This window comes from Triturus cristatus, chromosome 7 (assembly GCF_964204655.1).
Source record: "Triturus cristatus chromosome 7, aTriCri1.1, whole genome shotgun sequence".
NCBI lineage: Eukaryota > Metazoa > Chordata > Amphibia > Caudata > Salamandridae > Triturus > Triturus cristatus.
In genome coordinates, this window is record NC_140590.1 from 151,657,071 (window position 1) to 151,945,428 (window position 288,358).

The following is a 288,358-nucleotide window of genomic DNA, read 5'->3' on the forward strand; positions in this document are numbered from 1 at the left end:
CCTCGCAATGTGATGATTAGTATGTGATCTCTTCCCACGATTTTACAAAAGGAATATTAAACCACATGTTTATTATTATTGTTGAGAATTGCTTACTCTACCTTAAATATATTTCATAGTTGTGACCATAGGGGTATTGCCCTCATAGGGTAAGCAAACAAAACTGCCAAGGAGGCAATACTAGTCAGTGTAACGCCAGAACTATTATTCCCCTTCCTTGATAACCTCTCAATCTTGTTGAATGGTTGCATAGCCTGGAAGAATCAGTAGGTCATGTATGGTATTGAGGAGTCAGAGAGACATGTTGTCTCCACAAATAACAAATCCCGTCTAGTAGAAAGGATCAAGTCTGCAATTTTGATGTGGTTTCTGGCTGTCAATTTCAGTTGTAGAGAAAGCATCTGCGAGAGAATTTAGCTGTTCAAGTGATGTAAGTAAAGGCAATCAGGATTGTTATGAGGTTTTTAGTGTTAGCGTGGGTTCTTCAAGGGTGATCAGTGCAGCAGTAGCTCCCTTGAAACAAAGGCGGGAACAGGTGTGCAGCCTTCAGAGTTGTGAAAGATTTAGAGAACTGGTTTTATCCACTGAGAGATCTAGATAAGTATGGTTTTCATATATGAGAGTCAGATTATTTGTTTGTGATATATTGATGAGCTGGTCCAGGAAAAGCAAATATTTTTGAAAGAGGGGAGAGAACGGGGTTTCCATTAGAGGGATGGACAGTAATTAGTAAGTGTTTATTTGCATGATTAATTCAAACTGTTGCAATCATTTTCAAAAAAATAGAGGAAGATAAAGTCTAAACATTTTCTAATACAATGTTTTTAAAATAAATAAAGTGACCAGGTTCCTGCAAAGTTCACATAGAAAGAAATGTTAAAACGAATTGTACAACATTAAGGTTTGTGGAGTTGCTAAAATGTTTTGGCCCAAAATCCCTGTCAATAGAAATAGAAATGATGATATAATGTATGTGCAAAAATATCAGTAATTCGGTTTAAGGGTCCAGCTTGGGTACTTGAAAGACAATCTTGGAGTTAACAGCGATTTAATTTGGATTGGTGCTGGACTGGCTTGTTTTCCGCTTTTTTGGTTAAAGCACCCACCACGTCTGAGCTTCCTTGAGATTGCTTAGTCCTCCCACTATATTGTCAAATGTTATTTTGATTTGCCTTTAATCTTTGTTTCCACTATACTCAATAATTTAACCAGGTGGCAACTCAGCTGGACATCCTCTGCAGGGAAACTTGCTTTCACCGCTTATCTGCATGAGTGTTAGACCTGGCACCATTGGCGTGGGTCTCCCTTCCATTTTTTTCTGTTGCCTCCTGCGTTTTTGCTATGTTTTTGCTGGTATAGATGCTTTGGGCACTTTGCCACTGCTATTCAGTTCCAAAGTGCAGGTGCTCCCTATTGTAAATTGTTGTAACGGATTAGTGACTCCATGATTGGCTATTTGATTCAGTTATCAGACCCTAGTACCGTGCACCATGTGTGCCCAGGGCCTGTCAATCAAATGCTGCTGGTGGGCTTTCAGCACAGGTTGTGCCACCCACAGAAATAGATTGTAAAATATGGCTCAGGCCTGCCATTGCAGAACCTGTGTGCAATCTGGGACTGGCATGGCAACTTGGCAACACCCACTTGCCAGTCCCTAAACCTTCCCTTTTCTACATGTTAGCCACCCGTAAGGTAGGCCCGAGGTACCCACATGGGCAGGGTACATTGTGTGTAAAAGGTAGGACATGCCCTAATGTGTGTAGCATGTCCTGATAGTGAATTACAGCCAATTTCGTTTTTCACTATTGCAACTCTACCTGTTCCCATAGGCCAGAATGAGCAGTTTGATTATAACATCTTATAATCCTAACTGACCCAGGGAACAAGGTAGAAATTCGAGCATAGTATGCCTGAACTCAGAATATTAAAATACATCTGTATTTACATTCTGTGTTTGAAAATACCACTTTTGGAAAGTAGGTATTTTCTTGCCTAACCATCCAGTTGTCTCTGCTAGGTTTGTGTATTCCATGTCTGGTTTGTGAGTGACAGGGGGCTGGAGAGGGCCTTGGCTCCAGCAGTCTGTTGGGTCAGGGCTGGACTGAATAGGACCTGCATTGAATAGAGAGTAGGGGGAGGAGATTTCCTTTCACTGACCTGAGCCCTCATATAATAGAGAGTAGGGGGCGGAGATTTCCTTTCACTGACCTGAGCCCTCATATAATAGAGAGTAGGGGGCGGAGATTTCCTTTCACTGACCTGAGCCCTCATAGAATAGAGAGTAGGGGGAGGAGATTTCTTTTCAGCTACCTGGGCCAGGTCTGCTCTCAAACAATGCTGTCTCCAACTCCTACCAGGAAGCTGCACCCAGGAGGATAGAACTGTTTTTGACTAGGTACAGAAACCCTCTGCCTTCAGAGAACAAAGGATTTTGCAGTATAAATATTGGGTCCCAGACCCCAGAACTTTAGATCACTTCTGGGAATCAAGACAAACCTTTGTCAAGGAGAAGAACCAAGGAAGCTGAAGGAGGAGATAGCCCCTGCCATAGTGACGGTTTGGGGTTGGCCTGCAGTGCTTACGTTATTGCCAAGGAAAGGAGAAAAGGAACTTTGTGTGTACTTTAGTCTCCAAGGGCTTGAAGTTGAGCTTGCCTCTTGTTCTAAAGTCTCAGGGCCACAAAAACTTTACCACCAGCTCCCCCTGAACTTCCTTGCTGGGAAATCTACCTGCAGTGAGGTGCCTGCTGTTGTTTGGGCCCACTGAGAGACTGCGTGTGTCGCTGGGAGCTGGAAGTGCGATGCAATAAGGAGAAGCGTGTCGCCGCTGCAGCAGTTGCCGTTGAATTGGCGAAGAAGTGTGCCGCTACCGCAGCAGTTTGCTGTCTCATCACAGGCGATTCGTGTTGCATCACCGGAGAAGCGTGCCATAGAGTTTTCCGTCTCATCACCGGAGAAGTGTGTTGCAGGGCCTGTCGCGGCTCCAAATTTCATCTATTTTGCCGCACAGCCATCGGGCTTGCACGCATCGCATCCAATGTTGTTGTATCGCATCCAAGATGGCATTTTGTCGCATCGCACCTGATTATCGCATCGAGGCGCCATATTGTCGCATTGTAACCGGAACGCAGTAAGAAACCGACTCATCACTTCCTCTCCGGTAAGGAACCGACGCATCACCTCCCCTGCGCTGTACTAAGGAACTGACGCATCACCCCCCCCCCCCCGAAGCAAGCAACAGACGCATCACCTTCCCTGCGACCCTTTTGTTTGTTTTGCGTGACGCATCCACGGTACTTTAAGAGTAAAGTGTTGCATTTACCATCTACACTGAACTAAGCTATTTCTACCATTTCAAAGTCCTATTTTTGATTACTGTGTTGTGGATTTTTGTTGTTTAGTCTTGTGTTAAGTCTAGTAAAGATTACTTATTTTTCTAAACTGGAGTGGTGTCCATTTGTAGTGTTTTCACTGTATTACTGTATGTGTTCACAAATGCTTTACACACTGCCTCTGAGATAAGCCTGTCTGCTCGTGCCAAGCTACCAAGGGGGTGAGCAGGGGTTATTCAGGAGTCTATCCCCCTTTCCCTGACTAGAAGCAAGGGTCACTATTTGGACAAAGGTGTATACCATTGCCAGCTAGAGACCCCCATTTCTAACAATGAGCATATTTGGTTTGCTGTAATACTCACTTTCCCTTAGTAGCTCCCTGCACATACATAGCATGTGCGGAATGTCTTCATTCCTTCCCCAAAGAGTCTACAGGTTGTTGTAGTCAGGGATGTAGCCACAGCAGTAGATGGAGAGCTGCTGGCAGTATACCTAGGTGGAACTTCAGGAGCTTCCATTTGGTGACTTTGGAAATGCTGATTCAGAGGTACGTTTGAGGCATGGCCTTACTGTAGCTGTCTATGGTGAACCAGCCGTATGCTCTCTCTGAAAGGGTGGCTTTGTCCTCCATTAGGGAGACTCTTTTAATGGTTTTATTGACTAGCTTTTTAAAGCTCTCACCTGTTTCTGATTGGGCAGGCCAGTGAAGGAGTGGGTGTGAGTTGGGTTTCTATTCCATCTATGTCATGTTTTTCGTTGTATAAGTATTTCACTTCAGAAAGGAGAGCGTTAAGTCTGTTATTTAGGGAGTTCAGGCCTTGTTTGGACAGATATAATTTTGTACAGCACAGGGACTTGGAAAGACACTGTAGCATGCATCTGACTTTAAGAGAATTGTGAAGGCAGCCAATTGAGAGAGAGCATTTGAAATGAGATGGCATATTTTATCTGTTGGAGTTTTGAGGTTGAGATCTGGTTTATTGGGTCGGGGTAAGGTAGAGGCAGTGCTTAATTTGAGGTGGTGGTTGCAGGTTAGGGCCACCAGCACTAATTTGTGGGGACAAGCAGTTATTTTCCTGCATCCGATGTTTACCGACAGCAAGGGAGGGGAAAACAAGCAAAGCAGAAAGACAGAAAAAGAAAGACAGAAAAGCCACCATAAAGGAAGAAATCAGGAACTTGTAAGAGTGAGATAAAGGGACAGGTGGTGTCTGTCAGTGGAGTAAAAAGGCTTGAGGTATTTTCAAGACTAGTCAGCCTTGGTATTGGGCACGCTGGCATTTTACTGTACTGGCTCGAGTTTCTGAGCGGTGCTTTGGGCACCGGCACTCATTCTTTTACACATGATGCAGTGGGTGGAGGAGACGGTTGAGTCTCCAAGAGGATATAATTGCTCAACGATATAATTAAGATAAAGGATGGGGGAAGGGTTGACGATAGAGGGATCAGGAGTGGGATTATGTGATTGAGTAGGATGAGATTAGCAGGAGAAGGGGTGGAAGTAATCTGAGTAACCTCTCTGAAGAATAGATCTAGTGCTGGCCTCCTGGAGACAGAGGTGAGAGCGAGGGTGGTGGTGTGCAGGTGTCTGCTAGGAATGTGCATAATTACTTGAGGAACAGGGGTTGAGCTGGTGTGAGAGAGGGAGAGCTATTTCATTATACAGTCGCAAAGCTTTTTACAACATAATCAATAATGCTACTGCCTTAGGCCAGAATCTGTAAGATCCCTTCACCTATGGAGTTCTCCAGGGTACCATTTTGTCCCACATCATCTTCAGCCTTTACGTGGAGCCCCTTCGGGCTCAGCCCATTAATACCAGGATCAAAATTCACCCAGAATGCAATTTCATAACTTCTGTAGAACCCTCCTATTCTCTCGTCTGGAGCGTGGAAATGCCTAGACTGCACTCTGGCACCCCTGAAGGGCATCTTATAAACCACAGCATGTTGCATCCAGGATATAAAGAAACATCATCCTCAATCTGACGAATTAGCATTGGTTCCCTTTGCCAGCACTCACCTTCTTCAAAACCAGCTGCATAATTTACAATGCCATCATGCCTACCTGGCTGAGAAGCTCACCAAGCCCCATGTTCTTTCTGGCTGAAAAGCTCACGATCCCCATATCTATTAGGACTGCCCCAACCTTGCTGTAATTCTAGAATGAGCGCAAAATGCACCTCTTTCAAGAATACTACATCATGAGGCAGGACTAGTCCACAAACCAGCCACCTCTCCAATCACTTATTGACTGTATCCTTGTCTTTGACCCTGTACAACACACCAGTACCCGTTAGCTATGTTTGCCCTATTACAATAACACATATATACATGCAAACATACACAGAAGGCCATGTAAAAGTGCATACCCAGATTATTTGAACTTCATATAATAACTATGGCTTTCTAACTAATGTCCCCCCTGCAGAACCGTTCTCAAAAACGTATTGCTATTAGGTACTTTATGTAATATGTTGCTGCTCAATAAACAACTTGCCTCAGTTTTCTCAGGGAGACACATTCCCTGCACTAGATTAGCAAAGATGGGATTGCTGAAAACAAGTCAGAGCAGCTAGTTATAACCAGTGCTTTAAATGGGTCGATACTCACCAGTACTAAGTACCAGCACTTTTCAATTGTCACCCTTTGAATACCAGAACTTCTCCTTCTCCAATGAAAGTAGCGGTACTCGAGGAGCAAGACGGCAGGATCACAGGAGTGGTAAGCCGCCACTCTACAGCCGCCCACCCTGTTGCTCAAAGCTGAGCTGCTGATGAATCAACAGTAGCTCATTTGCATCATCAGGGCTACCCATGGGTTTGGACAGCTTGCATCACACGGTAGCTCATTTGCATCATCAGGGCTACCCATGGGTTTGGACAGCTTGCATCACACGGGAGCTCATTTGCATCATCAGGGCTACCCATGGGTTTGGACAGCTTGCATCACATGGGAGCTCATTTGCATCATCAGGGCTACCCATGGGTTTGGACAGCTTGCATAACACAGCAGCTCATTTGCATCATCAGGACTACCCATGGGTTTGGACAGCTTGCATCACGCGGTAGCTCATTTGCATTATCAGGGCTACCCATGGGTTTGGACAGCTTGCATCACACGGTAGCTCATTTGCATCATCAGGGCTACCCATGGGTTTGGACAGCTTGCATCACACGGTAGCTCATTTGCATCATCAGGGCTACCCATGGGTTTGGACAGCTTGCATCACACGGTAGCTCATTTGCATTATCAGGGCTACCCATGGGTTTAGACGGCTTGCATCACACGGCAGCTCATTTGCATCATCAGGGCTACCCATGGGTTTGGACAGCTTGCATCACACGGTAGCTCATTTGCATCATCAGGGCTACCCATGGGTTTGGACAGCTTGCATCACACGGTAGCTCATTTGCATCATCAGGGCTACCCATGGGTTTTGACAGCTTGCATCACACAGCAGCTCATTTGCATCATCAGGGCTACCCATGGGTTTGGACAGCTTGCATCACACGGTAGCTCATTTGCATCATCAGGGCTACCCATGGGTTTGGACAGCTTGCATCACACAGCAGCTCATTTGCATCATCAGGGCTACCCATGGGTTTGGACAGCTTGCATCACACAGCAGCTCATTTGCATCATCAGGGCTACCCATGGGTTTGGACAGCTTGCATCACACAGCAGCTCATTTGCATTATCAGGGCTACCCATAGGTTTGGACAGCTTGCTTAACACGGTTATTCATAGTGCGGGGTCCTTTGACCCTGTGCAGTTAATCCCACTATAGGTGTGCGATGCAAGGATGGCTGCCTGTCCCATGCGAAATGGGTCATTGAATCCAACTTGTGTAAAGGTATTAATATCATTTTTTTCAGCAAATCTCAAGTGTTTCGCGGTAAAGTAGAGTTTGGAAGGTAAGAGGCAGTGTGAAAAAACACTCGAGTTCTGTGGACACCATTTTGCAAGGGCAAATAATTATGCTGCATTCAATTTCCCACAGTGCCCCTAAGAGAGGGAGAGAAAGTGAAAGTAGAGAGAAACAGATGTGAGCAGACCTGCCAAACTACGACTAAACTTCACCGTGTAAGGAGGGAGCGTGGACTTGGAGGGGTGGGACCATGTGCCAAGAGCTACCTAAAAGGCCCTCTGCCCTCCACAAACCCACCTCAAGGCCCTCTCCCAAAATATAAAAGCCAACAGAAAAAGCCAAAGGGTCGCTGCGGCTGTTGCCGATGCGGCTTACAGCCTATGAAGACAGCTGGAAAGCTGCTTTGTGCAGTGGTTTCCACCTTGTGTTCCATGTCACTGTTTGAAGGGAGCCGAAATCATGTGACACAGTGGCACAGTGTGAGTTTGTAGGCCTGTGAGAGAGGAGAATGAGAGGACAAAGAGAAAGTAAGTGGAGATAGTGAAGAGAAGGATAGCGAGCAAGAGACATAAATATAACCGAAAAGAGCAAATATCGTAGTGATGGAATTTGTGAACACTTAATAAGATGCGATTCAAACAAAACAAAAAAACCTCTGCCAAATATCAACTGAGCCCTCTTCCAGCACCACTTTTATTTATTCTCAGTTATTTCGAACTTTATACATGTGATGCACTTATGCCCAAAGTAAGCGACACTCCTACTTTAAATTGGTTCTACTGCAGCACAGTTCACCTCATTCTGCGTGAGTGGTTTGATCGTATAAGCACTAGTGTTGTGTTTAAGGATTTTGTGCAATATAGGCAGGGCCATTGGAATTATGCGGCAGGGGAGACCAGATCAAGCAGCAGGGTTGAATGAATTATGCAGCAGAAAAGGCAAATTATGAGACCTCATGTGGCACATTTTATGATAGTATTACTTCATTATTTTGTCATTTTTAGGTCTCGCCTAGGCAGCGCTTGCGCTGTCTCGTTGAGACATGCAGTATATACTATAGCAGGGAAACTTCGTTTAAGCTCTGCCCACTCTCCGCCCATCTTTTGGATTGGCTTACATCCTAAATGCTGCATTCTGATTGATTTTTAAATTGTTAGTCCCTCCTCCTGGCAGCCATCTTGTTATTTGTATCCTTCCCCAGCTATTGGCCCCTTTACTCCAACACTATTTTCTGCCCTGTGTTCCCCCCCAGCCCCCTCCTGCAGTTCTGACTTTTCGCACCCCCTCCTCACGCCCTCCCACTCCCATTAGTGTCTTCTTAAAAGCTGCACTCACATTTGTAAGGCAATAGGTCTGACGTAAATGCGAGTTGTATTGCATTTCAAATGCTTGTTTTAAAGTAGTGCGCATTGTGTACGAAGACCGAAAGTCAGGCGTCTCGCGCCTCAGTGTGGGCGGGGCTCCCGTGCACCAAGGAGAGCCCCGTACATTGATCCTGTTCTCCTGCCCCTATTGCGCCTGTTTGCCCTCTGCTGCCCTAGAGCATTGAATGTCACGCACTCATAGTGCGCTAACATCATGTACAGGATGGCGGCGCCCATGCCATGCAGCCTGCCATTAGAGGTGCTGGGGAGGAAGAGCGCATGGACTCTCCTGTGGACGCCCGTCACTAAGGTAAGCTTTTATTGCACATGAACTGCACCACAGAAGCAATGGCGAGGATGGAAGAAACTAATTATACATTTCTTTCAAATTTCTTCAGAGACGTTTCTTTTCGGTTCAAAGCTCAACAGATTGATTACCAAGCTATGCGATGAATCAAAAGAAAGTCACGACTTGTTACCTAATTAGAAGTTCCCGCGCTCTTAGTGTGCAGTCATTTCTCTGCCATTTGATCTCTGAGTCACCGGCAATGTCTCTGACCTCAACGCTGTACTACGTAATGTCTAATCTCTACAAATGGGCCGATGTTTTCTTTTAAACTATTAACGTTGTTTAACTGGATAACCAACACGTTCACGTACAATAGCTTCCGAAGCCTCTTTACTTAAACACTCAGGCACTCGCCAGTAGGGGAAACAATTTGAAAAGATCGATAATTGTTCAAATCGATAGTTACACACTATGTGAAGTGTCTACCTTGTTTACCAATGCTCTCTTCTGGACTAACTGCACTGAAATGCTCTTCCTCGGATTCTGGGAGTATAGATGGCCTAATTGTGCCACAAAGCTCTCAAGAATTTCCTCCTGTGCAGTGACCACTTACATTGAAGTATTCTCGTGATATCCATTTGTGGTGGCCCTGGCATGACCCCTGGATCACGTTCTGAGATAATATATATGTACTTTCTGCCACTCGCTCCTACACTTTCTCATTTCCTCTCCTCGTCAATTATCTAACCACGTTCTAAACAATTTTTTTCTGCACCAGATGGCATTCCTTTTGTACGTTTCTTGGGAACATTTAGGTTTCATTTCAAACAAATGCTATATTTAATTTGCGAATAAAATTAATTTGATTTTCCCTCTTTGGTAATGGTACTATATTTGGAATACCCTTGTGCCTATTCTTGATTTGTAGACCTTTACCTTATTGACGAGTATAGTTTATTTAAGAACTCTTAACTGGCAGTGTTTTAACACAAGATTGCATTGTGGGTACCCAGTCTACAGCCAGGGTACCTCCTAAGAATTCGTGCCACTTCCAAACTTTTTAGTAAATATTTACAGCTTTTGTTTGATTGACCATATTTAAGTCCGGTGGGGAGACTACTTTACGTCTCTAATTACATATATTTTAATTCAGAAGTCTTTGTCATGTACAAGTTAAAGATTTTTCTTATAAGTTGTGAAAGTTTTGTTCTGGTTCGATTACCTGCTGCTGATTCTTTATTCAAGAGTAATGATTACAACTTGATTCATTTTGGTTTTGAAAATACTACAGTTTGCCTCCTGTCACTTGTCACCAGATACTCATCACTGCCAGTTTGAATTATTCCCTAAATACTTTCTCTCTCCTTTGGATTTGTTATGCATTAGGCACACCTCATGTCTCTACCCATAAAATATTTACTGTCCAATAAAGTGCAGCAAAAACATATCCTTGATTGAGTGCTGATATGAGAGATCTATCGGTTAGGCCTAAACATATACTGAGTAAACAGCACTGTTCTGTAGAGAATTGATTGTCCACGGCAGGTGGCAAGTGAGTGCCTTATGTGAAGAAAAAAACAATAGGCTGCTGGGCATGTTGGAAATTATTTGCAGGGAAAAAGCTCATTGGGAATGAAGCGAGGGGAATCTGATTGAGGAAAAGACGGCATGGGCATGAGAGAGTGATTAACAGGATCACACAAGGGGATTAAAGAAGAGCAAATGCACCCCTTCTTGGATGGCGCATGGTATCTTGTCTCCCAGTAGACTCTAGTTGAAGCCAACACGCTGGATTAGTCCTAATGTCTCTCACAAATTAAAAGTGACCCTTCTGGAACGCGGGGAGTGAGTTGTATAAATCAAGCAACAAAACGACTCACATATGCAAACAAACTTAAATAAAAATTAAATCCTATTTATTTTTCATTAAATAAAAAAAGTTATCAAAACAAACCTCTATTTTCCAAGAAAATAAAATCGTATACACTTAAATCTCTTTTGCATAATCTTTGGAAGTATCCACTTTCGCTCAAAACATATCTTCTCTTTGCTAGCAATATACTGTTTTCATCATTGCACAATTTGTAACTTGTTTCTCATCTAAACAATATATAATGTAAATCGTCGGTTTCAGTGGCTCTGATGTTTAACGCCATCGTCATCAGTACATAATAACTTTTCCGTCTTCCGATGACTTTGCAATTGTCATCTAATCATTCAATCTCCAGCTGGTTTATTATGGTTTCTAATCCCACAGAACATTGACCCTATCGCATTGTTTTCCAGATAAATAAACGCACTCTACTCATGATTGCAATATAAGTTAAAATCGCAAGTGTTGGAAAACATTTTTAAGAGAGGAGATGGTACACCCACTCTAAAAGCAAGTGACTAAAAATAGAAGCACTTTAATGTTGAACAGCATTAGAAGTATTAGTCTTGACTCCTATACCATTTTAGGAGATTTCAATTATCATTTGGAATCCTCTTCGACTGAATCAATACAGCTTATAGAGCTAATGAAAAGTGCCAATCTAGAACAATTGGTGAGTGAGGCAACTCACAAAGCAGGCCACACATTAGATGGCATTTTTTCGAATAATCGGAACCTAATCGTGCTAAATATTCTACCTTTGGCATGGTCAGACCACTCGGCAGTTATTAGTGAACTTAACCTGGCCACCCATGGGGCCCCAAAAACATTGAAAAAGACAAGCTCAGCAACTCGAGCCTGGAACAAGATAATTTCAAGTGATCTACAACAATATCTCACCTCAACTTTACCATCTGTGCCAAAAAATTTAGATGAGGCTACCAATATTTACACAAACTGACTCATAGCCGCTGGAAATAAACTGGCACCTTTGAAGCCTCTTCGCCTAAATATACAACAACCATCGGCCCCCTGGTATTCTTCCGAACTCAGAGACCAGAAATTGGTGTGCAAACACTTGGAAAGAAAATGGAGGGTGGGCTATAAGGAAAAGGACAAATCAATCTATAAAGCTAACTTATCAACATTTACTGCAAAAAACAAAACAAAACTATTTTACAGATAAAATTAATACAGCTAAAAACTCCTCTAAAGAGATTTTTAAAATAGTAAAAACCCTAGCCCAACCGCGCGCCCCACCAATTCAGGCCAGTCAAGAACTGTGTAACAAAATAGCCAAAAATTTCTTTGAAACGGTAAATAATATTTTTGTCTCTTTTTCTAACTCCATTAACCCCTTCAGTGCCCGCCCCTTTCCCCGCCCTGTGCCGGCCGTTGCATTAGCGGGCGGGGTCTATGACGAGCTGGACTCGTCATGGGCACAGCGCAACCGCGGCCCATGACGAGTCCAGCTCGTCATGGGCACTGAAGGGGTTAAGAAAAATACTCAGACTCCAGTACCTTCACATTCTGACTCCTTGGTTAACAGTCCTTCCCTACAGAATTTTGCCCCTCTAACAGAATCTGATATATCCAAGCTAATGCTGAAGATAAAGTCAGGCTCCCCCTATGACCCATGTCCAAATAGGGTCTTTTTATTAGCAGTAGAACCGATTTCAAAAATATTGACCCCCATTTTTAACAACATGTTTTTATACGGATATTTTCCAAAAAGTTGGAAACATGCGTCAATTCTGCCACTTTAAAAAAAAAACCAGTTTAGATGTCAATGATCCAAACAATTTTAGACCCATATCAAAAATCTCATTCCCAGCAAAGGTTGTAGAGAAGAATATTAATGCCCAACTAAACAAATTCTTTCAAGACCATCAAGTCCTGGATCCTACACAGTTCGGATTCAGAGGGGATTACAGTACCGAAACTGCGCTGCTAAAATCCACAGGTGAAATCAGAAACATCTTAGACCAGGGAGGGAATGCCGCCCTGATCTTGCTGGATCTCTCAGCGGCATTCGATACCGTGCATCACGGTTTTCTGATGAAACGCCTCTTTGAGATAGGAGTTAAGGGTTCAGCCTAACCCTGGGCGCGACACTACGCTTCGCCCACGTAGTGTACGTAGCGCTGCCTGCTTCGCAGTTTTCGAAGTAGGCGAAGCAGGCAGCGCCTACGCACACGCGAGGGCGAAGCGTAGCTGCCTGCCGCCCACCACCCGCCTCCCGCCCGCCCTACTTTTAAAAGCTAAAATAAGGAAGAGGGAGCCCCGGGAGACGCCGCGCGTCAGGTAAGTGCCTTTAATTTGCTTTATTACAAATTAATTTTATCTTTTAAAAGTAGGGTGGGTGGGTGGGTGGGTGGCGGGTGGCGCGTAGTGGGGCTACGCGAAGTGCGTAGTGTGCGTAGATTCGGGCACACTACGTGCTGCTTCACGTAGCCCCACTACGCCCACCCTTAGTTCAGCCTGGAATCTCCTCCACTCCTTTCTTATGGATAGAGTGCTGTTGGACCCGGCCCTTCTGGCAGGTTCACCCCCGAGACTTTTCGCTTTTCATTGATGACTTGGTTTAGTGATTTTTGGGTTTCTGCGCACTTTACCGCTGTGTCCCAGGGTAAAGTGCGTGCGTGTTGTGAGGTTGGCCTGCCCTCCCATAGGAATGCATGGGGGAATGTATGTGTCCTGGCAGTTCCTGATGCGTGGCGTGTGCAGGCCCGTGTTTGGTATGTGCGGACTCGTGTGAGTGAATGCTGCGCGATGATGTGTGCGGCGTGCATGTACCTAGTGTGGAAGTGCCACTTCTAGAAGTGGGCACTTCAGTGTGCAGTATGAAATGTGTGGCTTGTCTGGCGATTGGCTGGTGAGGTCATGTGACGGACTAGGGAAATCCCCAGGGTCAGGAGGAGTCACCCAGTGGTGAATAGGGAGTTAGCATATTGATGGCTGGGGAGGAGTACACCTGGGTCCTGAATAGGACAGGGCTTCCCCCACACAATGCTGGCGCCGGCCCCTGTGGTGCGTCTAATGACCCTAGCCCTGCCAGTGAATAGGGAGAGGGGCTGAGCAAAACAAAGTGCTCAGGAACCAGATGTAACTGGTTCGCCCCTTCCCTGCACCTTAGACAAAGCCTTGTACTGTATAAAAAGGGGCTGTGTCCCCTTACATTTGGTGTTCTCTTGCAGGATCATCTGAGGGGGGGCCTGCTGCTGCTGGGCGCCAGGAGAGACCGCCACTGGGGACTGCCTCCCTGCTGGAGGGCCCTGTGTGCTGGCTCTGGGCCCAGCCTTTGCCCCCTGTTCTTGAAGGACTTCTTACTGGACCTTTTTGTTGACTTACAGCGCCTGGGAGCGCTCCTCGAACTTTGTAGCGCTGTGCGCGCTGTTTTCCTGGGCTTGCTATCTTCATAGCGCTGGGAGCGCTGCTTTGCTTTATAGCGCTGTGTGCGCTTGGATTTCGCTGGCGGGTGCCCACCCCGCGATTTTGCCGTTATCTGGACCAGGTCGGCGGGTGCCCACCCCGCCGTTGTGTTCGTTACGAGGGAGCCTACCCCTCATTGCCGCTGTGAAGGAGAATCCCCGCTGCGGCCCGGTTCATAACCGGAAGTCAGGCAGGACTGGGGGCGGGCCTCCGGGACAACCAGAACTGAGAAGAGGAGGGCGGGAGCCTACCCCGCCTCCTACCGAAGCGTCGCGGCTGCTTAACCCCCGGAGCAGGCAGGAGCCTACCCTGCGCCCCGGGGCACTCTGCCCGAGAGAGAAGGACTGCTGAGGCGGCGGGGCCCCGAGGCACATTGTCGGTGCCTGCCCCGCCGCGAGAGAGAGCCGTCCCGACGCCGGAACCTCACCAGCAAAGGAGAAGAGCCCGTCGACCGCAGGAGTCCCCCGAGAGCAGCCCGGTAAGTGGTGAAGGGCTGGGGGACTCCGTACGTGTGGGGCAGCGGGGTGAGAGAGTCCCCCGTGTGGGACTCTGACATACTGAGGGCTTGAGTGTCCAGAGCGCGAGGCGCTCCAACGACCGGGGGCACTTCGAGAGAGCCCAGTGAGGCTCCAAAAGTTGGCACATTGTTTCGCGAGCCCAGTGGGGCTCCAACGTTATTGCTTTGCTTAAGTGTCCGAGTGGCCCCAGATGGCAGCGGGCCACTCCCACCTTGCCCCACATTAGTTACAGGGCCACGAAGGCTCTAGGGGGCATTTCTTAGTGAGTAGAGCGGCCCCGGAAGGCAGCGGGCCGCTCCTACGTGTCCCAGGACACCTTGGTGGTGTCCATGCTCAGTTTCCCAGCTGCCCAGCACTTAGTGGGCAGCTGCAACGTTTAGGTTGGGAATAATCAATTTTTAGCTTGCGCAGCTGGCGCAGCTTGACTGAGACAGAGTGTCCTAGCTTGGACAAGGCCAGTTGGCCTAGGGACTGCCACAGGTGGTGGCTCATGTGAGTTTTCACGCTAATGTTCCTACCTACACCTCTGAATGTATTTCTGATGCATCATGTGTTTTCCTTTATAACACCTCTGAATGTATTTCTGATGCATCATGTGTTTTCCCTTATAACACCGCTGAATGTCGTTTCTGCATCATGTGTTTTCTTTCAGAGCACCGCTGAATGTTTCATGCATCATGTGTTCACCATGTTCTGCACCTCTGAATGTTTTATGCATCATGTGTAATATGTGTTTTCCCATACAGGTATTGTGATACCTAGGTGGTAGTGTTCCCCTGGTACCGGTGGTACTAGGGAGGTTCTGAGTCCCTGCGTGATAGTCTCCTAAAGTGGTTAGGGTTGCGTAGGTGGTACTGTCTTGTTACCAGTAAGTACTGGTTTTGTGCTATATGAATATTATTTTTTGTGCTACAGTAATTTTATATTTGGTGCTAAGTGCTGAATATCAAAAAGTGCTAATTCTTGACAGTGGTCCATGTGGCCCTGTCCCCTGTATATATATAATCCCTTGTAAATTCTGCCCGTGCCTGTTGGCACATTGTAAAGTGTGTGTTCTTATCTAATGTGTTGTGTATAATACAAAGGTTATTTTTATAGAATACCTTGTGTGGAGTTTCCTTTGTGGTGGGCCTTGGGTGTTGTTGCTGGGTGCGCGCGCAAACGCTTTACACCTTGCCTCAGAGATAAGCCTGACTGCTCGTGCCAAGCTACCAAGGGGGTGAGCAGGGGTTATCTTTGGCGTGTAACTTCCTTGCCCTGACTAGAGTGGTGGTTTCTGCCTGGCTTTGGCGCAAGCCCTAGCCAACCAGAAATCGCCAGTTCTAACAAGTGCAAACTGTAACACTGGAGGAGTTCCAGGCAGAATCATTCTCCCTGCCATGTGGTGTGCCGCAGGGTTCTTCTCTGAGCCCGACCCTTTTTAGGTCTCGTGAGCCAAAGGCTCGAAGAGACATTTTATATGTGGGTTTTTCAAAGTGCTACCCAGTCTTTTGGCTGGCCTAAACCTTGAGTGCACGAGATCACATGCACGTGCACAGCTGCTCCTCTGCTCATTGCATTCCCCCCTCCCTTCTCACCCAGCCCTTTGATGCTCTGCTCGATTACTTTCACTTTCGCAGCTTGGACCCTTGCATTCCCCCCTCCCTTCTCACCCAGCCCTTTGATGCTTTGCTTGCATCTCCCTCCTCCCTGGGCGTGAAGGGAGACAGAGCCATCCTGCTTGATTAATGGCTTTGCATTCCCATGTGTTCCCGTGGCGCCAGCCGAGCACAAGGCTCACGGAGACATTCTATTTACCCTCATTAGTCCCTGTATCTCTATTTCCTTCAGAAGCTCCTGCTTTTCCTACCTTTCTGCCCAGCGATTTGCTTGTTCTACAATGTACTTGCTACATGTCTTCCTCCCCATTATATATTTGTTAATTCGTTTATTGGATTTTAAAACAAAACAGTGTGCATTCGTTCATTACAGGCTATAATGAATAATGTCCTGTTTCGCCAAGCACCCCTTCTCTGTATTTACCAGTAATTTTCCAAAAGCCCGCCTTTCTTCATCTCAATTCTTTCGTCTCTGTGCTCTTTCCTTTCTTCCTTCAATCCCTCTCCAATAGTCTTTAGCACTTTCACACTCCCTTCTCCTCTTCTACTCGTCCTTCATCCCTGTTTTTCTTTCTCACTCTCCCTTCCTCGCTCTTTCCGCCTCCCCCTAGGCGCTCTCCATCCTTTGGTACTTTGAGGACCCAGCTTCCAGTGCCATTAATGCCCAGTAATTGCTTAATCCCAGGGCAGAGTCTGGGCTCGCGGCTCTCGGATGTCATCCCAGCGTGCACGTGCAAAACTCCTTTAGAAATGGCATCTCTGCGCGAGGCCTGCCGTTGCCGTCGCCCTCGGCAGGGGGGCATTATTCAAGGCCTGACACACATTCAGAGGATTTCCTACTGTACTCCTTTCACGGGCGCATGTGCATGTGTGCCAACATGGGCGTAATACACCCTACTGCGCAAAAAAGTACCGACAGAGAAAGAAAGTGGAGCAAAACGTCTTTGCCATTTGCACCAAAATATGCACCGGTTGTCAAATTACAATGAACATTTGCATATACCTAAATATTGCAGCACCTGCACGTGTACAAATTAAGCAATCCAAGAATGTTCGGGCGACGTTATGCATTGTTATCCAGCCTTTACTAATGTTACCTCGTGCGTTCTTTTTATATAGCACACCTGTGTAATATGGCGCCTATGTAAAATAGCGCCTCATTAAAAAAATACCACCCAGGCAGCGCATGCAATTCGGGCCCAGAAACGCAAAGAAAACGTGTATGTATTGAGACAAGTCTACGTGTGTGTTTTGTTTGTTTCAGAAGGTATGCGAAAATGGGAAAGCGCTTTAAATATAGAACAAATAGTGCAAATGTGCGCTAGAGCGCCACAATAGAAATTGAATCAAACAGTAGTACAGGATTGTTTTTGCGATAGGACTTTACTTTCACAGAACATAAACATTCCTGGCCATCAGAGGTGTCTCGTATTGGAAGATAATTTGTTAATTCTATGCAGTCACCGGATCGCCCGAGGTTTGTTAAATGTATGAGTTGCTTTAAATGGGAGATGCGGACTAGTATCTTGAGCCAGAGTTTGCAACCTGGATATCTGCAGTTCAGTCGTGGCTTTGCCGCTTCGCGTGGTACATCATGTGATTCTGGACAGATCACTTCATCTCGATGTGCTTGAAACAGTAAAAATTGTGTGAACCAGCTGTGCAATTTGGTGTATTGCAAAGAGCCCAGGTAACGCCCCCCTCTCCCCCCCCAACACATCATAGTTTTAGTAATCCGGTTTAACCTAGTCCTGCATATCATTTCTCTTCTACGTACTGCACGCCCTTATCTTTAAGACGCCGCTGCTATGAAACTATACATTAAAAAAACCTCTCCCTCTCTCATTTAAAATGAATAAAAAGGGCACATGCCATTTCTCAGGATAGTGTTTCAACTGGATGTTTACGTTTATTGCTTCCAGAGTGAACATTTAAAAGACCTCCCCTGCCCTTCTCTCCTGAACTCCTCTTCAATAAGTAATCCGAGGTTTAAATAAATCCACCATTTATCAAAAGATGGGCAATAAAGAAGCTGCACATTTCGCATTCAGTGTTGGCTTCTGGGAATTGGTTCTGTGTAAATCACTGCTTTGACTGTAGGGCCCTGCTATAGAAAACACCCCCACCCCCTGGAAGGCATTGAGGTGAAGTCTAGTGAACCCCTCAGTCTGACAGAGGATGTGGCCTAACGGCCAGAGCTACCAACCTTGGAACTTGGGAACCACTTTCGAGCCTCGATGTCGGCTGAACATCCTGCGATTCGGGGCAAATCACTTAATCTCCCCGTGCCTACCAAAAAATGAATGTGTCCTTGTGTAACGTAACTGATTCTCATGTAAAACGCTTCGATACCTTCTAGTCGAGTTTGCGCTATATAAAACCGCTATATAAACCTCTCTTCATTCGTATACAGATGCCACCATTTGCATAATTGTGCACGTTATAGTTGGACGAGACAGTGAATTAACAGGCAGAGCCGAGGCATGGATTTAGCTTGCCTCCACCAACCATAACACGAGCCGAGCCCTCAGCATATGAGGCAGATACATCGAGCAAAAATGTCATGTTAAACATATGATAAATGGGCTTCAAAATAAAACAAGCATTGGCATAGCCAATAGGTCTCACCTTTGGGACATTAGAAGTGTTTAGCCATGCAGCAGTTCATGTTGCACCAAGGATATTGTGCTGCATAATTAAATACTTATAATGTCCCAAAGGCGAGACCTATTGGCTATGCCAATGCTTGTTAATATATATGTTTCCTCTTTGGCACCACTTGTGGAACTATTTGGGTTCACACTAACTTCCTATGCCGACGATACCCAAATAGTGGTCAACCTGCTTCCAGGTAACTCCGTACATACACCATTAAAACTACAAAATTGTATGTCCGCGGTGGGAGACTGGATGGCAAAAAATTGCCTAAAACTCAACTCCAATAAAACGGAGGTTATTCTTTTTGGTAATAACCCTAATTTATGGTCTCCAGGCTGTTGGCCGTCAGACCTTGGCCAACTCCCTACCCAGGTAAGGAAAGTAAAAAATCTTGGAGTATGGCTGGATGACAAACTGAGTGGCAGGGATCAAGTGAATAAAGTTGTTTCCACTACTTCTTATATACTTAAATCGTGCAAAACAATTATGCCACTACTCCCAAAAGCTGCACAGCAAACGGTGATCACTGCCCTCATTATGCCAAGATTGGATTATTGCAACAGTCTTTATTTGAGGATGCATGAAGAATCCCTAAATAAACTGCAGATCCTGCAGAATGCGGCTGCTAGACTGCTCACAGGCATACCCAGATCTGGTTCAATTACTATCCAAATTAAGACCCTTCACTGGCTGCCAGTGAGACAACGTATTCAATTTAAGGCTCTGACACTGGTCTTCAGGGCCCTTCACGGAATGGGACCTCAATTCTTAATACAACAACTCCATTGGTATTCTCCTACCAGAACCCTACGATCCTCGGATGCCAAACTGGCTATAGTCTCTAGGGCAGAGGTCTTCAAACTTTTGGATGCCGAGACTCCCCTGTCAACATTTTGAGGCGTAAGGACCCCCTCTTGACAAAATTTTTTAAACCTGTTGACTAAATTATGTGGGATGAAAATGTAAATGAGGTTATGTGATGCCGCGTATTTTGGGATAGCATTGCTTCATTATTTCTACATTATTTACACACAGTAACACCGAGGAAAGATTTCACCCAATCAGTACCCATTTATAACCAAAATACAGCAATTAACATCAGAAAGATTTCAAGTCAACCTTTGTGAAGGGCCTTCCACTCGCAGCAATACGTGCTGCCACATTAGAAGCTCACCTGGCCGTGACCGGGAGAAGCAGGTGTCCCTTAAAACCCTGGCGGTTTTGTGCAGAATTAAACAGTTTACCCATGCAGCTTTCCTCTCACCCCCTCCCTTCCATCCCTCTCTCCTCTCCTAACCCCGGATCTCTCTCTCCCTTTGCAGGCCATTTTCTTTCACCCCTTTTTACAACTTCTGAATTCTCCCCATTCAACCTCTCACTTCACCTTTAATCACCTCTTGCCATTCTGTCTTTTCACTGCCCTCATCTCTAACAGTCTCTCACATTTATCTCATGGCCTCTCGGGCCCTGTCACCTCCTGTGCCCCTCAGCACTTCTCATTCACCTCATCTCTCCATTCAAATTTTTGTCTATTTGTATCTTACACCTCTCCAGTCCCCCCATTCCTCTTTCACATCTCCCCTTTGTTCTAACAGAAGCCCTCGCCTTTGGATCACACTCACTTCTTGCGTGTCCACACTTCTCTTCGGCAATTCACATTTCTCCTCATCCCTGACCTCTTCAATCAAATTCTCTCACTCCCTTGCTGTCCTCTCTCATCCTCTCATCGCTCCTCACCAAGCATACAGGTCGGACCCGTATGCTCCTCTCGGCATGTGCCACTCTGCTTATTGTTACCTAATTCAAGAAGGCATGAATTGTCTGTCTCGCTGTTTTGATGCAAACCGCGCAGTTATGGAACTTGCACCCTCCTTTGCTTTGCTCCACCAAGAATCTAATATCCTTTAGGAAGATATAAAAACCTTTCTCTATGCTCTGTAGGTTACCCCATTTGGCTGGTTCTCCTTCTGTGTGTTTCTCATTTCCCTTCAGGCAGTAGATGGTTATTAGCCCCAGGACATCTTTTGGTAACAGTAGTGCATTACAGATGTAAATAATAATAGGCAGAAGCAGGGGAGCCACTAGACCAGAACTTCAGGGGGGGGCTAACACTCCCAGTCAGGGTTGGTCCTAACACTGGTCGCACCCGGTGCAACAGTCTTTTTTGATGCCCCACCCCCGTTTCCTCCTTCTCCATGAATTCCTTCACTGCCACTCACCAACAATGCACCACATCTCTCTATAGCACCTTTTGACAAACATTTCATTTTTTATAGCACTACTCATAGTTTACTCACACTCATTTCTGTGATCTGCATGGTACATATTCTTTGTAGCAGGCACATTAACCCTCTGCACTGTGTGGGTGACAAGAGTGCCCATGTGAGTGCACGGTGAGCGATGCAACAGTGTGAGAGTAGGGCAAGAGGAGTGACTGCAGGGTGAGTGAGGTGGCATATGAATTTGGGTGCGGATGCAAGTTCAGAATGGGATGAATGAATATATGATTACTGATGGGCTTGTTTGAGTGAGTTGCCTATTGAGCAGTGAGGGGGACAGGTGAGTGAAGTGTCACATGAGTGCAGGATGAGTAGTGTACTTGTGTGACTGCAGGGTGAGGTATAGGGTGAACACCGCTAGTGCATTGTGAGTGCAGGGTGAGCGGGTGAATGGTGTGAGTGCATGGTGATCGCTGTGAGTGCAGGTGAGCGTGAAAGTGCAGGGTGAGCGTGAAAGTGAAGGGCGAGAATGAGGAATGAGTTGTCTGAATACAGGGTGCATTCCCAGACCCATGAAGTAACTCAGCATGTTATTGACAGCGGCGTAGAGTTTAAGATCTAAGTTAAACTATTGCGGCATTAATCGGGGATCGAGGGTGAAGAAAATAAATAATGTGCTGATCCTGCAACAAACTTCCAGCTCTATGGTTAGGGTTGCCAGCAGATTATTTTGATGGCCCAGTCGGTACAAAAAAAGCAGTCACCTAAAGCTGTATTTTCAGTACTTATCTGTGCATACTTCGAACAGCAAATAGAAATAGAAAGCACTTTTAATTGTGTTCTAGGGCTGCCTCAATGATCCATGACTGATAATTAAAGAGAACAAAGACAGAAAAGTCATATAACGAATGCATACATACCTTTTAATTTCTAAGTCTATTTAGTGCCAAGAGGAGATCTTTGCAGGCTCTTTAAACAAAACACGGCAGGCATTTTTCTTTTGGCAAACCTACTTTAAATTCCATTCCATGAAATGCATTCTCATACTACAGCAATAAATGTAAAAGACAAATGTAAGGAATAGGCTGAGTGGGGACCCAGGGGGTACTGGAACCAGGGATAAAACCTAAGCCTCTGTAACCAGTTTGCAAAGGCATGTAAAAATTGCAAATGGTCTTTAAAGACCTGTGAAAAACAAGGGAGTGCTGCAGATAAGACTCCAGACACTGCCCAGCTGAGCCCCCAGCAGCTCGAGTTTCACTGCAGCAGCCCGGACTGAGACACAGGACGGGGGAAGACAGAGGGGGGGCTGAAGCCCTTGGGCCTGTGCAGAAGTGTGACTGGGAAGGCACTCCACCGCCCCCCTGGGGGTCACGCCCCACAGTTTGAAGACCCCTGCTCTAGGGTAAAGAAGGCCAATTGGGGTGGCAGAGGCTTTGTGGCTAATGCAGCCAAAGCCTGGAATGCTCTCCCTCTAGCTCTGAGAAGCATGACAGATCTCCTCCCTTTCCGAAAGTCATTAAAAACATTTCTGTTCAAATATTGATCTTTTTATTCCTCATCTTTCTCCCACCTGCCCTCCTGTAGGCCTCCTCTAAGCGCCAGGACACCTTTTTGGTAACAGTTGCGCTCTATAAGTACCTATAACATAACATAACATAACATCCTTGAGGCGGGCAGGGGTGTAATTCAATCGTAGCGTTAACACTGGCTTCAATGCGCGCTGCTTTGATCACGCGTGCGGCTGCAGCTTCATAGCTCTTCCGTGGAGAGACCTTCATCCCTTAAGAGACCGCCCTCGGAAGAACAGAGGACGCAAGAGATGCAATCAGATACTCTAATGCCCTAATGCATCTCGGTTCATCTCTTGCTTGGTTTTCCAGCATAACGCATATTTTGCTGTGTGTATTTGCATCTGATTATAACATTTTTCAATAATTATATGCTCTCAAGGACGATATTCCCGGCTGCATACTGCCTTCTGTCACAATGGTCACCTTCATCCATTTCCGGATTTACAGCAGCCTGCATTTATGTTCTTGTTTTTTTTATGGCCACGATTAGAAGAATGAAAGGAGGATTACAAGTCCCACCATCCAATGTGTTGGTGGGTAAAATACTACAACTGCAGGATGGAAACTCTTGTGAGACGGTGTCTGTTGCCACGTGACAGCTTACCTTCTGACCCCTAACATCTGGGCAGGGCATTTTCATACAACCTTGAATAGTAATCAGTTGTATTTGTCAATTTCCCTGGTTTATAGTTTATCGACAAGGAGTATGAATGCAACGTCAGAACCATAGCATAGACTATGGGTACTGGCCTTGTTCAGGGCCAACCAACTCAATGGAGCATGCTTTATGCCCTTGGTGTGGCACCCTTGTGAATAACATTTCAGTGCTTCCATAGCCCATTGTGTAGCCACACATTGTTTTTCAATAGTGGCATATGTCATCTCATGAGTCAACACTGTTGAACTCATGCAGAACACTTGGTGTTCCCCATCGTCAAACTCCTGAAGCAAGACTGTCCCAAGCCCAGTCCAAGAAGCATCTATTTGTAGCAAAAGTTAATTTATAATACAGTCATCTCAAGACTGGATCTACTGCTAATCTTTCAGGGGCGTGAGCTGTAGATAAAACCTAAATACCCAATTACAAGGATCCTGTCGTGAGGTCCATTAATTCATGCTAAGTGCTATTAGGATCGCCTGTGTCCTGCTTTCCACACATTGCCTGCCACCCATACTACCTACCTCCTACATGTCCTCCATGTCCTTCTGCCCACAAAGAGATTGCTCCATAGAAATTGTCTTCAAACCTTGTATTTTGAGTGATATGACCACCGAAGGCCCTGATTCTATTTTAAAAACACAGCTTTGGACTATACCATTTCCCTCTGTAAGGCAATATTTCTCTCCTTGTGTTTCCATACCTGGCGTGTCACGCAGTTTGGTGCTTACTTTCCCTCCATATTAAAGAACAGTAGATGTTTCAGCACCCAGGCTAATGTGCTGCATAGCCTAATACATAGAAGGTCCCACAGGCGAGACCGATGCATTGCAAATGCTTGTTATATATGGTAACACTGTCTGGTAAAAGATTTCCCCTTATTGGTACCAGTTTAATACCCATATTTAGCAATAGGAAACTCAAAGATGATCAGGCTACCTTTGCAAATGTTCTTCCACTGCACAGGAACATTTGTCCCCGTGTTTTATTAACTTTTGATCTATTTATGCTGGAAGCAATTTTTGGGGGGTAATATCTGAAGATTATGCGGCAGTTTATGTGGCAAATGCATCAATTCCATTATTATGCGGAAAAAGATGCAGCCACAGAATTGCATAATTCTAGTAGCCCTGCATATAGGGGTGCAAACCAGTGCCCTGAAATGCATGCACTACCTGTTTGACAATTGTGAAAAGGTTAATACTGTTTGCCACTGATTCTCTGGTAGATAGCTCTTTCTGGTATATGATCTGTATAAATATCAGTCTGTGAGGGTAACAATGATCGACTGGCAGTCTGGGTGAGTTGTCTAATCCTGAGTTTTGCATGTGCACATTTAGATCATTCCAAATGAGATGGAGATAGAAAGGACAAGAGAGAAAATCTGAGGATAGGGTGAAAAGGAGGATTAGGAATGAGTATAAGGGTTGGAGACAGTGAAGGGAAGGTACTAAAGAAAGAGAAGGAGACAACAAGATGATAAAGAGTGATAAAGAGAAGAATGAGGGGTGAAGAAAATAACAATATTAAGTAGAAGATCAGAGGATTCAGATAGGAGTCAGAGATATATAGTTAGAGAAAGGAGGACGGAAGGGGCTGATGGAAAGTATGAGAGAACTGAAGGGAGAATGAGGGAAAAGGAGATGGGAAAAGTGCAGTTTTTGATTATAAATTAACTGGACACCTGGGCTCCTCCTCACTAGCCCGAGTGCGCCCCCTGCATCCGTCGAAGTGGGAATGCACCTTCTTAATCGCCGCCAAGACCTGGAATGACTTGTTCTCCATCTCTGAAAATCACCCTCCCTGGCGGACTCCAGAAAGAAACGCACAACCTTGCTTTTCGACTGAGACGTCACACCCACAGCACCCAGTAACCCTCAGGGATGACAGTGCTGAGCTATACAAATGCTGATCGATTAAATTGTTGATAGATTGATTGAGCAATAAATTAATCATTTTAAGGGGGTTCCACTCCCTGAAGGAGTAGCTTGGCTCCAAAATTCATTGGAATTATATTTTTTCCTCATATAAAGCTACTTGCTAAAATGAGGAAAAAAATGAAACAATAATTATGCATACTCATAGTAAATATTTAAAAGAGGCTCTTGGGCCCTTTCAGTACAAATAAAATCACACAGGAGGAGCTATGCATTCAATTTCAACTTTGCCATGAAGTCAGGTGGCTTGCAACGAAATAGGATTAATAAATAAATCATCAATGCTTATTTAATTAGTCACCGCATGGAGTTCCATAACCTTTGTTTTTTTTCTTTCCAAATAGTTTACATCAATGCACCTAATTCATTATTTCGTAACTTTTAAATATACTAGTACCACGTTAGGCAAATAAACATTATTATTGAATTCAAGGGAATAACAAAAGGTACTTTAAAGTAAGCACCCCAGCTGAATAAACAGGATCAATATAAAGAAGTAGAGGCAGAATCTGTCAACAAGAACGGGATCATGGTATGTCCTTATCTACGATTCTTTCTCCGACTGCACACTGTATCCATTATTGTGGATAAGTGAAAATTCACAAATTTTGAATTTTAAAAACATTGCTAAATGTATCTTTTTGCACAAGCAAAATAATCATAATACATTTAGCAAAAATATGTATTTGTCATCATGCATAATTTTGCACTGAGAAAGTCTTAATCTTGTTAATAAATGCTTTCCTCTTAGCCCCTCCCCTGTCTCCACCCCCAAACTACACCCTTAGTCTACGCCTTAATTTGGTGACCACCTGCACTTATTTTTTCCCATTTAAAGCACTGGTTACGAACCACAACTTTGAAGGCTCATGAGCTACCACTGTGAGTCACAGTGATCAGCCAGTGGTCAGCCACTAGCCTCAATTCAGTCTAATGAATCAATTCCCACCCCTAGGTAACTTGACATTATTCTATTAACTGATGTGGCACAATCATCATGAGCTTCGCCTCTAGCCCTGAGCTTGTGTCATGTGAGGAGAGCTGCACATGGGTATGTGTATGAAAGTGCCCCGTTTTGGCATTGTCACCCCCACTTTTTGCTCACCGTTACTGGTGTTGTTGGTTGATAGTGCACTGGGTTCCGCTTACCAGGCCCCTGTGCCAGTGCTCTATCCCTAAAACAAGACAAATGCTCAATTGTAACCCAATTGGCAAGGACTTTAGCACCTCGGTAAGACCCCGTTAAATGGTACCCCTGGTACACAAGGCATGGGTACTAAAGAGGGTCCCTAAGGGACCCACACACAACCTGCAGGCAAGCTGCCATTCCAGGATGCATGAAATGGTGCAAGTCATTCCATAAACACAACATTACCCACTCCTTTTGTGCAATGCCCAAGTACACTGCATGCACTACATGTAAGTCACCCCTACGGCAGGCCTTAGAGCCCTAAGGCAGGGTGAATTTTACTTCATGTGTGGGTACATCTGCATGAGCAGATAAAACCCTGTGATGTCCAGTTACATTGCTAGACATTGCAAGTGGTCAGGAAGCCATTTTAAAGACATTTACTGGGCACTGGTCAATATGCGTTACCCAGCTACATAATGGCTTCACTGAAACCACTGGTTTGGTATCATGTCTCAATAAATCCTTACTGATGCCAGTACCAGATTTATGCAGCTATGCACTCAGAGGGCACCAGAGAGGCTCCCCCTGTATCCCTACTAATCACTTAGTGTGCTGGCTTACTGGTACCGTTCAGCCTGCCATCACAGACAAGTTTCAAACCCTGCCCTGAGGCCAATTTGGCACCGGAGCAGGCGGGAAATAAGATGTTCAGTAGGCATGTTTCACTTACAGGCTAATCACACCATAAGGCTGGGCAGCCAGAGAAGGGTTTCACCATCTTGGCTTTGGTGAAAATAGAGAATTGTGGTCAGGGTTATGCCCACTCCCCACAGGAAGTGGTAATATGGGGTGTTGTCGGCCCAGTAGTAAGAAGCCCACTGGCTACTATGAGGTACTCCCCTAAACATCCTTAAATTGAGCATTTAGGGGTTCCCCCAACACCAGAGTGACACATTTGACTACGTAGGAAGTGAAGAAGGACAAAGAAGAGTGTACACCATGAGAACAGAGGGCCTGCACTGAACTTGGGGCTAAACCATGCCTGGCTGCTTGTACCTCAACAAATGCAAAGACCCGACTTGTCCAGAAGCTGTGCATCCTCCCCAAAACTTGGAGGCCTGTCCAGCCCTTCACCAATCATCTCCCTTGGGGTAGAGGAGCCACTCCCCTGCATCTGCAGGCACAAACTGCATCTGGCCCACCAAGAAAGCAGCACATCAGGAGGAGGTCTTTGTGTCTCTAGGAGGTCAGCCTCATTCCTCCCCCAAGTTTTGAGATGCTAGACTCTCTAGGATTCCCCCTGCACCAATACGATGGGTACTGGAGTATCTGCAACAGTCAACGCTTGTTTGTGCCCAGACCAGACATCACAGCCAAGGAATACTGACCTGCACAATGAGGGACATCAGGACTGATAAGCTCCACACTGAGAGTGGCCCTGCTGTCTTGTTTTCCATCCCTCTGTAGAAACCGGCCGAGAACCGTGAGAGCCTCCAGTGTAAGTGGCCGCCCGGCCAAACACTGCTGCAACCGAGCCCCACAGCCCGGATTCACGACAGTCGACTGTGCCCTCTTGCTCCTAGAGTCGGACTGGCCATAGCGGGCACTGGGCATTTCCCCGGTGGGCTGCCACGGTGGGTGTAGGTTTTGGGCCCCTGGGGGCCATTTTAGTTACAGGGACGTTTTTGCAGCATAGCTGCATTATCGGCCCCTGTAACAAAATCGGCAGAAAACGGCCCTGGCAAACAGCTCGGCCGCACCCCCAACACCCCAGGGGGGCCAGACGAGCACTTTGACAGGGCTTGTTTTGGTCCCCAGTCCGGCCTACTTGCTCCAACGACCCTCATGAGCCGAGCTCCCCTTTGGGTTTTGCCAGACTTGTCCACCAAGTCCCCCCTTGCAGCTTTTGTTTTCTGGTGGCAATTGATTTCAGTGGTGTAGCGCTCAAGGCTACCAACCCGACTAGCACCTCTGCACCAGGACACACCAGGATAGGTATCTAAAACTGCTGGTGGTTCTTTGGACCTTAATTTCCAAAGGGCATCACCAAACTTCGACTACAAGTATATGTTTGTGGTATATATCTTTCCTCCCATAGGATAACATTACCACCTTTGAGGCTCATACCTCAAAAGCCACTATTCGTGAATTTTACTGTTATTTTATAAAAGCCATAGCTCCACAAGTACTTACCTGATTCCGATGATCTTGATGTCTAAAATTATATAAAATCTGTGATATTTTTCTAAATTGATCTTGGATTTCTTCTTGAGTGTGTGTCTCATTTATTGACTCTGTGTGTTCAACAAATGCTTAACACTCCTCTATGATAAACCTAAGCTGCTCAACCACACTACAACAAATAGAGCACTTGTGATTAATAAAGTAGGTCCTTTTAACCAATAAAGGTCATCTGCACTTTTTGCATAGTGTGACCTTACATTAGGACTATTACAGAAAAAGTCAGCTTCCTACAGCATAGTTGACTTATTTTTGTGATATTAAAACCCCCAAAAAGTTTGCATTTTAAATAAATATTTTCTAAAGCCTTATACCATTAAACTGTCCAGAGTGTGTTCTGCAAACGTACGGTAGGTTGCTACTGGACAAACTGGGGTGAAAGAGATGGGGAGTGTGTGTCCTGTTCTTAGAGGTGTCGGAGTTATCTGTGCATAAAACAAGTTTGGTCATGATGGTATAGAGGGTGTCTGACCAATGTCAGTCGGGTTCATCTAACCCTAGATATCTTAGCATGCTGTAAGGACATATTGATGTTCTGACTAGTGTCAGCCAACCTTTCACAGTGCAGGACTCTGTGTGTCCCCCTCAGACCAGTCTCTGTTTACACTGCAGTATTTTTCCCCGGAGAAGCATGGGCTCTGAACTGTGTCTTCCTACAAGAGGAGCTTTATGCTGCATGAACAACTTGTGTCTCATGTTCTCACCAGTGATGGGCTGTGTGTCTACCTCTGACTTGTGTCTAATCACCAGAGTAGCAGGGAGATATGTGTTTACCTGTGTAGTGCTTAATTTTTTTTTTTTAAGTAAGTGCCTAGGCCCTTCTTAGGAGGCCACTGAATCTGTACCACGTATTGCCTCTGCAAGCAATGCCAACAGCAGTACCAAACAGCTACTACAAGAAACAACAATTGATGGACAGAATGCAGAACAATTTCATACATTCAGCCCAGTACAGAGATCTGGGCCTAAATCCATCGTTTTTTGCTCCCCATGCCATTCCAGTTTGATATGCAAAGCAGTCTTGACCCTGCTCCCTATGGGAACAGTCCAGTACGAACTGCCAGGCTAGGTCCTCCCTGGTCTGACAACAAGCATCCTAGGACTGGTTTTGGGGTTTCACCCCTCATCAGCCAGGCTAGCTTGATTCCAGAGGTATGGAGAGCACGTGACCCACTTCTTGGCATACCTGTCCCACTCGGGGTGACAAAGGCAAAAAGAGGAATAGCAAAAAGAACAATAATTTAGCCTGGCTAATGAGGGATGATACCCTGAAACCGGTCCCAGGATTTAGTGTGGGTGCTGAGCACCGGAAACCAGATGCTCAAATTAAGCACTGGGTCATCTGTGTCCCGTCAGAGGAGCTTGGGGTTGTGTGTTTGAATCTGCCTTCTCTTCATCAAAAGAGCATAGGGCTGTGTGTCTATATCTTAACTTTGTCTACTCACCAGAGGTTACGTGTATATCATTGACATGTATCTTCCTACCAGAGGAGCATGGAGCAGTTTGTTTACCTTTATACGGTCTTTCTACCAGAGGAGAATGGAGATGCATGCCTACCTCTGACCTGTATCTTTCTACAAAAGAGCATGGGGCTATGTTTATACCTCTGGCCTGTGCCGTCTTACCAGAGGTGCATGGGGCTTTGTTTACCTTTTACCTGTGTTGCTTCACCAGAGGAGCATGGAGCTGTGTGTCTACCTCTGACCTGTGTCTTCCTATCAGAGAAGGATGGAGCTGTGTTCTACCTCGGACCTGTGTCTTCCTACTAGAGAAGGATGGAGCTATGTTCTACCTCTGACCTGTGTCTTCTCACCAGAGAGTGTAGGACTGCATGTCTACCTCTGACTCCTATCTACCTACTAGAGAAGCTTGAGTTGAGTGTTACTATTGAACTGCAGAGCATAGGTCTGTGTGTCAACCATTGACTTATCTCTCCTCACCAGAGGATCACGGGACTGTGTATCTACCTCTAATCTGTATCTTCTCACCACAGTAGCCAGGTGCTGTGTTTTTACCACAGACTTGTGTCTCCTCACCAGAGGACTATGGGGATGGTTGCCTACCTCTGATTTGTGTCTTCTCACCACAGGAGCAGGAGACTGTGTGTCTACCTCTGACCTGTGTCCTCTCACCAGAACAGTTTGCAGCTTTGTGTTTGCATCAGACCTGTCTCTTCTCACTAGAGCAGTGTAGGGCAATGTACCTACCTCTGATCTCTGTCCCTTTACCAGAGGAGCATGGGTCTACATGTCTTCCTCTGATGTCTGTTTCCACACCAGAGAAGCACAGAGCTGTGTGCTATCTCTGAACTGTATCCTCCTACCAGAGGAGCATTGAGCTATGTGCCTACGTCTGGCCTGTGTCACCCTAGTATAGAAGAGCCAGGACCTGTGATTTACCATTGACCTGTGCCTCCTCACCAGCAGAATGTAGAGCTGTAGGGCTTCATCTGACCAGTGTTTTCTCACTTGAGGAGTGTGGGTTTGCATGTTTACCTCTGACCTGTATCTCCTCACCAGAGGAGTATAGAGCTGTGTGTTTGATCCAGACCTGTATCTTCTCACCAGAGGATAATGTTGCTGTGTGTCTATCTCTGACTGCCTCCTTACCAGAGGATCACGAGGCTGTGTGTCTACCTCTGATCTGTGTTTTCTCACAAAAAGGAGCCGAAGGCTGTGTGTCTACCTCTGATCTATGTCTTCTGACAAAAGGATAGGTACCTCTGTGTCTACATATGCCTTGTGACTCCTTTCCAGAGGGATGTGTGGTTGTGAGTCTACCTCCTATTGGTATCTTCTCACTAGAGTAGCGTGAGCTTGCGTGTTTTCCTTTATCTCCGCACAAGATGATAATGAGGCTGCTGTGGGTCTACTACTGATATGTGTCTTCTCACAAAAAGAGGTAGGGGTTGTGTGTCTACCTCTGGCCTGTGACTCCTCACCAGAGGAGCGTGCTTCTGACCTCCTATTCTCACCCTATATAGCTTGGCACTGTGTATATATCCCTGACTTCTCTGTTCTCACCCTGTAGAATTAGGCACTATGTGCATATCTCAGACATGTCTAACCTCTCGCTTCTCACTATAGAGTGTGTTCCTATGGATGTATCTCCTTCTTGGCACTATGTGCGCATCTCGGATATGTCTAACCTCTCGCTTCTCATTATGAAGTGTGGCACTTCGGATATATCTCCTTGTTGGCACTATGTGCATATCTCGGATATATGTCTAACCTCTCGCTTCTCAGTATGGAGTGTTGCACCACGGATATATCACCCCTATTTCTTTTTGTGAGAAGACACATATCAGTAGTAGACCCACAGCCAGTGCTTAATTTGCGCCGGTGCTTTCCGGAACTCAGCACTGGCACTTATTTCACGGGGCCGGGTCTATGCGATCTTTCTCTTCCAGCAGATGGCCCTGTAATTATAAAACATTAATTCCTGCTCTTTCTCTGTTGCTGCCTGGTATGTCCTCATAGGAAGGCCCACCCCGGTCCAGGCATATTAAAAGAGTGACATCATCACGTTGGTGATGTCACGTCAGCAGATCGTGCCTGAGTTCCTAAGGAACATGCTTTCATTTCTGTTGGGGAACTGCTGAGGGCGGGCTTTTGGCTGAACAGGGGCAAGGCAGGCTGGAAGTGCGCAGTACTGCAGGTAAAATGTTTTACAGTAACATAAAACGTCCAGCAGACGTGATTTTAAACAAGCGCCCACAATCAGTACAGTTATGAGTTTTGTAGATTGGATTTACTTGCTTCATTCAAGCAACAAGAGCCGCACCGCCTGATTTATTGCCTTTTAAAATCTGACCGATGGTTGTCAGAGGCTGCGCTTGAGTCAGTTTGTTTGATAGCAGGATGCTTGGGGCTTTAGGGGCGATCTGCACGGAGATACAGCGTACTAAACGCTGCCCATCTTTACAATCTGGGAATCTCCCAGCACAGGGATGCATGTGACCTTGATTCAGCAGCATATTGTCCTAACCTTGGTGAACAGAACGGTGAATAAGTGGTTGATTTTGGCCCCTAGTAGAGAATATTCTCCAAGGGTAAATACCAGGCCTGTGGGGAGAGCCAGAAAAGCTAAATTAAAATCAAGCCAGTTAGCTAGACAGGAAAACCAAACAGCCAATGGGGGCCATATTAGCTCTGCACACACTTCTCGGTCTTCCCCCGGAGCACCTGTAACAGCTGAACCCATAGATCCCGGGAATCATGGGACAGCAGGAGTTCTCTAGAGGAAGTCCGTCCCAATGATAAAAGCCTGGGCTCTCTGGCCTCAAAGGCTACATCAACACAAGGCCTTTTAAATCGGGTCTGTGATCGGTTCGATACTGTACAGCTGTCCCGAGTTCCTCACCTGAGAGTAGACAGTATACTACCTAATAAATTAGGGAGCATGCCAGAAGGGAAGACCTATTTATCTACCCTGACCACATTTTTAAAGGAATAATGGGTTGGGCTTATGAATTACTGTATTACCCCAAGTTTTCCAGTACAGAGATGTATATTATGTTTGGTCATTAAATAATGATAGAATTAATTTAAGTATGGCTGTGTTGACGCAACAAATTTGATCATGCATGCTTGGGCGATATTTTAACTTTTGATTTTATAATTTTAAATGTTTTAGATTTTATATTTTTTATGTGCTTTCATGACCTAGTGGCAAAAAAGTATTTTCGAACTAACGATGACCCGGCTCTTTGTGCTCTGGTGCCTGGAGCTAGCTCTAGGGTTGAAAGTCCATGTTATGTTTCCTTGTGCAGAAGCACATGTAATGAATCTCCTCTGACAACTGCTTGACATATTATTCTCTAACTTTGTAGTACATTCTTTTCACTGATAAGGGTGCACTTCAAGTGGCATTTCTTTTAATGTGGTTTACTGTCCCCCCATGGCCACAACACCACTAACAGCTGGTGAAGCTTTATTCAGTAGTGTGGTGCAAGACTTTTTACCTGGACCCCAGTGGGGAGACTTCCCATTGGCTTGCTGTACCTAATTTTATGTGTGTGCATATGAGTACATGGGAGGTAGGGCAATCCAGGGCTGCGGTTCCTCCTAATGTGTGTAGCCACTGGTCGCCGTGACAGAGGATTGATGTTTCGCTTTCATTCTGTACAATTTTCTTCCTGTCTGGTTCCAGTGTCTCTCAGTGTCTATGTTGAGGGGGCAATGTTTTCAATGTGACTTGGTCTCAGTGAGTATGTGATTCATCATCTGTCTTCCAGAGCACACACAATCCATGTGTATGTTTCCTTTATTGAGAGGTTTCCCTTCTTAGTGTATGTAATTTAGGCATCACCACCACTAGAGATAAGAAAAGTGCCTGTTGGTATATTCGTGCCCCTGCAGATGTGACTTTGGGTTTCCTGAACGTGCAGTACATTTTCAGCTATTAATAACACCACCTTTCTGTGGATGGATGGCTTTATAATGCCTAAATCTAAGCGTGTAGTTTTAATCCTTCGTGGCCATTGACATGATGGTTCATCAAAATTGTTTTCCCTATTAAGAGCCTCATTGCGAGTTACCTGTTACTTGTTATGGGATTATTGGAGATCGAAACTCTGATGTTGGCTGGTATCCTGCACCAAGTAATGGGTATTCCAAGTATTCCAGTTACACCGGTAACAGCCTGCAGACCCACAAATACTGGATCGTTTTCCAGATGTCATTACCTGTTCTGGGACAGATAACTCTTTTCTGCTGACATTTACAGCCTGGTTTGAGAAGACAGCAAGTGGCAGCTTGGGACTGCTGCGGGTCAGGGGGCAGAGGACAGGTGGCAAGGGGCAGCGAGAGAGCTTAATGGGGCTGGCAATGAGCGCATAGTGTAGTCTGCTTTCCCGTACTGCAGCAGGGGCTGGGCCGGGGACCGAGCTACACCTCTGCTTGTAGTCTCTGCCAGTGGTTCACTGAGTGCAGAACCACGTCTGGGGAACCCATTGTTGCTGGACCAGGAATGCGAGGGCCTGGTAAATCCGGGTGCGAGACCACTAGGGATTGATTGGAGTTGTATGCGCCTGATTAAACTGCTCCAGCACACTAGTAATGAGGGCCTAAGTGGTATTAGGATCACTGCACTACAGTTATCGTGAGATGTGCATGATTAACTACCATGGGGCATATCAACAAGCGGCAGCGATAATTATCGCTGGCTGCTCTTAGCGTGAGGAATTTTATCGCCGGCTATCGCAGATAATTATCGCCAGTCTAGCGCTGTAGTAACAACGCATAGCGCAATGGCGATAATTATTCCAGTGATAGCGATGTTTTCCATTGAACATCGCTGGTTTTCCAGCGATGTTCCATGGAAAACGGCGATATACTTGACGATAGGACCTGTGGTCTTAGCCACACAATCCACCCCCCATGTTAGGTATGCCTTAGTCAGGAATTTAACAGACGTTAAATTCCTGCGTTAAGGCATACTTAACGTGATTTTAAATATCGCTAACCCTCGTTGTTAATATGAGGAAGCTGGGTTAGCGATATTTACCCAAGGGAGTCTGGTCAGGCACACCTCCTTTGCATCTCATTAGCGATGCGATGGGAGGCGTGCTGACAAGGGGCGCTAATGCAAGGATACACATGCTAGTGTGTCCTTGTTGATAATGCGATAATATTATCACCACTTTTCTCCCAAAAATGGGCTCTAAAGCGGCGATAATATTATCGCCGCACCTTGTTAATATGCCCCCGTGGGTTGTCAGCTGCAGTGTTGAATTGCTTGCTAGTGTAAGGATTGAGAAGGCTAAGAGGGTTGAAATCACTGTTCTCCAGTTACTAGCTGAGTAAACTTCATTCACTATTATGGTTTGAGGTCTCTGATGAGGAAGAGGAAGAGTCAATGTGATGGAATTTACAGGAATTAATACCATATCTTTGTAGGTTAAGATGCGTCTTTATAGTTCACATTGCACATTCTGATTTTTAGAAACCTCACCTTTGGGCAAAGCTTACACTCATCCAGCTGCTTAATTCCAGACATCGTCGGCATTGGCTGACAGCCAACCTATTGAAAGAACATCACAGCTACATTTCCTAGGACCTGAGTAACTATGCAAGACATGTTAAATTGCATGTAAACGGAGCCCGCTTTAACTTCTCCTAATAAGTATGTCTCATTTGGGGTTCAGAATTATTATCATAGAAACTCTCATGTTTCCCATGTAAATCAGATGTAGGCAGATCCTGCCAATACTTTACTTGCAGCTAATTGCTGTCTACGATCCCTATTTTTCACACATGTTCAAATCTCTATCCCCTAACTAGGGACTCAGAATCTTTCTTTATTCTTAAATCACAACATGATGGCCCTCACACAAACCTTCCTAGGAAGTGATTATCTATTTACGCTTCTTGCATGACAAAACATGGGTGGAACCAATAAATATTAAGTGCCTCCATCTGTCGGGCTGTGATCTATGTCTAGCAGTGTCTCTGAAAGGCTTTTTTATCCTTGAGCAATATTTAAACATCATATCTTAATTCGTTTTTTTAAAACAAGGCCCATGCTTCCTGGCGTCTTCCCCCCTCCCTAATCAAACATGCATTGGCATTGCCAATAGATCTCGCCTTTGGGACATTATAGGTGTTTAGCCATGTAACAGTTGATGTTGTTGCACGAAGGATATTGTACTGCATAACTAAACACTTATAAGGTTCCAAAGGCGAGACCTATTGGCTATGCCAATGCTTGTTTACTTTTAACTTTAGCACACATGCCTATACTACGTATCTCGTAGTAAAGGTATGCGTGGTAAAAGCTATTCGTTGTAACCACGCATGCGTTGTAATGCATGCGTGGTTATGGTTATGCATGGAAATGGCCGCGTTGTAGTGGCCGTTTCCCAAAGGACAATTGGTATGACCACGAATATTGCAAATTGTATAAACATGTTCTGTTTGAATGTAAATGTAAATTGATACTTGTATAGCGCACTACTCACCCGCAAGGGTCTCAAGGCGCTTGTACGAATACCGCTGTAGAACCCATCCTGGCTTTCCCTGTGAGGTGTCCACTCCTGGGTACCCCCAAGGTGGAGGCCAGGCATCCTTAGCGTTGTGGGGGCCGTTGTGGAGATTAAGCAAGCTATTGCCTAGAGTTGCACTCCATGATTGGAATAGGCACCTAGGCGAGAATTATCAGGTCCGTGGAATTTTGAGCCCAAAACCGGCGAGGCGGGGAATTGAACCCTGGTCCCGGGCCAGACCTCTGCATCAGGGTCTGCCGCTCTAACCATTGAGCCACACTTCTCCATAAACTGCGACCTTTTACGGCACCAAAGCACGTTGTCAGTGGTGCGACTTGAAGGTTTATATGGACACAGTTTGTAATAAGGGAGGGGGGGCAAGGACTGAAAAAACACGCTGAACAACGCAACCTGAAGTGACATCTGAGGGAGCCAACGAGGAGGAAACAAAAAGATGCGGGGTGAAGGTCATTGAATAAACTAGCACGAAAGCGGATAAGTGACGCAATGGGAAGTGTTGGCAGGGTAGTGCCATTGCCGGACTTGAATACTAGTCCTCCTCTGCTGACCTGGAAGACCCGCCCTCTGATCTTGAGGCTTCACCATATACCGAACCACTTAACCTTACTTTGTTCCATCTCCAAATGAAAGCTTCAGTTTTATAATAAACTTAAATTAGTCAGATTTAAGGTGAGAATATTCTGTACGGGAATTTCCAAGCTAATTCTAAAAAACATAACATTGTTTACTCCCTGCTCTTGTACCTTTGCTCCCTGCACACTCAGCACTAAATTCGGTTGGCCAAAAGACTGCATTTTGCACAGTGGGGTTCCAAACTTTGGTGCAAACATTAAAGGACAAAAATGTATTATTTTCGACGAAGTTCCATTTTTAAATATATATTTATGTATAAAAAATTGTTCTAAACTGTGATGTTTATTTGACTTTTCTCTTTTATTGTCTCTTAAGATATTTCCTGTTGAGTCATTTTTCTGACTGCATAATGTAATGGAGGAAAAATCTTTTTGCATGACTCGTTGTCCTGATTGTCACCCTCGCACACCGTCATCTCTTACGATGAGTTCAGTGTACCGATGCTTCTGACGTTTTGCAACATCGGGAAAACCTTTTTTAGTGACAGCCTCTTTCTTGGCATGTCGTCTCTGAAAGGCGTGTGTCTGCTACGAACGGCATATGGAATGTAATCACTCTTTAAGCTGCCTTACTTACCACATATCAAATCTGTCACTACTGTGGCGTGCTCCTCTGTTTGCCAAGATGCACTAGCTTCATCGCGGTTCTTTGATTGTAAATATGTATTGGTTCTCGGTGTTGTCGTGACCATGGATGTCCAAAGCAGATACTTGAGAGTGCGAGCCAAGACGTGTTCAGGGTCACTGTAGACTATGTAAATGAGGTACATTTAGTTTTATGGTATGTAAATCTATGCTTTGTGGATTTCCTTTACACTTTATGAACAACTAGAAAACAAATGGAAAAGGTCTTCCCTACAAGCTCAGTATTTTATTTCGCTGTAAGTCTTGCAGTTCAACTTGACACAAACATATTTCACCCTTAAATTTAAATCGTGGTATCAAATAATTATTTATTCTACACATGACATTTATATTCGGGTCCCACTCATATGTTTTTTACTGGTATAAAGTGCTTGTGGCACACACTGCTGCTACGCTCAAACGTGCAGCCACAAATGACTCGGTTAAATAAAGTGCCTTTTACAACAGATTTGACAGGTGGAGTTCAGCCTCTAGCGTTTCTGAAAAAGATTTATATTAGAAAATGCAGTATGGTTTTCATGCCCAGAACTGGCTCACGGAGAACATCAAAGCGGCCCTGCAGCCGCGAAAGTGAAAGTGATCAAACATCAAAGAGGCCGTGCGGCAGCGAAAGTGATCCGATCAAGCGTGGTGCGCGCGTCCGCGCACATGCACTGCAGCTCTAGGCTGGCCATGGTAGCACTTTTTGGAGCCCTCACAAAAAGTCTCGCCTGACGCAGCTCGTGCGCTGAGTCAGGCGAGACCTAAAAACTAGTGCACCACAAGCACATAGATTAAATGATCTAGTTGCCTAAGGATGTCTCCCCTTCACCTCAGATATCCTAACGGCAATTATTGGAACACGCTGAACAAGACAAGGGAAGCAGCCTGGGATTACAAAGTCACACTACCTGAAGTAGTCACAGATAGTATGCTCATGCATCACGTTGCCCACCTCAATAGTCAGGTGCTCATTGGCCAAACATAGACATAGAATATTTACAAATAGAGAGGCAACGACAATCAGTTGTCAGTGTTATATATACAAGAAACAAAATATAGATGATCAAAGGTCTTGGTTAGTGATACAATCACTTTACTGTGTTTTATTCAAAAGAACACAGCCAACGCGTTTCACCTAAAAAGGCTTCATCAGGGCGAGAGATCTTCACTACTCCACAAGATTAACATTGTTGTTTGCATTTGAAAGGACACACGTTAATCTTTTACTAGTTTTGATCATAGACCAATAATCTTGGCCCAGTGGTCAGTTGCATTATTCCAGTAATATGAAGGCATAAGTGGTTCATCACTAATGTGTGTGCTGTCACGTCCCGTGATAATCATAGTAGTAGTTCACTTTTCTTTAGAAAGTAAAACCAATGCAACTTGTGATCAGATTGTGCCAACTTGGGTAAATGACAGTCAGTCTTGGGGTTCCTATTCATACACTCTCTCGGTCCTTATGCGTGGGTCGTCTTCGACACCATTACACTCCTTATTTCTGTAGAGAAGATGCTGGTCGGGACTAATTGGAACACTTAACACTGTGCTGGCACACCAGGCCCATTCCACCCTGACAGCCCCACTGAATCAAATATACTGAACTGCCTAAGCCATGTGCAGTATGTCTATTACACTGAATGGATTGTACCTATATGTGGGGACTATAGTTGAATTACACGAATCAGACATGTGCAATCCAGCATCCACCTACAAAGTGCACCTCAGTCTCTCCTCTCCTGTCATTAGAAGCCTACATATGCCAGGAGAACTCACCTGTGCACTGGCAATGTTCATGAAAATACAAAAGTCTTGTTTTCATGAACACTGTTAAATTAAATATTTAGCAATCTGGGCATAGTCAAGAGATGTTATGTTGCAGTTTACAGGTGACAGCAGTGCTTAATTTGTGCCGGTGCTTTCCGGTGCTTAGCACCGGCTCTTATTTATCAGGGCCGGGTCTAGACCTGAGTGCCTGCCACTGCCAACTCACATCAATAATTGACTGACTCCACATGTGTCACTGTGACACATAAATATATTCAACTGTTGTTCACTCCCACTCTGTCTCCCCAGTGAATTATGCTTTGCCAAAAACAAATCCATGCCTTCAGTCAGTGTTGCCGGTGGGCTGGACACTGATTTGGGTGGATTTGGTCCTTTGGGGCTGCCGTGACAGTGTGCGTAAAGCCGCAACCAAACGTAACCTTTGAGAATCCACGCCGGCCCCCTGCCCGCCTTATCATCATGAGCACACTGCAGTTCGGAGCAAATGCACAATTGTTTGAAGCAGTGTGTCGTCGTGTAGTATGCAGTGTGCAGCAGAGCAGCAGGCCTCCAAATAAGGTAGTGACCAGTGTGTAACTGCAGTAACGTTATGCAACCGAGTCAGTAGTAATCTACGCCAGGAGCCTGGAAGGGCGGGAGCTGGGCTGGTTTTGAAATGGGCTGGGTTTGTTACTGGGGCCTATTTTCTTTTTTTTCCCCACAGTAACTAAATCAGACGACCAAAGTTAAAGTGCTGCTGCCTAATAGTATTCAAAATCTTGATGATTAAATCCCCCTAGGTCCTTGTATGATCAAAAATGTCAGTTTTCCAACTGAGATTCAATGTCTTCCTGCTCCTCGGTTCAGATATGCCAGCAAGTCATCTAAGTCATATATTTGTTCTGGCAAAGCACTCCAGCTGTTGCTGCCGTTCTTTTTTTCACTTGGTGCCCTTGTGCCCTATCCCCCCTGCCCCCTTTTGCCTTCTTTGTCACCCTCCCGCTCCCCCCTCGTGCTTTCCCACCACTGAGTCCCTTGCGACCCCGCCCCCCCTGGTGTCCCATTCGTCGCCCCACTCCCGCCTCCCAGCAGCTCCTCCCTCCCACAGCCCCTCATATGGAGGCCGCGCGGTGGTGAGGGAAGCGACCCTTGACCCAGTCACCAGGTAGGTCGCCCCCCTCAGCCACCACACGGTCCTCCTGTGCCGCTGTCCCGCTGCCCGCTGTGTCCTGACCGCCTCTCCAGCCTCCGCGGTCGGTCTTGCCTTGCCTGTGATTGTTTCTTGTGGTTTTTTTTCCTTAACTGTGTTTACGACCTTTTTCTCCCTTGTTGCCACTTATTGTTTACTGTTGCTGCCTTTCTTTTTTTCACTTGGTGCCCTTGTGCCCTATCCCCCCCTGCACCCTTTTGCCTTCTGTGTCACCCTCCCGCTCCCCCCTCGTGCTTTCCCGCCGCTGAGTCCCTTGCGGCCCTACCCCCCTGGTGTTCCATTCGCCGCCCCACTCCCGCCTCCCAGCAGCTCCTCCCTCCCACAGCCCCTCATATGGAGGCCGCGCGGTGGTGAGGGAAGCAACCCTTGACCCAGTCACCAGGTAGGTCGCCCCCCTCAGCCACCACACGGTCCTCCTGTGCCGCTGTCCCGCTGCCCGCTGTGTCCTGACCGCCTCTCCAGCCTCCGCGGTCGGTCTTGCCTTGCCTGTGATTGTTTCTTGTGGTTTTTTTTCCTTAACTGTGTTTACGACCTTTTTCTTCCTTGTTGCCACTTATTGTTTACTGTTGCTGCCTTTCTTTTTTTCACTTGGTGCCCTTGTGCCCTATCCCCCCCTGCACCCTTTTGCCTTCTGTGTCACCCTCCCGCTCCAACCTCGTGCTTTCCCGCCGCTGAGTCCCTTGCGGCCCCACCCCCCTGGTGTCCCATTCGCCGCCCCACTCCCGCCTCCCAGCTGCTCCTCCCTTCCACAGCCCCTCATATGGAGGCCGAGCAGCGGCTGCGCCGCTGGCGCGCTGAAGGCGCGCCAAAGGCAAGCCCGTCTGCGCCCGTCCGCGCCTGGACCACGCCCAACGCCAGAACCCCTGGCCCCCGCCGTAGCCAGGAAACCCGACTGAGCTACAACACCGCCACCCTCAAAGCACTCAACACCGGACGACCATCTCCTGCTACTGAGCCACCCCGAAGCGCACCCACGGACCCTTCTCCTGCCTAGGCTGCAAATTCACCTGCGTCCGAAACTGCACCCCACCATCCGGACCAGGCAACAACAACCACCTCAAGTGCATCCTGCTCAACACCCGCTCCATCCACAAGCACGCCGTCGAACTCTGGGACCTCCTTGACACAACAGCGCCAGACGTTGCCTTCCTCACGGAAACCTGGATGAACGCCTCCTCAGCCCCTGAGATTGCCATAGCCATCCCAGATGGCTATAAGATCATCCGAAAGGACAGCGTCAACCAAACCGGAGGAGGAATCGCCATCATCCTCAGGAGCACCATCAGCGTCTCGACCAACTCCGAAGATACCCTCACCAGCACCGAACACATACACTTCCAGATCCGCACCGACTCCAAGACCACCCTCAGAGGAACCCTCATATACAGACCCCCAGACCCACGCACACAATTCAGTGAAGCCATCGCCGACCTCATCAGCCCGCATGCCCTCGCCTCATCAGACTACATCCTCCTAGGAGAACTGAACTTCCACCTGGAGAACAACAACAACACCACCACCCAACAAGACAACCTCGCCAACCTCGTACTCAAGCAACTGGTGAACACCCCCACCCACTACCCTGGCCACACGCTCGACCCCATCTTCTCGGCCAGTGACCACGTTACCTTCAGCCACTCTACCGGACTACACTGGACCGACCACAGATGCATCCATTTCATCTACAAGAAGACCACATCCCACCACCACCCACAACAGATCCCCCACAGATGCTGGAGCAAAGTCACCACAGACCAGCTAACCACATCACTGAGCCAGAACCCACCAATCAACACCGTGGACACCAACGACGCAGCCCGCAACCTCACACAGTGGATCATCAACTGCGCCGACACCCTTGCACCACTGAAGAACCCTCCAGACAAGCCCAGCAACAGGAAAGCCACATGGTTCACCGACGACCTCAAAGAATCGAAGAAATCATGCCGAACCCTCGAGAAAACCTGGCGCCACGAACAGACGACAGAAAACCTGACAGCCCTCAAGAACGCCACTCGCAAACACCACCAGCTGATCCGCACCACCAAAAAGACATTGTTCAAAGAGCGGCTGGACAACAACATACACAACAGCAAGAAACTCTTCAGCATCGTAAAAGAGCTCTCCAACCCCAGCGCCAACAGCAACGACATCACACCGTCACAAGACCTTTGCAACTCCCTCGCCACGTTCTTTCACCGCAAGATCACCGACATACACTACAGCTTTGGTGATCAGACTCAGACTTCGCCCCCAGCCACAGAACCAACGCCCCCGACTACCACCCTCAGCGACTGGACTCCCATCAGCACTGAAGATGCCACCCACGTTATGAACACCATCCACTCCGGCTCTCCTTCCGACCCATGCCCTCACCACATCTTCAACAAAGCCGACACCATCATCGCACACCACCTCCGGAACGTCATAAACAACTCCCTCACGTCCGCCACCTTCCCAGAGAGCTGGAATCACGTGAAGATCACGCCATACTGAAGAAACCCACGGCGGACCCTAAAGACCTCAAGAACTTCCGCCCCATCTCTCTTCTTCCCTTCCCTGCAAAAGTCATCGAGAAGACCATCAATAAACAGCTGACCGCATTCCTCGAGGCAAATGGCTCCGTCGACCCATCCCAGTCTGGCTTACGAGCCAACCACAGCACCGAGACTGCCCTCATCGCAGCCACCGACGACATCAGGGCCCTGCTTGACAATGGGGAAACAACCTCTCTCATCCTCCTAGACCTCTCAGCCTCCTTTGATACTTTGATGCCATCGCACCCTAATAACCCGCCTCCACAATGCCGGGATCCAAGGTAATGCCCTGAACTGGATCACCTCGTTCCTCTCCGGCAAAACCCACAGAGTCCACCTTCCTCCCTTCCGCTCAGCGGCCACCGAGAACATCTGTGGCGTACCCCAAGGCTCTTCACTTAGCCCAACCCTCTTCAACATCTACATGAGCCCACTCGCCGCCATCGCTCGCAAACACAACCTCAACATCATCTCATACGCCGACGACACCCAGCTGATACTCTCCCTCACCAAAGACCCAGCCACCGCCAAATCCAACCTCCAGGAATGAATGAAAAACGTCGCGGAATAGATGAAACTCAGCCGTCTCAAACTGAACTCAGACAAGACGGAGGTCCTCGTCATCGGACTATCCCCATCCGCCTTGGATGACTCCTGGTGGCCCACAGCGCTAGGCACCGCACCGACACCCACAGACCACGCACGCAACCTGGGATTCATCCTGGACTCTTCCCTCACGATGACCAAGCAAGTCAACACCATCTCATCCTCATGCTTCAACACCCTGCGCATGGCCCGAAAGATCCTCTGGTGGATCCCTACCGAAACCAGAAAGACGGTCACCCAGGCCCTCGTCACCAGCCGACTGGACTACGGGAACGCCCTCTATGCAGGAACCACAGCCAAACTTCAGAAAAGGCTCCAGCGTACACAGACCGCATCCGCACAACTCGTCCTCGACATCCCTCGCCACAGCCACATATCTGCCCACCTAAGAGACCTGCACTGGCTTCCCGTCAGCAAAAGGATCACCTTCAGGCTCCTCACCCACGCACACAAAGCTCTCCACAACACGGGCCCCGAATACCTCAACAGCCGCCTCACGTTCCACACTCCAACCCGCCAGCTCCGCTCCGCCAGCCTCGCCCTCGCCAGCGTACCACGGATTCGCAGAACCACCTCCGGAGGAAGACCATTCTCTTACCTGGCTGCCAAGACGTGGAACTCCCTACCCACCCACCTATGACTGACCCAGGACCATCTCACCTTCAGGAAACACCTCAAGACCTGGCTCTTCGAGCAGTAGCAGCACCCCCCCTCCCCCTTCAGCGCCTTGAAACCCTCGCGGGTGAGTAGTGCACTTTATAAATGTTTTGATTGATTGATTGAGAAGTTGTGAATGTCACATCACCATTTCGCTTTGATCCAGCACTCCACACAGTCTTCCGGCGAGTGCAGTGTTGCTCCCAAATTCTCGGTTAGTACTCTTCGCTCAATGTTATGGTAAATGCGTACATACACACAGATACCTAAATGTGCGTCTTTCACAGTTAGTGCCTCAGTGGTTCATCATCATCAACAGCTGGGTGGATTGGGAAAATACTTGGTTTCTCATTTCTTCCAATAGACAAAGAGGTGTGACTGTTCCACGAAGAGAGTCAAACATTGAGACTAAGCCTGCTCGCATGTCTCCTAAAATAAATCATGTGATCTGTGTGACCCTCTGAGTATTGTAAACTTTTCACTGCCCCTTTGTTTCTCATCATGTAGACGAGGTTCCAGACAAGAGTGCGATTAGAATGGTTGATAGCTGGCATACCTGGTGGCTCAGTGGACTAATGCATCCACTGCAGGGGCCTGTGTTTGACCTCATGGTCACAGGTTCAAATCCTGGCGGGTCCACTCAGCCTTTCATCCATTTGAGGTTGATAAAATGAGTACCATTGGGTAACAATAAACATCTGTTATTCAGCACCAATATACCAATTGGTGATCGTGCGCTTTGCAAATGCACATGTTATATTGGTAGGGCCATGGGACACAACAAAGATGATGATATTATTTTATCTGTCTAAACTCTTGCTGATGGTACAGCATTAAATAGGGGGACCCTGTGACATATCGCCTCACCAAACGTATATGGCAAACTCAGAGGGTCAAATTCTTTCTGTTGGTCTACTGACTCGGCCAGGGCCTCCCGGTGCAGATGTGTATGCATAGATCCTTCAAGAACCCAGAAGCGGTGTCTGAGGCTCAGTGAGTGATTAAAACCGTTCTGATGTTGGTTTAACAATTGTAACGAAGTCTGCAATAATGGATATAGACATCTTGCTAACATTTTGCTCCTTAGCTTGTTTTCTGTATTTATCATTACAAGAGCATCTACGAGGCACCTTCCAAAAGGTTCTGCTGTGGTTCAAATTGAGATATAAGAACAGTTTCCCAGGTTGACTTTGGAAAGCCTTCCAAGTACAGCACTGTTCAGTGCATGATAACCTACCTGCAGGCAGGGCCACTGGAATTATGCAACTGTGCGGCAGCAGCATTTTTCTCACAAGTATTGATTTGCTGCTTTTGCCACATAATGCATTATCTGATTCATAATTTACCGTTTTCAACAAAAAAATGTCCCTTGCTCAATTGGTTTAAAAGATATTAAACAAGCAAGCAACACATGTTCCTGAGCAGTTGAAGGCGCTTTGCATAGGTTGACTGGCCACCTTTCTTTTGCTTATTGATATATTTGTGGGTTAAACTGGTACTAATAAGGTGCAGTCAATGCCCAGGAAGTGTTAACAAGTGTAAAACTGAAAAAATAATAAAGTATCATAAAATGCCCCTCATTATGCTGAATAATTTGCCTTTTTTCCTGCATAATTTACTCAACCCTGCTGCATATTTGTGCCCTTCGTTTACAGAAAATTCCAGTGGCCCAGAGGAAGTGGGTGGATCCAGTGGAGGAAGTGGGTGGAGCTGAGGAAAGTGGGTGTGGCTTTTGACAAACATTTGAGCACCTGTACTTCATTTTACAAATTAAGCACTGATCATACTCATCTCCGCCTTCGGGTCCAACAGGGCCTAACTTGAGAAAGTTTTCCCTACACTTTATTATTCCATACTTTGTTGCTACGAGGCCACCAACAAGTAGAACCAGAGCTCAAGAGGTTAGATCTGTTTAGAAAGAAGAAGACTTTCCGTTCCCATAACCTGCCACTCGCTGGCTCCTGAAATAGAGAGCAAGTCTACCCTCCTTCGCCTTTCCAACTGATCCTTCTTTGGGCTGCCACCTCTCTCCCGTCGTCAGGGTATTTGTTTTCGCCCCTAATCTTTTCTTTTAAAAATAACCGTTATCATGTATTGTTTTCATGACAGCAAATGAAGACTACAAATCCCAGAATGCATTGTGTTGTGGAACAAATGGTGCAAGGTGGCAAGCCTGGCCCCACCACAATCCCATTATCTGATCACCACGTGATTCCACATTTGATTTCCACCTGCTCCCATGAGTGGATTCCCACAAGGCCTCAGGAAGTGATCCCTGCCACTGATGGACTTACCCTCAGAGAGAAGATGAGTGCGGCTATCCCCAGAGGTAGGCAGCAGAAAACCATGGTCACTACGGAGTAGCCCAGGTACGAAGGCACCTTCTCTGGAGGCAGGGGCGGCCTCGGCAGCTCCAGGCCTCTCACCGCTGTTGGCCACTGACTGGGGTCTTCCAAGTAAGGCGGGTAGAGGAATCCAGGGTAGGGTGGAGGCAGGGCGTCCGCCCCATATCCTTCCGTCGGACGAGGGGGGGTGGGGTACACCCCTGGTTCAGTATTGGTATGCTCAGCAGGATCCACAAACCAGGCAGAGCGCCAGAAGTCGCCCTCCACGTAGGGGGGTGGGGGGAGGCTGTGTTTGTCAGCTTCAGTTTCAAACGCCATGTTGTTCATGGTTGGAGGTCTCTTCGCTCTGCCCGACTCTCGCTGTCTCTACTAAGTGCCAGTCAGCACTTCTGCTGAGCCGCTTATCAGACAGTGCCAGGCATGATTGTTAATCAATAGCTGAGCATGAATAGGGAAGTGAGGTCACGTGACGTTCTCCCACAATTTCCTTTTTGCAGGCCTCACGGCTCTGCACAAAGGTCCATTCCCAGGAGCAGTCAGCCTAGAGTGCCCTCACAGGCTCCGCCACCCTGCCCTTTTGACCCCGAGGAGGGTTCTACCAGACCCGATTAACGGAGCATGCCAGCTTCCACCATCCTGCCCACCTGTCCCAACCCGGGATCTGTCCAACAAGCCATACAATGCATGCCAGCTGCATCCCAAGCCAGGCTCTGCCAACCAAGCCATGAAGTACCACGTCACCCTATGCCAACCTGCTCTTCTGGTCACCAGTGGCCCTGCCATTGTACCCGGATCCAAAGTTATGCCAGTCTACTCCAATCATGCCCTTCCAGACAGTATTACTCGACCCAAGGACTTAGCTCCAAGGTACGGATAATTTGCTCCAAAAATCTTCCTAACAGGCTCTGTCATTTTGCCCTTAATATTGCCGCCCTGGCCATGATAGAAGGTTACACCCCAACCCCTGCCTCCTCTGTCACCGGTCCCAACACTTCCTCCCAGTTTTCTGCAAAGGCTTTCCATGGTGCTGCCATGGCTTTCTTCTGAAGATGCCACTCTTCACTGCCACAGCCTCCCAGGCAATGCCAGTCTTTTCCGGTAATGCATGGCAGACGTTGATGGTTGCCCGGCATTGCCAGTTTTCACAAATGCTGCCTATCCAGGCAATGCCAGTCTTCGCCGGTAATGCCTGGCAGACGCTGTGGCGTTCTTGAATGGTGCCTGCCTGGCATAGTCCGTTTTTGCAAATGCACGCATTAAGCCACGCCCGATATTCTACAGTGCTCCATGCCAGGCACTGCCAGGCCTCAACAGTGCCCACCCTCGACACTGCAGTGCTGCCCAGTGTCTTCTCCCAGGTACTTATATTCTTCACCAATTCCCAGGTGCTTTTCCCACGAAGCAAAGTAAACGGCAGTAATACAAACACAAAGGGCCTTCGACCTTTATTATGCCAACATTTCAGCCGGTGCCCGCCCCTCTAGGGTCCATTCTCAGGCTGCGTCGCCGGATCGGAGTGGATTTAAGGTGGTTTATTATCGTGCATAAGTTTGCTGGGCCAGTCCTCAGGAATTGCCTCACACACTCAAGAGTTTTTCTCCGCTACAACTGGGGGGGGGGTCGGGGGGAGCGGGGTGGGCTCTGAGGTGGGTGTGAGGGGTGGGGGCTTGAGGAGGGGGAGTGCGAAAGAGAGAGTGTGTGTGTATTTTTTTTTTTTTATAGTTGTGTCATAAACTGAATGTGACAGAGCAGGGTGGTTATGCTTTGCCTAGTGAGATGTCATTTCCTGGGAATGTTACTGGAATACAATAAAGACATGTATTGCATTGTATGGTAGCATTTCTGTAGAACACTTTTCTTTCCTTCTAGGAGAGGTTCAAAGGAGTCAGCGGGCACAGCAAGTTGAGGGCCAACTTTCCAAAGATGGCATGCGGGGGAGAGAGGGACTAAAGGTAGGTGGCAGGAAGGAGCAGGGGGAAATCCCAGGCTCGGTGGTCATGTCCACTTCCGCCCTCCGTGAGCGAGTCATCTAGGAAGTCTAGGCACCTGTAGTTGTAAAAGGAACTGCAGCACACAAGCCCACCCGCACTCGGGGTCAGGAGTCTCCAACCGTTTCAATAGTGAGAGCATTTTCTGAACTACGAAAACATCCTATGCTACTGCCTGATATGCAGATTAGATAACCGCACAAACAAGCATTGGCAATGCCAATATGTCTCGCATTTGCAAAAGTTAGAACTATTGGCGTTGTAAATGACGATGTCTTTTACTCATGTGTTATGGAGTGGAGTGTATGTATGTGATGTTGAGGGGAATTATATGGGTTGGATTGGAATTTCTAGTTATGGAATTGTGTGGCATGGAATTGTGTGGTGTGGATGTGTGTAGTGGAATCATGTGGCATGTTGTGCAGTGGAATTATGCGGATAGTAATTATGTGGTTTGGAGTGTACTGGAATTATGTGGAGTGGTATTGTGTTTCATGGAGCGTACTTATGTGAAATGGTATTTTGTGTTGTGTAGTGGTATGTTGTGGAGATTATTTATGGTGTGCTATTGAATTTTGTTTCATGATGTGGTATTCTGTGGTGTGGATTGGGTGTATGTGGTGTGTTATGTAACTGTGTTGTTGAGTTGATGTAGTTTGCTGGTGAATTATGTGGTGTGGTATGGCAATGTGTGGAGTGAAGTTGAGTTGCGTGGAACTGTGTGGGTTTGAGTGAAATTATGCTGGTTGGAATGATGTGGCATTGTCACATGGCCGATAGGGGCATTGTCGACATCATTAAGTTAGCATGAGCCCTGCTGCCATGATGCAGCTTTTGCACACGTTACTACATGGCTTTATTTTTGCAATAACTGTTTATGCCTTTCGCATGAGAACCATCTGCTGGGCTCGTTCTCTTCTGGTTCCTGATTTTTTGTCTGAACATTGTGAGCAAGGTCGATAAATAATGCCCCTTGATATTATGTTCTGGTCAGGTCCTAGCACCTAGACACAACATTCACATGTAGCTAGGTACTTGTACTTTGATATTATGGGAATGCATGTTTAGGAAGGACACAGACAGAGAGGGATTTTTCCAGAGAGAAGAGCAACACACACCTATGATGTAGAAATACCAACCAACAAGGTATGGGGTCTGCTGAAAAAACCCAGAGATCTTCTATTATGTAATAATACTTCTCCTTACCAAGGGGAGGAGTGGTTAGGCTTTATAGTCCTTTCGCCACTGTCTTTATAACACAACATCTCCCTTTATGATATATGGCCTAGCTGCAATGCTAACTGTATTAGTTGTATGCATTTTTATGCTGGTTGTGGCTCGTATACTGCATTTTAGAGCATGATAGTTAAAATAAGCATTTTAAACTATACTCATGTTTCATTCAGTTCTTATTGTGGACAGGTACGAGAGCGTGAGCAAAAAGGTGTGTACTGTTACCACAATTCCTGAGAGATCCGGTAGTGTTGTGTTCTGAGGTGTCTAATCATTTGCTTCTTCATGAGTGCGGAGGACAGCGAGTGAGCACTAAGGTGGTGGGAAGGCTTAGCCCCTATACACCAAAGTTCCATATTCCTGCGCATAGTTCTGTGTATGTGCAGAATCCCTGCAGCAGCATGATGTGGATTATTGACATGTGGAAGTTTCCAGTGTCCTAGAGTGGAGTGGGAGGTGCAGAATGTCATAGACTGTATGTGTTAGAGTAGAGTGTCATAGAGAGGAGTACAGGGAGTAGAATGTTGTATAGTTGAATAGAGGGGAGCAGAGTTCAGTGACAGATAGTGTTGTAGAGTGCATTGTCGGAGAGTGGCGTGGAGTGGGATTGAGTGGGTTGGAGTAGATTGAGCTAGTTGGTAGATTGGACTGGGGTGCATTGGCTTTAGGTAGAGTGGGTTGGATTGAAGTGGGTGGACTGGATGGGGTGGATTGGATTTGAGTGGATTGAAATGGGGTGAGGTGGATTAGAGTTGGGTGGATTGGAGTGGGGTGGATTAGATTGGTTTGGGGGGGATGTATTCGATTGGGGTGGGGTGGATTTGAGTGGGGTGGATTGTTTTGGATTGAAGTGGGACGGATTGAAGTGGGTCATATTGGAGTGGGACAGATTGGAGTGGGGCAAATTGAAGTGTGTTTTGAGTATTTTTGGAAGTTCTGAAAGATCAGTGCCAAATAGGAAGGTGGTTTTACATGGAACATAGAAAGGGTGACCAAATTAATGTTATTCTTTGGTGAACCAAAGGGTTTCTTGCGACTTACTGTTTATCAGGTCTGTGATGTAAGCCAAAGGGTTATCAATTGATGTTAACGTGATATGAAGGAGCTGTCTGTCAGCTCCTGGGCGCTTCTCTGCCTGTATGAGATGTGGGAGTGTACCCAATAAATGATTAATCCAACTTCTAAAATTTCAGAGTAACTTGAAGAACCTCTTCTTTCTGCCACAATTGCTGTAAGGCAGATTTATACCTATGTGATTCTCTTTGCAAAGATTTCTAATAAATGAAAATGTGATAGATTTTGGTTGTGGAAATTGTTGCCTCTCTGCAGCGCATGGGATGTATTATGAGCAACAACCACATCATTGTGTGGAAATCTCCAGTGCTGGGAAACTGGCTTGGTCTTGGTCCTCGATATCTCGTATCAGTGCGTCCATCAATTATAAAAGTGAGACCACATGGAGCCGGGCGGATACGGTGACTAATGAGAAGGAAGGTTGTAGATCTTTTAGCGTAAAAAATAACAGTAGATTATTGAGTAGAAAAACACTGGCCCATGCATAAGAAGCCTGTTTTGGGGGGGAAGGGAGGGGGATTGTGAAATCTTTTTGGCTTGTCATGCATATGGCACAATAGTTTCTTGATATTTTGTGACACTGCACCATTAGCCAGATCCATGCAAAATGCAATAAGCATACACAGATACGTCGTCAAGCACATGCACAAACAGACACACCCAAGCACACGCCAGACAGACACACACTCAAGAACATACACACAGACACACATACACACACAGACACACTCAAGCACTTGCAGACACACTCAAGCACTTGCAGACACAGACACACTTAAGCACACAAGCACACATACACACAAGCACACACATACACACACTCAAGCACACACAAACACAGACGCAATTGAGCCCACCAAGACATGCACACACAGACAAAACCCAAGTACACACGCACACACAGACATACAGTTGCAGTTTACAACTCTACAGAATCTATTTTATACACCTCAGACGTGAGAAAAGCGGAGCTGGCCAAAAGTTCCCTCATTAAGAGTATTAGCCCACAGAGATTAACACATCTATATGTGGCGGACAATAGTATCCACTGGTACTGGCATTTTAGTGGGTTACAGTGCTTGCTGCGGAGACACAGCAGCGCTCAGGTCCCAATACGTGTAAATACACCAGTTGCTTAGGATGCTTTCTGTAGCAATGAATAATCCAGGTCAAGGGTTTGAATGATGAAAGGGTTAATGGACCCCTCTGAAGCAGCCATTTAGACTCTTTTCCAGTGCCTGCCTGCGGCTGTGCTCTGAGTTTGCTTTGAGGAGGTCTAGGGTGTGGGAAAGAAAAGTCTCAACAAGCAGGAGGCAGGCAGCAGCCCAGAGCAGCCAGACCGTGGTACAGAAAGAGGTGGCATTCATTCCAGGCGAGGGGTGGGGGGGGGGGGGTTAGGGTGCGTTCAACAGTGTCCTGTAGAATCACACTGAAAGGAGACAAGTCACACTATAGCTAGACCGCATAAAACAAACTCATAGTGATGCAGATCGGGATGATAAAATGATATCCACTACCACAGATAGAGTAATCTTTACAGTTGCACGCACATACATTCATCATACACTAGGGCCCATTTCACTTACATATGCTCCGATACTCTACCAGCAGCAAACCTGTGGAAAGAAAACACCTAAACACCCTGCATCTGCATCTAGGCGATAGGACCAGTTTTAGTGGCTGTCCAACATAATATAAACAATCTATAAACAATAATCAATAATAATTCAATAAATGACAAGGAAAGAAACAACCAACACCATGTTCAAAAGTTATATTGCTTTATCTAAAATTAGTCAGAATGAAATCAGCATAAATCATTTCTCATAGTTACCTATTCTAACTAGTGTCAGAACGGGTCAGGACCAGTCTCTTGAAAAAGTCTTTTCAGGATAGAGTCCTCAGCATTGGTCATCTGCAACGCAAGTTCACGCAGCAAGGCGACGAAAGAAAGAGTGGGGAGAGCCCTCCCTAAGCTAACATTTTTATACCATAAAATACAATGAAAACCCACATATAAAATTTGTATCACCAAGTAAGACAAGAAGGATGGGATGTATCTTGACTACATCCTGAGAAACTCCACTCACGAAAAGTCTTAACTACAAAATCCTCGGAGAAAGAACTAATTTTGCAACAGTTCATATTTGTTTCCTCCGACAAGCCAGCTTTCGCACAGAGTTCTCTAAGACCCATTGTCTTCCAAGGACGAGCATTACTTTTGGAGATCCTCCAAGCTTGCTGATGTCCTCCCGGAAATTTCCTTATAAGGACTGCCGACAATTTCTCTGTTAGCTGAACACCGGCAGGGGTCTCTCTTGATACACCAAAATTTCTACGCCTGAATTACATCTCAGCCAGGCTTCAAATTATTCTCGAAAGGCCTCCATAGGCCACAATAGACCATCTTTAATTAAAGAGACAAAATAAAGATTACTACATCATAATGATTAAACAGTGTTAACCCCACTAATACCCTTATGTGTATGCATTTATCTAGCTTTGCGACATACAGAGCATTAATTTAGACAGCGTTTTGTGCTCAAAATAAATAGCACACAGCAACATTTAAACATGGAAAACTTGCACGTTATTGTAAGACAAATAAAGCACAGACACGCTAACCCATGTGTAACCTCCTTCTGTGTTAAAACAAACAGGTTGGTTAAAAGACACACTTGCACAAGACAAATAATTAGTCGTTAATTATTAATAATTAATAAAACGCATAGACATGCCAGAGCTTCAAAAGGCCCAGAATTTTCTAACAGAAAACTCTGCTCCAGCAATCCCCCCTTTGGTGATTTTATCACCAAATAAACCCCAAAAAAAAATTAGTGAAAATTTAGTCCCATTTTAGGAGAAATCAGAAATGTCTTTTCCCCTTACACAACATTAAACACCAGTCTCTCTTTCATCATCTCTCTTAGTCTCTAAATAAACACTTTCCCTCAATTCTTCTAATTCGATCTCTTCTGGTTCTCTTTTTGAATTCTTAAAAATCTTATTTTTCTTTTTATTTTTCAAAATTTTCTCTTTCCCTCCCCTGTTTTTATAACACGCACACACCAATCTCAGTATCAACACAGCAACAATTATACAAGACAAAGGAAACAGTACCCTACCTACAATAGTACTACCTATTTTAGTAATAAAATCCTTAACAGCTATCATCTTATTAGCTAGTTTAGTCCATAAACTCCCAGTTTCAAGTGGTACTAGATCTTCATGCAAATCAGTAATATTTTTGATATAGACCTTCAGGTCTCTGCTTTCATCAGGAATGTAAGTGCAACAATGTTGAACTTTCAAAATTCCACAAACTCCACCCTCCTTGGCCAAAAGAAGTCGATTTTGCATAGACATGGCACGTACGGCACTCAACTCCGTATTTACCAAAAGAAATCCTCCTGCGGTATTTGTCGATAAACGATCAACCACTGTGGACAATTTCCGAATTCCATAAGCATTTAAAGAAATTCCCACTGCTGGAATCAAAACCCCAAAAATGTCACCTACAATTTCAGACCAAGTTTCTCTTTTAAAGCGTTTTAGTACATTAATATCTTGTACATCACCTATTTTATCTGTATGAAAAATCTTAGGAAAAACTAAACCTACATAACATGTGCCATACCAATGATCAGGCAATCTGTAATAAGCTTTGTTCCCACACACATAGTACACTCCTGGAAAAATAGTATCTTCTCCACCTCTGAAACCCCAACCAGTCGCAACGAAGTATGTATCATGGCATTCACTAGTTCCCACAAAGTACGTATCATATTGGGATTTCCTTCTGGTAATGCATAGTTTACCTTTCTGCGGTGCATCCAAAGCTAAAGTTGGACTGACCCCATTCTTCAACTCCTTTCCCATCTCAATGTCCCAAATTGTCTCACTCACTTCATATTTTCCCGCTTTCTCCTGCATGTTCACTCTCCTTTCCTCTACCATATCCAGGAAAGCTTTCTCCTCTTCTTTCAAACTGCAAGTTAAATTATTCTTAAAAATGTAATCTAATGTTAGTCCTTTTTCTTCAATAAAAATCTCACCAAAAGTGTTAGCTTCTTTAGCTGGATTCAGCTCTTTGTTCATTGGCAAGTGCCCAAAAATACTATCTCTGTTAGACATCTTATAATCTACTTTCCCTAACAAATAAAATACACTACTTAATATACTGCAAGAAATACCATATGTAGCTGGTAAATGGTGATAAGTAACACCTTCTGAAACAGATGCAGGTAATTGCATGCAGACATAGCAATCCCTTACTTCCATTGTTTTCACATATTCATATAACAGTTTTGAAAAAACATTACTAGAAAAATTATTAATTGACCTATCTTTGTGTATGTAACTACCACTTCCAATAGGAACTACCTTTTGTGAATTCTTCTCTATATTAGTCATGTTTTCGTCCATCCCAAATTCAACCTTAAAAGTAACTAATAAAACTAAAACACCCCAAAGAAGCATTAATATTCCAGTACAACAGAAACACATCCTACACCACCTTTTCAGGAAGGCACATCTATTTGGGTTATTCTCTGTGTTAGCCATTCTGCTTTAACTTCTACTCCACTACAGTGATTAGTACTTTTCAAATCTCCAACGTCTTATTCCAAACTCTTCAGCTTTTCAAAGATCTTTCTGTTCACTCAGTCCAAGTGAATTCTTCTTTCACTCAGTTTGGATACTCATCATCTTTCACTCCAGTTTCTTCAACATCAAATTGTATCAGATCTCCAACACTCGATTCTTCAGTATCTGATTCTTCTTTGATGTCAGTCAACAATACTTTCAGAATTTCACCAGTTTCTTCCTCAACCACTTTTCTCAAGACCACTTCCGGATTATCTCGAGTCACTGTTTCTTCTTCTCCTCCTTCAGACAGTGTCACATAAGACCATTCCGGTGATCTGTACTTTTGGTTGGGTCTTTTAACTCTTTTTATTTCCACTGGTTCTTCTGTACTCTTTGATTCTCCTTCTTCAGCCTTTGAAGTTTGACTGGATACTTCATTCACTTGTTCAGCTTCCGGTGTATTTGCTCTTATTATCCTGTATCTCAGTCTTTTCACTCTGTTGTTAGGCCAACGATCTCCTCTCACAACCTTTTTAGGCTTCACTTCTTTGACACTTTTCTCTCCAATCGGAATTCTTTTCCTCAAAACTCGACCTTCTGTTTGTTCATTTTCATCATCCGATTCTGTCTCAATTGCCTTTTGCTTTCGTTTCTTAGCAGTTTTCTTTTCTTGCACAGATTCTTTCACCACTGTTTGAGACTTCCCTACTTCTGTCCCTCCTCGGGTCTCCGACACGCAATCTTCTTGCTGTCTATTTGTCCCTTTACCTAGCTCCTCATGAATGCACCCTACACCTCCTCGGGGGTCTTCCGCAATCTGTCCCTCTCTATCTTCTTCTGACCCTGTTTCTTCAAGAATAATCTCAAGTGGTTCTTCGATCTCTTCCTCCTCTTCTGATTCAGGAGTAGTTTCTATGTGCTTTCTCTTTTCTTTTCTTTTTCCTCCACTGCTACTCGAAACTTCAGGCTCTTTCACAGAATCAGAATCTGCTCTTCCTTCTGATACTCGCAGTGAATCTCTTGAAGCTCCCTCTGCTTCTTTTCTCACTGATTCTGTATCTTCTGATCTCCTTTCCGATACTCGCAGTGAATCTCTTGAAGCTCCCTCTGCTTCTTTTCTCACTGATTCTGTATCTTCAGGATCTTCACCATCACTGGAATCTGACTCTTCATAATATTCTTCACCAGTTCCCCATCTCGGGCTGGGAATTCTCAGAGTATGACTTGCGTGTATCCAGTGTCTCACTCCAGCACACTTTACAGCAGTCGTTGTAATCAGAATAACTTGTCTTGGCCTTCCCCACCTTGGAACCAAGCAATTTCTTCTTCTGTGCACCTTAATCCTCACCCAGTCTCCTGGACTTAGATCATGGGCTTGCTTCTTCTCAAGTGTGGTAGCTTCTTCTCCAATCTGGTGAAACACAGAATGAACTGCGTCAGCCAGGCCTTTACAGTAATCCAAAATCATGTCATCAGTTATTGCCATCAATTTATTCACAGGCACAAATGCATGGCGCATAGCACGTCCCATGATAATTTCATGTGGACTCAAACCTGTAGTTCTATCTGGAGTAGATCTCATAGTCATCAAGACTAGAGGAAGAACATCTGGCCATTTCATGCCAGTGGCTAAACACATCTTTCCAATTCTGTTTTTGATCGTGCCATTAATCTGTTCAACCACACCAGAAGCCTCTGGTCGGTATGCACAATGTAGCTTCTGTTGTATTTTCAATGCTTCACAAATTAAACTAATGAGTTCATTTTGAAAGTGTCTGCCTCTGTCAGATTCAACTGTGACTGGAAACCCGAACCTAGGAATCAACTCCCTCAACAGTAATTTTGCCACTGTTAATCCATCATTCCTCCTTGTCGGATAGGCCTCCACCCACCTTGAAAACAAACAGACTACCACTAGAACATACCTTAGTCTGTTCACCTGGGGCATTTCAATGAAATCAATTTGCATTCTTGTGAAAGGACCTCCTTCTCTGCCAATTGTCCCCAGACTCACCACTGTCTTTTTCCCAGTGTTAAATTGCTGACAAATTAAACATCTCTGACAGATGCTTTCCGCAATTGCTCTAAACTTTGCATTATACCAGGTTTGCTTAAAGGACCTAATCATCGCGTCCCTCCCCAGATGTCCCTGGCCATGATACATCCTTGCCATTGACGACAAAATTGAGTTTGGCATCACTGGTCTGCCATCTCTGTAGACCCAAACATGGTCTGTTTCCCTTGGAGCACATCCTGCTTTAATCCAATCTTGTTTTTCCTCTTCTCCTGCCTCATCTTGTAACTGTTTCACTTCATCCCATGTTTCTAAAACATTAGTAAACATCACAGAAAGAAAAGACATTTCCTCCATCCTGTCCCTGTTAATTGATAAATTCATTTTTGCACAATACTGCGCCACATCGTTTGAGTATCTGTTGCCAACAGTGATAAAATCTTCTCCTGAAACATGTGCTGCACATTTTACAACTGCTAACTCCTTAGGCAGCTGTATCGCCTCAAGCAATTTCCCAATCAGCTCAGCATTCTTTATTGGAGTTCCACCCGATGTCAAGAAACCCCTCTGTAGCCACAATTGGCCAAAATCATGCACCACTCCAAACCCATACTGACTATCAGTCAACACAGTTATTCTCAAATCTTTCCCAATCTCACAAGCTCTTGTCAATGCCACCAATTCAGCAACTTGTGCAGATTTCACTCCTTTCAACGGTGATGCTTCCATAACCTCTGAAACCTTGCACACTGCATATGCTGCACATAACACACCATTTTCATTTCTCAGGCATGATCCATCCACAAACAGCACATGATCATTCTCAGGCAAAGGAACATCCTTAATGTCTGGTCTTGGTTTCGTACAGTATTCCAGCACATCCAAACAATCGTGATCATCTTCCATTCTTATACCCACATTCTCAACATCTGGCAAAAGTGTTGCTGGATTCACATTTGTACATCTTTCAAGAGTCACATTCGATGCTCCCAGAATCACTTTCTCATACTTAGTCAGCCTACTGTTTGACATATGCTGAGTTCTGCTTCTTGTCAAAAGAATTGCCACATTGTGAGGTACGAATACCCTTACAGGATATCCCATTATGATCCCCTCACTTTGCTCCAGGCTTCTGCATGTTGCAGCCACAGATTTTAGACAACCTGGTAAACCCACAGCTACAGGGTCAAGTGTCGATGAGAAATATGCAATAGGCCTTCTCAATTGCCCATGTTTCTGGATTAACACTGAAAGTGCACATCCATTTCTCTCACTGCAGTACAGTTCAAACTCTTTTTCATAGTCTGGCATACCCAGAGCTGGAGCTTCACACATTTTTGTTTTAAGCTCTTCAAATGCTGCCAATTGTTCTGCATCTAGATCCAATGGATCTGTCATGTCACATTTTGTCAATTTAATCAATGGCTTTGCTATCAGGGAAAAATTAATTATCCACTGACGACAATATCCCACCATACCCAGGAACATTCTCACTTCTCTCTGAGTTTTTGGAGCTTTCATTTCTCTGATTATTTTAATCCTGTCAGTAGTCACTTTTCTCAGGCCTTTCTCAATATTATGTCCAAGATAATGCACCTCTTTTTTACAAAACTGCAATTTGGCTGGTGATACCTTTAACCCTCCATCTGCCAGATGATTCAGTAAAGCTATGGTATCCACTTCACAAGCTTCACGTGTCTTTGATGCCACAAGCAGGTCATCAATGTATTGCACTAGCACTGAGCTTTCAGGCATGATCAGACTTTCCAACGATCTTTTCAATAACTGATTAAATATCGAAGGACTCTCAGTATACCCCTGTGGGATACGACACCATGCTAAAATACGCTGGCCAAACCTAAATGCAAAAATCGGCTGGCTGTCATGATGCAATGGAATTGAAAAGAATGCATGACACAAATCAATCACTGTGTACCACTCAGCATCATGTGGAATTTGATACAGAATCACTGATGGATTTGGCACGATGGGACAACATGCTACCACAATCTGATTAACCTTTCTCAGGTCCTGTACGATCCTGAACTTGCCATTAGGCTTTTTCAGTCCCATTATCGGTGAATTACACGGACTACTCAATAGTTCTCTCAGGACTCCTTGCTGAATCATTTTCTCAATTATAGGAGTTATCCCTTCGATTATTTCTGGTGTCATTTTGTACTGAGGAATGTTAGGATATGCAATTCCCTCTTTCACTGCAATTTTTACTGGATCTACATTATTCATCAATCCTACATCCTCTCCTGTAAAATCCCAAACTACTCTTTTTACTGTGTCTCTCAGCACTTGAGGTAAATCCTCCGGATTGAACACTGGAAATGTACCAATTAACTCACTTTCTCTGGTTTCTAAAGTCATTCGGTAGAAAGCATCATCATCTGGTGTCTCAAAAGCTATTCCATCTGGTGTACAGAAAATCGTGCAGTTCATTTTGCACAATAAGTCCCTACCTAACAGGTTCACTGGACTCGTGTCACAGACTATAAATCTGTGCATGTCTGAAAATTTCCCTATCTGTACTTTCACTGGTTCAGTAAGACGTGTTCTGATCTGTGTATTGGCTACACCAACTACTTGGATTGCTTCATCCGAGAGAGGAAGATTTCTAACATCTGTTGACCTGACAGTTGATCTCGTCGCACCTGTGTCTACTAAAAAAGTAACACCCTCTTCATTTATTTTCGCATCCACAAATGGTCCTGCCTGGTCTATTTCTAGAGATGCACCAAGTATGCACTCTTCTTCCTCTCCTCGGCACCGTCAGTAATCACCTTCAGACTCACTCCCTTCACTCTTTAACAAGTACTGCTGTACCTTGTTAGTACGTCTTTGTTTGTTTACCTGCTCATCATTGAAGAATCCCGAATCCTGACTGTACTTTTGTACCCCTCTATTCTGCGGTAAAGGTGGTTTTGGCTCTTGGCTCTGCTGCTGTTTCACAACTTTCTGCTGTTGTTGTTGCTGATTATTCCCTTCATTCTGCACCTGTTGATTCAATAATTTACCCTCATTTAATGGTGGATTAGGACATTCCGATCTCCAGTGTCCCAGTTGGCCACAGTTGTGACATGGGAACTTTTTCTTTGCTTCCTCAAGACTTCCCCTTCCCTTACCTGTAAATCTTAGTCTATTCCCTGTATTATTTCCTGGATTATTTGCCTGTTCCACCAACTGTGCTTCCTGTCTCTCTGCAACTTTCACCTGTGCCCACATTGCTTTTTCCTTCAGCTTTCTTTGCTTCGCTTCAATTTCATCACTGAAATATTTTGCATGTCTCAGAATCTCATCTACTTTCTTACTCTGCCAATCCACTGTGTTTTCACGAATTCTCTCACCTATTTCAGGTCTAAGGCCATATACAAATCTGTACACAAAATGGCTCAGATCCTTGTCACCCAGGTGCTCATCTCCACTGAATTGTTTAAAAGCCAGTATCAGTCTTTCGTAAAAAGCATGAACTGATTCCTTTGGTTCCTGTTGTGTACGATCTATCTTAACCCAGTCTGTCTCTTTTGGGGGAACTTTACTCTTCAGGTATACCATCACCTGATCATATTTCCTCATCACTTCTGGATCTGGTGCCCCTGTTCTCGGATCTCTTGGATATTCCTCACTAGGCCAACTCACAACTATTTTACACTCAGTCCACAAGTCTCCTGGAACAATTATGTCAAACAAACTATTCAGGTCAACCCACAACACCTTTGACAATTTCACAAACCTGTCTACCTGCCTATACCACTCGACGGGCTTTTCTCTCAATCGAGGGAAATCATTCGTAAATGATAAAATATCCTGTCTGGTCCATGGCACATGTACATATCCTCCTCCAGGTATTTCTCTCATGGGAAACTGTTCCACTGGTTTCTCTTTTTCTCTCACTGGAAATGCTGAATAGGTTGTTCTATCTTCAGATTCCTCTCTCTTTTTATACCACCTATCCTTCCACTTTTCTACATCACCCCATCTACGCAATAATGCCACCATTTCCTTAATCTGTCCTGTTCTACCAGAAGTATTCAAATTCTCTATATCCTTCTCCGTAAAATCCATCCTGTACGTTTTCTGCAAAGCTTTCACCTTATCAATGTCAACTCCTTGGTCATTTGCTATTGCTCTCAGTCTATCATGTGTATGTCTGGCTCTCCATGTTATGTTCTTACACATAAATAACAATTCACCATCATTGTGACTTTTCAAAATTTCTGTCGGGATTGTTCCTGTCACTAACTCTTCTAATTCTACTCGTAATTTACTCACATCAACAATTTGTGGATCTTTGTCTTTCTTCTGAAGAACTCTCATCCAGTCGTTTAGGTCATCAACTGTTATTTCTGCTGTCTTTCCCACTGGAACCCCCTTTTTCTGTGGTTCTAATATTGGCATCCCTGAACTACTGGAATCACTGATTTCCATTAATTCGCTATCTCTGTCATGTCTTGTTTGTCTCAGGTCATTTCTCCCTGTTCTTTTCCCTGAATCTCCTGAAGGACCAGCTGTATTACCTGGAAAATATGGAATCACCAGTCCATTTTCACCTGACTTTTGTCTGTCAATCACAGGAATTATCGGACCTATAGTAACTGGTACTGTCACAGCTTCCATGTTCATCGTTAACTCTCTAATCTTTTCAGTCAGTTCTGTTGTCGTCTTTGCTAACTGTCTGGCATTTCTGGCATTTTCCTCTCTTATCGAATCACTATTTCTTGATTCAGGTGTCATTTTCCCTTTCTCAACTGTATCTCTTATTGGAGAAATAACTGGTGTACTATCTTCTGATTCTGATCTATATGGAGGTGGTCTCTTGTACATCATGTCATTTAAAATTTCATCTTCATACTCTCCATACCTCCTCCTTTCTGTCTCAGAACTTCTTTCTTCTGCAGGAGCAGAAGCTTCAACTGTTCTCATTGGGTATAATCCCTCTGTCATACAAGCTTCCCACCATCTTTTCATCCTTTCCTGATGTGACTCACTATCATGTCTCCTTCCAAACATGTACCTGTGGTACCCTCTAGACCTTTGCTTCTCTCTGTCATGAACCTCTTCTTCCCATTCCACTAAAGCCTCGAACTGTGTAGGTCTCGGTTTCGGGTCTAAGCACAGCATCTTTTCCCGTAAATTTCTCAACACAGCCATATTAAATGAACCATGTTCCGGGAATGCTAGAACACCATCTTCTTTAGTATACCTTACCCAATTCTGTAACCATACACAAGTATGTAATCCATATTTTGCAACCATGAAGGATGCAGGTGTTTTCGGTGGAGGTAACAACTCACCCTCTCTTGTCTTAACCTCTTTATCCTTACTAAACCATTTCTTAACTTTTCCAAAGAATGTCTTTTTCTTTTTCTCTTCTTGATAATACATTTTAGCTAATTCTTATTAAACTCTCTACTTTTAAAGATTTGCAAATTTAATTCTTGTTAACGCACCAGTCCTAGAACGTCTACGTCACTAAACAGCTCTACCAATCCTTGCGCGACTCACACTAACGCACCAATCCTAGCGCGAACCCTTCTCTGAGTCACTATCCAATCAGTGCGCGAACCTCCTGACGTCAGCAGCTGCTGCAGTCTCTGTCTCCTGTGTCTGTCACTCGTCTACCCCTCCTTTACAAAAACTCTCAGTAGACTTCGTGTGTCCAAATTTTACAAAATCTGTTAGTCACTACATAAAAAACATTTCCATTGTCTGCTTCGCTAACCACAGAATAGTAAAAGAGAGTCTATTTCTCAAGAGTCAACAATTTTACATACATCTCATAACTGTTTCCTCCTGAACGTATCCAAAAGAGTCTTACAATTAACAAATGTATATGCATTCACGCACAATCATACGAGTGAAAAAATAGTACATACACACAGAATTCTGCTTCTTGAGAACAGCGCACAATCTGCCTCTACACAGAATTATAACTCACAATAACCAAGCAGCTTACCTCTGCCCAGTTCTGCAAATAAGCTCAGAGAATACCTATTACTCCTCCCGCAATAAGCTTTAACGGCAATCCTTACGGATCCCTGGGACTTAAGACCAGAGTTTCACAGATAACCTTCACTACGATACACACTCCTTATATACCAGAAATTTCTAATAGTAACATACAATGTCACTGATTCCGAACCCAGACAATGAATGAACGCGCAACTTCTATTGTCACACGTAATTCCTTACAATTCCGTCTTTCCCGAGAGCAGCATATACACCTTTCTCTGCTCTACTACGGAACTGCTTCCAGCTTCCAAGTTCCAGAAGCACTACATTTAACTCAACATGACGACTCCAACATTTAGTATTAGTACATATACCAAAACATCAAAATAAATCAATAATCAATAAGCTAGTTTACAAGCAATCTTATCTTATCTTATCAGATCAAGACAACCATCTAAAACCATCCTCTGCTACCAGAGAATCTGATGCAGATCGGGATGATAAAATTATATCCACTACCACAGATAGAGTAATCTTTACAGTTGCACGCACATACATTCATCATACACTAGGGCCCATTTCACTTACATATGCTCCGATACTCTACCAGCAGCAAACCTGTGGAAAGAAAACACCTAAACACCCTGCATCTGCATCTAGGCGATAGGACCAGTTTTAGTGGCTGTCCAACATAATATAAACAATCTATAAACAATAATCAATAATAATTCAATAAATGACAAGGAAAGAAACAACCAACACCATGTTCAAAAGTTATATTGCTTTATCTAAAATTAGTCAGAATGAAATCAGCATAAATCATTTCTCATAGTTACCTATTCTAACTAGTGTCAGAACGGGTCAGGACCAGTCTCTTGAAAAAGTCTTTTCAGGATAGAGTCCTCAGCATTGGTCATCTGCAACGCAAGTTCACGCAGCAAGGCGACGAAAGAAAGAGTGGGGAGAGCCCTCCCTAAGCTAACATTTTTATACCATAAAATACAATGAAAACCCACATATAAAATTTGTATCACCAAGTAAGACAAGAAGGATGGGATGTATCTTGACTACATCCTGAGAAACTCCACTCACGAAAAGTCTTAACTACAAAATCCTCGGAGAAAGAACTAATTTTGCAACAGTTCATATTTGTTTCCTCCGACAAGCCAGCTTTCGCACAGAGTTCTCTAAGACCCATTGTCTTCCAAGGACGAGCATTACTTTTGGAGATCCTCCAAGCTTGCTGATGTCCTCCCGGAAATTTCCTTATAAGGACTGCCGACAATTTCTCTGTTAGCTGAACACCGGCAGGGGTCTCTCTTGATACACCAAAATTTCTACGCCTGAATTACATCTCAGCCAGGCTTCAAATTATTCTCGAAAGGCCTCCATAGGCCACAATAGACCATCTTTAATTAAAGAGACAAAATAAAGATTACTACATCATAATGATTAAACAGTGTTAACCCCACTAATACACTTATGTGTATGCATTTATCTAGCTTTGCGACATACAGAGCATTAATTTAGACAGCGTTTTGTGCTCAAAATAAATAGCACACAGCAACATTTAAACATGGAAAACTTGCACGTTATTGTAAGACAAATAAAGCACAGACACGCTAACCCATGTGTAACCTCCTTCTGTGTTAAAACAAACAGGTTGGTTAAAAGACACACTTGCACAAGACAAATAATTAGTCGTTAATTATTAATAATTAATAAAACGCATAGACATGCCAGAGCTTCAAAAGGCCCAGAATTTTCTAACAGAAAACTCTGCTCCAGCAATAGCAATCTGAGCGCCGTTGATTGTTTTTTATTTATTTGGTAATTCCAGACCCACGCAGCAGTATTCGTGAACAAAAGTCCTCTGCTGTGCCCTTTGTTTCTTTGTCTGTCACTCATTTGCCAAACACGTGTAGTAGCTGGCTCCCTGCACCGGCAGGTGGCACGTGGGGTGTGTACAGTACAAAAGGCAACACCAGCGCTCCCAAACCTGCGGCTCCTTCTGCAGCCCGGTTTATTCCGTAATCGTTGTTTTTGTTTAGTGCCTACAAATGTTGCTAATATGCACACAAGCACACGCACACACACACACAAGCACATGCACACACAGACACATACTAAAGCACACTAGCACAGGCACTCACAGAGACACACTCAAGCACACAAGGACAGGCACACACAGACACACACCCAAGCACACACAGACATACACTCGCAGTTTACAACTCTGAATAACTCATTTTATGGAAGAAAAGTGGCGCTGGCCCAAACTGCCCTCATTATGAGTATGAACTCACAGAGCTTATCACAACTATATGTGGCGGACAATATTATCCACTGGCGAGGCATCTCAGTGGGTTACAGTGCTTGCTGTGGAGACACAGAAGCTCTCAAATCCCAATAGGTGTAAACACACCAGTTGATAAGGGTGCTTTCTGTAGAGATCTGTGAGTAATCCAGGTTGAGGGTCTGAATGATGAAAGAGTTAATGGATCAGGTGCCTCAGAACCAGCCACTTAGATTTTTTTCCGAGGGCCTCCCTGAGGCCCTGCTCTGAGTTTGCTCTGAGGAGGTCTAGGGTGGGGGATACAGCAAAGTCACAAACAAGCCAGAGGCAGGCAGCAACAAAGAGCAGCCCGACTTTGCCCTGCTCTGTAACTCACAAATACTCAACCTTGAGCTGTTGTGAATGCGGGGTAAGGGAAGGGATGAGGAGCAGATCTGCCCTCTGGAGAGGTGGGTACACGGGGCTGGGACTGTATAGTCCTTCACAGGGAAAAATAAATAAATGGCACCCGAAACAACCACTGATAGCCCTCATGGTGGCCTCGGTGGTGATGCTGGTCCGGGGTGGGTTGCAGAAAGAAGTAGAAGATCAGCCGGCCTGACCACAAAAGTGGCACTCTTCAGTGACGTCAGTGGGCGGAACCTAGCCTGGAGTAGGGGTGCTCCAAGGCAGTGACTGAGGAGGACGCATGAGGTGATGCGCAAGTGACACACTTAAAGGCCGCGTGGCTCTCGGCGATGGATGGCCATACACATGCCAGTGATGAGTTGGAGTCCTTTTACACTGAAGTTGTGGAATAATCTTCTTACCAGCACTGAGACCATCTCTTTGCATCACAAGGGCCTTGCAGCTGTCTCAGTTCCGGGCGCTGAATCAATGTCCAGCTTTGCCCTGACCACCTCTAACTCAAATAATTAAAAACACAGGCATAATTCCCTTCAAAAGAAGCTCAAAAAGTAATATCCTACTAAAAGAAGCCTAACCATGAAAACAGAAAAAACGTCAACAATTATTTAATAACAAGGACGGGGTAGTGTGTGGTGCGAAGGGGACAGCACAAAGAGAGATGGTGGGAGGGGAAAACAGAAACACTGGTTGCAAACATCAGCTGCGCACATTTGCTTTGGAAAGCCAACAAACAAAATTCCGAGAAGATATCTACCTTCTATTCTTTACCAATTGTAAACTTGAAATGGGAAGGGAGAATTTTTGTACCAATTACAAGTCCTGAAAAAAGGATTTTTTTTTAAGTATAACGAAAACTGTGTATTTGACCAAAGACTCAATAGCAACTAAGTTGTTACATAAATATTATATCGCCATTTGAGAGTATTTAAGCACCTGTTAATCCAGATTGCCGATGTTTATTCATACATTGAAGGGTAACCACGTCCCATTGTAGTGGACCCTGAACACAATAAAACAAGCCTCCAGTATTGGGCAGATATTCCAGGAAGTTCGAATGGAAAGAAGAATAAGAGAAAACATAGATTTAAAAAGACTGTTTAGCTGAGAATGTTAATCCTATCCATCTAGAAACATTCTATACCTTGTATGTAGTTCGTTCCTTTTCTCAAAACAGCTAGCGAGGAAAGGTTTCCAAGGACAAATCCATAACATATAGGATGAGTAGAAAATTGCAACCCATTTCGAGTAAACACAAACGAAGGAAGTGAGTTTCCTCCTACGTAAAGCATCCTTTTAAAAAAACAGTTGAAGGTCTAAAAGAATATCATTAGAAATGTCATTCGAAAACAGCGGCCATTTTGGAATGATCGTGAAGTTCTAAATAGATGTAAAACGATTCCTAAATAAAAGCATATTGGCTTCCTGGACCAACAGGTGCACAGACTAATAAATCATAGTTTACTTCTTTTATAATATTTTTAAACTTAATAGCTTTCCAGTTTCTTCATTCATTTACATGGAACCCTTTGTTGGGTCCAACATTTTTCTTCTCTTCCATGCTCAGGCTCAGTGTATTCTACTCATCCTATATGTTATGGATTTGTCCTTGGAAACCTTTCCTCGCTAGCTGTTTTGAGAAAAGGAACAAACTACATACAAGGTATAGAATGTTTCTAGATGGATAGGATTAACATTCTCAGCTTAACAGTCTTTTTAAATCTATGTTTTTGCTTATTCTTCTTTCCATAAGAACTTCCTGGAATATCTGCCCAATACTGGAGGCTTGTTTTATTGTGTTCAGGGTCCACTGCAACGGGACGTGGTTACCCTTCAATGTATGAATAAACATTGGCAATCTGGATTAACAGGTGCTTAGATACTCACAAATGGAGATATAATATTTATGCAACATCTTAGTTGGTATTGAGTCTTTGGTCAAATACACAGTTTTCATTATACTTAATTTTTTTTCCTTTTTTCAGGACTTGTAATTGGTACAACAATTCTCCCTTCTCATTTCAAGTTTACAATTGGTAAAGAATAGAAGGTAGATATCTTTATCACATTCCTAGTGATTTTGTATGTATTGTGTATCAGCCCATCTGACTCATATGGGCTGCTAAACCATACACTTTGACTTGATTTGCACTTTTTGCTTATTCCGTTCTGTTTCTCACTCGTAAGACACTCTGTAAAATCACACCTTGTTAGGTATTCTTATTTTTGATAACTTCTACAATTACACGAGCACTTCCTTTTTTCGGGTGATGTTTCATAGGTCAATGATGTCACTTTTAATCTTGACTTGGTTTGGGAATTTAAGGTGATTTGTGAATTGTATCTATCAAAGATGTCCACGCTACTATGTAAAATCATTGCTATTGTGTTGTGATATTTATGTACATATTAAACCACTCTTGCAGCCTTGAAGAAGTTACATTAGTAACGAAACATGTGTCGGCTGCCATCCCTATATGTCAATCAAGAGGATTTGAAATTGAGATCTTCATGTATAAAATTGATTTATGTTGCATATTGTATCTTTGTTTTTCACCTTTTGGAGTGACAACATTTTCTGGATAGAAAATAAATGAAAATGTGTAGTTATTCTTCCTGTGAGTTGTAAAATTGATCAGAAATTGAAACATATGTTTTACTATACATGAATGTGAATATTTAAATCAAGAGTGCCGAGGTGCTATTGCGTTGTTTACAGTTTAACAGGGGATTTCTTTGAAACCCCATGTAGTGACATCCTTGGTAGTGGGGTGTTGGGTTCTTGTCACCTTGAGAGGCACCATTATTAATAATAAGCCATAGATTATTATCGATTTCTTTTACTTTGAATATGAATTGATGTGCTACCTGATATACCACCACTACCTCCCTCTTGTGTTTTTCTAAATTCTGAAATAGTGCACGAAAAGAACTGAAATGGAAAGAAGCGAAATGAGACATGTATCAGGGCCTGTCGCCATGGGAGGGAATGACACACCAAAAGGAGGCCACGATTCACCACTCAAAAGAAAGTAGTTTTGAAAGGCACACAAAAGAACCAATGAAAAGCGATGGGCTGGCTGGAAGCCCATATAGTGAATACAGCATGTCTCGAAGACAGCGCATGCATGCTGCCTAGGATCAACCTATAAGCTCAAGCCGCTCAAACACTGTCACTAGAACACCCAGTGCTGATGTAGTAAGCACACACCATTAATGGCAGAAGAGCGGTTGGGGAATGAGATATGTGGTCTGCAACACTCAGTGTTGTTTATATACTGTTCTTAGTGAATCATCGGTGAGAGGTGTCACAATAGTTTTGTTGTCTATTAGTTAATGGGATGACACTATCCTCATTATGAAATCTAGTCCTCAAAAGACTTCCATCTACAGGATAATTGTCCTAAAATCCATTCATTGATGTCCGTAAACTGGCACTATCTTAACGATTTAGATTAATTATAGGTACTCACACACTTCATAGTGCTCTACAAGTAAACATGTCTCTGCAGCCATCCCTATGAGTATTCCTCTGAGACACACATAAAAAAATGAAGAGGTTGTTTTAGGAAGAAAGGAAAGAAGAAAGGGGAGTGAAAGAAAGGAGAGAAGGCAGGAAAGAGAAACAACTTGAGGAATCAATCAATCAATCCATCAAAGCCATTTATGAAGTGGGCAGCTACCTCCGTTGAGGTGTCCCGGCGCTAAAACTGAGACTGAAGAAAAGACTGACCAGCTAAACTACGCCTGACTGAAAAGCCAAGTTTTTAGGGCCTTGCTGAATCCCTGTTCCATCTCGGCCAACCGTAGATGGATAGGTAGAGCATTCCAAAGCTTAGCCATCCTTACCGAGAAGGACCTGCCTCCTTGTCAAGTGTTAGCATATCTTGGAATGCGAAGGAGTTGCAGGTGATTAGATCTCAGAGTTCGGTCCTGGTGGTATAAGCTGAACCTGTCTGAGATAATGTGGCCCTGTGCCCCTTAAAGCTCTGAAGCAGGGCCGGACTGGCCGTAGCGGGCACCGGGCGTTTTCCTAGTGGGCCGCCAGGGTAGGGGCTGGTTTTGGACCCCTTGGGGCCATTTTTGTTACCAGGTGCCGTTTTTGAAGCTTAGCTGCAATATTGGCCCCCTGTAACAAAAGCAGACGAAACTGGCCCTGGTAAACAGCTTGTCCCCCACCGCAGGGGGGCAGCCAAGCTGTTTGCCAGGGCCGGTTTCGGTTTCCAGTCTGGCCGTGCTCTGAAGGCAAATGTCAGAGACTTGAACTCGATCCTCTTGGCCACTGGAAGCCAGTGGAGCTGCCTCAGATGAGGGAAAATACGGTGGCGGAATGGGACCCTTCGGATGATCCTAACTGCCGCATTCTGAATTTTCTCCAATCTGTGAATCAGATAAGCTTGGAGACCCAAGTATAGGCTGCTGGCATAATCCAAGTGCGAGGTCACCAATGATCTTGCGCCTCTCCTCTGGGAGAAAATGCAATACCTTCCTGATGGATATTAACTTCACAAAGAAAGATGAGGAACTCTGCCGAATTTGCGCTGTAAAGGAAAGATCGGTATCCAACCTGACTCCCTGGTTTCTGGCTAAGGCGGCCGGAGTTGGCGCAGAATCCAGTTGAATGAAGGAGGGATTAAAGATCAAGTCTTCTATCACTTCATTTGAGGGTGTTATGTTATGTTAGACTCCAATGGCTGTCACTGAAGTACAACGCAGCTGCAGCATGAAAACGACCTTTCACAGCGAGTTGCAAAAACTCCTTTTGTGAATCAATTCTGTGAAAGCAACGATGAACATCTGCAAGGGACAGTAAAACTCACTCTCTGAATTCCCATTGACTGAATGCTGGAACGTATTTAAGGATACAAAAAAAGTGATGGAAGCAAAAGCTTGAATTAATCTTAGCCATTGGTAATTACTTGGAGACGCACCCCAGTCTGCTATTATTTTGCACACTATGCCACCTTAGTTTGGACATAGCCATATTGAGTGGCGACTGGTGACTTTTGAAAGTGGTGCAGCAGGTAAAAGTTAAAAATGCTTATAACGGACGGTAAATGTCTTATAGATAGAATGCACCCCAATCACCTCCGCATTACGAATTCCATCGTGCAACGAAGAGGTGATCAGGGCACATTATATTTTTAAAGCATTTGTTACCGGTTATCCTGTAAAAAATAAACAACCTTCTTACCTTGGGCATCTGGAATCACCACACCTTTAGCTTGCAACTGCAAACCTCCGAGGTTCAATTCTCCTGCATTGCGCTGCCTGGTAAATATGTGCCTGCTGGTCCACAGAAAATTAGACTCAAGCATTTCAGCCAATCCAAGCACTGCTCGCATGTTGCTTACAATAGTACACAGCATAAATGCAATGCCAGGATTGGCTGGGCTAGCCAAACGCAATGCTTCGTTTGAAACCAATGGGGCTGTATCTCTTCTGTTCAAACTCCCTGGTTTATTACTTCTAGAAGCCTGATTTGTGCCTGTTAGGCTGACCACAGCAAAAATACCGGTTAATCTGACATGCGCAGTTCAGTTAGCACTGCTTCAGCTGAGCTCTGTCTCCACAAATGATCTGGAAGAGAGAATAATGCGGTAAATATGAAGGGCAGCACGGGGTAAGTATTTAGGGGAAAATAATGTGTCCCTTTCAGGAGTGGGGATTCACAGTAAGGGGTCAACGCCCCCACACCCCTATGGAGAAATCGCCCCAGGCCATATGCAAATCAGTCTTGGCCGTACTCAAACGGGAACAGTTCAGTCTGAACTGCAAGACCAGGTAATCCCCGAGCAGAAACGCAAGACTGTTTTCACCCTGCTCATCTGTCATGTATAGCTTGGTGTTAGGGGCGCTGTCTGGGCATTCCCATCCCCCTTAGGGCGTCACACTGATGTATATTAAATAGGAATTGAAGAAGTCTTGAATTAATCTCAGTAGCCCCTCTCCCTCATTTAGCGCACAAGGAGTGTGTGTCTATGTTTGCATATAACCTGGCCTGTATTGTTTGTAACATTAAAAGTACACATAAAAACCGTGCCACATATTCCACCCCCAACATTCATGCGGATTGAAGGTTCGTAATCAATGCTGGTTGCATATTCATGTTCTAATCGATTTCGTTTTTTTTACACTATATTTTTCACATAGCCAATAGGTAAGTAATGCATCAAAGGATATGGTCCTCAGAAATAGGAAATTGCTCATTGGGCTTTTAGTATTATATTGCTCAATGCCTCGGACACCATTTTCCACTTGAAGTTATTCTTTAGTGGATCATCAGAACTATGATTTATGTTCTCGGTGCACTATTGTTGAACATCAATTCTAGGGCAAGAAATGCGCAGGTGCATGACAATATGTTCATGGCACCAGTACTTTAGCTTAATTAATGCAAATTTCATGGATTGGCCTTTGAACATCTTCGAATCCACACATACAACAATCCTTTGGTCTACTTATTTGTTTATTATTCATAAGTCAATTAGCACTATTCCACCCACAAATGTTATTGGGGGATAATGTGAAGGAACTGCACAGTGAAGCCTAACCAGCCCTACTACATAATAACCCACTTTCCTACAACTGGGTCATCTAAAATGTTGTTGTTTGGACATCATGTATTGGTCGTAGGTCATGGAGGGGTGATATTGTGAGAGGGGAGAGAGAGTGATGGCTGCATGTTTAGAAATGGGAAACATCCTTTACCACGCAGTCATTACTGCGATCAGCCTTTACAACGCAGCCACTACCCAGACTGCGACATTACCTCGCTGTCCTTTACTACCAGGTGATTACAACGACCTGCTTTAGGGGCGTGTTGTTGGACTGGTGTCAGATTTTAGGTCCAACACCTTCCCTATTGTTGAGTAGTCTGGAGTTGGAATTGTAAGTTATAATATCTCAAAGTCCAGCACCCCCCTTAGGCAAGTCGTTGTAATGACTAGCGTGAAAAAGGAATGTATGGTAACGTCGCAGTTGGAGCAGGGATTGCATTGTAAAGGCATGCATGTTAAAAGCATGCTTTGTTCCATCAAACATCCTTCATAAATGCATATGGGATCAATTGATGTTGAAACAAGGTTTTGTAGGAAAAAGGGGTCAACTTAAAGGTAATCAATTCCAGAAAATCTCTCATGGGGATGGGAGAAAAAGGTAATGTCCCTCCCTGCTGAGCTCAGTAACCTCCAGAGCAGAGAACAATTCGTGCATTGCTTGGTGCCACTTAGAGAGAAGGAACTTAAAGGCCAAATCTCTGTCAATGAATGGGTCCACTGGTAAATTTAAATCATCACCACAAATAATATGAGCTGTCAGAGGAAGGGCCGCTAATGTAGTAATAAGGGATAACCGGATCACCGAAAGTATCACCGTTTGGGTCATAGATATTAACAGCATATATTTCAGAGTCACAACATTGTATTCTAGTAATAGACCACTTATCCTCATTATCCTGTCCGGCAGACAAAACTAATTTCTTTAGAAATTAACTTGATGACTCAGAACATGGCAGATTATTAACCCACTGGCAGCGCTTTGAGAGAGCCTGTTTATAACCTATTTTTGTTTCTTGTACGACTACAATATCACCAGCCACACTATGGAACGCGGTAATCACATTTGGATGAAGCGGAGAGAGGATCTGACTTGTGAAGATCCCTCATGGAAAAGACGTTGCAGGAAGTTTAGTTTACCAGCGGTGGTGCCCCAGTGGGTTTAGTAATTACAAAAGCTTATGTACTGGACTTATAGGTACTTCGGTCTTTCTATTTCTGAAGAGGCATGTAAACTAAGTTAACCAATACGCGCCAACAGTACCGGCAGAAGGAGTTGTTTGCAAAATAAAGAAAAGAATTGAATAATATGGACTTACAAATATGGATAGGACCTGAATGCCCATGATTGTGATTTTGATGACTACCTCTTTGGGGAATGCATGTTGAATGAATTGTGTAACCACTATTTTGAATATAAGTAAGGAAGAAGCCATCCTTAAAAGAATTTGATTTTGGTCTGATTTTGTGACATATATATGAAAAGGAGATGGGTTTTATAACATTTATGTATTTGTTTTTTATTTTGCTCCAGGGACTCAAACATTGAGTGGAGACACAATAAAGACAACTATATACAATTGTTTGATAACGGTTTGGGAATTTGAGTTCAAGGTTCAAGTGTTAAATTTAATGATATCACTGTGGCAAGAGTCAATAATATAGCCTATATAGCCCTCCTCAGTGGGCTATACTGGCCATTAAAGGCCTGCTCCAGCGTTAAAGCCCTGAGCCGAAGGCAAGGGCCTTTAACAAGGGAGCGGGTCTTAAATGCCGGTATAGCTCAGCTACAGAGGGCTAAAAGGAATTAGAACATTTGGCCACTAGAGGGAAGAATGTTCTAACAAATAAAACAAAGGCCTCATGGAGCCCGAGGAAACTGAAATCCCCACGGACTCCGTGAGGCCTTTATTCACAGCAACAGCTATGAAAGAAAACATTGGAAATTTGGAGCTCCAGGGTTCTACCCGCCATTAGAAGCCCGGAGCACTCCATTGTTTTCAATGGAGCTCCCAACCGTCCAATGTTCTAGAGTGATTTATCCTCACAGGATACCATATTTTTCTTTGAGGAAACTATGATAATAGTTGGAAATTGTGCGCCACTTAACCGAGCAGTTGAGACCTTTAGTATTCAAGCAAATAACTTTAATGGAAGCCATTTGTTTTTGGGGGACCTTGAAGAATATCATCCAAAGTGATGCCTGGACATAGGTTGGTTGTGTTTGGTACAATCTGCTAACTAAACCAAGAGATTAGTATAGTATAGGTGACCCAGGACCTGCATGATGAGAACTAAGTAGAGGCCATGTGGTTAAGAAAGGCCATTGTTCAGCGACCAGAAGAACCAAAAAGGGGTATGTGAGGCAGATAGGAGTAAAGAAAAGTAACGAAAAGAATACACTGAGATATATCTCCATGTCGTGGAGGATGTTTGTCTGTAAGGGCCGAAGAGATAAGCTGAGATGGTGGGGAGATACAAGTGCTAGGAGGAGGGAGGGAGTCTGCCACTATAGGGAGAATCCATCAAAAGTCTAGGTGCTGTGGTTTGTTTAGATTAATGGGGCATATGTGTGGACCAGTTATGATGAGGGAGTGTAATTCTTGTTAGTGAGCATATGTAAATAATTAGATCCCTTCTACCTTTCAGGAAGAAAACATCATAATGCTGTAACAGAAAGGTTAATGAGCAAACCCCCTAATGCGTGTAAAATGACAAAGTGACTATTGTCACAACAGTGGCTGTACAAGGCATATGTAACAATATGTTTCTATCAATGTACAGCAAAAAATAAATCAGTACACAGTAATGGTTTGGAGTGAAACAGAGCTATTGTACCTGAAGAGCCATATTAAGCTATCGGCTTATGTCCCTAGACATGGGTCACCAAAGTATTCTACTTACCACAAAATGACCGCTAACTTAACTATTACAACAAGAAAATGTTGACGGCATGAACCATTAGTGCGATAAACATATCTAAAGAAACAGGGCCGATGAGATAATATGTGTACATGTGAATAAGGAATCCTTCAAAGGGTTAACAATTCACAAGCTAGCACAATATATACGTTACAACAAACAATTGATGGACGGAATGCTGACAATGCAGACATTCTCCCCCAGTCAAGAGATCTGGGTTAAATCCATCGTTCTTTTGCCCACTACACCACCCCAGTTTAGACATGGCCATATGCAAATCAGTCTTGACCCTGTGCCTCATGGGAACAGTCCAGCCCGAACTGCCAAGCCATGTCTTTCCTGGACCGGAATCAAGCATCCTAGGACCGTCCATCAATTGTTGTTTTTGCATTTGTCACCCCGAGTGGGAAGGGTATGCTCAGACGTGAGTCCCTTGCTCTCCATGCCACTGGAATCAGGCTATCCTAGCTGACGAGGGCTGAAAGCCTGAAACTGGTCCTAGGATGCTTGTTTCCAGTCCAGGGAGGACCTGGCTTGGCAGTTCGGGCTGGACTGTTCCCATGGGGCACAGGGTCAAGACTGATTTGCATATGGCTGGGTTCAAACTGGAATGGCATGGTGAGCAAAAAAACGATGGATTTAGGCCCAGATCTCTGTACTGGGGTGAATGTATGACATTGTTCTGCATTCTGTCCATCAATTGTTGTTTTTGCATTTAGCACAATATATAGGCCTATCCCAAGTCTTTGGTCAGTTTGAGACATGTTTCTATTCCAACCAGACCCACATGAGGGATGTATTTATATAGTAGGTCAGGATATAGTCACTGTGTCCCTCCTGCAGAAGTGCGCCAACAGCAGGATATCTGGAGGAGAATGTTTAAGTTTCTAATTGGCAATGATGAACATAACTAGTAACAACACAATATAAACTACAGCAGTATGGTTAGGCACCAAGGCAACTAGGACCTACAGTAGTACTGGAACCATCTTTGCCCAACTTTGAGTCTAGGAGGAAGCCATCAACACATCAGACAAGGAGGAGGACTGTTGACCCAAAATGGGTATGATTGCAAGGAAGAGAAAAAACAGGACAGATTAAGGCATCATTTTGTAGGTGCAGTCGAAGATAGGTCTTCAGCAATGCGAGTTTCAGCTTTGGTATCAACGAAGATTTCCAAGTCAGCTAGTTCTACAAAACTGCAAGATTTCCCTCTGAATAAGATTTAAAATTTTGAAGGATCAACAGAGAAGCCTTAGATGGAGTTTTCAATTAGTCTTTTCCTCAGAGCAAGGAATCCCTTTCTGCGGATGACTGTATCTCTTGCGAAATCCTGGGTGATAGTGAATTTAGCGCTTTTTCAATGGATAGCTTTAACCTAACACATATGGGTTAAGATTTGCTCCATATATTTGTGTTTCAAGGGCTTCAATATGAAGAGGCTTTGAGTGGTAGCATTTTTCAGTTTAAAGGAGGATACCCTGTGTGGTTATATGATCTCAAAGTTTTTGACAAACAAGATGCCCGGGACTAAAGGAATTCATGATGTGATGAAATCCACTGGAGAGGGCACTTTGCTCTCAGTGTCTTCTGAAAGGTCAAACATTCTAAGGTTACCCCTCCTGTTCCTGTCTTCCAAGTCTGTGATCTTCCTCTAGCTTTATCAGCCAGGAGTCTGCTTTTTGAAGTCGCTTTGATTGCAGATTATCGTAATCCTCAAGTAAGATGATTCTGCCTTCAGCATTGGATAATCTAATTGTAAGGTCTTTTAAATCTTTCCTAATAGCTGTGATGTCAACTTGCAGGAGGTCGGTGTTAGTCTGGTACTTTGGGCAGACATGTACCAAGTTCAATTTTTGCAAAATGGTGTCAAGGGTCACTGAGTTGTATGCCTTGTCCTTAATCGGGAGTCCAGAATGGGCGGGATCTCTTTCGGCCTTTTGAGTAAATATGATTCATCCCACAGGCATGCTTGGGGTACTCGTGAACAACAACACAGGGTACAGCTTGAAATGTGAAGCATAGTGAGTACAAAGGAGAGGGTGACAGTAGGGAGCAGACATATATGTAGGCCTCACCAATATGAAGGCCTGAATAAGATCATGGGGACAGTTGTGTATTCAAGACAGGAACTCTGCCATGTTGCAGACAGGCTAATCATTGAGTCAGGTTGCCGTATGGTCTGCTATTTCACCTAAGCATTCCCCCACAAGCTTTTCACACAGAGCATTTATGGTCACCACTGCAAAACAAGGGAATGGCCACATGCAAAGAAGTCAGATCAGATTGCAGCAATTATTTGAAAACAGTGCGTCATGCCATGTTATGATCAGGCAGCGAATTGCATAGTGGTCTATGGAGGACTAAACAGGGGCTCCCACCAGTCCAAACCGATACTGTTTGTTGCTCCTCACACCATGGGAACATAGCCTTATGGAGTGGCAATAGGAGGGTTTGGTAAACATCTCCTGCAGTCAGTAGAAATGAGGGGCTTGTCAGAGCTCACAAAAGATCCACCATTACACTTGAGTTCCAGACCACACCCACAAAATGAAGCATCATTAATTCCATCCCAGATAGACCTCCCTTAGGTGTAGCAAGCATGTGTTGTGTGAAGCATTGACCCTATTCCATATACATCATGGTTAGCCTAGTTCACATTGATAATAAACCACAGATAAATGGGAAACCCTAATTGCACACAGTATTCAATATCTATATGTCGGGATACCCTGGGGAGTTGGTGCAGTATGATTAATCCGCCCCTTTTGACACAATGTCGGACACCTGGGTTGTCTTTTTTTTGGATAAGCTTTTATTTATAATTGGCAAATAAAAGAAAGTCTTGCACGTGGTTCCTGTTATGGCTCTCCCGTGGTCACTGAAGATCAGACTGGGTTGCTCAGAGCTCCGTATCCTCCCAGTAGATGCGGGACGTGTGGAAACAAAAAAATATAAACCACGGGTCAGTGGGGAAGTCCTGCAGATTCCAAACAGCAGGGAAGGGTTTGTGAGGTGATCACCGAGCGCTACCACCATGTGGAGAAAGAGAAAAACAAAACAGTGTCCACCCACAAAGTATTACCTGTTCCCTCCCCATGATGCAGAAACCCCCCGTATGCGGCGACGTACCTGCCCCAGCCATACTCCTCCTGGAGAGTGGCAGAGCGGCACGTAGTTTGCTGGCCTCCTGGCTCGCTCCTACTGCCCGGCTCCTCCGGCTGGTTTTCAGGACCTTCGGCGATGCAGCAGCCTTTCTCGTTTTCCTCCGTCGTCCTCCTCTCTCAGTCGCTTCCTCTCTCCGAGTTCCCAGCATGTGCGCTCTGGCACCCAATTCCTTCCGTCTTCTCTTCGACGTTCTCAGCTGATAGGACAGCAGGTGTTGATGTCACTCCCTCGGACTCCACCTTCCTCACTGTTCACTGTGAACTAAAGGGGCCGCTTATGTCCTGCATACAGAGCAGCAAAAAGTCAGTTCCTTGACAGCTCAGTGCCTCCTGGTCCCCAGGGGCTTTCTTACACATCCCTCCCCCAGGATTTCCTCAATTGGGGGAAAGAGGATAACGGGACAGATAGTCAGCATTTCCCTGCTCCGTGCCCTTACCGTGACGGACCTCGAACTGAAAAGGCTGGAGGGTCAAGAACCATCGGAGGGCCCGGTCGTTGCAACCTTTGTTCCGTTGGAGCCAAGTCAAGGGGGCGTGGTCAGTGTACAGCACAAAGGGTCTACCCTCAAGGTTATACCACAGTTTCTCGATGGCTAGGCACTCCTTTTCAATCATGGGATAGACCTTCTCCCTAGGAAACAATTTTCTGCTGATGTATGGGATAGGTCTTTCGACACCCCCGCTATCTTGCTGTGAAAAAACTGCTCCTATGCCCACCCCGGCATCTGTTTTGAGGATAAATTGCTTTTTGAAATCAGGTGTTACTAACACAGGGGAAGTGGTTAGGGCCATTTTGAGGTCCTGGAAGGCCATGTCCTCAGTGACCGAGGGGAATCAGAGTTTTGTCGGGGAGGTCGTTTTCTTTAGTAGGTTCGTGAGGGGGGCAGCAATTTCCGACAATTGCGGGATGAAACGCCGGTAGTAACCTACTAGTCCTAAGAAGGCTCTCAGCTCATGTTTAGTAGTGAGAAATGGTGTGTTCTGTATAGCCCTTACTTTTTCGATCTGTGGCTCTATTTGACCCTTGCCCAACATATATCCTAAGTATTTCACTTTCTGAAAAGCAAATCTGTATTTGTTTGCATTGATGTGCAAGTTAGCGTCTCTAAGCTCAGAAAAGATAGCGCTGAGATGGACCATATGTTCTTCCCATGTCTTACTATACACGGCAATATCGTCTAAGTAGGCTGAGGCCTAAGTCAGGTGAGGTGCTAGCAGCTTATCCATCAGCCTCTGGAAACTGGCTAGGGCCCCGTGTAACCCGAAGGGCAGCACCGAGAATTGGTAGAGACCACCAGGCGTGGAAAAAGCTGTCTTTTCTTGATTGTCGGGGTTCAGGGGAATTTGCCAATAGCCTTTGGTGAGGTCGATGGTAGATATGTAACAGGCCTCACAGAGGCGTTCTATCAACTCGTCAACCCTGGGAAGGGGGTAGCCGACCTGTTTCGATATCCGGATTACCGCCCTAAAATCGACACACAACCGGATACTCCCATCCGGTTTTGGCACCAGTACCACAGGAGAACACTTAGGGCCTCATGTAGGTAGCCAAATACCGGTCGGTAACGGCCGATTTTCGGTAATTATACCGTTACCGACCGGTATTTTGGCTATTGGTATGTAGGGGGTCAATTTCTGAAATCGGAATTTACCGATTCGGTAAAACTACCGAATCGGTAAAATTACCGAATCGGTAACGTTACCGATGTGGTAATTTTACCGATTCGGTAATTTTACCGAATCGGTAAATTCCGATTTCAGAAATGATATGTAGGGGGAGTGTGTGTGTGTGTTTAGGAGTCGGTATTTACCACCAACTTATAGTTGGTGGTAAATAATTAATGTATGTGTGTATGCATTTTGAAGCGCGTAGCAGTGTGCAATGTGGCATACATACATGCCCTTAGGGCATGTATGTGTACCACATGTGCACACATGGCTGAATCAGGGGTGCAACAGGGTGTCAATGTGACACCCTGCCACCCTTGCATTTTCTCCACCATTACCGAATCGGTATTTACCGATTCGGTAATGAGGCATACCTTCCCCTCAATGGGAAGGTATGCCTCATTACCGAATCGGTAAATACCGATTCGGTAATTACCGAATTGTAACGAATCGGTAAAAAATACCGACTCATTACCTACATACGAGTTACCACTTCTAAAATACCGATTCGGTAACGTTCGGTATTTTAGAAGTGGTAACTGGTATGCTACCTACATGAGGCCCCAGTTGCTATGGGATGGCACAATAACCCGTAACTCCAGCATTTGGGACATCTACTTTTGGAGGGCGATACGGCGTGCTTCAGGGACACCTGTATGGTCTTTGTTTCACTATCTTTCCCACTTGGGTTGGAATGGAATGCATGGTTAGAGGAGTCCTTCCCGGCTGGTCTGAAAATATATCCTTAAAGGAAAGGAGGAGGGTGTGTACTTCCTCTTTCTGGTTGTCTGTCAATTCAGAATTAATGACAGTAGCATCGACAGTATGTGACAGAGTTTCTACTGTGGAAACAGTATGGGTACCACCGAGTGAAGGACCTAGCCATTTAAAAAAAAAAAAGGTTTATATGGTACATCTTGGTCTTGGTGTCAGAAAGGGCTAGGATACACATGGTTTTTCCTATTGTCCTCTGGATTTGAAAGGGTCCTTGCCTTTCCTTCCTCAGCTAATGTGTGGTTGAGGGCAGCAAAATCAAGGCCCATAACCTATACTTAGTTCTCTCCACCTTTTCCCTTAATCGTAAAAATGTTTCTGTTTCTCTTGGGCTCTCTCTAAGGTCACATGGGCCAGAGTTCTCAACTTATGTAGCTGGGCTTTCATTTGATTGGCGTATTTTAACAAGGACTGGGCTTTCTGGGCCCCCTCCTTTTCCTAGCTTTCCTTGGTTATCTCCATAAGCGTATGGGGTCTTTGCCCAAAGAGGAGATCAAAAGGGGAACTCCAAGGCTACGTTGTACCTGGCTTCTGAGGACAAACAGGGCCGAATGGAGAAGTTGGTCCCAATTTCTCCCATTCCCAGTCAATATCTTCTTGAGTGTGAGCTTGAGACTGCCGTTGTAGCGTTCTACAAGGCTGTCAGTCTGGGCGTTGTACACAGACGTTTTGATATGTCTTATGTTCAGTTGTCTACAGACCTGTTTCATTAATCTGGACACAAACGGGGTCCCTTGATCAGTGATAATCTCCCTGGGAAACCCCATCCTTGAGAAGACCTTTATTAGCCGTTGGGCTATAGTGGAGGATAGGCCTGGGCGGTAAATTCCGTTCCGCTCGCGTAATTTGCGTAATTTCGCGTTCCGCGGAGAACGCGAAATTGCTCAGAAGTCTGCTTTCCGTGAGTTCGCGAAATTTTTGCTTGTTCGCGTTCTCAAAATGCGTGTTCGCGAGATATTTCTCTCCGAGCACGCAAACAGCAATTGTGAACAGGAAAAAAGCATCGCGAACAAGCAATTCCGCGTGTTCGCGGAATTTCTGCGTGTTCGCGGAGATTTTTTACCGTTTCGCGAAGATTTGCGTAACGCAATTACGCAAATTCCGCCCACCCCTAGTGGAGGACTTGGCAGAGCATAAGGAAAGGGCTTACGGAAATCTGGTAGAGTAGTCTACTATAACAAGAACATACTGATAGCCTCTGGTGGATTTAGGAAGAGGAACTATGAGGTCCATCCCAATGTGGTCAAAAGATTTGCCAATGATGGGAAGGGGGTTCAATGGCACTTTCGGAGGGGTGTAAGGGTACCCTTTTAGGGCAAATTGGGCACTCTTGGCAATATTTCTTTACCTGGGCATGGACCCCTGTCCAGAAGAAGCTCTGTAGTATGGACTGCACTGTTTTTTCTGCCCCACAATGTCCCACCAGGAGATGGGCATGGGCAAAGAAAAGGATCTGGTCTCGGAACCCAGTAGGTAACAACAACTGTGGTTCCTCACCTTCCTTGGCTACTCGACACAAAAGGCCGTTTTGCTCCCTGAAGCAAGGATATGTCTGTTGTGGGAAATTCTGTGTCTCTCTAGCGCTCTGCCATGCATTAATAAGACTACTGTCGTTTAGTTATGCGGTCCTGAAATGCGTGTCTATGGCCCAAGGTTTGGAAGTCAATAGACCATTATGGGGGCTTTCGGGGCTAGGTGCAATCTTCAGGTTCCTTAACAGAAGGCTAGAAAAGCAGGGGTTGTCTATGCCTATTAGGAGGGGTTCAGGCAGGTAAGATAGGACTCCTACTTCTATCTGGGTTTCTATTCCTAGCTCAGTTCGAAGACTGACTCGGGCTACTGGGTAGTCCCTTATATCGCCATGTACACATCTGATGCTAACAGACCTCCCAGTAAGTAGATACGATTGGCGAATTAACTCCTTTCTTACCACTAAATGCCTACAACCTGTGTTTAATAGGGCTGTTACTGGCTAGCCATTCATGCTCAGACTCGCATAGAAGACTGACCCGTTTCTTGAGCGTACAAGATGGATCGGGTCAAGTAGCTGATGTCCATTGGCTCTTCCTCGGTTTTCTCCTTTCTTTTCCTGCAGAATTTGGCTATGTGCCCCCACTTGCCGCATTTGAAACACTGGGGACCAGAAGAAGGGAAGGCTTCCGGTCTCCCATACCACGGTCTCATGGGTTCAACTGAGGTTCCGTGAAATCTGAATCTGCGCTATAAATATCATGGTTCCGTTACGATTTTGGTAACAGCGAACCGTAACTAGTGAGTTCGGCTAGTACGTGTGTTTTCGTCACATTACACCAATGGATTCACTGCATATTTAGGGTTTTCGTTCCGAACCCTGGGTTCCATTTTGCGCATGGTAGCCATTTTGCGGTTGCCCTCACATAGGCCGATGACTGTGGTTAAACGAGCTTTTTGGTCAGGCGCACCTTAGCTCGAGTTTGTGCTGACTCCCACATGACTTGAGTGAACTGACCTCGTTGCCTGAGGCCGACCCTGCCAAACCCGTTCCCGCCCGCTAGCTGATCTTGATTAAGGGTCAGAGCACGGGATCTCGTAAAGTTTTATTGCACACAAACATGCCCCATCCTACTTCTATCTGTTTCTGTTTCTTCTTTTATGGTCCATTTACGATATGGGTTGTGGTCTCTTTATCATGGGTCTGTCCGGCTTGTCTAAAGAAGAATGTTGGGATTGTTCGATGATTGATCATGGGCCGGACAACTGAAAAGTGGGTTTTACCGTCATGCGATACTTTTGGTGTGGTTACATGCGATTGGACAATTTGTAAAATAATGGGTGTCTGTCTGGAATGTGATGTTTTTGGCATAAAAAGGGATGACTTGCTTTGTAAATTTGAGCAGTCTCCTGAGAACTCATACCGTGATGACTTCTAGGACTTCTGTTACTGGCTGCAGCCAAAAAATTCGATCTCTGACGCCACCAAGAAGTATCCTGTGTCTCTGTATTCTAAGACAGGTGAACCCGAAGACTTTGGGCGTGCCCCTGACGCCGCTGGGTTCTAAATACCCGGTTCTTCAGTTGCCGCCCAACGTGGGGCGACATCAAGCGGTACCGGTCCAAGCCCGAGGATCGAGAGGAACTTCGTGAGGAAACTCTGGAGGAGGGCCCCCACTTCAGCGACCCCTGCATGTCGAAAACGTGGACCGAAGGTCTTTTCCACGAGGTTTCCCCCTTCTGACGGCTACGTAAGGACCGCTGCCCTGACTGTCGCCCTGTCTTGGACACCCCCCCTTTTTGTGAAACTTCGTAAGGCGAGACGATCGATGGATCTTCTGGGTGGCGTAGCAGACAACTTGGTTAAGTATAAGTGGGTCGCTCCCACTAATTTGTTTGGTTCTTAGTTTTACTTGGTCCTTAGTTTGATCGGTTATTGGTTTTGCTTGGTTCTTAGTTTGGTTCTTAGTTTGTTTGGTCCTTAGTTTTGATTTGAAAATTGCAATTTCCAAAGCCGAGGGTCTCGTATATTTACGAGTGTATCGGTAGAGATAGCCCCTTGAAGTTTGAAGCTCGATTAGTGAGCGAAGATGCCTAATCGTAGCAAATTTGGTCCTTGGTTTTGTTGGGGTTATAACAGGAAGTTCCGATTGGAGGACTCGTGTCCGATACCTCCAGTTGGAACTCCGACTTATGAGCTCTACTCTAAACACGGCATGGGCCCCATTACGTTCAATGATGTATGGGTCCGCTACACTAGGAAAGATGGTGTCTTACGATGGCCCCAACATGGTAGTTTTGAAACAGAGATTTTAGACAATTTGGAAGCGAAATTATTTAGGAAGAAAGCCCGTCCGGCAATGTTCGACTCCTTCCGCCTTTGGCGCAAAGAAGCCAGACAACGAGAGATAAAACAAGCTAAAAGAGATAAGAGAGAAAAGGGTGTATCGATAATGCAAGCTGCTAGGCAGTTTAAAGAAGATGAAGAAGATAAAGCGATTGAGGTGTCAAATAGGCAACATCATATGGCTATTGACAAATGTTATCCAGTTTTGACACCCCCTCCTGTGAATCCTGTTAAGGATGCCGAAAAGGATCCATTAATGTCTTATTTGTTAAAGTCACCTCCTCCTTACGTGCAAGGTGCTACTGCACCGATATTACCGCTTGTTGTACAACAGGTTGCTGGTCAGCCTTTAGTCCCTCCGCAACCCCTTTTCCTGTTCCACAGTTGGTTCAGGTTCCTCCGGCACCCCCTCTTCCTGGGTTGCCTACTTTACCTTTGCCTGCCTTGACTCAGACTGCTTTGCCTCCTGCTCCTGTCCCCTCGACTTCCTCCACTTCTGCGTCTTTTTCTTTGCCATCGCAAGGTACCTTTTCTCCTGTTCTTATGACTGCTTCCCCTTCTGTTCGTCGGCGAGTAGCTGACACTGTTACTAATTTCCTAACTCCTCTATTTGGGTCGCTAGTCACGACCCCTGTTTCTGATGACAGACAGAGACGTAGTCAGCTCCCTGGTTCTGTGGAGCGTGGAGTGTTGGATTTGTTGGCTCGTAGGTGGGTTACGAATGTTTCTAGGTATGATCCGGGAGCGGTTCTGAATACGTTCCTACAGTGGAAAGAGCCGACACAGCGGTATGTTTTTGATATGATGTGTACTTTGCTTCAGGAACAGTGGGAAGATGATGAATTGGAGTTGGCTCCTGTTGGACTGCTTGATATTCAGAGTGAGTTCGCCAAAGGGACGATAGTGGGAGCTGGTGTCGAGGATGCGGTAGTGACACTTCTTACATATAGGTCTGCACTTCCTCCCCAGCCATTGTTTGAGCCTGATGCCTCAGTTAGAAAGAAGGTACGACAATATCCAATGAGAGAGGTTCCTCCAGTTTGGAGAGAGGGAGACGCAAACGCTAATCCACCTATTTTGGCTCATTTCCAACGAGTTTGGATACATGTCCCTTGGAAGAGAGCTGAGGTTTTGGCTCTTAAGCAAACCTTACCTGACCCCCGTAAGAATCCCGCGGGGTATTATAAGGAGTTGTCCCAGACAGTCGACGCATGCATTATGAATCTAGCTGATGTGGCTATGTTATTGGGTAATGTAGTCCCTCAACCGTTGTGGGCGAAGACTCGCCATGAGGACCATACGGTAGAATTAGATGATACATGGTTGAATATGGTGGCTGCAGATGCTAGACAGGTAGGAAGAGCTAAACCTGAGCCTCTAATTGCGGATTTACCCGGTAGAATTATTAATATGATGAAAACGATGATGCCAGCGTTGCGAGTGAATTGGGACAAGTTGACAGCATGTAAGCAGAAGAAGGACGAAAGTGTGTCTGATTTCTTCACCAGGTTTGAAAAGACTTTTATAGATCATAGAGGTCAAGATATGAGTACGGAAGGTGGCCAGAGATTGTTTGTAGATAAGTTTGTCTTTAATTTACTTCCCGAACTGTGTAATAAGTTGAAAGATTCCGAGAGTTCTTGGGCTGTCTCTTTGTCGGCCCAGATATTGGCGACTGCACAGTACTACGAGAATAGGGATAAGGATGAGAAAGATAGATTAGAGAAAAAGACAAAAGACTTAAAAACTAAGGTTCTTATGCAGCAGGCGTATCCGCCTCGCTCAAATCAGCAAGAATCACAGCAACGTCTACAGTTGCAGCAACCTCCATCGTTTCAGAGACTGTCACTGAAACCTGAGTATTTTCTTCCAAGACCACCTTTGGGTCTGAATCAGTGCGCGTATTGTAGAGAGGAAGGTCATTATAAGAATGAGTGCCCTGTTTTACGACAACGTGCGAGCGGAATGTTGGCTCCAAGAGGTCGTGGTAGTTTCCAGCAGGTGTCTAGGGGTAGAGGACGTGGCGCGTTCCCTCAGAACGAACGTTCTTTTCCCCCACAGACGTCTATGAATTATTTTGATCAGCAGAACGTACAGACTGGCAGATCTCTGCAATATTATGTTGACGATTGCTACGTTGAGAGTGAGGGTATGGGCTATAATGATTGCTAGGACAGCCAAGGACAAAGAGAGGGAGTAGTGTCAGTTCCAGTAGACCAGGATGGACCTTATGTTGCAGTGGTTACATCGGGTGTGGTAGAGCCTTTTCTTTTGGATACTGGTGCAGCGAAGAATTCTATCATGCACTCTAAACTCCCTGGCGCACCTTTGTCTGGCTTAACAAATATTTCAGTGGGATTTTCTGGCGCCCCGGTTCGTAATCCAGTTTCTAGTCCCTTGTCTCTTTTTATTGGGCCTTGTGAATTGGAAGCACCCCTTATTCTAACGACAGGTTGTGGTGAGAATTTGTTGGGTCTGGATTTGTTAAAGAGACTGCACGCAACATTGTATTGTTCTCCTTTGGGAGTACACCTTACATTGGATAAGAGAGTGAGGGGAACAACCTTTACAACGCAACTTTTACAACGCACTACCATTACAACGAAACTCTTACAACGCAAGTGGATTTACAACGCATGCCATTACAACGCAAGTCTTTACATCGACTTGCGCTAGATGGCGTGCTAACATTACAAATAGTGTAGTTTACTATCCCAACACCTTCCCTACTGTTAAGTGGACTGGAGTTGGAATAGTAAATTACACTTTTCTAATGTTAGCACGCCATCTAGCGCAAGTCGATGTAAAGACTTGCGTTGTAATGGCATGCGTTGTAAATCCACTTGCGTTGTAACAGTTTCGTTGTAACAGCATGCGTTGTAACAGCACGCGTTGTAACGTCATACATCCAGAGAGTGACCTCTCCGATGTATCTGTCTAGAGATCAGCTTCCACTGGAATTGCGTTGTCTCCCTGATACTCTTTGGGCTACTGGTCCTAATGATGTGGGTCTTTTGGGGATTCCACCATATGTTGTGACGCTCAAATCGAATGTTAGATTGCCACGTATTCCCCAATATCGGATTTCGAGTGATGGTGAAAGAGCGCTTTTAGCGATCATCTATGATTTAATTGAGTAAGGTGTGATCGAAGAGACGAGAGGTAACGTGTGTAACAGTCCTGTTCTGCCTGTATTGTAGCGTACTGATTCTTCTCAGCAGCCTGAGTATCGGTTTGTGATTGACCTTCGAGAGGTTAATAAGATTGTTGTGCCCCAGTTTCCTGTTGTTCCGGACATTCCTGCTTTGTTGACTTTGATTCCAGCTTCAGCTGCCTGGTTCTCCGTCATAGACTTGAAGAACGCTTTCTTTAGTATTCCAATCGCCGAAGAAAGTAGAGATATTTTTGGCTTCTCTTTGGGAGGACGAAGCTTCTGGTTTAAGCGCGCTCCTCAAGGCTATTGCGAAAGTCCGTCCATCTATAGTCAGGCTTTGAAAACTCAGCTTGATACTTTTGTGTTGCCTGCGGGTGCTGCTCTTATTCAGTATGTTGACGATCTGTTAGTGGCTGTTGATGAAAAGGAAACTTGTAAAGAAACTACTCTTTCGTTGTTACAACATTTGTCTGATTTGCATCATAAAGTGTCACCTTCAAAGTTACAGTACTGTCGCCAAGAGGTGACCTACTTAGGTAATCTCTTGTCGAAGGAGGGAAGAAGGTTGACCCCAGAACGAATCCAAGCGATTGCTCAAATGACTATGCCTAGTACGCAGAGAGGTACGCACTTTCTTGGGTATCACGTCGTACTTTAGACAGTGGATTCCGAATTTTTCCTTGTTGGCAAAACCTTTGTTGGCTTTGACTTGTAAGGATACACCGAGTCCTCTTCCCTGTTCTGACGATTGTCATAAAAGTTTTTCTGAATTGCGTGACGGGTTGTGTTCTGCTCCGGTGTTGGGTACTCCTGACTACAGTAAGCATTTTACACTCTACGGTCATGAGAGAGAGGGTTGTGCATTGTCAGTTTTGACGCAGCAGTTTGGTGAGAAGCAGCGTCCATGTGCGTATTTCTCATCGACTTTGGATCCGGTAGCTAGAGCGTTGCCGAGTTGCTTGAGAGCTACAGGAGCAGCGGCTGTTTCCATCCGACAGTCTGCTGGGTTGGTGATGGATAATACGTTGGTGGTGATGGTTCCACATGCAGTGGATACTTTATTGAACAGAACAAAGACTCAGCATCTTACTAGTGCAAGGTTGTCGGGTTATGAGTTGACGCTTTTGGCCAGTCACGTGCACATTAAACGGTGTAACCTATTAAATCCAGTGACATACTTTTTACCAGGAATGTGTGATTTAGAAAGGAGGCAAGATGGCGGCCGCATCGCTGGTCGGCTGAGCGGGTTGCTCCTCACTCCCTTCGGTGTTAGCTGATTATATACTGTGCTCTATTCTACCAAGCGGATTAATCTAATGGAATTTGGGCGCGCAGTGAACTGATGTTGTGGCTGCCATCGTTGGTTATTGACCCCCTTTATTTGCTCACCTACCTGAGTTGCCGGCGTCTCAAACAAAGATTCCTGGGCTACGACGTAGTAGCAATGGCAGCGAAGTCGACGTCTCGCACAGCGAGAACAGCGAGACCGCGAGTAACCGCTGCACAGACCGGCACTCCGATCAAGACGCGCCTGGCTGCAAATGCCGCTAACCCCGTTAATGCTGCAGCCGTGGGACAAAGTAAGGGGGGCCCTATCCCAATCAATGTAGCGGGAGAGCAGGAAGATTCGGAAGGTCTGGGCAAGGGGCCTCGGAAGGATTTCACTGCTGAGCCTCTAGGCTCACCTCAAGCGCGGTGTCCACCTATATCGACTATACCTGTAATGTTCACGCAAAAAACAAGCAGGAAGAATCGAGGAAGTGACTCAGCACTTTGCGCGAAGCCAGCTCTGGGTGTGGACGATCGGGTGACTGATGTCTTGGTCCCGGTGAGTGTGGAGAGTGCAAAATCGGTGGGGGCCGAGGCAGCTGCAGTATCTACAACACCAGGGCCGGGCAATGATGTTTCTTCCTGCTGCATTGTGGGAAATGAAGTTCCCTTACTGGCAATGGAATTATGCATTGATAATGCTATTGCTAAAATTACGGATGATGGTGGAGGAGTAAGCCAGGGCTCGACTGAGATTCCTAGTCCTGATGGAAGAATTAGGATGGCATATGATGCACTTGACGCTCCAATGGGTACTTTAATCACCTCAAATATGGTAGACTTACATCGCGCTACAGAGTTAAGTGAGCCCCTTGATAAGTTGTCTAGTGCTGATGATTTCTTCTCCCTATCTGATCACTCTTCTGATGAGAGCATTGTAGATGAGGGGATGGAAGTACCTGGCCTAGGTATTGGCATCAGTGGGGGCAAAATGAAAGGCTCCCTGAAGCAAAGGAAACTCCAGAACCATGGGGAACAAGAGATGTCAGAGACCACAAGCGGCGTTATGGTCACAGCCGAAGGGGCCGAGAGCCCACCTGGGTCAGACGTGTCACATTCTTGGGACTATGAGGGCTCCCCAAACACAGCTATGCCTTCTTCAGAGATCCAGTTATTATCCCTGGCTGGGGCTGCTGGTACATGTGCAGAGAATGGTGAAGTAACACTGGCTACTATCTATGACTTGATTGTTGCGCATAGGGCGGAAACTCAGGCCGAAAGTATTCGCATGCAGAATTCGTCCAAGAAAATCCAGAACTCAATTCGGAGGGTAGTGAAGACATGCACAGATATGTCTAACAGAATCAGTGAGGCCGAGTCCCGCATATCTGTCTTGGAGGATGATCTTACAAAGCAGAGAGAAATCACCGGCTCTATAAAGGCTCACAGAGATGACGTTTTTTGGAAATTGACGGATTTGGAAAACCGTTTAAGACGCAACAATCTAAGAATTTTGGGGGTCCCCGAGGGCAAAGAGGGATTGGACGTGCGTAAATTTGTTGCCGAACTATTTGAGGAGGCTTTTCCAGGTCTCACACAGTGGGATTGGCGAGCGGAGATACAACGAGCCCATCGTTTCCCGGCTGTTCAGAGGAAAAAGTCGAGTGAGAGCTCTTATCCTCGAGCTATTCTTATATCGCTTAATAACTTTCTGGCTCGCGAAGCCCTTTATGATATTGCGCGTCCCAACAAGAAAGGTCATGCCAAGGATTGTGACTTTTTCGTGAGGCCTGATTTTTGCCAGCCTACTGTTGATCTCAGATGGAGGATGCGGCAGCTGATCCCGCAGTTTCAGGCTAAAGGTGTACAAGTATACCTGCAGAATCCTTCCAGGCTGAAGATTGTTGATAAAGGTCGGACAATGATGTTCTCTGATGAACTGTCTGCTAAGGAGTTTCTGCAGACCCTTAAGTAATCAATGGCGTGACTGTGTGTGGTTATTAGATTTTTTCTCTGGTTTTTGCTCAATAGAGCCAGTCTGGTTTGGAGATAGTAAGCGAGGGGAGTGGGAAGCCTGGAGCCCGACTCTACATCGCAAGGGACGAGATCCCTTATGCCTCATGGGGTTGGTAAGGCACTGGGGAGGGGGAGGGGGGGGGCGGAGTGGTGGGGTTGGTGGGGGGGGTTGCACAGGGTAGGGGGATGTAGGGGTAGTAGGTGTAGGTGTAGGGGGGGGTAAAAATTTCAGCAGTGGAGGCACAATCTTTTGCTTGGTTTGAAGGGAGCCCATTAACTTATTTGTTTAGGAATGTTAAGTTATTTGCTATATATGCAATGATCAGTTTGGCCAGAGAAGCGAAGATGTTTGTAAAGGGCGGGGAGTATTGGGGAGAGAGATGTGACTTGGAGGGCTTAGTATACAGTATCATAAAAGATTAAAATTCACAGTCTGTTCTCTTAATATATGTGGGTTAAATGACCCTAATAAGAGAAGGGTTTTGGCCAGTATAATCCAGGCTATGTCATGGGATGTTTTGTGTCTACAAGAGACGCATATAGCGTGGGTGAATAGAGGGTGGTTTAGGGGTCTGGGAATGGAATTGGTTACCTGCTCACGCCAGTCAACAAATCTTAGAGGGGTGGCTATTTTGTCTAAGAAGGGGATATTAATTGTTAGGAAACATAAAGAGGATAATTGGGGGCGCTGGGCAATGGCTGAAGTTGTTGTTAATAGTGTAAAGCTTACAATATGTACTGTGTATGGTCCAAATCTGGATGAATCTGAATTTTTTGATAAAATTAACCTAGAATTGTCTACCTGGGCTCAGCCGTTCATAATCTGTGGGGATCTGAACATACATTTAAATGAAAGATTTGATGCTATAGGTCGCCCGGCTTATTATGGCAGGAAACCTAGAGTGTTTAGAAGTTTGCGCGGCTTGGTTTTGGATCAAGGATTAGCCGATGCATGGATTGAATTAAATGCTAATCAACTGGGGTACACGTATTTCTCAGCCCCCCCATAAAAAACTGGTTCGGTTGGACTATTTTTTTGTCTCATATTCCCTGCTTGGAAATGCGAGGGTCTTTACACTGCCTAGGTTTATATCCGACCATAACCCTGTAGTCTTAAAAATTGAGTTTGATATAGGTACCCCGCGAAACTCTGAGTGGACGTTTGACAGGAAAGTTCTGCTGGATCCGGAGTATTGTAGCCATATTAAGGCCTGGATACCTAGTTTTTTTGAGATAAATAGGAACACAGCATCTGCAGGAACCGTTTGGGATGCATTTAAGGCGGGACTTAGGGGGGAGACCCTCAGTTTTGTCGCTCATAAGCGCAAGAATAATAAATCGGTTCTAGATAAACGTATAAAGGACCTAAACAATACTGAATGTGAGCTGGATAAATATATTAAAGAAGGACGGGATTTAACGGAGATATTACGAAAATTAGCTATTCATAGGTCAGTTGTATATCAACAGTTTGCTGAGGAGGTGGCAGCTAAGTTTCAGATTCACAAAAGGGAATGTTATGAGCATGGTGAGCAGTCTGGCAAGGTTTTAGCTAATCGACTGCGACAAAGGGAGGTTCAGAATAAAATCTTGAAGATTAAAGACATGCAGGGAATAACTCAGACAACCCCAATTGGTGTGAGGAAAGCCTTTCAAGTATTTTATGAGAATCTCTATCGCAATGAGGACACTGAGGGCACTGAAAAGGCGGAAAGCTTTTTAGCAGGGATTGATTCTACCTCTCTGTCAGAAGAACAGAGGAATAGTTTGGTGTCTCCAATAACGTTGGAAGAAGTTCAGACCGCTATTTTTTCACTCCCCTGTGGCAAGGCGATGGGTACGGATCGAATACCCTTGGAGATATATAGGAGGTTTTGGGGCGAGTTGGGGGCAGAGCTGTTGAAGCTGTTGCAATATGCTTTTAAGGGCTCTCCGCCAGAGTCTTGGTCCAAAACGATTATTATGGTTTTTAAGAAAAAAGGGAAAGACGGGCTCCAACTAGGCTCATATCGGCCTATTTCTTTAATTAATGCAGACAGCAAAATCTACTCAAAAATTCTTGCTGTGAGAATCTCGAAAATTATTGTGTCAATAGTCTCACCACGACAGCATGGTTTTATTGCAGGACGAGGCACCACAGATCATGTTAGTCGGGTTATATCTCTTCTGGATTGGGCGCAGGCGACTGGGTCACGGGTCGGGGTGGCCCTGTTAGATGCTGAGAAGGCATTTGACAGGGTCTCCTGGGCCTACCTGTGGGCAGTGCTTAGTTGGAAGGGGTTCCCTCCCGAATTTGTGAAGGCCATACAGACTATGTATATAAAGCCGGAGGCAGTGGTAAGGGTTTCTGGGCTGGTAACTGAGGAGTTTAAGGTGTGGAGGGGCACACGTCAAGGGTGTCCCTGCTCTCCTTTGCTCTTCGCTCTGTATATAGAGCCACTGATTTATAAGCTGGAATGCGACTTGCTAATTACTCCTGTCAAACCTCGGCTACATGAGGTTAAAGTGTTAGCTTATGCTGACGACATAGCAGTTCTGACTAGTGACGTTGTTCAAGCGCTAGATAGAATTGAGAGCTTGACAAGTGATTTTGGCAGGTATTCAGGATATAAATTAAATCTGACTAAGACTCAGGTCTTGCATTCAGAAAAGGGATGTCCAGCTGATCTTAATTTATTAGTTGATCAGGCTGTATATTTGGGTATTAGAATTTCAGCGAAAGTCGAGGAAGTCCCAGCCCTGAACGCTGACCCTATAATATTAGAGTCTGATAGGACTCTGGAGAGACTGGATCACCTGCACTTATCACTTTATGGAAGAAGCAATGTAATCAAAATGATGATCTTTCCGAAGTTTCTGTATATATTTAGGGCGATTCCGTTAATTTTTCCTAATTCCTTATTTGTGAAGATAGATAGACTCTGCTCTCGGTTCCTTTGGAGTTATAAAAGGTCAAGAAGAGCCATGAAATGGCTCTCTATGCCATTTAGTCGAGGTGGGTGGGCCATTCCAAATTTTCGTTTGTATTATTATGTTTCGATGCTTCAATACTGTCGTATTTTGATTTATGGTGAAAGGGCTCTTACGGATTCGGCAGTAACCCCTTCTATTTTTGAAATGATTCTCGGCATTGAAGCACGGTACTTACTAGTTAGAGTTATTGAACCTAGCTACTACAAAAAAACTAGATTTAAGGTCTTGGCCGCAGCTTTTTATGTTTGGAAAAAGATAGGCTTGCTGTGTGGGATAAATAAAGTTAATGTTTATACACCGATTGGGCTTCCTGGGGCTCTGTCCATAGTCCTTATGGACTCTGTTGCTCGGAAGTGGCGGCTGGCCGGTATCAGGACTCTGGGGGATATATGTGAACATGGCCAACTAATGCCCTATGCTTCAGTGAGTGAAAAATTTAATTTGGGAAGGGGGGATTTTTTTAAATACTTACAGCTGCGTAGCTATGTAGATAAAGCTATCGCAGACGGTATATGTTCACTAGAGGGGATCCCGATACTTAAAGTGTTAAGTTTTAAGATGAATCTATCTCAGCTATACAAAGAGGCTAGCCGTGGCCAGCATGATGACTTCCAAATCCAGGAACTTAAATGGAATAGGAAGATAGGGATTCAGAATTTAGACTTGCAGGAGTCGCTAGAAATGGCAAGCACTATCTTGTTTTCAGGGAGTTTAAAGAGCCAGTGCTTTATGTCAGTTTTCGATCTTTATTATACTCCAGCCAAGCTTGCAAAATGGAAAGTGGGAAGAGGGGACAAATGTGCGCGCTGTGGTGAGAGCGCAGCGGAGGCTGCACACATGTTCTTTTTTTGTCCCTCATTAACCCATTTTCTTGGCGAAGTGCAACTTTTCCTGAACTCTGCTTTAGAACTTTCGATAATACTCAATTCGGGTTTAGTGTTATTTGGAACTGAGCCTGAACTGGTAAATAATAGAAGGCTGGCACCACAGAGGGGCTTCTTATTTTTGAGTATGGCTGTAATTCGCCTCTGTGTCACCACGAAGTGGCTAAGTTCAGATCCACCCTCTTTTTCTGAATGGAGGTCTAGGATCCTTGCTCTATATCACATGGAAGTTGCTTTATATAAATTAAAGGGACATAGAAGAAAACAATTCGGGGAGCAACTGTGGGCTCCGATTACCAAGTGGCTGTCTGGTGGTGAACAGTTATAATATCTGTGAATGTCTTAAAATGATTTTTTTTGGTTTTGAGATGTATGAATCTTTGGCCTATATGAGATTTTTTTGTATTGCTGACACTGCTGAATAAAATTATTAAATAAATAAAAAAAAAAAAAAAATAAATAAATCCAGTGACATTGTTGCCGATTTCTGTGGATAAGAATGGTCAAGAAAAGCATGATTGCTTTCTTAGGACAGAAGAGGAAACGAAGGGTAGAGTTGATCTAAAAGATACTCCTCTTTCAAATCCAGATGGTACGCTATGGGTTGATGGGTCATGCTACAAGCTCCCGAATGGTGATACGACTGCGGCATATGCCGTGACGACATTGTGTACAATTGTTGAAACTGCACGAGTGAGCTATAATTCAGCACAAGCAGCGGAATTGATCGCATTAACAAGAGCGTGTGTCTTGTCTGAAGGAAAGAGTGAATGTATATACCGATAGTCAGTATGCGTTTGTTGTTGCACACAGTTTTGGACGCTTGTGGAGAGAGAGAGGATTTCTTACGTCGCATGGGACTAAAATCCAACATGGAAAGTTGGTGAATGAGCTTCTTGAGTCACTTACTCTGCCGAAGCAAGTCGCGATTGTGAAGTGTAGTGCTCACCGAAAGTTTACGGATGATGTTGGCCGTGGTAACGCATTTGCGGACGAAGTTGCGAAAGAAACAGCGAAAAATGTGATGGGTCGAATGTATGGTGCAGGCCCTGCGAGATGGATTGGTGCGGCTGGAATGTGTGAGGATACGATTGAGAGTGTAAAATCAATTCAGGCCGAAGCTACGGAGAGTGAGAAAAACGTGTGGAGAGAAACTACGGGTAGATTGGATTCGACTGGTTGTTGGGTTGAGTTGTCGGAACACCAAAGATGGATGTTACCCGATGCGTATGTGCTTGCGGTGGTTACGATGGCACATGGGATGTCTCACATCAGTGTGAAAGGGATTTGTAAGCTGTTGGCTCCAGTGTGGGAGAATGGAGGAATTCCCAAGTGTGCGGAGAATGTGGTCAAAAATTGTATGGTGTGTCTGATGTATAATCCTGGTAAGGGAACTCCAACTCCAGCTGGTCACTTCGCGCATCCGACGTATCCGTTCGAGGTTTTGCAATTGGATTTTATCCACATGGAAAGATGCAACGATTTGAAATACGTCCTTGTGGTTGTTTGTGCCTTTTCTAGATGGGTAGAGGCATACCCCCTAAAAGATAATACTGCCTTGTCCACAGCTAAAGTCTTGCTCAAAGAATATTTCCCTAGGTTCGGGTTGCCAAGGATGGTGTGGAGTGATAACGGAAGTGAGTTTGTGGGCAGGATCATGAAGAGAGTATGTGAGGGTTTGGGCATAAAGCAGAAATTCCACGCTGCAAATCATCCCCAATCAGCTGGTTTAGTGGAGTGCTATAATCGCACTCTGAAGCTGAAGTTAGCCAAGATTCAGGCGAGTTCTGGTCTCCAATGGCCCGATGCCTTGCCATTGGCACTTTTGTCAACTAGAACTACAGTGCATTCCCGAATTGGACTTAGTCCGTATGAAATTGTTTTTGGTCGACCGGCAAATGTGTGGGGAGTGCCGAGACCAACGAAATTTAGTGACATCGATTATCCTGTATTGGTGGACTATTTGTATGACCTGACGGCTAAATTGCGTGTCTTGCATCAACAGGTTTATGATAGCTTGCCACAAGCATCCGTGGACCCAGGTCATACTATCAATCCTGGTGATTGGATCCTGGTAAAGAATTTTCAGAGGACTAAGAACGATCAGCCCCGTTGGACGGGCCCTCACCAGGTGTTGTTGTCTACAAGGACATCTGTAAAAGTATTCGGAAAAAGAAATTGGATCCACGGCGTACACTGTAAGAGGGTACCCTTACCACTGCCGTACGACCAGTGGATCCGCGGAGGTATCGCAGACACCGAAACTGAGAGATTACCGAAATTCACACCGTTTAGCGACGCTGAATTGGTATGGACAAGGTCTGAGAAAGGAGATGACAATGTCTTGCAAGCAGCTGTGCCTTCACCTTTAAGATTGGACACCACTGAACCTGAACTGTTGTTTCAAAGTCAGACAGAGCCTGGTAAAAGTCGTTATAACCTACGGTCTAGAGACAATGGACTAATAAAGAACAAAGAATTCCTTTCATTTTGAGAACAGCACTCTTTCAGCTGTTTTGATCTTTTTTTCCTTTTTTTCGAACCACCGTCCGGGTTCAGCTGTAAGGTCGCGGTGTAAAGACTTGGGATTGCAGCCGTGTAGACACAAGGTCGATGGTTCTGGTTGGTCCTAGGGCGTTCCCTGGACTGACAGACGCACTCCTTAGCAGAAGAAAACCAACCGCCACGAACAGCACGGTGAGAGGATTGAATTTTTTAAGGTCAAGAGAGCTGTTGAGAAAACGAACTTTAAGACGAAACTATTCAGGATAATGCATCTCAAATGTTTTCCGATTACATGTATTATGATGTTTCTTAGCATGACGCTAGCTTTGGTGGTTTGGATTGTTTTTTCTACCCAATTGACTTCTGCACCCACTTACCAACCTACGTCTTTTCCTATTACTACTTCTTTGCATTCTTTTCATATCTTACCCGAACACAAGCAGATTAGAAGGTCAGAATTTGAAAATAACTCATTTGTACAGCTTCTGCATCAACATCAGTTGGTAGTAAACATCACTAATTGTTGGGTGTGTGGTCTTATGCCACATACTACGGATAGAGGTAATCCCTATCTGGTTCTGCCGTTTAGTCAGAATGGGTCTTTATGGGCTTTCCAGACGATGTTCATTTATGCTATCGAAGTCTATCCCCTGCGTTCCATAAGAGATAACTCGAATAATAAAGCCTTGGTGAAGGGAATTGCGAATATGAGTAGGGATATCGATACATATAGGACTATTCCCAAGAACGAGTTACTAGCTTATGTTGGCTGGAACACGACTGGATACAGTGTTAGCCTGAGTGAAAAGCAGAGACAAAAGAGGTCACCTCCGATTTGGATCGTACCCCACCGAGGTCATTTTTGTCTGCAAGGTATTGGCAGGAATCCGAAAGCTCAGTTAGGGAAGAGTGTATGTACTCAGACGTATGTTTTTACGTCTCAGTCTTCTCCGCCGTTTTTGGCAGCCAAGGGTACGTATTTTGTTTGCTACAACAGAGCATATACATGGTTGCCCCCTGAGTTTTTCGGGAACGTGTTATGTTGGTTATTTGTTGCCTCCTACGTATACTGCTGCTGCAGATTACCACAAGACGAGAGTTGTCAGGGGTGTCTTCGATCAGGAAGATACCGCTGGACAAGAAGTAGGAGACTTCTTTAAGGGTTTCCTACTGTTTTGGGGACCTATGCTTAACAGTAGGAGCTTGCGGCAATTGACGAGAGTGGTTGAATCCACCATAAACGAAACTGCCGGGGCCCTTAGAAATTTGACAGCTGAGCTTCAAGCGGATCGCGTTATGACATTGCAGAATTGTATGGTTTTAGATGTCATACTTGCAGATCGAGGTGGAGTATGTAAAGTGATCCAATCGAGTTGCTGTGTTTTCATTCCAGATAATGCTCCGACAGTATACGAGTCCATCTCCAGGCTACATAAGATCTCCGAGTCAATACATACGGACGGAGGAGATTGGTCGTTAACTGGATGGTTTTGGGGACTGTTATCCGCTTGGGGATGGAGGATTCTGACGATCATTGGTGTGGCTTTAGCGATTCTTTTCTTTTGTTGTCTCTGTGTACAGTGTGGTCCTGCCATATGTGGCCTTTGTGCTACTATCTGTGTTAGGAGACCGCCTGTCTTGAGAAAGGTACAGAGAGATAAGATGATGCTTCAACAGCACCTTGATGATTTGATGAATATCGACATCAATTCAGATGCAGACTGAGATTGCCTATGTAAGGGCAAAAGGAGGGTCTGAGGTTCCGTGAAATCTGAATCTGCGCTATAAATATCATGGTTCCGTTACGATTTTGGTAACAGCGAACCGTAACTAGTGAGTCCGGCTAGTACGTGTGTTTTCGTCACATTACACCAATGGATTCACTGCGTATTTAGGGTTTTCGTTCCGAACCCTGGGTTCCATTTTGCGCATGGTAGCCATTTTGTGGTTGCCCTCACATAGGCCGATGACTGTGGTTAAACGAGCTTTTTGGTCAGGCGCACCTTAGCTCGAGTTTGTGCTGACTCTGCCAAACCCGTTCCCGCCCGCTAGCTGATTTTGATTAAGGGTCAGAGCACGGGATCTCGTAAAGTTGTATTGCACACAAACATGCCCCATCCTACTTCTATCTGTTTCTGTTTCTTCTTTTATGGTCCATTTACGATATGGGTTGTGGTCTCTTTATCATGGGTCTGTCCGGCTTGTCTAAAGAAGAATGTTGGGATTGTTCGATCATTGATCATGGGCCGGACAACTGAAAAGTGGGTTTTACCATCATGCGATACTTTTGGTGTGGTTACATGCGATTGGACAATTTGTAAAATAATGGGTGTCTGTCTGGAATGTGATGTTTTTGGCATAAAAAGGGATGACTTGCTTTGTAAATTTGAGCAGTCTCCTGAGAACTCATACCGTGATGACTTCTAGGACTTCTGTTACTGGCTGCAGCCAATAAATTCGATCTCTGATGCCACCAAGAAGTATCCTGTGTCTCTGTATTCTAAGACAGGTGAACCCGAAGACTTTGGGCATGCCCCTGACGCCGCTGGGTTCTAAATACCCGGTTGTTCACAACCAGGGTCTTAATTGGTTTTCTTCGGCTTTTCCCTGTTGGGGTGGTCTTAGGTGTTTCTCAGGTTCTCGGATCATGTTACGGTTTTGTGCCCTGGCGTAAGAAGTGGCCATCTCTACAGCATGTTCAAGAGTCAGACCGGTATGATAGCGCAGCCATCTTTGTGTCCCATAAGTTAACGCCTCAAGATACTGTTCGAGGTAGATCTTATTCATGATCTCTTCCCGAGTAGAGTCCAAGGGCTTGAGCCACCGGTCGGCAGCATCCTTTAGTATCTAAAAAAGCATCTTTGGAGTGTCTCCTGGAGCACCCCTCTCTTGTCGGAATTCAAGACAATGAGCCTCATCATCGGCCCCCAAACAATCCAATATGAACTGCTTCACATGTCCATAGGCAGCAGTGCAATTCTGGTTAGCCATTTGACATGCGGCCTGGGCTTCACCCGTGAGCAGGATCGCCAGATAGAACGGCCACCGGTCCGCAGGCTAAGCACTGGCCCTAGCTGCCTATTCAAAATTTAGAAAAAAGGAAACCGGGTCATCCCCTGGGACATATTTCTGGAGAGAGATCACTGTTCCTGGTAGGGCAGCCCCTTTTCCTTGCTCCAACACCATCAGTAGCTAGAACTGACCTTTGGCCAGTTTGGTCAGGTTATCTCCCTGGGTTTGGATTGCGGATGTGAAGATATTTGTGCCGCACTAAGGTAGGGGCACCAGATGTGAAATAATACACAAAATATCCTATTGTAAAGGGTCCATGACTTGTGGTACACTGAGGTAGGGGCACCAGATGTGAAATTATACACAAAATATTGTATCATAAAGGGTCCATGAATTGTGCTGCACTGAGATAGGGGCAATAGAAGCATTCAGCGTGTGCGTAGCCAGCGATGATGCGTGGTCAGGGTAGGCCACACTGGGAGCAATGTCTCTTGCCTACTGGACTGCGTCATCTGCAATTGCGACTCGATGTGAATTGTGAGCCCTGCTATCCGCAATGTAGATGGAAGGCAGTAGTCAGCACAGACATCGAGGAATGCTTTTTGTCACTTCCTCTTGACAAAATCCGAGGACATAAAGTACAATTCTGTCTGCAATTAATAAACCATGTTTCAATGTAAATTGTGAGATCTGCTGACCGCAGTGTAGGTAACAAAAGATGAATTATGTATGGAATACATTGTCGAAATGTGTAGGTTTCGGAGACGTTATAGTTAGTTGCCTACTGGACTCTGAAATTCATGAATCAAGACAGAATTCAATCTGTGAGCTCTGCTGGACGCAGTGTGGACTGCCATTCAGTGTTCCTTTGGAATTGCAAGATGGATTTCGTGATTGTACTAAAGTTATAATTGATATCAAAAAAGTTCTTGAAGCAAGGATACTAAAAGGATATTATTTAGGTTTCGAAGATGTTGTAGTTAGTTGTCTACAGGACTCTGTAATTAATGAATAAGCACTCAATTTTAATTGTGAGCCATGCTGACAGCAGTGTAGGACAGAGGCAGCGGTCAGCAAGGGCCCACAGCCACGTGGCGTTCAGTAAAGCTGCAAAGTTATTGGAAATTCAGCATGTGTGCAGCCAGCGATGATAAGTGGTGCACTGAGTTAGTGACACCTGAAGCAACCAGCGTGTGCGCACCCTGCGATGATGCGTGGTCCGGGCGGGCCACACTGGTAGCAATGTCTTTTGTCGAATGAATTCTGCCTCAGTACGGCCACGTGACGGTGACTTGTGGTGCACTGAGTTAGTGGCACCTGAAGCACTCAGCTTGTGGGCACCCTGCGATGATGCGTGGTCCGGGCAGGCACCACTGGTAGCAATGTCTTTTGTCTAATAAATTCTGCCTTAGTAAGGCTAGGTGGCGATGACTTGTGGTGCAGTGCGTTAGTGGCACCTGAAGAACTCAGCATGCACGCACCACGCGATGATGCGTGGTCCAGGCGGGCCGCACTGGTAGCAATGTCTTTTGTCTAATTAATTCTGCCTCAGTAAGGCCACGTGGTGGTGACTTGTGGTGCACTGAGTTAGTGGCACCTGAAGCACTCAGCATGTGCGCACCCTGTGATGATGCATGGTCCGGGCGGGCCGCACTGGTAGCAATGACTTTTGTCTAATTCATTCTGCCTTAGTAAGGCCACGTGGCGGTGACTTGTGGTGCACTGAGTTAGTGGCACCTGAAGCACTCAGCATGTGCGCACCCTGCGATGATTCGTGGTCCGGGCGGGCCACACTGGTAGCAATGTCTTTTGTCTAAGTAATTCTACCTCAGTAAGGCCACGTGGCGGTGACTTGGGGTGCATTGAGTTAGTGGCACCTGAAGCACTAAGCGTGTGCGCACCCTGCGATGATGCATGGTCCAAACGGGCCGCATTTTAGATGACATCACTGATGACATCATCCACGTGATAATTTGATGCACCTCTTCACACCCTAATATAACCTCTGATACACCCACTCTAAAATACTGACTACCATTTTCTAAACCATAGAAAAATCAATAGCAGTTACTATGTACCCACTGACTACTTCCTAGTTATACGCACACATTCATTCATTCACCCATACAGTAACTCATACATGCAGTCACTCATCAATATACCACAGTTATATGTACTCATACACCTAGACAAACACTCATACGCCATCACTCATCCATAGAGTTATTACTACACGCAGCTAGTCATGTAAAGAATCGATAACACTGCTGTTTACTCAACTACACAGTTAGAGATTCAGTATCTAACCTATTCATACAAATAGTAACATATACTGACACAAGCACAAACTCATTTATACAGCCACTCCCACAATTACTCAATATCACATAGAGTCATTTATATACTCCAACACTCCCATATACTGCCTTTCACATATGTAGTTACTCACACATATACCAGTGAGATATACATTCACTCTCCAACACAGTGATACACACAGACTCACAAAACAGCTATTTCCACATGCACTATTTAACTCATACACCGAGTAAATTAGCCACTCATACATGTTGGCAGGAAGTTACATACCAACCACCTACACACACAAACACTGAGCCACCCATACTAATACTTATGCTACCAATAAGTAAGCCATATAGACAGCCATGTACCTTATCATCAACCAATGCAGCAGCTTATACAACAACTGATTCAGACATTCACACAGTTTAGTCACTAACCCATGCATTCAATAAGAGACATTTATTCACTAACTTATACAGTCAGTCACACACCTATTAAATCCTCCACCCAGACACTTATACACCAACTCATTCTTCAATACACCTTGGCATTAACATATATAAAATATATTTAAAGTTTACAAAAACACACCTTCACCTGATGATGTAATCAGTGATGTCATCAGTGATTTCATTTGAGATGTCGTCAGTGATGACATCAGTGATGTCACTGACCATGTCATGAGTGATGTAATATGTGACGTCATCAGCAGTGCATTGCAGGGGTGTGAGTTATAGTTAGCTCTACTAACTATAACGGCCAAATTTCTCTGGTTATGTATGAGTAAAATGTGCAACTAACTATAACGTCCCTGAAACCTATGGTTTTTCAGTGAATATATATACATATATTCACTTAAAAAAACCATAGGTTTCACACAAGTTATAGTTAGCTGTACATTTCACTCGTAAAAAACCAATGAAATTCCACGTTATAGTTAGATCAGGTAATTATACCTTGCGCGACCGCAATCCACTGCTGATGACGTCACATATTACATCACTCATGACATGATCAGTGACATCACTCATCACATAAATGATGACATCTCAAATGACACATTGTGGATTGCGGTCGCGCAAGTTATAGTTACCTGATCTAACTATAACGTGGAATATATATATATATATATTCACTGAAAAAACCATAGGTTTCAGGCACGTTATAGTTAGGAATTAGCATTTAAAAAACCTTAGAAATTCACTGAAAAAACCATAGGTTTCAGGGGCGTTATAGTTAGCTGGACTTTTCACTCGTACAAAACCAGTGAAATTCCCCCGTTATAGTTAGTTCAGCTAACTATAACTCGTGTGCCCGCAATGCACTGCTGATGACGTCATAAATTAAATCACTCATGACATGGTCAGTGACATCACTCATGACATCACTGATGACATCTAAAATGACATCACTGATGACATCATCCTTGTGATAGAGTGGCAGACCTCCTCTCACCCAAATATAACCTTTGATACACACATTCAAAAATAGAAACTAAAATTTTCAAAACAATGGACATACCAATACCAGTTACAACAACTTATTCAGTAATTCTAAGATCCACATACACATCCACTCATTCACCAACACTCCTATACAGTCACTCATACATGTACTCACTCATCATATGTACTCATACACCTGTACATCCTGCTACACACTGCCACTCATCCATAGAGTTACTCACACACATAGCCACTCATGCTAATAAAGAATCAAACATCCATTTACTTGCATATACAGTTATACACACACCACCACACTTACTTCTAAAGAAACTTACACATACTTAGTCTTTTAAACAATCACTTATAGAAACATACTTATTCATACAGGAACTCTTTCAATCTCTCACTCTCACATATACTCACTTATATAAACCAATAGTCACATATACTAGTTTAAAACATATGTAGTTACTCATAAAGACACTATTGAGACAGTCATTCACTTACTAACACACCCATACATACACTCATCTACCCATACAGTCCTGTACAAATGCTGTCTTCAACACATACAAACAGTGAGTCACTCATTCATGCACCTATGCACTACGTAATACCCCCCACCGAACCATACAGACACTCAGACACTCAAACGGATGTATGACATTACAACGCACACTTTTACAACGCATGCACTTCCAACGCATTTTTTCCAACGCATAATCCATTACAACGCACTACACTTACAACGCATGACACTACAACGCATTTTTAAAAAATACCTTTACAACGCATACCATTACAACGCATAATATTACATTGCATTTAAGGTAAGTATTAGATAGTATAGGGGTAAAAATTACTTTTCTAACTCCAGGGGGTGCAACAGTAGGGTAAATGTTGGATAGTATAGGGGTAAAAGTTACTATTCTAACTCCAGGGGGTGCAACAGTAGGGTAAGTGTTGGATAGTATAGGGGTAAAAATTACTAATCTAACTCCAGGGGGTGCAACAGTAGGGTAAGTGTTGGATAGTATAGGGGTAAAACTTGCTATTCTAACTCCAGGGGGTGCAACAGTAGGGTAAGTGTTGGATAGTATAGGGGTAAAAATTGCTATTCTAACTCCAGGGGGTGCAACAGTAGGGTAAGTGTTGGATAGTATAGGGGTAAAAATTACTATTCTAACTCCAGGGGGTGCAACAGTAGGGTAAGTGTTGGATAGTATAGGGGTAAAAATTACTATTCTAACTCCAGAGGGTGCAACAGTAGGGTAAGTGTTGGATAGTATAGGGGTAAAAATTACTATTCTAACTCCAGGGGGTGCAACAGTAGGGTAAGTGTTGGATAGTATAGGGGTAAAAATTACTATTCTAACTCCAGGGGGTGCAACAGTAGGGTAAGTGTTGGATAGTATAGGGGTAAAAATTACTATTCTAACTCCAGGGGGTGCAACAGTAGGGTAAGTGTTGGATAGTATAGGGGTAAAAATTACTATTCTAACTCCAGGGGGTGCAACAGTAGGGTAAGTGTTGGATAGTATAGGGGTAAAATTACTATTCTAACTCCAGGGGGTGCAACAGTAGGGTAAGTGTTGGATAGTATAGGGGTAAAAATTACTATTCTAACTCCAGGGGGTGCAACAGTAGGGTAAGTGTTGGAAAGTGTAGTGTAATATTATGCGTTTTAATGGTAGGCGTTGTAATGGAATGCGTTGTAAAGGTAGTTTAAAAAATGCGTTGTAGTGTCATGCGTTGTAAGTGTAGTGCGTTGTAATGGATTATGCGTTGTAAAAAATGCGTTGTAAGTGTAGTGCGTTGTAACAGTTGCGTTGTAAAGGTTGTTCCCCCACTCAAACTGATACTCAAAAAAACAACTAATAACCTATATAGACTCTCATGTAGCTACTCACCAACCCATGCAGCCACTTATACACAAAGTGAGAGACTGATACAGATATTTACATATTTAAACATTACTCACTAAGCCATGTATTCACTAAGATACACTTAATCAGTCAGTTATACAATCAATTTTTCAAAAACAAATCATCCATTTAGACACTTATATACCCATTTATTCTTCCATCGACCTTGAGATATACATATATAAAACATATTTAATTTTCAGAAAAACACACATTCACTGGATGATGTCATCAGTGATGTCATTTGAGATGTCATCAGTGATGTCAGGAGTGATGTCACTGACCATATCATGAGTGATGTAATGTGTGACGTCATCAGCAGTGCATTGCGGGCGCGCGAGTTATAGTTAGCTGAACTAACTATAACAGGGGAATTTCAATGGTTTTGTACGAGTGAAAAGTCCAGATAACTATAATGCCCCTGAAACCTATGTTTTTTTCAGTGAATATATATATATTTAAATATTTATATTCATGCAATAATAACACACTTGGTAAATGCAATAGTTAAATGCATGGATATGAAATATAAGCAGCAAATAATATGAGATAAGACTCAAGCAAATATACTGGACATCTTGCAAGGGATAAGCAACATATATATATATATGTATATATATATATATTCACTGAAAAAACCATAGGTTTCAGGGGTGTTATAGTTAGCTGGACTTTTCACTTGTACAAAACCATTGAAATTCCCCCGTTATAGTTAGTTCAGCTAACTATAACTCGCGCGCCCGCAATGCACTGCTGATGACGTCACATATTACATCACTCATGACATGGTCAGTGACATCACTCATGACATCACTGATGACATCTCAAATGACATCACTGATGACATCACTGATGACATCATCCAGTGAATGTGTGTTATTCTGAAAATTAAATATGTTTTATATATGTATATCTCAAGGTCGATGGAAGAATAAATGGGTATATAAGTGTCTAAATGGATGATTTGTTTTTGAAAAATTGATTGTGTAACTGACTGATTAAGTGTATCATAGTGAATACATGGCTTAGTGAGTAATGTTTAAATATGTAAATATCTGTATCAGTCTCTCACTTTGTGTATAAGTGGCTGCATGGGTTGGTGAGTAGCTACATGGGTGTCTATATAGGTTATTAGTTGGTTTTTTGAGTATCAGTCTGAGTGTCTGCATGGTTCGGTGGGGGTATTACGTAGTGCATAGGTGCATGAATGAGTGACTCACTGTTTGTATGTGTTGAACACAGTATGTGTGCAGGACTGTATGGGTGGATGAGTGTGTGTATGGGTGTGTTAGTGAGTGAATGACTGTCTCAATAGTGTCTTTATGAGTAACTACATATGTTTTAAACTAGTATATGTGACTATTGGTGTATATATGTGAGTATATGTGAGAGTGAGAGATTGAAAGAGTTCCTGTATGAATAAGTATGTGTTTCTATAAGTGATTGTTTAAAAGACTAAGTATGTGTAAGTTTCCGTAGAAGTAAGTGTGGTGGTGTGTGTATAACTGTATATGCAAGTAAATGTATGTTTGATTCTTTATTAGCATGAGTGACTATGTGTGTGAGTAACTCTATGGATGAGTGGCATTGTGTAACAGGATGTATAGGTGTATGAGTACATATGATGAGTGAGTACATGTATGAGTGACTGTATTGGACTGTTGGTGAATGAGTGGATGTGTATGTGGATCTTAGAATTACTGAAGAGGTTGTTGTAACTGGTATTGGTATGTCCTTTGTTTTGAAAATTGTAGTCTCTATTTTTGAATGTGTGTATCAAAGGTTATATTAGGGTGAGAGGAGGTCTGCCACTCTATCACAAGGATGATGTCATCAGTGATGTCATCAGTGATGTCATTTGAGATGTCATCAGTGATGTCATGAGTGATGTCACTGACCATGTCATGAGTGATGTAATATGTGACGTCATCAGCAGTGCATTGCGGGCGCGCGAGTTATAGTTAGCTGAACTAACTATAACGGGGGAATTTCAATGGTTTTGTACAAGTGAAAAGTCCAGCTAACTATAACACCCCTGAAACCTATGGTTTTTTCAGTGAATTTCTGAGGTTTTTTAAATGCTAATTCCTAACTATAACGTGCCTGAAACCTATGGTTTTTTCTGTTAATTTCAAAGGTTTTTTAAATGCTAATTTCTAACTATGCCTACAGAGATAGGACATGTGAAGAAAGAAGAAAAAATGCACAGAAAGAAACAAAAGAAGTGTAGAAAGAAGCAACAGAAGTCCTCAAATACGAAGATAAGTGCAGGAAGAAGGATAACGTGCAGAAAGAACAAAAAGAAGAGCAGAAAGAAGCCTTGTTGCAAAATCATCCTGTACCCTCAACTTTTTCAGACGGATACTGGTGGTAACTGAGTCTGACTAACCAGTCCTAGAGCCAGGGCTATGTTAAAAGACACTTCGAATACAGTGAAAACACCTACATACACTAGGGAACATTATGCGTTGGGGTCCCCCTGTGATTAGCCTTACCTCCTCTATAAGCCCCTAGTATATAATAGGGCATGGGGATTAAAACTACCTCTTAAAACAGGCCACAGGGCGTTTTTGCACACGTTAACTCAGGCCCCGTCCCCTCCTTTCACCATTGTGTAAACACGCCCTGTGTCCGTTTTTAGTTGGGAGATTAAGTTCATTTGAGTCCTGAGGGTCCCTAGGGTCCAACTAGCCCACTAGGTACCTCCAGTAAGTGCCACAGAGCTGCGTTGCAGAGAGCTGTAAAAAGTGGCACGGCCTGGACCACCTCTCTGCAATGCAGCTCAGTGGCGCTTACTGGAAGCACTTGGTGGGCTAGTTAGCCCCCAGGGGCCCTCAGTATTGAAGGGAAATTATATCCCCAATTTAAAACGTGCCATGGTGCGTGTTTGCACACGTCACCTCAGGCCCCGTCCCCTCCCTTCACCACTGTGTAAACGCGCCCTGTGGCTGTTCTAAGTTGAGAGATTAAGTCCCCTTGAATCCTAAGGGTCCCTAGGGTCACACTAGACCACTAGGTACCTCCAGTAAGCGCCACAGAGCTGCGTTGCAGAGAGGTGTAAAAAGGGGCTTGGCCTCAGAACACCTGTCTGCAGCGCAGCTCCCTGGCGCATACTGGAGATGCCTGTTGGGGGCGCGTTTGCAGAGTGCTGCATGGAGGGGGCATGGCCTCCGGCACGATGCCAGTCTTTTATTTATTTTATTTTTTTAAGAAGGGGGGCTGTGTGGTTCCCCTTCTTATTCTAATTTATTGGCCCTGATGACCCCATCCCCCAGGGCCTGTCTCCTAATTATATTTTTTTGACCCCAATCCCCAGGGCCGGCCACTGTTTTTTATTATTTTAAAAAAATATATATTTATAGACACACCTAGGACATGCTGGACAAACCGTACGTACCTATCACCATGACGATTTGCGTGATATTCATTAAAAGGCATGCAATTAATCCACGTGGAATGTATTTACACCACTAGTGAAGCTCTGACATGTCTGATGCTCTACCGTGCCTAATCCCGGTAGACACCCTTGTCGTTTATTTATACAAACATGGGTAGCTATTGACGGGCACATTTAATACACATGCACACCAAGCCATTCAAAGGGGATTCGACAAAAATTCGACCAAAACTATGCAAGAAACCCCCCTCACAGTTAATAAAACACACATCCACTGCCGGATGTGTAATACTTTTTATTTTACTCTCTGGAAAGGGGACGAACATCACTTGCGAGTCACAGCGCGCTCCTGACAGAGCCCAATGCTGTGTTACACCCACCATTGCCTGCCGAGTGCCACACACCTCTGTATTGTATTCCACTAGCTAGTGCATATGCTATGACACTCTCTAGCCCATGTGCACTGTAACACCACCCCGTGAAAATGTCATGCCACACTTGTCTTCGCACGGGTTATATTGCCCCATCTAACGTGCCTTCCGCGATGCCTATGTTATAACGCACAGTGCTATGCCATACATATTACAATTTGGGATCCATATCTTTGTCACAGTGCATATGCAACGTTACACTCCCCAGCACATATTTTATATTACAACTTTAGAGACTAGTTAGGTTACACAACACTGCCCTGTGCATATTACACTCCAAGGCGCATATCGCATAGCACGCGCTAGTGCCTGTGCTATCTCGCGCTCTCCAATGAATCTGTCATTGCGCACAATGTATTGCATATTATATTTCACGCCTGGTTCATCTTATATCTCACTTTTTGGTGCATAGTTTATACCATACACTATATCTAGTTTTCATTTTCAATCGTGCTCTCAGGACTATGTTCTATATAACACTGTGTTCACCTACCCTTTTCACGGGCATTACATTTTGCGATAGGGGGTGGAGGGTCAGGGGGTGTTTTTGCCAAGTGAGCCCGGAGTCACAGTCACTAACGTCTTCTTCTTCCTGAATAAAAGTGAGATTATGCTGCATACTTGTTCATATTTTAAGTAGTTTGCACAGACAAAATGTTTTAAAAACAATAAAGTTTCTAATACCCGCCTTCTCTGAACAGTTAGCTTGCTGCCCCATCCCCCTCCTCCCTATCCTCTGTTGTGTGAATCCATGGACTAGCCTCCTCCCTCCTGCCATGCATGGTCTGATGTGCTGCCACTGCCCTCAATTTAGTATGATGTACCAGTCCACTCCTCCTGCCCTCCATTGCCCAATTCTAAGCCCCATCATTGACCTCCTGCTTAAACTCTGTGCTTAGCTTGCTGCCCCTATTCTCCTTCCCCCTGCCCTCCGATGTCTTTGTGCATGCCCCTGCTCCATCCTTTTTGCCCACCATGTCCCATGGACCTGCCACTCCTATCTACTCTGAGTGTTCTGTTGAGCTGCCACTCCCCTCCCACCTGCCTAGCATTGTCAGATGACTGTAACCTGTCCCTGCCACCTCCACCCTGCCTGTCCACATGCCATGCCTCTATCCTCTTCCTCCTGTCCTACATGGTCCATTGTACTGCCACACCCTTCTGCCCTCCCTGGTCTGTTGTGCTGCAACTGCTCCTCCTGCCTGCCCCGTGTTGTCTGTTGTGAGGCCCCTTCCCCTGAACTTTCTTGTCTGTGCACAGGTCCTGACCCTCCCTTCTATCCTCCATCGTCCTTTGTGCATGCCCCTGCACCCTCCTGCTTGCCCATCATAGCCATTGTGCTGCCACTAACCCTCTCACTTGCCATGCATGGTCTTCTGTGCTGCCATGGCCCCTCCCACCTTCCCTGTGTGGTCAGTTAGCTGCCCCTGACCCCCTCCCACCTTCCCTCCATGGTCTGTGTGTATGCCATCACAGTCTCACTGTTGCTCTTCATGTTGTGTCTTGCTTCTAGTGCCCATCCTGCCTGACCTCCATGGCTATCTTGCTGCTCCTGCCCTGCCCCCTTGCCCCCAGCCCTCTGTTTACATGTGCAGACCCCTACTCCCTCCCTCCTGGCTTGTCTGTTCCATTGTAATGCCCCTGATCCGTCCCTCCTGCCCTTTATGGTCTGTTATGCTGCAGCCTTCTCTCCTGTCTGTCCATTATGGTCAGCTAGCTACCATTGCCTCTTGCCCCTCTGTTCTCTGTTGTCCATGTGCATGGTCCTGTCCCCTCCCTCTTGCTTTCTATGGATTGTTGTGCTGCACTCCCGTCCTGCATGCCCTGTGTGGTGTATTGTGCTGCTGCAAACCCTGATGCCTGCCCTGCAGGGTCAGTTTGGTGCACCTCTCCATGTCTCTCCTGTCCTCTGTTATCCAAGTCCATGTCCCTATCCCATTTCCTTCCACGATCCAATGTACCATACTTGCGAACATTTTGAACTTGGTAAGAGGGAGATTTTGAAAAAAAACTGGGGTATTGATTTTCCCCTTTGAGTTACATTGAAAAAGAGGATATTGTAGACAGGAGACAGATCAAATAAAGCCCATTTGAGCTTAAAAACATTGGACGTTTCCTGGCTGAATCGGGTCTGTTGGCATGTATGGTTATAATACCATTGCCTCTTCCTTCTGCCCACAATGGTCTATTACATTGCCACAGCCTTGAAGGAGGGTAGATTTTGTATCACAGGGGGCCCCTGGCCCGTTCTGTCCACACCTGAAGTATGAGACCCTTGTCCTTGCCCTGCCAGCCGCATTTGTAGGCCGTATTAAATTGACCAGCGGGTCCTGTGTTGCTATATAATTATCCTGAGACATCCTTACCACTCAGCCAGCATAAAACCCCTGTGTAGGCCCTTCTGTTCAATATGTAGGCCTCTTTGTTAAATTGACCATAGCTCTGCAATTTTAGTGTATAGCAGTCTGAAGGCAGGTCTGCGAGGCCTTCTGCTCCAAACTAGTAGCCCCCACCCTACCCGAGTGCTCCGTGCTCGGTATCAAAGTTCAACATCCCCCTGAAGCTGTCGACATACAGTAGGCTGCATCCTGGACTGGTACTTGCTTCCTGGGCAGGTTTCCCGCTTTTAAGGAAGTGGCAACCGCAGAGCGTCAAGTTAGGAGAACTGAGGAGATTTTATACATGAATATATTGAATTCCTGTACAATACCCATTATTTTCTGCTTGCTCTATGGAACTTACGATAAGCGATTGGCCTGAGAGACTGACCTTTTCACCCAGTCCATTGTCAGCATTAAGTGGGTAAATGACAAAATGTCTGGTAAAATCTGCAGACGAAGCTTTTGGGTAGCATACGTAGGTAGATGTAGCGTGCAAAGGAGCCCACAAAATGATATAAAAAGGGAGCACCCACAGATATCGACGGACAACCTCGCCGTCTGTATGTAGGTTAACAGGCTGTGCAGGTTTTCCCCAAGAACTGGGAGCTCTTGTCTTCCTTTGCTTAAAATGTCTTGCTCTGCTTTGCTTGAAGTATCTTATTCTATTTTACCTATATGAAATGTCATGTTATGTTTAACCATTGTTCTCTTTACTTTTGCATTTAAAAGATGTTGTATTGTAATTGCAGGAATGCTTGCTCTAAGAGTAAATGTGAGTGTCCCTAGGTAACATTTTCCTTGGTGTAACTTGTTTCTCATGATGCATTTATAGATGTGTTTTCTCTCTCTGTCAGTCCATTAATTGAGATACAGAGAATATCATGACAGCTGTATGATTATCTGGATTCTGTATTTTGTACTTTATGTCTCTATTCTGCGGTTTCTTTGAAGTTGCATCTTCTCATTAAACTGCCATTGTATTCTGCCTCCAATTCCATGTCTCATATGTCTGTTTTCTTCATTTTTGGAGCAAGCGTTCCTAGGCACCCCGGCTCAAATTAAGGTGCCCCTTTTGTCCCTGACTCACTCTCCTGCTCAGTTCTGTGGTGGCTCCCGGGGCTCTGGGGACCGCCCCTAGCTTCCTTGACCCGTAATAGATCTTCCCTCCAACAGCCTCTCTTGCAAGTCCTGTATTGTTGGTTTGTTGCCCCTGCCCCCCTTTCCACTGCCCTCCATAGTCTGTTGTGCTTCCACGGCCCTTCCTGCCTGCTCAGTGTGGTTAAATTGTTGCCTTTGCACCCTCCTACCTGCCTTCAATTTTCAGAGTCCGTGCCCCTGGCCTCTGCCTCTCAACAGTATCCTAATGAACAACTAGATTGCTAACATTCTATATTTATTACAAAAGTGTGGAACGCCTGACATCATCTTGATGTAATCAAAACTGTAATACCTAGAGCATTCCTTTAGAAATTACATATATGAGAGGGTCTTATTGGCATCAAAATTATGGTTAGTGCTCTAAAAGACTAAAATAAGGACATATTTTCTGAGTTTTCAAATAGCGACAAAGCACTTTTAAATTATTTGTTATCTTTATGTTTTTTTATCTAGTTGACAACTTGATTAAATGTTGCACTTAGGGGAGAGGATGTGGTGTTACTTCCAGAACTGCAGACTTTGCAACTGGGGAACCAGGTTGAAGTTTCTGCTTCAGCTCGACATTCTGTGATTCTGGTCAAATCACTTAGTCTCCCCATGTCTACAACCAAAATGAATTTGTTCTTGTGTGATGTAACCAATGCTCATGTAAAGCACTCCAATACCTGACAAGTCTGCACTATATAACACTGCAAAAACACAAAATAATAAGTGTTTTGCACACTTCTGTCATTGGGCTATATTTGGGCTATATCTGGGTGATTTTGGGCTACATTTGGGCTCTTTTGTCTCCGGTGGCCATCTTGGGAGATTTATTTGTTATGAAGTTTCCTAATTTCCTCATGTACTGCAGTCTCCTCAGTCGGAAATGCTTTCAGCTTTTTACTTTGATTCCATCATGAAGGTATTCAGATATGTCACACATTTGCCATGAATTCTGAATGTTAGCACTCTAGTTGCTCATTAGATCACTGTAGTAAAACTACTGTTCACCATGGAAGTCTGCTCCTGGTATTAAAAGTGCATGTTTCAGTCTGCATGTCAGAATTTTTTAATGAAATAGAAGAGGATTTGAGAAGTCACTCAAAATGTGCCCTCATTTTCTTTCTTCAGCATTAATCATAATTTCTATGGCAAAATGAACCCCCTCATTGTGTTCCTTTTTAAATTAAATGTTTTAAGTGTTACCAGTTTATTCCAATCAAGATGGCTTCAGGTGTGCCATACTTTTGTCATAATGAAGACAGTAAGTGCTCTAGTTGTTTTTAAGAACATTCTTGGACATTCTGTCATTGGGCTATACTTGGGCTACATCTGGGTGATATTTGGGCTACATTTGGGCTCTTTTGTCTCTGGTGGCCATCTTGGGAGACTTATTTGTTATGAAGTTTCCTAATTTCCTCATTTACTGCAGTCTCCTCAGTAGGAAATACTTTCAGTTTTTTACTTTGATTCCATCAAGAAGGCATTCAAATGTGTCACACATTTGCCATAAAATCAGAATGTTAGCACTCTTTTTGCTCATTAGATCACTGTAGTAAAGCTACTGCTCACCAGGGAAAACTGCTGCTGGTATTGAAAGTGCATGTTTCAGTCTGCATGTCAGGATTTGAGAAGTCACTCAAAATGTGCCCTAATTTTTCTTTCTGCAGCACTAATCATACTTTTTATGGAAAAATGAACCCCCTCATTTTGTTCCTTATTAAATTAAATGTTTTAAGAGTTACCACTTTAATCCAAGCAAGATGGCTTCAGGTGTGCCATACATTTATCATAAGTAGGACGGTTAGCGCTCTAGCAGTTCTTTGGAACACTCTGGAAAGCTGCAGTAGAACACAAAGGAATCAACTGACAGTCTCTGCCCTTGTTGGATGTACATGTTTTACTGAGAATGTCAGACTTCATTCTCACATGACTGAGAAAGATAATGTGAATTTACAGAAAATAAGCTCTCAGTTTAGCTTATAGATCACCTTCCAAACCTCTGTGGTAAAAGCATGAGAAAATATTTTTCTCTCAATCATGATATCCCAGCAGAAGGCTTTTTCACATGGTGAAATCACCTTAGAACATACCACAATTCCTAAAATGAGTATGGTACCATCAACAAATGATTTATAATGTAACTAAAGTCTTAAAATCTTCTATTAACTGCAATGCTTTTTAATGAGGTGCTATCATGTATATTGGTCCCAAGATGGCTGCCAACACTTCTTGGATGAAGCGCTGACAGCCAATCAGATCTCAGGATGAGATGTGTGGTTAGGCTCCGCCCACATATATATATTGATTTAAATGCTATTTTCTCAGGAACTACTGAACAGATTTACACCAGACCTACAAAAGGCACTTCCTTGACCTGAGGACTACCTCTCTGCCAAATTTCAAGTAACTCTGTTCAGCCGTTCGGGCTGTAGCTGTGTCTAAAGGTCCTATGGAAAAATGCATGGGAAAAACGCGTTTTGGGACCCCCCTTTTTTCTCAGCCCCCGCTTGACGAATCCCCCCGAGACTTTCAGGGTAGGAGCGGAGCGTAGCGCCCCACCTATTTTGAAAATTTCGCGAGGATTCATCGACCGGCGCCAAAGTTATTCCAAATAGAATGTTGCGGATTTCCTATGGAAACAGGGTCCTAACTATAACTATCTACTGGCGACCGCCAGTAGATAATATATGTATATATATATATATATTTAAAATTTGATCATTTAATAGATAACCATTCACAACGAAGTGCCTATTATGTCCTCCGTGTGTGGACGATGCGCGAAGCGCATCGTGCGTACATGGCCCACGGCATGGCTCACGGCACTAACTGCGTAAAGTGGGCGCGCGGTGCTCACTGTGCGCGCACGGTGCGCGAAGCGCACCATGCGCGCACGGCACGAACTGCGTGAAGTGGGCGCGCACGCCACGAACGGCGTAAAGTAACTTAGCATTTAAAAAACCGTACAAATTCACTGAAAAAACCATAGGTTTCACACACGTTATAGTTAGGAATTAGCATTTAAAAAACCTTGCAAATTCACTGAAAAAACCATAGGTTTCACACATGTTATAGTTAGCTGGACATTTCACTCGTAAAAAACCATTGAAATTCCCCCGTTATAGTTAGTGCAGGCAACTATAACTCACGCGACCGCAATCCTCTGCTGATGACATATGTGTCTTTATGAAAAAAAAATATTTGCAATATATGTATAGCTAAAATTTAATGGAAGAAGACATGGGCAAATAAGTGTCTAAATACAGTATTAGCATCAGCAGAGGATTACGGTCGCGTGAGTTATAGTTGCCTGCACTAACTATAACGGGGGTATTTCAATGGTTTTTTACGAGTGAAATTTCCAGCTAACTATAACATGTGTGAAACCTATGGTTTTATCAGTGAATATATATATATATATATATATATTCCACGTTATAGTTAGATCAGGTAACTATAACTTGCGCGACCGCAATCCACAATGTGTAATTTCAGATGTCATCATTTTTTTTTTTTTTTTTTTTTTTTTTAAAACCTTTATTTGTGCATAGTAAAAGTACAAATACGGGCCTACAACCATCCGGCCGGCCACAATACGGTTAAGCACTGAGTCAAACATTACATCCCTTGTGCATCAATGGTCAAGCGTGCAACGATTCAAGAGGTATACACTGGAGAAATCCTTGACACCAGGGGAAGGAGAAGTGAAGGTTAATTTTAAGGTTTTTAAAATGATTTTTGCGAGAAAAAAGTCAGTAGAGGATAGAACCAAGGAGATTCGAGTCCGCAAGATGGCTTCACCACACGGGAAAGCAGCAGCTTCATTAAAACGACCATAGAAAATCTCAGACAGTGAGGCGGTGCAGTTAGATAACAGGATAGTCACATGAGTAAATACGCACCCCTCCAAAGCCGCCCCCACTCAATCCACCCCACACCCGGACCCCGAATCGAAACAAGTATAGCACAGAGACATAGAAGGAAAAGGCCCATAGAACTAAAAAGAAACAGTGAATTACCCCCCCACCCTACACCAATGCGGAGGCTACGGCCTGCCCCCCCCCCAGCATAGTGCCTGTCGCCCCATGAACCCGAAATATAGACAAGAGAGAAAGTAGGAATAGAATAAAGAAAATAAGAAAACAAAGAAGAAAGAAAGCGGGGAGGAGCCCACGTAACCTCGGAGCGCCCGGAACCACCGGCCAGCCACGCCTCCACACACTGAAAACCCACTACACCCAAAAGCGGTCGTGTGAAGATAACGTGTCACAACAATTTAAATGAAGGCAGACAATTCGCGACGAGTGCGCACAACAAATGCAAACAGTTCCAGTCCGAGTCCAGTCCATCCGTGAAACCCTGGTGATAGAACTCAACCTAGCCCTGGCCCGATCGCGGGCTTAAGAATAGACCAGCCCCCACATGAAGGCCCCGCATCCCGTGCAGACAAAAACAATATGGCCGCTGGGGAGAAGATGGAGAAGTAGAGTCACAAAATGGCCGCCGATCATTTATTGAGGTCCCCTTGTGCACCATATAAAATCCAGACCTGGCCTGTAAAGTACAGGAGTTCCACATAAAAGAAGCCATAGTCCACCGTGAACGATTCCTCGAGGACGTCAGGTGTCGCTCAGCTGGATACTCTTGCGGGCGCGGTGGGGCAGGCAACAACAAAGCAGGCAGCGATGAACGGGGAAACAAAGTATCCGCAATTGAACAGGAGAGCGAGTGATCCTGGGTGCCGGGAAAGCCAGTTGCAGACACCAGTGTAGCACGGTTATACACAGTCGTTGCGTCCCCGCAAGAGGACAGAAGCACCGGTAGACCCGTGTCTTGTTGATAACAAACGGGGCGCTCACGACCCGCAGCCGACAGTATGGAGTCGAACCGCTCACTCAGCGTTTGCAAGCCAGCACACAATTGCAGACGAAAGTCCCGCAGGGCAGCCAGAACGGAGCCGCATGTCAGCGGAAGCTGCGCCCCCACATCGGCAGCAATCCGGGACGGCACTGTGGAGCTAGAGTCTGGTAGAGGGAGGGCGAAGCGGGCGGCGGGCGAGACCGGAGCATCACCCCCCAACAGCGAGCAGGCAATCAACGCCATGTTTTACCGCTGAACGGTGCAGTGGCCAGGGGGGGTCGGTACAAGGAGGCAATTCCCATCAGGTCTGCGCCGCAACGGGTGAAAGCCAACAGTCGCTTCCCCTCCCTCGGGCTCTCTTTGCCGCCGACTAGGCGATAGAAGAAGGGGGTCTGCAGCCTTCCACAGCGCGGTCCACAGAGCGGGCCAGGAGAGCCGCCACTCCGGGGCTTACCCTATAGCTCCAGCCCGTCAGGTGCAGTGTGCAGGAGGTGTCCGGGCGTCTCTCCCCCGGCTCATCCGGCGACAGTCCGTGGTGTGAGGCGGGATCGGGACCGCGGGGCTCAGGTTTGCGCCAGCGGGTCCGGTGACTGTGGAGCTTCCAGGGGGCCGGCCAAGGCCACAATAGAGCAGGGGTCCAGTGCGGAGAACAAAGGCACCAAGAACTCCGGCATCCGGGCGGGCTAAGACTCCGGGAAAGCGGCGGCGCGGTCAGCGCGTCGTCGAACACGGTGCACCTCGAAAATCGGCGAGGATAGGAATCAGGATGATAGTCCGAGGCCAAGGGCCGACGGAGCTGGGCGCTCAAGCGTCTGCTCCGGTCGCCATCTTGGCTCCTCCCCCTCAGATGTCATCATTGATGTCATGAGTGATGTCACTGACCATGTCATGAGTGATGTAATATGTGACGTCATCAGCAGTTTATTGTGGGCGCACAAGTTATAGTTACCTGATCTAACTATAACGTGGAATTTCATTGTTTTTTTACGAGTGAAATGTACAGCTAACTATAACATGTGTGAAACCTATGTTTTTTTTAAGTGAATATATATATACATACATACATACATACATATATATATATATATGTATATATATATATATATATATATATATATATATATATATATTCCACGTTATAGTTAGATCAGGTAACTATAACTTGCGCGACCGCAATCCACAATGTGTAATTTCAGATGTCATCATTGATGTCATGAGTGATGTCACTGACCATGTCATGAGTGATGTAATATGTGACGTCATCAGCAGTGGATTGCGGTCGCGCAAGTTATAGTTACCTGATCTAACTATAACGTGGAATTTCATTGGTTTTTTACGAGTGAAATGTACAGCTAACTATAACTTGTGTGAAACCTATGGTTTTTTAAGTGAATTTGCAAGGTTTTTTAAATGCTAATTCCTAGCTATAACGTGTGTGAAACCTATGGTTTTTTCAGTGAATTTGTACGGTTTTTTAAATGCTAAGTTATCTATTTATTGTTAATTTTTGCGCACCGAGCGCCCACCTTGCGCATTTCGTACCGTGCACGCCACGCCATTTTTTACAAAATATCGATTTTTTTTTTCTCCCTTGGGGGTCCTTAGATTTATATAATAAATGTGATTGTTAATTTTTTTTTTTGTTTTATTTTTTTTTACCGTACGCGTACGGTAAGCTTACCGTACGCGCACTCCGCGATTTTTAAAAAAAATTATTACATTTATTTTTCATACTTTTTGGTCCTTTGTGAAACCCCTGACGAATGCTAGGGGGTCTGCAACTCTCTTCGTTGCCCCCATTTCATGTTATCAACCTTTATTTTTCAGTGCGAGAGACAGAAAATGGCGGCCGATACTTCCTGGTTTCGACCGATTCGAATGTTTACTTTGATCTAACAACCAATCAGAATCGCGCTCGCGCACGTCACCGTACGCGTACGGTAAGCTTACCGTAAGCGCACGGAGCGCGCTTACAGATATATATTGATTTAAATGCTATTTTCTCAGAAACTACTGAACAGATTTACACCAGACCTACAAAAGGCACTTCCTTGACCTGCGGACTACCTCTCTGCCAAATTTCAAGTAATTCTGTTCAGCCGTTCGGGCTGTAGCTGTGTCTAAAGGTCCTATGGAAAAATGCATGGGAAAAACGTGTTTTGGGACCCCCCTTTTTTCTCAGCCCCCGCTTGACGAATCCCCCCGAGACTTCCCAGGGAAGGAGCGGAGTGTAGCGCCCCATTCGTTTTGAAAATTTCACGAGGATTCGTCGACCGGCGCCAAAGTTATTCCAAATAGAATGTTGCGGATTTCCTATGGAAACGTGGTCCTAACTATAACTATCTACTGGCGACCGCCAGTAGATAATATATATATATATATATATATATATATATATATATATATATATATATATATATATATATATAAATAATTCACTGAAAAAACCACAGGTTTCAGGGATATAATTGTAAGTTGGACATTTCACTCGTACAAAACCAGAGAAATTCGGCTGTTATAGTTAGTTCAGCTAACTATAACTCACATCCCCACAATGCACTGCTGATGACGTCACATATTACATCATTCATGACATGGTCAGTGACATCACTGATGAAATCACCGATGACATCTCAAATGACATCACTGATGACATCATCCAGTGACTGTGTGTTCCTGTAAAGTTTAAATAAGTTGTATATATATGCCAAGGAGTATTGAAGAAAGAGTGGGTGTATAAGTGTCTGGATGGATGATTTAGTAGGTGCGTGACTGACTGTATAAGTGAGTGATTAAATGTGTCTTACTGAATGCATGGGTTAGTGACTGATACAGGCATTCACACAGTTTAGTTTGTCAGTTGGTGTGTAAGCGGTTACATGGGTTGGTGAGTAGCTAAATGAGGATCTATATGGGTTATTGATTGGTTGTCTGAGTATCTGTATGGGTGCCTGAGTGTCTGTGTGGGTGGGTGGGGAGTGTGACTCTGTGCATAGATGTGTGAGTAGATGATTTACTGGGTGTATGGGTTCAAGAGTGCATCTGTGAAGGGCTGTATGGGTGAGTGAGTGTGTGTATGGGTGTGTTGGTGAGTGAATGGATGCCTCAGTGGTACATATATGAGTAACTGCATATATGAAAGGCAGTATATGTGAGTGTTGGAGTGTATAAATGACTATATGTGAGAGTGTGTGATTGTGAGAGTGGCTGTATGGATCAGTGGGTACTTGTAATAATTGTTGTATAAGAGTGTAAGTATGTGTTAGTATATGTTTGAATAAGTAAGATGGTGTATGTATAACTGTATAGGTGAGTAAATGGGGGTTTGATTGATTCTTTGCATGACTCATTAGGTGTGTGAGTATCTCTATGGATGAGTGGCGGTGTGTGAGTGTTTGTATAGATATGTGAGTGCATATGATAATGTCGTATTGATGGTTGACTGCATGTATGAGTGATGGTATGGGTGATTGAGTGGATGTGTGTGTAGACCTAGGAATTAATGAGTGGGTATGTACTAACTGCTATTGGTGTGTCTAAGGTTTCGAAAATGGTAATCTGTATTTTAGAGTGGGTGTATCAAAGGTTATATCAAGGTATGAGGATTTGCATCAGATTATCACATGGATGATGTCATCAGTGATGTCATCAGTCAGGTCATTGGAGATGTCATCAGTGATGTCATCAGTGATGTCACTGACTATGTCATGAATGATGTAATGTGTGACGTCATCAGCAGTGCATTGCCGGGGCGCACGTTATAGTTAGCTGAACTAACTATAACAGCCGCATTTCTCTGGTTTTGTATGAGTGAAATGTCCAACTAACTATAACGTCCCTGAAACCTGTGATTTTTTCAGTGAATTTCTAAGTTTTTTTCAAATGCTAATTTCTAACGATAACGTCCCTGAAACCTCTGTTTTTTTCAGTGAATTTCAAAGGTTTTCTAAATGCTAATTTCTAACTATAACGTCCCTGAAACCTATGTTTTTTTCAGTGAATTTCAAAGGTTTTTTAAATGCTAATCTCTAACTATGCCTACAAAGGTAGCACATGTGAAGAAAGAGGAAGAAGAGTGCAGAAACAAGCAAGACAAATGTAGAAAGAGGCAACAGAAGTCCAGAAAGATGAAGAAAAGTGCAGGAAGAAGCAAGAGATGTGCAGAAAGAACCAACAGAGGGCAGAAAGTCCTCCTGTGCCCCCAACATTTTGCTGACGGGTACTGGGTATAACTGACTCTGACTAACCAGTACTAGAGCCAATGCTATGCTAAAAGACACTTAGAATACAGTGTAAACACCTACATACACTAGGGAACACTATGCATTGGGGTACCCCTGTGATTAGAATGACCTCCTCTGTATTTGCCATGAGTTAGTGCCTGGGTCATTGCTTGAGTACATTGGTACTGACTGGATGATTAGAGTACTGTAAGGAGAGTGCATGGTGAATTTATTAGTGCTTGGGTTTTGGCGGAGTGATTGGATAAGTACATGGTGCTGGCTGGGTGATTGGAGGAGTGCATGGGTAGTGACAAGGAGATGGCTGGACTGCATCAGCAGTGCTCAGGGGATTGTAGCAGTGCATGTGTCAGTGCCTGGGCCATTGTATGAGTACATGGGTAGTGACTGGATGATTAGAGTGATGCTAGGACAGTGCATGGTGATTTTATAACTGCTTGGGTTTTGGCGGAGTGATTGGATAAGTACATGATGCTGGATGGGTGATTGGAGGAGTGCATGGGTAGTGACAAGGAGATGGCTGGACTGCATCAGTAGTGCTCAGGGGATTGTAGCAGTGCATGTGTTAATGCTTGGGTCATTGCATGGGTACATTGGTAGTGACTGGAATATTAGAGTAGTGCAAGGAGATTGCATGGTGAATTTATAAGTGCTTGTGTTTTGGCGCATGGATTAGATAAGGACAGGGAACTGGCTGGGTGATGGGAGGAGTGCATGGGTAGTGACAAGGAGATAGCTGGACTGCATCAGTAGTGCTCAGGGGATTGTAACAGTGCATGTGTTAGTGCCTGGGTCATTGCATGAGTACATGGGTACTGACTGGATGATTAGAGTACTGCAAGGAGAGTGCATAGTGAATTTATAAGTGATTGTGTTTAGGCACAGTGGTTAGATAAGAACATGGAACTGGCTGGGTGATTAGAGGAGTGCATGGGTAGTGACAAGGAGATGGCTGGACTGCATCAGTAGTGCTCAGGGGATTGTAACAGTGCATGTGTTAGTGCCTGGGTCATTGCATGAGTACATGGGTACTGACTGGATGATTAGAGTACTGCAAGGAGAGTGCATGGTGAATTTATTAGTGCTTGTGTTTTAGCACAGTGATTGGATAAGGACATGGAGCTGGCTGGGTGATTGGCGGAGTGCATGGGTAGTGACAAGAAGATGGCTGGACTGCATCAGTAGTACTCAGGGGATTGTAACAGTGCATGTGTTAGTGCCTGGGTCATTGCATGAGTACATGGGTACTGACTGGATGATTAGAGTACTGCAAGGAGAGTGCATGGTGAATTTATTAGTGCTTGTGTTTTGGTAGAGATATTGGATAAGTACATGGTGCTTCCTAGGTGATTGGAGGAGTGCATGGGTAGTGATAAGGAGATGGATGAACTGCATCAGTATTGCTCAGGGAATTGTAGCAGTGCATGTGTTATTGCCTGGGCCATTGCATAAGTACATTGGTAGTGACTGGATGATTACAGTACTGCAAGGAGAGTGCATGGTGAATTTATAGGTGCTTGTGTTTTGGCGGAGTGATTGGATAAGTACATAGTACTGGCTGGGAGATTGGACGAGTGCATGGGTAGTGGCACGGAGATGGCTGGACTGCATCAGTAGTACTCAGGGGATTGTAGCATTGCGTGTGTTAGCGCCTAGGTCATTGCATGAGTACATGGGTAGTGACTGGATGATTACAGTACTGCAATGAGAGTGCATGGTGAATTTATAAGTGCTTGTGTTTTGGCGAAGTGATTGGATAAGTACATAGTGCTGGCTGGGAGATTGGACGAGTGCATGGGTAGTGGCATTGAGATGGCTGGACTGCATCAGTAGTGCTCAGGGGATTGTAGCAGTGCGTGTGTTAGTGCCCGGGTCATTGCATGAGTACATGGGTAGTGACTGGATGATTAGAGTACTGCAAGGAGACTACATGGTGAATTTATAAGTGCTTGGGTTTTGGCGGAGTGATTGGATAAGTACACACATGTCACATCAGGCCCGCCCTCTCCCTTCACCACTGTGTAAATGCACCCCCTTGAATCCTTAAGGTCCCTGGGGGCCAACTAACCCACCAGGTACCTCTAGTAAGCGCCACAGAGCTGTGTTGCAGAGGTGGTTCAAGGCCATGCCCCTTTTTACACCTTTGTGCAACGCAGCTCTGTGGCTCTTACTGGAGGTACCTGGTGGCCTAGTTCGACCCAAGCGACCCTCATGATTCAAGGGGACTTAATCCCCCAACTTATAACGTGCCAGAGGGTCCGTTTGCACAGTGATGAAGGGAGGGGGTGGGGCCTAATGTGACAAGTGTGTAAACGCGCCCTGTGGTGTGATTTAAGTTGGGGGATTAAGTCCCCTTGAATTCTGAGGGTCCCTGGGGCCCAATTAGCCCACCAGTTACATCCAGTAAGCACCACAGAGCTGTGTTGCAGAGAGGTGCTCCGAGGCCATGCCCCTTTTCACTCCTCTCTGCAACGCAACTCAGTTGCGCTTACTGAAGATACCTGGTGGGCTAATTGGCCCCCAGGGACCCTCAGGATACAAGGTGACTTAATCCCCCGACTTAAAATGCGCCATGGAGCGCATTTGCACACTTGTCACATCAAGCCCCGCCCCCTGCCTTGACCACTGTGCAAATGCGCCATGTGGCTCGTTTTAAATTGGGCGATTCAGTCCCCTTAAATCCTGAAGGTCTCTGGGGTCCAACTAGCCCATCAGGTACCTCCAGTAAATGCCACAGAGCTGTGTTGCAGAGTGGTGTAAAAAGGGGGCGTGGCCTTGGACTACCTCTGCAACACGGCCCTTTGGTGCTTACTGGAGGTACCTGGTGGGCTAATTGGCCCCCAGGGACCCTCAGGATTCAAGGGGACTTAATACCCCAAGGCGCCACGGGGCGGGCGCGTTTGCACAGTGGTTAAGAGAGGGTCCGGAACTGACATGTGTGCAAACACATCCTATAGCGTGTTTTAAGTTGGGGGATTAAGTCCCTTTGAATCCTGAGGGTCCCTGGGAGCCAGCTAGCCCACCAGGTACCTCCAGTAAGCGCCACAGGGCTGCGTTGCAGAGAGGTGGTCTAAGGCCATGCCCCCTTTTTACACCACTCTGCAATGCAGCTCTGTGGTGCTTACTGGAGGTACCTGGTGGTCTAGTTGGGCCCCAGGGACCCTCAGAATTCAAGGGGACTTATTCCCCCAACTTAAAATGCGCCACGGGGCGCGTTTGCACACTTGTCACATCAGGCCATGCCCATTCCCTGCACCACTGTGCAAACGCACCTCCTGGTGCATTGTAAATTGGGGGATTAAGTCCCCTTGAGTCCTGAGGGTCCCTGAGGGCCAACTAGCCCACCAGCTACCTCCTGTAAGCGCCACAGAGCTGCATTGCAGAGTGGTGTAAAAAGGGGGCATGGCCTTGGACCACCTCTCTGCAATGCAGCTCCCTGGTGCTTACTGGAGGTACCTGGTGGGCTATTTAGCCCCCAGGGACCCTCAGTATTCAAGGGGAATTAATTCCCCAACTTACAACGCTGCAGGGGGGCGCGTTTGCAGAGTGCAGCAGGGAGGGGGTGGGGCCTCCGGCGCAATGCCATCTTTCTTTTTTTCAGAAGGCAGGCTGTGTGGCCACCCGTCTTTTTGCATTTTTGGGGCCCTGGGGTCCCCACCCCCAGGGCCTGACCTGCATGGCCCCCCTTCCCTGAGGCCAATTTCTGCCCCAGGGACCCCATCCCCTGGGGCATGGCTATATATATCTATATCTATATCTATATCTATATATATATATTACCTACTGGCGGTCGCCAGTAGGTAGTTATAGTTAGGACCACGTTTCCATAGGAAATCCGCAACATTCTATTTGGAATAACTTTTGCGCCGGTCGACGAATCCTCGCGAAATTTTCAAAATAGGTGGGGCGCTACACTCCGCTCCTTCCCTGGGAAGTCTCGGGGGGATTCGTCAAGCGGGGGCTGAGAAAAAAGGGGGGTCCCAAAACACGTTTTTCCCATGCATTTTTCCATAGGACCTTTAGACACAGCTACAGCCCGAACGGCTGAACAGAGTTACTTGAAATTTGGCAGAGAGGTAGTCCTCAGGTCAAGGAAGTGCCTTTTGTAGGTCTGGTGTAAATCTGTTCAGTAGTTCCTGAGAAAATAGCATTTAAATCAATATATATATCTGAGCCAGCTTACGGTGCGCTTACCGTGCGCTTACCGTACGCGTACGGTGCCGTGCGCGAGCGCGATTCTGATTGGCTGTTAGATCTTAGTAAACATTCGAATCGTTCGAAACCAGGAAGCGGCGGCCGCCATTTTCTCTCTCGCACTCTGAGGGGGGGAGTAAAAACAAAGTGAAAAAACATGTAAAAAGAGCGGTTAGACAAGTCATAACCACCTAGCCTTTGTGAATGTGTCCCCCAAGAACCCCCAAGGCCAAAAAGTCATTTTTAAATTTTTCCAAAAAAATGCCGATTACGCTTACCGTACGCGTACGGTAAAAATTTTTGTTAAAAAAAAAAGTATCCACAATCTCCCTACCCCATGCGCAAATGGATGCCCGTAGTGCACCATTTGTGCATGGCATCTAAATTATGTGCATTACAAAAAATAAAATGTCAAAGCTCACCTTTCACCACGAAGCGCATAATATGTCCTCCATGTGCGCACGGTGCGCGAAGCGCATCGTGCGTACATGGCCTATCCAGCGTAACATGGGCACGCGGTGTGCGTAGCGCACCGCGTGCCCACCGTGCGTGCACGCCACTAACTGCGTAAAGTGGGCGCGCGATGCGCGAAGCGCACCGCGTGCTCACTGTGCATGCACGGTGCGCGAAGCGCACCGTGCGCGCTTGGAATGAACAGCGTTAAGTGGGCGCGCATGCCACGAATGGCGTAAAGTAACTTAGCATTTAAAAAAACGTACAAATTCACTGAAAAAACCATAGGTTTCATACACGTTATAGTTAGGAATTAGCATTTAAAAAACCTTGCAAATTCTGTGAAAAAACCATAGGTTTCACACATGTTATAGTTAGCTGGACATTTTACTGATAAAAAACCAATGAAATTCCCCCGTTATAGTTAGTGCAGGCAACTATAACTCACGCGACCGCAATCCTCTGCTGATGACATATGTGTCTTTATGAAAAAAAAAATTTTGTAATATATGTATAGCTAAAATTTAATGGAAGAAGACATGGGCAAATAAGTGTCTAAATACAGTATTAGCATCAGCAGAGGATTGCGGTCGCGTGAGTTATAGTTGCCTGCACTAACATTAACGGGGGAATTTCATTGGTTTTTTATCAGTAAAATGTCCAGCTAACTATAACATGTGTGAAACCTATGGTTTTTTCACTGAATATATATATATATATATATATATATATAAATATATATATATCAGTTGAATTGTACCCCTGGCAGGGCTGCCTCCTCGTAGCCTCTGGTCAGAATACATAAACACGGACCAACTTCTTCGTGCAAAGATTTAATAGCTTAACTGCAAAAGTGTCGCCATAACGTTTTGGCTCTCCCTGAGCCTTGATTACATGACAACATGCAAATACAAAACACTTCCTTAAGTAGGAAGAACGGTACTCGGCACGTGATATGCTTTGACATGGATAAAGAAAGCAGACTCTCGGAATACAGTCAAAGATCCAAGACATTAACTTAGTTCCAAAAAATACCTTACAAAATTTGCAATATATTCTTAGTCGTGTCAAACGTACTTAACACATAATAATTGGTAAAATACCAACAGGAATTCAAATAAAAAACGTTATACAAAAATCAATTTAATGCTAACGTAAATAAACCAATTAGTTTTGGCCGACTCCTATTCTATTGTATCCCTTTCCCTGAACCGCATGAAAATGGGATAATTGCAGTTCCTGATAAACTCTAAATAGGAGACCCGTATGGCCAAATAGAATTCCTGTAAAGATGTAAAGACCTGCTAGAGTCTGCATAATTTTTCAAATAGCGGGATAAATCCCCCCAAAAATGGGGGAACTTCATGTGTCATGGTTTTGCAAACCTATCAAATTGCAGATCCCTGCAATTGTGCACGAATACGAGGAAGTGTACTAAGTGCAAATAAATGCCAATAAATTAACATATTATCTAATAATTTAACACTCAGTCATTTTACATAAATAGCTATTTCATAAAAAACCTAAAAAATATATAAATACATATGTAAACAACAAAGACGAAGTTGAATAAGATAAGTGCAATGAAAGTGCAAGTAGGGATGGAAATCTGCTACTGATCCCAGCTGCAGATACCATCTTCTTTGGCGTATACCTATCAATCCTAACAGATGCTCAAATACTGTTTAGTAGGTTCCTGCCAATATGATACCTAGTATAATGAACCCCTATAAAGGAATACAGATGAGGGGTATGCATGTACCGATGTTTGCCGATGTTAGAAGGTGATTTAATACTAGGAGTTATAGGTGCCTCATGGGGTTAATCAGTTAGAGCTACATTAGATTTGATGACTATAGGGTATTGTCGTGTATATGACTCAATGTCATCACCTATTATTGCCACGTGGATACAAGATAATAATGAAGTGTCCAATTCTCTTGAACATCCTCACGCTGACTTAATTATCTTTATGATTAGTAACTATTCATTATAATAAAACAATAAATAGAGTACAAAAAGGTTAAAATATTTTCCCACAATAATATAAAAACCCCTTGATAAAAACCACTAATAGGTTGGTTAGATACCAATAATTATGTCCAGACTTGATATGCATTGATCTCATAAGATGACCTCCATAGTGTATATATAAAGAATGAGAAGTATGATTTTAATGCAAAATAGTATGCAGGTCCTCTGTGACATTGAGCCCACCCGGGAATTTGGAGTCTAGCTGGAGTATATATTTAGTTTCCAACTGCCTTAATCTTGCTTCCCTATTCCCCCCGCGTCTGCTCGGTGGTACTGAGTCAATGACAAAAAAAGTTAAATCCTTATTGTTACTGCGGTGTGCATCCTTAAAATGTCGAGCCACAGGGTAAGTGCTATCTTGGTTCGTGATTGCCCTCAGGTGCTGAAGGATTCGTTTGTGTACCTCCAATTTGGTACTACCTACGTACCTGAGTGCACACGGACATTGGAGCACATATACTGCAAATTCAGTTTTACATGTTAAAAACTTCTCAATATTATGTTTTCTGTCGCTAAAACCATCCTTAAAATGTTTAGTATTGACCCCATGTGTGCACGCTTTGCACGTTTTGCATTTGAAAAACCCCCCATTCGATTGGAGCCAACTAGTCTTTTCCATGATTTCAGGATTAGTATCAACTATGTGATCTTTCATAGAAGATGCTCGACTGAATGTAACAGTCGCTCTACGAGGTAATGTTGGGCCTAATATGGGGTCACTCAGAAGAATGGGCCAATTACGATTAAAAATACGATAGAGATCAGAATGTTGTTTACTGAACCCCGTTATAATCCTGAAGTCATTTTGAGGTTCAGAAATTAATTGGCTTGTTGAATTACTGTTCATCGTAATGTCATACTTGTTAAGTAAATCCTGTCTAGATTTAGTTCGAGATCTACTAATGGCCCCCTCAATAGTCTTAACAGAGTAGCCCCGTTGAAGGAATCTGATCTTACTAGCTGCTTGGGCCGCCTCCAATTCCATTTCATTGCTGCAGACCCTACGGAGCCGAAGCATCTCACCATAGGGTATACTGTGATAAGATGCTGGGGGTGAGCACTTGCAGCATGCAGAATAGTATTTCCGGCTGTTTCCTTTCTATACAATTTGGTTTCAATGGCCCCATTGAGGATATAAACCTCCGTGTCCAAGAATGTAACATTAGTCTGACTCATGCTTACTGTAAAGCTGAGATTGAAATCATTTATATTGATGGACCTGACAAATTCCTCGGCTGCTTCTCTAGTTCCACCCCATACCACAAAAAGATCGTCTATGTAACGATACCATGCAATTACATTTGAGTCTATTGTGTCTTTATGCTCAGCTCTGAGGACCAGCTCCTCCCATGCTCCCATGTGCTAACATGCATAGCTTGGAGAGAAGCTGGCCACCATAGATACTCCTTGGAGCTGACGATACACCAGATTATTATACATGAATACGTTGTTATTGAGGCATATTTTTAACATTTCTAGAAGCATGGTACTGTGATCTGTGAATTGTTCATCCCTCTTGGATAAATAGTAGTCAACCGCTGCCATGCCATCTTTGTGTACTATGCTGGTATATAGGGACGACACATCAAGTGCAAGCATCCAGTACCCCATCCTCCATTCAATCTCTTGTAGTTTTAGTAAAAAGTCACCAGTGTCTTGAATGTATGAATCAAGTGATTTGACATATCCCTGTAGAAAATAATCAATATACACAGAAGTCTTTTCCAGAAGGCCCCCTCTGGCCGATATGATTGGCCTGCCAGGAGGATTGGCCATGTGCTTATGTACTTTCGGGATAAAATAGATGAATGGAACTTTAGGATAATCCGTTTTAAGAAATGCATACTCATCATTGGATAACATGGATTTGTTCTTCCATTTCAGCAATTTCTTATGATATTCCACTTGCAAGATTTTCAAAGTAGACATATTGCAACGTTCATAGTGTTGTTGATTGTTAAGCTGGGAGTAAGCTTCTTTGTCATATAGAGATCTGGTCATGAGCACAATGTTTCCTCCCTTGTCACTGCCTCGTATAATGATGCTCTTGTCTTTATTCAGTTTTTGAATGAGAGCATAGTATTTGGCATTCTTTGCATCAAAGGAGTGTTTCTTATTGCTGATTTTTTTATGTAAGTCTTTGATTTGAGTTGTAATAATCTCATTGTAGATGTCTATGGAGTCTCGTAAAAGTATTGGAACAAACGTGGAGATTGGTTTAAATGGTGTTATCGGAGAGATCTGTTTCCTGGCACTTTCCTTGCCAGTGGTATTACCCCCTTGTATTAGTGTGACATCCTGGGAGCCAGCTCCATTGTTGTGCCATAAGTCGAAAATTTCTTTGGGTATCTGGGATTCTATAACAGATCCTGTATCAACTGTTACACTGGTTTCAGGTGTTAGTTTATTCGTGTTTCTCATAGCATGGAATTTACGAAGTTTCAATTTGCGTATGGCTTTATAGGTATCAAATCTGGTGTCAATATAGTTAAAATTAGACTGAGCGGCGTAGGAGAGGCCAAGTTTCAGAATATGTTCCTCATCCTGGGTAAGAACGACGTTTGTTAGATTGATAATAGTGACGTCGTCAGCAGTTATTGATTCTTTGCTTTCCACTGGCCTCTGCCTCTCTTCTTGTAATAGGTGCCGCCTCCGTGTCCTGTACCTCTGCCTACGCTTGTAGTTGGCAAGTTTTCTTCGTACTTCTTTAGAGCACGGGGGCGTAGGGATAGCATCCTTTCCTGACATAAAAAATGCATCTCTTCCCCCGGATGTGGTTTGGCTGTAGTATTCGGAACTTTGGAACGTTGTTCCGATTCCGATTCGCTGCTAGTATATGTACTGATATCCGATCTGGTAGAGTCACCTTGTTCTCTATTGCTTGTTGTGGCTTTCGATATGTTGAGAGACCTGACTTTCGGGCCCCGATAGGAATCATACTTTCTGGAGAAGGTAAAAATTTGACCCAACTCGTAATCGTTACGATCCCTTTGGAATTTATAAGCTTTCCTATCCATTATTTTTGTTTGTTCCTTTCTCAGTCTCTCTTTCATGTCTGCCAATAGTTTTTTCTTCTCCTCGTTATCTTCCATAGTTTGTAATTCATCTTGTAGTACAGCAATATCTTTTAATAACTGTGCCCTGTCAATTTCTGCGTACTTAACCAGAATTTCTACCAGAGGTCGTGATGCCTCAAGGTTACTGTCCGCCCATTCCTTCATCATCTCAGGGTTGGGACTCTCATAATTCGGCGCCATCAGAATGCGCAATCCTCTGGGAATCCGGTTTACATCAAGGTAACTCTGTAGGGATTTGGCTTCCCACCACTTACTTTGTTCACTGCGCAACTTTTTTTCAAGTATTTTAATTTTTTCTTTAATAGTGCTGTTTTTCATCATAGGTTCGCTGCTACTCTTGTCCCGTGTGTTAGAGAGTGCTTGGGGACTGTCCGCAAACATTTTTAATGCTGCTTCCTCGCGTTCAATCATGTTGTCGGCCGACATCATACAAATGTGTAATTGCGTGTTATAGCTGAATTAATTAGTCAAGGGAATATACAGTTGGTAATCCTATTCGTCCCCAATCTGTGATTCCCTGCCTGCACTTGGACTCTCCTCCCCCGTTATTCGGATTGCTGCAGGATAGCGTAGTCACTGAGAGTGTTTACCTCCGGTGTGGCTTGTCCTCCAACTCGGCATCGCCCGAGGGTTGCTCCTGTGTAACTTCCGCCTACTGCTCGCTGCTCCGTTGCTCCTGGGGGGACAAACGCCGTTCCTCTTCCAAGGATTCCAAAATACCCAGTAAAACCGGGAAACGGCTCCGTAATTGGCGTTGTCCTTTTGTGGAAAGGGTCTTGTGTGCTGGCCGTACGTCACCACTCAGCCAAATATATCAGTTGAATTGTACCCCTGGCAGGGCTGCCTCCTCGTAGCCTCTGGTCAGAAAACACAAACACGGACCAACTTCTTCGTGCAAAGATTTAATAGCTTAACTGCAAAAGTGTCGGCATAACGTTTCGGCTCTCCCTGAGCCTTGATCACATGACAACATGCAAATACAAAACACTTCCTTAAGTAGGAAGAACGGTACTCGGCACGTGATATGCTTTGACATGGATAAAGAAAGCAGACTCTCGGAATACAGTCAAAGATCCAAGACATGAACTTTGTTCCAAAAAATACCTTACAAAATTTGCAATATATTCTTAGTCGTTTCAAACGTACTTAACACATAATAAATATATATATATACAGGAACTCTGGGATGATAACTCTAGCCCTGGACTGCCATCTACCCGGATTTCCAATTCAACGGATTTAAACTTGCAAACAAACAAATTTACCCACTTCAAGCCCAAATCCACCTTCACGCCTATTGCAGTACATGACGCTATTGATGCATTTCATGAAATCGTGACCACCAAAATCAAAAAACTCAACAAATCAGTCGGTATGGCTAAAAGACAATATCATGAACAAGATCTAAAATATCACAATCTAGTGACCAAATTAAAGACCAAGAAAGACCTGATCATCCGCAACAGCGACAAAGGGGGCAATGTTGTTTTGTGGTCTCAGCAGGATTATCAAACAGAGGCTATGAGTCAACTCAACGACCGTTCATGTTACATACGCACGAATGTGGCACATTTAAAATCGACATATCGGACATTCTACAACAAACTTTTAGTGTGGAGGAAAAAAGACCTTCATACCAAAGGTCCACAAGAACATCACAAAACCACCAGGGCGTCCCATAATCACAGCCAGGGACGTATTACTTGAAAATACCTCCATTTATGTTAATTTCTTTTTGCAAGAGTCTGTAAAATCGCTGCCTTTGTATGTGCGAGACACCAGTGACTTTGTCAGAAAAATCAAGAATTTCAATTGGAGTACAGATTGTCTATTAATAGCACTTGATGTTACTGCGCTTTACACTAGTATACAACACAATGATGGCATCAAGGCAGTGCAGTTTTACTTATCCCAAAGACCCGCAATATACAGATCACATAATGAGATGCTCATTTCCATGATAGAGTTTTGTTTACCTAATAACATCTTTATGTTTAACAACCTTCTATACCAACAAACAAGGGGCGTGGCGATGGGGGCCAGTTTCTCACCCAGGTACGCCTGCTTACATGTGGGCTGGTGGGAGGAACTGGTCCTCAAGATGGAGTTTATCGATATCATCAATCAAAATGTAAAAATCTGGCTCCGTTTTAAAGATGATCTGTTTCTGGTATGGCAAGGGACCGAACAACAGGCCTTACAATTTGTTGAACGTATCAATTGTAACTCCCTTAATCTCCACTTCACAGCCACGATCAGTGAGACTAGCGTCAATTTCCTTGATACACAGGTTTTTATACAGAACAACAAAATAGAAACCCGCCTGTACCGTAAAGAAACGGCTGGAAATTCTATGCTACATGCAACCAGCTCTCACCCACAGCATTTGATCAATAGCATCCCTTATGGTGAGATGCTTTGTCTCAAAAGGATATGTAGTACTCAAACTGACCTTAAGATAGCTCAGGGATTAAGTAGGCAACGGTTTCTAGAAAGAGGCTATTCACCTAAAATCATTAACCAGGCAATAGCCAAAAACCAGATGCTCAATAGGGATGACCTGCTCAGAGATAAGCGAGATACCAACATTTCTAATTTAGCCACAATTGATTCCAACCCCAATACCATACACAAATTTCGTCTTATCATGCGATACAGCAAGCAGCACAAAGAACTTAACAAGATTGTACAGTCAAGTTGGCCTATTGTTCTGAATGACCCGGTGTTAGGACCCCTGCTTCCGCAGAGGGTGTCCATCACCCACAGTAAAGCCCCCTCGATGAGGGATAGTCTTGTTATTACCAATCCGAAATCATGGAAAATACCTCCTGGCTTCAGACACACAAAGTTTTTTTTTCGATGCAAGACATGTAAAGCGTGTTTGCATGGTGTCAATACTGCCACATACACCACTCCTTTCTGTCCAAGAAAATATAGGATCATGAAATTACTCACATGCAAAACAGAGTACGCAGTGTATGTCTTCTCATGCCCTTGTGGCTTAAAATACATCGGGAGTACGAAAATTCAGGTACACAAATGTATTCTCCAGCATTTACACGCTATCACAAATCAGGATAACACCTATCTGGTAGCCAGACATTTTAGAGAAGTACATCAATCTAATAACAAGGAATTGAGCTACTATGTGATAGACGCAATCTCTCCTAGCAGAAGAGGTGGAGACAGAGATTACAAACAGACAAACAGGAACGCGTTTCGGCAGACAAGCTGCCTTTCTCAACCTGAAATGTGCCATATTGGTGCTTCTATTTAAAACAAATATTCATTAAAACAGAAGATGCACTACATTGTGTGAATTGAATGTATGCACAGGGCCATCAAGGGCTCCAGGAGGGGCGCTGTGCGGCCCCCCTCCCAACATGTTTAAAGCCCCATGGAGGTGGTGGTCCCCGGGGCCAGGGGTCTGTAACGGACCCCTGCATTTTTATACTTAGTGCCCCGGGGAGGTTGCGGTCCCCGGGGCGTGTGGGGGGCTCAAGCCCCCCACACAGGTTTTTTTTTTTCAAAAGAGCCCCGGTGGGTGGTGGTCCCCTGGGCAGCAGGGGGTGTGTGTGCCCCCCCAAATATTTTAGAAAAGTCCCAGGGGTGGTGGTCCCCGGGGCTTGGGTGGGCCTTGGAGGCCCCCCACACATTAAAACACAAGCCCCAGGGGGTGTTGGTCCCCGGGGCTGCAGTAGGGCTGTGTGGCCTCCCGCATATCATGTACATAGCCGTGGGGAGGTGGCGGTATATATAAATTGGTCAATGCCCCCGGGACCTGGCCCAACCTGAGGCCTCATTCAAATGAGGCGCGGGAGTCCGCACTTCATTTTTGTATATATTTTTGGCGAGATTCGCGACCCCAGTGCAAATTCAGCTGAAATAAAAAAAAAAATATATGCTTTATATGTTTCTACCCTGCCCCCTTTTCATGTTTTTCACCTTTGTTTCACTGTTTTCTTGTGACTCGGTTCTTCACAAATTGGCTGCCAACACTTCCTGGTTTGAAGTGTTGGCACCCAATCACAGTGAAGCTCATAGTCGGGAGGGTTCGCGAACACACTGCGCCCATAGATATTGAAGCTTTTATTTTTTTTACTTCACAGCAACTACTGAACGGATTTAAACAATTTAAAAAAAAGGTTGCTTTCTGAACCAAGCACTACCTTTTTGCCAAATTTGGTGTAATTCCATTCAGCAGTTTGGGCTGTAGCCTTGGCTAAAGTTTCCTATGGAAAATTGATTTTGAATCTTTTATTTTTTGAATTTCTCAGGAACTACTAAACGGATTTACATCATTTAACAACAAGCATTGGCATAGCCAATAGGTCTTACTTTTGGAACCTTATAAGTATTTAGTATGCAGCACAATTTCCTTGGTGCAAGAACATCAACTGTTGCATGGCTAAATACTTATAAGGTCCCAAAGGCGAGACCTATTGGCTATGTCAATGCTTGTTTACATTGTTAAAGCCTACGAGACACCTGTTAATTTTTTGTCTCCCCAGCTCTAGTGCGAACAGCAGATAGCCCAGGGAGTGTAAGAAGAGCAAATGTGCGTGCAGTTTGTGTAATCTCCAGCCTCCGTCCTGTACCCTCGCGCTCTGCTCCCCCGCTTCCTGCTCCGCAGCTCTAAGAAGCGTGAGCTGCTGTCAAACAGGCGCAGCAGACAGCCGAGTGTTGAAATCTACATTATCGACGCTCCTCCGTGGCGTCCCTATCCCACGTAGCCTTAACAATCGAGTGCTGAAAAGGACGAATTCAGTTGCGCAGGTCAAATTCGGAGACAAGTTAATAGAGACGCATGCTAGTGTGAGTAACGATGTCCCTAGCGGTGGCCATTTTCTTCCAGGCAGCGGGATATTGTTTCATTTTCAGTTTGAGCCGTCTGTGTCTACCCTTTTACACGACAATAATTAAATTGGTTATGCCTGTCTTTGAAATCGCCAAAGCCACGCATTACTGAACCAATAGACTTTTAGAAACTACGCTTGCTCGCAACCGACCTCATAGCCACTAGACCGCTGAAATTAAGAGCGACAGCATTACAAACTAAGAAATATGTAACTAACACACACGGTGGCCCTGGCTACAGTTATGACCTCAAATTGAAGTACTGGCAAAGCTTGATTACCCCAAATCCCTCCACCCTAGTCCCCGTCTTTGGTCCCACATCTCACATGAGAAAGAAACCAGCGCGTTCCTCGCGCTAAAAGGAGGCAGCAGGGGGAGGGGCGAGAGAAGGAGGCGAGTGAAAGCGTTTCACTTGCGAGAGCGAGCAGCGCCAGGAGCGATAATTGCTAGCATATGGCACCGTGTGCTCCCGCAAGTGAATCTCCACACATGCATACATTGCCATTGAAGGCAATGGAACGCGTGCACGTTTTTGACTGAAAAGCCAAAGCGATTACAAAAGGTCTTCTTGCCTTTGCAGCGCGTGCGCGCTACGTAGGCGAGACCTAAAAAGGGCTACCTTTTTGCCAAATTTGGTGTAATTCCGCTCAGCAGTTCGGGCTGTAGCTTTGTCTTAAGTTTCCTAAGGAAAATAACATAAGGGAAAACGTGTTTTGGGACCCCCCTTTTTTCTCCGCCGCTGCTGGGCGAATCACCCCGAAACTTTTAAGACAGGAGCTGACCGGAGCTGATCACTAGTTTTGAAAACTTCGAGAAGATTCGTTAACCGGCGCCAAAGCTATTGGGAAAACAAAAAACGCTTTTCCTATGGAAACTACGTCGTAACTCTATAACTACCTACTGGCGACCGCCAGCACACCTCTGCATCATTTGTCTCCCCAGCCTCTTTTGCCTCCCATCAGGCTCTTAAAGCCTTCTGTAGCTCCTCCTTCCTGGAGTTGCTCTTCATGGGACATTCAAAGCTCCTGCAGAACTGCTTGAGTTGACCTACTTTGTAACCACTTAACATTTCAATATCAAACTCCAGTCCTGCAACATCACTTGCTGGTTTACACTTTTGAGACATGGTGCGTGGATACTTAAAGGGTTACTCAAAAATAGAACCAAAAACAAAACACAGTATGTGGTTGCGTAGTGGTCTGCACTAAACTAGTGATGTATACCAATCACTGTGGGTCAAGTCCAGATACAAGTTCAAAACCTCACCGCTGACCACCAATGTTAGAACTGGAGGTCTCTAGTTGGCAGAGGTAGGTACCTTTGACCAAATAGGGAACCTTGCTTCTAGTCAGCGGAAGGGGGATACACTCTTTAGATAACCCCTGCTAACCCCCTTGGTAACTTGGCACGAGCAGACAGGCTTATCCCAAAGGCAATGTGTCAAGTATTTGTACCAAGACTCACAGTAACACAGTGAAAACACGACAAATGGATACCACACCAGTTTAAAAAAATAAAGTATCTTTATCTAAACGACACAAGACCAAAACGACAAAAATCCAACATACACAGTTTAAAAAGAAGTTGTACCATAGAAATCTATGGATGTGTGACTTTGCACCAAAGTAGCTGGCGATGCAACAAAATTTCCCAAGCCAAACAGCTGCAGCGTCGAAAAACAAAGAGATGAGACAATCCTGAGACCCTGAGGAGGCGATGCAACAGCCCCGCTGCACACAGCGAACGGGTTGCGTTGAATCCAGTCTGGAGGGGAAGCGATGCGTCGAGTCTTCGTGCCAGTTCCGGTTCGCAGGTGATGCGTTGGGAAAGCGTCTCGCACAGGTATGATGTGTAGACCTTCGGGATGCAACAGCGATCGATGCAGCGGCGTTGCGCGGCAGCGGTCATCTTCAGCTGCGATCCCTCGATGCGTCGGTTCATGCAGCAGCGACAGGCACTGTGACGATCTTCGCAGCGACACTGCGATGCAATGGAAATCTTCTTGCGCTGTTGAGATGCACCGGTGAAATGTGCCGCAAGAAGAGGGATGCAGTTCTTTTCACGCTTCTTCCAGCTCCCAAATAGCAGCAACAATCTCCAGAGGCCCCACATCTGGATCAAGCACTCCAGGCAGGTCAGAACTCACTGCAGAGATCAGGGGGAGCTGGGGGTGAATTCCTTTTGTTTCTGGGACTTCAAAACAGGCCAGCTCTCCTCAGGTCCTTGGAGATCTTCTTCAGGCAGGGGACACAGCACACAGCAAAGTCCTTCTCCGCTCCTTGGCAGAATAGCAACCACAGGTTAGCCCCAGATCACACAGCAAGGGCAGTCCTTCTCTTAAGTTTCTCCAGCTCTTCTCCTCTGCAAAGGTTCCTCTTGAATTCCAGGATGATCTAAAGTTCAGAGGTTTCAGCTCTCATATTTATACCTTAAAAGTCTTTGTGCTCTAGGTGTAAGGGGTCCTGGACCCAGTCCAAACCAGTTCTGGGTGAACTCTGCCAGTTCACAACTTCTTCCTTTGTTAGGGGGTGGAGCCAGCATTGTGGAAGGCAGGCACAGCCCTATTCAGGCCCAGGTGCTACTTCTCCCACCACTCCAAATGCAGATCGGCCTATTCAGCCAAGTGCTGACTCACCCAGACTCCTGGAGCCACCCCAGCCCCTGTCATTCTGAAGCCAGACAGTCAATCCACAAAGAGGCAGTGGCACACAGAAAGGTTGTACAAGAAAATAGCCACTTACTAAAAGTGCTATTTTCAAACACAGAATTTAACCCCTTGAGTGCTCATGATGAGCTGGACTCGTCATGGCACACAGTGGGCATGTGCTCATGACGAGTCCAGGTCGTAATGAATGAATAAAAACATTTATAGAGCGCATGGCTACCAAAGGCCTCCCAGAGCTAAAGACAATACCCCAAACTACATATGTAGGGGAAATCAAGAAAACAAGAAGGTTTTAAGAAGCTTGCAGAAAAGGAGATGATTAACCTCAAGACGAATAGCATTAGCTGTGATGACAAAGAAAAGACGACCCCACTCCGTGCTCAACTGAATTTGGGAACAATGGCGAGATGTTTCACCTCAGAGCGGAGAGATCTTCTAGGAACATACGGAGAGATAATATATTGAAGAATTGGAGGTATACTAGCCGCCAATGATTTATGGGCAATACACAGGGCCTTAAATTGAATTCTTTTATCAACTGGCAACCAGTGCAGAGCCTTAATGTACGGTTTAGCAGATTCCCTGTTGTAAGCCTACATAAGAAGTCGCGCTGTGCAATTTTGGACCGTTTGAAGTTTCTTTATCGTCGAACAGGGGGAGCCCAGATAGAGTACATTTGCGTAATCAAGCCTTGATAGGATCAGTGCTTGCACCAACAATTTCCTGGCGTCGAAAGGCAAAAGGGGCAAAATCCTCCTGATCATATTAAGAATGCCGTAGCAGGTGCCTGCTACTCTGGAGGCCTGCGTCTTAAAATTCAGATTATGATCAAGCCAAACTCCAAGGCTTTTTACTTGATCTTTGGTAGCAGGCATGTCTCCCATACATTTAGGCCAGAGAGTGCCGATCTCCAAATTAGTAGTCTTTTCCAAAAACATAAATTCTGCTTTTGCAGCATTCAGCTTTAGGAAAGAAGAGTCCATCCAGGCCGAAACTTTTTCCAAACAATTCGCTAAGATGGACTTATTGTCTAGAAGGTTAAGAGACACAATAAGCCGAGTATCGTCAGCGTACGTGATGATCTTGACCTTGAACGGCTCGACAAGTGTGGGGCTCAGCACCATGACACCCAGCACCGAAAATCCCTCTGGTGTGGGCACCAGAGGGATTCCCTTTTCTCCCCTAAAGCCTTGGGAGCTGGGGAAGAGCTTCCCCAGCTCCCGAGGCCCCGATCCTGGTTTCCCTGAAATGACGATCGTCGCGCACGTCGCGCTGATGTCATTTCAGTGAAACCAAAACTGAAATGAGCCAAGAGGCTCATTTCAGTGTCAGTTTCTACTTGCTCAGGGGGCTATCTCAGCCCCCTGAACATGTAGAAACTCTGGAGAGGTATCGTTGGAAAGGGGAGCATCTCCCTAGTGGATCCCTGCTTGGGGATCCACGCAAGCAGGGATCCACCCACTAGGCACCAGGTAGGGGGGAGCGGCCCCTTGGCAAGGGCCTTTGCTCCCCCCATAAAATCGTTGGCATAATTAGTCTTTCTGCCCCCCCCCTGGGGGGTAGATGGGGCAGTAGCCCCCAATCTACCCCCGAGGGGGTAGAAAGCCCATTAGACACCAGGGATTTTTCATGGGATATTTATTAGGGGTGGGGCTGCCCAAAAAGGGCATGCCGATGCCCCCACCCCCGGCCACAAAATTACAGTCTTTCTGCCCCCCCTGGTGGCCAGATGGGGCCCCCAATCTGACCCCCGGGGGGGCAGAAAGCCCACTAAATGCCAGGGATTTTTTTTGCATCATTTTTTTAGGGTGGGCTGCCCAAAACGGGCAAGCCAATGCCCCAACCCCCGCCACCATTACAGCCTTTCTGCCCCCCTATCTGCAGTAACCCCTAATCTGCCCCCCCCTGTGGGGCAAAAAGCCCACTAGACGCCAGGGATTTTTTGGGGCAAATTTTTATTAGGGTGGGGGCATTGGCATGCCCGTTTTTGGAAACACCCACCCTAATTAAAATTTGCTCAAAAAAATCCCTGATGTCGAGTAGGTTTTCTGCCCCCCCATGTGGGGGCAGATGGGGCATTAGCCCCCATCTGCACCCTCGGGGGGGCAAAAAGCCCACAAGTCGCCAGGGACTTTTTTGGGGCAAATTTGTATTAGGGTGGAGGCTGCCCAAAACAGGCATGCCCATACCCCCACCCCCTCCCCCGCAAAAAATGAAGCCTTTCTACCCACCCTGGGGAGCAGATGGGGTAGTAGCCCCCAATCTGCCCCCCCGGGGGGCAAGAAGCCCACTAGATGCCAGGGATTTTTTTTGGGAAATGTTTATTAGGGTGGGGGCATTGGCATGCTCATTTTTGGCTACCTCCACCCTAATAGAAATTTGCTCCAAAAAATTCTTGGCATCTAGTAGGCTTTCTGGCCCCACTGGGGGGCAGATGGGGGCATTAGCGCCCAATCTGCACCCCCGGGGGGGGCAAAAAGCCCACAAGTCGCCATGGTTTTTTGGGGGCAAATTTGAATTAGAGTGGGGCAGCCCAAAACGGGCATGCCAATGCCCCCACCCTAATTAAAATTTGCCCAAAAAATCCCTGGCCCCCACCCCCGCAAAAATGACAGCCTTACTGCCCCCGGGGGGGGGGGCAGATGGGGCAATAGCACCCAATCTGCCCCCGCTGTCAAAAATCCCACTAGACACCAGGGATTTTTTGGGGCACATAGGGAAACCTAGCACACCTGTACATTTTTACAAACTAGACACCCAGGGAAATCCAGGATGGGGTAACTTGACTGGCTGTCATCAGGTTCTGTTACCCAGAATCAGAATGCTTGCAAACCTAAAAATTGGTAAAAAAAACAAATTTTCCTCACATTTCTGTCGTGGAAAGTTCTGGAATCTGCGTGGATCCACAAAATTCCACTCACCTCACATTCCCCAAAGCCTCCGATAAAAACAGTGCCTCACTCGTGTGGGAGGCCCAAGTACCCGCGACAGGCAGGGGACCAAAACGTATTGAGGCGACATCACAACTGCCTATCACCAAACAACCTGGTTTTGCAAGGGGGGTCACCAGGGTTTTTGGCCCCGTGCTCGGCGGCAATCTAGGGAAACCTACCAAAGCCACAAGTTTCTGAAAACTAGACACCCGGAGGATTCCAGGGAGGTATGGCTTGCGTGGGTCCCCCAATGTTTCCATACCCAGAATCCCCTGCAAACCTCAATTTTAGCTGAAAAAATCACTTTTTTCACACGTTTTTGTGTGGGAAAGTTGTGGCATCACAGGGCTGACACAAATTTCCTACCACCCAGCGTTCCCCCGGATCTCCCGATAAAACGGTGCCTCCCAAATGTGGGAGGCCCAACTACCCGCGACAGGCAAGGGCACAAAACGTAGTGAGGCGACATCAAAATTGCCTATCACAAAACAACTTGGGGGCGTGGCTGACTGCTGAGCATGGCGGCCGCAGAATAAACGAGCTCTGCGCATGGACCTGCTGAATCCTACATAATCCTGGCAGTTTTGGCTCCTACCTGACACGCAACCTCCGGAGAAGCAACCCCTGTGGACCCAGTGGGCTCCTGCCCGGAGAAACCGTCTCTACACGCTGTTGGGCCCTTCTGAACACCGGTGTGGGCCGCGCTGCCGGACGCCTTGCCCGGGAGTGGGTAGCAGAGACGAGGGCCGGGGCTGGAGCTGCTGCGGACTTCTGTGCCTCCACTGCCACTGGGAGGGGTGAGTGCTGGGGGCCCGAGACTGGCCTGTGGGCTGCGACTGCCTGCTGTTCCCATGACTGCTCCGGGGAGGATTGAGGCCTGGTGCTGCTCCGGGGAGGATTGAGGCCCAGTGCTGCCGACATTGCCTTGGATACCAGAGATGGAACGGGCAGAGTGGGGCCACGACTGCCACCGCTGCTTGCTGCTTAGAACCCTGCGGTTCAGGGCTGACTCTGTCTGTGGCGCTCTGCGCCTGGGGCCCGCCCCGCCGCTGCCCTCCCAGACCGGTGCCTCTGAACGCATCTGCGGCCTGGGATTCCCTATGCGTCCGGGGCATGCCCCTGGTGCTTCCTGCTTACTCCCCTTGATTGGCTGCCGCCGCTAGAAGTTCAGGACTCTGCGGTGCCAGGTAGGAGTGATCTTGGCTTGTCTCTCTGCTGTGCCTAGCGCCTGCTCCTCTGACCCGGTGGCTTTGAATAAGCCTGCGGCCTCGGGACTCCGCGAGCGGGTGGGGCCTACTCCAAGCACATAACGCCGGTCCTAAAATCTCTAAATTGGCTCCCCTACGAAGCACGAATCCAGTTAAAGATTGCCGTTATGACGCACAAAGCCATCCACTTCAATACCCCCAGGTACCTGGCACAAAAACTTGAACTATCCTGTGGTGTAAGAGCCTCTAGAAGCGCCACTACTTTCCTCTTGAAACCACTTATCCTTAACAAAAAGAGAACTTGTCACAGAGCCTTCTCTGGCGCTGCTCCAAAGATATGGAACTCTCTCCCACCAGAAGTACACAGAATCTCCGTAACAACGGTGTTCAAACTGGAAGTCAAAAGATTCCTGATGAATAAATTCCTTCAGTAAGTTGGCTAGGCTCTTCTAGCCCAATGTCATTGTTCCTACTTCCATGGTCCCACCATTTACTACTACACTTCTTTAGGACATACTTTGTCCCTCCTTCGCTACCCTTGAACAATTGTTTAATATAACTTCCATGTGGCATTTTTCGTGTAATCTATGATCATTCGTGTTTTTATCCCTACCTGTTGTTGTTTTTGCATTATTGTCCTTCTAGTTCTAATGTAAAGCACTCTGATATCCTTTGGGATCTTGCTCGCGCTATATAAAACTTTATGAAATAAATAAATAAAAATAAAATGGCGCTTCTTCTTGCTCCTACTTGACTGTATGCAGCAGCGGCATCGTGGAGAGCGTCTAGGGGAGTGGTGCCTGCAGCCTCTCTGCTTGTTCACGATCACTGGCTGTCTGCTGTGAACTGCCCTCCCCCTCTGCCTCGCATCCTTGAGCGCTGGCCCTGACTTGGGACTTTGGGATCACTGGTGAGTTAGCATCCGCCTAGACCAGCTTGGGGATGACAGCCTGACATAAACTGTGACCTGTGTGCTGCCTGGTGTAACGTGCAAAAGGAGATACTCTGCCTAGGGCCTGAGGTACCCCTTCTCACTTGTCGTGGTTCATTGTGCACATCTTGATCGTGCGTAATACCTGCTCCCCCTGCCCCCCCCGCGGCGCTGAGTGGTGATTCCCCCGGACCGGTGGATAATGTGCTCTTAACGATTGTGGAGGATCGCGGCCATCTCCGTAGCTGTGTCTATCGGCCTGCCTGGGCCTGCAGCCAACACTAGCTCGCAATGGGCCGCCCCAGGGTCAAGGGGACAGAAGCTGGCGCTGTTGATAGTCAGCAGATTGATGACTCTACGCCCACTACGCAGCCACCTGCAGGCGATCTGCCCTCTGCCTTGGGCTCTCCCCCAGACAAACTTGACCTTATTCTAAAGGAGGTGCGTGATTCCCGACAGGCCATTGAGAAGCAACTTGGGACTTTGACTTCTGGGTTCACCCTCCTTAAAGCCGACCACGACAAGCTTGCTGTGGTTGTCAAAGAAAACAAACTCACTCTACTGCAGTTGGCGCCACAACACAAGGAACACGGTGCACAGATTGCACTGCTCCAGAAACAGGTTACGGATCTACGGGAGAGGGCGGACGATGTGGAAGGACGTGCCCGACGCAATAACATCCGCGTCATAGGTCTGCCAGAGCGATGCAAGGGATCTGACGCTACTAGATTTATGGAGCAATGGTTCATGGAACATGTGGCTCCAGAGGGCCTCTTGGATCTTTTCTGCGTGGAAAGGGCGCACAACGACTGGTAGACCAGTGGCGGGAGCACGACCTCGGCCCCTGATCGTCAAAATACTGAACTTCAGGGATCGGGACATCCTGCTACAAAAAGCGAGGGAGCTATCCCACATACAATATGAAAATCAGCGGATATCCCTGTACCCGGACTACACCACTCTGTCCAACGCCAACGATCCCACTACCAAGACGTGAAGGTCAAGCTCAGGACACTGAATGTTTAATACGCACTGCTAGTCTCTGCCAAGTTGAAAGTGATTCATGACCACAAGACACAATTCTTTGAGTCCCCGGACGAAGTGGCAGAATGGATCGAAATTATGTTCCCCTCTGGTGGATCTGGGCCCTCTTCACAAACGGTCCCTGCCTCCCCAAAACCACGGCGAGTTCGCAAATCCAAATGTCTCCTGGGGGGGGGGGGGAGGTGGCTCGCCTCTAAGTCCGGGCCTCCCGCCCTGGAACAGGCCTTGCAGGATCAAGCTGAGGCACTGGAGACGGCCGCCCGGTTCCGGGCCCATCCAATCCTATCAGACTCCTCTGATGAGGCATCAAACCACTCAGACTCAGGATCTAGTATTAATTTGTTTAGTAACGTTTACACCCCAGACTGCTGATGGTTATCTAGGGTGATGATGGCTTCCGCTCTCTGTAGAGGCGCGCTGTCTACTGACCCCGCCCCTTATGTCTTTCACCTAGCGGCATGATGCCATACCTCTAGTACCAAATCTGCAAAATGTGAAGGCAACAATAGCGGTCCGGGCTGCGTGAAGCTCGTAACGCTCTAACTCAGCTGACCTGGCTGTAGGCATACACCCCCCTATGGCGAAAGCAACATGCACAATGTTTTCAGTTTGCACCGTTGTGCACTGGGTTTGGGCCAGCAAAGTTCCGAGAGCTGGCCCGAGTATTGTAGATGGGAGTTCGGTCATTTTTAGGTTCTGGCCCGCCACCTGCTGCTACTGACACTCTGTTGCTCCTCCTTTACTGTGCAGGCGTTATATAGATACACATCTTAGATATCAATGCAGGATAGCTACAATGTGATTACCTGGAATGTCAGGGGACTGGGGTTGATCCATAAATGGCACAGAGTACATACACAGTTGAACAGGCGGGGTGCGCATATAGTGTTCCTAAAAGAGTCCCACCTGTCAGCAGCCGAAGCGGCTAAGCTTCGCAAAAAATAGAGAGGTCAGATTTTTTCCACGTCATATTCTGCATTTGATAGGGGTGCGTCCATATGGATCATGAATGGGGGTCCCCTTTGAGGCGCTGGAGCAGCAGGTGGATCCATTGGGCAGATATGTCTTAGTGAGGGGCACACTGGATGGTGCACAGCTTGTCCTTGGCAGCATATATTCGCCCAACTTTGACCAGGATGCATACCTCTTAAGCCTCAATCTGGTCCTGGCGCCTTGGGCTGAGTGTCCGTGGATACTGGGAGGGGACTATAACACTGTAATGGACCCATCTATTGATAGATCTCACCCCCCCTAGGAGGAGCAAACACTGTTCGACAAGCGGAGGCATTATGCATTTGGGCTGAGGGCTGGGGCATGGGTGATGTCTGGTGTTTGAAAACCCCCACCAGCAGGGAATGCTCATTCTTTTCCCACCCGCACCAACTTCATACCCGCATAGATAGGATACTTTGCTCCAACCACATTACAACCCAGGTAACACATGCAACATATTTGGGTAAGACCCTTTCTGACCACAACCCATTGGAGGTTTCCCTCAGCTGGGGCAGAATCCCCACTCCGGTTCGTACCTGGAAATTGTGGCCCCTGATGCTTGAGGACCCAGTCTTCTGGGAGGCACTGGCAACTGGCATAGACACTCTGGTACCGCATCCACACCCCAGGTGGAGTGGGATGCATTCAAGACAGTGAGCAGGGGGATAGCTATCAGCACCATGGCTGGGGCGTGACAGGAACTACATAATAACTTCAAAGCGGTAGAAAACTCTCTAAATAGTCTTGAACAGGCTGCAGCGACTGACCCCACAAAGGGAACGCTTCTACAAGACACCCGAATACAACATTCAGAGTTGCTGGATACGCTTAGGCAAATAGACTATACTGCCTATACACAAGCAAGACATGCTGACGCGGACAAGGCGGGCCCGCTATTAGCACGCATACTCAGGGATGACCCCCCACATTCCCCAATTCATGGGATTATCACTAGCAGCGGGGACACAGTACTCTGAGGTTCCGTGAAATCTGAATCTGCGCTATAAATATCATGGTTCCGTTACGATTTTGGTAACAGCGAACCGTAACTAGTGAGTTCGGCTAGTACGTGTGTTTTCGTCACATTACACCAATGGATTTACTGCGTATTTAGGGTTTTTGTTCCGAACCCTGGGTTCCATTTTGCGCATGGTAGCCATTTTGTGGTTGCCCTCACATAGGCCGATGACTGTGGTTAAACGAGCTTTTTGGTCAGGCGCACCTTAGCTCGAGTTTGTGCTGACTCCTACATGACTTGAGTGAACTGACCTCGTTGCCTGAGGCCGACCCTGCCAAACCCGCTCCCGCCCGCTAGCTGATCTTGATTAAGGGTCAGAGCACGGGATCTCGTAAAGTTTTATTGCACACAAACATGCCCCATCCTACTTCTATCTGTTTCTGTTTCTTCTTTTATGGTCCATTTACGATATGGGTTGTGGTCTCTTTATCATGGGTCTGTCCGGCTTGTCTAAAGAAGAATGTTGGGATTGTTCGATGATTGATCATGGGCCGGACAACTGAAAAGTGGGGTTTACCGTCATGCGATACTTTTGGTGTGGTTACATGCGATTGGACAATTTGTAAAATAATGGGTGTTTGTCTGGAATGTGAGGTTTTTGGCATAAAAAGGGATGACTTGCTTTGTAAATTTGAGCAGTCTCCTGAGAACTCATACCGTGATGACTTCTAGGACTTCTGTTACTGGCTGCAGCCAATAAATTCGATCTCTGACGCCACCAAGAAGTATCCTGTGTCTCTGTATTCTAAGACAGGTGAACCCGAAGACTTTGGGCGTGCCCCTGACGCCGCTGGGTTCTAAATACCCGGTTCTTCAGTTGGCGCCCGACGTGGGGCGACATCAAGCGGTACCGGTCCAAGCCCGAGGATCGAGAGGAACTTCGTGAGGAAACTCTGGAGGAGGGCCCCCACTTCAGCGTCCCCTGCATGTCAAAAACGTGGACCGAAGGTCTTTTCCACGAGGTTTCCCCCTTCTGACGGCTCCGTAAGGACCGCTGCCCTGACTGTCGCCCTTTCTGGGACACCCCCCCTTTTTGTGAAACTTCGTAAGGCGAGACGATCAACGGATCTTCTGGGTGGCGTAGCAGACAACTTGGTTAAGTATAAGTGGGTCGCTCCCACTAATTTGTTTGGTTCTTAGTTTTACTTGGTCCTTAGTTTGATCGGTTCTTGGTTTTGCTTGGTTCTTAGTTTGGTTCTTAGTTTGTTTGGTCCTTAGTTTTGATTTGAAAATTGCAATTTCCAAAGCCGAGGGTCTCGTATATTTACGAGTGTATCGGTAGAGATAGCCCCTTGAAGTTTGAAGCTCGATTAGTGAGCGAAGATGCCTAATCGTAGCAAATTTGGTACTTGGTTTTGTTGTGGTTATAACAGGAAGTTCCGATTGGAGGACTCGTGTCCGATACCTCCAGTTGGAACTCCGACTTATGAGCTCTACTCTAAGCACGGCATGGGCCCCATTACGTTCAATGAAGTATGGGTCCGCTACACTAGGAAAGATGGTGTCTTATGATGGCCCCAACATGGTAGTTTTGAAACAGAGATTTTAGACAATTTGGAAGCGAAATTATTTAGGAAGAAAGCCCGGCCGGCAATGTTCGACTCCTTCCGCCTTTGGCGCAAAGAAGCCAGACAACGACAGATAAAACAAGCTAATAGAGATAAGAGAGAAAAGGGTGTATCGATAATGCAAGCTGCTAGGTAGTTTAAAGAAGATGAAGAAGATAAAGCGATTGAGGTGTCAAATAGGCAACATCATATGGCTATTGACAAATGTTATCCAGTTTTGTCACCCCCTCCTGTGAATCCTGTTAAGGATGCCGAAAAGGATCCATTAATGTCTTATTTGTTAAAGTCACCTCCCCCTTACGTGCAAGGTGCTACTGCACCGATATTACCTCTTGTTGTGCAACAGGTTGCTGGTTAGCCTTTAGTCCCTCCGCAACCCCCTTTTCCTGTTCCACAGTTGGATCAGGTTCCTCCGGCACCCCCTCTTCCTGGGTTGCCTACTTTACCTTTGCCTGCCTTGACTCAGACTGCTTTGCCTCCTGCTCCTGTCCCTTCGACTTCCTCCACTTCTGCGTCTTTTTCTTTGCCATCGCAAGGTACCTTTTCTCCTGTTCTTATGACTGCTTCCCCTTCTGTTCGTCGGCGAGTAGCTGACACTGTTACTAATTTCCTAACTCCTCTATTTGGGTCGCTAGTCACGACCCCTGTTTCTGATGACAGACAGAGACGTAGTCAGCTCCCTGGTTCTGTGGAGCGTGGAGTGTTGGATTTGTTGGCTCGTAGGTGGGTTACGAATGTTTCTAGGTATGATCCGGGAGCGGTTCTGAATACGTTCCTACAGTGGAAAGAGCCGACACAGCGGTATGTTTTTGATATGATGTGTACTTTGCTTCAGGAACAGTGGGAAGATGATGAATTGGAGTTGGCTCCTGTTGGACTGCTTGATATTCAGAGTGAGTTCGCCAAAGGGACGATAGTGGGAGCTGGTGTCGAGGATGCGGTAGTGACACTTCCTACATATAGGTCTGCACTTCCTCCCCAGCCATTGCTTGAGCCTGATGCCTCAGTTAGAAAGAAGGTACGACAATATCCAATGAGAGAGGTTCCTCCAGTTTGGAGAGAGGGAGACGCAAACGCTAATCCACCTATTTTGGCTCATTTCCAACGAGTTTGGATACATGTCCCTTGGAAGAGAGCTGAGGTTTTGGCTCTTAAGCAAACCTTACCCGACCCCCGTAAGAATCCCGCGGGGTATTATAAGGAGTTGTCCCAGACAGTCGATGCATGTATTATGAATCTAGCTGATGTGGATATGTTATTGGGTAATGTAGTCCCTCAACCGTTGTGGGCGAAGATTCGCCATGAGGATCATACGGTAGAATTAGGTGATACATGGGTGAATATTTCGGCTGCAGATGCTAGACAGGTAGGAGGAGCTAAACCTGAGCCTCTAGTTGCGGATTTACCCGGTAGAATTATTAATATGATGAAAACGATGATGCCAGTGTTGCGAGTGAATTGGGACAAGTTGACAGCATGTAAGCAGAAGAAGGACGAAAGTGTGTCTGATTTCTTCACCAGGTTTGAAGAGACTTTTATAGATCATAGCGGTCAAGATATGAGTACGGAAGGTGGCCGGAGATTGTTTGTAGATAAGTTTGTCTTTAATTTACTTCCCGAACTGTGCAATAAGTTGAAAGATTCCGAGAGTTCTTGGGCTGTCTCTTCGTCGGCCCAGATATTGGCGACTGCACAGTACTACGAGAATAGGGATAAGGATGAGAAAGATAGATTAGAGAAAAAGACAAAAGACTTAAAAACGAAGGTTCTTCTGCAGCAGGCATATCCGCCTCGCTCGAATCAGCAAGGTTCACAGCAACGTCTACAGTTTCAGCAACCTCCATCGTTTCAGAGACTGTCACAGAAACCTGAGTATTTTCCTCCAAGACCACCTTTGGGTCTGAATCAGTGCGCGTATTGTAGAGAGGAAGGTCATTATAAGAATGAGTGCCCTGTTTTACGACAACGTGCGAGCGGTATGTTGGCTCCAAGAGGTCGTGGTAGTTTCCAGCAGGTGTCTAGGGGTAGAGGACGTGGCGCGTTCCCTCAGAACGAACGTTCTTTTCCCCCACAGAGGTCTATGAATTATTTTGATCAGCAGAACGTACGGACTGGCAGAGCTCCGCAATATTATGTTGACGATTGCTACGTTGAGAGTGAGGGTACGGGCTATAATGATTGCTAGGACAGCCAAGGACAAAGAGAGGGAGTAGTGTCAGTTCCAGTAGACCAGGATGGACCTTATGTTGCAGTGGTGACATCGGGTGTGGTAGAGCCTTTTCTTTTGGATACTGGTGCAGCGAAGAGTTCTATCATGCACTCTAAACTCCCTGGCGCACCTTTGTCTGGCTTAACGAATATTTCAGAGGGATTTTCTGGCGCCCCGGTTCGTAATCTAGTTTCTGGTCCCTTGTCTCTTTCTATTGGGCCTTGTGAATTGGAAGCACCCCTTATTCTAACGACAGGTTGTGGTGAGAATTTGTTGGGTCTGGATTTGTTAAAGAGACTGCACGCGACATTGCATTGTTCTCTTTCGGGAGTACACCTTACATTGGGTAAGAGAGTGACCTCTCCGATGTATCTGTCTAGAGATCAGCTTCCACTGGAATTGCGTTATCTCCCTGATACTCTTTGGGCTACTGGTCCTAATGATGTGGGTCTTTTGGGGATTCCACCATATGTTGTGACACTCAAATCGAATGTTAGATTGCCACGTATTCTCCAATATCGGATTTTGAGTGATGGTGAAAGAGCGCTTTTAGCGATCATCTATGATTTAATTGAGAAAGGTGTGATCGAAGAGACGAGAGGTAACGTGTGTAATAGTCCTGTTCTGCCTGTCTTGAAGCATACTGATTCTTCTCAGCAGCCTGAGTATAGGTTTGTGATTGACCTTCGAGAGGTTAATAAGATTGTTGTGCCCCAGTTTCCTGTTGTTCCGGACATTACTGCTTTGTTGACTTTGATTTCAGCTTCAGCTGCCTGGTTCTCCGTCATAGACTTGAAGAACGCTTTCTTTAGTATTCCAATCGCCGAAGAAAGTAGAGATATTTTTGGCTTCTCTTTGGGAGGACGAAGCTTCCGGTTTAAGTGCGCTCCTCAAGGCTATTGCGAAAGTCCATCCATCTATAGTCAGGCTTTGAAAACTCAGCTTGATACTTTTGTGTTGCCTGCGGGTGCTGCTCCTATTCAGTATGTTGACGATCTGTTAGTGGCTGCTGATGATAAGGAAACTTGTAAAGAAACTACTCTTTCATTGTTACAACATTTGTCTGATTTGCATCATAAAGTGTCACCTTCAAAGTTACAGTACTGTCGCCAAGAGGTGACCTACTTAGGTCATCTCTTGTCGAAGGAGGGAAGAAGGTTGACCCCAGAACGAATCCAAGCGATTGCTCAAATGACTGTGCCTAGTGCGCAGAGAGAGGTACGCGCTTTCTTGGGTATCACGTTGTACTGTAGACAGTGGATTCCGAATTTTTCCTTGTTGGCAAAACCTTTGTTGGCTTTGACTTGTAAGGATACACCGAGTCCTCTTCCCTGGTCTGACGATTGTCATAAAAGTTTTTCTGAATTGCGTGACGCGTTGTGTTCTGCTCCGGTGTTGAGTACTCCTGACTACAGTAAGCCTTTTACACTCTACGTTCATGAGAGAGAGGGTTGTGCATTGTCAGTTTTGACGCAGCAGTTTGGTGAGAAGCAGCGTCCATGTGCGTATTTCTCGTCGACTTTGGATCCGGTAGCTAGAGCGTTGCCGAGTTGCTTGAGAGATACAGCAGCAGCGGCTGTTTCCATCCGACAGTCTGCTGGGTTGGTGATGGATAATACGTTGGTGGTGATGGTTCCACAAGCAGTGGATACTTTATTGAACAGAACAAAGACTCAGCATCTTACTAGTGCAAGGTTGTCGGGTTATGAGTTGACGCTTTTGGCCAGTCACGTGCACATTAAACGGTGTAACGTATTAAATCCAGCGACATTGTTGCCGATTTCTGTGGATAAGAATGGTCAAGAACAGCATAATTGCTTTCTTAGGACAGAAGAGGAAACGAAGGGTAGAGTTGATCTAAAAGATACTCCTCTTTCAAATCCAGATGGTACGCTATGGGTTGATGGGTCATGCTACAAGCTCCCGAATGGTGATACGACTGCGGCATATGCCGTGACGACATTGTGTACAATTGTTGAAACTGCACGAATGAGCTATAATTCAGCACAAGCAGCGGAATTGATCGCATTAACAAGAGCGTGTGTCTTGTCTGAAGGAAAGAGAGTGAATGTATATACCGATAGTCAGCATGCATTTGGTGTAGCACACAGTTTTGGACGCTTGTGGAGAGAGAGAGGATTTCTTACGTCGCATGGGACTAAAATCCAACATGGACAGTTGGTGAATGAGCTTCTTGAGTCACTTACACTGCCGAAGCAAGTTGCGATTGTGAAGTGTAGTGCTCACCGAAAGGTTACGGATTATGTTGGCTGTGGTAACGCATTTGCGGATCAAGTTGCGAAAGAAACAGCGAAAAATGTGATGGGTCGAATGTATGTTGCAGGCCCTGCAAGATGGATTGGTGCGGCTGGAATGTGTGAGGATACGATTGAGAGTGTAAAATCGATTCAGTCCGAAGCTACGGAGAGTGAGAAAAACGTGTGGAGAGAAACTACGGGTAGATTGGATTCGACTGGTTGTTGGGATGAGTTGTCGGAACACCAAAGATGGATGTTACCCGATGCGTATGTGCTTGCGGTGGTTACGATGGCACATGGGATGTCTCACATCAGTGTGAAAGGGATTTGTAAGCTGTTGGCTCCAGTGTGGGAGAATGGAGGAATTCCCAAGTGTGCGGAGAATGTGGTCAAAAATTGTATGGTGTGTCTGATGTATAATCCTGGTAAGGGAACTCCAACTCCAGCTGGTCACTTCGCGCCTCCGACGTATCCGTTCGAGGTTTTGCAATTGGATTTTATCCACATAGAAAGATGCAACAATTTGAAATACGTCCTTGTAGTTGTTTGTGCCTTTTCTAGATGGGTAGAGGCATACCCCCTAAAAGATAATACTGCCTTGTCCACAGCTAAAGTCTTGCTCAAAGAATATTTCCTTAGGTTCGGGTTGCCAAGGATGGTGTGGAGTGATAACGGAAGTGAGTTTGTGGGCAGGATCATGAAGAGAGTATGTGAGGGTTTGGGCATAAAGCAGAAATTCCACGCTGCGAATCATCCCCAATCAGCTGTTTTAGTTGAGTGCTATAATGGCACTCTGAAGCTGAAGTTAGCCAAGATTCAGGTGAGTTCTGGTCTCCAATGGCCCGATGCCTTGCCATTGGCACTTTTGTCAACTAGAACTACAGTGCATTCCCGAATTGGACTTAGTCCGTATGAAATTGTTTTTGGTCGACCGGCAAATGTGTGGGGAGTGCCGAGACCAACGAAATTTAGTGACATCGATTATCCTGTATTGGTGGACTATTTGTATGACCTGACGGCTAAATTGCGTGTCTTGCATCAACAGGTTCATGATAGCTTGCCACCAGCATCCGTGGACCCAGGTCATACAATCAATCCTGGTGATTGGATCCTGGTAAAGAGTTTTCAGAGGACTAAGAACGATCAGCCCCATTGGACGGGCCCTCACCAGGTGTTGTTGTCTACAAGGACATCTGTAAAAGTCTTCGGAAAAAGAAATTGGATCCACGGCTTACACTGTAAGAGGGTACCCTTACCACTGCCGTACGACCAGTGGATCCGCGGAGGTATCGCAGACACCGAAACTGAGAGATTACCGAAATTCACACCGTTTAGCGACGCTGAATTGGTATGGGCAAGGTTTGAGAAAGGAGATGACGATGTCTTGCAAGCAGCTGTGCCTTCACCTTTAAGATTGGACACCACTGAACCTGAACTGTTGTTTCAAAGTCAGACAGAGCCTGGTAAAAGTCGTTATAACCTACGGTCTAGAGACAATGGACTAATAAAGAACCAATAATTCCTTTCATTTTGAGAACAGCACTCTTTCAGCCGAGGAACTGTTTTGATCTTTTTTTCTTTTTTTCGAACCACCATCAGGGTTCAGCTGTAAGGTCGCGGTGTAAAGACTTTGGATTGCAGCCATGTAGACACAAGGTCGATGGTTCTGGTTGGTCCTAGGGCGTTCCCTGGACTGACAGACGCACTCCTTAGCAGAAGAAAACCAACCGCCGCGAACAGCACGGTGAGAGGATGGAATTTTTTGAGGTCAAGAGAGCTGTTGAGAAAACGAACTTTAAGACGAAACTATGCAGGATAATGCATGACGCTAGCTTTGGTGGGTTGGATTGTTTTTTCTACCCAATTGACTTCTGCACCCACTTCCCAACCTAGGTCTTTTCCTATTACTACTTCTTTGCATTCTTTTCATATCTTACCCGAACACGAGCAGATTAGAAGGTCAGAATTTGCAAATAACTCATTTGTACAGCTTCTGCATCAACATCAGTTGGTAGTAAACATCACTAATTGTTGGGTGTGTCGTCTTATGCCACATACTCCGGATAGAGGTATTTCCTATCTGGTTCTGCCGTTTAGTCATAATGGGTCTTTATGGGCTTTCCAGACGATGTTCATTTATGCTCTCGAAGTCTATCCCCTGCGTTCCATAAGAGATAACTCGAGTAATAAAGCCTTGGTGAAGGGAATTGCGAATATGAGTAGGGATATCAATACGTATAGGACTATTCCCAAGGACGAGTTACTAGCTTATGTTTGCTGGAACGCGACTGGATACAGTGTTAGCCTGAGTGAAAAGCAGAGACAAAAGAGGTAACCTCCGATTTGGATCGTACCCCACCGAAGTCATTTTTGTCTGCAAGGTATTGGCAGGAATCCGAAAGCTCAGTTAGGGAAGAGTGTATGTACTCAGACGTATGTTTTTACGCCTCAGTCTTCCCCGCCGTTTTTGGCAGCCAAGGGTACGTATTTTGTTTGCTACAACAGAGCATATACATGGTTGCCCCCTGAGTTTTCGGGAACGTGTTATGTTGGATATTTGTTGCCTCCTACGTATACTGCTGCCGCAGATTACCACAAGACGAGAGTTGTCAGGGGTGTCTTCGATCAGGAAGATACTGCTGGACAAGAAGTAGGAGACTTCTTTAAGGGTTTCCTACCGTTTTGGGGACCTATGGTTAACAGTAGGAGCTTGCGGCAATTGACGAGAGTGGTTGAATCCACCATAAACGAAACTGCCGGTGCCCTTAGTAATTTGACAGCTGAGCTTCAAGCGGATCGCCTTATGACATTGCAGAATTGTATGGTTTTAGATGTCATACTTGCAGATCGAGGTGGAGTATGTAAAGTGATCCAATCGAGTTGCTGCGTTTTCATTCCAGATAATGCTCCGACAGTATACAAGGCCATCTCCAGGCTACATAAGATCTCCGAGTCAATACATACGGACGGAGGAGATTGGTCGTTAACTGGATGGTTTTGGGGACTGTTATCCGCTTGGGGATGGAGGATTCTGACGATCATTGGTGTGGCTTTAGCGATTCTTTTCTTGTGTTGTCTCTGTGTACAGTGTGGTCCTGCCATATGTGGCCTTTGTGCTACTACCTGTGTTAGGAGACCGCCTGTCTTGAGAAAGGTACAGAGAGATAAGATGATGCGTCAACAGCACCTTGATGATTTGATGAATATCAACATCAATTCAGATGCAGACTGAGATTGCCTATGTAAGGGCAAAAGGAGGGTCTGAGGTTCCGTGAAATCTGAATCTGCGCTATAAATATTATGGTTCCGTTACGATTTTGGTAACAGCGAACCGTAACTAGTGAGTTCGGCTAGTACGTGTGTTTTCGTCACATCACACCAATGGATTCACTGCGTATTTAGGGTTTTCGTTCCGAACCCTGGGTTCCAATTTGCGCATGGTAGCCATTTTGTGGTTGCCTTCACATAGGCCGATGACTGTGGTTAAACAAGCTTTTTGGTCAGGCGCACCTTAGCTCGAGTTTGTGCTGACTCCTACATGACTTGAGTGAACTGACCTCGTTGCCTGAGGCCGACCCTGCCAAACCCGTTCCCGCCCGCTAGCTGATCTTGATTAAGGGTCAGAGCACGGGATCTCGTAAAGTTTTATTGCACACACACAGATCCTACTTCTATCTGTTTCTGTTTCTTCTTTTATGGTCCATTTACGATTTGGGTTGTGGTCTCTTTATCATGGGTCTGTCCGGCTTGTCTAAAGAAGAATGTTGGGATTGTTCGATGATTGATCATGGGCCGGACAATTGAAAAGTGGGTTTTACCGTCATGCGATACTTTTGGTGTGGTTACATGCCATTGGACAATTTGTAAAATAATGGGTGTTTGTCGGGAATGTGATGTTTTTGGCATAAAAAGGGATGACTTGCTTTGTAAATTTGAGCAGTCTCCTGAGAACTCGTACTGTGATGACTTCTAGGACTTCTGTTACTAGCTGCTGCCAATAAATTCGATCTCTGACGCCACCAAGAAGTATCCTGTGTCTCTGTATTCTAAGACAGGTGAACCCGAAGACTTTGGGCGTGCCCCTGACGCCGCTGGGTTCTAAATACCCGGTTCTTCAACATACGCAACAGGACATTAATTCGGCCTTTTGCGACTACTACCAGGCTCTATAATGGGCACCCCCGCCTATGGTGGAAGAGGCTTTTGACACCTTTTTAGCTGATGTACAGTTTCCACAATTGGACAAATCAGGGCAGGATGCTCTCTCCGGCCCTAGTACAAGGACCGAAATTAAGGCGGCCATCAGGGCTTTACCCCGGCATAAGGCCCCAGGTTTGGACGGCCTACCGGCCGAATTCTTTGCCACTTTTTTGGACACTCTGGCACCGCAATTAGAGAGCTTGTACAAAGCCGCGCTGTCCTCGGTGTCCCTGCCCCACTCTTCTCGGCAGGCACTGGTAGTATCTCTCCCTAAACCAGAACGTCCGTCGACGGACCTGTCCGGATACAGACCACTGTCCCTACTCACTACCGAATATAAAATATTGAGTAAGGTGCTTGCTAGCCGCCTGCTCCCATATGTGCACAAGCTCATATACCCAGACCAATGCAGCTTCGTGCCGGCGCAGTGCACCTAGCTTAATATCAGGAGGCTGTATCATGTCATGGCAGCCACCCGAGGAGAGAGCCAACGCTGGATGTGTCACCCTAGATTTGAGACAAGCATTTGATACGCTCCGGTGGGATTACATGTTCGAGCGCTAGAACGCTTTGGTATACCCCCGGATTATTTAAAGTGGGTGAGGCTTTTATATACGGACCCCACAGCGTGGGCCCTCACGGGACGACATATCTTAAAGGAGTACCCGGTTGGTAAAAGCACCTGCCAGGGATGCCCCCTATCCCCCTTGCTTTTTGTGCTAGCCCTGGAGCCTTTGGCCCTTAGGGTGCGGCTATCGGCGGCGCAACAGGGGATCCGGCTGGGGCAGACGACACATGTAAATTCGGCAAATGCGGACGACATAATTCTGTGCACTGATAACCTCGCCTCTCTCTCATCCCTCCCGAGCATTTTTGATTCTTTTGCGTGGCTTTTGGACCTTAACATCAATGACAGTAAGTCTTATGCCTTCTTTTTCCCGGCAGGGGGATCGCCCAAAGACGGTTCAGTTTGGCTCTCATTCCCTAACTGTTGTAACTTTTAGATATTTAGGCATACAGATTTACCGATCAGCGCCAGACCTCATTGAGGATAATTTGGGCAAAGCTGTAAGATCACTCCGCTCCCAGGTCAATTTCCGGTCCTCCCTACCACTCTCGGTAATGGGCCGAGTAGCGATTTTGAAAATGGTAGTCCCGCCTCGGCTATATTTATTTTTTACCAATCTACCGGTTGTGATCCCAACCCCGATACTCAACTCCCTGAACACTACACTCTCCGCTTTGATCTGGGGTAATGGCCGCCGTAGGGTTGGGCTGACCAAGTTACAATTAGATACTGATAAGGGCTGGCTGGGTGCCCCAGACTTCCGAGCATATTGCTATGCGAGCCAATTGCAATGGCTATCGTATTGGCTGGCAGGGCGCAACTTACAGAAAATAGCTTTTCCCCTGCAGATGTAGACCGGGGGCTGCTCCACACACTGCTGCTCCCGCAGGCTAGGATACCGGCGGAGGCCCCGCTGCTCTTGCGCACGGCGCTCACCTATTGGAAAAAAGCCACTCATTACACGCGTAGCTGCCTTCCCTATTCCGACACTACACCATTTCTTGGGATCCCTACCCCCACTGGACTGCTCATTAAACAACGATTGCTTCCTTGGGCGGAGGGTGGAGTGACGACAGTGGGTGACCTATTTGACGGCGGCACACTAATGGACCATGGTAATTTTGCACGACATCATGGGGTCACGGATCCATTGTACCCCGTGCATGCTGCACTTGTGCAGTATGTGAAGAAACATTGGGCCCCACACAGGGAGGAACCCCCATGCCCCGAAATGGTCTTTATGACCTACCTGATGGGTAACGACCGCCATCTTACCAAATGGCTCTACAAAGGCATTACCACCCACACCAGAATCCCACTAATGGACCTATGCAATAAATGGTCTGCAGACCTGGGGACAGACCTGACAGATAGGGACTGGGACAAAGCTTTGGTATACTCCAGGAGACGCCAAATTCAAATTCATCCAATATATGGTTCTACACAGAACGTATCTTACCCTGCACCGCTTACAATGTGTTTTTCCGGCCACACAACATTGCTGTCCGAGATGCAAATTAGAGGATGCTGACTTACTACACATGCTATGGCAGTGCCCTGTGCTTACCCCTTATTGGTCCGAGGTACTGTCCTTACAACTGCGGTTGAGATCCCCGTCCCAGAAACGCCTGCAGTATGTCTTTTGGGACTGATACGACGCCCTAAGGCACAGAAAGTGCAACTTCGCTTTGTAGACCTGACTTTGCTTCTGGCTAAACGCTCCATTATGATGCAGTGGAAATCGACCACACCCCCCCAACTTTCACGGCCGGCATGGGGAAGTAGTGAGATGAGGTGGAGCGGAGAGCGCTGCCATCCGCCGGGAGGAAGCCCGGGGATTGCGCAAAAGAGTTATCTCTTTAGACTGGGACAGTATCCTGGAAGCATTCATGGCCTTGGCCCCGTCACCTGTGCCGATAGCTCGGACATAACAATTGTTTTATCACCTAGCCCCTTTTTTCCAGTTTCCATGTTTAGGGAATTCCATTGTTTGTGAATCCTGCACCATGGGGTGCATACATACCCCTTTGAATGCTTGCGTGCAGTCGGGAGTAGATGCGGGAACACCTTGACATATGCGCTAGGAATGGTTGGTGCCAGATGAAGTTAGGAGAGGGAGGGAGGGATGGGATAGTTGTATTCCTGTGCCGTACACTTACTGTTGATGATAATGCATGTACACTGTACGATGACTTCAATGTATTACGATATTGTGTATGACTTCAAAATGACGTGATAGATGGGTTGAAAACTAGAAAGATCTAATAAACTATGTTTAAAAAAAAAATCACAAAGCAACCTAGTTTTGCAAGGGGGTTTTTGGACCCGTGCTCAGCGGCCATCTTGGGAAACCTACCAAGCCCACAAATTTCTAAAAACTAGACACCCGGGGTATTCCAGAGGGGCATGGCTTGTGTGGATCCCCCAACGTTTCCTAAACAAGAATCCCCTACAAACCTCAATTTTAGTTGAAAAAAACATTTTTCCCACACATTTTTGTGTGAGAAAGTTGTGGCATCACCGGGCTGACACAAATTTCCTACCACCCAGCGTTCCCCCGGGTCTCCCAATAAAAATGGTGCCTCACTCGTGTGGGAGACCCAAGTACCCGCGACAGGCAGGGGCCCAAAACATATTGAGGCGATATCAAAATTGCCTATCATCAAACATCCTGGTTTTGCAAGGGGGGTCATCTGGGTTTTTGGCCCTGTGCTCGGCGGCCATCTAGGGAAACCTACCAAACCCACACATTCCTAAAAAACTAGACACCCGGGGGATTCTAGGGAGGTATGGCTTGCGTGGATCCCCCAACGTTTCCTTACCCTGAATCCCTTGCAAACCTCAATTTTAGCTGAAAAAAATCACTTTTTTCACACATTTCTGTGGGGGAAAGTTGTGGCATCACTGGGTTGACACAAATTTCCTACCACCCAGCGTTCCCCACGATCTCCCGATAAAAATGGTTTCTCATTTGTGTGGGAGACCCAAGTGCCCGTGACTGGCAAGGACCCAAAACATTTTGTGATAGGCAATTTTGATGTTGCCTCAATACGTTTTGGGCCCTTGCCTGTTGCCGGGACTTGGGCCTCCCACACGAGTGGACGCCCCCAGATTTATCTCCCTGAGCCGGAGGAGCGGTCTCCAGCTGGACGGGCAGCGGGTGCCATCGTGCCATGTCAAGGAAACTAGAATTGATGGAGGTTTCGCTCTGTGATTCCAAGAGAACCCGGTAGTCAGGCTGAGGGCACCTGGTTGTGGGCGGGACTCCCATAAGGAAGAGGAGAGCCCCGCATATGTTCTAAGCCTGGTCATGAGCAAGGGAGAAGAGAAGCAGACAGAGACCTCGCTCCGTGTCCCTTTACAGCAGCAGTCCAGAGAAAAGCCTTTGCAGCGAGGGGTTGCCGGGTGAGTGATCCGCCTCACGTGGTGTCCTGGCCAGGGAAGGCCGGTGCTGAATCCTCCCCCTCCCCCTCATTTTGCAGGCAGCGTTGCCTCATGATCACGGGCAGCTGCCTTGAGGGTGATTCCTGTTTCATTTTGTCCTCAGCACGGATACCCGGCCAGCCAGAGGAGGGCTGACCCTCCGTGTTGGGAGCCAGCCTTTGCTGGAATACTTGAGAAAGGGCCAAGTCTGACTTCCCTAAGAGGATTTACGTCGGCCTCCCTGCCTGCCTCAGTCCCGAGGGGCCGCCCTTTACAGGCTTTCGAGCGCCTGTGGGAATAACCGTATTCCCTGTTGTAGGTGGGCCCAGGAAACTACGCCGAAGGAACAGGGGAACCCACTTCCCGCATAGTCCCTAATAGGGGCACAGGGACCAATGCAATTTTTATGGGACACGTGCCTAGTGGCACCAGGAGGCGATGGTGGTATGTACAATATTATTAGGGTATTTCATGATGTGTGCACCCCTTACAAGTGTTTACTAGGGGGCACTGATGATTATATACATAATGTGCTCAGCTGAGTACCGTTATGATGTTTACGCCTAATGCATTGTGCTAAGTGCAATTCTGCCAGTAGTTACTGGTGACGCTAAATGTTTATAACAATGGCCCGATTGGCCTATTGGTATTTAATACCTACGAAGTCATGACAAGTGCCGGGTGGCACAGTGTAATGTATGTGATTGTGTTCTAATGTTACTATATGATCTTTATTGCTTGATTAATAAAAATCATTGTCAGCAAAGCATCTTCACATCACATAATATTTAAAACTGTACCACATATACTATTTAAAAATGTGCCAATACAATCATAATAACATCCACACAAAAAAAATAAAATCACCGTACATCAATAATTTCAACAAAATAATAATGCACATTTTACAGTTTAAAGTGACAGCCTGCACAACATACTAATTCCCTGTATCTACCAACAAGAATAAAATACATTAAAAAAATACTTCATTAGTTTCTACAGCAGAATATTACACATTTTAAAGTGCTAACGTGCAGTAATTGCAACGTCGTTCATATTAAAACAATGATAAAGTGCATCAAAAGTTACTGTAATGGTGAAACTTCTATTGTTACATTTCTAGCTATCACCCTAGCAGCATAATCACTAAGATATACAGGATGTAAACAGTATGTAAACTATTGGGTTCCAGAGCCCTTAGAGCCGCATCCTGGCACGGTGTTCAATTGTCAGATTATTTCTTTCTTTTTTATTTAATGCAATTTTATATAGCGCAAACTTTACCCAGCGCTTTACAAAAGAACCAGTTACATTACATAAGGAATTCGGAGTACATGAGTTACATGAGAGCTACAAACAGAAAAACTCTAAATTCACATAAGAATGGTAGTAAGTACATATGTCTACTACAGATACTAGTGGTTAGAGTTGCATATATACAAGTTGCAAATTCACTCAAGGAAAAGATACAAACAGAAAAACTCTAAATTCACATAAGAATGGTAGTAAGTACATACGTCTACTACAGATACTAGTGGTTAGAGTTATGTATATACAAGTTGCACATTCTTTCAAGATTACATTTTTAAAAGCGATTAGGGTTGGAAAATTATATATCAAATATTTACAGAGCATGAAATTCTTGTCATCGTTCAGCCAGGCATTCAGGTGGTGTTGCATTTATGGGCGGTGGTCTTGGGTCTGTTGGGATCCTCGAGGTGAAGGTGGAGATGGCTATACGGGTAGAACACCGGGGGGTGGTGGGCGGAATCAGCATGCTGGATCCCCGGGCTGATCTTGAGGTCATGCTAGGCTCCATCTTGTGAAAGGAGGAGGACGCTCAGGGCAGGCGGATCTGTGCCACTAAGTCAGGTCTCCCGTCTGGCTCAAGCACCCGCAGTGAGGCCCCGGCAGGCCCAGTGTGCCAACACCGCATTCAGTCCTCAGGGCTGCCGGTCGGACGCCAGGCTTGCTCCGACAAATCACGGCCCAGCTAGGCCCACTAAACTCCCCTCCCTCTCAGGCAAGAGGGTGATTGGACCAGGAAGCCCCGCCAGGCTCAGTGCCTTGCAGGTAGACAATCCGGCACCCGCATGGACGTAGGCACTTGCCTGCTCTCCGGGACTTTAGCATGTGCTGCCACGGCTGGGAAACACACCTCTGATTCAGCCCAGCTGCTGTCCTCGACGCCGCGGGTAAGATTCCCACGCCAGCAAACAGAATAAGGTGGCCCGATAGCATCCAGGAATGCAGGGTAATGTCTGCAGGAGGACAGGATGGTGACGGATTTCACTAGGTGGAGGCCGGAGCTCAGGTTGCGACATCTGCTCCGGCCTCCATGTGTGCGCTTGTGGTGTGAGAGGCGAGGGACAGAAATTACTTCACGGAGGTCCCCAGAACAATCCTTGGTGGTGCAGTCCGTTTATGGGGTATATTCACAAGAACGTGTGATAACTACCGCAAGAGTAGCGTAACGCAGCTTTCAATATCGCAGCCCATCGCGGGAAAATAACCCAGTGACAACGTGAGATTCACAACAAGGTGGTAGCATGCAATAGTCTGCCGAAAACACGGACAATGTCTGCGATAAAACCACCTCGACGGAGTTAAAAACACAAACCACAACACCAAAAAACCTGCGATGGGCCAAAGCGCGATGAGGAAATCAGCGATAAGCAGGGCCAGGCCTGCAACACACAGCTGGCAGGCCGAAAAAATCACCATAAAAGTAGAAAAAACACCCACACCCAAACTGACTTACACCCAAGCACCATGGAGGCAGTCGGAGCAGGCGCAGAGGACGAGCGCAACCCCACAAGTATCCTGTACGACCAGCCCTGGACAGGGAAGGGCAAGGACAAGAAGACGAAGTTCAGTCCGCAGGCGAACAGGATCATAGTGAGGGAGGTGATGGAACACCATCAACAACTCTTCGTCAACTCCAACGTGTCATTGGGCACTAAAACTGGAATATGGCGGGACATCGTCGACAAGGTGAATGCCGTCGGAGAGCACAAGCGGACAATGGACGAGGTCAAGAGGCGATGGATTGACATCAAGCGGAAGACCAAAGAGAAAGTCTCCGCCAACCAGTAGGCAGCAATGCAGACCAGAGGTGGGGGCCCAGCACCACAGCTTGTGCTGGATGACATGGAAGAGCTGTGGATACTGTGGCCGGAGTCGGGGGACCGGACACTGCTCAACAGGACACAACACAACCGCAACAGGGTGAGTGACCACCAGGTACTGGGGGGACAGGTGGAGATGGCCACAATGGCACACATGCGCAATCAAGCTGAGCACAGTGCTCACCCACAATGACTCTGGATCATCGCCCAGATCTACAGGACTCTGGATCATCGCCCAGATCTACAGACTGTCACAATGTACAATGCCATGCTGTCTGAATGTCAACCTGTACCATGCGTCTACACACATGTGGACACATTGTAATACACTATCTTCCCTTCACATCGCAGGGGCACCATCAACACCTCCTGCAGAGCAGTCCCAGCCACTCTTCATGGATGACGAGGAGGACAAAGCCAGCATCGACACCCAGACCATCCAAGACATCATTGACCTTATCTGCCACTCACCACCAGGCTCAGGGCAGCTCAGCTACATCAATGAGACCCCACCCACCACCCAAACCACCCACCAGAAGGCACCCACAGCCCTGGTACCCTCCCAAGACCTCCAGAAACAACACATGGCCTTCCAACGCCGTGTGTTGGAGTGCCAGATGGAGACGGCTGAGCAGTTACGGGTGGGCTTCGGCATCATGACTGCCAAACTGGACAATGAGCCCTGACTGACATTGCTGGAGTCATGATGCGGAAAGAAGAACAGCTGTCTGCTCAGAGTGGCTCCTGCGATGTCAGCAGTGAGCTGGCACTCATACGGAGGCTTACGGAGGACATGGTGCGGATGGAGGCAGAAAAGATGGCAGCCACCGCTGTACATCATCCAAATGTAGCTGGGAACTATCATGCCCTACAGACCTTCACCATGGCATTGCCGCCACAAGGCGTGGTGCTGATGAATGCTGCTGCCCCCACGCCATCCACATCCTTTCCCCATGGTGTGTCAGTGCATCACAGTGCTGCAGCCGGATCCACTCAGGCCCCTGATTTGTCAGTGGCACACAGTGCAGCACCCAGATCCACTCAGGCTCCTGATGTGTTCTGCAACACCCACAGGTGGGGCAGGACATGGATGGGACTGTGGTCAGAAGGACCAGGCACTAGCATTCAATACCGCCACCTGGCCTGTGTCTGCTTGGTCCCAGACATGGCCTCATGACCTTCCACTGACCCACGATACACTCCGATGCACTCACCTTGGACAGCGACAGGGACTGCCACTTCTGGATTGATGACCAATGACACGGCGACCAGGCTGCGGACGGTATCCTTCCCTTCAGCAGGAATTGTCATCCCCGGATGGACTCTGGCTGGCCCTCCATGGGCCCATATTGTGTAGTGTGCTGGGCATTGCCCTGAACCGCTCTAGCTGCATGACTGCACTGGATGTGAAAAAAACATCCATTGACGCACTGTTGTGTCATGTCTTTCATCAGTCATGTATGCATGTGTGGATGAATGTAGGGACAGTAATTTCCCTTGCGTCAATGATGCTCATCCTGTGGGATGCCAGTCAGTCAGAGGGTACTCAGCACCAACCTCTCCTAGGACACAAAGGGAGAGCCCTGCAAGAGGTAAAGAATCTCTAGCCACCAGGACAAATCCCTGACAACTTCCACACCCCCCGGGCCAACCGTCCACAACCTGAGACCGCGACACCAATGCCCCAGAACAGGAGTCACCAGGGGGCACAAGTACCACCGGGCCCAGGGAACAATCATCACGGCAGCAGATATCAACCCCTAAACCTGCAACCACTGTTGAACCGTGATAGACAGGGCTACCAACACCATACGTAGCCCTTGTACCAGAGGCAGTCTGTGAGGGCCTGACAGGAAAACTGTCCCCATCTCGGTGTGGAAGACCCCCACCCCAGTGCACAGCAGTTCCTGAGGGGGGCACATACGGGACTTCTGCAAGATCAGAAACCACCTGAACTGCTGAAGGAGCCGGCAAACCAAAAGGGTAAGTGCTCTAGCCTTAAGGAAAGAAGAGGAAGAGATCAACCAGTTTGCAAAGGAAGGAAACACACATAGTCCCTGAGCAGGCAACAACTTCACCAAGGGTGCCAACACCTTCGAAAACACCACAGGTGAGGCAGACAGCCCAATGGAAATACCCTGAACTGGCAATGAACGATGCCCCCACAGAACCGCAGAAACCTCAGGGAAGCCGTTGATGCACAGGCACCCATACCACAGTTCCTTTGGAAACCAAATCCCGAACCCCTCCTAACAGAGCCCGACACTGGACCCAGATCCGGGAACAGGGGAAGCCCAGAAGACATATGCCAGTGGAACCCATCATCAGATCTGAGAACCCCGCTTGACAAACCTCAGGACCCACTGATCCATAACAAACTTGTCCCAGACCGGAAAAAGCCGCGAGTCAACCCCAACCGATGGCCCAACCGAACCCCCACAGAGGCACGATCTGGAAGGCCCCGGAGAAGGGGAGGCACCTTGCCAAACCCTGTACTGGTTGAAGGAAGGGACCCCCTGGACACGTTCCCCACCACGAAAGGACTGGGCAGCCAATGTAGACTGAAATGCCAGCCCAAGGCCCGCCCATAACCTGCAAACCTCCCCGTCCAGGAAGAGTGGAGCGGAGTCAAAAACTCACTGCCCCCGCCGACTGTGTAATCAAGGACCCCTACAAAACTCCAAATAGTACAGAGCCTGTGAAAGGAATATCCACGAGGGCAGCTGTTGCGCAGCCTCTTCTTGCCAAGGCCACAACCGACTCCTAGCCGCCACCGCCGCCCCAGTCACTGCAGCACCAAGGGAACTGAAGGAGAAACCAACCAGGAAACGCAACGGCTGTTCCAACATAGCCAAAGACTCAGAGGGGTCCCCATCATGTAAGAGACGCACCAAATACCCTGACAGTCCCACCGAAGAGACCGAACCAGGAAGCAAGCGAAGGCCAGAGGCTGCAAAAGACCGCCACAAAGCCCTTAACCCTCCAGTCAACAAGAACAGAGGGAACCTTATCTCCGGAAACCACCAGGCACTGAGATGGAAGACCCGCCAGCAGGGAATCCACCAAAACCACAGGTGGAAACCCCTCCGAGAACCCCTGCAAAGGATTCATCAGAGCCAGCAAACCGGGGAAAAGCATGCCCGACAACATTCTCCTGGCCCCTCCCAACACTAACCACACAGAACGTAGAATGGAAAGGACCCCAGGCACCTGACTCAGATAAGAGGCCAAACACTGTCCCCCGACTCAACAACTTCTGATGGACCAGGAAACCCCAAATCATCCCGCACATGCAGCAGAATACAGTGTAGATCAGCCCCTTGTACAAACAGACCCCACACTGCCACAACTGACCCCTCAACAGGATACGGGACAGCCAGGGCATCCAAGTACTGCCTCGTAGGCCCCTGTGAACCCCCAGCTACAAAGGCCGCTGCCCCAGCGGCTTAAATTATATGCTGTACATCTGACAAGGAAGGCACCATGGAAGGTTCAGCAACCATCACTTCCTCCTCGAGCCCCCCCCCCCTCCGACCGCCTCCCATAATCAAGTCCCCTATCCATGAAGACCATTGGCCAGAGGAGCACACCCAGACAAATATACACCAATCAAACACGGTCCAGCAAGGGCCAATCTCAGGCAGTTCCCAGTGAAACCATCCGAACAAAATAAGGCACTTCACTTGGGACTCCAAACCAACGACCCGTCATTGTTCTAGAGAATGCGAGAAAGAGCCGAAAGGTCCTCAAGCCAAACCTAAACATACCAGGCAGTGAAACACCAGGATTTTAACCCAAAACCCATTGGGAATGAGCCTGTGACCCTAAACGCGAGGTAACTGTGACTCCACGGAAACCACAAACCCATGGACCCCTCCCAGAAATAGTCAAAGACCTCAACAACCAGGCGACAGGGCCACAGATCAAGGCAAGGCCCACCTGCTGCCCAGGACAGCGGGAACACTGAAAAGCTCAATTATGTTCTACCAGCGATTACCACCCCCTCCCGTGGACCAGCACAGCAACCAGCAGCAGTAAGGGAGCCATAGGCAACACGCCAGCACTGTGCTCCGCAGGCGCCAGCAATAAGCCAGCGCAAACCCGCTACTTCTGGGACAAGCACTCTGAAACCAAACCCCACCATCCCCAGAGGAGGAGCTGTCCCACCACACGCCAGGCATGCCAAGAAAGCACTGCAACGCACACCACAAATCACTCACATCCCCCACTCCCCCAGGCAGTCCCCGCTACAGCAGGGGATCAAACCCGGAAGAGGGGAACCATAACCAACTGGAAATCCCAGGAAATCCCAAAAAGAACTATGAGGGCAAGAGGCAGCAAGCCGCAAAAATTACAGCACAGTCCCGCTATAGCAGGGACTTGCCCCTAACACCCACACAACGGAGTCTACAGCAGACACCACACACTCACCAGTAAACAGCATGAAGTCTTGCAAGGAGTTGTTCACAGAAAAAAACAACAGGATGTGCTTCCTTGAGTCAAGGGTTACATGCCACTGGATGTGGAAGTGGCCTGGAGGGTAGGGATGGGCTAAGGAGTTTTGCTTGGAAGTTCTGGGGAGGAGCTATTGCTCATTGAGAAGGTAATGATTTGGAATTAAAATTAGGCAAACATACGAGCCCTCAAAATGAACATCTGCTGGGTTGCAGAAGATTTTGGTAAAGCTAGAAATGGCAAAAAGAAAACACATGCAAATAATCCACTTTTCAATATCAGCAGTTACCATGTGTACTTTACACATAGTAACTGCTGATATCTGAAGAAGTGGATTATTTCCAAATTTATGTTTTTACTTTTTTTGCAGTTTTATATAGTGCTAACATGACCTGATGGCATTGAAGCGCTTTACATGAGCACCAGTTACTTTATTCAAGGATACATTAATTATCTGTTGTAGGTAGAGTACAGAGAAGACCCACCCACTACCCGCCCATATTTGTCATTGGCTTGTGTGTTTGTCCTCCGTAAATGCTGGCTTCTGATTTATTAATAGGCTTGTTAGTCCCTCCTTTGTATGGCCCTGTCTTCATTTGTAACGTCCCATGGCTACTGGCCCCTTTACTTGGTTGTTACACTGTATGTGTTCTATTTTCTTTATTGAGTTCCTACATCCACCCCCTGCGCTCTCCACGCCAATCACTTTTCTTGGCAAAGTTTCCCTCCCTGCGCGCTGCTGCTTATGTCTTCCCTTCACACCTGTACCCCGGCCACAGTTAACTACTCTAGTTTATCGAGAGGCATTGAAGAGAGTGAGAAATCCGTAAATCTGACTACAGCTGAGTGATTGAACGCGAACATGTGTGCTGCACACATCTCAGCTTGCCACCGGCTGGGGTCCCAGAACCAAGTCTAGGAAAGTCTCTCTGCTTACCCTGAGTGCCTAGTTTCTTGAGCCTTTCAGTGTGGTGAGCATCACAGCTAGAGAAGATGGCACCAATCAGAGTCCCTAAGATGAAATCAAGCCTCCTGGGATCCAATAAGAATCTTGGACACTGATACTGGAGATGGGCCATTTTGTGTCCCAAATAGCACTCCCTATTGGCTGCTGGAAAGTAGCAGGAGGTGCAGGAGGAGCCCTGGCTGCTGCACAACCTTTCAATCTACAATCGGAACGGCGAATTAGAAACACATGCGATCAGCAGAGCTATTTGATTTGCGTGAGCATTCTGGAACATTGTGGTAAAATGTCGAAAAATCCCAGAAAGCGTTATTCCAGCCCCTAATGGGTAACAAACACTTGGCAGGAGGAGCAGGGGGTAGCAGGCGCTATGCACATTCAATAGAAACACATTATTGACAATACTTGCAATTCTTACGTGTCATTGCACATGGGAACACATTTACACTGGTGAATTATTTTCTTTTTAATATGGCGGATTTGTTTTTGTGCATAAGAAATTTGACATGAGGTCATTCACATAGTCCTTCGTTCATTTAGATGTCTTAAACGATCATTGGAAAGATGGAAAGGGCAGGGCTTAGTGTCCGGTAAAGTAGCTACTCCAGATTTCTACCGCAGACCAGATGATCAAGCCTCTGTTATGATCACGTCTATCACCGAATCCCCGTTCCTCACTCCCCACAGGATACCTATTGTGAAGGGGACAATAGCAGGTACCGGACGGGTCCCTGGGGTTGCGGTTGGGGGAGGTAACTGACTGCTAGTGGCCAGGATTGGGGACAGACCTAACTATAACGGCGGGAACAATGAATGGAGATCTGCACAGATGCTTCATCCGCGCCGTCAGCCACGTGCACTGACGTAGCCCTTTATTTATACTCCCTGGTCTGAGCCCGGCCCAGGGAGTTGAGGTGCAACATTGTTGTGCAGTGGCCAGGTGATTCACTACATCCCATCTAACCCACTGAAATTTTGCGGGTACCAACCAACATATCAAACATAAACAGTGTATAACAGTTTATTTCCTGAACCGTTTCTCTGGGGAAACAGGGTCTCTGCCAGTCTAGTTCAACACATGAAATCACGCAGTCTAGAGCTGGGCGTAGGGTTATCCCTCGGTCTGTAATGCTGACTGCTCTGGGTTTTCTCAGCTGTTTCTTCCCTTGGCTCTGCGGTCTCCATATTCCCCGCCGGCTGTTCCCTCCGGTTGCCTTCCCGTTCGTCCGTCTCCATGTCCTCGCTCCTCCATTTGTAGGTCTTTCCCTTCACTCCATCTGGCCACCCCCGACTCTCTCACCTTCTCCTCAGGACTCCGGGCTTTCTTGAACCACGATGCGTTGCGAGCTATCTGCTGTTCGCCCTTCCATGCTGTGATCAGTGTCCCTTTTACCTGCCCCACCTTCCACAGCCCCTGTTCAAACGGTGTGCAAAATTTGGACCCAGGATGCCGGTCTTTCACCACAACGTGGTCCCATTATCTGATGGCTGATGGGTGAGCCCCCCTTTTCTTGCTGGCTCGATCATTGTTACGTTGTCATCGTGCTTGAGTTTGCTCAGTGTCCAGTACCGCAGGAGTCCACTGTTCGCTCGTGGGTATGCTGTCCTGCACCGCCCGCTTCATGAGTAAATCACAGGGAGCACACCGGGTGGTGCAGTGTGGGGTGTGTCTGTAGGTTCTCAGGAATTGATGAAGACACGTTTCTAGATTGCCCCCTTGGTCTACTCCTATCCATAGTGCCTTATTTAGAGTCCTCATGAATCTTTCCACATCACCATTCGCCTGTGGCCACTGGGGGGTTACCCTGCGATGCTTGATGTTGTACTGAGACAGATATTATCTAAAGTCTTGGCCTTGAAATGGAGGCCTGTTATCTGTACGTATTTCTTCAGGCATTCTTCTTGTCTCGTGGCCTCCTGGATCTCACCCAGTGACAACGCCTGAGGGCACGCTTCTTCCACAATCTGCCGAACGAATGACTCGGTTCCTTCATCCATCTCGCCTTTGTCTCCGGCCTTGGGAACGAGGGGGTGCCTTGACAGATAGTCCGCTGGATTGCTCGCTCCAGGGCGATATACCACATCGAACTGGTAGTGTTATAGCTGGACTGCCCAGCGCTCTATCCGGGGCGGACCATCTGGGCCATTCCGATGAACAACGGTACCAGAGGTTTGTGGCCTGTGACCACTGTGAAGGTATGCCCGCATAGGTAATGTCAAAATGCTGGCACATCCATTGTAAGGCCAATGCTTCTCATTGCGCATATCGGGTCTCCACAGCCGTGAGCGCTCTGCTAGCGCAGGCAATCGGCACCCATTCCCCCTGGGCGTTCTTCTGTAGCAAGACCGCTCCCAGCCCCAACGGGCTGGCATCAACAATCAGTTTGGTGGCTATTCCTGGCCGGAAGTATGCCACGGTGGCTCCTTTCAGCAGCGCATTTTTGATGTTGTTGAAGGCCTGTGCTTCTCCGCCAGTCCACTGCCATGGCACATCCTTCTTTGTCAACCTCCAGAGTGGCTCCGATAACATTGCTAGATGTGAAATAAAGCAGCCACAGTAATTGGCCATGCCTAGAAAACTTTGGACCTCCAACTGTGTCTGTGGAATGGCCGCAGCTCCAATGGCCTCCACCTTCGCAGGATCGACCTGTAACCCTTTGGCTGAAAAACGGTATCCGAAGAATTAGACTTTGTTGGCGTAGAAGTCACATTTGGCTCTATGCAGCGTCAGGCCCTGCTCCACCAGTCTCTTGAGGGTGGCCCTTAAATGAACGTGGTGCTCCTCTAATGAATTGGAGAAGACGAGAATGTCATTGCTGACATTGATGACGCCGACCAGGCCTGACAGTGCTTCTCTCACTGCATCTTGGAATACTTCCGCAGCTGAGGATACACCACAACTCAACCATCTGAACCACCGCAGGCCCACATGTGTCGAGAATGTGGTGATGTAACGACTCCTTTCGGCTAACACCAACTGATGGTATCCTGAGTTTAAATCCACTTTCGAGAAACGTTTGCCCCCGTTAATGTCTGTCACAATCTCATCTATTGTGGGAGTAATATGCCTCTCTCTGCGAATCACCTTGTTGGGCAGTCTCATGTCCACACACAGCCTGATGGCTCCCGGCTCTTTCAGCTTCGGCGCTATCACCAATGGCGACACCCAGGGCGTCGGTCCCGACACTTTCTCAATCATCCCGTCCTTCTCAAGGTGCTCCAATTCGGCTTGCACCGGTGGACACAGCTGAAACAGCACTCAACAATGTCGTAGGGCAACAGGCTTGACAATTTCGTCAATGTGGAGTTGGACTTCCACCCCCTTCAAACAGCCCAACCCTCAGAATAGTTCAGGAAACTCCGCTAGCACCACCTCCGCTTGTGACTGATGGATATGCTTTGCGAACATTACTAGCCCCAGGTGCTTCACCATGTGGCAACTCAACAGCGGCCCTGTCTCATGGGCGTGGCTCTATCCCTGTACTGGACTTCAACATCGATGACCCCTTGGAGCAGGATCGGTGTATGCTCTCCATAGGTGAGTATTTTGACTGTCGTGGGCATTAACCGCGGCCTGGGACATAGCTCACTGTATTGTGTTGTGTCCAGAATGTTTACTGATGCCCTGTGTCAATGAGTGTCTGAATGCAATTGTCTCTAATCCATATTTGGCAGAGCGGAGGTGGTCTACAGCTGGTGTTGACCCTCCGAATGTTCGCCACCACAAAGACTTTATCATCATCCTCGTCATCGGCCACTGTTAACTTCTGACATCTGCTGTCTAGCTCCTCCACCTCTTGGACAGCTTTCGCACTCCTCTGAAATCTTGGTCCTTTGGGCCGGCTTGCTCTAGGCCACGCCGCACTCTGACACATCTTTGCAAAATGTCCATTCTTATTCCATTTGAGACACTGTCTCCCCTGCGCCGGGCAGCCCCTCTGAGCATGCGTCGATAGTCCGCAATTCCTGCACCCTGGCTTGGCCTGTCGATCTTTGGCACTTGTGCTGGGAGTGGCCCCTCTGCTGTATGTCTTCCGAATCGCATCCACCCTCTCCTCTTTGATGGGTGTTGGGTATAACGGTTGGGTATTGGTGGATTTCTTGGCCAAAGCCACCTCCATCTCTCCGGCCCTGACGTCCGCCAGCTCATGCGATCTCCCTAAGACCAGAAAGTAGTCCAGCGATATGCAGAGCTGTCACAGAATCAGTTTGCGCAGTTCCAGAGATTTGCACTCCACAATGAGCAGCGCCCTCGTCTCAAATTGCCGGTCCACCCCAACACACATGCTCGCCAGCTTCCTCAGACGCGCGAAGAACATATCAATCGACTCGTCCTCCCTCTGCTTGGCCTGGCGCAACTTGAAGTGTTCGAAATCCGGATTGACCTGCGGGTCAAAATGCTGGTTCAGGGCTCTGACAGCCTTCTCATAGTCGTTGCCATCACCCGTATCCGGTAGGTCCTGGAAGAGGTCGTAAAGCTCGTCACCCCCCATCAGGAGCATGGTGGATCGCTTCACAGCATTGTCCGTCTCCCTCGTGGCCACAAAATAATTCTAGAGCTGGCCTATCCATTTCTGCCACCGCGGCGCTGTTGTAGCCGGGTCTGCCAGCTGACTGAACTCCGGGATAGCCTTCACTGCCATGCACCCAGGTCTCACACCTGCCGCTCCTGCATCCTGGGGCGCAGCCGCGCTGCTGCCAGTGGATTGGACATGGTGGTCTTGCCATGCCATCTCACAGTATTTCTGGCTTGTCAGACAGTACTCTCCTTCTTCACTGTTGCACTCTTTCCACCAGCTTGTGTTTCTCTCTCTGTGCCTTCTGTGGCTGCCCTTGCCCCACTGCTGCCCCTAGTCTGTGTCTGCGTGTTGGGCTAGCAGCCTGCTTCCTTCTCACTTGGGCCTGTTGTGGCAGCCCACGCTTCACTGCCATCTTCAGCACGTGACTGGGGATCACACCATGCCCCTTCAGGCGCCTGCCACACCATTCTCAGTCTCCTGCGCCCCCTGCCGTGCACAATCCTCCCTTAGGCTCCTTGCTGGGCTCCCCACCCTTTGGCTCTGCAACACGCCTGCTGATCGTCCCCGAGCAGCCCGCAGACAACCACAGACTCCTGGGCCTCACACATGCCCCTTGCAGGCCGCGCTGCCGGGTGAAGACACACGCGGCTCTGGAAGTCTTCTCCGCCTTCCCTGCACACACACGCGGCACTCTTACCACGTATTCAGGCATCCATCTGCCATGGGACACCACTAGCTGCGACCGTTCAGCGGCAGCTGCCACACGCGAACTTGCGCCTCCGCGCCACCACCAATGCTGACCTGCGTTGCGATGGGTGGGCGCGAATGTGCACGTGCGGGTTCTTTTACATGACTCTCATCGCCAGTGTGATGGGGACAATAGCAGGTACAGGACTGGTCCCTGGGGTTGCGGTTGGGGGCGGTAACTGACTTCTAGTGGCCAGGATTGGGGACAGGCGTAACTATAACTGCGGGCACAATGAATGGAGATCTGCACAGATGCTTCATCCGCGCCATCAGCCACGTGCGCTGACGTCGCCATTTATTTATACTTCCTGGTCCGAACCCGGCCCAGGGAGTTGAGGTGCAACATTGTTGTGCATTGGCTGGGTAGCTCACTACACCTATGGCTGATTCTCTATGTAGAATAGTTCTAATGTGTATCCAGCCCTTCCATTCACCTCTTCATTCCTCTGCCTTGACCATCTTGCCATATCTGTGCCATTCACTCCAGCCCAGCACTACACCTCTGACATGAACCTGTGGCACAATCTATATTCCAAGATTCAGTGTTCCTATACTGTTTATTCGACTTTCACTTCTGCAAAGTACCGCTACAACGGGCTATTTCAAGTATTCCTACCTACGCACTTGCTACACTCGCCATATATCGTATCCATGCCAGGGACACCTGATTGTGCCCCGCCGCTTTGCATCTCGCCTTTTAGACACTCCGGCTCCATACATTTTGCCAGGTACCCACACTCTTTCACATCTTTGTCAGGAACTCTTTGGGGCATATTATCAAGAACTTATCACTGATCTATTGGCACTTTGGTGCCGCAAAAGTGGGAATAGATTTATCGCCCTATTCTCAAGCTGGTGCAAACTGCCGATTTCGCCAGTTTTCCAGTGATAACCGCCGCAAAAAACATCGCCAAGGATGAGAGCTATAACTAACGCTAATGATATACAGAGTAGGCGTTCCCGTGCAAAAACACACGAAAACACCACTTCGCGATATTCTCAACGACCAGCCAGATCTGCGATCTAAAAACAGGTGATCAGGTGCATTAGTAGCAGGGATTTAACACCTGCCCTATATTGGTGTAAAGCAAGATGACAACCTGCAGTATGAAAGGGAGCCCAGCCCAGAGCCACATCTAAAGACCAACACATGTCATGGAGCTGCTGATCATGCAGCTCGGAGACCCAAGAGGGCCACAACACCCACCGCCACCACCCTTAGGTCCCCCCCGGCCCCCTCCCCCCGGACTACCACCGAGGCAGCGCAGAACAAGACAGCTGACCTTCCAAAAATGGCATGGCCCCTCAGCCACAAAATTGGAGGGGAGAGGTGGGAACCAAGGGTGTGTGAAGGAGGTAAGTCACCCATGAATAAGAATGGGCACAATGTCAAGTGTGGCGGTGATGTACTGGACAGACTTCAGTATGCAGAACACAGACATGTCCATGTGGACATATACTTCTGGTGTCTGTAGTGTTGTGGACAGTGGACACAACCATGTTACCTCAGGCAGTGGGGAAGACCCCGGTCATGTAGCTTTGTCATCTCCCCTGAATGCATAAGTGAAGTGAGCTGGTCCGGCGTACGCCAGTCCAATGTAGGAGTGTGAATATATAGGATGGGGCTCTGGTCGTGGTTCACTGCCGGGATGGCCAACGCGTCTGCCAGGGCGGCACCCCTCACCCTGCCACGAGTCCAACACCGCGACCGCCAGCCTCCTCAGCTGATCGCTGGCTGCCTTCGGCCTACACTGCGGTCATCAGGTCTCCCCAATTCAAATCAAGTCTTGATTTATTGATGACGCAGTATGTAGGCAACAGACATTGCTTCGAGGGCGGCCTGCCCGGACGACGCATCATCGCCGGCTGCGCACCCGCTGAGCGCTTCAGGTGCCACTAACTCTGTGCAGCTCAAGTCAATGCCACGTGGCTGTGGGCCCTTGCTGACCACTGCCTCCGGCCTACACTGCGGTCAGCAGGGCTCACACATATCAAATCCAATCCTGATCTGCAAGGACACGACATCATTGCTGGCTGCGCACACGCTGAGCTCATCAGGTGCCACTAACTCTGTGCAGCTCAAGTCAATTCCATGTGGCTTGGGGCCCTTGCTAACTGCTGCCTCCAGCCTACACTGCGGTCAGTAGGGCTAACACATATCAAATCCAAACCTGACCTGCAAAGACACGCCATCATCGCTTGCTGCGCACACGCTGAGCTCATCAGGTGCCACTAATCTGTGCAGCTCAAGTCAACGCCACGTGGCTGTGAGCCCTTGCTGACCGCTGCCTCCAGCCTACACTGTGGTCAGCAGGGCTCACACATATCAAATCAAATCCTGACCTGCAAGGACACGCCATCATCGCTGGCTGCACAACCGCCACCACCACTAGGACCACCTCCAACTAACAACTGCCAGAGTCGGAGGAGTCTTACAGCCAGCCTATCAAAGTTGCTCACATCTGTCTTGGATGCCATCATCCGCTTGATACCCTTCTCAGCTCTTCAGGTGCCACTAACTCAGTGTCCCACAACTCATGGACCCTTTATGATTCAGTTTTGTGCTGTGAACAGCGGATGCAACAATGTCACCTCTAGCAGTGGGGAAGGGCTTGGGACGATGATGATGAAGATGAGGCAGGTGTACCACACCCCACTGCAGCTGCAGCAGTAATATCCAGAAGGGACACAATCATTAACAATTTCTTCACATGAGCACGCTCAGCTCTCTTGCCCCTCCCTCAGTGCACCACAAGTCATGGACCTTTAATGATTGAATCTTGTGTGTGTGATTTCAGATCTGGTGCCCCTACCTCAGTGCACCGCAACTCATGGACCCTATATGATTGAATCTGTATGTGTGATCCGATGATCACTGTTCTAGTTGTTGCCAGCACCAACCACTCCCTGAGGGCTGGCTTACACTCACCCCACACCCATCCAGCACAGGCATCACTGGACATGTGACCCTGGTAATAAAAAGGAGCCAGGTGCACGTGCCCGTAGCCAATTCCACCATCTATCTAAGTGTGTCCGTGTGGTAATTATGTATGCATGATGACCCCGGACCGTACCACATTACATTGTGCTGTGGACAGCGGACGCAATCATGTCACCTCAGGCAGTGGGTAAGACCTTGGACATTTAGCCTTGTCGTCCCCCCCTTTTAAGCGTAGTGGTCTGGGCCAGCGTACCCCAGTCCAGCATAGGGGTGTGATGAATTTGCCCGGGGTTCTGGGCGTGGTTCAGTTCTGGCCTGGACAAGGAAGTAACTAATGCGTGTGTTTCTGTTGTTGTGTCGGTGCCACCCATCCCGCAATCGACAATGTTGCAATGTAGCATGCACCTGGTGGGTGGGTTTGCACGAACGGAGAAATGAAGGAGCGCAAGACCTCTCGGGGTCTTGGCTCATTCATGCCAAGTGTTTTTGTGTATCTGTATTGCTGCAGCATGAGCCAAATGCCTATCCCTAATCGCAGCGCGAGTTTAGCCAGGCATGAACTCTACATCTGTGTCCGCCCTATCCATACTATAGGCTTACACTCACATGGCCACCCACCTTCAATGGCCAACATTACAGTATCGTTGTCAGGCTTGTGGACATACGCAGAAAGCATTACAATGGTATGCCGCAGGAGTGCAAGTGATGCAACCGCGCAGCGCACACAAGTAAATCGGCTCAGGGAGGGAGGAGCAGCTGTGAGGCTACGTAACACACAGTGATGCCGCTCATGTGCCACATGCAAGGCATGTCAAACATGAATCCCAAACTTGCACACATCCCACCCCACCCCAAACAAGCCACATCACATTTCTTAAATGCAAGCAGATGACAAACTAAAATTAGGGATGAAATCTCCTTTGTCTGAACTATCAGGCGGAAGCACATCTGCACCTCCGACCTCGGAATTGCATGTGCCTAGCACCCCTTGACAGATGCTATAGCAGCTGATGACGACTCCCACACTACGCACTGCCTGATGAAAGACCAACATATACACACCCCACAGACAGAAGTTCTTGTTCGAAGTTATCTTGCATGGATTGGCCTTCACACTTACTCCCACATCATCCCAGGCGTAGAACCGTTGCACACTTAAACAACTCATTGATCCGAGCGGTGGCATTTTATCCACAGAACTGGTGCAGGTCAGAACAGTGCCGCTTCAACGAGAGCCACTAAAACAATGGCAGAACATCCCGGACACATGCACAAACCTGGTCACGTGGAACTGTACCGTGCTTGTATGCTGCATTTACTGGGAGCACTGCCATTGGCAGTGCTGCGGATCAGTTACTAGCTAAGCTTCTGCCTTGCCAACTTTACCTGGGTTCAGCCTGTGTTGCATTGTCAATCGTACATATTCAAGTGGTCCATGGATGCCTGCCTATGCAACAGGACGGTATCTGGACTGAATTTTGACATGTGTGTGCCCCCCCTGTTGGCCCACGACCAGGAGGATCACCGTGATACCTGTTTATGGGATGCCTTGATACTTGGCATACATGCTGGCATATGGACCTGGGAGATTGCACAACTCATTGTGTGCAGTGATCACATTGAACTGCTCCCCTATTGGGCTGTAGTGCTAATTGGTGAAAGGGGGTGGATGCAGCACATCTGTCCGGACCTGCTAATGGATCGCCTCGCCGTCCTGTTTGATGAAGTCGACAACGACCTCATGTTGAAATTGATATCCTATGAAGCTGCAATCGCTTTCATGGACGAGTAACTACGTACTGCAGCCATAACTGATTGGAACCTATTGCACATTTCCCAACACCTTGTTGCATCTTGGAGATCTGGTCACATATCCCACGACAACAGCGGACATGGCTGCATTCGCCTGGACTCCGAATACATGAGCAGACAACAGCGCGGGTTAACACACCCCTGTGAAAGCTGAGGCCCTCCCCAGGAGTGGACAGCGGCGCTTCGCAACATTCCTCATTCTGACATACTGCTGCATTGGTCTGCATGTTGTGGCACTTATCTTGCCTGTACTGACACGCATATGCTAATAAAGTCTACGCACCTTCACTTGTATTCAACTGTGATGTGTGTTGATTTGAATGACAATGTGTGTCTCACTGCCTATCTGGGTCATGGCCATACATGTGCATTGATGGCATTACCCAGGGAGTACCTTTTTGTGGAATCACTGTCCCTACATTAATCCATACTTTCATACTTGATTGATCATAGCCATGACACATCTGTGTGAATTAGAATGTTTTATTCACATTCAGTGGTGTGTTGAAGCTGGACCAGTACAGGGTCATGCAAACCCCACTTTACATTGTTGCCTCGTGGAGGGCCAGCCAGAGTACTTTAGGGATTGACAAGTTCTCCGGAAGTGGAAGACTTCAGTCCGAAGTGTGATTGCTGTGTAATTGGTAACCAAACAAAACATGACAGTCCATGTCGAGGTCCAAGGTGAGTGTCATTGAGTGTATCGAGGGACAGTGGAAGGTGTTATTCCAGGGCATGATGCATAGGGCAGAACCAAGCTGAAACTGGCCATATGGCGGAGATTAATGCTACCACTTCATTCTTACCACAAAGCCAGATTCATCATCATCCTCTGATGTGTCAGGTGCTTCACATGTGGGTGGTAGTGTTTTGTCTGCATCACTGTGTGGCAGTGACACATCAGGGGCTGGAGGTGGAGAGTCTGCTGCACTGTGTGGCACTGACCCTTCAGGGGGCGGAGCTCTGGATGGAGTAGTAGCAGCAGCATTCAATCGCACCAGGCCTTGTGGTGGCAATGCCATGACGAGGATCTGAAGGGCATGGAGGATCACAGCTACATCTCGCTGGTGTGCAGTCGTGGTAAACATTTTTTCCACCTACATCCACTCCACGCTCTCCATCATTCTCCTCATGTGTCCCAACTCCCGGCTGACATAGCTGGAGCCACTCTCATTAGACAGTTGTTCTTGGCTCAGAGTGATGACTCCAGCGATGTCAGCCATGGATTGTTGGAGAGTATGGAGCGGACAGTGTGTGTCTGTTAGGGACTGTAAGTCATCCCTGATGGTATTTAGACACCCAAGTATGGCATCTAGTTTGTCTGCCATGAGGTCAAACCCCACCCACAGCTGATCAGCCATCTTCTCCTGGCACCCTAACACACGGCGTTGGAATGCCATGTGTTGGTTGTGGGGGTCCTGGGAGACAGCCAGGTGGTGGGTGTTTCCTGCTGTGTGGTCTGTGCAGGAGGTGGGGTCTCCTCGGTGCAGCTGGACTGCCCTGCTCCTGGTGGTGGGGTGCCGGAGCTGTCCAAAGCTGCTGGAGGGCGTCAGTGTCGAAGTTGGGGAGGTCCTCTTCACCATCAGTGCTGAGTTGTTGGGTCTGCTCTGCAGGAGATGTTGATTATCCCTCTGCACAGTGAAGGGGAGATGCAGATTGACATTGTGTTTGCATGTATGTTCACACATTGTACAAGTTTACTGACAGACTGCATGACAATGTACATTGTGACTGTTTGTAAGGAGATGCATATTTGATGCCGGACAGTTGACAATTCTACACCATCACAGATGTGAGGTAGTACTTGTACATTATCATCTCACAGTTTCCTGCTATGCCAAATGCGAATGGCCATTTTCTACACACAAGCGGCAGCAGTTGTGTCCTCTGCTCTGTTGTGAAAGTGTTGCAGTTTGTACCACATTATTGTCAATGTTGAGGTGCTCGGATTCTTATGTCTGTGTGCTGCATTGTGGGTGAGTTGCCCTTTCAGCTCTGATTTGGCTGGTCCTTATCCCTTTCACTTTTGTGCTAATACAGTGCTGAGATGTTGCAGACTTGGGTAAATTGGGCTCTTGGTCGGAGTTGTGACTCTTTGGCATGGTTTATCCGTAGATGTGCTATACTTAATTGTGCATGTGTGCCATTGTGCCCATCTCCCCCGTTCCCCCAGTCCCTGGTCATTACTCACCCTGTTGCTGTTGGCTCAGGTCATGTTGTGCAGTGTCCGGTCCCCATGCTCCTGCCACCGTCTGCCACTGATGACTGTGGACACCATTTCCTCCATCTCATCCAGCTCCTGGTGTGTCGCTGGACTCCCACCTCCAGTCTGCATTGCTGCTTTCAGGTTTGCTGCAAGTTTCAGCTTGGTTTTGCACTTCACATCAGTCCAGCGCTTCTTGCAGTCGTCCACTTCCTTTCTCTTCACTCGGACTGCAGCCACCTTGGCCAGGATGGACTTCCATATTGTATTTTTAGTTGCCAATGACACAGTGGAGGTGATGAACAGTTGGTGGTGGTGTTCTATCACCTCTGTAACGAGGATCCTGTTTTCCTGTAGACTGAAACGCGGGTTACTCTTCTTCTTCTCCTTGCCCTTCCCTGACCCCAAGGTCCCAGGCTGGTCCTCCCTGGGGCTTGTGGGGTTCTGCTTGTCCTCTGTACTTGCTCCGGCTACCTCCATGGTGCTTCGCAGTAGTTTGTGTTTTGTTTGGGTTTTTTGTTGCCGCTTTTATAGTGATTTTTCCTGCCTGACTTGTGGGACTTGCAGGCCTGGCACTGCTTATCGCAGAATTTTTTACCGCAGTTGGGCCCATTGCAACTTTTTTCCCGTTCAGGTTTAGATTTTTATCGCCGTCCAGGTAAATTTATCGTGGACATTTGACGCGTTATCCGGAAACTATCGCATGTTACCGCCGTGTTGTGAAGTTATTTCCCCTCAATAGACGGCGATATGAAAAATTGCATTAACCTGTTTTGGTGATGATTATTGCATGTTCTTGAGAATATCCCCCTTTATCTTTCAATGGCTACTAAAAGTCTATTATTTATTAATATCGTCTAGTTGGCCACATAAAAGCAATATTCGTTTAGGTGATAATGAATGTGGTGTGACAACGCACTGATGCCGAAGACTCATTGGGGCATATTCACAAGGAAGTGGCGAAGTGAGGCATTAGCCATCATGGCTTAACGCCTTACTTCGCCACTTCAGATACGCAAGGCTGCACCATATTCACAAGAATATGGTGTAGCCTAGCATTTCCCCCTGCGCTGGCGCTAAGTGTAGCAGCTTAGCGCCAACGTAGGCACCCTTGCACCATCACCAAAGTGCAAGGGTGTCTGTGTGCAAGGGAAGATTGTATATGTACAGGAAGGTCCCCCTTCCTGCTCATAAACAATCTTGAAATGCCGTTTTGTGACTTCCATTTGTGCTGCTTAATGCAGCACACACAGAAGTTGCAAAACGGCATTTTTAAAATATGATTGTTTATGTGTAGGGAGGGGGACCTTCCTGAACATACACAATCATTTGCCTTTGCACAACGCAGCACACATGAAAACAGAAAAAACGAGGAGAAATTAAACATTTCTCCTCGCTTCACCAGGTTAAGACCAGGTTTTCTTAATTATGGCACTGCGTCCTATTTATGCTGCTCTTGTGAATAACAGGCAGTGTCAGAAGCAATGGGTGTTGCGGTGGAATGTCCACAGCAACACCCATTGCCCTCCCCTTTCAGGCTAAGTATAGCGTGAAAGAGTGCCTTATTCACAAGGCAGCGTTAGCTACGTTAAGTGGCTTAACGCTGCCTTTTGAATAAGGTGAAGCCCCTATCGCCACAGGAAAGTCAGAAAAAATGACGTTCCTGTGGCAAAGAGGCTTGTGAATATGCCCCATTGTCTCCCTAGCTTGCCAAAAGGTTACTTGAACTCAAACATTACTTTTCTGAGAAAAATGTGTCTAGTTTATTTACAGATATTTTAATTTTGTTGTGTGTTGCAAAAAAAACATCCGTCTGCGTTTCCATTCACACCCCCTGTACTCAAACGAGATTCACTTTAAAAACTCTCACTTTGCAGTCAGATAAAGAAATATGAACACCAATCGACATGCTTAAAAAATAAGCAGCAATTTGCCAGAAGACATAGCCTGACATTTGACCTCTGTATTAAAAAAAACCATCCTACAGCCTTTCCTTTCACACTCTGTACCCCAGCAAGTTTGTCACATAGTTAAATGTACTTTTTTTCTCAAACTGCAAAGTGCAAGAAGTTTGAAAACACCAATCTTACATGTCAAAAAACATTAAATAATCAGCAATTTGTCAGAAGACATATATCCTGACATTTGACCTCTGTTATTGAAGCACTACAAATGTGACAAGATAAATACAGAATTTAAAGGCAAACTTATTTATAACTTAGACTTTCACAACGCGCCAAAAGTTGTCTTGGGATCCACTAGTGGGTGTTAACAAAAGGGTATGCAGTTCCTGATGATAACGCAATGTGTGTTAGAATCACTAGGTCCCAAGGTGATGGTGTGAAAACAGTCTGATTGAACGGAGTAGAAGGTACTCCTTCTGGAAAAGAAGACCCTCACACACCCAACACGCGGGTGTCTTGCTTCATCACCGGGTCTTTGCTCCTTATCGGGCCGGCAGTGCAATGCCCGATCAGGCACCCCGAGGGGGCCTTCCTGTCGGAGATCTTTATTTCCAAACGCCGGTGAGTGAGGTGTGTGGGGAGAACAGTTACTTATGATAAATGGTGTAGGTGCAAGTGAAGTGAAAGGTAAGTGTACTAAAACAGGGTAGGTGATCCACTTCAAACAATTTTAATAAAGTATGGTCAACACCCTGATTAAAAACAATCCGCACATCTCTCACCATTAGGTGTATGAGTAATATGTGCTAAAGAGATAAAAGAGGTCAACATGTTTCTTGCCTAGGGTTATATTAAATGGCAATTCTTCAGGACCAATATATACGGCTACCTGCACCTTTTTGGTGGTGGCCACAACCTCTAAGAGGTGTCAATGGTGGCCACACATACAGCACCCTAAAAACGTGTGGTGCCGTGTATACCAAGAACACACAACCTGTGAAAAAAACACACAATTAAAATCATTGTTATTGTAAACGATTCGAGGCATCTGGTTTACTTGAGACAACAAGTGATGTCAAACATAAAACCGTGGCATGCGTCGATTGTGAGCAGATATTATTAGGACTTTATAAAGGCAAACAGCAGAATCTCAATTGAAAACTTACTCTACATTTTTAACCAGCAAGGTTCCTTTGATTATCAAAAACAATCTAGGATAAACTCACCCCATTAGGCTGTGGAGACAATGTGGCCAGGGTAGGAATACACTAAATACTAGTGTCCTAAAGGGAGGAAGGTAGATAAAAACAAACAAACAACAGATGCGTCAGATCAATAAGCGTCAAGTGCACTCAAAATAAGTTGGAGAACCCATGTGGTGGGATGTCTCATGGTGAACATAAGTATTTAAAATGTAGAACTATCACCCAATCACACGAGGGCGGAAGTTTGCTACAGTGGTCAAACAAACTAGAAAATGCTTAAAACAAGGCCAGTCAAGTACTAATGGAGCAATAGATGACGCAGCCAGTATACCCTGTATAACAGCGCCAGTGCATGGCAATTAAAAATGTAGCAGGAGTAGTCTCAGCGTATATCAAGGAGGCAAACAGCGGTTGTGGCAACCGGTAATTCTGCAAATCAGCACAAGCATATGTCGATTGAGAACAAAGCTGGACTAGTCTCAGCGTGGGTCAAGAGAGCACTAATGGATCCGCCGTCAACAGTGCGTGCACATCCCGTATACGACCAGTCTCTCCTGTGCATAGCTTTGTCAACTGCGACTAAAAAACCCGCACGCTAACTCACTAAATGGTACAGCAACTGAAAAGTATACTCACGATTGCGTTGTAGTAACGTTACCGTAAACCTAAGACCCCGCCAGCCGCTCAAGTCTGGTGATGGTAGGGTCGACTGGCTCACAGAAATGGGAGCCAGTCGGCGTGCTACGTCGGTACGTCTAGGGCGGTCACAAGCGGTTGAGGCGTGGCCACGTCCCAACTACTAAACCGCCAACCGTGACGGCTGTACAGACGGGTGAGGACGCTAAAAGGGATACTATGGGAACCAGTGTGTAGGCAGGGCTCCCTCTCGCTCGCGTGCGTGTGACGCGATCGCAAACAAAGAGGGCGTGGACACCATTAACCAATAGGTTGCTCCCCTCGGAATGGTTTACCAAAATTGTTATTGGATACGAGGTTGCCATAGAAATATGTTGGTGACGCGTGCTACCATAAACGAACAGACAGTACACTCGTTTGTAACGTTTGTGTGGATTGAAATCTATGGCACCTAATTATATCTAACTGCGCGCTAAGTACTACGGAGCTAAGTAAGTACTAGGCGCGAAGTGATGAAATGAAACGCACAGCGGAGGTCCGCACTCAGGGTTAACAACCCTTTTGCTAGAGATGGAACTCAAGACCCAAAAGTATGGGTATTATTATCATTCTTGTATATATGACTAAACCCATACTCCAAAAAATGATGAACAACAGAATAATAGCCCAGGGCCAGCAGTGGTTGTTCTTAGTGTCGGAGTAACCTCAAAAAGTGTGCATGTATTGTGAAGAAATAAGGCTCATAGAATATTAAAAAATATTCAAAGGTCAAGGGGATACTAGCCTGAGTCAAGTTAGACTACTCCACGGAATGTCCTCGTTCAGGCCAGTGGTATCAGCAGTCAATCTCAGGACCCAACGTTGTTCGAGCCTAAAGAGGGCATTTTTAGACATGTGGGGGTGAGATTCCAAAACCACCCATTTAAATGAGGAGGGCGCATGACGTTCCAAGTTGTAGTGGGTCGTCATTTTAGTGTTGGTCTTTACGCATCTGAAATTACTTTTGTGTTCCAGCATGCGAGTTTTAACAGCACGCGTAGTCATACCTATATATGGTAAGCCACATGGGCACGTCATCAGATAAATGCAATTTGTTGAGTTGCAATTTGTATGTTTATGGATTTGCCATGTAACGTCATTAGGGAGTACCAGCTCTTTACTGATGTGTGTCTGTGGGCACATAGAGCACGACCCACAGGGGTAATGACCCTTAACTGGAGGTAAGTTCCATAGCAGTCTTTGAGACCCAGTGGCTGGTTTCTGAGGCCTAGTATGTATTAGTAGGTCCTTAAGGTTACTCGTGCGTTTGAACGCGAACCTGGGGACTTCCAGCTCTAGATCTCCAGTATTGAGAATACCCCAGTGTTTTTTGATGATCGCCTTAATTCTGTTCGAATCAGGGGTGAAGGTGGTAACACAGGTTAAGGATTGATCAGGTTCCTTAGTGTTGACGTCCAATAGACTCTCTCTGTTGTTATTTCTCGCTCGTTTGCGAGCACGAGACATGACCTGTGTGGGGTAGTCGCACTTAATCAAGTCATTCATAAGCGTTAAGGACTCTTTCTGATAGTCTACCACAGAACTACAATTCCTTCTGATACGTAAAAACTGACCGAAAGGTAGATTTTCTCTTAACGATTTCGGGTGGTAACTGCTGAATAAGAGGAGGCTGTTCCTATCTGTGGGCTTACGATACAGACTCGTGGAGATCTTACCCCCTTCAAGGCGGATGAGTAGATCCAAGAAAGGTACTTCTGTATCAGAGATGGTGTGGGTAAATCTCAAATAGGGATTTAGAGTATTTATCCACGTACAGAATTCTGTGCACTTCGTATAGTCTCCCTTCCACAGAATCAGGATGTCGTCGATGAACCTTTTCCAGAGCAGTACATTCGCCGAGTAGGGGTTGGTGGAATGATGTATCGCCCTACTTTCAAAGGCTGACATGTACATACATGCCAGACTCGGCGCGAATGTACTGCCCATGGAAGTACCCTGGATTTGGTGGTACAATTGTGTGTTAAACTCAAAGAAGTTTTGAGTCAAAGCAAGGCTCGCACATTCCATTATGAATGATACTGGTGTATTGGAAATAATCTCACTGCTGCTTAGTGCATCCTCGATAACTTGGAGGGTGGCTTGTTGGGGTATGTTGGTATATAACGCCTCAACATCTAATGTCAGCAAGAGGTTTATTTCCCGTGGGTGTTGAAACCCTTCCAGAAGTCGAAGAATATCAGAGGTATCCTGGATGTAAGAGGGGGTTGCTTTGACCAAGGGCTGGATGAAATGGTCAACAAACTGTGATAGTGGTTCCAGGACAGAACCTATACCAGATACAATCGGTCGTCCAGGCACAGGGGATATTCCTTTGTGAACTTTAGGCAGACAGTAGAAGAAGGGGATCACTGGTTCTTTAGCTATCAGAAAATTAGCTTCTTTTTTAGTAATCCACCCTTCTAGCTCGGCCATGGAGACCATTGAGCCTATGGTCCGAGTCAGGCGTGGGGTGGGGTCTTCTTTGATGGGCGTGTAATATCTAGTATTGGTAAGTTGCCTACGACATTCAATATCGTAGTCAACTGCAGACATGATAACCGTGGCCCCACCCTTATCAGCTTGTTTTATGATGATGGTGTTGTCGTTAGCCAGATCTATTATAGCCAACTTCTCACTCGTGGATAAGTTCTGAAAAGGTACAGGCACAGTATCCACATTGAGATCCTTCAAGACTGCCTTTTCAAAGGTCAGTACTTCCGGTGGAACCATACTCCTTGTAGGCGTGAAGGTTGAAGGTCTATGGAGGCCAGAATCTTCATGATTAGGTGGCGGACGATCTTGAAAGAACGCCTTTAACCTGATTTTGCGAAATAGGTTCTGGATCTCACACGTGTCACGGAATCTATCTGTTTTGGGCGTGGGGAAAAACCCCAGACCTTTCTGGAGCACACTTTCTTCCACGGGGGTGAGAGGTCTGGTGGACAGATTGAGCATCAGTCTCTCTTGTCCCTGGTTTGGCTCCTGGTTTCCACTGTCCTCGGCGGTTGTTCCTGCCATTGGACTCTTTTTTGCTGTCGCCCTCTTCTTCGCCCTCTTCCTCTGCCCCAGCCTCTGTCTAAAAAAGGTTGTTCATTCCTGGGTTGGAAAAAGGGCGGGGGAGGGCCTTGATGATACATAGGATATTGCCAGAAGGGGGGAGGTCCCTGAAAAGGAGGCATATTGAATGCTGGATAGCCTGATTGCTGGAAAGGTCTTGTCTTCCTATTGTTGTTATTCCAACTCCCTGTACTTGAGTCACTGTTGGTTGAGGAGCCTCGTCTAGAAGGTCCTGAATTCTCATCTGATGAGTAACTAGTGACTGTGGAGGTATAATCTGCTTTAAGGTAGGGATATACCTTTTCTGTCGAAAACTTTTTGATGTCTTTTTGAAGTTTAGTTATTTTCTGCTTCATCAGATATTCCCTATTTTCAGCAAGTTCAGCATTAATTTCAGCTAATTTAGTCTTATATGTGGTTGTTTGAATAATGACTTTAATAGCACCCTCTGCTGTTTGGATCTTAATTAACAAAGCATCCGCTATTCTTTTCGCGGTGTTAATAATAAGAATGAGCCAGTCCCTGGTGCATTTCCATGCTACCAGGGACCACTCCTTCTTAAATAGCGCATCTTCCAAAAACAGGCGAGGAAAATTATTTACAATGAGTCCATTGGGAGCTATATTTGCCCTTAAATATTCCGTCATCATGGCTCCATGGAGTGTTACTTTGAGCCATTCATGTTTGAGGTTAGATAATGATGTCCAATCTTCTGTATGGCTCCCAGAGGCAGCACTGCCATCGGCGGCCAACAGTGATGGTGTTCTAAGTATTGCTGCTGCTGCTTCATCATCGAAGCTCAGCCCTTGGAAGTCCTCCATCTGCAAACTGTGAAGTAAGGTCCAAAGAGACCAATATTATTAAAAAGTAGACAAGGTCAATTCTGAGCACTGCCTACTAATGAAATGGTCCACGCAGATACATTCGAACTGCTTGGTATCCTGAATTTCCCACGGGATCAGCCCGTGCATTAAATCTCAAACAAGAAAGGGGAAAGGGAGGGGCTTTAACAATAATAAACTAGCTTAATACTATTGTAGGTCCAGCATACATGCCCAACAATCAATGTTAACAAAAGGGTATGCAGTTCCTGATGATAACGCAATGTGTGTTAGAATCACTAGGTCCCAAGGTGATGGTGTGAAAACAGTCTGATTGAACGGAGTAGAAGGTACTCCTTCTGGAAAAGAAGACCCTCACACACCCAACAAGCGGGTGTCTTGCTTCATCACCGGGTCTTTGCTCCTTATCGGGCCGGCAGTGCAATGCCCGATCAGGCACCCTGAGGGGGCCTTCCTGTCGGAGATCTTTATTTCCAAACGCCGGTGAGTGAGGTGTGTGGGGAGAACAGTTAGTTATGATAAATGGTGTAGGTGCAAGTGAAGTGAAAGGTAAGTGTACTAAAACAGGGTAGGTGATCCACTTCAAACAATTTTAATAAAGTATGGTCAACACCCTGATTAAAAACAATCCGCACATCTCTCACCATTAGGTGTATGAGTAATATGTGCTAAAGAGATAAAAGAGGTCAACATGTTTCTTGCCTAGGGTTATATTAAATGGCAATTCTTCAGGACCAATATATACGGCTACCTGCACCTTTTTGGTGGTGGCCACAACCTCTAAGAGGTGTCAATGGTGGCCACACATACAGCACCCTAAAAACGTGTGGTGCCGTGTATACCAAGAACACACAACCTGTGAAAAAAACACACAATTAAAATCATTGTTATTGTAAACGATTCGAGGCATCTGGTTTACTTGAGACAACAAGTGATGTCAAACATAAAACCGTGGCATGCGTCGATTGTGAGCAGATATTATTAGGACTTTATAAAGGCAAACAGCAGAATCTCAATTGAAAACTTACTCTACATTTTTAACCAGCAAGGTTCCTTTGATTATCAAAAACAATCTAGGATAAACTCACCCCATTAGGCTGTGGAGACAATGTGGCCAGGGTAGGAATACACTAAATACTAGTGTCCTAAAGGGAGGAAGGTAGATAAAAACAAACAAACAACAGATGCGTCAGATCAATAAGCGTCAAGTGCACTCAAAATAAGTTGGAGAACCCATGTGGTGGGATGTCTCATGGTGAACATAAGCATTTAAAATGTAGAACTATCACCCAATCACACGAGGGCGGAAGTTTGCTACAGTGGTCAAACAAACTAGAAAATGCTTAAACCAAGGCCAGTCAAGTACTAATGGAGCAATAGATGACGCAGCCAGTAGACCCTGTATAACAGCGCCAGTGCATGGCAATTAAAAATGTAGCAGGACTAGTCTCAGCGTATATCAAGGAGGCAAACAGCGGTTGTGGCAACCGGTAATTCTGCAAATCAGCACAAGCATATGTCGATTGAGAACAAAGCTGGACTAGTCTCAGCGTGGGTCAAGAGAGCACTAATGGATCCGCCGTCAACAGTGCGTGCACATCCCGTATACGACCAGTCTCTCCTGTGCATAGCTTTGTCAACTGCGACTAAAAAACCCGCACGCTATCTCACTAAATGGTACAGCAACTGAAAAGTATACTCACGATTGCGTTGTAGTAACGTTACCGTAAACCTAAGACCCCGCCAGCCGCTCAAGTCTGGTGATGGTAGGGTCGACTGGCTCACAGAAATGGGAGCCGGTCGGCGTGCTACGTCGGTACGTCTAGGGCGGTCACAAGCGGTTGAGGCGTGGCCACGTCCCAACTACTAAACCGCCAACCGTGACGGCTGTACAGACGGGTGAGGACGCTAAAAGGGATACTATGGGAACCAGTGTGTAGGCAGGGCTCCCTCTCGCTCGCGTGCGTGTGACGCGATCGCAAACAAAGAGGGCGTGGACACCATTAACCAATAGGTTGCTCCCCTCGGAATGGTTTACCAAAATTGTTATTGGATACGAGGTTGCCATAGAAATATGTTGGTGACGCGTGCTACCATAAACGAACAGACAGTACACTCGTTTGTAACGTTTGTGTGGATTGAAATCTATGGCACCTAATTATATCTAACTGCGCGCTAAGTACTACGGAGCTAAGTAAGTACTAGGCGCGAAGTGATGAAATGAAACGCACAGCGGAGGTCCGCACTCAGGGTTAACAACCCTTTTGCTAGAGATGGAACTCAAGACCCAAAAGTATGGGTATTATTATCATTCTTGTATATATGACTAAACCCATACTCCAAAAAATGATGAACAACAGAATAATAGCCCAGGGCCAGCAGTGGTTGTTCTTAGTGTCGGAGTAACCTCAAAAAGTGTGCATGTATTGTGAAGAAATAAGGCTCATAGAATATTAAAAAATATTTAAAGGTCAAGGGGATACTAGCCTGAGTCAAGTTAGACTACTCCACGGAATGTCCTCGTTCAGGCCAGTGGTATCAGCAGTCAATCTCAGGACCCAACGTTGTTCGAGCCTAAAGAGGGCATTTTTAGACATGTGGGGGTGAGATTCCAAAACCACCCATTTAAATGAGGAGGGCGCATGATGTTCCAAGTTGTAGTGGGTCGTCATTTTAGTGTTGGTCTTTACGCATCTGAAATTACTTTTGTGTTCCAGCATGCGAGTTTTAACAGCACGCGTAGTCATACCTATATATGGTAAGCCACATGGGCACGTCATCAGATAAATGCAATTTGTTGAGTTGCAATTTGTATGTTTATGGATTTGCCATGTAACGTCATTAGGGAGTACCAGCTCTTTACTGATGTGTGTCTGTGGGCACATAGAGCACGACCCACAGGGGTAATGACCCTTAACTGGAGGTAAGTTCCATAGCAGTCTTTGAGACCCAGTGGCTGGTTTCTTAGGCCTAGTATGTATTAGTAGGTCCTTAAGGTTACTCGTGCGTTTGAACGCGAACCTGGGGACTTCCAGCTCTAGATCTCCAGTATTGAGAATACCCCAGTGTTTTTTGATGATCGCCTTAATTCTGTTCGAATCAGGGGTGAAGGTGGTAACACAGGTTAAGGATTGATCAGGTTCCTTAGTGTTGACGTCCAATAGACTCTCTCTGTTGTTATTTCTCGCTCGTTTGCGAGCACGAGACATGACCTGTGTGGGGTAGTCGCGCTTAATCAAGTCATTCATAAGCGTTAAGGACTCTTTCTGATAGTCTACCACAGAACTACAATTCCTTCTGATTCGTAAAAACTGACCGAAAGGTAGATTTTCTCTTAACGATTTCGGGTGGTAACTGCTGAATAAGAGGAGGCTGTTCCTATCTGTGGGCTTACGATACAGACTCGTGGAGATCTTACCCCCTTCAAGGCGGATGAGTAGATCCAAGAAAGGTACTTCTGTATCAGAGATGGTGTGGGTAAATCTCAAATAGGGATTTAGAGTATTTATCCACGTACAGAATTCTGTGCACTTCGTATAGTCTCCCTTCCACAGAATCAGGATGTCGTCGATGAACCTTTTCCAGAGCAGTACATTCGCCGAGTAGGGGTTGGTGGAATGATGTATCGCCCTACTTTCAAAGGCTGACATGTACATACATGCCAGACTCGGCGCGAATGTACTGCCCATGGAAGTACCCTGGATTTGGTGGTACAATTGTGTGTTAAACTCAAAGAAGTTTTGAGTCAAAGCAAGGCTCGCACATTCCATTATGAATGATACTGGTGTATTGGAAATAATCTCACTGCTGCTTAGTGCATCCTCGATAACTTGGAGGGTGGCTTGTTGGGGTATGTTGGTATATAACGCCTCAACATCTAATGTCAGCAAGAGGTTTATTTCCTGTGGGTGTTGAAACCCTTCCAGAAGTCGAAGAATATCAGAGGTATCCTGGATGTAAGAGGGGGTTGCTTTGACCAAGGGCTGGATGAAATGGTCAACAAACTGTGATAGTGGTTCCAGGACAGAACCTATACCAGATACAATCGGTCGTCCAGGCACAGGGGATATTCCTTTGTGAATTTTAGGCAGACAGTAGAAGAAGGGGATCACTGGTTCTTTAGCTATCAGAAAATTAGCTTCTTTTTTAGTAATCCACCCTTCTAGCTCGGCCATGGAGACCATTGAGCCTATGGTCCGAGTCAGGCGTGGGGTGGGGTCTTCTTTGATGGGCGTGTAATATCTAGTATTTGTAAGTTGCCTACGACATTCAATATCATAGTCAACTGCAGACATGATAACCGTGGCCCCACCCTTATCAGCTTGTTTTATGATGATGGTGTTGTCGTTAGCCAGATCTCTTATAGCCAACTTCTCACTCGTGGATAAGTTCTGAAAAGGTACAGGCACAGTATCCACATTGAGATCCTTCAAGACTGCCTTTTCAAAGGTCAGTACTTCCGGTGGAACCATACTCCTTGTAGGCGTGAAGGTTGAAGGTCTATGGAGGCCAGAATCTTCATGATTAGGTGGCGGACGATCTTGAAAGAACGCCTTTAACCTGATTTTGCGAAATAGGTTCTGGATCTCACACGTGTCACGGAATCTATCTGTTTTGGGCGTTGGGACAAACCCCAGACCTTTCTGGAGCACACTTTCTTCCACGGGGGTGAGAGGTCTGGTGGACAGATTGAGCATCTGTCTCTCTTGTCCCTGGTTTGGCTCCTGGTTTCCACTGTCCTCGGCGGTTGTTCCTGCCATTGGACTCTTTTTTGCTGTCGCCCTCTTCTTCGCCCTCTTCCTCTGCCACCATTGACACCTCTTAGAGGTTGTGGCCACCACCAAAAAGGTGCAGGTAGCCGTATATATTGGTCCTGAAGAATTGCCATTTAATATAACCCTAGGCAAGAAACATGTTGACCTCTTTTATCTCTTTAGCACATATTACTCATACACCTAATGGTGAGAGATGTGCGGATTGTTTTTAATCAGGGTGTTGACCATACTTTATTAAAATTGTTTGAAGTGGATCACCTACCCTGTTTTAGTACACTTACCTTTCACTTCACTTGCACCTACACCATTTATCATAACTAACTGTTCTCCCCACACACCTCACTCACCGGCGTTTGGAAATAAAGATCTCCGACAGGAAGGCCCCCTCGGGGTGCCTGATCGGGCATTGCACTGCCGGCCCGTTAAGGAGCAAAGACCCGGTGATGAAGCAAGACACCCGCTTGTTGGGTGTGTGAGGGTCTTCTTTTCCAGAAGGAGTACCTTCTACTCCGTTCAATCAGACTGTTTTCACACCATCACCTTGGGACCTAGTGATTCTAACACACATTGCGTTATCATCAGGAACTGCATACCCTTTTGTTAACATTGATTGTTGGGCATGTATGCTGGACCTACAATAGTATTAAGCTAGTTTATTATTGTTAAAGCCCCTCCCTTTCCCCTTTCTTGTTTGAGATTTAATGCACGGGCTGATCCCGTGGGAAATTCAGGATACCAAGCAGTTCGAATGTATCTGCGTGGACCATTTCATTAGTAGGCAGTGCTCAGAATTGACCTTGTCTACTTTTTAATAATATTGGTCTCTTTGGACCTTACTTCACAGTTTGCAGATGGAGGACTTCCAAGGGCTGAGCTTCGATGATGAAGCAGCAGCAGCAATACTTAGAACACCATCACTGTTGGCCGCCGATGGCAGTGCTGCCTCTGGGAGCCATACAGAAGATTGGACATCATTATCTAACCTCAAACATGAATGGCTCAAAGTAACACTCCATGGAGCCATGATGACGGAATATTTAAGGGCAAATATAGCTCCCAATGGACTCATTGTAAATAATTTTCCTCGACTGTTTTTGGAAGATGCGCTATTTAAGAAGGAGTGGTCCCTGGTAGCATGGAAATGCACCAGGGACTGGCTCATTCTTATTATTAACACCGCGAAAAGAATAGCGGATGCTTTGTTAATTAAGATCCAAACAGCAGAGGGTGCTATTAAAGTCATTATTCAAACAACCACATATAAGACTAAATTAGCTGAAATTAATGCTGAACTTGCTGAAAATAGGGAATATCTGATGAAGCAGAAAATAACTAAACTTCAAAAAGACATCAAGAAGTTTTCGACAGAAAAGGTATATCCCTACCTTAAAGCAGATTATACCTCCACAGTCACTAGTTAGTCATCAGATGAGAATTCAGGACCTTCTAGACGAGGCTCCTCAACCAACAGTGACTCAAGTACAGGGAGTTGGAATAACAACAATAGGAAGACAAGACCTTTCCAGCAATCAGGCTATCCAGCATTCAAAATGCCTCCTTTTCAGGGACCTCCCCCCTTCTGGCAATATCCTATGTATCATCAAGGCCCTCCCCCGCCCTTTTTCCAACCCAGGAATGAACAACCTTTTTTAGACAGAGGCTGGGGCAGAGGAAGAGGGCGAAGAAGAGGGCGACAGCAAAAAAGAGTCCAATGGCAGGAACAACCGCCGAGGACAGTGGAAACCAGGAGCCAAACCAGGGACAAGAGAGACTGATGCTCAATCTGTCCACCAGACCTCTCACCCCCGTGGATGAAAGTGTGCTCCAGAAAGGTCTGGGGTTTGTCCCCACGCCCAAAACAGATAGATTCCGTGACACGTGTGAGATCCAGAACCTATTTCGCAAAATCAGGTTAAAGGCGTTCTTTCAAGATCGTCCGCCACCTAATCATGAAGATTCTGGCCTCCATAGACCTTCAACCTTCACGCCTACAAGGAGTATGGTTCCACCGGAAGTACTGACCTTTGAAAAGGCAGTCTTGAAGGATCTCAATGTGGAAACTGTGCCTGTACCTTTTCAGAACTTATCCACGAGTGAGAAGTTGGCTATAAGAGATCTGGCTAACGACAACACCATCATCATAAAACAAGCTGATAAGGGTGGGGCCACGGTTATCATGTCTGCAGTTGACTACGATATTGAATGTCGTAGGCAACTTACCAATACTAGATATTACACGCCCATCAAAGAAGACCCCACCCCACGCCTGACTCGGACCATAGGCTCAATGGTCTCCATGGCCGAGCTAGAAGGGTGGATTACTAAAAAAGAAGCTAATTTTCTGATAGCTAAAGAACCAGTGATCCCCTTCTTCTACTGTCTGCCTAAAATTCACAAAGGAATATCCCCTGTGCCTGGACGACCGATTGTATCTGGTATAGGTTCTGTCCTGGAACCACTATCACAGTTTGTTGACCATTTCATCCAGCCCTTGGTCAAAGCAACCCCCTCTTACATCCAGGATACCTCTGATATTCTTCGACTTCTGGAAGGGTTTCAACACCCACAGGAAATAAACCTCTTGCTGACATTAGATGTTGAGGCGTTATATACCAACATACCCCAACAAGCCACCCTCCAAGTTATCGAGGATGCACTAAGCAGCAGTGAGATTATTTCCAATACACCAGTATCATTCATAATGGAATGTGCGAGCCTTGCTTTGACTCAAAACTTCTTTGAGTTTAACACACAATTGTACCACCAAATCCAGGGTACTTCCATGGGCAGTACATTCGCGCCGAGTCTGGCATGTATGTACATGTCAGCCTTTGAAAGTAGGGCGATACATCATTCCACCAACCCCTACTCGGCGAATGTACTGCTCTGGAAAAGGTTCATCGACGACATCCTGATTCTGTGGAAGGGAGACTATACGAAGTGCACAGAATTCTGTACGTGGATAAATACTCTAAATCCCTATTTGAGATTTACCCACAACATCTCTGATAAAGAAGTACCTTTCTTGGATCTACTCATCCGCCTTGAAGGGGGTAAGATCTCCACGAGTCTGTATCGTAAGCCCACAGATAGGAACAGCCTCCTCTTATTCAGCAGTTACCACCCGAAATCGTTAAGAGAAAATCTACCTTTCGGTCAGTTTTTACGTATCAGAAGGAATTGTAGTTCTGTGGTAGACTATCAGAAAGAGTCCTTAACGCTTATGAATGACTTGATTAAGCGCGACTACCCCACACAGGTCATGTCTCGTGCTCGCAAACGAGCGAGAAATAACAACAGAGAGAGTCTATTGGACGTCAACACTAAGGAACCTGATCAATCCTTAACCTGTGTTACCACCTTCACCCCTGATTCGAACAGAATTAAGGCGATCATCAAAAAACACTGGGGTATTCTCAATACTGGAGATCTAGAGCTGGAAGTCCCCAGGTTCGCGTTCAAACGCACGAGTAACCTTAAGGACCTACTAATACATACTAGGCCTAAGAAACCAGCCACTGGGTCTCAAAGACTGCTATGGAACTTACCTCCAGTTAAGGGTCATTACCCCTGTGGGTCGTGCTCTATGTGCCCACAGACACACATCAGTAAAGAGCTGGTACTCCCTAATGACGTTACATGGCAAATCCATAAACATACAAATTGCAACTCAACAAATTGCATTTATCTGATGACGTGCCCATGTGGCTTACCATATATAGGTATGACTACGCGTGCTGTTAAAACTCGCATGCTGGAACACAAAAGTAATTTCAGATGCGTAAAGACCAACACTAAAATGACGACCCACTACAACTTGGAACGTCATGCGCCCTCCTCATTTAAATGGGTGGTTTTGGAATCTCACCCCCACATGTCTAAAAATGCCCTCTTTAGGCTCGAACAACGTTGGGTCCTGAGATTGACTGCTGATACCACTGGCCTGAACGAGGACATTCCGTGGAGTAGTCTAACTTGACTCAGGCTAGTATCCCCTTGACCTTTGAATATTTTTTAATATTCTATGAGCCTTATTTCTTCACAATACATGCACACTTTTTGAGGTTACTCCGACACTAAGAACAACCACTGCTGGCCCTGGGCTATTATTCTGTTGTTCATCATTTTTTGGAGTATGGGTTTAGTCATATATACAAGAATGATAATAATACCCATACTTTTGGGTCTTGAGTTCCATCTCTAGCAAAAGGGTTGTTAACCCTGAGTGCGGACCTCCGCTGTGCGTTTCATTTCATCACTTCGCGCCTAGTACTTACTTAGCTCCGTAGTACTTAGCGCGCAGTTAGATATAATTAGGTGCCATAGATTTCAATCCACACAAACGTTACAAACGAGTGTACTGTCTGTTCGTTTATGGTAGCACGCGTCACCAACATATTTCTATGGCAACCTCATATCCAATAACAATTTTGGTAAACCATTCCGAGGGGAGCAACCTATTGGTTAATGGTGTCCACGCCCTCTTTGTTTGCGATCGCGTCACACGCACGCGAGCGAGAGGGAGCCCTGCCTACACACTGGTTCCCATAGTATCCCTTTTAGCGTCCTCACCCGTCTGTACAGCCGTCACGGTTGGCGGTTTAGTAGTTGGGACGTGGCCACGCCTCAACCGCTTGTGACCGCCCTAGACGTACCGACGTAGCACGCCGACCGGCTCCCATTTCTGTGAGCCAGTCGACCCTACCATCACCAGACTTGAGCGGCTGGCGGGGTCTTAGGTTTACGGTAACGTTACTACAACGCAATCGTGAGTATACTTTTCAGTTGCTGTACCATTTAGTGAGTTAGCGTGCGGGTTTTTTAGTCGCAGTTGACAAAGCTATGCACAGGAGAGACTGGTCGTATACGGGATGTGCACGCACTGTTGACGGCGGATCCATTAGTGCTCTCTTGACCCACGCTGAGACTAGTCCAGCTTTGTTCTCAATCGACATATGCTTGTGCTGATTTGCAGAATTACCGGTTGCCACAACCGCTGTTTGCCTCCTTGATATACGCTGAGACTAGTCCTGCTACATTTTTAATTGCCATGCACTGGCGCTGTTATACAGGGTATACTGGCTGCGTCATCTATTGCTCCATTAGTACTTGACTGGCCTTGGTTTAAGCATTTTCTAGTTTGTTTGACCACTGTAGCAAACTTCCGCCCTCGTGTGATTGGGTGATAGTTCTACATTTTAAATGCTTATGTTCACCATGAGACATCCCACCACATGGGTTCTCCAACTTATTTTGAGTGCACTTGACGCTTATTGATCTGACGCATCTGTTGTTTGTTTGTTTTTATCTACCTTCCTCCCTTTAGGACACTAGTATTTAGTGTATTCCTACCCTGGCCACATTGTCTCCACAGCCTAATGGGGTGAGATTATCCTAGATTGTTTTTGATAATTAAAGGAACCTTGCTGGTTAAAAATGTAGAGTAAGTTTTCAATTGAGATTCTGCTGTTTGCCTTTATAAAGTCCTAATAATATCTGCTCACAATCGACGCATGCCACGGTTTTATGTTTGACATCACTTGTTGTCTCAAGTAAACCAGTTGCCTCGAATCGTTTACAATAACAATGATTTTAATTGTGTGTTTTTTTCACAGGTTGTGTGTTCTTGGTATACACGGCACCACACGTTTTTAGGGTGCTGTATGTGTGGCCACCATTGACACCTCTTAGAGGTTGTGGCCACCACCAAAAAGGTGCAGGTAGCCGTATATATTGGTCCTGAAGAATTGCCATTTAATATAACCCTAGGCAAGAAACATGTTGACCTCTTTTATCTCTTTAGCACATATTACTCATACACCTAATGGTGAGAGATGTGCGGATTGTTTTTAATCAGGGTGTTGACCATACTTTATTAAAATTGTTTGAAGTGGATCACCTACCCTGTTTTAGTACACTTACCTTTCACTTCACTTGCACCTACACCATTTATCATAACTAACTGTTCTCCCCACACACCTCACTCACCGGCGTTTGGAAATAAAGATCTCCGACAGGAAGGCCCCCTCGGGGTGCCTGATCGGGCATTGCACTGCCGGCCCGTTAAGGAGCAAAGACACGGTGATGAAGCAAGACACCCGCTTGTTGGGTGTGTGAGGGTCTTCTTTTCCAGAAGGAGTACCTTCTACTCCGTTCAATCAGACTGTTTTCACACCATCACCTTGGGACCTAGTGATTCTAACACACATTGCGTTATCATCAGGAACTGCATACCCTTTTGTTAACATTGATTGTTGGGCATGTATGCTGGACCTACAATAGTATTAAGCTAGTTTATTATTGTTAAAGCCCCTCCCTTTCCCCTTTCTTGTTTGAGATTTAATGCACGGGCTGATCCCGTGGGAAATTCAGGATACCAAGCAGTTCGAATGTATCTGCGTGGACCATTTCATTAGTAGGCAGTGCTCAGAATTGACCTTGTCTACTTTTTAATAATATTGGTCTCTTTGGACCTTACTTCACAGTTTGCAGATGGAGGACTTCCAAGGGCTGAGCTTCGATGATGAAGCAGCAGCAGCAATACTTAGAACACCATCACTGTTGGCCGCCGATGGCAGTGCTGCCTCTGGGAGCCATACAGAAGATTGGACATCATTATCTAACCTCAAACATGAATGGCTCAAAGTAACACTCCATGGAGCCATGATGACGGAATATTTAAGGGCAAATATAGCTCCCAATGGACTCATTGTAAATAATTTTCCTCGCCTGTTTTTGGAAGATGCGCTATTTAAGAAGGAGTGGTCCCTGGTAGCATGGAAATGCACCAGGGACTGGCTCATTCTTATTATTAACACCGCGAAAAGAATAGCGGATGCTTTGTTAATTAAGATCCAAACAGCAGAGGGTGCTATTAAAGTCATTATTCAAACAACCACATATAAGACTAAATTAGCTGAAATTAATGCTGAACTTGCTGAAAATAGGGAATATCTGATGAAGCAGAAAATAACTAAACTTCAAAAAGACATCAAGAAGTTTTCGACAGAAAAGGTATATCCCTACCTTAAAGCAGATTATACCTCCACAGTCACTAGTTAGTCATCAGATGAGAATTCAGGACCTTCTAGACGAGGCTCCTCAACCAACAGTGACTCAAGTACAGGGAGTTGGAATAACAACAATAGGAAGACAAGACCTTTCCAGCAATCAGGCTATCCAGCATTCAAAATGCCTCCTTTTCAGGGACCTCCCCCCTTCTGGCAATATCCTATGTATCATCAAGGCCCTCCCCCGCCCTTTTTCCAACCCAGGAATGAACAACCTTTTTTAGACAGAGGCTGGGGCAGAGGAAGAGGGCGAAGAAGAGGGCGACAGCAAAAAAGAGTCCAATGGCAGGAACAACCGCCGAGGACAGTGGAAACCAGGAGCCAAACCAGGGACAAGAGAGACTGATGCTCAATCTGTCCACCAGACCTCTCACCCCCGTGGATGAAAGTGTGCTCCAGAAAGGTCTGGGGTTTGTCCCCACGCCCAAAACAGATAGATTCCGTGACACGTGTGAGATCCAGAACCTATTTCGCAAAATCAGGTTAAAGGCGTTCTTTCAAGATCGTCCGCCACCTAATCATGAAGATTCTGGCCTCCATAGACCTTCAACCTTCACGCCTACAAGGAGTATGGTTCCACCGGAAGTACTGACCTTTGAAAAGGCAGTCTTGAAGGATCTCAATGTGGAAACTGTGCCTGTACCTTTTCAGAACTTATCCACGAGTGAGAAGTTGGCTATAAGAGATCTGGCTAACGACAACACCATCATCATAAAACAAGCTGATAAGGGTGGGGCCACGGTTATCATGTCTGCAGTTGACTACGATATTGAATGTCGTAGGCAACTTACCAATACTAGATATTACACGCCCATCAAAGAAGACCCCACCCCACGCCTGACTCGGACCATAGGCTCAATGGTCTCCATGGCCGAGCTAGAAGGGTGGATTACTAAAAAAGAAGCTAATTTTCTGATAGCTAAAGAACCAGTGATCCCCTTCTTCTACTGTCTGCCTAAAATTCACAAAGGAATATCCCCTGTGCCTGGACGACCGATTGTATCTGGTATAGGTTCTGTCCTGGAACCACTATCACAGTTTGTTGACCATTTCATCCAGCCCTTGGTCAAAGCAACCCCCTCTTACATCCAGGATACCTCTGATATTCTTCGACTTCTGGAAGGGTTTCAACACCCACAGGAAATAAACCTCTTGCTGACATTAGATGTTGAGGCGTTATATACCAACATACCCCAACAAGCCACCCTCCAAGTTATCGAGGATGCACTAAGCAGCAGTGAGATTATTTCCAATACACCAGTATCATTCATAATGGAATGTGCGAGCCTTGCTTTGACTCAAAACTTCTTTGAGTTTAACACACAATTGTACCACCAAATCCAGGGTACTTCCATGGGCAGTACATTCGCGCCGAGTCTGGCATGTATGTACATGTCAGCCTTTGAAAGTAGGGCGATACATCATTCCACCAACCCCTACTCGGCGAATGTACTGCTCTGGAAAAGGTTCATCGACGACATCCTGATTCTGTGGAAGGGAGACTATACGAAGTGCACAGAATTCTGTACGTGGATAAATACTCTAAATCCCTATTTGAGATTTACCCACAACATCTCTGATAAAGAAGTACCTTTCTTGGATCTACTCATCCGCCTTGAAGGGGGTAAGATCTCCACGAGTCTGTATCGTAAGCCCACAGATAGGAACAGCCTCCTCTTATTCAGCAGTTACCACCCGAAATCGTTAAGAGAAAATCTACCTTTCGGTCAGTTTTTACGTATCAGAAGGAATTGTAGTTCTGTGGTAGACTATCAGAAAGAGTCCTTAACGCTTATGAATGACTTGATTAAGCGCGACTACCCCACACAGGTCATGTCTCGTGCTCGCAAACGAGCGAGAAATAACAACAGAGAGAGTCTATTGGACGTCAACACTAAGGAACCTGATCAATCCTTAACCTGTGTTACCACCTTCACCCCTGATTCGAACAGAATTAAGGCGATCATCAAAAAACACTGGGGTATTCTCAATACTGGAGATCTAGAGCTGGAAGTCCCCAGGTTCGCGTTCAAACGCACGAGTAACCTTAAGGACCTACTAATACATACTAGGCCTAAGAAACCAGCCACTGGGTCTCAAAGACTGCTATGGAACTTACCTCCAGTTAAGGGTCATTACCCCTGTGGGTCGTGCTCTATGTGCCCACAGACACACATCAGTAAAGAGCTGGTACTCCCTAATGACGTTACATGGCAAATCCATAAACATACAAATTGCAACTCAACAAATTGCATTTATCTGATGACGTGCCCATGTGGCTTACCATATATAGGTATGACTACGCGTGCTGTTAAAACTCGCATGCTGGAACACAAAAGTAATTTCAGATGCGTAAAGACCAACACTAAAATGACGACCCACTACAACTTGGAACGTCATGCGCCCTCCTCATTTAAATGGGTGGTTTTGGAATCTCACCCCCACATGTCTAAAAATGCCCTCTTTAGGCTCGAACAACGTTGGGTCCTGAGATTGACTGCTGATACCACTGGCCTGAACGAGGACATTCCGTGGAGTAGTCTAACTTGACTCAGGCTAGTATCCCCTTGACCTTTGAATATTTTTTAATATTCTATGAGCCTTATTTCTTCACAATACATGCACACTTTTTGAGGTTACTCCGACACTAAGAACAACCACTGCTGGCCCTGGGCTATTATTCTGTTGTTCATCATTTTTTGGAGTATGGGTTTAGTCATATATACAAGAATGATAATAATACCCATACTTTTGGGTCTTGAGTTCCATCTCTAGCAAAAGGGTTGTTAACCCTGAGTGCGGACCTCCGCTGTGCGTTTCATTTCATCACTTCGCGCCTAGTACTTACTTAGCTCCGTAGTACTTAGCGCGCAGTTAGATATATTTAGGTGCCATAGATTTCAATCCACACAAACGTTACAAACGAGTGTACTGTCTGTTCGTTTATGGTAGCACGCGTCACCAACATATTTCTATGGCAACCTCATATCCAATAACAATTTTGGTAAACCATTCCGAGGGGAGCAACCTATTGGTTAATGGTGTCCACGCCCTCTTTGTTTGCGATCGCGTCACATGCACGCGAGCGAGAGGGAGCCCTGCCTACACACTGGTTCCCATAGTATCCCTTTTAGCGTCCTCACCCGTCTGTACAGCCGTCACGGTTGGCGGTTTAGTAGTTGGGACGTGGCCACGCCTCAACCGCTTGTGACCGCCCTAGACGTACCGACGTAGCACGCCGACCGGCTCCCATTTCTGTGAGCCAGTCGACCCTACCATCACCAGACTTGAGCGGCTGGCGGGGTCTTAGGTTTACGGTAACGTTACTACAACGCAATCGTGAGTATACTTTTCAGTTGCTGTACCATTTAGTGAGTTAGCGTGCGGGTTTTTTAGTCGCAGTTGACAAAGCTATGCACAGGAGAGACTGGTCGTATACGGGATGTGCACGCACTGTTGACGGCGGATCCATTAGTGCTCTCTTGACCCACGCTGAGACTAGTCCAGCTTTGTTCTCAATCGACATATGCTTGTGCTGATTTGCAGAATTACCGGTTGCCACAACCGCTGTTTGCCTCCTTGATATACGCTGAGACTAGTCCTGCTACATTTTTAATTGCCATGCACTGGCGCTGTTATACAGGGTATACTGGCTGCGTCATCTATTGCTCCATTAGTACTTGACTGGCCTTGGTTTAAGCATTTTCTAGTTTGTTTGACCACTGTAGCAAACTTCCGCCCTCGTGTGATTGGGTGATAGTTCTACATTTTAAATGCTTATGTTCACCATGAGACATCCCACCACATGGGTTCTCCAACTTATTTTGAGTGCACTTGACGCTTATTGATCTGACGCATCTGTTGTTTGTTTGTTTTTATCTACCTTCCTCCCTTTAGGACACTAGTATTTAGTGTATTCCTACCCTGGCCACATTGTCTCCACAGCCTAATGGGGTGAGATTATCCTAGATTGTTTTTGATAATTAAAGGAACCTTGCTGGTTAAAAATGTAGAGTAAGTTTTCAATTGAGATTCTGCTGTTTGCCTTTATAAAGTCCTAATAATATCTGCTCACAATCGACGCATGCCACGGTTTTATGTTTGACATCACTTGTTGTCTCAAGTAAACCAGTTACCTCGAATCGTTTACAATAACAATGATTTTAATTGTGTGTTTTTTTCACAGGTTGTGTGTTCTTGGTATACACGGCACCACACGTTTTTAGGGTGCTGTATGTGTGGCCACCATTGACACCTCTTAGAGGTTGTGGCCACCACCAAAAAGGTGCAGGTAGCCGTATATATTGGTCCTGAAGAATTGCCATTTAATATAACCCTAGGCAAGAAACATGTTGACCTCTTTTATCTCTTTAGCACATATTACTCATACACCTAATGGTGAGAGATGTGCGGATTGTTTTTAATCAGGGTGTTGACCATACTTTATTAAAATTGTTTGAAGTGGATCACCTACCCTGTTTTAGTACACTTACCTTTCACTTCACTTGCACCTACACCATTTATCATAACTAACTGTTCTCCCCACACACCTCACTCACCGGCGTTTGGAAATAAAGATCTCCGACAGGAAGGCCCCCTCGGGGTGCCTGATCAGGCATTGCACTGCCGGCCCGATAAGGAGCAAAGACTCGGTGATGAAGCAAGACACCCGCTTGTTGGGTGTGTGAGGGTCTTCTTTTCCAGAAGGAGTACCTTCTACTCCGTTCAATCAGACTGTTTTCACACCATCACCTTGGGACCTAGTGATTCTAACACACATTGCGTTATCATCAGGAACTGCATACCCTTTTGTTAACATTGATTGTTGGGCATGTATGCTGGACCTACAATAGTATTAAGCTAGTTTATTATTGTTAAAGCCCCTCCTTTTCCCCTTTCTTGTTTGAGATCCACTAGTGGGTCACAACCCACAGTTTGGGAAACACTGGTTTAGAACAGCTTCTAAATGCACCCTCCCCCACCCCGCAAATTGGGTCTTGCCTATATTGACTCTTGAAGTACTTTTTGGTTTAAGACTTTTTGTTTCCTTTCTGTCACGCTATTACTCTTGTGGTTGTCAATTATATGTCAATTATATGTCTAAGCATTTTTATCACCCTCTATTAAAAGGCCCGGATTGTAGGACTCAGATAATCATTTGTTTTTAGAGGCTCCATTCATTCGCACTCCAAGAGTCCATTGTTTTATCTCTGGAAACAAGAACTCTGCTGTTGGCAATGTCTGCCTGGAAATTTTGAGTGTACAGGCCTAGTGAAAAAATGTCAAATGAACTTGTTTTTCTCCGACCCCCCCCCCCCCATTGTTGCTCTTGAAATGATTTTAACATTTTGAAAGAATTGATGCCTCCTTTAATGAGGTTTAATCTTTTTTCTGTCAGAAATGCCTTCTGTTGCAAATGCACATGTGCAATGCAGTAGGTCTCACATGTGCGAGACTTAAAGCTATTGGCATTGTAATTGATAATGCCTTTTATTTACCTGTTTTAAAAACAACACATAAATAAAACGCGTTGACGTTTACAATGCCAATAGCTCAAACTCTCGTAAATGTAAGACCGATTGCATTGCAAATGCTTGATATTTGGTAGGCACAGGGAAATGAAGTGATTTGCTCAGATTCACAGGCTGTTAATTCCACCTCCAAGGCTCGAACACAGTTACCCTGTTACAAAGTCTACAGCGCTGACCCTTGTGTTACATCCACCAACATGGTCAAGCTTTGTGTGTGGATGGTTTGTGTTCTTCAGGCAGGAATTATTTAGGCCACCGGGTGGCACTGCTCTACTGTTTTAGTTGCTGATCATATGATTTGAAGGTTTTCTTCTGCAGCGATTTAAGTGAATGTCTTCCTCTGTAACGCAACTGGTGCTCATGTAAAGTGTTCTGATATCTTCGGGTCAAGTTTGCGCTATATAAAACTGCCAAATAAAACAAAGATTTGCAATGCAATGGGTCTCTCATTTGCGAGAGTTTAAGCTATTGGCATTGTAAATGACAATGCCTTTTATTAATCTGTTTTGATAATTAACACATAAGTAAAAGGCATTGTCATTTACAAAGCCAATAGCTCAAACTCTTGTAAATGCGAGACCTATTTCATTTCAAAGAAGCAGCCGCATTGTCCCGGGCTGCTTGGAAAGTGAAAGCGCGCATGGTACACTGAATGTTGCAGGAAAGCATGTCGTGCCTGCAGTAGAAGCGTCTCATTAAAGAAAATAGTGCTTACAGAATAAGAGATACTGTGTAACAACAGAAGTAAAAGGGACAGTCCTCATGCGAGATTACAAATGAATATTTACACACAAGGTGGGGGGATCCAAGAGAAAGTTCAAAGACCTGCAAGAGTCGCTTCCCCACACAATTAATCAAATCGCAATATGGGACCCTCTGGTCTGAGCAGAAAAAATAAAAAAGGTATAGATCATCCAGAATGCGCCTGATATATCACCCGGAAGGAATCCTTTCTTAGGACGAAATCCCCCACCCACCATAGGTGGCATGCTTCATCATTGGGATTCTCCTCGTAATAGGAAAAATTAGTCCCACCATGGGTTACAAACCATCTCTGAGAGGGAGGAGCTCAGGGATGTTTTTGTTTCCTAGTAGTAGGATAGTAGGTTGGGTGAGGTACACAGCGTGAAAAAGGATTGCAGTTCATATGACACTCTTTCATGTGCTGTGCTTCTCTTAAGCATGGACTGACCACTTTGGTCTCCCATTGATTCTCACATTGCCTAGTCAGATGAAGCAGGGTATCTATCACACATCTCAGTTCCGTCCGCTTCAGAAACTGAAATAAAGTTACTTCTGCATTCTGTAGTGCCTTTCGAAAAGCCCTTTTTGGCAATGATATGAGTGCATAAGTATGTCATTAACATGTGTATGGAATCAGCTCTTAATATTTCTGAAATGTGCCTGTCCTTCAAGGATCTCGCCTTCCTTCTTATAGGTTTCTGAAGAAATAGCAAAACATCAGTGATTTTGACCCACCCCTGGGACTTTGGACGAACTTCAGCCTATACTCAATGGTCTTTATGACTTTTTTTGCCCTTACAATTTAATTTGACTCCCCTCATATGCATGTCCTGCTTGTGCCCTGACGAGACGTCTAGACTTCAAAGCTCCTGCTCAACCTTTCTTGCATCAACCAGCATCACTTACTACAGAAGTACAAGAAGTATGTCCTCTGTTCAAAAACATTCAGTGGCCTCTCTGCATATAAACAACTTCATTCCTATCTCGTTGTTGCTTTTCCCTCTCAAATCCCTGAATACAAAGTCAGCTGCCAAATTTCCCTTTTCAGCAAAAGTAAATTACTTCCTTGCCATGCTTAAGCTGAATTCCTCCACTCCATGGAAAACAAGTCAAAAAACCCAGGCAGGCCTTTATTGCACTTTGTCGACAAGTAAACAGAACACAGGGGCATATTAACAAGGGCTTTATCTCCGTTTTAAAAGCCAAAGAAGCGGAGATAAAAATATCGCCCTATCAACAACAGGGTGCTAACATGCAAAATTGCATGTTAGCACCCTTTTCACTACGCTTCCCTTTGCATCTCTAATGAGATGCAAAGTGGGCGTTAAAGAGCAAAATAATAGGAGAAATGTCGCTAAGCGACATTTATCCTATTATCAAGCTTCACGCTAACCCTGTTAGAGACAAAAAAAGCAGCGCTGACCACGGTGAACGCTGCTTTTTTACATCTGTTAATTTTCAGATTTAGGCATGTAATCTAATGGGAGGTGGATTACATGGCAAAGTCCACCATGGGCTATCAGCAAGGATATCCCTATCCTTGTAGTTTTATCGCTGCATTACCAGCGATAACCTCCCTAAATGCCGCTTTCGCTGGATTTTTTATCGCCTAGGCGGTTAGCGTTGTTAATCACGTGATAACCAGGCGATATTATCCAGAGATAGCGGGTGTTGAAAAATTTAACGCTAAGCACCCTTAGCGATAATTTTCCCTGTTCCTTGTTAATATGCCCCACAGTGTGCCCGTATGCGCCAACCCGAATTAAAAAAAGCTTTTCTGGGAAACCGCCTTCATAAATCACTCAGAGTTTATTCATTTTCTAGCTATGAAATCTTCACTTAACTTATAATGCATATTTTCCCCATACCCTGGAGGTGTGCATTATGTACCTTATATTCAAACAGCAAAATCAATAAGCAATTTGATAATGCAGTACAAGTGATTCCAGCAGGTCTTGCAGTCAGCGCATGAGCACTGATGCTTGACCTAAAAAATGGTACCAGTAGGTTTGTCAGAAAAATATGAGCCATTACGCAAGATTGACAAAAGAGGGCTGCACCAGCCGGTCTGTAACCTCCTGCCGCATTCTGCCTTGGGGGTATTCATGCACATGACCAGAATTGCACTTGCATATATTCCTGGTTCTGTAAATTTAAAGGCTATGCCGCATACACGTGCATAACACAGCTAATAAGTGAAAACTTTCATGGGGAGGTTTAGCTTAACTTCACAGGGGTCAGTCGAACCCAGCGAACCACATGTCCATTAACCATTCTGCCACACGTTGTGGTCATGCATACTATTCGAAAAGGAGCGAGTTGGCTGGTCACTCATGGATAGGGTTGAATTTTCTGTTCAGCAAGTGCAGTTGTGACAGGCATTTGATAGTTTTAAGGTGGCTTGCTTCTGGGCACGTGGGTAAGTACAGATCGATCAACACCCTATATCAGAAATCATTTCTTCTAATATTCTATCCACATCAAAACATTGATGACATAGTGAACCTCGTTGCTTTGCAACTATCAGGCAAAAAAGCGCACCACCACTATTTCCTCATTATAAGAGGTATACGTTCCTGTTTACACCGCAGTTCATATTACACACACATGCTACTAGATGATTTGCATGTTCTGGGGGCACCCTAACACATTCATATTTGTCATATGTTGTCATGGGCATCCTTCAATTGTCATATTTTCCAGGGTATTATGTGGTATTCTGGCACAGTTCATCCATATCCGGTCTTTCCAGTATCAATGACTCCAGTAGGATGTACTGTTTCACAGGATGCGTCGAACCATAGCATTTGTGCACATTAGCCTCATCAGCCTAACATTTGCCTTGTACTCTATATCATAAGGTAATATGTCTTTGAAGGAAATTCGCTTTGAATCTGAGCCAGTTGGCATTTCAGATCACTAGGCACGTTGTCATGATACAATTTGCACATGCAAGCCAACAGCTGGGAGCTTTCAATGAATGTATTCCAAATATAAATTAAGTATCCAATTTACATACATTGAAGCAGAGGTGTCCCAAAATAACCTGCAATAATGTGGGCTGCATTAAAATACAAAACTGCAACTATCAGATTCCCACATTAATGTCATCAAACCGCTCACATTGTTGGCAGTTAAGAAGCCTGGTAAGATTGTGAGCAAAACATTGCAGTATTAAACTGCACGTGTGAAATTCGTTTAAGAAATGCTGGGCATATTGTAATTATATAAGAACATTCGTTAATTGAAGCCACATGCGTCCAATCTCGTCAGAAGTTGGGCTGTCACGTATCATAGTGCTGACAGTCACCAACGTATAACGGTCTTTTTAGTCCACTTTAGCAAGACATTTACACACATGAGCCTCTATATGGTCTAGGAGCTGTTAACAGGCACATTGTTTACTTGCAGCCGAATATGACCTATTTGTCTGCCTCAACGTGTCACTATACACAGATAACAGATAACCCTCCTTCACAGCCACCGAACTTCTCTCCACCATTAATCCCCGACGCAGTCCTACTTCACACTCTTTATGCCCTCATATCATCTCTATGCACATCCCCGAGTTCTCAAACCTCTTGTCCTCCATCATGCCACCACCCACGCCTAATTGCCTTTAGTCTACTCATTCCAACATCATTGACCTCACACGCCTTACACACAATTGCCGGATAATGTTGAACAGTTCTCAAGGTCTGTTTTTGGCCTGATCGAGTTGTGTACGGAAGAAGGATGCCTTTTTGTTAAAAATGTGTTTTTTGTATGTAGATCTAGCTGATCTGAGGAGTGTCAGGTTAGAATGGGAGGGATGTTGTCTCCAGGTTCTTTCCATTAGTCTTAATGAGTGTCTTTTGTTATTAAGTTCAAGGTTAAACCAAGATTTGGAAGGGATGTTTCTTAGAGTTTTAAGTTTAGGAGGGGCCAATTCGTCTAGGACATCCGTGACGGCTTTATTAAAGTGATCAGTCAGCTCATTTACGTTTGTGAGAGAGGAGTGGGGAACAGTTTAGCTTGTAGTATGGACTCAAGTTCGCCAGGAGAGATAAGTTTTAGATTTCTGGTCCATTTCATAGGTTTAATTTGTTTTGAGGAGAGGGGAGGTGGCGTGATGGAAATGGTGAACAGTATGAGGTGGTGGTCGGACCAGTCAATGGGGTTGATGTCGGTCAGGAAGGCTAAGTCATTGTTGGTAATGATGGCATCCAGGATGGCTCCTTTGGTGTGGGTGGGGGACTGACAAAGTTATTGAGGTCATTGATCTCAAGAAGGTTGGTGAAGAGGGTGGTAGTGGTATCATTGGTGTCATTCAAGTGGAGGTTGAGGTCTCCAAGGAAGAGATTTTTTGAGTGTGAAAATGAGGAGTGTGTAATCAAGTCAGAAAGTTCATCAATAAAGGGGTGTGGTAGATAGTATGTAAACGTATAGAGTGGGCACCTAGGATTTTAAGTTCAGCTTCAAGGTATTTGAAGGTGGAGTAGCCAGAGTTGTTAACAAGGGAGAGCTGAAGTTCGTTTCTGAAGATTATGGCCAGTCCACCTCCTATTATGTGAGGTCTGTCTATTCTAAGGATGGAGTATCCGGGGGGGGGGGTGGGTGAGTAGATCAAGCATGCTCGTTGAGTGTTCATTGAGCAAAGTTTCCATGAGGAACGCGATGTCAATGGATTCACTAAGGATACATTCGGAGATTTCAGTGGCGTGTTAGACAGCGGATCGGCAGTTAACAAGCATTCAGACGAGTGGATTGGGGTCATTTTGGGAGGGAGGGCAGGAGTGGATGGAGGTGAGTTGAGGAGGGGGATTGGGGTAGGCGGGTATGGAGGGAATACTGTTGGTCCCTAGATGACAGGGAAGTAGGAGTAGGGAGGAGGTGGGTTGTTGACTGAAGTACTAGAATGGTAGGAATTACATAGGTGGGAGAGGTCGGATGGGAAGAGGTGGCTCGAGGTGTGGCGAGGCCTAGACATATGGTTGTGGAGGGAGGAAGTTTTCCAATGATGACAATAGAAGTTGGTGGGGATTTTACGGTTGGAGTGGGGGGCATTTGCACGTGAGAGTCGGCTTCCTGAGCTGAGGGATTTAACATCTTCTCGAAGTCAGGAGAGTTCATTCGTCAATAAAGAGAGGTTGCGTTCGATGTTGTATAGGGTCAGGGTTATAGGGTAGAGGGGGATTTCTAAAGGGGAGGATGAGGGTGAGGGGGAGTGGATAGTGTTTGTTGTTAACCACTCTGCCCTATTTAATGTGCTCAAAGATCGCTTTGGCTTCAATGGTACTACCCACAAATCTTCCTCTTCTACCCCAAAAACAGCCCTCTCCCCATTCAAACTTGGATCTCTGACCTCAATGCCCTCAACTGCTCTCTGTCTCCTTGTCCAACTCAGTAAAATTTCTTGGTATCTCCATCAATAACAGTCTAAACCTCAATGTCCACATCAAAGTGTGGCTAAAGGAGCCCTCTTCACTCTCCGTCATCTCAAGAAAATCAAACCCTTTCTCCCAACTGAAGATATTAAATTAGTGGTTCAATCCCTGGTTCTTTCACAAATCGATTACGGGAATGCCAATCCCCAAGGTCCACCTAGCTCCACTCAAATCTGTACTCAACGTTGCAGCCAGGCTCATCACTGACTGCAAATGGTTGGACCACATTTCCCCAGCTCTCAAAACTCTAAAATGGCTCCCAGTCGAAGGCAGATCTGCCTACAAAAACGCATGCATCACACACAAAGTCCTCCATCAAAATGCACCACCTTACTTTGCCAATAAACTCTGCAAAGCGGGAAGCACACGACCCCTAAGAAGGACTAACGCTCTCCTCCTTGTCCCACCCCTGCTAAAAAAGAAATCCACTCAATCCCGCTCCTTCTACGGAAATGCCCCCTACATCTGGAATGCCCTCCCCAAAGACCTACGATGCAACCCTTCCTACACCAGCTTTAAAAAAGATCTCAAAATTCATCTCCTCAATAAATAATAGGGGTCTCTACCTGTGCCTTAAACTCGCTCTTCCATATCTTATAGGTATTTCAACTCTTTTCTCCAAGTATCTGTTTATATGATATGTATAACCTCAAACCTTTTGTTCTCTGTCTTAACTGCTGTTTATCCTATAATGATGCTGTAAATGTTGTAATTTTGTTTTACCCTATATATCTCAGTCTTGTAAAGCGCTCTGATGTTTTTGTTATTCTTTGATGCTGTAATTTGACTCTTACCGTAACTAGCTCTATCATGTAAAGTGCTCTGATACCTCTGGGTCCAGCCAGCGCTATATAACACTAGGGGTGGGCGACAATTTCCGTTCCGCTCCCGGAAATTGCGAGAATTCGACATTTCCGCGTTCCGACCGGAACGCGGAAATGCCGAATTGTCGCAATTTCCGGGAGGGAACGGAAATTGTTGCCTGGCCAAGCACTTACAGATATAAATAAAGCAGGGGCCCGAGTGGAAGCTCAAATTCAGTAACGCTTTAATCAGCACAAAACATTCGGGAGCTAGGTCGAGGCTGGGCAGGTGTGCTTTTCTCCCCATATCTACCGTCAAAAATTAGCTGTGGTCCTTACCTGTCCTTGATGAAGCTCTGTGCAGCCATGACTTTATCGAGCGCAATCCCCGTATAGTTCCTGACACCAGGAGGTTCTGTCTCCTCGTCTCCTTCTCTGATCGGTCTCTGGCCCACGGCATGTGAACATAACATAACATAACATAACATAACATAACATAACATAACATTGGAAGCCCCGCCCCACACACCAGCGGTGGGCAACGTCTTCCGCCCTTTCCCCCACTACGATGGACAGCTGACTCGAGGGACCCCAGGGACGTCGGCGCCGTGGCTGGCAACGTACACAAACTGTAGCAGGCGGCAGCGGCAGGCCGGAAGCACCAATTTCCGCGATCACGGAAATATCGCGTGATCGCGGAAATTGCGTGCATTCTCACGAGAATTGGCGGAAGTGCCTTCCGCCAATTCCGCCCACCCCTATATAACACCTCTAGAATGAAATAAAATAAAGGGAGGAAAGTAAGGCTGGTTGGATATAACTCTTGCTTCTTCTGCCGTCAGCTGCAAGATGTGACCAGCAGGATGCTCATAGGCACATGCATCAAACCTTTTTGCGATCGCAAACGGTGCGAATCGCAAAAATAGGCCGTTTGCGATCGCAAAAGTCAGTGTTGAAATGCATCAACTGTATATTTGCGAAAAACCATTTTTTCGCAAATATAAGGAATCGCAAAACATTCTGCGAATCAAATAGCGAATCGGTATTAGCGTGTCCCAATTAGCGAATCGCAAACAACGATTCGCTAAATGTATGCATGACAAATCGCAAATAGCGATTTCCATGAAAATCGCAAATTAGCGATCGCTAAATAAGAAGGATCACAACCAGGTGGTAATCATGAGTGCAAATCACAGACAGGTGAAAACCAACTGAAACCCATTTAAACACACCCAGAATGAGACAGCACTGTTCACAATGGCAGGGATTTACCTGATGGCGAGGAGGATGAGGCTGCAGGCTGCCGCACAGAGACGGAGGCGAATGAATGAGCGCATCTTCAGAGTCCGCATAACTTTGCTAGGCCAGCAAGAGGATGAGATATACGACAAGTATAGGCTCAATGCAGCAATGATCCATGACCTAATCAATGAATTGGACCCCATAATGCAACGACAGACACGTAGGACCAATGCCATCCCAACGCATGTGCAGGTCCTATGTTGCCTACACCTCCTGGCGTCAGGCAGTTTTCAGGGGGTCATTGCTGTTGCGGGAGGTGTGTCACAAAGCGCACTTTCAAGAATATTGAAAGGATTCCTTGATGCCATGATGGCCGTGATCGGGTCTCATATCAAGTTCCCTACCACCGCGCTTGACCTTGCAAAAACCAAACAGGAGTTCTACCAGATAGCTCGTTTCCCACATGTTTTGGGTTGTATTGATTGCACCCACGTTGCAATATGTCCCCCTGCAACACAGGAATATATATATAGAAATAGGAAATGTTACCATTCCCTCAATATTCAGGTTGTGTGCAATGCCAAAAACATTATCACTGACATTGTTGCGCAATTTCCAGGGAGTGCACATGACTCTTATATCTTCAGGCAAAGTGGCATACACACCCGTCTTGTCAGGGGAGAATTTGGAGAGGGACATCTGCTTGGTAAATATGTGTTATAGTTTATCACTGTCATTGTACGTATGTCAATGTGAAGCTGCCACTGACTCTTTGCTCCATTACATGTAGGTGACAGCGCATACGCCTTGCGTAATTACCTAATGACGCCTTACCTCAATCCCACAACTGCCAATCAACAGAGGTACAATGCAGCACATATTTCGACAAGGAACATCATAGAGCGCACATTTGGGCTGTTGAAGAGCCGATTCAGATGTCTACATAAGACCGGTGGAGCACTGAAGTACAACCCTGAACAATGCTGCAAGATAGTAGCGGCATGTGCCATGCTGCACAACATAGCGACAAGGGGAGGAATGGACATCGAGGTGTCTGACAGCGATTCGGAGGATGGGAACCAGCAAGTGCCACAACACCATGCAGCACAAGGGGCAAGCGCAGCAGAAGGGCGTAGGAGAAGATTTGACATCACACAAAATTATTTCTGAGGTGAGTAATGATGACACAGAAACTGACTATTGCTATCAAAGTATTCTTTAATTAAATAAAATTGCCATGAGTGTTCAAGCACACTTGTAATCTGACCAGTGCAATGAACATAAGTGGTTTGCAAATGTCAATTCACTTGTCACTCTGTGAAAAGTCAAATCCAAATAAATGGTTACGTCACCATAGTGGAATGCACTTGTACATGCCAGTCTAGCGCTTTTTCCCACGAACACCCAGACGCCTGTCAGACCCAGCATTGTCATCCGTTATGTTGGAAGCGGCGGGGGTACTGCTGCGTGTGTTGCGTCTTCCTGCAGTGCGGACTGGAACTGCCACACTACTTAGGCTTGAGCCACCCTCACTACCCTCTTCGGGCGTGGAATTGTTGACCGCAATTGTGGAAGCATTTAGCAAATCAACTGCATTGGTGACCTGGTCCAGTGCTTTAGCCACATCGCCGCTCCAATGGCACATTTCAGTTTGCATGGTCACAGACCTACGTGCAAGCAGTGCAGTTGTCGTGGCCAATCTATTGTTTGATTTAGCAAACATTTTCAATTGCAGCATTAGTTGACGATGCTGTCTCTTCTGGGATACATTTCCCTCATGCATCACCTTGCTCAGTTGCTGCACACTTTCTGACAGTACTGCTATGTTGCTAGCCATCTTGCCAACTTGCAATTGTACTAATCGTGTGTTTTTGGTCTGCAGGCGCTGCATACGGAGCATCTGTCCCTCAAGACCACCCCAGACATCACTTGGTTGCTCCTCCTGCTGTGTTCTGAGTGCTCTTCCTCTCCTACGCCGGGCTCTGTGATTATTTCTGGGGACCTGTGGTTGTGGTTGTGTGATGGAAGTTGTCTGGCCATGGCTGCCACCTGGTGTTGCATCAGCCTCATCATCTTCACACTCCATGGTGACTAGGGATGGAACAGTAGCCCTGCGTGACTTTGTTGGATGTGAGGGATTAATTTGCACCACAGGTGTGTCCATCTGTTCACCTGCGCTGGTGTCCTGCATGTCTGGGGAATCGCTATCCACATCTTCTACACGTTGCGCATCTGTGAGGTGAAACAGTGCAACACTGTATTATTTCATGTCTGTGATATTAATTGCACAGTAATAAATTTCTGCCTTTGTAAATGATTTTATACTCTATTAAGCTTTTTTGGGTTGTTACTCTGAGATTTGACATTTTAACTGCTTGACCTGACTACATCTCCCATAATGCCCCTCACCTACTGAATGCATTGTGTACTGGATGTTCAGGGTCTGCACTTGGGCTGTACTGTGGTCGAGTTCTACCTTTACATTTTGTAACACTAAGAAAACATACGTTCATCTTACCTTCAGATGTGTTTGCTGCTCCGGACGTGTCCAGCTGGGTCACACCAACAACAGCTTCTGGCTGGATGGTGGATTCAATCAAGTCCTCCATGGGAGTGTTCCCAGTGTCTGTTGGTGTTCCCCCTCCTGTCTTCTTTGCCTCCTTCAGGCGGTCAGCTATGCGCACCTTAGCCCGACTGCGCAAGTCGTACCATCGTTTTTTGAGTTCTTCAATGGTGCGGTGTGTCACCCCAATGGCATTGACCCTGTTTTGGATCCGGAGCCAGATTTTCCTTTTCTCCTGCTCTGCCACTTTCAATGATGCCTTTCCAAACAGCTTGTCATGGCTGTGGACTACTCCCTCAATGAGGGTGTCAATTTCTTTTTCTGCAAATTTAATTTTGCGTTTCCTGCCTGTTTGGCTCTCCTCTGCTGTTTGTGGGGCTTCCATTTGATATCACAAGTTGTTCTTCTGTCTCTGTCACACTCCTGTTCTGCTCCCAGAGCCAGCTCCCTCCTCTCCCTGACACTGTGCACTGGAAATGAGGCTGGTGCTGCTCACTTCCTGGTTGTGATGTCATCATGATGCATCAAAATGCGACTTCGGTATTTGCGATATCGCTAATTGCGAAATCGCTAATAGCGAGTTCGCAAATGCCGAAATCGCAATTTATTTAGCGATTTTTAGCGATTCGCAATTTTCTCGCAATGTTTTTGTTGCATCGTGTTTTGCGAGTCTTTATTTGCGATTCCTTAAAATTCGCAAATAACGACTCGCAAACTCTCTTTTTGATGCATGTGCCTGTCAGTGTACGAAGGCATCTGTAGCACTGAGTTTTTCTTGCCCTCAGTGCAGGTGGGATGATGGTTAAATAGCATTTTCAGGGCTCCCTGGCGTTTCAGCCATATGGTTGCTTGCATGAGCAGGTTAACTGGGGAATATTAAAAGGGCATAGGAAGGGTGACTAGTGATGACAAAGCAAGCCTGGTCAGTTTTTATGTTGAGTAATATGTCACGTATCATTAAAGACAATGGGGCCGATGCCCGCCACCGTAACGGAGCGCGGGACCGCCCGCCAATGCTCCCGCAGTCCCGCCATGCACATTAGGATGCGCCCGCCACACTGGAGGGCGCATTCCGTGCCTTTTCCGTTGCGGGTGGATCTGCTGGCTGCAGACCTGCTCGCAAGTGAAAAGGACTGTACTCGGCACTGCCATGCACTACATGGCAGGCACCACGTGGTGCCTGCCATGTAGTGCATGGCAATGAGGGGGGTACCATAGGTACCTCCATGTGCACCCCCCCCTTCACCCTGGGGGCCTGCAACGGGCCCCCAAAAGCAAAGACCGTATGCCTTTCGGAAACGCCATTGACCGCCAGCATTGTAATATGAATGGCGGTGTCTCTCAGACACCGCCACCATATGCAGGCACGACCGGCGGAAAAGCGGCGGACAGTCTTTCTGTCCGCCGTGGACCCCCCAGCCATCATAATATGGTGGGGGGTCTTTGCTGTGTGGACGGCGGGCAGATCGCCCCTGCCGGGCCGGCGGGGTCGATATGCCCGCCATCGTAATCGGCCCCTTAGTTACCAGAAAATAATCCAGGGACAAGGCAGGACTCTTTACCCTGGAGGAGCATAATTAATGCAGAGAATAAACAAATGAAACCAGGTCTAATTTCTAGATTAATCAGCCAGGTTCATAGCTGGGTGGCAGGTAGTGTGGAATGACCCCCATTGGGGGCAGATGGGGTTAAAGTTACATGCATGTGAATATTTTCACACAGTCCAGCAAAAGCCTCCACTGCTGACAACATCATTGATTTACTACAAATTACCACTGATAATGAGCTAATTAGTTATTCCAGCAAGCAGGCGAGTCACAAGAGGGAACTGTGTGCACATGATATGATTTTCATGCAGAATGGCCTGTTTCTTCATTGCCACATAGACATAGTAGTTCAGATGAGACCACTTTATCAACCAATCACATGGTCTTTCGGGTCACAATGCTAGAGGACTGGTAAAATGGGGTTTACAAAGCAATAGGCCTTAAAGGGGGTAGTGGAGCTAAGTCAACCCATTTATTCACCATGCAAAAGTCTAACAGTTAGTGCTCGAACTGGGCAATAGTTACTGCACCATGTATACTCAAGAAACCAAAGAAGTTGGCTTTATGTAAACAAAGCTTAATGTAGTATGTGTTCATTGGCATGTGACACATACTCTGTCCCAGGTGAGCAGTGCCACCAACAACAGACACATGGGTTCACATTCTTCTCCTGTGGATGGAAGGTGCTACTAATAAATGTTATCACTGTACAATATTGCCCACACGCCCTTTGGCACTAAGGACATATCCTTAGCAATATGTCTCTCTGATTCGGTTTGAGTTATTCAGTTATTAGCTTTGAATATATTTGGAAATTAAACCATTTTGTCTTATCAGCATATTTGTTTCTTAAATTAACATTTTTCATTCTAATACCTCTTCCATTCTGGCCTGCACTAAGTGATAACTCTGATTTGACTCCAGCCATGTGACTAACAGATAGAGTAAAGCCTTTAGCATGTTTAATCTCGTTGTGGATACATATGGCCACGTTACTGGCCATGCATTGTTGGTGTGTTAGCATGAGGGCTTTTCATTGGTTCGGCTGGCATCTACTTTGAGGGTCCCCTATATGAACAGTGCTGCCTCCTTTAATGTACATAAGCCCTCTGTAGGATGAGTAGCACTGGGATTCAATTTGGAGAGCCACTTCATGGGCGTTCACTAGCTGCCAGTATATTAATGTGCACTTCACAAAAGGTTGCTCATCACTGCCTGCCCTTGGATAACCTGTAAGCTAATCCATCATGTTGGCATATTTAATTTATAAATAAACCTGCAGCAAACTGCTTTCCATCAAACAAGGTAAGTATGTGGAAAAAGGCATGTGTTCCATACAGTTATTTAAGGTCGGTTTCCGGGGGTCTCCTTCTTGACTTGGGGTCATAGGCGGCCAAGGTCCAAAGTGCCACCAGCAGATACTCATTACCTACCCTAGGGCATCTGGGTGTAGAGTTGCTGGTCGGGTTGGTAGCTTTGCGCACTATGCTGGTGGAAAGATGGGGGCCACCTAGAAACAGGCTGCAGAGGGGGACTTGGGGACAAGTCCAGGAGTTCCCAAAAGGGAGCTCGGGTCACAGGGGTCCTGGGAACACGCCCCAATGTTCCTGATATGTTAATGATAGTTCTAAATGTTTTTATGGTCTGTATTGGCCTGGTGGGTAGGCCACTGTGTATGTATAAAATGTATTTGTGTTGACATCGCCTGCAGGAAAAGTGACCCAGGAGTAAAAAACTTCAGTTTTGTACGCATTGTGTGTTTCTCAATCATGAAGGTAACATTTCCACTGACGTTATCTAGCCCATTTTTCAGTAAATGTTGTGTAACAGCATGTCTGCAGTTGACAGGAATAAAAAAAATAAAGATTTGGAAGCGCTCCTAATCACCCAATGACTGGATTCGCCATTTTGATAATCTAATTCAGAGAAGGAAAGTACACATTTCAGGGATCCTTTTAAGGATCTAGCTTTTACAACCTACAGACAAATATAGGTGCCTCCTATAATGCTGAGGAGGATATAAGCCCTAACACCATGGATTTCTCCGTAATAAGGTGAATAGGGAACCTTGGGCACACAAGAGAAAAATACTTGGGAGAACTATTAAATAAGTACCTGACCTTTGTACGTTGGTGGTGCCATGATATACGGTTCCTTCTATGATAACAGGACTGCGTATTAGGATGATGGAACTTCAGAATATGGGGGACTGAGTCCTTCCACACATCAGAAACCACCGGCTCAATTCCTGGCTAGCTCACAGTGCGTCATCTACAACCCCAACCCTGCCGGGATGAAAGGTGCTTGTGGCAACCTGAACATAACACTCTAACTCCCCAGGGAATTGTGTAGATATCACCCTTTCGTTTATTACTCGTGAATGCCTGGTGAAACACAAGAGAAGTATGAAATACGTTTTCCACACATTTATTAAAATAATCATAATCTTTCAGTAGAGAGAATGAGCTGCGACAATGAGGCAGATGAAATAATGCAAAGGTACCAGCATGATGAACATGGTAAAGATAATGAACAGTCCAACCATGATATCTGAGTTCTGAATGTTCTAGAGATTCTAGAGGTTCCCACCTTACCCTGAGACAATACTGAGAGCATAGTGGGTGTACCCTCCTGCCTTCGTGATCTACAGGAATAACTTTAGCCCCATACCTGAAACAGAGTCAGGAGTCAGCCTGTAATGTAGATGTCAATTCTCTTGGGAAGCTGGTAAATTAGCGCCAGAGGAGCTGTATGATGAATATCACGTTCTTCCCAGGATGGCTGTGGCTGGAATGCCCCTCCTGTCCCTTCCGGGCCAGTGCATCATTTATGTAAGAAAAACTACACTGTATCAGAAGCACAGATCTGATGTAATGCTATGTCTAGATGTTAGAAGCGGTCTCCTGAACGGGCGAAGTAGGCACTATGACATTGTGTACTGTTTCTAGCCTTGAACAGAATGTACGGATGACATGTCGAGGAAAGGCTATCTAAAACAAGCAGCTCGTACAATATATTCCTGGAATAATATCATGCAACTGAAGCTAAATAAAATATGTAACATGTCATTGCTAAAAGCGATGTGGCTAATAGGTGTAAAATATAAAATGTACAATGAAGATGAGAAACGGGAGAACCAACTGGGGTCAAAGAGGTTCTCATGACAATACATGAAACCCAGTGAGCTATCTCATCAGGAGTCTTGAGGCTTCAATCCCATCACACACTGCTTATGATGTACATTTCCATCACCCACCTACCACAGTCACAGTGGAAGAAAAGACATTGGAGAGGTCATAGCTTGGCAGAAGCAGAGAAAAAGCGATGACAGTGCGGTATAAAGATCTGTAAGTTCATTACACATTGTCTACAATCCATTTTGGTGCTGATGTCAAGGCCAGTCTTGTCAGTGCTGGCATGATCACATTATGAGGAATATCATGAAGTCCAGGCACACTTTCCCTAATTTACATGTTGTAACCACATTTTCACAGAGTTTAAATGAGGGTGTTAGGAAGTGATGAATCAATACTTTGGTGATACCGAGTGACATCACAGCAATTGTTTCCACCACCCAAACATGGTGGAAACCAAACTCAAATAAAAGTGGAAAAACAGGCATTCAAAATAATACCACACTGTATTCAGCAGTTGCTTGTACTTAAGATGCTTCACGTCATTACCCGAATGACAGACTATTGAGTAGGCCAAATTTTTGTGGTGAGCTGCAAGTCACAGAATATTACTCCATCACTGTCTTTGTTTATTTAACTGCAGGGACTGCCATGTTGGAACAGAGATTTTCAGAGCTGGCAATCACTGATAAAGAATCTGCACAGAAAGAGCACTTAGGGGCCTATTAGGATGGTGGGCGGACTTGAGTCCGCCTGCCATCCTAACGGGAACGGGACCGCCCGCCTGTCCTGCACCCCTGATCATGATGTGACCGCCACAGCGGCGGTCGCATCTGGCATTTTAACATTGCAGCGTGCTGCTGGCTGCAGAACCCACCGCAATTGTGAAATGCCATGTTGTACATTTCCATGCACAAGGTGATAGGCACCGCACGGTGCCTGCCACCTTGTGCATGGACATGTAAGGAGGCACCATAGGTAACCCCCAAGTGCACCCTTCACCCCCACATCCCTCTGGGGCCCGCAACGGGCCCTTAAAGCAAGTCCCCGCCAGCCTTTCCATGGCAGCATCACCGCCATGTAAAGGCCTTGAAAGATCAACATCATATTATGGATGGTGATTCCTGCTAGGCACGCCAACATATATGAGCCCCAGCTCCGCCCAGCCGGCAATCGTAAAGATTGCCGACTGGCAGAAAAGCAGCGGACGGACTTTCCGTCCGCCATGATACCCACCGCCATCGTAATATGGCAGTGGGTAATGCACGTTACGATGGCGTGACAGTCGCCCACGGTGGTGGCGATCCTTACGCCATTATAATCACCCCCTTAGTTTGAAAAACAACCTATCAGATTACAGGGCCGTGCTTAAAAAAAATATCCCCCAATTTGGCTGCAACTTCTTCATCACTCTCATCCCCCTCTGGGGATGCTTTCCCTTGTAATATTCAGTGTTTACTATTGTTAGAGCTGACTGATGTTTCATTACCCTCATCTATTCCTGCTATTCATACTCCTATTGCTATAGTTATTCCTTTTACTCCTCCTAATGTTGAATGTACCTCCTTGATTATGGAGTTGAAGGGTGAGGTGGGAAAGCTTAAAGCCATTATTTGCCAGCTGTTCATTACAATAAAGCAACCCCAGTTGACCAGAGACACCAATGCGCCTATTACTCAGGTTAATGTTCAGCCATTGGCTAATAAGTTTCCTGCCCAGCTCAAACCCCGCCTGGATACTTCTCGCTTACGTGCTGTGACGAGTGCAGGCCATAGCTCTCTGGGGAACGTGACTCTTTTCCAGTCTAGACTCGGTTACCAAATCTAAATTTAAATAACCTAGCTAACAGCAATTGTGACATACAACTGCTGAGTATCCCTGGGAATGTTCATACTATTTGCGCTGCGGTGCTTGGGGGGTTGGAGTCAAAAGACTGCTGTCAATCTTAAGTATAGGTACAACCCACTAAAAAGCAGAATTGCAATGACTAAGGTCTCGAAACGTCCACCTCACTGTAGATTTAAATATGAGGATTCCCTGATAAACAAGGAAATACAATTTCATATTAAGGGCTGCCTGTCAGTAATTTGCAAAGATATTGTCAGCACACGGAAGAGTTCCACATCCAATCCAATGTATGACATGATTCAGCTGTCCATAAAAGATGGGGGATAGGCAGCGATTATTTTGAGCCTGTTTCCGGTACTCAACACCGGCACTTATGTGTCAGCACCAGTGCTTATGTCACTCTGTCTGATGGTGGTGCTGTTTGTCTAATGTAGAGACAAGCACAACAGTTGGTTATTGCTTCGTTGTACCTTAAAATGGCTATTATCTGCCTTCCAAGCCATTGCAACAGCTTTGGGGTCTGGGAATAGTCTGAATTGTCACACTTGTAGGGTTTCATGATTAGTAGTTCTGTTGGTTCTGTCATAGGCAGCACTGATAGGAGCAATGGGCTTGTGCAAGCAGCAGTGGCCTCCTGACAAGGGCCCCATCACTTATTTTTCCACAAATTAAGCACTGAGGATAGGGGACAACCTGCTGGCTATTGATATTAGGAGCAGTCCACCAGACTGTTAGAGTATCAAATGTAAATACTGCAGGTCCGGAACCAACTTACATCCTGGTGTTCAACATAGGGGGGAGTCTGCCATCAATGCTGACAGATATAGATTGACTCAAGAAACCCACTATCCCCTCATCACACACTATGGGGCCGATTCCGATCCTGGAAAAACCGGGTACGAACCGTCGGACGGAGCATTTTCTCCATCCGACTCGTACCTGGGAAAAATACCTTACAAACATGCAAGTACGATTCGTACAGAAACATAATTTCTGTACGATTCGTACAAAACACCGACCGGCATAAAAATACCCACAATTCGGATCCGGGACACCGAGTCAGGCAGCGTTTTACGGATCAGCAAGTACGATTCGTACCCACAGCACTTCGCACGGCAATATTTTTACGGGACCAAAAAAGTGCCGGAAAAGCTAAGTACGCCGCGATGCACGACAAAAAGGGGGCCCGGTACGCACCGTACCCCCATCCCTACACGTCCGCACCGTACCCCCAGCCCCCCATGTACGCACCATACCCCAGCACCCATACGTATATGTGCCGTGCCCCACCTCCGTACCACAGCCCCGTACCTCTACGCACCGCAGGTATATTGCGTACCCCCATAGGTACGGTGCGTACCCCCACCCCCGTATGTACGGTGCGTACCCCCGCAAGTACGGTGCGTACATACAGGGGTGGGGGTACGCACCGTACATATGGGGGTGGGGGTACGCACCGTACATACAGGGGTGGGGTGGGGTACGGCGCGTACATGGGGGGGCTGGGGGTACGGCAAGTACTTGGGGGAGGTCTGGGGGGTGTTTGGCGCGTATGCGGGCACATGTTTGGACGTCTCCATATTTGCTATGGGAGTTCGCTCCGTACGGTGTTTTTACCATACGGTTGTGCATTCGGACGGACGGGACAGATCGTACTTGCGCGCTCTGACTTCAGTTTACCGATTCGTACGTAAAACTGTCCGAGGACGTGTCGGACACTTTTTCCAACCCGAGGACGTGTCGGGGAATTTTCCCAATGCGATTCGTATGGATTTTTTTACATACGAATCATACTTGCCAGTTTGTACGGATGGGACTTGTACGATTTGTACGTAAAAAAATCCGGATACGATTCGTACGGGGACTATTTTTAACGGATCGGAATCGGCACCTATGTGTCCACTGTCTGTGGCTCTCGCTAGCCAGCTTATGATTGGGCCTGGTAGTGTTTTATCATCCTTATCTTGTTGCAATTCTTTTAACACCAATTCTAATCTGCACATTTCACCGGACAAAGCTAGTATTACCATTATATCTACAGTCACAAACATTATTTTATCAGATGGGAAATCTATCACTCAAGAGTAAAACCCTGCACTAGATGAAGTATTCTCCCCACAAGGGCATACCCCGAACAATGTGTCGCAGCACATCGCGGCGGCCGCCGAGGAACACTGCAGAAACCGTTGACGCTGCCTCGATAATCGCCTCAGGGAAAAACCACACTTCCCATGAGGGACCGAGCAGAAGACGCGTGTGACGTCATCACGCACCCGGAAGCCAATATGAGGGCTTCCAGGGCACCGGATGGTGCCGTTGATTCCTATGGACTCCCGGACCTGAAGATTGCCAGGAGGGCTGGTAGGGGTGCCTGGAGCACCAAACATTTCTTGCAACTTTCTAATATTTCTGATAGCCTCTGCAGCTTCTTTTGTGCTATCTACACGTTTGTCACAGACCACGCCCCGTTGGACGAGCTGGCATTGGCTCTTGCGGGGCGCTTTGTGTGACATCTTGTGTTTGTGTTTGTTCCTGACAGATGCTTTAACATTGCGGTATTTATTGGCTGCAATAACTCATCCTCCAAGACCCGGTCGCATGCATTTCCAGCGGCTGCTGGGATAAGCTCTTGTTAAGCCTCATTGACCTTTTTCATGACATTATTCCCTGTGTTTGCCGAGGGGATACATCAGCCTCATTGTGGGGTTGAGAACCATTTGCCTTTCCAGTTTGATTATTTACTTTGTTCTTTGACGAAAGGCCAAGAGTGCTGGTAGTTTCCTTTTTTTTATGTGCACAAAACATTATCGCTTAACAAAGTACCTACACAAGGTCCAGGCTGTTGTTGGTAAACCTTAATTCAGCTAGAGCATATAAGGTGTTCACGTTCTACAAAAGGAGAAATGCCATTGCCTTGGCTTGTTTTCTTCTGTTTCCACATCAGGGGAAAAGTGTAGCAAGTCCAGGTGGTCGCTCCGCTCCTCCTCCCCTGTTTAACGCCACCTATGAGCGTATAGGTATGTGGTATTTGTCGTTACACTACAGTACTGGCAGGGAGAGTTGTCGCAAACTGTTTTCTGATGCATGTGTTCCTTTCATTGGTTGCTAGTTGCGGCACTCCACTCTTGTATTCCGGTTCACGAATATCCGCACTGTTCTTTTCCTTTACAGGTATAGTGCGAGGAGCAGTATATGTGTATATATATATTTAGATACATAGTAGTCTCTGTGTGTTTTGGAATAAGATGTGTATATTCATAGTGCCTTACTCTCGTTACAGGTCTCCCTCCCTGCTGTCCCCATCCTTCCCTTCCCTCACTTGATCACTCCAGTGAGTCTGTTAGTTCACTCAGACCTTGGGGCTAGCAAGAGGTGGAACCCATTGAGCATCGTACGACTCTGAGGATTCACGGCCCGGACACAATGTTTGTCAAGCTTTGAGGTTTTCCTCGACTGTCACTACTAGTGCTATTTCTGTCACCAACTTTTCTATCACAAATAATCAAGATTTGGAGCACAGCTAGCCTTTACATTGATGCTAACTGCTTTCCCAGAATTGGGGCTCCTTTATGTGCACCTGTGGCAGATTATCACATTAAATCAGGCTTGTCCATAATCGCTTGGAATATATTCTAACTTTTCTGAACCTGGGTGGTTTGCCTTCATTGACGTTAATTCGGTCTGCTTCTTCCAAGATACATGGCCTGTGGATAGGGTATTTATTAATGGTTACTCCACATATAGGTGCTGATTCCGATCCGGTAAAAAGGCCCTACGAATCGTCGTACGGAGCGTTTTCTCCGTACGACGCGTACTCGGTAAACTTGCATTACAACCCAGGAAGTACGATTCATACAGAAAGGCGATTTCCGTACGAATCGTAGAAAAGACCGTACGGGGCTGGGGTGGGGGTACGGTACGTACATATGGGGCTGGGGGTACGGCGCGTACATACGGGGCTGGGGTGGGGTACGGCGCGTACTTAGGGGGCTGGGGTTACGGCGGGTACATACGGGGCTGGGGTGGGGGTACAGCCCGTACAACAGGGCTGGGGGTACGGCGCATACATACGGGGCTGGGGGTATGGCGCGTACATATGGGGCTGGGGTGGGGGGGTCGTACAACTCGTACCCCGGGCACAAGTGTAACCGGGGTAGGGGTCGTACACAGTTCGCTCCGTAGGGGAATTTTTCCATACGCTTGTGCATTCAGAACGCCGGTACGGATCGGACTTGTGCGCTCGGACTTCAATTTTACGACTCGTATGTAAAACTGTCCGGGGACGTCTCGTAGACTTTTCCCGAAGCGATCCGTATGTATTTTTCCCGTACGAATCGTACTTCACCGTTTGTACGGTACTTGTACGATTTGTACGTAAAAAAATACGGATACGAGTCGTACGGGAAAAAAAAATACAGGATCGGAATCGGCACCATAGTGTTGAAGCATCAGGTCAGAAGAAATCCGGGAGAGCTAGTGGAGGCTTAGCCATTTTTGTAAAGAATACCATTGCTGGTTCCCACAAACGGTTGCCAATTGATTCACTTGTTTAATGGGGATCCAGCTTACATTTCCCTCTGGACTAATATTGACAGTTTTAAATGTTTATGCTGGGTCTGTCCCCTTGGGCACTGTCTCATTGGTTTTAACTATGCTAGATGATTTGATTGGCATCAGCTAGCACCAGACCAACATTTTGGTAGCAGGGGATTTCAATGTCTCATTTGAACCATCCCCTCTAATTAACATTCTGATTGAGAAGGAAGAGGAGTCCTGGGTAAAGCCAAACCTGTCACTCAAAGCCCACTGCCACCATTTTACTAACGTAGCCTTCCAACGTGCCACCTTGGTGTTTGGGATGAGCCTAAGGGCGTGTAACGGTAGGAGTCACTCAGACATAGATAGGCAGACCACATTTAAGAGGGGTTCTAGTCATGGTGTCATCAACTACATCCTGGTAGATTTGGTCACTGGTGGATGGTATGGTCATTACCCCTTGGCCCGATAGCAACCATAACACCCCTTATTTTAACTCTTGGCGGCAAGCCTCTCAAAAGGGGTTTGCCTGGATGTTGTGCAACAGCCCAGGTGCCCCCTTTTACAACAACTTTAAAAGAGTTATTGAGGCTCAGGGCTTATGGTGACAGTGAATTGCACTCAAAAATTAATTTGTGTATTTATTTTCATATTTGAAAATGTCCTTCTATCACCCGAGTCAATCTTAGTAGCCAATGGAAAATGTTATGGGGCATTGAAAGATGTATTTAGAAGAAAGAAAAAAAAAAACAACAACCGGGAAGGACCCTATTGCTGAGAGGAATCATCAGTGGTTTAACTTAGAGTGTAAACAGACAAAGAGCGAGCTGAGGAGGGTTATTAGAGAGGGTTGTCGCTCAGATGTAGCCCCAGCACGATTTAGGTATAAGACTGCTGTTGATGGAGCTCAATGAGTTTCGACCAATAAGAACTGGCAGGACTCACTGGTAGCTGCCCGACGCAATGATGATTGCTCTTTCGGGCAAATTATTGCGCATGGGAGTTTAGACAGTGTTAATACCGCATTCGGCCTGAGAAATGGGTCAACCATTTCTCTACGTTATTTGACAAGGGGGAAGTAACTATCACTGAGAACGTTATTGACAATCAAATTAAATGAACATCCCACTGGTATTTCCCTCCACGATAATAACACCAAATTAGCCTTTAGCCTAGATGACACTCTTAAGGACATAGACAAACTAAAAGTAGCGAAAGCACCTGGACCTGGCAGGATACCCAGTGACCTGTATAAATCTGAACCCTTGTTATGGGCCCCTTATATGGGCCCCGTATACTAACCTTCTGTCTAATGTAATAGTTGCTGGGGGGAGAAAATCCAGAGACCTGGGGGCATATGTATCAAAATCCGTTATTGCGATTCTCAAATAGCGATTTTTTGACAATCGCTATTTGAGAATTGCAAAACGGGATGTATTTAAAAATTCGCACATATTTTGCGATTCCTTGTTATTCCTTAATTGCGATTAGCAAATTGCGAAATCGCAATTAAGGAATACCTTCCCATTCATTCCTATTGGCCAGGAGGCCCATAGGAGTGAATGGGAAGTCATTCTCAATGTGTGATTCGCAATTAGAGAATCGCAAATTATGAATAATTTCAAGGATGCAAGGGTGTCATAAGGACACCCTGATGCACCCCTGAAATGAGCATGTGTGCGCATATGCCCTAAGGGCATGTAAGTGCACCACATGGCACTTTTAAAAATGCCAAAATGTGAATTTTTCTAAGAAATCGCAAATTACCACCAACTTGAAGTTGGTGGTAATTTGCGGTTTCTTAAGGAGAAATCGCACAACTTGGGTGCTTGTTACATAGCATTTAAGGAATCGCAATTTGCGATTCCTTAAATGCTTACGCTAAATTAAGGAATCGCCAAATTAGCGATTCATTAATAATGCGATGCGAAAATGTCTCATACATCGTGTTTTGCGATTTTGTATTCGCACACGCTGTTTTTTTGAGCCAATTAGGCCAGTCTTAGGGTGGGCCATAATGACGGACAGCAGCTGCAGCAGGGAGTAGGAGTGGTGGGCACTGCAAGTATGCATGTCGGTTTGGCCGGCTGACTTACGACGGCCAAACTGACATTCACACTTTTTTTTTTCGAACCCGAGCTGTGTTGCACAGCTGGGTTGAGAATAGCAGGTGCAGGGTCACAGTCTCTGTATGTGTGCAAAACCAGGCCGCTCAGACCAAACCCAGCACTTCTCCCATGCTGGTTAATAGTATTATCAGTATGAGAGCAGCGTTTGGATTGGTGTAGGGGAGTCTGGGAGCCCGTGCACCCCCATGGACTGCCAGGAGCAGACGAGCACTGAGGCGGCAGCAGTGAGCAGGTAAGTGATCTTTAGTTTTAATTTTACCCTGTGCTGCCCCACCATTTTTATTTTCCAGCAGCCACCACTGGTAATGGAGGTACACAGTTGTCGAAATATTGACAGGGCAAAACTAAAAGAAAAGGCAGTGCTTACAGATGAGTTTGTGTGTACTGGGGATGGCAAACCTAAGATGATGCAAGGATGTAAATGCAGTCGACTGTGAAAAGAGGGTGCTAAGAAGGAGGAGATTTGGTGGGATAGGCAGATGAAAGATTGGGAAGATGTGGGAAGAAAAAGGGCGTAAGTGTCTAACATAGACAGACTGCAGACCATTTCAGAGTTTCATATTATCAGAATTGAAACATATTTTTGATACAACAAAATCATTGTTTCTCATTTATCTTATATAACCAATAAGCACTGGCAGAGCCCATAGTTCGGGCTTGTTTTAGACATGTATCCGTTGTTGTGTTATGTGTGTGAATGCTCTTGTAAGGATTCCTAGTTACACATATTAGACCATACTGCTTTAGAGACCTACTCTTCTTTCACACCACACAAAGCTCTGCGTATGAAGTAAATGAGCATCTATCCAATTCATCATAGTCCCTGCCTTAAAATAAAGCAGGAAAAACAATCCAGCACAGCAGAAGTCCCAAAATGCAGTAAAAGAAGCAGTTGCATTCTAATGTTGGTTCTATGTCCATGTGCATGCACTGGGCGCCAAGTGGGGGGTTCCTTGGCAGCTGTTTTGCAGATGGGATGACAGCTGCCTTGATTGTTCCATGGTATATTAACTACCCTTCCTAGAGCACACCAACATTTAACCCACATCATGTCAACAAAAAAATATAACAGCTCCCTTCAGGTTTCAGATGCAGGTGTTAAGTGTTGAAGGAAGGGGCTATAGATGAGGGGATGAGGGAAGGTGTTCTGGCATGGGTTAAAACCTGTGATGCAACTTTGTGGTTCATAGGGTTATGGCTAAGACTTATGCGAGCATATGACCCATTATTGAGGAACATCGGTGCAAAATCCATTCATACAAGACAAATTTTGGAGCTCATGCGGGCAGTTTAACAATTGATGGAACACTTCATTGACACACAAGGAAATGCCTGGTAGTGTTTCTGCACCTGGAGTCTACCAATGGGGGTCCAAGATGCCTATGCGTACTCGGGGAGAGTGGGGGGGGGGGGGTAGGGGTGGTCACCCGACTGTAGGGAAGCTCGAATAAAATTAGCAGATTAATAAAGTATATCGACATAAAAAGTCAGAATTTAAAATTTCCTGTAATTGTGAAAGAATTGTTAGTTGGAGTCTAAAAATTAAGCTGGTATCTCTAGCTTCATTCATTGGAGAAGTGCAGCGAACAGAATTGAGTATGGATGATTGTTGGCCTCAATCGAAGCATCGCTCTGCAAAAAGAGAGACTGCATTAGCAGCAAAACAGAGATATGCTAGAGTCTACCGTATCACTTTATTTATTTGAAATAAAACCACATTTTGAAAAGCGACAACCTTTCCAATTAAATTCAAGTTTTGTTTATTTGTTTGTGAATTAAATAAAATATGCCATAATTTCTGTATTTGTGTCTTGTTTACGTGTTTTTGTATTTTTGTGTATTTTATTAGCTGTTCAAATCATTCTAATTACTTAGGCTGGGGCCCCTGGCTTCCATTGGTGAATCATTGGGGGTCCACAGAAGTCAAATGGGTAAGAAGCATTGATTTAAGGCCTTTGAGAAGTTGAAAAGCATGTAGGTGAGTAGCTGCTGTCTTCAGAGAGCATCATGACTAATGATGCTAATTTGACACCTCAGCCAGGTGACTTCAAATCTCATGAGGGGCAATTCATGGCTACTGGATGCAGTTTCAAAACGAATAGGTCAAGGCTGGTGAACCCAATGTAGGAGCTTACATGAGTAGTTCAAGGTGTATGGGGACAAAAGGGCTCAGGGTGATAGTTTCATTGCATGAGTACAACTTATTGGCATATGGGGACATTCTACGACTCAAGGAGGCAAAAGATGCAGATAGATGCAAGGGAGTGTACATTTAAAGTGTCATGAAGCTATTTCACACATAATGGATCCATTTTATTACACTTGGGGCTCCTGAAACACAAAGAGTGCAATCTGAACAAGTAAGTGATCATTTATAATTGGCAGGAAGAAATAATCATAAGGAACTGGTGTTAGCTCATTGGCAAGATTCCACCATAAAATAGGGCAATCACTTCACTCGTGGTGGCCGACTTCCTTAGAATGGTTCAATTAAAACAAACCTTATTTTTTCAAATAGAAAATGCAGCTCTACAGTGATTCAATTCACATCAAGCACACAGATTGGCCCAGCCTCTTCTTGTTTATATTTGTACGCCAATAGTTGCTTTCAGAAAATTCTTCACTTGGGTGATGATGGGTGGACCTTCAGGAAACCATAGCTGGCATGACATCCATTTCAAGACAGCCAATCAGCACTGCCGACATATTATTTGTGGTCTTTGTTAAAGCCTCCAGCGGCTTCTATGAGCTTGCATCAAACATCAAGGTTACTCTATACTACTCTACACATTACAAACTCATCTCATCCTTTAGTCTTTGTAACCATGACCTGCCTAGACTTGTGCCGTGGTCTGAAAGACTTGCATGTGCCCAACCAATGTGACTCTTTATTCAACTGCACCCATCATATCAACCCTCCCTAAGTCCAATAACTCCTATCCTATCTGACCTCTGGTCCCCAGGTTGATGACTGATGTTTATCACATAATTTAGGCACGGCTGCCATCTCTATTACATAAAAGTCTATACATTCTCTATTAAAAATGTGCACCACATGCCTTCTTCCTCCATCTTATAGCCAATCAATGCTAACCTGCACCCAATCTATACGTAGTAACCTTAATAGCCAATGACTTAGAGATGAGAATGTTGTTTTTGAGGAATGATGACCAGCACAATCACGCAGATCAGATAAATGATAAAAATGGTGAATCCCAGGGCAAAAGCGATTCTATTCATTGTGTGCGCTGTTTGGGAACTCTGTCTTGCCCCGACCATGTCTCCTCTGGCATTGCAGTCCTGGGTCTAAAAAACAAGAAAAGATGAGTGAGTCAAAGCGTGTCTGCATCCGAATGTTCTTTAATATGATAGCACCTTTCTTTCTGGATGTGTTTGGCTCTGTAGCTCTGCTGCACACTTCTACTTAGTATATGTGAGTGCCTAAGGGCCAGATGTACGTAGATAATCATTTGCGATGACCAAATAGCGAGTTTTTGTGATTAGCTATTTGGTAATCACAAACAACAATGTGCAAAAGTGCTGCTTTACACTTTCTGCGATTCCCAGTGGGTCGCAAATAGACCTACATCATGAGGTAGGTCTCGGTGTGCGCCCAGCTGAGAATCGCAGAAATCATAGGGATGGTGGCCTGCTGGGGTTAGCAGACCACAATGTCTGAGATTGCTTTTAAATAAAGCAATCTCTTTTTTTTTTTTTAATGTATGATGGTACTATGCATACTAATACCAAGCGTGCCATTACAACGCGGATATTACTACACTAGTATCCATACAACGACCTACCATCACAGCGCATTCATTTACCACGCATATGCCTTTACCACTCATGCCCTTACAACGCAAAGGCATGCGTGCTAAAGGCATACACTTGGTGAAAGTATCTAAGGTAAGTTACACTACGACCATACCCTAAACCCTAAAACTCTACCCCTGCATGATCCCCCCAACCCCCAGTCCTCTCCCTACCCTAAAACACTACCCTGCAAGACCCTGACACTACCCTAAACCCTGAAACACTACCCCTGCACGACCCTCTTCTGACCAGAGTCCTCTCCCTACCCTAAAACCCTACCCTACATGATCCCCAACCCTACCCTAACACTACCCCTGCATGACCCTCCCCAACCCCCAGTCGACTTCAACGCATTCTGAACGCCTCCGCACGCCTGATCCTCGACATCCCTCGCCGCAGCCACATCACACCCCACCTGAGAGACCTGCACTGGCTCCCCGTCAACAAGAGGATAACCTTCAAGCTCCTCACCCATACACACAAGGCACTCCACAACACCAGACCAGCGTACCTCAACAGACGACTCAGCTTCTACAACCTCACCCGCCAGCTTCGCTCCACCGACCTCACCCTCGCCACAGTCCCCCGCATCCGAAGAGCGACCTCCGGCGGTAGATCGTTCTTCCACCTCACCGCCAAGACCTGGAACACCCTCCCCATCCACCTACGGCAGACCCAAGACCTGCTGACCTCCAGAAGACTCCTCAAGACCTGGCTTTTTGGGCAGTAGCAGCATTCTCCCCCCCCCCCCAGCGCCTTGAGACCCTCATGGGTAAGTAGTGCGCTTTACAAATGCTATGATTGAGTGAGTCCTCTCCCTACCCTAAAACACTACCCTGCACAACCCCTGCCCGTACCCCAAACCACTAGCCCTGCACAACCCTCCCCCTAACCCCCAGTCCTCTCCCTAGCATAAACCACTAACCTGCACAACCCCGACCCTACCCTAAACCCCAAAACACTACCCCTGCATGACCCTCCCCCAGTCCTCTCCCTACCCTAAAACACTACCCTGCACGACCCCCGACTAAACCCTAAAACACTACCCCTGCATGACCTTCCTCCGACCCTCAGTCCTCTCCCTGCCCTAAAACACTGCCCTGCACGACCCCCCGACCCTACCCTGAACCCTAAAACACTACCCTGCACGACCCCCCGAACCCCTTTTACCCTAAAATAGTAACCCCCCACCCCAGACCCAATCCCCTTACCACTCTTTCCTCATGGTTCCTCTCACTCCTCCTGGTTCCCTCTGGTCGTCTGAGGGGCGATGCATGTCATTGTAAGGAAACGGAAGAGCCTCTGGTTCCACACAACGATGTGGATTGCCTATATGTTTTTACAATGTATGTGATTTTACCATACATACATTTACAACGAAATTTGTTGTAAAAGCATGCATGGTAAAGCACATACGTTGTAAACAAATACGTAGTAAAGACTACGCGTGTTACAACGCATGCATGGTGACACTTGCGTTGTAATGGCATGCGGGGTAACAGCCGCAATGTAATGGCTGTTCCCCGCAGCCCGTTTTCCTTAGAGGAAAAAGGGATGCATTTCAAAGAGAAAATGAAACGTTTTATTTTGATTTTTTAAGAGTAGACAGTGGTCCGTGGGACCACTGCCTGCTCTTAAAATTCTTTTTTACTTTTACGAAGGGAATGGGTCCCTTAGGGACCTCTTCCAGTTTGCGTATGGGTTACCACCTACTTGAAGTAGGTGGCAAAATGTGAATGTTTTTGGACCGCATTTCACACATGCCACTGCGGTCAGTAGTAGGCAGGGACATCCTAAACATGTCACTGCCTTATAGCGAATCACAAATCCAATTTGCGATTTGGTGATAAGTTACCAAATTACAGATAGGGCTTTGTACATAAAAAATTCTCTTTTGCAGTCGCAAACGGCTCAATTCTGCGAATCAGGCCATTTGCATCCTCAAAAAAGCTTTGAACATCTTGCCCTTATTGTGTACATCTGTGGAAATGTCAGCTTGGATAAACATAGGGATATTGATACGAACATGCCATCTGCCTTGTTTTGAGCATGGTACATAAAGCAAGAAATGACATTTGAATAAAACTCCAAATCACTTAAAGTAATACCACCTGCATAATTGTGCAAAAGCTCGAAAAGTTTGGTTATTTTGTTTGCTTTCACCTCGGTCATCAGTCAAGATGGCTGCCAAGGACAGTCACTCCACTGCAGAGCTGTCAATGGAAATATTTTAAAACAACCTATTTATGTTAATCTGCTCCCACTTGCCACGTCACTCAAAGTATCTAGGCCTTGTGTTCTCTGGACCTTCAAGTGCTCTGAAGGAGTGCTGCTTCTACCTCTCATGTTTTTCATCAAAGTGTGACCCCATTCAAATGATGCCTGACACCGGGTAACACAAGTATTCGCTCACTAAGAAGCACCCATCACAACTAACATGCAGAAGTCTTACAACCACATGTTACATTTCTGAAATAGGCCTGCTTCTTGCTACCCCTGACATAGGTGGCTCGTAATAATAGTCCATGACACAGGGGTAGGGTTAAGCTGGTAGTTTATTCCTGAAGGTTTAAAGGTCCCATCCATCCACGACAGCTGCTCTTCAGTAACTGTCATCACATACCTCTCTGACAGTCTATGACATCCCTCACATTCCATCTCCATGGCATCCTCCTGGGTTGGATTAGCCATGGACCAATTTACAAGATGCCACACACCTTCCTTCCTCAGAATCTAAACAAACACAAAACTATATACAAGTATAATACATGACTTGCAGAGATAGCACAGAAGAGAACACACATCAAAATGTTCACTTCATATTATAGTCTTTGAAATAGATAGGAACCTTTCCCTCTCTAGTAGATCTTCTCTTGGCATTTTGACCTCAACATTCTTCCAGTACCGAGGTTTGAGATGGTCAACTTTTCTTCTGCTTTCTTCACAACATTTTCATTAAAGACCACCACCCTATTAACGTTCCATATGCAGGAGTCTTCAGTCTTGACACCGTTCAACAAAACCTTCACCACCCTCTTGGGTTTTAAAAACCCAGCCAACCTCCCTTTACACCAGGTTTTTTAATCAAGACCACATTTCCCATTTTGACCTTTGTTATTTTCACACTTTTCTTAGCATCAAAATTCTTCTTATGAGCTTTTATCTTCTTCATTTCCTTGAGCTTCCAACTAGCACTACTCCCAACCTCTCCTGACCGTGACACCATGTCATTCACCCAAGGTGGAGCTATCAGAGTATTGGGATGTCTCCCTCTGAATAATTCAAAGGGAGATCTTCCTGTGACTGCATGAGGAGAAACCCGGTATGCCTCAATTTTCTTGTTAATCTCCTCTTTCCATTTCAAACCACCTGCTTTAGCAAAGGCAACCGTCTCCTTTAAAACCCGGTTAAACCTCTCTACCATGCCTTTGGTTTCCTGGTGATATATAACGAACACTTTTTGTGCCTCAACCCACATGATTTTAAAAATTGCTCCATATCTCTTGACACAATCTGTACCCCATTGTCTATTAACACAACATTTGGAATCCCTTGTCGCCCAAACATTTATTTTAAGAAACTTACAACATACTTGGTTTCGATCTCCGTGGAAATTTTCACCTTCGGCCAACTTGAGTATATGTCAGTGAGCACCATCACATAAGACTCACTGCCACCCATGTGTATCTGGCCCAATGCATCTAAAGGCACCTCTTGCCATGGTTTGACCGGGCACACTCTAATTACTATGGGTTGTACTTTGGGTTTTGCTGTTTTTCACACATGGCCTACTGAACCCACTCCCTAATCACCCTTTCCAGCTGAATATTCATGTCTGACCACCAATAGGTCAATCTTAGCCTTTCTTTGGTCGTGGACATCCCTTGGTGACCTGAGTGTGCTAGATTAATGATATCCTCTCTCAGGGAGAGGGGTGGAACCAACCTTGTGTCCCTGAACAACATTCCATTTGCCACTGACAATTCATCCCTTACGTGCCAATATTTCTCAGAGGCACCACTCACTCTTGACTGCCATCCTTCGTTCAAACAGACCAGCACTTCTTGCATTTCTTTATCCAGCAGGCAAGCATCGTGCCAGGTGCACTCTGTGAACCCACTTGCTTCTATTTCACAAACTGCCTCCTTATCTTCCTCACAACTGATGTACTGGTCCTCCTCAGACACTTCAACCAGCTTGGAGAGTGTGCCTGCTACCTTATTCCTCACACCCGGTAAGTACTTGATCTCAAAATCATAATCCTGTAACATCGCCACCCATCTTGTAATCCTACTGGACACTGCATCAATGCATTTCTTTTTAAAGATTTCACACAAAGATTTGTGATCCATGCAGACTTCAAACCTTTTGTTGCCCAATGCACAGCTAGTGCCTCTCTCTCAATGACCGAATAAAGTTAACTCAGCACCTCGAAGACTGCATGAAAAGAACAAAACCACCCTCTCAGAACTGTGAACTTCTTGTTGCAGAACAGCACACAAGCCCTTCATGCTGGCATCAGTGATTAAAACTGACTTTCCTTTAGGATCAAAACTTTGCAATTTGGGAGCCTTACTCAATTCAACTTTCACTTGCTTGAACTCTGCCTCACAGGCTTCCATCTATACACATTCAACCCCTTTCCTGAGTAGCTTTCTCATGTTCATGCACATTCCAGCAAAGCCTTTAGCACACTTGTTATAGCACTTGGCCACACCAAGAAATGTTGTCAACTCATCGCTATTACAGAGGTACTTCAAGCTCTGTATGTTGTCTACAAATTCTTTTTTAGGCATTACACTTTCACCAGTAATGATATGGCCTAAGTAATCTATGGAGCTTCTTCGAAACTTGCATCTTTCTAGCCTGATGGTAAAATTATAGTTATCCAACCTTTTCAAAACTTGATCCACCCTCGTGTCATGTTCCTAATTTTTTTTGTTACGCAGTTTTATATGGCACGAACTTGACCCGAAGGTATCTGGTATCAGTGCGCTTTACACTAGCACCAGTTGTGTTACATGAGGACACATTCATTTGTTTTATTAGGTACAGGGAGATTAAGTGATTTGCCCAGAATCACAGGATGTTGCGAGTCCTTGCTGAGACTCGAACCAGGTTCCCCAGATTTGAGGTTGACCGCCCTAACCATAAGGCCAATTCCTCTTTATCCTATTAAAACACTAAGACATCATCCGGGTATATCCTCCCACCCTCAAGCCCCTTCAAAAATGTATCCAAGGCTGTCTGAAAAACAGAGGTAGCAGACACTAACCCAAAGGGTAACCTGACAAATCTGAAAGTTCCAAAAGGCGTAATGAAAGCTGTGAGTTCTTTGGATGTTTCATCAAGTCTTATTTGATGGTATGCAGAATTGAGATCTTTACTAGAAAATACTCTGGCCCCTTGCAACAACATTAGCATGTCCGATATTTTCTGCAGAGGGTATTTGTCTACAACTATATGCTTGTTTAATTCCCTCAAGTCCACACATAAACGCATACTACCATTCGACTTCCAAGCAGCTACCACCGGAGCCAACCACTGTGTCCCCTCAACCTCTTTAATGACCCCCTCATGTTGTAATTTTTCCAATTCTGCCTTCATCTCTTCTGTAACCGTTACTGGGACAATGTGTACCTTCCCAGCAAATGGTTTTGCTCCATCAACCAACCTAATGTGGTGAACATAGACAAGTAGGCAGCCAAATTCCTCTCTAAAAACCTGAGGGAATCTTCATCCCAGACCTTGCATAAAATCCTCTCCAGAGCTATCTTGTAGGTCGATTTCCTTCAACATTATAGGAGGAACACAGTTGGGATCCAACATTATTTCCAAGTCTATCTGGTGAAGCCAGCTAAGAGTTCTGTCTCCTTTCTGTGAAACATAGACGTTTGCATTGGTATATCTGTCTTTATACTCTAACAAACCGCATATGTACCCGTAAAGATTTATAGGTTCACCACCATACGCACATAGTCTAATTTCAGGTTTCTGTACCTTGACTTTTTCCTTCAGCTTGTCCATGTAAAATTCTTTAGAAACAATGGTGATCTTGGCACCTGAATCAAATAAGACTTTCGTACTACCATCTTCGATCATCACTTCATCCAATGGACTATTTATCTTGCTCCCCTATCACCTGCAACACAATCTGACCACAGTCACAATCCTCTTCCACTTCACTGTTCTCACTACATCTTCCACAGATTTCATTGACTCCTCTTCTTACAAATTTTGCCTAACAGACAGTTGCAAAATGCCACTTTTCCATACAGTATTTTCAAACAGCTTTACTGACTGGACAAGATCTATCATTGTTTAGATGTCCTGTTCTCCCACATCTATAGCATTTGGCTTGAAAGATGGGTCTCTTATCCGGAGTAACATTTACCCCTTTTCTTCTAGTCTTTATCACCTGACGCGCGTGCCACCCCCTGAACAGTCTCTCCCATAACCTTATCCTTCTTCATAACCGCCACACACTTGAGTGTTCAATTTGTTTGGCAATGGCCAATACCTCATCTAGAGAAGCTTCATCTTTCTGCCACAGGTCATCCCTCACTCTCACAATGTTGCACCCAAGCATGAATTCATCCTGTATCGTTTCTTTAACCAACCCACCAATATTACATGGGGACGCTAACTTTCTCAATGTGGTTACATTGGTTTCTGCAGCCAAAATGATACTGTTCTAAGGTGGCACTGACCTTCGTTAAATAGTGCCTACCCAACTTTCTAATGCACACCTCATACTCATTCAGGTCTTCTTCCTATGATCTCCGGCAGATGATCAAAGACCTCCTTACCCCTAGGAACCTAGACAATGTAACAAAAGCGCAGTTTTCCTTTTGGCACCCAGTGACGCTCCACACACCTTGGCATACCTTTCAAAGACCTTGCACCACTTCTGCCACCTAATGGGTGGATCCCCAGGTGCTGATAAAAAGAAGGGAGGAGCTGGTACATTCTGCATGTTGAGTCAAATACCTTCCAGAGACTAAAGCTGCTAAAAACACAAGATTGAAACACAGAGGCACACCCCAAAGATACGATGTAGAGGTGACTATCAATGTATAGGCAGTCAAAATATTCACTTAATCAGTCAGGTAGTGTACACATCACTGAAGAAAAAGCCAAATTGCGCAGAATATCTTTGTGTGCGCATCACTCTAGTATTATCCAAAATGGTCAGAAAGAGAACAGTGTGTTTACCACTGACTAATGTACAGGCAGTCCAACTATTCACCTAATCAGTTATAGTTAGTGTGCACATCACTGTGGAAATATTCAAAATGCGCAGAATCACGTAGTGTGCGCATCAATTTAGTATTACCCAAAAAGCACAGAAAAAGATCAGTGCATGAACGACTGGTGACGCAAATAAAAATACACCCCCAATACGCAGGTTGAAGATTGAAGAAAGAACCAAAACAATACAATAAACAGAAGGAAGTATGTGTCGCTAAAGTATGGTTTTGACACTGGTTAGTAAAAACTTGCGTGAAAGTGGAAGTTGAGCTGTTTCAGCCTTTCCAAATCGAAACGAGAAACTCATGTGCTGCCTTGCCCAAAGAGGGGATAAGGACACACCTTTACAAACTGCTCCTAACACTGCTGTTAAGAGTGTGCATATCACAGTTGTGAGTATACACAAAGGGCGCGGTGTGATGGCCGGTGTGCATATCACTGAAAAAGGCGCACGCACCTCAGCTGCAAAGCAAGGTGACAAAGATTATGCGCTCTCAGATGTGCGTATCACCATAAGGAGCGCACATATAGAGGATGTGGTCCACCACAAGATGGAGTCAACGTCGCGCAGAACGTAATGTAGCCACGTCAGTTGGACACCACGCCTCTTCGCTCCTGATGACAGCACCAGGCTGCGAGTGGTTGACATGAGCAGGACCTGCAGGATAGCATGAGGCATGAGATAAGCTGGTATGGTTTTCTCGTGCTGCTGGTTCATGTGCAAAAAGCATTGCCGAAATCCAACCGCCCAATTCAAACCAGGGTAAAAATACAGATCATATACGAATAGGTACTTGCCAGGACCCTTGAATTGTCACTGTTACTTATCTGGATCCTTGACGAAGCATGGAATAAGAACAGCTTTTTGTGAACCAATATTAATATGGAGAATATTCAATAGGTTCTCCGGATTTCTTCCTCAAAGTAACTTTCCTTTCCCATTTGTGGTCGCTTGTCCCAGTTATGAAGATGAGTGCAACAAGTTTTGCGCTAACCTGAATGTGTCCTTCACGAAGTAAGGAACAAGCAGAATGTTGAACCCTTAGGATTACTTCCACTACCTGCACGTAGGTTACGACCACTGCCCGCGGCCAGTGTCACATAGGTGGCTCGTAATAATATTCCATGAGACAGGAGTAGGGTTAAGCTGGTAGTTTATTCCAGAAGGTAAAAGTTCCAATCCATCCACGACAGATGCTCTTCAGTAACAGTCATCACATACCTCTCTGACAGTTTATGACATCCCTCACATTCCATGGCATTCACTTGGGTTGGCTTAAACCAACAAATTACAAGATGCCACACACCGCTCCTGTTTTTCATCAAAATGTGACCCCATTCAAATGATGCTTGACACCAGGCAACACATGGATTCGCTCACTAAGAGGCACCCATCACAATTAACATGAAAAAGTCTGAAAGCCCCATGTTCAATTTCTGAAATAGGCCTCTGTAGGAAGGTGGGATCCTTCTGCATGGTTACCCCCACTTTTTTGCCTGGCGCTAATCTGTTTTTTGTTTTAGTCTGACTGGGATCCTGATAATCAGGACCCCAGTCCCCCTGCTTTCTCCCTTAAACTGTTATGACAAGTACTTGGGTACATCCAAGATTGGATACTGGGTACCCTTATCAGTCCCTAGTATATGGTACTAAGGTACCCAGGGCAGAGGTACCCCAGAGATCCCCAATTGGCTGAATCATGCATTATGCCACCCATGGGAGACCATTCAAAATGGAACTACAGGCCTGCCATTGCAGCCTGTGTAAGCTGGTGCTAGCACCACTTACTAAAGACATAGGTTTCCTATATCTAGTGTCACTGCACTTAAAACCTATAAGTCACCTCATAACAGGTCTTTGCAATCCTGAAGGCAGTGTGCTTAGTTCTAAGTGTGAGGGTGCCTCTGCATGAGCAGGACACCCCTACAGCCAACGGAGTCCATTCTCCCGGGTGTAAGTAAAGAAGCCATGTACCATATAGAGGAGCACCTCTTAATTAAGCGATGACCGTCTCGAAATTGGCTGCAACGAATCCTATCCTGTTTGGTATCAAACATGTTGGAATCATAATGGTGTGGGAGTTATGATTCCAAGCACTGGAAGAGCCCTTTGTTAGGCTCTCATTGTTCCCGGTGCCAGCCTTCTAAACCCGGACTGCACAAAATGGTTGCTATCAACCAGAGGCACAATTCTGACCTGCTCGAGCAGGGGAAGGCAGAACAATAGGCATCCAGTCTGCTGCATCTTCTGTGCCTGTGCACCATACAGGAACCTTCCGAGGTCTGTAGGCATCAAAGATACCTGAAGGAATCTCCCTTTGTTGTGAAGTAGTCACTTCCTTGCATTCACAGGCACCGCAAATAAGGTGACTGGTCTGCTGATCCTGAGCTCCTACAGACTCTGAAAGGTTCTGCAACACAGGTGGTGGTTCTCCACAACTTCTGAGGCCTGCCCTGCCCTCTCACCAGGTTTGAGGCCAGTATCCCTCGTGGGAGCTGCAGGACCTGAACCCCTGTGGACCGCATTGACTTGCAGTTGCAAAGGCATGTTGGCATCCTTCCACCAAGATCTTCAGGCTCCACGTAACCCCAACATCAAGCACCTCCAGTGACTAAAGTCTTTGTCCACATCATATTGTTTGCACTGAGGCCTGCATCTTTTGGTGATCTGCTCGAGGTCCTCTTGCGACTCTAGTGCCTCCAGCCTGTGGGTCCTGTTGAGGGTCATCTTTGCTTCTTTTGGGATCCCCTGATTACTCCGGGCATGCCCTGACTTCCCTACTTGTGGTGAGTTCCCCGGATCTTGCTGGTCCCAACATTGCACCTTCTTTGACTCCTGTGTTGTTTGCATTTGCCAAGGGCTTTTGTTGCTCCCGCCGGACACCGACCCCTCAGCACTCAACATCCAACATGGGACAGCTCGTGCATGGCTCCTGGTCTTCCTCAGCATCTTAATCACAAAAAATACTCCACTATTATTCTCATCAGATTGTTGTTTGAGAACAAAAAACAAAGAGAACAGAGAAAAGAGAGAGAGGCACTGGGATGTCCCTACGTGAAGCAGCTGCTGACGGGGTCGTGCAGGAAAAATCCTTGTTTTTATTTATTTTCCCTCACACACCCTAGTGGTGTCATGCTTCATCATCGGGACACCGCGACCCCTATAAGTCGCGGTGGGCTCAATCAATATTCCAGGGAGCACTTGGATAATATGACAGACCAGGGGGATAAAGATTAAAAATTCACTGCTTTATTCTTGGGTCTAGCAGGAATGTTAAAATAATTACAATAGGTTCGTATGGAGAGTTATGGTCCTAAGACCCTAAGGCCAACATGTTTCAGTCCTTTAATGCCCAAAAAAACAGGTTTGGTGCTAGGACTTTCTTCAGGGCTATAAGATCCCCTGGTGTAGACAGAACAGAGAATTACTCTATCCTATTTAAGAAAAAGGGCAGATAGCTGCTCCTTTGTGTCTCTGTATTATTTTTAAAGTTGTGTCACTCCATCACGTTTGGAGAATGGTAATAATTCACGTGAAATCACGCTATTGCGAGAGTATCCGGGCTACCCGGTCTCTCCCTTCTGATCACCTACGCAGCATGGATTCCATCAGCGTCACCTGATCCTAACAGCTCCAGAGTCAAGGGAATTGTCAACTCTCCTGCAATTCCTGAATTTGGTGAGCATTTGTCTTCCAGATCTCTTGGTCACTCCTGAGTGACATAGACTCTGTCCACTCTGCTTGCAGGTACCTCTCACCCAGAATCCACTTTTGGATTCCACCTGACACTTTCTCCTTCTTCAGCTGCGGCACTTTCCTGAAGTCCTCTATTGGGTTCGACTGCGCTTTCCGACACCAATTCATACCTATGCACACTGCTTCCCTGGTGTAGGTAAAGTTGGTACTAGGGTATCCACGGGTGGGGTGGCTCTTCAACCTTCTGTCTACCATGGGGTTTCTTCAGGGTCCGGTGGGAAGGGTCCTTAATCTGTAAAACTCCAACGGCGACTTACACGTTGATTACTACGGAGCACGTGGTCGTGTTCCCACACTGCACATGCTCTCCGTGGCGTTCCTAGTCACTCACCTTGGGTGGTTCCTTGGGTCCCCAGCACTTCTACTCCTTCTCACCATTGTCTTGACCCGAGTCATAGTTCTTAGACCACTTTCTCACTGTATGGTTTGGTCCCCCCCCTAGGGTACACTGTGTAGTCAGTGCTATTTACTTGATTTCTATGCAAAGTATTGTGTGCATTGTGCATATCTCCGGGAAGGAGATATTTGTATGTGTTAGAGAGTATTATAAAATAAATATATATTTTTATAAATAAATTGTGTGGTTCTTTTTCACTTAATCCATACTCATAAGATTGCATTCTGGTGAAACAAGCTACTTTAGACTCCTTCTGGAATAAGCCTGAAGGCTGCTTTCCACAGCTACCACTTAGAGAGCTTTCTAAGGTTGGCTACGACCTCTGAAGTCGCCACAAGGGTTGTCTGGACTGGTGCAGGGTGCCCACTTACATAAGTGGACATCATATACCAGGCCCGCTTCTCACAGCCTGCTTCTTGCTACCACTGGCATTTCAGGTAATCCTGGTGCCTCTCATTAGCCCAGCTGCCAGGACAAAAAAAAGACAGCTGAGCTTTTAATTAAGGGCATTGATCTGGCAACAACCACCAGGAGAGCAAACATATTCCAATGACTACCTCGAGGGACAATTTGCACCAACAGCTAACTTGTCTGACGTTTTTGCCATTAAAAAAAATCAAATTCAAGTTCTTCATCTATTATCTAAACTCCCAAATTTCAACAAAAACACTTAACAATGCATCTCTCTCAATCCCAAAAGAACATTCTAATTAAAGTGTCTCCTCGGATGAAACACTGCTAAAAAAACACACAACATTTGTCAAATGTAATTCATATAGCTTGCCTTTTGGAATATCTTATTTGAGATGCACTTTGCTATGACTGTGTACAGCCTATGCTACGTTGCCGCGGATTGGTTACTGCACACAAATCAAACATGTCCGAATGCATCAGAAGTTATAACCTCTGTTTAGTGTGAGTCTTGGCTAAATATGGTTCGCCTCCTAATCCTTCGATGTTATTCCATCATGGGTGGATTCCACTTTGAAGCTTTCAAAACCACAACCTAAGCATTGCCTTCAATCAAGATCTAAGTTTGCATTATGTGCCAGTCTCCGCAGCCATGCGCTGATATCTGAATTGCACCACACCGGACCTTTCCACTGATTATCTGTTCTCAAGGGTCTACGCCATTGATGAGGGATCAACAAAGAAAGTTGTTTCTCACCCCGTCAGAGAGAGAACGTCGTCCCTCATTATTTATTAGATTTCTTTTATTGTTATTTATTACATTTTGTATTATTGTTTTGCAGTTTAATAGTAGTGAATACCGGACCCAAGGGTGACAGAGCACTTCATTTGAGGAAACAACATATCACTTGAAGCCGGTGCAGACACCTCCCCTCCTTGTTTTGCCCTTACCTGGGGACTGGAGGCACAGCAGTATAACCGGAACGCAGGCAGCTGCCTGGATTCTGGGAAAGTGGGGGAAGACCGGGTGAGCACACACCGCAGCGGCTCTGCACAGATCAAGGGGAGCCGAGATGCTGGCCCGCTCCTGTCAACCTCCCGAGACTGGGACAGGTCTCCAACGTGTTCTGTGGCATCACCCGCAGCTGCACCATGCGAATGCGGGTAGCTGCCTGATCACGTGCCTTCAGAGCAGGAGGGAAATCCTCCACAGAGGTACCATTCCGCTCAAACGTACCGTTTTGCTGGTAACAGGAGGGCAGGCCTGAGTTTAGTGGAGCTCTCCATACTACGATCAGCATTTTTAGGCCTGTCGTTTTTTAATGGTCTATACGTGCAATATGCAAACACGTTTACTGTCTTGATGATGTGTTAGAATTTATGCAACCTTACCAGTAGTTACTTGTCGCACAAATTGCTATTCGTGCCCCTTGATGGTGTTTTGCATGATGTTATGAGTGGTACCATGTATAAGTATTTACCTTAGGGCACTAAATGGGAAGTTATGACAGTTGCCTTATGAAAAGGTGAATAATGATTTATGTAATTGTGGTTCTATGTGAATTATGTGCATCCTGATGACAAGCGCCAAGTGGTGCAGTGATTTATGTGATGCGGTCTAATGTGATTTACATGCTACAAAGTGGCTTATGGTCTAATGTGTTTTATCTATAAATTCAAAGGATATTTTTATGTAACCTTGTGTGGAGTCTTTTTGTGGTGTGTGTGTCACTGGTGTGCGTGTGTGTTGCGCCAACGCTTTGCACATTGCCTCTGGAATAGGCCTGACTGCTCTGCCAAGTTACCAAGGGGGCAGCAGGGGTTATCTTCAGCGTTTAACTCTCATGCCCTGAATGGATTGGTGGGTTCTGCCTGGTTTAGGTGCGTGCCCTAGCCAACCGGAAACCCCATTTCTAACATTGGTGATCAGCGGTGAGGATAGGACTTGCATTTGCGCAGTACCACAGTGACTCATGGTTGCACTACAAACTCTGTACTTGAATTGTACCATGACAGAATAAACACAGGAAACTAAAACGTTCACGATCATTTAAATAGAATTTGAACTAAATGTATTTGAATACAACTTCAATTATTGAGCATTACACTTTTTAAGGTCAAGCAACGAAATTCTTAGTCATGACAGGCAGTTCCAAACACGGGAGGCTTTCCTCTATCACACACTGTTTAAAGAGTTTTAAATAAACTAGTATTCCATTTCAAACTACTATTGATTTACTATCTGAGCCAGATTGCAAGGGAGAGTAAGGCGATACCTGGTGAAAACTCTCAGGCCATCTCCTATTCAGTGAATTCCAGAGTGCCCTGCATCAGGACACACAACGCCTTTGCACACACTCGTTCTCTGAACCCATGCTGAATGCTTGCACAAGCTCTACTGGGTGGTCCAAGAGTCATCCTGGGTGATCCTCAGTCTTGTTCTACCCTACTCCGCTATTTCCACTCAAATCTCTGGGCTTTAGCTTCTCAAATCTATCAGGCAATAAACTCAGCAGAATCGTTTCTCCTACTCTCAAGCAATCAAACACCTATTTCATCGAACAATCGTTCTGTGGCCCACGGGGTGGCCATCTCAGTCTTTGGCTTTGTCATCAGCACCTCCTACAAGAGCTTTGAATGGTGCCCACCTGAGGCCTACCGGGGTCACTATCAGAACAAACACGGCTGTGTTCACTTTGCTGACAATGTCGGGACCATCAAGAGCTCTGAGAAGCTCCCTACTTGTTAAAACTCAAATCTAAACAGGCTGCCAATCACACGATGATGGAGCTGCATTGGAGAACTCGTCCTATTGAGACGCGAAAACATTCAACTCCATATCTTTTCTCAGGAACTAAAAATCTTCCTCCTTAGTGGGTTCCTCAAAGACTTATCGGTTCTCTGCTCTTCAATCCAGCCCGTTAGTTGTGATTGGATAGTCATTCTCTGCTATCAGTTCTGCTTCTTTCACCTTAGTTCCTCATCACGTGCCTCCTTGCATGCCACTTCCTCCTTCTCTTCTCGTGCATTTCCCTTTTACAATGTTTTTGTAAGGATTAGAGTCCATCTTCCAGTTGAATTTGTTCTAATTAAAGGATATTCATACCCCAGGCGGTGTAACGGCCGTGTATAAACACAAACAAAATAATGCAAGACTTCTCCATTGCACCTGTTTGTATATTTTGCCCCCTGCACTCTTGAGTGTATCTCTATATTTCTTCCGTATGCTAAGCCCTGTTTTTCCCGCACTTTAATTTGAGGTACTACTTTTATGTCTATCTTTCTAGTTGTTTACCAAGCTTTTGAGTCTCTGTGTCAATGCCCGCCGTGCTTATGACTGTTTCTTCCTCATTCTTTTTTTTATCTCTCATCTAGAGCTTGCATCTGTGGCTCCGTCCTTTTGATTAAACCCTTTTAATTGTACTACTTTACGCAACGTCGGCTGGGATAGTAAACAGCCCCGCGCATCAGTATAATAAAAATGACCTTCATTTGCGAATCAGGAAGTAAAAAAAAAAATGTGGCTCATGTCTTCAAATCGAGGCAACTCTGATTTTTCAACATATATTACTTGCTTGCTGGAGGAAATATGTGTGCTATTGCTGCGTTATTGCTGCAGTCAATGAGATAATAGCACCCACAATGAATCTACCTTAGTCCCTCAACTTTTTCCACCTCTTTCCGGGTCCCACTTTTCTATTTCTATATTTCTACTACCCTACTCAGTGCTTTGAGGCAACTGTGCCATCTCATTAGGATTGGAGCAAGTGAAATCAGATGTGGGTCTTCTGGTTGGTTAGAGTATGCACTTAAGCCAGGTAGAACTCCAAGATATACACTGTTCACCCCCTTTGTAGCTTGGCCAGAGCAGTCAGGCTTATCCCAAAAGCAATTTGTAAAGTTTGTGCACAACACACACACGCCAGTGTGTGTTGCACAAAAAAGTCCACAAACAAAAGTCCATAAAAGAGACCACACAATATTATATAAAAATACACTGAATTGTATATAAAACATAGACCAAAACAACATGAACCAATAATCACTTTGCCAACTAGGCAAATCCACAAACATCACAATAAGAGAAAGGTTTCTAGGTTGCACATCTCATCAAAACATCATTACTGGGCCTTTGAATGAAAATCCTGAAATAGTGTTCGGTATCCTGACAGTGCAAGGCAAAAAATGACGTACATTAGACAAGATCAGGCATCAGGGTATAAAAAAATGCTGTAATTGGCTTGAGGCATAACGCATTGTAGGAACGTGAATTTCTGCTACAGTAACCCCCCCCACAAACATTTTGCCAGATTTCTGATGCACTTTGACTTGACATACCCTGGGTCCCTGTCAATCAGGTTCCCAGGGCCTGTGTTCTTTCCCAAAATTGTACCTTTGTACCTTCAATTGGCACCTTTCTGGCAACATGTCAAAGGTACCATTGGTACCAAGGGCACTGTGACCAGGGAAGGCCTCTAAGTGTTGCAGCACATATTGTGCCACTTTTAAAGGTCCTGTACCTTAACACACACACACTGCCATTGCAGGCTGCTTGTTTTGGTGCAGAGAAAAGTGAAGATTCGACATGGCACACATACCTGTGGTAGCATACTATTCAACATATTAAAACCACACTGATGCCAGTGTGGGATTTATTATACAATGCTCTCAGAGGGCATCTTGAAGATGCCCCCAGAAAAATGCCCAGCCTCTGGCGGGTTCCCTGACTAGTAGAACACCAGCTTGCCACCACAAGACATGTTTCTGGACCCCTGGGGTGGGAGCCTTCGCTCCCTGGGCCCAGAAACAAGGCCTTTCCTGGGCGGAGGTGTTCACACCTCCCTCAGGTCAGGGAGAGCCATCTGTGGTAAGGGAGCATCAATGGCCTTGCTGCCTTTTCAACGCGACCCCCTAGCCTCTTCTGCTATCAGGAGCAGACTCCCTTCCTGTCTCATCCCCATTTTGGTGGGAAGACAGGCAGAAAAAATTAGAGGAGCCCAGAAGGTGGGCTCACCTTTGCCAAACCCACCCCTCAGGTGGGGGACGTGAGGTGAAGCCCACTCTCCAGTGCCCGCCACTCTTCCCAAAGGAAATGGCCAGGTCTATGACCCGCCTCAAATCTGCTTAAACATATCTTAATCAACATTTTATTGGCAATTACAAGCATAAATCTTTATTACACACAAGTGAATAGATGTCATAATTGTTTTAAATTCACAGCAGTAAACGGTACTTACCAGCAACAGCATTTTTACTCAGAGATTTAGTCCCTACTCTGGAGATCTTCACGTAGGTTGCAAGTCACCGCCTGAAATTCTAGCTCACCAGTACACCTTCAGTACTTGAGCATGTAATCCTCTTCTATCCCTCCACTATCCTTTTCAATCCAAATAACAGACCAACATATCCACCACTCAAATTAATTTCATATTTCACTATACTAATTCACCACTAATCATTTATGAGTTCTGGAGTAGCGTGCTACTCACCAAAAACGCTTTGACGCCCCGTCAGGGTTAGTAAGCGCTATATAAATGCAAGTACAAGTAATTCAATCAGTGTAATGCCACATGTGTCGTCAGCCTAGATGAAGGATCTAAGTAGCACCCGTAGTCATAAAACAAGTCCATTATACTATCCCTACTTTCAGGCCTGAAAACGAAATGAAATCCCGAAAGTAAGGAGCACTGGCTGCGCTGCAATCTGAGTGTACCGATGCAGCCAATGCAGGTCATGTGACTGTCGCTGCAGCAGGAGGCCACCACCATGGAGCAGTTTTAAGGGACCTGACAGGAACCCAGGCCACCAGGAGGGAGGCGGCTTTACCTTTCAGCTCTATGATGAGGTACAGCTGCTGCACTTTCGATGTATAAACTGGGATGCTGTCAACAATACCAGTGGCGGCTGGTGACATTTGAAAGTGGTGCAGCGTAAACTTTCTGTCGGAGTGCACAGTGGCGAGCGAGCCCGAACATCTAAAATTTTGAAAAAAGAGTGGGTAAATGGTGCATTTTCAAGCTCAAACTCCAAAGGCTTTGCGTGGGTGTTATCAAAATACAAGTGGTGAAAGTGGTGTTATCCCCCCTCTCCTCCAGCGCCTAGTGGCAGCTGCGGGATTCCTTTTGTCACTTGAGTCTGGTATCATCCTTAGGCCTTAAGCAGAGGGCGAGCCTCACAAGGTGGTGCAAGTCCAGATGTATTACCTGGAGGAGGTAGGTGCTCTGCCTGAAACCTGGCAGCACGCACAAGGAATGAAATGAGTACAGCAGACAGCACGCTGGATACAACAGCTGGAGTGGAATTGCAATATGGAACTCACAGACCTTGGTGCACTATAGCACTCAAAGGCATACATACTTCACAGCACACAGATGCAAGCATGCACTCCGCACAGCACTATATGCTAACACCGTATAGGCTTAGGGTGCGTTAAGCATACAGCAGCTGAGGGAGTTTTTGAAACGGAGCAGTATTATTTAATTCAGCAGGTAATCGAGTATCCCCTCTTGAGGAGTCTACCTAATCGCTTATAACCGAAATGACAGGACTTAAGGACCCATGCAACGTGGTGCCCTGGTATTTGGCATCACTTGACCGGTCATCATCTGACTGAATCAGCCCTGGCAACAGTTAAAGCTTTTCTCCTCGGGCTAAATATATAATTTTTGTAGGATGTGCCCACATATTAGAATTAGCATAATAATATCGCTCTATTTGGTGTGTGCGTATGTGTGTATTTGTGTCTCTGTGTATCTAAACTCAACGACTGATAGAGAGCAGCTAATGTAAAGTATATTGATGTGAAAATATACTATAGTGGCAGGGCTGATGCACGACTACGGAGTAAGTGAAAACTGCAGTAAAAGACTATTCCTGATTCTCTTACCAGAGCATCCCGCTACTTGTTCTAGCGATTTCCACCTAATGCCTTAATCCCTGTGTCACTGGGTCTGTGCATTCTGAATCTTCAGCAAAGCACGTGAACGGGATCTGGGGCTTAAAGGTTAACCTGTTTGGCCAAAAAGTGGATTTTCATAACGCAGGTACATATTAATTAACCTTGAGCAAATAGCAAAAAGAAAAACAATTAAGGCAGCAAGTATTACATCGGAAGGAGAGGGTTTATTATATATGGTAAGCAACATGAACAGTTTGCCTGACATAGAAGCTAACATAGAAGGAAGTGAGTCTGCGGTAGAGGCAGAGACATAAATTAGAGGTTTACTGTACAGTTCAGGAGGGTACACCCTGTTGGAAATATTTTGTTGAGCTCATACGAAGCCAAATAATTGTTCGGAAGATAAAGGGCGGATGAATTCTTACGTAATGGGTATTACCAATTAGAGGCATTCTCCCAGTTGCGGCTCGCGCTCGCAATACTTGCGCGGGGGGGTGAGATTAAAATGAACAAAATTTACCGGGTCCGCCGTCCGCACCGCCTCTGCTCCGGCTCCCGTGTTGGCGCCTTCAACGTTACCGCGTCACTGGAGTGGCAAGTGGCACTGGCAACCCCTCTCAGCCAATACTGATGCTGCTCCAGCACCGCCAGGATTGGCTTAGAGCAGGGCTGCTCACCGCCCGCCTGCCCTTTAGGAGACCTAGGTTTGAGCCTTTGCTCAACCCTCGCTCTCCTAATGCGCAGCCGCAGCCTGAGCAGACACTAGTGCGCATAACTGGGCACGGCGGAAAAATTTGCCGACCTTCCCCAGTCATGCGCACTAGTGCATTGTGCTGCTGCATGCCCCTGGTGACGGTCTGACAATGCATGTCAGTCAATATGATGCTTCAGACTCTGAAGGGGGTGGGCGGTCTGACGTCATGCTGACTGACATGATTGTCAGTTCTCCCTCGCGTCTCTGAACTTAAGTAAACTGAGAGTTTACTTAAGTTCAGAGACGCCGAGGGAGCTGCGGGCGTGGGCGGCTTGTGGGGCAACGTTCCAGCACCCTAATGGACGCACCACCACTGAACAATACCGTTAATGTAACTCTCAGTGGTTGAAGTCGGATACACGAGGGGTTGAGTTACTACCGTCCGTGCTTCAGTGATGTGAGAGCGGATGGCTGTATCAGGTCGGAACTGTTTACTTTCACCTTGAGGTAAATAAAATTTGGAAAATATAATGCTGCCGGCACAGCAATATACCATGGCAGGTACGTGGCAGAACAAAGGGGCATATTTACAAGCTGGCTCTAAAAAATTATTGCCGCTTTTGCGGCCGTTTTCGGCCGAAAAGTGGCGATAATTTTATTGCCTAACTAGCAAGGCCACGCTAACGCATGAAATCTTGCTTTAGCGTCGGGATTCCTAACACCCAGTTTTGCATCTCTAATGAGATGCAAAGTGGGCGTTCCTGACCTAACATGACAGGAGAAATGCTGCTAAGCGACAATTCTCCTATCATCAAGCCCCACGCTATGAAGCATAGCGTCAGGAAAAGTAGCGATAACCCCTGTTATCCCTACTTTCCTACGCCTGCTTCAGGACTGACTTAGCCATGATATCCTATGGAAGGTGGATATCATGGCTACGTTTGTGAGTCCCTATCAACAAGCTAACGCCACACTACGTGAGATTATCGCTGGGTTTCCAGCAATAATCTCATTTTAGGCAGTTAGCGTGAGGATTTTTATCGCTGAGGAGATAAGCGTTGCTAATAGCACGCTATCTCAGCGATAAAAATCCACGTTACCCGGCGATAATTATCCTCACGCTAAGAGCGCTGAGCGATAATTATCGCCGGTTGTTGCTGATATGCCCCATAGCTCGAGCTTGCAAAATAAAATCGATGCAGCATGCTACAGGGTCGTTTAGAAGGAACAGTGCTTGTTAACTTCTGGCTAGAGTTTTTAGAATGTAGAGGGTGAAGGCACCCTGGCTTTCTTGCTAGATACTTGCTAAGATTTGTATTGCGCACAATTCCAGCTGTGTATTTACCTAACGGTCAATTGGTCCCATATTCCCAGAGTGACTTGCAAATGCTTGTTCTGTTTACATGCACGTTCATCACTTTTTCAAAGCGTGTATAGGAGAAATACTTAATTTTACGGGGCAGCATCAGAAATGGATTTACATGTAGATGAGTTTAATTATAATGTTTCTATTTTGTTCACCCTTTGCCCACAAGACTATGTCGTAGGATACCTACAAAAAGCACTGATGAATGTGAAATATGCAAATTACTTTAAATTAAGTCTGCTTTTGAAGACTGATTAGCCATACTTAGACTAAGGGAGGCATTCCATGGCCTAACAATGATCATATCTATGTTTAAGTCGACTGTTAAGAAACAGATCAGAATTTGGTTTCTACGAGCAGATTTCACTCATGTAACCATCAAACTATCACAAAATCTATATTACATCCCTTACAACATGGGTCACTTAATAGACAGGCGGGACCATTTTTCAGGTCCCGTCTTGCAGAGATGCAAAGATCCACACTTGATGTGGTAGCAAGATGGTTGCAGGCGTGTCCTTTTTCTGGAAAGATTGCGCAACCTCTAGTCCTTATCATGTTCTATTGCAAAAGCTCAGGTGGACTAGGTATCAAGTACTTGAAGTTATCCCTGAATTCCAAACAACAATATATGTGTAATTATTTAGTTTCATTTTTATCTGATTTAAAAGGATGATGTATTGTAAGTTATGGTATAGGTTTTGTATAGTGTTGGGAAAACGGGTTCAAACCTATGAAAACTCAATTTTTTGCTTTCTGACCTCTAGCGTTCGGATCTTAGCTGTAGGGCGAACCTACCTATTGGAGCGTCACTTACAGTAAGCTCTGCTAAAATTGGATGATGAGGTGCAGCCTATAGAGCTCACCATTTAATACAAGGCCAACTGCATAAGACGTTCTAAGTAGGTTGCAGGAGTCATGTGTAGATAATGTGTGTACTGTCCATGTTGCATGTCCTGGTGAGTCTCCCAACAGACACACTCAAGACTAATGAGCCTGGCTGTAGCTTTTGCTTAGCTCTAAAAATGGTAGCCTATTTTAATGGTAACATGCCTGTTCAAGTCTGGCCAATTTGCTGCACATGTTTGCATACGGAGACCTAATTTTAGTGTTTTGTGCCTTTTTTTAGGTCTGCCTGAACCTGTGATGTCCTGATATTAATGATGAAGCCTGTATCCGTGGTTTAATACATGTGAATGCATTATCAAACGCCGCAGGCCACAGTCTTCCAATCCGATCTCTCCTGTTCTCCCTCCACACTGCTCTCATTTGCAGACTCTCACCACCAGCCACCCACACTCTGCCTCTCTCTGCATCAGAAATCCTCAATCTGCACATCCCAGATTCCATTTCCTTCCTCCTCACCACCGGTCCTCCACTGAGTCCTGCATGCACCATCTGCATGCTCCCCTCCACCACACAACCACCCACCCGCTCTCTCCTCATCTGCAAGCACCAACCTCTCTTCGTGCCACCCATGTATTATTGGGCCAGATAGTCAACAGAAAAATCATTGAAGCCTTGAGAGTACTTAAACTGACCTGAAGTTGATATATTTTCATTGCCTCTAACACTTAGGGCCCGATTCCAATCTCGCTAAGAAGGGCTCCTGACGGCATCCGCCAGTAGCGAGTCTGAGTCGTATGCATGATTTCCATGCGACTCATACAGCTGTACGAGCGAGCAAGTACGATGCAATAATCGCCTCGCGCTCCGAGCGACTCGTATGCAGCAGCGAACCCCTCTGGACGACTCCGCATTGGCAGACACGCACAGCGCAATGGGACGATTCTCGGAAGATAAAGTACAATGCGCGCACCGAGCGGCTGGATTGAGTCGGAGCCTCCCACTCGAAAATGCTCCGGGAAGCGGACTTCGGGGGTCCGTAGTTGGCCCTCCTTCACCCGGGCCCCTATGCCTCGATCACTGGGGGGGAATGCATGCACGGTGCGGGCGGGACCGAGGCGCCCCCCACCCCTTCCCCCGACAGGGGGCGCCCTTGTTCAAGAAGTGGGTTTATTATCTTTGGGAGCCTATGTATGCAATGTACACTAGGCTCCCATAGACTTCAATGGGGCTCCGAGCAACCCGAGTCGGTCCGCGCTGCAGTGCATCGTACTCTGTCGCTCGGAGCCCAGGAGCCCGAGTTGCTCAGAAAGCTCTATGGGCGCAAGTCGGCAGTAGGGCTGTCCGAGCGAGATTGGAATCAGGCCCTTAGTGCAAGAGTACGCATCGCAGTATTATCATTGCACAAGCGTCACAGTGGGTGTGGTGGACCAATGCTGTGGGCATCTTCTGCACCTCACAAACCCCACTATTAGATAATGAGGTCACCGACAGAGGCGTGTGGGCTGGGAGCTCAGGGGACCACTCCACAGATAGTCATCACTTCAAGGGTAAGGCAGGGCTGTGCAGTTTGTGGCTATTAACATGAGATGGCGCCAGATCGCTCTTACAAGCAACAAAGGCTAGTCTCAACCTGAGAACACACAGGGGAAGCCTAAAATGAAATCTCACTTTTCCTAAGCTCAGCCCAAACCCCGCCAATGGCCCTGCCTGCAAACTCTCCGTCTGAGGTGGTGATGGGTGTGGTGGTATGTTACTCAGTGCCTCTGACAGACCGAGGGGGGGGGGGGGGTCGACTGATAGAACTCTGGGGTTGGAACATTCCCTCTTGATTGGATGCCTTCTATTTCTAAGACCCCACGGAAGATGGATGATTTGCATATGTGGGGGTTGGGGAGGAGTGGAGCACTATCTTTAATAATGTATTGCCATATACCATACCATTTAAGACCAACAATAAAAGAATGATGGCTAGTATGCATATGAAGAAATGGCGGGATATACTCCTAATACTGCGGCATGCCACTCTGTCGCCATAAACCAGAGAGTGAGACAGTCACAGCTGGCCTCCCTTAGGGGGGAGGCTTTTTCAGGCCACCATGGCCTCTGGCATGAGGAGAGGGGTATTCATTCTCTCATTTATTAAGACTGCTGTGCCCAGCTGCCAGCAGGACTCACCTTCAGCGAGTAGATGAGTGCCACAATGCCCAGCGGGAGGCAGCAGCAGAGGAGGTTGAAGATGGAGAAACAGAGATAGTCTGGCTGATTGGTGACCACCACCGGGGTTATGACGGTCGTGCGGGTGACCGTGACGTCGATGGGCGCCCTCGGGTCGTCGCCGTAGAGCGGGGAGTAGCCCTGGTAACGTGGGTTCATGGGTGGCACCCCGCTGTGGCCAGGCATAGCGTATCCTCCAGGTGCCCCTTGGTAGTACTGGGACGGTGGCAGAGGCTGGGCACCTGGAGGGTTCACTGCCCCGTAGGGTGGGGGCCCGGCGGGGGTCACATATCCCGGGGGGCCCTTGAGGTTGTCCTTCTCGTACCCAGGATTCTCCATGTTCAAAGCGTTTTTCTTCACCTCTCCCCTTTCTGCCTCAAAGTCTCCCTCCCTGTCTCTGTCGTGTGAACTTTGTGTTTCACTTGGGGAAAGTCCGCACAATCACGGTCTTGTGACTCATTTCGCAACTTGTGCACCCATTGGTCGTGGTTCTGTTATCTGACCGGCAGGCACTCAACCCGCAGAGCAGGAAGTGGCCCTGCTGTTTTTCAGGTGCGTGGGTTGAAGTTGTTGCTGTCTGGCAGCGAGAAACACGCCTCTGACGCACCCTTTACCTTTACAATCATCGACTGGGACGCCAGAGCTCCAGTCCTGTCACACACCCCTAACACACGTTTGTCCCTTATTTCTAAGTAGAGATATTTAAGTCCCCTCACACTGCACAGCCTTATCAGCTGTGCGTTCCGGAAGCTTCCTTCAGAATTTTCAAGTTCATGTCAAGTTTATTAATTATACATCAGCTCTGCTGGATGTTTTTTTCTCTTGCACACTGGCACTTCCAGTCCCAAATTTGTAACACCTAGTACAAGCTTCTCCAGCGTGTAGCTCCCCTTTCACCTGTAAGTAACTCTCCTACGTGCAGCCCCACCTATCAAACAGGAACATTTTCCTTGGTTGAATTAATATATGTACACCAACATTTAAAAGTGTGTATCTGAGACCAAAATGTATGTATTTTGAGAACTCCTGAGCTAATGTTTGAAGGAAAATGTTTGAATTTCCACCATATATTTAAAGTTGTGTTTGAGTGATAAATACGGTAGGACTGGGTTACTCATTACTAGCAGTATTCCCGTGCTCCCCGTAAAGTGATGCAAAACACTGCTTCGCTTTACTTTCAGGCAACTTTCCAATGGGACGAGAGTACGTTTCTTCTGAAAAGTACATTAAAATAAACATTTTGCACCTGTATGCGAGTAAATCGCCTCCCATATCTGTTTCTATTTTTTTTTTCACCACACTGATTAATAATCTATGGCAAAGGGAGATAAAGTAAGTGAATTGCCCAAATTTCAAAATGTTTGCGGTCAACCACAGAAGCATGGAATGACTGGGTCCAATCCAGCAGTTTATCCAGTTACCCATCTCCACCAGGAGCTGCTTACACCTAAGTTAGTTCCAACCGAGATACCTACAGCCATCATAACAAACTCCTAAAATAATATAATTTTACCTCCAAAGTTTTATGGTTGAAAAGAGGAATACTTTGCTTAATAACAAAGCACCTGTTAAATAGCAGAGAACAGATCCAGCAGTCTTTTCAGTTCAATGAGGGCTCTCTTGACTCCCTGCTCCTACTGTGGGAGGCTCTTAAGGCAGTCGTGAGAGGAACAGTTATATGGGCTGCACCTCCAACCTTAAGGGATTTAAGGGCGATGGATACTGGATGCTATAGGGCCGCACGGGAGCGATGTGCGGCATCCCAGTGCAGCTTTATTCATCTGGTAACAAGACCAGAACCCTCTTGGTCTGGCTGAGTAGGAGAGATGAGGAGTGTCTGTACGTGGGGATTGTGAAATGCCGAGGACAGGCTAGTGATGGACCTCAGAACAATAGCCCAGAAAGGGTGCCAAATTTAGGGTAGTGTGACCGCTGCCGTCGCATCAGCCATCATGCTCACCCTTTGCATGATAGGCTGAGACGGGGGAATGGCAGCCTGAAGGGATCTTTGTGTGCTGGCATTTTTCAGGGAATAATAGTCACCATTCAAAACACACACACACATTCACCCCCTGTCCCTGATCTGGATTAAATTCATTGCTGTTTGATCTGTGACTGGGGGTAAAGGTTTGACAATGTTCAGCATTCCGTCCATCATCTTTTTGTGTTGCAATTTTTCTTTCCCTTAAGTAGGATGGGCATGCCCAGATGTGGGTCCTGTGCTCGCTACTCCACCGGATTCAAGTTAGCCTGGCTGATAAAGGATGATACCCAGAAACCGGTCCCAGGATGCTTGTTTTCTGGTTCAGGTAAGACTTTGCCTGGCAGTTTGGGATGGATTGTTCCCATCGGCAGCTGGGTTAAGACTGATCTGCATATGCCTGGATCCAAACTAGGGTGGTGTGGAGAGCAAAAAACAATGGATTTTACCCAGATCTGTGACTGGGGTTGAGTGTGTGACAATGTTTAACATTCCCTTCATCCTCTTTTTGTGTTGCGATAATAGTTACCAGCTTGATAACTCTGGTGATTAATGCAATTGATGGAGAGGTCTGTGATTTGTCTGGTCAAAGTTTTGACTCATGATAAAGTAACTTATAGGGTTAATGTTCCCACTGCAAAGCACAATGTCTAACATGCAGATCACAGATTTGTATTTTATGTAGATAGCTCAGTGGGTTACTACTTTTGCCACAGAGAACCTATTATTATTTGTAGTTCATAAGGTACAATCCTTCTAATGATAGCACATTGAGCTATGAACTGCCATCAACGTATTGCTTGCTGATTGCAAGCATGTGTTTAGAACCTTATTGCTGTTTTCCCTTAATCTTTTATTATTTTCAGATTGCTAAAAAAGTTTTTTTTTGGGTAGGAATAGAGTTATATTAGTATGACACCTCCATTCATTGTGTTCCATTTCAAATCCTGAATTTTTTGGGGCAAAACACTTCATGCCTGGTTTGCATCACAACAGTAACACAAACCTGGTGCAAAGTGTTGTTTTGGGGTTTACTTTCCGCACAAATCTTGAATTGTGTTTGAAAGTAGCCCTAAAGTAACACAAAGTGCCACTATGTCCTATATTGCATCAAGGAGGCATACCATCGGCGGTGCTTAGACATTTCCATGCACCCACCCATGGATGTTGACATTAATCCTTATTTACTAAATATGGTAGACAAAGATTTGCATAAAAAATACACCTCTTCAAGACAGGCGTAAAGTTGGGGAAAACAATACCTTTCCAACTTTGCATGTGTGCTCCACCGTACATCATGTATACAAAGAGTTAAAGTATTAAACTTTGTCAAAGTATATAATTTTGTGATGGTGGGTACCTTTTCAGTATAAAACCTATGCTTGATATCACGTAAACACCCTTGCACAATGATGCAAGGGTGTGTAGAGTAGCACAAGGCAGCATAAGGTACACCAGCACTAGAAGAGAGAGCAACAGCATCATATCTTAGTAGTTATAGGGTTGTTCTTCTATCTCCTTTTCAACACTGTGCAACAACTTTGGTTTCTACACTGCTTGGAAACTTCATAAACCTGCCCCTTTGTTTCTCCAGCTCAAGCTCTCTTAACATATATTGGCCACTATTTTGGGCTACGTGTGACTCCTATACCTTGTAGTCCTCATTGTCCTAAGTAACCTTTTCTGTACATTGATTTACACATTTGTATGACTCATTGTCTCTGTAAGGTGAGACATTGACCTCAGTCACAGGCCTGCACTCTCCCCGACAGCTCCTGAGATCAGCTGCTGCCTCTGGCCCCCTGCCTTGCACGTTCGAGTCTGCTGCCCTGAGTACTGTTCTTTGTTTTTTTTGCTGTAATTTGTGCTTGCCTGCTTGTCTTTTCTGTATTTCTGTGCCACTGTGATTCTTGCCTCCGTGTTATTTTCTGCCCATTCCTGATCTTGGCTTCTCGTGCCGTCCCCTTGCCACGCTTGCCGCCACTGCACACCCGGCACTTCCCCTCTCCCCAGGCCCGTTCCCGCCTCCCAGCTGAGCGTCCCTCCCCTACTTAATGCAGACTACTGCGGGGGAGCACTCGTGAGACCTTGACCTGGGTCACAGGCCTGCTCTCTCCCCGACAGCTCCTGCAATCAGCTGCTGCCCCTGGCCCCCTGCCTCGCGCATTTATGTCTGCTGCCCTGAGTACTGTTCTTTGTTTTTTTGGGCTGTAATTTGTGCTTGCCTGCTTGTCTTTTATGGATTTTTGTGCCACTGTGATTCTTGCCTCCGTGTTATTTTCTGCCAATTCCTAATCTTGGCCTCTCGCGCCATCCCCTTGCCATGCTTTCCGGCACTGCACACCCGGCCCCTCCCCTCTTCCCACGCCCGTTCCCGCCTCCCAGCTGAGCGTCCCTCCCCTCCCCTACTTAATGCAGACCACTGCACGGTCGTGTGCAGCGGGCGCGCCTAAGGCAAGCCCATCTGCGCCTGGACCACGCCCAGTGCCAGACCCCCTGCCCCCCGCGAGCGCCACAACACCCATCACCTCTACGACTCCAACACCCTCAACGCACTCAATGCCTGCCAATCCTCCACCTGCTTCCAGGCCGCCCCGAAGCTCACCTACGGACCCTTCACCTGCTGAAACTGCAGCTACACCTGCCAGCACACACCTGCACGTCCTGCCCACCCGACGAAAGCAGGCCAAAACCACCTCAGATGTATAATACTTAACACCTGCTCAGTCCACAAGCACATCATTGAACTCTGGGACTTGCTCGACTCATCCTCCCCGAAAGTCGCCTTCCTGATGGAGACCTGTATGAACGCCTTTTCAGCATCCGACATAGCCATAGCCATCCCGGACAGCTATAAGATTGGCCGCAGGGACCGAAACAACAAACCAGGAGGAGGAATCGCCATCGTCCACAGGAACAGCATCAGAATCTCGACCAACAACGAGGACTCCCTCAGCATGGCCGAACACTTACACTTCCAGATCCACGTCAATCACAACACCACCCTCAGAGGAACCCTCGTATACAGACCCCCGAGACCCTGACCGCAGTTCAGCGACTCCATAACCGACCTCATCAGCACGCATGCCCTTGCCTCCACAGACTACATTCTCCTCGAAGACCTGAACTTCCACCTTGAGAACGCAAACGACAGCAACTCCACAACCTTGACCGACAACCTCGCCAACTTCGGACTCAAACAGCTTGTCATGTCACCCACCCACTCCGCCAGACACACCCTCGACCCCATCTTCTCTGCCAGCAACCACATCACCTTCAGCCACACCACGAACTCCACTGGACCGACCACCACTGCATCCACTTCTCCTTTGAGAAACACACCGAGCACAACCAACCGCAACGAATGCCAAACCGCAGCTGGAACAAAGTCACCAAAGACCAGCTTATCTCCACCCTCGCCCGAGGCCCTCCTACGTGGCCTTCAGACACCAACGCAGTGGCCCACAACTTCAGACAACACCCTCGCCCCGATCAGGTAACCCTAAAACAGGCGCACCAACACGAGAGCCATCTGGTTCAATGCCGTCTTCCAGACTTCCAAGCATACCTGCCGAAGACTCGAGAAGCACTGACGCCAAGACCAAACACCAGACAACAACGCAGCCCTCAAGAACACCAGACACAAGCACCACCAACTCATCCGATCCGCCCAAAGAACCTCCTTCAAGGAGCGCATTGACAACAATGCACACAACAGCAAATCGTGAAAGAACTCACCACCCCCGGCTCCAGCTCCAACGACATCCCACAGTGGCAAGAACTCTGCGACTCCCTGGCTACCTTCTTTCACCGCAAGATCGCAGACATCCATGACAGCTTTGACACCCAGACACTGACGACAGACACCGACACCCCCGACTCAACGCCCACCAAACACACCGACCTCCTGCTCTCCTGGAACATCGTCAACGACAAAGACACCATCAAAATCATGAACACCATCTACTCCGGCTCACCTTTAGACCCCTGCCCCCACCACATCTTCAACAAAAAAAAGCTCCATCATCGCACCCCAACCCCCGAAAAGATGATCAACAGCTCCTTCGAGACCACCACCTACCCAGAGAGCTGGAAACACGCCGAGAGAAACGCCCTACTCAAAAAACCCAAGGCGAACCCAAAGGACCTCAAGAACTTTCGACCCATCTCCCTGCTCCCGTTCCAGGCGAAAGTCATTGAGAAGACCGCTAACAGACAACTGACCCACTTACTGGAGGAGAACAACATATTGACTCCTCCCAATCTGGCTTCAGGAGCAATCACAGCACCAAAACCACCCTCATCGCTGCCACCAACGACATAAGGGCCCTGCTGGACAACGGCGAAACCACGGCCCTCATCCGCCTGGACCTCTCGGCCGCCTTCGACACCGTCTGCCACCACACCCTGCACACACGCCTTCATGACACAGGGATCCGCAACAAAACCCTGAACTGGATCACCTCCTTCCTTACCGGCAGAACTGAGAGAGTCCGCCTCACCCCATTCCGATCCGAAGCCACCATGCTCACCTGCGGCGTACTCCAAGGATCATCCCTCAGTCCGACCCTTTTCAACATCTACGTGGCACCTCTCGCCAACATTGTCCGGGCGCACCACCTCAACATCATCTCGTACGCTGACGACACCCAGCGGATCCTCTCACTCACCAAGGACCCGGCCACCACCAAATCCAACCTCCACGAGGGAATGAAGGCCGTCGCAGAGTGGAGGAAGACCAGCCGCCTGAAACTGAACTCGGACAAGACGGAGGTACTCATACTCGGCTCCACCCTCTCCGCATGGAACGACTCCTGGTGGCGGGCCACGCTAGGAATGGCCCGACACCCACCAACCACGCTCGCAACCTGGGGTTCATTTTGGACTCAAGGCTCTCTATGACCCAGCAAGTCAACACGGTCTCCTCCTCCTGCTTCAACACCCTCCGCATGCTCCGCAAGATCTACAGATAGGATCCCTACTGAAACCAGAAGGAGAGTCACCCAAGCCCTTGTCAGCAGCAGGCTGGAATACCGCAACGCCCTCTACTCGGGAACCATGGCCAAACTCCAGAAAAGACTTCAACTCATACAAAACGCCTCCGCACGCCTCATCCTTGTAATCCCTCGCCACAGCCACATCACCGCCCACCTGAGAGACTGGCTCCTGGTCAACAAGAGGATCACCTTCAAGCTCCTCACCCACACTCACAAAGCACTCCGCAATGCCGGACCAGCATACCTCAATGAATGACTCACCTTCTACACACGAACCGCCAGCTTCGCTCTGCGGACCTTGCCCTCGCCACCGTTCCACGCATCCGCCGAACGACCACCGGCGGCAGATCATTCTCCCCTCTCGCCGCCAAGACATGGAACAACCTCCCCACTCACCTGCGACAAACCCAGAACCTGCTGACTTTCAGGAAACTTCTCAAGACCTCACTGTTCGATCAGTAGCTGCTCTTTCCCCCCCCCCCCCCACTCCCTCTAGGGCCTTGAGACCCTCACGGGTGAGTAGTGCGCTTTACAAATGTTTGATTGGTTGATTGATTATAATATTTGAAATGTTTAGGAAACTCTGACACTCTGCATTACTGCACATATGTGTGAGTGAGAGACTAAGGAGAAATGAGTGGCACCCTTGGAAGGTGGTTGTGAGATAATCTGTGAATAAGGAGGCAATTGATGTGGTACAGAGGGATGAGAAAGTTTGTTGCGGCAGGCACCATGAACTTTAAAGCCGGGTCTGCCCAGAAATGTGTGGATTATTATCATTGGCTACTCGGCCCCGTGGGCCAGCAGACTGGCAAGCTGTTGCTGACTTTTTAGTAGATGTGTCTTTGTCTGCCTGTACTCTCATTTCTACAGGCAGACACACCCTGTAAATGTTTCGTTTTGTAAAGTAGATAACAGAGGTGATGAGACAATTGCAATCGGGGAAAAACTCCTTGTACAAACTGGTTTCTTTTGGGACCCTTAAAACTATTTTCAAGCAGGTCTGTAGCCAGCAGCATATATTAAGGGATACATGGAACCCAACGCAAGATAGCAGAGGGCAAATGGTGCACTGTTTTGAGGTTTTTACATCATCCAATGCTCTGTGGTTATATTTTGTAATATTGGTGTTAGTCTACTTGAAGGAACAAGTGGAAAAGGTTTGAAAATGATAAAGTTCGAAGCACATTCAACCAATAACTTTATGTACAACTTGGTGGGATTTAAAGAAAGAATAACAACATTTGCAAAGGCATCTGACCCGTAGCCTTGCTAATTTGTTATTTTTTTTTTTTTTTTTGATTAAATCACAGAAAATGATAACTACATGAACATTACATTGTAAAATTGTAAAAGTAGAATAGAATATTGTGAAAGATATACTGAGCAATAATTTAGTGCAGAAAAAAGAGGAAAACAAGCAGAAGACGCAATGTGAAATCAGACATTTGAGTTTTAGGATAGGAAAAGAAAGAAGAGAAAGAAAGGGAAAAGAGAAAGAGAAGAAGAACAAGCATTTGCAATGAAATCGGTTTCGCCTTTGGTACCTTATAAAGATTTAGCATTGCAGCACATTGTGCGGCCCTGAAGCTTTTATGGTGCTGAGTCACTGATGAGCAAGATTCATTCTGGTCAGAGCACGGTGAGGCAGAGTGCATTGTTGAACTTAGAGCATTGTCCACAACTCACCTGATATTGCCTGGATATTGCGCCTATTAAAGTTTTTTTGAGGCTGGATGGAGATAGTGCCCCCCTTTAGGCATCGGATGGAGGAGGCCGTGGTGGGGCCACCCAGTGAACCCTGTCCTTCACATCTAGGGAAGGGAGCTGGGGGAGAGTTGGGAGCGGTGGTGCCTGTTACTAGTCGGTGCTACATACATGGCTAGTTGGCTACATAATTAGGGTCACAGTGGAGCCTATATTATCGAATGGTTGCACCGTCCTTTTGCTGCACCTGACATATATGCCCGGCATTTGCATTGCGGTCGGTGCCCCAGAGGTCTTTGAAGTTGGCTATGGACCTTTGCATTGAGGTGTCTTCGAGGCAGGTTAGGCATTAGGGGCAGGGGACCATGGGCATGGGAGAACACAGAGGAGATGCGGGAGAATAGGTATGAAAGGAACCCGTATGAAGAGCAGTGGCAACTCCTCCGCTAATGCAGAGGAACGTCACCCCACTGCTTTGAAGCAGTGTAATAAAGGAAAAATAAAATGATAATAACTTGATATTATTATCATTTGATTTGTTCCTTCTGCAGCAGTTTTGCGGGGTGGGCTGCTCTGTTCACAGAGGAGCAGGGGGGAGTGGTGGGTACTCAGTAAGTGCACAAGACTGTTTAGTCGGCCACCTCGGGCAGGCCAAACAGTCATGCACATTTTGCTTGTCCTCCACCCAGGCTGCTTTACAACCTGGGTGGAGAACATGCCCTAGCTCTCATTCCCTGGCTGAGCAACAAACGGCGCTCAGACCAATCACAACACTGCATTGCAACGTTGTGATTGGTCAGGGGACCCTGGGTGCTTCCTGTTCTTGGCTGGGAGAGACACGGCAAGTAGGCGGAGCAGAGACATGGTAACAACGGAGGAGAGACACGGCGATGAGGTAAATTTTTTCTTCTTCTTTTGTACACCCCTCCTCCACCGCTCCCCCTGCCTCGCCACCCCTAATCCATGCCGGCCGCCACCGATGAAGAGTGTGATATCAAAAAATGGCAAAGAGAAAGAGAAGAAAGTGGGAGATACAACAAAAAGAAAGAGAAGGAACGTTGAGATGCGTGGCCAGAAATAAAACTTGGCATTTGCAGTAAGCATTACTGGTGGTAAATATGAGGAGGCAGTGAGATAAGGAGCTGTCAGATAGAACACATTTCCCATGAATCTGTTGAAAAAGGTGCTCCCTAAATGTCTTTCTCCGCCTTTCAGATAATACAGAATCTGCAGAGTGTTGTAAAAAGCGGCGTGGCCTCTGAACACCTCTCTGCAATGCAGCTCCCTGGCGCATACTGGAGGCACCTGGTGGGCTAGTTGGCCCCCAGGGGACCGCAGGATTGAAGAGGAATTAATTCTCCAACTTAAAACACGCCACAAGGTGTGTTTGCACACGTCACCTCAGGCCCCGCCCCCTTCCTTCACCATTGTACACATATTCCTCTAAAATCAGCCGAACTTCGAATTCCGATTTACTCACCTGTTATCTGGAGAGAACCCAGTGCTGCATCTTTTAGCCCAGCACTGACCCAGAAAAGTAATTCTAAGCGTACTTACCAGTAACTTGTATTTCCTTCCATAGGAATCCATTTTGTGGTTTTCACCAGAAAAGTTTCTAAGTGTCGATTTTTGAAACGTACAAATATTCCTCTAAAATCAGCCGAACTACGAATTCCGATTTACTCACCTGTTATCAGGAGAGAACCCAGTGCTGCATCTTTTAGACCAGCACTGACCCTGAAAAGTAATTCTAAGCGTAACTTGTATTTCCTTCCATAGGAATCCATTGTGTGGTTTTCAGCAGAAAAGTTTCTAAGTGTCTATTTTCACAAACTAAAAATATTCCTAAAAAATCATCTGTATGACTTAAACACATTCTTTCAACTGTTTACAGGATCCACCACTGAGTAAGAAAAAGTAACGATAACACTACTTACCTGCTAAGTGAATTTTCTGCCATAGGATAACATTGGTGATTCTATGTGAAAAAAATTCTAAGTGTCAACTTTTAAAATACAATAATATTCCTTAAAAATCACTACTGTAACCAAAACGCTTTTACTTAACTGTTTACAGGAGATATCCAAGGACTGAATCTAGGATCCCGTCCTGTGGTTAGAAAAGTAAGCCATAAAGTAACTAATTGCATTTGACTAGAAATTCACATTGAGCTCAATTTTGCATTGTGTTTGAAATTGTGTTGCCCATTGCAACAACTCTAACTACTGTACGTAAAAGTCTATTGCCTATTTGCAAAGTATTTAAACTAAAGTAATTCATTCTGAGAAAGTATATTTTGTATTGTAATGTATAATGTAATTATAATGTAATTAAAAAAATAAAATATCTAAAATAAATAGTTTCAAAAATGTAGTAAATCAGTATAAAAAAAATCAGCAGAACAATTAATACATTAAAAATTGTCATTTACAAAACCTTTGAAATATAGTTAGGAATCAGTGATGTCATTTGAGATGTCATCAGTGATGTCACTGACCATGTCATAAATGATGTAATATGTGACATCATCAGCAGTGGATTGCGGACGCGCGAGATGTAGTTAGTATAACTAACTATATCGGAGGAATTTCAATGGTTTTGTTCGAGTGAAATTTCCAGCTAACTATAACACCCCTAAAACCTATTGTTTTTTCAGTGAATTTCTAAGGTTTTTTAAATGCTAATTCCTAACTATATCAGGCCTTTTATTTTCAGTGAATATATATATGTAAATATATATTTTGGGACCCCCCTTTTTTCTCGGCCCCCGCTTGACGAATCACCACGAAACTTTCAGGATAGGAGCGGAGCGGAGCTGGCCAAAAGTTTGGAAAAGTATGCAAAGATTCGTCAACCGGCGCCAAAGATATTCCCAATAGAATGTTGCGGATTTCCTATGGAAAATAGGTCCTAACTATAACTCTCTACTGGCGACCGCCAGTAGATAATATATATATATATATATATATATATATATATATATATATATATATATATATATATATATATATATATATATATATAAAGAACTTCATCTTCAATCTCCCACATAAACAGGAAGGACGACCACGGACCCAGTAGGTTCTATGCAGAGTGTTTATTGTTCCATTACAACACCACGCACTGCCATACCGTGTTTTGGCCCCAGAAAGGCCTTGATCACATGACGCTGCCAGTAGAGACCTCTTCATTTAAAGTGAAAGTGCAATTCACGTGTCAGTGGCAGGTAGACATAGAAAAAATACGTATATGTATGTACATATAGATACATTGTAGACATTACATGGTCAATTAAACTTGCATTGTCAGTTTCCTGTTATTAGAAGCCAACATATAACTGTGCAAAATTACACGGTAGTGCAAACTAAGCATGTGCAAAGGTGCAAATTCTGCATGTGCAAGTAGGCAACTTTCATATTGCCCGATTTTTAGAGCTAGCTGTTTCCACTAATGGGCTTGTGATAGCGCTTAACTCCGAAATGGAATATATCCCACCAGGTTAAAAAGGTTAAAAAACAATATGCAAATGCGCTGTTAGTTCTTAAACCTCTTATCCAATATTATAGCTGGTATACATGGTCATCATTTTGAATGTGCACGAGTGAGCCTTAATGGGGAGAGGATGTGGTCCTACGCTGCCGACTTTGGTGCCGGAAACCAGAGTTCGAGCCTCGAGGTCGCGTCCACATCTTGTGATTCTAGGCAAATCCCTTAATCTCCCCGTGCCTGATTGTGTAATGGAAATACGGTGCTCATGTAAAGCGCTCCAATACCTTTGCGCTATATAAATATGCAAAAAAAACAAAAAATGCTTAGTGTAGCTATTCAAATGTCACATTGTGTGTAACATATCACATGGAAAGTTCCTAAACATGCCTCCATTGGCCTTGAGTATCGGGCATTGCCAGTCAGACCGGTAGTCTACAATTGTACAGAAAAAATATATAAAGTAGAATAATTCAATTAATAAACGGCGATGAGTAATACCCCAGTGGGTCATGGATTTGTTGCGATCTTATGTAAATTCGGGGTCCATGACAAAGGCGTATAACATCTGTGAACTCAAGGTGTATTTTCTTCTTCTCTCAAATTACAACAAGACTAGTTGGTACACTAATTTATAGAATTAAAACCAATAAATTGATTTAAAAATTCATACAAATATAAAATGGTATTATCATAAAAAAAGCCCTAAAGAACCGTAATAAATAATTATTACGTCATAAATATTTAAAATTACATGTTTGCTAAATAATATGTACAGTCACCTGAGAGGATAAATTAACTAGTTTAGTTTGCATTGAATCCAATTGCGCCGGTTGTAGCAAAATAAATAATTAATAAATAACTAAATATTTAAATATAAAGTCGAAATTCAACACTACGTCTTGTCTGCCACATACAGCCACGATATGTTAAGAATAAAATAATGATAAAAGAGTGATGAAAGAAACCAGTGTCGAAAAATGTTGAAAAAGTGTGGTGTCATACTAAGACTAAAAAACTCTTTACAGTACGGAGGTCAAAAAAGCGTGTTGAACATACATATCATGTTTGCTGCAGCTACTTTATCGGAAGAATGGGAATATTAGAGGCAGGTGAAAAAATATATATATATAAATTCACTAAAAAACCATAAGTTTCAGGGACATTATAGTTAGCTGGACATTTGACTCACATAAAACCAGAGAAATTTGCCTGTTATAGTTAGTTGAGCTAACTATAACTCGCGTGCCCGCTATGCACTGGTGATGACGTCACATATTACATCACTCATGACATGGTCAGTGACATCACTGATGACATCACTCATGACATCTCAAATGACATCACTGATGACATCACTAATGACATCATCACGTGATAATCTGATGCACATACTGATGCCCTAATATAAACTTTGATACACGCATTCTAAAATACAGACTACTATTTTTGAAACTATACACACAAGAATGCCAGATACTACATACCACCCACTATTTTCTAGGTCTACACACACATCCAGTCACTTATACATGCAGTTACTTATCAATACAGTACTATAATATGCACTTATACACCTATACATACAGTCACACTCCGCCACTCATCCATAGAGTTACTCATACACCTAGTCAGTCATGTAAAGAATCGATCACATACCCATTTACTCATGTATACAGTTATACACACCAACTCCGTTATTTATACACACACCACATCACTTATTTATACAGATACTAACACATACTTACTGTCTTATACAATCACTGATGCAAGCAGACACTCATTTATACCCCCCTCTCACGTATAGTCATTTATATACTCCAACACTCACATATACTGCCTTAAAACACATGTAGTTACTCACACATATACCACTGAGACATTCATTCACTCACCAACACACCCATACAATCTCTAACTCACCCATACAGCCCTTCCCAGATGTACTTTTTAATCCATACAACCAGTGAATCACCCACTCAGACATCTTTGCACATAGTCACACACACCCCACCTACCCACACAGACACTCAGGCACCCATACAGATACTCAGGCAACAAATCAATAACCCATATAGACACTCATGTAGCTACTCAACCCATGCAGCCGCTTATACACCAACTGAGATACTAATACAGACTTTCACACAGTTTAGTCACTAACCCATACATTCAGTAACACATGTTCAATTACTCACTTATACCGTCAGTCACGCACCTACTAAATAATCCATTCAGGCACTTGTAAATCCACTCATGCTTCAATGCACCTTGGCATAGATATATATGAAAAATATTGAAACTTTACAGAAACACACATTCACTGGATGATGTCATAAGTGATGTCATCAGTGATGTCATTTGAGATGTCATCAGTGATCTCATCAGTGATGTCACTGACCATGTCATGAGTGATGTAATATGTGACATCATCACCAGTGCATTGCGGGCGCACAAGTTATAGTTAGCTCAACTAACTATAGCGGGCGAATTTCTCTGGTTTTATATGAGTCAAATGTCCAACTAACTATAACGTCCCTGAAACCTATGTTTTTTTTAGTGAATTTCTACATTTAAAAAAAATGCTAATTCCTAACTATAACGTCTGTAAAACCTATGGTTTTATCAGTGAATTTCGAAGGTTTTTTAAATGTTAATTTCATATTTTAATGTTTATAAAACCTATATTTTTTCTTTTTTTGTGTAATATTTTGGAACTCTATTATCCTTTTTTTTAATTTGAAAAATTATGTAATTTTTTATATCTTCAAAAAAAAGTATATATTTTTTTTGGTTTTTTGAGAAAACTAGACTCCCGTACCAGAAGTGTATCAAGCTCCATCACCACACGAATCCTATCCGCCATATAGCTAAACTAGTAAAGGATGCGCATTTCGTATCCGATGGCTTCGTAGCACTGCGTAGTTTGGTATGCGATGGGTGCGCAATACAAAGCCGTGCGTTACTTCATATACGTATGGGGTCATGCCGGCTGCGCGTTCCGTATTCGACGAGTGCACGCTGCTAGGCCCTGTGTTATGTCATAGACGTATGGTATCACACCGGGTACGCCATTCCCTCATTTTTCTTTTATGTCTCAAAACTATATCTAAATGAGTTTAAAGTGTATATGAGAGCAAGCGATAATCTAAACTATTTTAAACATTTATATATTTCTAACTGTAATAAACTTACAGTATGGTAAATATATTTTCTCAAAATCACGTCGTGTGCAGCCTCCTTGCGCGCTCGGAGCGCGATTGCCATGTGACCTTAAAAAAAAGCATTTGATTGGTTCATAACATTTCCCATTGAAACAGTTGGAGTACCCCACCCATTTTAGTCATTCTCTCTACAGCCTTTGATGAGAGACACCTCTTCTGCTAAGAGAGCTTTTTTGAAAAGATTTTTGCTGTGTACGCATATCTTATAGTACACACAACATGCAACAATCATCTTCATCAATAATCATGCTCTGTACAGTAGCCTTACATGTGTGATAGCCATGCATCTGAAACGTTACATCGAAAAACAAATGTGTGTTACACGAGGCCCCTTGTGTGTGTGTCTGCGCATTATTGTTCTGCCTTTCAGCCTGGGTATTGGTGGCTCGAAAGGGTATCATCAGTCACTGGCAGAGTGCACATCCTAGATCACATGTGACCAACAGTAAAGAGTAATATGTAGATTTGTGTTGCAGTATGCTCTGTTGTCAGGCTTTACCAGTATAGTAGTGTGTCATATGTGAGACTTTCAGATTCACGTTTGACATGCATTGCTTGACTGTAATGAGCATTATCACTGTGTATGACGTAACCTCACTGCTGATCCTCCCTCCATCCGAGCACATTTACATGGGTGCGCTTCGTGATAGTAACACTTTCAATAATACTGCACGCCATTGACATGCGTGTCTGCGCATATCCAGCAGCTTGACAATGATATGTGATGTTGTCCATTCAATCTTTTCGGACAGCATCTCATTAGCAATAGTTGCCGCCCTCCCGGTACATGATACATTAATGTAAATTGCAGATTGTGCGCCGTCAAAACTGCAACAGGGACACACACATAAGTACACTTCCTGCCCAGGCAGGAACTGAACAACGCCCAGGTCCCCGGAATAATTATGCACACCCCTACACTGGCCTGGCATACGCAAGCCCAGCCCGCTTTGAGTACGTATAAATAGGATAACAATGACACCACATGTCCCAGTTCTTCCACACTGCCTCAGGTGATATGGCCGCATCCACCTTGCATATCACAATGTGCAATAAAATAAAAGGGATCCATGAGGTGTACACCATCCTGGCAATCAAAACTACATCTGAATTGTGAACCCTGCTGGCCGTCGTGTTTGGACACAAACCAATGACAGCAGGTGAGCAGTGGGGCCTGGGTGCACAGGGGCTGCACTTGAGCACGTTGCGGCGGGAGGGATGGGGTGCATTAGCCTGGGTGCGCAGGTGCAGACAAGCGATGTTGCAGTGCGTCATTATGTGATTTCGGACCTCATTCAGTCACATCTCTGTCTCATTTTAAAGACCTGCTGGACAGTACTGTAGGCCTGAGCCAGCGGGCAGCGCTGCCATATAGACTAGGCCTGGGCGAAGCACTACGCTACGCTCGCGTAGTTTGCGAAGTTCGCGCTACTTCGCACTACGCGAACTGCACGTAGCACAGTGCGAACACGCGTAGCGTAGTGTTGCGTAGTGCTGCGGTCATTTTTTGCTTGCTCGCGGTCCTCAACGTCAAGTTGGCGACCGCGAGCAAGCAAAATGACATCCTGGCGAGACTTTTTCCTTGTTCGCGATCGCGAGCATGGAAAATAAACCTCCCGGCGAGATTCCCAACGCGAGAAGGTCAGGTTTCTCATTGCGAGGGGTCGCGTATGCTCGCGACCGCTCGCGATGAGAAACTACCAGTTCGCGTTGAGAAAGCTGCAGCTCGAGGAAAAATCTACTCGAGCAGCAGAAAACTACAGCTCGCACTGTGCAAGATGCCATTTTCAATGATTGCACAGTGCCGGTCGCTTGTCCGCACTGTGCAATCATTGAAAACAACATCTTGCACAGTGCGAACATGTTACTTCGCAGTTCGCGAAGTGCTACGCGTAGCTCGCGTAGTGCGAACTTCACTTTGCGTAGCTTCGCGAAGTGCTACTTCGCGAACTACGCCCACCCTTAATATAGACATGTGTCCTTGGCTTTTGGGGCACTGTAGTGAGCTGACTACTAAGTGTACTTGCACACAGGCTTACGCCACTGCATTGCACGCGCACATTATGTTTCAAGCATGCGCTCTGTTCCTTTGTATGTGAATGTTGGCATAACATATTATTATTTAACCTTGTGTATTCTCGTGCACACCAACTCCTCTTTGAACCACGATTACCACTAACAGTTGGTAGATCGTACTTCAAGAAGGAAGGATGCACTCAGCTGGTGTTCTCTAGTAGGCTTGAAATAAACCTTCATTTACCTCAAGACGTTGCCACCATTATATTATTACTCCCTTTTCAGACACTGAGTTAGTGGCACCATAATCGGCAGAGCGGATGCTTAGCCCGTGATGAGGCCCTGGGCATTCTTATGCCTTCCACCTTGGTATCAAGACACCGTCCCCGACCTGAGACCTGCTGTGCCACCCTAAGAGCGGCACCCCGGAGTTGGAGCTCGCACTGGCACGTCGTTGGACACACCGTTTGTGGCAGGTGAGCAGTGAAGCCTCGGTGTGCAGGAGCTGCAATTGAGCACAGTGCGGGGGAAGGGGCTGGGGTGCAGCAGCCTGGGTGCACAGGTGCAGGCAAGCGATGTTGCCGTAGATAATAATGTAATCTCTGGCCTCATTCATATCTCTGTTTCATTTGAAAGACTTGCTGGGCCGCACTCTTTCTCGCGGACCCCAGCATCCCACACACACGGGTGACGGGAGGTGAACAGTGAGGGCTGGGTGCAGTAGACCGGCCCTCTGTCTCCTCCTCCCTCTGTTCTTTTGACTCTACCTCCCCTTCCACCCACTCGCTCTCTGTCCCATTCTCACTTTCTTCCTTTCATTCTGACTACCTTTTTTTTTCTCTTGGACATGGCACACATTCTTATGTTTCTTTTTTCTCTTGCAGGTTTTTTACGCTGCTTCTGGAGGAGTCCCACTCACTTATTTCATATTTTACAGTTGTTTGTTCGAATAAAGTTACGTTTCCATTTATTTGTGTTGTTTTAACAAAAGTTATTTTTTTTACCAATAAATAAGTGAGTGTATGGGTCTTCTTTTTCTGACAACACTTGTCTGTAGTTTATTGTGAAAATCGGCGGTTGATAGGAGGTTATGAGGGAAAACATTTCTAATGTTATGGTGCACCTACCAAATATAAACCAACAGACTATTACATAAATGAAGCCTGGGTAATTCTACAACTGCAAGGGTTCTATGAGTGTATCACCTTATAACACCATGAGTACTGCCCGTGTGATTACAGAACCAATAAGGCACTGCCTAGGGCCACCGAGGCTTCAAGGACTGGCGAGTCCCACCCTGCATATTTAAGTAAAGCCCGGAGGTTGCCGATCCCCGGACTTGAGTTGGCCTCGAAGCCCCCCGAACAATTAGTAAACAATACCCGCGGAGGTGGCGATCCCCTAGGCTGTGAAACGTCTCTGTGCCTTCCTGCGCCTAATTTACATGTGAGATTAAGGTCCCCAGTGCTGCAGAGACCCCACAATATAATAATAGGATTGGCCCCGGAACATTACCCACCAGGGGGCTCATTTAAATGAATGGGTGAGACCCTGCATCATTTTCTTTTCTCAATTTTTACCATCCGGATCCGCTTTATTGAAGCGATACGAGGTTTTCCTCCTCTCGCTTCAACGAGGCAAACAAGGATTTGCTATCACAGGGTGGAAGCCATGCTCCCGCCGTGTAATAGCAAACATAAATGTCCAACGGATGCACACCCCGGGACATTATATGAGCTGCGCCTGGGAGGTGGCCCTCCATAGGGCCATGATGCATTGGTTACTGTATAACTACAGAATTAGTATAAATGCATACTAACACTACTTGCACACGTGTAGCACAGCGACCAGAGTGTAGTGAAGAGGCAGAGGAAGCCCAAAATAAAATACCAGAGGTAGGATCACACAGTTCGATGAGACGACGACCCTGGAATGAGTAGAAACAGCTTCACTAAGAAAACGGGTCTTCAGCAGAACGCAAGGAAGCTCAAAATATTGGTGAGTGCTGCCTTCTTTTTACCTTCTCCCGCTCGTCGCCAAATTTATGTAGTGAAGAGGAAGACAGCAGTGGATCCGATAAGTAGATTTATTGCAGGAAAAGAAGACAGCTTAAACAGCCACCAACAGGAGCATACAGCAAGGCAACCGTCTTCTCCAGCACCGTGTACAAACTCCCCAAGATTCACCTCATGACAGCCCTACATTCAAACATTACATACTTACATTCTAGTAGCATTACATACTAACATTCTACTATGACTTACATTGGAATACTACACAGAGCACATGACTTTACAGCAATGAGCTCATGGTTTCATCCACGAGTCTTGAGACTGGTACGGGTGAGTAGTTCGCTTCCCACTCCCTGTATTGTATAAACGCAAACTAACACTACTTCCACAGGTATGCTACAGCGCCCATAGCACATCACTTTACAGCAATGAGCACACGATTTAATCCCTGAGTCTTCCTATCAGTAGGGGTGAGTAGTTCACTTCTCACTCCCTGTATAGTATAAACGCATACTAACACTACTTACACAGTTATACTACAGCAGCTAGTATGCTACAGCGCCCAGAGCCCATCAATTTACAGCAATCAGCTCAGTTTGATCCCCGAGTCTTCACACCGGTCGGCGTGAGTACTTCGCTCCCCACTTTCGGTATAGTATAAACGCACACTAGAGGCAGTGCTTAATTTGTGCCGGTGCTTAGCACCGGCACTTCATTATCGGGGCCGGGTCTACATGCGTTGTTGCACGTAATTTAATTTACCTCACTACGCCGCTACGGGACTTTGCAGTGGCACAGTGTGTTACAGTTACTGTGTTAAACCTGTTTGAAACTGATTCTTCAAGTTCTTCTCAATCTAAAAATGCTGTTGATGCAGTGGCACTGTGGCCCAGGCTTAGTTCAGTATTGCCGCCTTGCCAGCCCAGTGGGCGGGACACTAGGCTGGATTTTGGTCTTCTGGGGGGTTGGGGCTGTGCGCGGCAGCAGGCGCCCGGTGCAGATTTTTTCACGTTCATTGCGCGTGCATTCGCTGCATTGCCACGCCCCAACACAGCCGCATGCGACCGTACCACACCACCGAGTCATCGTGGGTAGTTCCGCGGCCGTTCCGTGGTTCAAGAACCCTTCGGTTCACACAAAGTGAAAGTCTGAGACTAGAGCCAGCAAGCGCGACCGGGCCGGCCGGACGACGTTGTTGCGGTTGCATTGGCGAATTTGGCGTTGAGGAGTAGGCGCTGCCAGTGAGTACCAGCGGCCAGTAATAGCACCAGGTGAGCAGGGCCTGGCAGCCCCAATCAGTTAACTTGAAATAAAGCTGCGCAGCAGCCTAAGGCAGTGTGTGATTATGATACATTCGACTGATATGTTGATGGCGTGTGGAGGCTGCGGCCCTTAGTTTGATGTTGCCCGCCGGCCCGGGCTGGATTTTGGATCTGTAACCAACGCTCTACAATCAAATCTGCGGGGTTGGAGCTGGGCGCGGCAGCAGGTGCAGATTTTTTCATATTCATTGTGCGCGCATTCACTGCATTGCATTTGCCACAGTCAGCAGAGCCAGCAGCCCCTGGATGGACTAAAGAAAGATGGGGACAGGATACGTATGAGGTCATAGTAGAGGGTGCTGAGAGGGAAGATGACGGTATAAAAGTACACCAGAGAAGTAGATATAAGAGCTGCTTCCGGTCGATGCATTCTGCACCGAGGATACTAGTACTACACCAGAAGCATGGCACACACAGCCACGCCCCAGCATACCGGCGAGACCGCACCCCACCACCACCGAGTCATCATGCAGTGCGTGGTCCAGTGAGCGCTGTAGTGTCCTCCGACGTCGGGTAGCGGTATAGTCTATCCGCGTCGGAGGTGAGGAATGAGCGCTGACGCATGACGTCATGCGCTGGGTATTAAATAAAGGGGCGTGGCCCGCAATCGGCAGTCGGGACCACGCTGGAAACTACATCGTGTGTCCGAGTGCATTACTGCGCGATGCAGCGCGCTAACCACGAGGTCTCTGGCACATAGGCCATCACACTGGCGACGAGGGGCAGAAACGACCCCATGCTATGGTGCTGACAGCCATCTCCTCGTGCTCCACTGCTGTGCCCTCGACCCTGGCCCTCTTGCTGTCTCGCCTGGGTGCAGCTCGCCTGCGATGAGCCCTAGGCAGGTTGGGAGACCCCACGCTGGGCCCATCTCCTCGGGGGCGTGCCTGCTGATGGGTGTGTGCCTCGCACGTGGCCGGCGGAGCCTACGGAGATTCGCGCCCGGCGCCCTGGTGAGCGGAGGACCCCGCTGCGAGGCCTGACACGGCCGGGACACTGAAGAGGCCCTAAGGGTGTCCATCCTGACCTCAGCCAAGCGGCTGTCGCTGTCCCAGGAAGGTAGGGAGCGCACGTGCTGCGGAGTGTATCTACGACTGCGCCAAGATGGCGTCGATTCCCGCCATTGAGCCATTTGTGGTCGACAGCACTTCCTCCTCTCTTGCCCCACGATGGAGAGACTGGACCGATCGTCTCCAGATCTACTTCGAAGGGGTGGGCATAGCCCGAGAGCGGCGCAGGGCCCTACTTCTTCACCTGGGAGGCAAGGACATCCATCGCATTTACAAGACACTGGTGGAGGCAACACCTAAGACCTACCACACGCTTCTCAATGCCCTGAATGCGCACTTTGAGCCGATGGCGAACAGGGACTACGAACGGTTCATATTTCGCCAGGCCAAGCAGGAAGCGGAAGAATCGCTGGACGCATTCCATGGGCGCCTGAAGGAACTGGCCAGCACGTGTGGTTTTCGTGATGAACAGGAGGAGATCCGAGGTCAGATTATTCAAGGATGCTACTCGTCCAAACTCAGAGTCAACATTCTTCAGGAGGACGGCAAGCCTCTGACGGACATCCTCACTTTGGGCCGGTCGAAAGAATTGTCGCAAGCCAGGGCGTCGCACATGGAGGCGGCGCTCCACCGCCCTGTCAAGACGGAGCAAGTCAACGCGGTGGACACGACCAACGCGGCAAGGCCCAAATCGCGCCAAACCGCAGGGAGAAAGCCGCAAGACAGGAAAAAGGGATGCGGATACTGCGGAGGCGCGCCCCATCGCCTGCAAGACTGCCCAGCAAGAGGGAAAAGATGCAGTGCATGCGGGTGGATGAACCATTTCGCGGCAGTCTGCCGGTCCACAAAGTCACGGAAAGAGGCGGCCCAGACGGTGGCGGAAGAGCCAGACGGAGAGGACATGGACGACGACGCAGGGGACTACCCGGTCCACTATGTGTTCGCGGTAGACCAACCACGACGGAAGAGACGACGACTCCCAAGGTGCAAAGTCAAGATCCACAACCAGGACGTGAGAGCCACCATAGACACGGGGGCGTCGATCGAGCTCATGGCGGCCAATGTGTATGAACAACTAAATCCCAGCCCCCCACTGAGCAAAGCAAGAATCAGAGTGTTTGCGTATGGGCAGAAAACACCAATCCCGCTCTTGGTGTGTTTCAAGACGGAGATAGGCCACAACGATGTCAAGATACCCACCACAGTATACGTGACCCCCGAAGGAAATGGAATGCTGATTAGTGGGCAGTCAGCGGAAGAGCTGAGGCTGATATCGTTCGCCCTGGCGGTGCAGGAGGAAGAGTTAGAGGCTATCCTAGAGGAGTTCGAAGACGTCTTCAAGGGCATCGGATGCCTCAAAGGTAAAGAAGTATCCCTCCACATCGACCAGTCGGTCCAACCGGTGGCGCTGAGACACAGGCGCATTGCGTTCCATTTGCGCAAGAAGGTGGAGGACGAGCTGGAGGCACTGGAGAGACAGGGGATTATTGAGAAGGTCAGCGGACCCACCCCGTGGGTGTCCCCGATCGTAGTGGCGAGAAAACCGAAGCAGCCGGGGCAGGTCCGCATCTGCGTGGACATGCGCCTCCCAAACGCCGCAGTGAAGAGGGAGCGTCATCTAACTCCCACCATTGACGACATCCTGGGAGAACTGAACGCCGCCAGATGGTTTTCAAAGATGGACCTGAGGTCCGGATATCACCAACTGCCGTTGCACCCGGACTCTCGCTACGTCACTACCTTCTCGACACACGTCGGCCTCAGGCGGTACCGACGCCTCAACTTCGGAATCTCAAGCGCCGTGGAGGTGTTCCAAAACGCTATCCGAGAAGTCCTCAGCGGGCTGCCAGGGGTTCTGAACGTAAGCGATGATCTCCTGGTGTATGCCTCATCGATAGAAGACCACCACCGGAGGCTGCGAGGGGTCCTCCAGAGGATCAAAGAATCCGGACTGACCCTACACAGGGAGAAGTGCCAATTCCTAAAGGAGAAGATCAGTTTCTTTGGATACACATTCTCCGACCAAGGAGTCGCCCCGGACCCGGACAAGGTCAAAGATGTGCAGGACGCTCCAGCACCCTCCAACATCTCGGAAATACAGAGTTTCCTGGGGATGGTGAACTTCTGCGGCCGGTTTGTCCCGGACTTGTCAAACCTCACGAAGCCCCTCAGGGAACTGACAAAGTCCACCACCCCGTGGCAATGGGGACTAGAACAGGAGCAAGCTTTTAAGGACACCAAGGCGGCGTTGTCGGCTGATACCACCCTATCATACTTCAATCCGGCACGGCCCACCAATGTGGCAGTGGACGCCAGCCCGTATGGGCTAGGAGCAGTCCTCGCACAGCTGCAGGAGAATGGCGAGTGGGCCCCGATAGCCTATGCGAGCCGCTCTTTGACGGACACAGAACAGAGGTACTCGCAGATCGAGCGAGAAGCGATCGCCATCCATTGGGCCTGCCGACACTTTCACGTCTACGTGTACGGCAATCCATTCACCGTGTCCACGGACCACAAACCCCTCATCCCCCTGTTTCAGGGATCGGCATCAAAACCCCCGCCGCGGATCGAAAAGTGGATCCTTCAGCTACAGGAGTACGACTACACAGTAGAGTACAAGCCGGGCTCCTCGAATCCCGCGGACTACCTCTCAAGACATCCCAGAGTAGCCACTAAAGCGGAGGAGGAGGATGCTGAAGACACGGAAGAATATGTCCGGATGGTATCAGAGAGATCCCGGCCATTGCCCATGAGCCTCGACACGATCGTAACAGCCACCCAGGAGGACGAATGTCTGCAGTTAGTCCTGACGGCCGTCCAGTCACATGACTGGCGCCCCATCCAATCCTCCATGGCCAGACGAACGCTGCAAGCCAAGGCCATCCTGGAGTCGCTCACGCGGGTCAAGGATGAACTCTCGGTTGACACCAGCGGGTGTCTTCTTCGGGGCCCGCGACTGGTGATCCCATCCAGTCTGACCCAGCAAGCAGTAGACCTGGCACACCGGGGCCATCAAGGCATGGTGAAAACAAAGAGCCGGCTGAGAGCCAAGGTATGGTTCCCGGGGATGGACCCTATGGTGGAGCGTACGGTCCGAACATGCTCCTGGTGCCAGGCGTCAGGTCAGCCGGAGCATCCCCACCCCGTCATCACCGAGGAAAACCCGCAACGACAGTGGGAGAAGGTGAGCGCAGATTTTGGGCACCTCCCAGATGGACGCTATGCCCTGGTGATCATCGACGACTACACAAAGTACCCGGAGGTCGAGGTGGTGGGAAGCCAGACCGCCGCAGAGGTCATCACAAAGTTCGAGAAGACTATCGCCACGCACGGAATATTTGAAGTGGTCAAGACGGACAACGGCCCACCCTTCCAAGGGCAAGAATTTGCGGACTATCTAAAGGAGTGGGGAATCCACCACCGGAAAGTGACCCCGCGCTGGCCTCAAGCCAATGGGGAAGCGGAGAGGTTCATGCGGACCCTCAACAAAGTGGTACGCATTGCGCACGCCGAAGGGTCGCCGCTCGAGAGGGCCATCTACAGCTTCCTGACAGAATATCGGCTGACGCCTCATCTCACGACAGAGACAGCCCCGGGACCGGCGAGCATGGGCAGAGTAGTGCGAGACACCATCCCGCATCACCCAAGCTGGGTTCCGCCTCAGATCGACGCGGGGAAGGTTCTAGCCAATAGGACCCACACCAATGAACAGGCCAGTGCCGACCGGGGAGCCCGGAAGTCAACCATTCAAGTTAGAGACAGAGTCTATCTCAAGGACAGGTATCCTGGGAGCAAATTCCGGCTCCCCTTTGAACACAAACCTTGGACAGTGGTCCGCCGAACTGGAACTCTGGTCACCGCGAGGCGAGGGACCGAGGAGGTAACCAGGAACATATCGTTCTTCAAAAGAGTGCACCCCGGGACCTCAGACCAGCATCCGTCGGAACGCCAGGGCGACTGGCCGAGTCAGCTGCCAGCGGATGGAGGGTCAGAAGGGAGTCAGGGGCCCACCCCCTCCGATCACGAGGATCACCCAGACCAGAGTGCGACATCGCCGCCAGGAACACCAGGCGGGAGGTCGCCCAGCCCTCAAGAGCGGTCCCCAGGGGGCGCAGCCTCGCAAGGAGTGGTCCCGACAACACCATCAGTGCAGGGACAGCAGTCCGGATACAGCCTGAGAAGAAATCCGGCGCCGTCCTCCCAGCTGGCGGACTTCCTGGTGTGACGGACCTGGGACTGGAATTCTAGTGACTGGTAACAGACCTACTAGGTCAAAATGTTTATTGTTTGTTTTGATAAAGGTTAGAAGGAATGTAGTGTCCTCCGACGTCGGGTAGCGGTATAGTCTATCCGCGTCGGAGGTGAGGAATGAGCGCTGACGCATGACGTCATGCGCTGGGTATTAAATAAAGGGGCGTGGCCCGCAATCAGCAGTCGGGACCACGCTGGAAACTACATCGTGTGTCCGAGTGCATTACTGCGCGATGCAGCGCGCTAACCACGAGGTCTCTGGCACATAGGCCATCACAAGCGCCTGACGTTCAGTGGTTCAAGAACTTCACACTAAGTGAAAGTCTCAGAGCCAGGCAGCAAGCAAGCGCGACCGGCCTGGCTGGACGACGTTGTTGCGGTTGAGGAGTAGGCGCCCGCCTCTGCCAGTGAGTACTGGCCACCAGTAACAGCACCAGGTGAGACAGGCTTGTCCCTGGCAGACCCAATCAGTTAACTGAAAAGCTGCGCTGCGCAGCAACCTATGGCAGAATGCAGTCAGTGTGTGTCCCTGGCCAGCCGACCGGACTGAAGCGGTAACCTAAGTTTTACTTGACAGTTACTGTAACACAGTAACACAGTAGTTAAGCAGTACAGAAGAAGTTAAATTAGTTAAAGTAACTACTAGTAGCGTAAGCGCAGCTGCCATGCCACCATCACCATGCTCATGAATATGCTGCCCGTGGGTGACGGTGCCGTGGCGTGGTGGCCCATGCCAAAACAACAAACGCAAATTTTTGTTTGGGTGCGTGACTCCACAGTCCACCCTCGAAATCCACCAGACTGTTCAGAGAAAACACAAACCCTGAACAAACTCCTGTAAGAACACGGGGGTTTGGACAAGTTGCCTGCCTGCAGTGCAGTTTCATTTCTCTGGGTTGCTTCATGTGACTCACTGCCTGGAATCAACGCGTCCTCAGTTATCTTGAATAATAGGGTCATAAGAAATAACTTTTCTCTCGTAACTGAAGAGAACAGATTGTGGTGTGCAATTCATCATCGGCTGCCCCAAGCCACTTCCCCTGTGCAGACTGTGGCTGGGCTCCTAAATGCCATTCAGCCTTTAATATTGCAAATGCGCATTTGAGTTGTGCATCACTTGATGCATTTATTTAGCATATTTATATACATAAAAAGGTTAAAACGTGTTAAAATGCAAATGGCCATTAATTCTTGAAAACCATGAACAAAATAGCATTGCATTACACATTATTTGTTTACAACGGTGAGCGCCAGCTTACAGATAGTTTTATTTTTTTGGCAAAGGTCATATAGAAAAATATTGCGTTAAGATTATGTTTTTCTAATAAACTGAAACTGCACATGAAAGAAAGGAGATGCATATTTACCAATATTAAACACGCTTCTATCTACTTGATAGAACCATTGTTGGTGGTCATATGAAAGCAGTATATTAATTATTTTGGTGACTTGATCGAAAAACAAACTGATGGAAAAGGTTTGATTGAAAATCAATGTTATGCATTTCAAGTTACACATAAATGACGATTCAATCAAACATGATAAAAAAGCAAAAACACGGCATGAATAATGTACCTACACAGTTTCATGAGCACTTTGGGATGCACAAGATTGTTAATTCACAACATGTATTTCTACATCCTATAACAGTAAGATTTATGTAGCCCTCGAATGTTATTGAGGAATTTAAATACAATGGTTTCAGATGAAAGTAAACAGAGAATGTTAAGCAGTGTATTTTGAATAAAACAGTCTCTATGATAATGTTTCTTTAAAAAA

General features: G+C 46.0%; 1 protein-coding gene and 1 long non-coding RNA gene across 2 annotated transcripts; one reads left to right on the forward strand and one right to left on the reverse strand.

Moving 5' to 3' along the window:
* Positions 1-47,740: 47,740 nt before the first annotated feature.
* LOC146809077 (uncharacterized) lies at positions 47,741-219,462 on the forward strand. The gene is made up of 4 exons (XR_014966320.1): positions 47,741-47,947; positions 48,950-49,032; positions 217,954-218,334; positions 219,046-219,462. It is a non-coding gene; the product is annotated as an uncharacterized LOC146809077 (long non-coding RNA).
* Positions 219,463-234,656: 15,194 nt separating this feature from the next.
* On the reverse strand, positions 234,657-260,989 carry LOC146809078 (interferon-induced transmembrane protein 3-like). The gene is made up of 2 exons (XM_085615886.1): positions 260,532-260,989; positions 234,657-236,226 (listed from the first exon to the last, which is right to left on the reverse strand). The coding sequence occupies exons 1-2, from the start codon at positions 260,907-260,909 to the stop codon at positions 236,056-236,058; spliced, it is 549 nt and encodes a 182-aa protein (XP_085472012.1). The 5' UTR covers positions 260,910-260,989; the 3' UTR covers positions 234,657-236,055.
* Positions 260,990-288,358: the final 27,369 nt, after the last annotated feature.

Bases quoted from the DNA above. Each gene is read 5' to 3' on its own strand.
- LOC146809078 (XM_085615886.1), bottom strand. From the start codon at position 260,909: ATGGAGAATCCTGGGTACGAGAAGGACAACCTCAAGGGCCCCCCGGGA. The intron at 236,227-260,531 runs GTGAGTCCTGCT...CTTGTTTTTTAG, and splicing joins CACTCATCTACTCGCTGAAG to ACCCAGGACTGCAATGCCAG.